The sequence below is a fragment of the Eretmochelys imbricata genome, chromosome 2 (assembly GCF_965152235.1).
Source record: "Eretmochelys imbricata isolate rEreImb1 chromosome 2, rEreImb1.hap1, whole genome shotgun sequence".
In the NCBI taxonomy this organism is placed as follows: domain Eukaryota; kingdom Metazoa; phylum Chordata; order Testudines; family Cheloniidae; genus Eretmochelys; species Eretmochelys imbricata.
The window spans coordinates 209761840-210034469 of NC_135573.1; the positions used below are offsets into that span (position 1 = coordinate 209761840).

A 272630-nucleotide genomic window follows, 5' to 3' on the forward strand; every position below is an offset into this window, starting at 1 on the left:
TCCAGCAGTGATTGCAATTGATACACTGTCAATTACAACTTCATACAGTGCTTGTGAAATCAATGCAACTTTTGTTAAAAATAATAAACATCTTAGTATATGGATTTGTATTATGGTGCTTTTTCTGAGAGGGGATTCAATACTGTGTATAGAACAAGAAAAGCAAATGAAACAGCTGCATGGATGGCTCCTGCTTCTGGTCTGCTGGTCTATCCAGCAGAGCTGTATTGCTGTCGGTTTCGGTCTCCTGTAGTGGCTGACTAGCAGCTGTGGAACAGACTGTCACAGCCAGGGGTACTGGCCCCTTTAAAGGAAGGTGGGGACAGCCCCACCTGGGCCATAACTGACTAGCTGCTTTCCAGCCTAAGGGGGTGGGACTAAGGTGGCTCAGGGGATCGCTTAATAGACATCCGGGCCACATCAAAGCACTGATAGAGCAATCTGGGGGGTGTGGACAGATTCTCACAGAAGCATTGAGCCAGGATCAGCAGGAGGCTGGGTACTCCAGGGGAACCAGGCTGTGGGTCCAGTGCTCTATACCGGAGATAGGAAGGATGCAAGGAATCGATCCTGGCAGGAGCTGAGAATGATACTCCAGAGGAGCCAGGCTGGAGGCTGAGTGCTTCTATCTTAGAGCCAGAATGACACTCAAAATTGTCTGAACCTTGACTATTTCTGGAGACCACTGGATAAACCATCTGGGTGCAATGTGAAACATTTAGTATTTTTAGACTGCTAACTTGAAGAAAAGCTGTCTTGCCAAAATCCTAATGTTCATAATCAAATTTTATAAAATGAGGGGTTTAGTAACTCCAGGAGGTGTGCCCTGTTCTGACTTGTCAGGGCATTCCAGGGAGGGGAGAGACTCATAATCCTTTACAAGGAGTTTTTCAAACTTTGTTTCCTTGGCCATACCATCATCACTTCAGGAGCTGTATGACTGAGGCCTAGGCTCCTTCCTGTTTAGGCCAGCCAGCCATTGACAAGGTGGAGGAAACTAACAACACCAGCAACATCAAGACTCATTGTATGCAGGCCAGATTAGCCTATTGATCTTCAACCAGAAGATCAGGTAGCTAGTGAATGACCAACAGATCCCCAAAGACCATCTTCTGTGGCAAATACCTTTCTAGAAAAACTGAGAATCAGATCTGAGACATTCAAATGGCCACTTAAGTTTTTTTCTCTCATTTTTAAGTCTTTGTTTTTGTTCTGTGTTTTCACCACCAAGCGTGGTGAAGTGAATGTGTGACTGAGCAGCAGACCCATATGAGGACGGTGCTCAAGAAAATAGTAGAGCTTTGTTAAACCTCTTGCTGCCTTGAAGAGGTCAAAGGTTTATGAATCAAAGAAAAAAATGTATATTTAACCACAAACTGTATTATCTTTGACCTGAAAATCTTTGTTAAAGGTAGCAAGGTGGATTTCTTAAGTTGTTTTCACAAATGGTATTGCAACATCTTGTGTGACTCAAGATACTAGCAATTTTTCTCCATTTTCTATCATCTAACCACTAAAATCTAGGCAGGCAGCCACAACTAATATTAGAGCTGTAATTCAAAAATTAGCTTTAGCTTGGGATTTATTAGTTTAGTCCAAACCCTTTGCCTGGAATATACATATAGATTAAATTGGCATTGATAGTACCCTGTTTAAGCTGTTTTCAAAACAGATTGCTACCTCCCCAAATTGTTCGATCAAGTATATATAGGAATAATCCATTTGATTTTAACCTAATTCAATTAGTCTGATTTGATATTACCCTATTTTAATTTGATCTGTTAAGTTAGAAATGATTTAATAATATCTGTGTAATTTTTAATTACAGTTGTTAAGAGTTAACAATTGGTTGATGTGTCTCAATTGTGCTCACACTTCTGTGGAAGCTCTTGCATGAAAAGTCCCAGCAAATGGGCATTTCTTGGGGATCCAATAGGGGGGATGATGACAGTGCTGTGGTGACAGCACTCCCTCTTTTCACATGGGCAAGGGGAGATCCACCACATGTCCCTTTTATAGTAAGATCTAGGGAAGTGATCTGAGCCCATAGTGAATTAAGTCTGATTCCATTAACTGATTTTGCATGCATGTTGATGTGATATGACTGAGTGCTTGTACTTAGGTGCATGTGCATTTCCCATTGCCCTGTTTCAAGACTTTGGCTGCAGTCATGTGACCTTGAGTCCCCACACTCTGCTGAAATGTACATGCACATAACGGACCAACACTCTGTTGAATGTAGCTATGACTAGAAGAACAAACATAGTTAGCATGAACGCTGTAGCTTTTGTAGTCAAAGTTTCTATTGAATGACAAGGGAGCCCTCTCTATACAACCTGATACCTATAACGTTGCATAGGTGGTCTATCACTTTATTTAAAACATAATTGCAGAAAACCGCAAAGGCCCAGATCCACAAAGGGATTTGTTATGACCCCAGTGTCACAAAACTTAGAAAATCACAGAACAACAATGCACTGAACAAATTCTGAGTGAAGAGCCTAGGTTCCTATATAAAGAATAGGGAGAAATAGGTGCCTTAGCATGTGATCCACAAAAGGCAGCGTGTGTGTTAAGCCCCTCCCCTCTCACAGAGAAAGGTATCTAAGTCTGGGCTGCAAGGAGGTGCCTATCTCTGCTTGTGATCCATGAACTCACTACAGGGCCCCATCTGGTAGGTGCGCTTAGAGGCCTCCTTATTCCACACAAAAGACTTTAGATGGTGGTCAGGAGAGTAGGTGCAGGGGAATGACCTCCCTTGTAACTAAGGTTGGATTAATTAGATTTTTAACAGTAAATGTTGGTGAACATCAATTTCACTGTACACACATATTGATTGAAAAAAATTTCCATTGATAATCAAAATTCACAGATAAGCAGCATTACCTTACCTCAGAACTTACTAGAATTCAGTTTAAGGATATTTACTTTGTATTAGGGCTGTCGATTGATCACAGTTGACTCAAAAAGATTAATTGTGATTTAAAAAATTAATGACAATTAATTGCAGTTTTAATCGCACTGTTAAACAATAGAATACCAATTGAAATTTATTAGCTATTTTTGGATGTTTTTCTACATTTTCAAATATATTGATTTAAATTGAAACACAGAATACAAAGTGTACAGTGCTCACTTTATATTATTTTTATTACAAATATTTACACTGTAAAAATGATGAACAAAATAAATAGTATTTTTCAATTCACCTCATACAAGTGTCATAATGCAATCTCTTTATCGTGAAAGTGCAACTTACAAATGTAGATTTTTGTTGTTGTTACATAACTGCACTCCAAAACAAAACAATATAAAACTTTAGAGTCTACAAGTCCACCCAGTCCTCCTCCTTATTCAAATTACTAAGACAAACAAGTTTGTTTACATTTACGGAAGATAATGCTGCCCGCTTCCTATTTACAATGTCATCTGAAAGTGAGAACAGGCATTCACGTGGCACTTTTGTAGCCAGTATTGCAAGGTATTTACATGCTAGATATGTTAAACATTCGTATGACCTCTCATGCTTCAGCTACTATTCCAGAGGACACGCTTCCATGCTGATGACACTCATTAAAAAAATAATGCGATAATTAAATTTTGACTGAACTCCTTGGGGGAGAATTGTATGTCTCCTGCTCTCTTTTACCTGCATTCTGCCATGTATTTCATGTTATAGCAGTCTCGGACAATGACCCAGCACATATTGTTTGTTTTAAAAACACTTTCACTTCAGGTTTGACAAAACGCAAAGAAAGTACCAATGTGAGATTTCTAAAGATAGCTACAGCACTCAACCCAAGGTTTAAGAATCTGAAGTGCCTTCCAAAATCTGAGAGGGACAATGTGTGGAGCATGCTTTCAGAAGTCTTAAAAGACACCCCATAACTTCCCAAAACTGAAAATTTAAATCAATAAACATTTAAAAAAAAATTAAACTCGCAGAGTTGTGCAAAATTGTGGGATTTAAACTGATAAAAATTAAAAAATTCTAAAAATAAACACCAATATTATCTGAAGTTGTAAAAAAATAAAAATGGAATTGTGCCAAGCCTACTTCTAACTTTTAGCCCACTGGTTAGAGTATTTACCCAGGATGTGGGACACTGCTGATTCAAGAATCCTCCAACCCTGCCTGATGAGGGGAAGATTTAAATAAGCATCTACCATCTTTCAGGTGAGTGCCCTAATTACTGGGATATGATGTAATTCTCATGCTTTGTCCTAATGAATAATTAATTAAAGTGGAACAACATCAGTAGGAGAGGTTGAGGGAGACCCACATCAGAACTCATAGTTGAGTGGTCAGAGCACTCAATTTATAGATGGCTGATCACTGCTCAAATCCCATCTCCTCATCAGGTAGAGTGCTTTCTTATATCTTGGGTAAGTACCCTAACCACACGGCTCAAGGAGTGCCCCTCCTCTAGGGCTGTTTTTGTGTGAAGTTGGGTGGCCTCTCAGTATACCTACTGCGCTGGACCCCACAGATAGAGAAGATAGGTGTTCGCCTTGCTCTCCTCCCCTGACTTGTGGATCACACGAGCGATTAGGCAAGAGATAGGTGTCCGGATGCTTAGAGTGAGGTAATAACGCACATGCCGACCAAGCATCGGTGCCTAGGGAAATTTTACAGTGGAAATTTAGGTGCTGAAATTTAGGAAATTTACCCTACAGAGTAACACGGCAACTGAGTGGGAGTTTTGTGGATCACATTAGCACCTAAAAATGGGACTTAGGTGCCTAAATCTGGGGGTTAGCCCACAAAGTACCTCTGTGGATGTGGGCCACAGTAACTTCTTTTAAAACTCTCTTCCACTCCCTCTTAAAGTCTATTCCTGTAGTCCTTACACAGGTAAAACGTACAGTGAAGTCCTGGAAGGACTGCAGGATGGGACCTTAGGACTTGTCTACACACAGTTTTTGTATTGCTAAATTATGTTGGCTTATGAATTGATACAGTTAAAGAAGAACAAACCCCCGAGTGTGGACACAATTATACCAGTATAAAGGTGCTTATCAGTAGCCATACTGCAGTTACACTGGTATAAAGGTACTTATTTCAATAGCTATACTGGCATAAGCACCTTTATACCGGTATAACTGTGTCTACACAAGGGGTTGTACTGATTTATCTGTATTGGTAGAAAATCATGCCTCTGTCTGAAATAGTTAAATTGATACAGCTACTGTGTAGACCAGGCCTTAGTCTCTTTTAAATTTCCTAATAGATTTTAGTTTCCTTTCTAGTATGAGCCTCGGGTTTGCCACTCAATAGCTGCAGTAGTAAGTAGTAGGAAGTGACCAAGTATAATTGTATGAAGAAAAACTTGTTTTAAAACATTTTATTAGAAACAAGATTTTGTGAGATGGATTAATATTTAAAATCCTAGTATTTCTGGCAATAAATTCACATTTATTTGATTTCCTTCCCCCCTCCAGTTTCTCACATAGTTAGAATGAAAATCATTAATTGATACTAATATACCTGGAAATGGTTTGTCAGTGTAGATACAGTTAATATTGACAACAGAAAATATTCAGCAGGTGGTATCATGTAATATTCTGCATATAAGAGATGATATGAGGCCCAGTTCTGCTCCCATTAGGCCAGGGTGACCAGATGTCCCGATTTTATAGGGACAGTCTCGATATTTGGGGCTTTTTCTTGTATAGGCGCCTATTACCCCCCTACCCCCACCCTCACCTCGATTTTTCACACTTACTATCTGGTCACCCTAGCTCCCATATAGATAAGGAGGGCTTCAAAAGGAGCAGCAGCAGATCTGTATGCAATTTTTACTAATAACAAACATTAACAGAAGAAAAAAGTTACTCAATGAAATTTGAATGTGTATGTATACCACAGTTCTAAGAATCCTAACTTCCATATTTGTAAATGTTTAACAGTTATAGAGGGAAAGATAAGTAAACTCACAGGTCATGTAGGGGAAATTTATTTTAAAGGCACAAATGGCCTAATTCACATTCCGTTTCAGTGAGAACTGGGCACCTGAGATTTTCAAAGGCATAAGTGGCCCTTGCAATCTCTTAAATAAATGTACATATGAAATGACTCTGGATTTTTGATTACAGCTATCATGACAGTTACTGATTCCAGGATTTTTTTTTAAATGTAAGGCTATTAATCACTTGTCATTCTGAAATTTGTGTGTAGTTAAAAATACACAATGAACAAATGTCACTGAGGATCATAACCACTTCAGAGTGTAATCCTGGAGCGTAAGGGAAAGAACAATAGTTCAATGACAAAATTGTTTGGACAAGAGACGGCCAGACAGGCAGTGAGAGCTATAAGAGTTTTAATTTCCCAGAGGAGTCATAAGGATCCTCTCTTCCTAGTATGTGAAAAAGACAAATATAATTAAAGAGTTGCCAGGTTCATTAGCTCTGGCAATTCATGGTTACCACAGCATGTGCATTGTTCCTGTTATTTTGTTATAGTTATATTGTTCCAAAACAATGCATGTGACTTTTAACTGTATTTACATTAGTTTTGCCCCTTTCATCATGAATGATCCAGTGACTCTTTAAAAATGACTAAATGACAGTATGAGCTGCATTAAGATTTAAGATTCCAAACTCTCCTCTGGAAGAGCAATAATTCAGACTCCAGTAATAAAACTGATAGAAACCTACTAGCCCACCAAGTGCACTTTGGGGTGTCTTAGTCTGAAGTGTTAGAACCAACAGCAGAGAGTGTTTCCTGATCCCACTCATGAGGGGTGGGAGGCAATCTGACCATCCATTTGAAGATATCTTGGTCTTTGGAAAGAAGGTCTCCCAAAGATCTGAGAGGGTGAAGCAGGGCAGCTCTATGTGCAGTGTAGACCGAAAAGAGGCATGTTTGCTGCCTTGTTCAGCTGGTAAGGTGAGGAGGTTTGAAGGTCATGAAGAGAGAAAATTAATAGCAGGAGCTTCAGTATTTGCAATTATTTCAAAGGCATATGAGCCAATGAAATAACTTGAAACAGTGAAGTTGAAATAAAATGTGTGAATAGACCCCAACTCAATTAGGAAGAATGGCATCTTATGATCTCATCTTCAACCGAGCCCCTAAAGGATATTTTTTGTGTATTACAAGTCCACAACTATGGTCAATGCTGTAAATAGATAATTTTCTAAAGCACAACAAATAAAGTAAAAATAAAAATAAAAAATTTTAAAAAAGTGAAATCCCACTCAATGATTAGATGAGAAAAAGCTACCACCCCAAAAGACTTATCTAAGTTGAACCACTGACGGCAGAATAGACCATCAACAGCAATCAAAGTGAGTATTATGGTTTTGTTTCAGAGTTAGACATATACATTGAGATTTTCAAAGCAGACCATTGACTTTCATGGAAGATGTATTGCTAAATCCCCTGGACTCCTTTTAAAATCTCAATAATACTGGATACAAAAAAGGCATTGTCGTGGTGTATACTGGCCTTTTGAAGCTAGAGGGTGAAGTCTCAGGAGCCAGACTACCCCATTCCAGGCATACTGGGGATGACAGAAGACCCAAGGAAAGATAGAAGCAGATGCTGAGAGAGATGAAACTGGAGTAACAGTTAGCATCTGAAAAATCCCCAGGCTGCTATTCTCTTTAGGGCCCAGGACCAGGAGTCTTGTAGTGTAGAACAGGGCACCTCTCTTTCTCAGCCAACCAAAATGAGTTCTGGGAGGGAGGCCAGCATACGACCTGCTGGTTCCCTCATAAGAGAGCCTACACTGTCAGACCCCTAAGTGTTGTTGTTATACCAACCTAACTGGCAATATAGACACCACTATGTTGACAGGAGGGTTTCTTCCATTGGCATAGCTACTGCATCTCATGGAGGTGGAGTACCTACGCTGATGGAAGAAGTTCTACTGTCAGCATGGGTAGTGTCTTCACTAAGCGCTATAGACAAGCCCGAGATAATAGCAGGAAGAGAACTACTTGCTTGTCTGACTCCTCTAGGTCAGGGAGAATGAGATGGACCTCTGCTCCATTAGGAATGCCTGGGAGAGTGAAAGGAATATGGCTGTGCAGATTTATTGCTGTTGCAAGTTTTCCTTTATTTTGAGAGAATTTGCTGCCAGTCTGGGCAGAGCTGAGTGCAAGCTGTTTAAATGACAGCTAGGAGAAGCTGGCTCAGGGACACTGTCTGTTACAGGCATGTTCAGTGGCTCCCCATATCTGGCTCTGGATCCCCAATGCCTATTTCTGTTACTGAAACTTCTGTACAATAATTCTTCATTTTTATAGAGGTGAATACCAAAGAGGTATACGTTAATTATAGTATTTATTGATTATCCTAACAGCATCAGAAAGCCAGAACATTTTAAGTCTCAAATTAATGTTTATTATGCTTTGTCAGGAAGAGTCTAATTCAAGATAATTGTGTTTTGCAATTTTTCTATTTACGTAACTAATGAAATGCACTCAGGCATGAAGCATCTTGGATTATTTTATGGCATTTCTTTTTATTGTGATACAGAGTTAAAGAAAACAAACACATTCAAAATAGCTAAAACTTCTAATACTCCAAGTCCCTGGTCCTACATATGCAAAAGTCCAGTTGACTTACATGGGCTCAAAACTTCATTTTGTGCAGTCTTCAAGAATATGGGAGCTGGCCTGTAGATGACAGGACAATACCTGTGAGTTCAGGTGCCATATTCCTTGGCTAGGGCTCTGGAAAGGCAATGGAATCATCAAAGTTAGAGATGAAGTAAGAGATGACCTATTTGGTTATCCAGTCCATCTCCAAGCCAGTGCAGTATTGTTTCCCAAAGTACATTTTCCAGGCGTTTGTCGGTCTAGTTTTAAGTGTTCCAAGCAATGCTTTACTTAGGAGACTCTTCATAGGTTTATATGTCCCGTTGACATTTTTCTTCCTGAGCTTTGACCTCAATTTACCTTTTCTTAATCTAATCCCATTGCTTCTAGCTATTGCTTCTATTGTATTATTCAAATGACAGTAATGCACTTTGATAAAGTGTTGATGAATTATTTAATTTGATACACAGGAGTATAACTAGAAGTAAAGTAGTAATTACAGTAGTTATAATTACAGTAGTGCCTAGAGACTTGGACAGAGATCAGAGCCCTATCGTGCAGAACAGAAACAAGGGATCCATGATACCTTTGGGTGCAGATTCACCTCTCCTCATATCACAGTGTGAGTGTGACAACCTGCAGCAAGTAATCCTAGCACCAGCCAATACAGCCATCCCTAACAAAGTGAAGGGCAGTTGGACTGCAATGCAGATGAGGGAGAAAAAGTACAGTTCTAAAGAACACAGTACAACACATAAAATGGAACACTTAGTCATTCCTCATGTCTGCTGATTGTAGGGCAGCATTGCCTAAAACAAACTGCGGACTTGTTTACACTACAGGTTATGTCGGTATAACTTATGTCGCTCTAGAGTGTGAATAATCCACCCCCGAGTGATTTAAGTTACATTGACCTAAGTGCCAGTGCGGGCAGACTATGTTGGCTACTGCCTCTCAGGGAGGTGTTTTTATTATGACAACAGGAGATCCCTCTCCTGTTGGCAGAGTCTTCACCAGATGTGCGAAAGTGGCACAGCTGCATCGGCACAGCTACGCCACTGTAGTGCTCCTAGAGTAGCCTTGCCCTTAGTGTATATCCCCTTAGCGTAGCTCTTGCCAGCTTCAGGGGCAGCGTTAATGTTGCCAGATAGGGCTGGTTTGTGCCTTATATTTCCTGATTTTTCAGAGGTTTAACTATAGGCACCTTCATTGTTTGGCAGGGCACAAGGCGCCGATGGTCAGCCTTAACTCTGAGCTTTGGGTGACAAATAAGAAGAGCCACCCTTTATCTCAAACACTTTGCACTCTAACTAGACAAGATGGATAAGGGGAATGAGAAAGCAATTGAGACACACAGATTGAATAACATGACCAAGGTCATGTGAGAAGTCTGGTCCGGAATTGAAACAAAATTTCCTGAGTTCCAGCCTTAATCACAAGACTATCTTGCCTGTCTACGGTTAGAGCAAGTAAATTGGCATATGATATCATGGGTTCTTTTCTCACTTCTGCCAGTGACTGGTGCCTCAGTTTCCCTGGACTTAATTCCTTTTTACAGGATATAAATCCAAATGAAGTCAATGACTGACTCATATAGGGGAAGTTTAACTCATATTTGTAAAACTTATACATTTATATTTGTAAAAAAAAAAAAAATACCTCCTTCCCTAGATTTCTGTGAGGCTTAATTTATTAATGTTTGTAAAGTATATTGAGATTTGGGGATTGAAAATCACCATAGCAGAGCAAAATACTCAGACCGCATTTCATCAGGACTCCTTAATTCCTAAAGCCCTGTCTATGCTAGGATTATGTTGCTAACCTTTCCCACCATTTTGTCACTACAGTTTCAGCTACACCAGTGGGTGTAATGGGCGTGTGTGAGCACAGACAAAGACTCCAGACTGCTGCTACTGGAGTTTTAAGCACTATGTCATCCAACTCTGCTCAGAGCAGGTGAAGATGACATGGCGAGAGCTGTGTGAATAACTGATTTTTCAGTTTGTTAGCCAAATTAAAAAAAAAACAAGTTTTAAATTGACCCAAAATGAAAATTTTTCGGCAAAACAAAAAAGTCTAAAAATTTGCATTTTGGGTCAACCAAAATGGTTTGATTGACCTGAAACAAAATGGGTGTGTTTAGTTTTCAAGTGTGGGGTGGTTGAGTTTTTTGTTTGGTCTTTGTTTTAATAAAATGGAAGTCAGGTTCAACACCAAAAATCATTTTGAAGATGTCACAACAGAACATTGAGGCCTTTTTTTTTTTGGGGGGTGGGGGGGATTTTGTTTTCTTCTTTTCATTGAAGCAATGGATTGGTCAATCCACATCTGCCTTTTGCAGCTGGGCAGGAGGAAGGGGTCCTGGCTGAAAACTTTTGCCCAGCTCTCTAGCCACGGGGCTGCCGCTGGTCCCTTGTTTTCACTACCATCCCCGCCCCGTTGGAATTGCAGCCGTGCTGGTTAACCGGGAAACCGATTGCGTAGGACAGGAGGCGGTGGGTGGGCGCTGACAGCCAAGGAGTTAACAGGACTTTATTCCGATTGCTCCCCGCACCTCCTCCACCCTACCACTCACCTGCGCTTTGTCACTGCCAGAGCCACTGAGCGGGCAGGGAGCAGCGTCCCCAGGGGAGGCGCAGGGAGAAGGAAAGGGTGGAGAGAGCCCGGCGCGGGAGCATTTCCTGCACCTGTGGGATGACTCAGCGGGCCCCTCGGCCCCCCAGCCCCGCGCGCAGCGCAGAGGTGCGCGCCGCCGGCGGGCAGGGGAGCCGCGAGTGACAGCGGGGAGCGCCGCGCTCGCTCCGCGGAGGGGCGCGCGTGGGGCGCCAGCGCCGGCCGGAGGGCTGCGGGATGGCCGTGGGCTCCGGCAAGATGCAGCCCCCGTGCGACAGCGCGGAGCCCGCCCTGAGCCGCAGGCCGAGCGCCCGGCACCACGAGCCGCAGCAGCAAGTGCAGCTGCGGCAGAAGCTGAGGGAGCTGCCGGCGCGGCTGCGGAGCGGGCTCACGCTGCGGAGGAAGAACCCCGCCGCCGGGGGCCGGGTGAGTGAGTGAGTGACCCGCTGGCCCGGCCCTGTAGCAGCAGCAGCAGCGGCTCCCCCCCCCCATAACCCCCGCTGACAGCTCCGGGAGACCAGTGGCCTCGCCCCACGCCCTGGGGAGGGGAATTCCCAGGAACTGCCCCTTTGCGCCCCCGTGCACAAGGGGGTCGGCTCGACTCCCTGGCTTGTGCTCGCCCGGGCAGGAGGGTGTGGGGCGGGGCGGGGCTGTCCCGTGAGTCACCAGTGCAGGAGTCCTGCTCCTATCTAGAGAGCTCGGTGCCTTCTCCGGCTCCAGCAATAACCGCCGGCCTCTGTGATCTATAGGGAAGTGGGGTTTGCTGCATGCTTGAATGGCAGGGGCTGTGTTCAAATGCTGGGCCAGGTCTGGGTGTCTTGGTTTGTTCTGCCCCAGGCTGGCGTAAGGCCCGCCAGCAATGCCCTGGTAGGGGGGCTTTCTGGCTAGCATATTAGTCAGTGAGCCCTGGAGTAGTGCTTCATGGATGCACAATAAGCAGGAATTACTCGGGAAGTTATAAGCAGCTCTGGCTGGGAAATGGTTTTTCCACCCTGTAGCATTTCAAGATATCAAAAAGTTTCCTGTTAGGACCAAACAGGCCTTTTGAAATTTCTTGCAAAAAAACCCAAGTGGGGTGGGGGGAGAGAGACACCTACTCCAGAATAGCTTATAGGCCAGTGGTTAGAGCACTTATCCAAGACTTGGGTTCAAGCCCCTGGTCTGAATCAGTGCTTTACTCACCAGCTTATTGACTATTGTTGGCCTGGGTCTCTCTCCTGGAGCAGAAATTCCATCCTGGACCCGAGAAACCCTTCCTGATGAAAGTTTTGTCAAAACGGGTAAATTTCTGTGAAAAGTTTTGGCTTCAACCAATCAGCATGTTCTGACAACTGTGTTTTGTTGAAAAATTTCTGGCCAGTTCTAGATATAAGGCACTTCTGTGGCACCATAACAAGATCTCAAAGCACAATAATGAATTTTCACATTCCTAATTTAGTCTTTATTAATTTGTAAAATAAGGATTTATTCCCATTTTGCAGATTGGGCCATCAAAGCACAGAAAAGCTAAAATTATTTTCCAAGGTTCACTTAGTGAGTAAGTGACAGAGCCAGAAATGTAACCAAAAATTCCCAGTCGTGTTCCTCCAAGTGGACCATACTCTTCTCAGTGCTGGTGGCACAACAGGTGCTAATTCAAGTCTGTTTATAAGGCCCTAATGATAAAAGCTAATACAGATGGGTGGGGAGCTCCACACATGTGCAGAGGTTTGCCTGCATGGATCAGTGTGGAGGAGTGGGCTTAAATCGATATACTTTATTATTGGGTTTACTCATTATCTGGTATGTATTTTAAAACAAACATTATAGCTGAAGAAGTGCTAGGACTAGTTAGACATACAGCTATTCATGCAAATCTTCATATTTTTATCTTGTTTTCCTCTAATATGGAAAACTTGCAAAAATGTATCAAAAGGACACTGCTAAGGTGTTCCAAACAGTTTTTAGAAAGTAATTTCTAATAATTTCTTGAAAGATTTGAAGCTCAAGTCTTTTACATTCCAGCTGTTCTTGTCCTCTTTCACATATACTCAAGGGCAAATAAGGGGTGGGGAATAATGGCATTCTCTAAGGGTATGTCGGCACTGTTCTTAGCTCAGGTTAGCTAATTTGGGTTAAAATAGTAGTGTAGACATGGTGCCAATTTGGGTTTGTAGCTTGAGTTCAACCCAAGGTCCCCTACAGGCTTTAGGTTAGGGTGGTAACCTGAGTTAAAGTGAGTTGCTGTGTCTTCATTGGTATTTTAACCAAAGTTAGATAAACTGAGAACACACACACACACTTTTTTTTTTTTTTTTTGTTCCGTGTAGATCTACCATGAGACACTACCCACACTCTGCTCATTCATGAAACTACAATGAGATTCCACCCACAACAGGTTATGGAAATCTGTTAACATGATTTCCCTTTTATAAATCTTGTGTTCTTTAATCAGACTTTAAATAGTTAACATGAACACTTACACTATAAATATTTGGGCATCTGAGTTGCCCATCTGTCTTCTCACGGGGGTTTTATTTCACGTCTCTCAGCTAATGTTTCATGCTGTCTCTAGACTCCATACCATCTAGCCCCAAACTGGCTGCTTTGATTCCTGCACATACTCATGTACAGCAGAAATATACCACAAAAGAGCAGATGACACTTAGTTGTCATGTCATCACTACCTTTGCATCACAGAACAAATGCCCGATTGCTATCTCCTTTGATTCACCTTGCAGTTTTTCTTGAGCTGTCTATCTTTGTAGAAGAGAGTGGGAGCTGTGGATTTTGGGAGTCCAGGACCCTAAACAACCCCACAGATCTCTGGGATCTGCATGGAATGAGTTCATGCTGCAAGAAGAGTCGCTGCTGCACTGTATGCAGGATGGCTCCAGCAGGAGCCATGTGGCCAGTGCCTGGGTTCTCCTGATCCCATGCAGTAGTAGTGCTCACTGTTGGGTTATCTGTCTGGAAATTTCTGGGCTCTGGGGGACAGTGTTGTTGAGGAGCAAGATAGTGCCATTCTTCCATTTCACCAGGACTCTATGGGTGTGTCTACACTGCAGCTAGCAGTTAGCCTCCCAGCTTGCATACACAGACTCGCACTAGTGTGCTGAAAATAGCAATTTGGATGCTGCTGTTTGGGCGGTAGCTCAGACTCTTAAGCCTACCTGATCCCAGGTCTGAGCTTGGATGGCTATCCTAAGTCTCTGCTGGAACTGCAGTGTCCACAATGCTAGCCTGAACCTTGCTATCGTGAGTCTGTCTACCCTGATTCAGATATTTGTAGTGTAGACATACCCTATGAAGCTCCACCCCAAGCAGTTTCAGCAAAGTGACCAGAAAGATCCTAAAAAGGTGTTATTTACACATGCCTCCTTCTGTATAGAAAAGGGATAGCTATATGTCTGGTGTACGGGACTTCCTCTGTACGTGTATCCATAGGGAAAAATCCAGCTTCATCAGGTTTAAGCAGGTGCATTGCTACTAATTCGTTCTTAGGGTATGTCTACAGAAGTTGGGGGCGTGCCTCTGAGCCTTGGTAGACAGATATGATAGCTCTGCTCAAGCTGGTGTGCAAAAAATAAACAGTGTGGCCCCAGCGGTACAGGCAGCAGCTAGGATTAGCCACCTGAGTTTATACTTGTACTAAGGTGGCTATCCCTAAGCATGCCATGTCACCATGCATGCCCATCCTGCTGCTGTTAGTATGCTTTCTCGAGCAGAGCTGTCGTGTGTCTCTCTGCCTGCACATGGAAGCACGCTTCCAGCTGCTGTGTAGGCATACCCTTGGTATTAGGTGAAACTGTTCTCAAGTGAACTCAGACTCACTGAAATCCCTTTTTGTTTGTTGTTTACTTTTCTAGGATGGCATCCTGTCACACTGAATAGGGCATAGGACTGGGAGTCATGAGACCTGTGTTCTGTTCCTGGCCCTGACACTGACTTGCTATGTGACTTAAGGCAAATCACTTAATTTCTCTCTGAGTTTCCCTGTATATAAAATGGGGATAATGATACATAACCATGCTTTGCGATATAACAATGATAAAGCACAGTATAAGTGCTAAGGCTTTTGCAGCTTTTTAAGTTTGCATGTAAGTAAGTGCTGCTGAAATTTTCTTTAATTAGAAAAAAAGAAGCATTTGGGGTAGAGAGAAATGTATAAAGAATGGCATAAACTCTGCAAACAGATATAAGAAAAAAGTCAATATTTTCACCTCTTTGATCTGTCAGTCTTGTCAGTGCCCCATTTAGGCAACAGAATGTTCAAGGACTAATTCCAAACTTCCAGTCTGTGACAGGAATGACTAAGAACTGCCTTACAATTACTTTGCATATGGTGATATAAAATATGCATGTTCCCCTCAGTTCAGTGGAGCAAAAAACTGGACTATATATTTCTGACCTGTGTTGATTCTCTATAACCAGATTTTCCCTAATTTCAGAGACTGGTAGAATTTAGAGCTGAAAGAAAAGACCTACTAGAACAAGGCTTGGAAAGGCTCAATAACCATTTCTGGACTGCAGATGTTAGTGTTTCATATGCAGATCTGATAAACAACTAGGCTAAAGTAGAGCAGACTGATTCTAGATAAACCTTTTTTTAATCTAGATGGTAGTGAAAAGAGTTTTCTTTGGTCAGAGGAACCCACAACTGCATTTTGCTGATATTTTGCTCCACTGGACCCAGAGGAGCCTCTCTGGGTATGTCTATACAGCAGTTAGATACCAGTGGTTGGCCCATGTTCGCTGACTCAGGCTCACGGGGCTCGGGTTAAGGGGCTGTTTAATTGTGCTGTAGATGTTTGGGCTCGGGCTACAGCCCGAGCTCTGGAACCCTCCCTGGTTGCGAGGTCCCAGAGCTCAGGCTCCAGCCTGAGCCCAAATGTCTACGTCACAATTAGACAGCCCCTTATCCCAAGCCTTGTGAGCCTGAGTCAGCTGACATGGGCCTGCTGCAGATGTTTAATTGCAGTGTACACATACCCTCTGAGGCCAGTAATGTTCCTTTAGACCCAGGGCCTCTGAGAATGTGTTTTATCCATCCGAAGATCTCTGGGGACTGTGAAGTCCCCTAAAGGACTAGAGGAAACAAAAAATTCAAGTAATCTCTTTTTTGACTTTAAGCAAGTCAAGAAAGACATGGTTCCTAGTTCAGATTTGTACAGGTCAGCTCTGACCTCCTCTTTCTGCATTCAGGTAATAGGGCTGATCCTCAGCAAAATCCAGGCCCCTACTGGTCCCTCTAAGAGCACTGAATTATTTACACTCAAGGAGAACACTGAATAGGGAAGAGTGGAAGAAGAAGTGATCATTTTAAAAAATATGGAACGTTGAAAGGTAATCCTTCCTCTCAACTTCTGAGTGCATCCTGTCTTCTCCGTTCAATGTTCCAGGTCCCAGTCCTACAACCACGTGGGAATGGAAAAAAAGCTTTACTCTCATTAATATTGATTGTAGTCAGTAGGGCTACTTGTGTGAGTAAAGTCATTGTTATGCCTGTTTGCAAGATCTGGCTCTGGGGGATTTCTGTTAGTTTTGGGGGCAGAGACTGTACTTATTTGTACCTTGTAAAGCACAGTCACATTGTTGGTACTTTAAATAAAAGTGTTGTTGGATACCCCCCCCCGGGGGGGAAAAGGAAAGAAAATTTGAGTTTTGCGCATAGGTGCTAGAACTGGAGGTGAGGGGGATGCTGCCACGCCCCTGGCTTGAAGTTCTTTCCATCATATACAGTGATTACAGTTTGGTTTAATGCCTCTCAGCACCCCAACTGTATGAATTGTTCCAGCACCCCAGGCTTTTTGTTCTTCATTTTAGTTTAAACAAGGCAACAAAGAAAAAACGTGGTGTGTGTTCTGCACCATCCAGTTTAAGGGCAAGCGTCTTCCATTCAGGAGGCAGTTCTCTATTGCACGGTTTGTATTTGTTAATGTGTAGAGCTTCCATTGCATTCAGGTTGTGTTATGTTCCTGGACGTGCAGAACACACAGTACAGATTGTGGATCAGAGAGGAGAGGAAGAGCTTTGCCCTAAATATTTTACAGTTATAAACACTATTGGCTGTGTTTAGATAATTGACTTTATTGTTTTTCTGTATGAGAGCATTAATGAAGGGTGTAAGGTACAGTATTCTGTTCCCTGGAAAAACACTGAAATCAATGTATAAAATAAGATCCTGGACTATCGTTGTGGGTGATGTAACTGTCGTCATTATAGAGGGGGAATGACGAATACTGGTGGCACTTGCTTTAAATCCTGAATTTTATTGACTTTGAAGTTCCACTTAGTAACTTCAAGCAGCGTTCAGCTTAGCAGGTATTATTATGTGACTAAAAATATATACTGCTGAATTTTTCCTATAATAATTGGCTTATTATATACGCCTACCAAATGTTTCATCGTATCTTTTAATTTGGCAGTGATGTAACTGGTGACACATGAGATGCTGAGTAATGATTAAGACATTAACTGAATCTCCAACTGCCAGATGCTGGGACTGGACAACAGGGGATGATGGATCATTGGAATATTGCTCTGTTCTGTTCATTCCATCTGAAGCATCCAGCACTGACCTATGTTAGAGGCAGGATGCTGGGCTAGATGGAGCACTTGTCTGATCCAGTGGGCCATTCTTATGTAACTTCAGTGTCTATATTTTTGGTGTTTTGTTTTTTTTAATACAAACTGTTTCAAAGTGAGTGACAAAACTGAGAATATTTATAATAATCATGTGTCATATTGTTGTGTGGGAAACATTGACTGGCTGTGATACATAAATACAGTGGAACCTTGCTAAGTAACCAGTCTGGAAGCTGGGGTGATTGGAAGGGTTCCTTCCCTTAGTCATGGAGTGGTTCCACAGCTACCTTCACAGTTGCTATTTTAATCCTGAGACTGCCATAGGCTCCATAGCCATAATGTGCCCTTTCCAATTAGCAATAGAACCTCCAGCATCACCTCTGCCCTGTCCCTTGTCTAGCCATACAATACCCCCACCTGAATTGGTGCTGAGCAGACCAAAATACGGGGAAGCACAAAGCACTAAACCCACTTTTGTTCTCCCCAACCAAAGAATCTGACTCAGGCTGCACATGCCCCTCAGTGAATTTGACCTCTTCATTTTTTTTTTTAAGCAGATTTCTTTTACCTTGCATTATTAACAACACCTTCGCTTAGTAAAACTGAAAGAATGCTACAAATGTATTTACTTTTTGCATTTGTCTCTGATTGGATAATAAAATAATATAGTCACTTTCATTTTTCTTTTAGCATCTGTTTCTAATTGACATCACCTACAGGTTCTCCTGCAGTGCTGCAGTGTTTGGTTTGGAAACCCACCAGGGAAATGCTTGTATAAGAACAAAAGATCTCTTTCCATTGAAATTAAAAAGAAAGTAACGAAAGAATTTCCATTGGCCTTAACTTTTGTAGGATCCTGTTGGGTGTTTTTGTTCAAATTTGAGCTGACAGAGTCCCTTAAACTACATTTCTCAAAATAAATGAACTAATTCTGCTTTGTGGAGTAGTATGATTGATTTTTTTTTTTAAGTTTGTTTACTTGCAAATGCACAACACTTGTTAATTCATGGTAGATTTCTCAGATGCTGGTGTGAATGTCGCAAAAAATGCCGTAGAATCTTGCTCAAACTGTGCTGTACTCATCAAGTATTGGGTGCTAATGTTTTCAGCAGGAAGTACCATAGTAATTCTGTATCTTGAGGAAATTACACATCGAGATGTACATTTTTGTGCTAATGATAATGTTGAAAATAGGAGGCAGTAGCTTTTTTAAAAAGTGGAGCAGAATATGCCACTTTCTTTACTGAACAGATGGAAACTCCTGTAATGAAACAAAAGTTTTTCCCCACACTAATGCTAGCCTATCATAATTAAAATGATATTCACAGACAAGGAACCAGTTTGTTTATTGTTTATGGAAAATAGTTTCCATACCTTTAAATGCCTTATATTTTCCTTGGCTGGATTGTTCATCGCAAATTTAGTTTGAATGAGTTTGAATTAAAGATAAGGATGTAGATTAGTTATCATTAGAGATTTACTGCACCAATCAGCATGAGTTGGCTGAAACAACAGATGAAGTTAAATTTGCACCCTTCCTGTGAAAGCCTAAATAGGTTTGTTGCAAGAAAATAAGTGGGATTGTGCTCTGTGGAATCCATGCAGCCCCCCACGTACCCATGTGCATGGGGTGGACCAACTCTGCATTCCCTCCATGGTTTCTATGCTAGTTCCTCAGTTGGAATAGGGGCCATAGCCACTGTGAGAGATGATGTGGTCCAATGTATAGGGCACTGCCTGGCTCTGCCATTGACCTACTATTTGACCTTGGACAGATCACTTCAACTCACTGTGCCTGTTTCCCGTTCCACCCTTTGTTTGTCTTGTCTGTCTAGACTGTAACCTCTTCAGGGTACAGGCTGTCTCTTGCTATATGTTTGTACAGTGCCTAGCATACTAGGGCTTTGATGTTGATTGGGTCCTGTAAGTGTTACTGTAATAAAAATAATACAAATCTGAACCTCTTATATGGGGGAACCTTATAATCATGGACCCAGTGGCAATGCCCCTGCCTTGGTACACATGCCTCTGCATGCTGGACTATGCAGGGATGTTCATAGCACAACTCTGCTGCATGGAAGTGGTTGAGTTTCTATGCAATTAAACTCTGAAGCCAAATTATGTGAAGTTTTGCTGCATTATGGGCATCTCAGATTCTCATAGCTCATGGGCCATTTTCACCCTGGGTATTTTGTACTGATTTTAGTCTGTGTTATATTCTTTATCTACATGACATTAGTTGTCTATTAGAACATCTTTTCCAATAACTGTGCTCTCAGTGAAAGTTTCAGCATCAAAATAAAGGCGGTGGTGGTGGTGGTGGTGGTGAACACGAGGCTGGAGCACAAGGTCAGACTGTTCTCTCTTTTACTCACTAGCATAAGAGGTTCTGTCTTTTAGTAACTGGTATAATACTGTTTATCTCAAACTAGCTTATTGTTTATTTGTTCAGAAGAGTTTGACTTTGCCAAATGATCTACCTGCAGCCATGTACATAAAAGGGTGTATATGTAAATAAATGAGCCTTGCTCAACTCCTACAGTACACCTTTTATTCTAACTGATTACTTTTTCACTAGTTATTCCTTGGAGAGCACTTCTCATTAGTTACAAGTCAGTATTTTTGTTATATTATAGAGAAAACATTTTGCTAATTAAGAGGGTTTTTTTTATGTTTTGCCAATCCATATAAATCAGTAGAAACTTGTTTATGCTACCAATGACAGAGCCTGATTCTTGTCTCACGGGTTTAAAACCTATGTAACCCCATTGACTTCAAAAAGCCTTCTAATTTGTCTTTTCTTTTTTTTTTTTTCAAATATAAATGCAAGTTCACTTCCCCTTTTTATCTAGTTAAAAAACAAAGAAGCTGTGTACATCTTTGTTTTGGTCTTTGACTTGGACATTTAAAATATCTGTTACTAGGTGCATATGTGGTATTTTTTATGTAGTATTTTCATAGAGTTAAATTTGGATTAAATCTATAAAATAACTTCACAGATACTTTGTGAAAGTAAGTTAACAGGCTAACATTGCAGCCCAACCAATCATTTTCTACCCTGTCATTAGATCTTGAAATTTAGCTGTTATGCAAGTTGAACAGAACCAATCATGAAGAAATATTGATAAAAGATGAAACAGTATTTTGTATATATCTTAGGACATTTTAAACCAACAACAACATATTGGGTGTAAACACCATACCTTTTTGTTATGTAGTTTTTATACTCTTTCTCTAAGTAGAGTAATACAAACTCTGTCTCTCAGAGTGCTATAAAACCTTAGATATCTGACTATATCTCAGAAATACAGGGCAAATTCAGGTCCTTCCCCTGGCTGATTTGGTCTGCTTCAGGTGCACAGTGCTGCCAGAAAACTGGCTTAACCAGCTACCTGGTGTAAAGGAAATCCATAAACTCAACATAATGGCTCTGTGCCAACCCATCCTGTCCCTAATATGGGGACTATTCCTGGGAGAAAAAAGCCCTGGCTGTGGTGCCTCTGCACTCTGGCCATTTTACAATGGGGACTGGACTATTCCAGATCAGCTCTAGGATTTGGGGGCAAAGGTGGTCCATGGACTTCGACATAGATTCAGTGACCTAGGGGCCTTGGAGGTGTAGCTTTCATCTCTCTGTGCCCGCCTGTCTCCTTCCTCTGGAAGGGGGCTTCATCCCAAGGGAAGGCAGATAGTGCCAAAACAATCAGGGCAAAGTTTCCAGGAAATTAGAAATGCAACTCCTATGCTACTTTGAGCCATAGTGTATCAGATATCAAAAACTACAGGAGGTGGGGTTGGATGAATACATGCTTTTTAATTTTTTACTTTATTTTTTTAGACTTATATCTGCATGGATTAAAAAGGAGTGCCTATCACTTGCTGTAGGTTCTCCTCAATAACTCTTAGCTATATGGCTGCAGAAAGTAGTGGTGGTGATGAGTAGATGACTAAAGTCAGTACTACGGGCATCATGTTGCAGGAGGGGCACTATTTTGGAAGAGACTTAAAATCAAGGTCCTGACCATTTGCAATTGCTAAAGATTTCATGGCATTTTTCTCAAGAATATGGGTGTTTAACCTAGTGTTCTGGCCAAATTCTGACTTGGGTAACTGCATTCCACCTACCTAAAATTCCCCATGTAATTATAGATAGTTAATGGCTATCATATCCATGATAAATTGCTGTTGTGCACTGTTAAACAACTGCTGCATGTAGGTGGGTGCAATTCAATAGTACGTGAAGTGATTTTTAAATATGAAGAGGCAGGGAGAAAGATGAGTGTGCACAATCAGAAAACTGTCAGGGGCATGTGTAAGTGTAAACAACACACACACCTCTACATATAACTGTGTGCGTGCGTGCCCATGCACATATATAAAATTGAACCAACTATATAAAATGCAAAATGAATATCTTGGCATATGTTTTTATTGTTGAGTTGAAGAGTAGAGGAGAGAGATATTTAGCAGGTATTTAGTTGTATTATCTCATTAAATTGACAATACTAAAACATGAATGAGTTGCAAATTGATTTTACTGATGCTGTTTATTTAATTTGTTTTTCTCTGCACTTGAATGAATCATGGCAGATCAATAGTGATCCTTTAGGTTGGCAGGACAGACCTCAGAGCTGTTGGCACTCTAAGGTGAATTGCAGGAATTCTGCCTGTTTTCTATTGCAATATCTTCTCTATCCTTACTAGTGTATATGTAATGCCGATGACCCCAGTCATCGTGGTGCAGGATCAAACTGGGTACCTCTGGAGTTTAGTGCATGAGCCTCTACCACATGTGCTAAAAGCCAACTTACTGTTAGCTAAGGCTGTAGAGAAGACTAATTTAACTCTCTAAGTGGTCTCGGTGCCACTAGATGGGACAGAACACCACACCCAGAAGGTGTGTGGGTTACATATACACTGAGAAATTATCAGAATTTCTATTTTTAAAAGGACATTTTTTCTTCAAATCTATGATCTAATTTAATGTAGCAATATATGTATGCACAACACTAGGAAATTTGCTATTCTTTGAAACACCAATAAATAACTGTTAAAGAACAGTAGACACACAAGTACTGCGCACACGCACCGGTAATTATGCTAGTAGATAGACAGGTAGCATAGGATTTACCATACTAGATTAGACTGATTGTCCATCTTGTCAGTATCTTGTCTCTGATAGTAGCCAACAGCAGCTGTATGGTGTTTTACACACCTTCCTTTGAAGTATTAGGCAAATGTTGGGTAGCCTGTCTCCCACACTTTCCTTCTATTCTTGTGTAATTAGAGGCTTTCTTAAACTCTGAAGCATGAGGTTAAATACCTATTACAAAATCTGTTGGCATTAGCCACTGGATATTCCTGTTACTCTCAAATGTCCAATCCATTTCTGAATCTTGCTAAGTTTATGGCTTTGACCACATCTTGTGACAATGAGTTGCATGGCTTAATTACGTGTTGTCTTTTATCAAGGCTGAATTTCCCACTTTTTAATTCCACTGAATGTCCCCTTGTTCTTGTGTTCATTTGCTAGATCATTCATTATTTTTTTATATTTTTTTGTCCCCTCTTCTTCATCTCCTTTTTAAAGTAAGACGTCTCAATCTTTTAAGTTTTCCCATCCCCTAATAATTTTGATTGCCCTATTCTGAATTCCCTCTAGTTCTGCAGTACCCTTTTTGAGATGAGGTGACCAGTTTTGCACACAGTATTGAAGATGAGGCTGCACCATTGATTTATATAATGATATAATATTTTCTGTATTATTCTCCATCCTGTTATTTTAGCATCCTAACATTTTGTTAGCTCTTTTTGACAACAGCTGCACAATGAGTCAAGATCTTCAATGAGTTTTTTCTACAATGACATCCAGGTCCTTTTCTTGAGTTGATACAGTTATCTTAAAACCTTCAAATGTGTGAGTAGTTTTTCCCTCCAGTGAGTATTACTTTGCATTTATCAGCATTGAAATTCATTTGGCATCATGTTACCCATTTACCTGCCTTGGTTAGGTCCCTTTGAAGTTGCTCACAGACCAGTTGCTCTCTAGTCTTGACTAATCTAAGTAATTTTCTTATCTAAATTTTGCTACTTCACTAGTCACTCCCCCCTCGCTCCCCCTTTCCAGGTCATTAGTAAATCTATTAAATACACTAGACCAACCATGGAATTTTGAGGTACCTTGCGGCTAACTTTCTGCCAGGATGAGAAAGGACTGTTTAATCCTGCTCCATCTCTAGTCTCTTAGCCAGTGTTTGAGGTATTAAGATACTTTGCCTCCTCACCCCATGACTATTTAATGTCTTTAGTGGCCTCTGGACAGGGACCTAGTCTAAAGAAATTCTGTCAACTGGTTCTCCTTTATCCGCTACTTTACTGATTATATTCAAATCATTATAATAGATTAGTGAGATGTGAGTTTTCCTTTTGCAGGCACCATGACGGTTAGTCTATCACGTCATTGTCTTCTGATTTTTTTTTTAAATCCTTCTATTTTTAATTTGCATTTCAGCCAGTTTAGCAGGTACAGATATGAAAGGTGCAGATTTGTAATTCTCCAGATAATTTCTTTTTAAAATATAGGGACAATGTTGGAGAATAACAATTATCTATTACAGTGGTTAACTGTAGTTAGAGCACATGTTTTTGCTAGCATCTCAGTTCATACTTGAACTCCTTCAGAGCTCTTCTGGGCCTGGTGACTTATTGCTATTTAAAACCAATGGTATAGCAAATACTATATACAGATAAATACTCAAAATCCAGTGTCTGTACATTGAAGTCAGTGGGGTTTATGCCCATGTAACTGAGACTGGATTTTGACCTTATCTGTGGTGTTCTTTCATATTAACTTTTAAAAAGGTGGGAGTTAGAAAAGCATGTGTCTGGTTCAGCATTGTTATCAGCGTATTATACACATACTCGGTGTAGCAGTATTCTATATTGGTGCAGAAGCAAATGGCTTCAGATTTTTAGAAGTTTGATACTCTTATGTTATACATTAGTATAAAATTGTTTAGGGTGTGCTGTCCTGTAACAGCACAAATGCACATAGCAATGGGACTTCTTGTCTGAGTATGGAACAAATCTTACTGTCCTTACAGAAGAATCTGTAGTATTGTTCTACCAGGTAAATCTACAAACTTCTTATGTTAAATTTGTATACACAAGTAAATAAGTGGAGTAGAATCTCTTTGGGTATAAAAAGGGCTGTTTAAAACAGTAACTTATTTTGAGGATCGGGGCCATTGCTCCATATTAAAAAGGGATTTAGGTATTTGAAATCAATGGGAGTTGAGCATCTAAATACTTTTGAGGATTTGGGCCAATGTACCTTCAGGACTGTAATCATTTGCCTATATTTTTCAAACATTGTGAATAGTTAGCCTATGAAAGCCCAGCTTTACTCCAACTGGCCCTGTGACCATCTGATTCAAGCTGTGGTTTGTTCTGAATCTTGTATATTGGTTAGCCATATGTGTAGGTAAATGTAGGGATCAGTTTTGTTAGTCACGTTATGATGATCAATTTCCTGGCGGATAGTGTTAATTTTTTGCATTGTCATTTTCTGTTGGATTGGAGGTTTGAAACTAAAACTGACTAAATTGGGATTTTATTTGTGAATAGAAATTGATTTGGATCTGAGAGCAGTGTGTGTGTATGGTGTGAGTCATTTGCCCACATATCCAACTCTTGAAATTCATTTTGTTAATGATTGCTGGCATCAAAAAGAAGCATTACTTTCCATTGGAATTCTCTCTGTAGTGGTTAGGAGAAAGTGGCATGAGCCTGTTTGGAGCATCTATTTGGTGTCTTCCTTTAGGATACCTTAGAAGTTCTGCTTGCAGTTTGCCTCTTATCTAGATGTATATTTCAGGGATGCCTATGGTTTAGATTGCTACTTTGTAGTTCTATCTATTTATTGAAGTTCCTCTTCCAGTTTGGATGGGAGTTGCAATGAGGTACTGTCACAGTTGAAGGTATAGTTTTTGAAAACTGACCTTTTCTGGTTTGTAGTACTGGGTCAGTTATTAAAATTCTTTTGTGTCTGAAATCTAAACAGGTGATCTAGCTGAGTCAGTTTATTCTGCTGTCATCCATTTGTGGTATTGTGGGAGAGGCCTGATTTAAAGACAGGCATACTGGGGGTCTCTACTAGTCAGGATAAGAAAGTGTGAAACTTAAAAGTATTTCCAGTTACATATTTACTGTTTTCCTCTTTTCACTATGTATAAAAGAAACCGATGTCGCTGTTGTTGTTTATTATTTGCATCCACAGTCTATTAGACATTGTATCTTCATGTGTGTGGACAGTGCTCACAAGCTAAGAGAAAAGCACAAATTCTTACTGCTTCAGCTAAACCCTGGCTTTGAGTAGAAGAGCTGGGAAGGCTGACTGCTCCATTCATTATTGTGATGTGTATCCATGTGTCTGAAATTCAGTCTGTTGGATTTTTAGGTGAGCTGTCTGCAGTAGCATTTGAAGTTTAGGAGAGCTAGGCCTTACAGTCTGTGCTAGTCCCTTGGCACGTGCCGCTTCCAGCAGCTCCTATTGGCCTGGAGCAGCGAACCGCGGCTACGGGGAGCCGGATCGGCCGAACCTGCGGGCGCGGCAGGTAAACAAACCAGCCCGGCCTGGGAGGGGCTTTCCCCGCACAAGCGGTGGAACAAGTTTAGGAACCACTGAGCTACAGAGTTTGTAGTGAAAAAATTTAAAGCTCAGATTAGGCTATATTCTTGTTTTCCCTGTCTGTGGGATGCTCCATTTAGAGAAAGCTCATTACTGAGTTTAGGTAGTTGGGCATTGCTCCTATTTAGATTATTTTAGTGAGATTTAGGGTTGGTCTGCACTTAAAAGTTACATTGGTATAGCTCTGTCTCTCAGGGGTGTGAAAAATCCACACTGCTGAGAGACGTAGTTAAGCCAATTTAACCCCAGGTGTAAATGGCACTAGACTGATGGAAGAATTCTTCTGTTGACCTAGCTACCATCTCTTGGGGAGGTGGATATGTTACAGCGATGGGAGAATCCCTCCTGTCCATGTAGCAAATGTCAGATCAGTGCTGCAGCTCTGCCACTGTAGTGGTTCAAGTATGGGAGATTAGTAGTAAAACTATGTCCATAATGACAGTTCAAAAACTAAACTTGATCTTTTGGAAGATCCCCACATTTTTCACAAATATAAAATAGCATGAAATAAAATGAAAAACTCAGACTGCAGAGGTGGCTCCTATCCGCCAGGGTTGGGCCTTGTTTTCCATTCTGAGAGCTGTGACCTGGTGCACGTGGTCTTAGCACCTCTCAGGTTTGGCCCTGCTGCCCTTCTATCATCATCACTGGGATGGAGGGGCAGGGCAAATTTGGGAGTGGCATTGTGACCTAGTGCCTGGGGTCACTGTGCCACTCACTCAAATTTGCCCCGGCTGCCTCTCTGTCATAATGAGGGAAGGGTGGCCAGGCCAAACCTGAGCAGTGCTATGACCCTATGTGCCAGGTTGCAATGCCTGGAGTGCGGAGCCAGGTCCAGCACCAAAAGACAGGATCTGTTACTGAGGGGTAAGCATGGGGCAGACTTGCTCTGCAATCAACCACCTCTCCCCCCCCCCCCCATGTGGGTAAAATGGATAAAACAAAATAACACTAAATTCCTGAAAAAATGAAACAAATATATATAAAGAATAAACCTAATTTTATGAGTTTCTAGTGATTGGAACCTAACTCTCTAAGAACTAGCTACTTTCCAAATGTAACCAAAACGGGGTGGGGGAATGTATCTTTCAATCCATCATCTGTAAGGCAGAGCTGCTACTTGAAACAAAACCAACTGACACAATATAAAGATTCTTTTCCCAGAGACTTTCTAAAAATATATTTCCAGAAGCTTTTGTGTTGCACTGCTGACAACTCTTCTTTGATCTCTGTTAAACTCGCTATTAAAGTGAGAGAGACAACATGGCATATTGAAGCATAATCAAAGTGTAGCTAACATGACACAAAGCTACTAATACAGTACTTGGTTTTGTATTAAATACCAGTTGTGTTCAAGTAGAAATGAATAATAACTATGAAAATGATTTATGTCTGTTCCTGAACAAAACAGCCCTTTCAGAATCCATTTACTGTAATTGTAGAATAGACCTAATTCTGCTGCTCACTAATTTCAAAGTATATTATAAGAGAGTTTATGGCAAGAAAATAGTGGTGGAGGAAGAATCCACAGTAGAAGTAGTAGCAGTATCAAATATTCTCCCATGCTATAAATAAAGATAATTGTGGTAATGTTACTGAGTCATAAAGTGCACATATATTTACTGAAGACTTTGTGGTAAATTATATGAGATTATCAAAACTGAATTATTTTCTTCTTTCTATGGTTGTTTAAGAGAAACAACCCTTTTATATTTAAATTGAGAAAGAGAAGAGCTACAAGAGGAAGCTACAAATACAGAAACTCCTCACTTAAAGTTGTCCTGGTTATCGTTGTTTCATTGTTCCGTTGCTGATCAATTAGGGAACATGCTCGTTTAAAGTTGCGCAGTGCTCCTTTGTAATGTAGTTTGGTAGCCGCCTGCTTTGTCCACTGCTTGCAGGAAGAGCAGCCCATTGGAGCGAGCTGGTGGGGGCTTGGAACTAGGGTGCACCAGCAACCCCCCTAGCAGGTTCCCTGTGCAGCAGCTGCCCAGCAGGCTATCAATTGCCGGCAGTTCAGCTGTCCCTCCCCCCACTGCCATGTGCTGCTCCTGCCCTCTGCCTTGGAGCTTCTCCCCGAGCCTCCTGCTTGCTGTGGGGGAGGGGGAAAGGGGGGGCTCCCTGCTCCTGCACCCTGCTTATTCAATCTTCCGTAGAGCAGAGAGCGCGCACGCACACACACACATGGTGTGTGTCTCTGTCTGCTATGCTGTCTCCCCTTCCTTCTGCCTTAGAGTGTGAGGCTACATTAACAACAATGAGTTAACCCTTGAGGGCTAGTTCATCGTTTAGCAGTAAGACATTCCCTGGGAAATATCCCACCCTCTGACTGCACCCACCTCAACCAAGCGTCACAATCATCATTGCTGTGTACCAGTATTAAATTGTTTGTTTAAAACATATACTGTGTGTGTGTGTATGTATGTATATATATCTGGTGAAAAAAATTTCCCTGGAACCTCCCCCCCCGCACCATGAATTCTTATGCGGAAATTGGATTCGCTTAACATCGTTTCACTTAGTCGCATTTTTCAGGAACATAAATACAACGTTAAGTGACGAGTTCCTGTATAGGTTTCAGAGTAACAGCCGTGTTAGTCTGTATTCGCAAAAAGAAAAGGAGTCCTTGTGGCACCTTGGAGACTAACCAATTTATTTGAGCATGAGCTTTCGTGAGCTACAGCTCACTTCATCGGATGCATACCGTGGAAACTGCAGCAGACTTTATATATACACAGAGAATATGAAACAATACCTCCTCCCACCCCACTGTCCTGCTGGTAATAGCTTATCTAAAGTGAGCATCAGGTTAGGCCATTTCCAGCAAAAATCCAGGTTTTCTCACCCTCCACCCCCCCACACAAATTCACTCTCCTGCTGGTGATAGCCCATCCAAAGTGACAACTCTTTACACAATGTGCATGATAATGAGGTTAGGCCATTTCCTGCACAAATCCAGGTTCTCTCACTCCCTCACCCCCCTCCAAAAACCCACCCCCATACACACACAGACTCACTCTCCTGCTGGTAATAGCTCATCCAAACTGACCACTCTCCAAGTTAAAAACCAAGTTAAACCAGAACATCTGGGGGGGGGGGGGGGTAGGAAAAAACAAGAGGAAATAGGCTACCTTGCATAATGACTTAGCCACTCCCAGTCTCTATTTAAGCCTAAATTAATAGTATCCAATTTGCAAATGAATTCCAATTCAGCAGTTTCTCGCTGGAGTCTGGATTTGAAGTTTCTTTGTTTTAAGATAGCGACCTTCATGTCTTTGATTGCGTGACCAGAGAGATTGAAGTGTTCTCCGACTGGTTTATGAATGTTATAATTCTTGACATCTGATTTGTGTCCATTTATTCTTTTACGTAGAGACTGTCCAGTTTGACCAATGTACATGGCAGAGGGGCATTGCTGGCACATGATGGCATAAATCACATTGGTGGATGTGCAGGTGAACGAGCCTCTGATAGTGTGGCTGATGTTATTAGGCCCTGTGATGGTGTCCCCTGAATAGATATGTGGGCACAATTGGCAACGGGGTTTGTTGCAAGGATAAGTTCCTGGGTTAGTGGTTCTGTTGTGTGGTATGTGGTTGTTGGTGAGTATTTGCTTCAGGTTGCGGGGCTGTCTGTAGGCAAGGACTGGCCTGTCTCCCAAGATTTGTGAGAGTGTTGGGTCATCCTTTAGGATAGGTTGTAGATCCTTAATAATGCGTTGGAGGGGTTTTAGTTGGGGGCTGAAGGTGACGGCTAGTGGAGTTCTGTTATTTTCTTTGTTAGGCCTGTCCTGTAGTAGGTAACTTCTGGGAACTCTTCTGGCTCTATCAATCTGTTTCTTTACTTCCGCAGGTGGGTATTGTAGTTGTAAGAAAGCTTGACAGAGATCTTGTAGGTGTTTGTCTCTGTCTGAGGGGTTGGAGCAAATGCGGTTGTATCGCAGAGCTTGGCTGTAGACGATGGATCGTGTGGTGTGGTCAGGGTGAAAGCTGGAGGCATGCAGGTAGGAATAGCGGTCAGTAGGTTTCCGGTATAGGGTGGTGTTTATGTGACCATTGTTTATTAGCACTGTAGTGTCCAGGAAGTGGATCTCTTGTGTGGACTGGACCAGGCTGAGGTTGGTGGTGGGATGGAAATTGTTGAAATCATGGTGGAATTCTTCAAGGGAGTTTTAGTCCTGGTTCTGATGCTCTTGATGGCAATAAATTAATTTCTTTGGGCCCAGTCTTTTGCGGTGTTCATAGTTTGGGCCCAATATAAAAACCTGGATAGAGGTGCTCTGCACACTCAACTTCCACTGAAGTTGCCACATAGGAAGTACTTGCCACGAGAAGTAGTTGGAGAGACTTCGATGGAAACATATTCTGTGAGAATATGCAGTTACATCAAAATCAAAACCTTGTGTGAAATCAGGTCACTTTCACTGGACCTTTGTTTTGGAAGGTGGTAGGGGAGGGAATGGAAAAAATGTTCCAACAACCTATATTTTCATTTTTTGGAATGAAATGTTTTGATTATTTTGAAATTATTTACATTTCATTTTTTTTGTATTATGCAAAATTCAAAATCAAAATGAAACATTTCAGCATGGTTAAAATGGAACAGTTTGCTCCACCTGAAATTATTTTTTTCCTTCGAATTTTCCTTTGCAGAGAATTTAGAAATGTTAGTTTTGTTCGAATTTGGAATGAAGGCAAATTTTGAAATCTTAAATCCTTCATGAAATGGAATTTTCATTCTCCACACAGCTCTACCCAGCTCTGTGCAGGATTGAGATTCTGTACTCCTCTATAAAATAGGGACAATACCTCCCTACCTACCAGTACAGTTAACTTTACATTAATAAAGTGTTTTAAGGGTTAAAAGCACTGTTAGTGGCAAATACTTCATTTTTGCTATAATAACTTAATCTTAATAGATATGAGGGTTGACACTGGGTACATTTTCTGAGAACAGTAATCATTTGAAAGTGGTAATTTCTACTGATATCTGAATAGCCACCATTTAACTCTGACTACTAATAAATAGTAAAATTACCTGTGGGAATAAGATATGGCCCAAAATGATCTGAAGTCCCCAGTACTCTGGGTTTTTGAAGTTTAATAGCAAAGGGTGTAACTTCATTTTAGGCTCTTAGGGAAGACTTCATTGATTGATTGATTGATTGTACTAATAGGTGGATTTCAAAATGTTGAACTGAATTTCTTTCAGATGGAAATCAGTGGAGTTGCTGCCACTTACACCAGACCTGAATCCATCTCTTAGGGTTGGCTATCCATATAGGTACCTAAATATCTTTTGAGGATCTGGGTCATAAAACATAAACCACTCAATGGCAGTAATAGTTTTAAAAACATCTTATGAAACAAAATATATTGTGTGCTGCCATGGAAGCATACAGTTTTACACCCTATGCTTATATATATCTTTAAAGTGGAAATGTGAATTACATTGACAGTCCCTTTAAAAATTACTTTAATTTGGTTCATATCATACATCAAATTACTAAATCCAAAAAGATTCTTGAGTGTAATGTTACTTAAACATTATTATAATATCCTAGCTCTATACAAAGCTTCTGGATGTTAAAATGATTAACAGTCGGGATTATTAACTCTACTGTTAGGGTTCCTGCTTTGCCTGAAATGAGTGGGGACTCTTTTGCTGGTTTGTTACACTAAAATATTAAGTCTTCCTTGTTTAGCTGGAAGAGTCATTTTGTGGGCTTGAAAACCAGCAGGATTATGACATCATGTGAGACAAGAGACTGAAATGTGACCAGTTGAAAGGAGATGTTTTTTTTTTTTTTTTTTCTTTTTAATAGCTAGAAACCCTAAAAGCTTTCTCTGTGAAAGATTCCGCACAGGTATTGTTGATTCCTATAATTTTTTTCTTTGCAAATCTTATAATATTTAGCCTTTCCCTCAGTACTACTGTTTGAGTTAACTGGAAATTGTACTCTGGTGTCCCAAATGACTTGCAGTTTGCCTTTGGAACGAAGTGCCTGCTGCTCAGATTCCTCTGCCCGCGTGAGGTACTGCGTCATTTCTTGTGCGACTGCCTCAAATTACCTGTGATGAGTCGACATACTTGAGCCAGAGTCCTGTGCTTTAGAAATGTGGGAGGCTATTGGCAAATGGTACTTCATGAAAGATTTTTAACACAGGTGTTTTGGATAGAGGAAGGCGGTTAGGGTGGATAACTGTGGGTAGGGCCATCCTTAGGATTTATGGGGCTCTACACAGTATTATTAAACTGGTGCCCCTATGCCTGATGGCAGCCTGGGCTCGCAGCCCAGTGGGGGAGGGATGAGGCAGAAAGGATACCGAGCTGCCCAGCCCACCTCATGGTGGCGGAGAGTCACAGTTCCCTGCAGAGACGCCCGTACCCTCTCCCTCATGTAGAATGCACAGCACCAGTGCATTCGGCTCTGTGAATATGGCCCCTGCCTAAGGAGACTGCAGTGCACGCTGGGTATGCACTCTCCCCTGCTGTCATGGGCAGTGGGTGAAGCTGCCGCTTGGGGAGGCTAGCTCCACGGTCCACCTCTTCTGCCTATGGCCCTGCCCATACTCCACCCCTGCTCCACCCCAGGCCATGCCCCACTCTGTCCAGGCCCCATCCTCTCCCCACTGTCTCCCTCCTCTCCTCCCTCCCCCTCCCTACTCACCCCCTTCCAGACAAATCCCTGAACCCAAATGAAGCAAATGACATTTGAAAAAAAACATGCTTCTGCAATTTCATTTCTAAAGAAAATGGAGCATGTTTTCCACTGCATGCCAGATGGTGAAGACTGGACATGCAGAAGGTACCTAATTAAAAGCACTAAATTTGCGAATAAAAAATGTCAGTCACGGGTTTTTTGATACACCCTGAAGTTTGTCAGAGATTTATTTGCAAAAACTTTGTAGTAAGGTCAAGTCAGCTGTCCTGCTGATTATACAACATTAAATATTATGGAATACTTGATGCAGCTCTTCTCTGTTTTACATTTTCTGAATCAGTATTTCTAAGATGATTTTATATTTTAAATGTACTCTTAAGCCTTCATAAAGTAATCATTCCAGAATACTACATATTTAACTCACTGAAACAAAGACATTATTTTAAATTAATCAGTCACAGAGGTTTAGTGTGTTCATAACAATGTTCATTGCTTTTAGAAAAAGGAAACACTAATTTACTTTGTGTGATCTCCATAACAATAGATATGTTTTTATGAAATTTCACCAACTTTAAAAAATATGTTTAAAGGTTTTAGGGATAACGCAGGATTTTGTATCTTACAAAGGTGCTGATTTTGCTGGAGGGTTCTCTTAAAACTAGTTCATCAAATAGTCAGAAATAAAGAAAGAGAAACTGCTTTGTCCAGCTATCTGGGAAAAAAGGGGTGTTGTCCCTTTAAGGGCTCTCTTCAACAGGGGGGTGAAGGGGAAAAGGGGATGAACAGGAAGACTTTGGAAGCAAGTTTTTTGTACTATAGTAATTAAAATTAAAATGTCTATTTTAGATAAGGGTGGTCTTTTGAAGGATTTATTTAAAAAACTATGTCTGAAGATCCGAGCATTTTAGGCTAAAGATGAATACTCAGATTGTGCATTTAAAAATCTATGCAAGGATTTTTTTAGAGATGTGATTTTACAATCTTCAGCAACACGCTAATGAAACATTTTTAAAGCAAATTTAATCTAAGGTCCTGTAGACTAACATGTTCTGAGAAAATATTACAGGAATGCACAACTGTTTTTGTCAGTAAATTCAGAAACTAACAGTATATACCTGATCTTGTATCTGATGAAGTGAGCTGTAGCTCACGAAAGCTCATGCTCAAATAAATTGGTTAGTCTCTAAGGTGCCACAAGTACTCCTTTTCTTTTTAGTATATACCTGGGGGTTGGCAAATGCCTGTTAAATGGCTTCATTATCATGTTAATTGCTCTTTAACAGTTTCAGTGTTGTGCTAATAGGTCTGGCAGGCTGGAAGACGCTTTCACTTTTAAGTTACTAGATCCCTCCGGAGGAAGACTCACCAGGCTGCAGCAGCTAGTTGTGGGAGCCTGCAGGAAGGGTCAGAACAGAGATAGGAAGAGGCGGTAGGGTGGACGCTCAGATCAAATTTTTGGGTGCCCTACAAAGCTGCATATGCTGCATATTCCTAAGGAAGGCCCTGGGACGGTTGGCATTGTTTAATTTTATTTTTTGGTTGGATAATTTTGGTTTTATGGGTGGGGAATGGCTGGTTGGTGGTATGGTATTCTTAAGACCTGTATTGCATTTTAAATATTTGTCAGAGGCACTTAAAGATCTGGATAGATGCTTTTAATGTTGTGTATAAAATGGAAAATAAATAAAAATACATTAGGGCTGTTCCTGTAGAATGGCTATATTTTGATTACTAGCTACTAGAGCAATGTATAAAACATTCAGTTGGTGACTACTTGGAGGATGAAGGGGCGATCACTTGCAATCAGTGTGGATTTTTCATGAACAAATACCAAACCAGCTTGATTTCCTTCTAGCTACCTTATCAAAGTTTGGTGGATAAGGGGAATGCAGTGGATGTAGTATACCTGGGCTTCAGCAAGGCTTTTGACAGTCCCATATGACGTCCTCTGGGAGGAGCATGGACTGATCGCATTATGGGTAAGGGGGGCCATGACAGAAAGTTTGAGGACCACTGGATTGAGCATCTGCACTCATTTGTAACCCCAGGTTAGGAATTGTTGAACCCTGGGTCCCAACCTGGGGCTACAGCATCTACACTGCTGTGCAGGCCCGAGTTCAACCACCTGGTGCACTGTTTACACTGGCTCTTTACTGCGCTGAAACTTGCTACGCTCAAGGGTGTGCTTTTTCACACCCCCTGAGCAAGAAAATTGCGGCGCTGTAAATTACCAGTGTAGACAAGCCCTTAGCTTAGTGCTTGGCTGCTTTGTATCTGTTTTCTTTTTTAAATACACTGGTGTCTCAGGTTTGGCAGTGCTTTGAAAACTGACTGGGATCTGCAGGAGGAAAGCTCCATGATTAAACACATGGGATGGTAATCGCATGAAAGTGAGAGGCTTGGGTGGGACTGCAGGTAACTTGGCTCTCAAAGCCCGATGCGTCTTTTGTAAATGGGTTAAAAGGTATGTCCCTGCTTTTGGCCTGTTGAGATTTAGGTATGGATTTTTTTGTTTTTGTTTTTTTGCTGTCATTTTGCATTTTAACTGAATCAAAGTCCTTAGGTACCGCTGGTGCAGGAGGACTGTCAACGGTGACATGTGATTGCTGAGAAGGTAAATCAAAGTGTAAGTGCTTGTTTATTGGGTTTTATGAAGCTGATATCCTGTGCAAGTATTTTCATTAATGAAAATGTCAGGTTCAGTTTGCACAACTCATGTGTGAGCCAGTGGTAAATGAAAGAACAGGAGGACTTGTGGCACCTTAGAGACTAACAAATTTATTAGAGCATAAACTTCTGTGGGCTACAGCCCACTTTATCGGATGCATAGAATGGAACATCTACTAAGAAGATATATATACGCACACACATACAGAGAAGGTGGAAATTGCCATACAAACTGTAAGAGGCTAATTAAGATGAACTATTAGCAGGAGGAAAAAACTTTTGTAGTGATAATCAAGATGGCTCATTTAGACAGTTGACGAGAAGGTGTGAGGATACTTAACGTGAGGAAATAGATTCAATATGTATAATGACCCAGCCATTCCCAGTCTCTATTCAAACCCAAGTTAATGGTATCTAGTTTGCGTATTAATTCAAGCTCAGCAGTTTCTCATTGGAGTCTGTTTTTGAAGCTTTTCTGTTGCAAAATTACCACCCTTAAGTCTTTTACTGGGTGGCCAGAGAGGTTGAAGTGTTCTCCTACCGGTTTTTGAATGATATGATTCCTGATGTCAGATTTGTTTCCATTTATTCTTTTGTGTAGAGACTGTTTGGCCAATGTACATGGCAGAGGGGCATAGCTGGCACATGACGGCATATATCATTTTGGTAGATGTGCAGGTGAATGAGCCCCAGATGGCGTGGCTAATGTGATTAGGTCCTATGATGGTGTCACTTAAATAAATATGTGGACAGAGTTGGCATCGAACTTTGTTGCAAGGGGTTAGTGTTTTTGTTGTGTTGTGTGTGGTTGCTGGAGAGTATTTGCTTGAGGTTGGGCACTGTAAGCGAGGACTGGTCTGTCTCCCAAGGTCTGTGAGAGTGAGGGATCATTTTTCAGGATAGGTTGTAGATCTTTGATGACACGCTGGAGAGGTTTTAGTGGGGGGCTGAAGGTGATGGCTAGTGGCGTTCTGTTATTTTCTTTGGTGGGCCTGTCCTGGAGTAGGTGACTTCTGGGTACTCTTCTGGCTCTGTCAGTTTGTTTTTTCACTTCAGCAGGTGGGTATTGTAGTTTTAAGAATGCTTGATAGAGATCTTGTAGGTGTTTGTCTCTGTCTGAGAGATTGGAGCAAATGCGGTTGTATCATAGAGATTGGCTGTAGACAATGGATCGTGTGGTGTGTCATGGATGGAAGCTGGAGTCATGTAACTAAGTATAGTGGTCAGTAGGTTTCCGGTCTAGGGTGGTGACCATCACTTATTAGCACAGTAGTGTCCAGGAAATGGACCGCTTGTATGGATTGGTCTAGGCTGAGGTTGATAGTGGGATGGAAATTGTTGAAATCATGATGGAATTCCTCAAGGGCTTCTTTTCCATGGATCCAGATGATGAAGATGCCCTCAATGTAGCCCAGGTAGAGCAGGGGCGTTAGGGGATGAGAGATAAGGAAGCGTTGTTCTATGTCAGCCATAAAAATGTTGGCATATGGGTACCCATAGCAGTGCCGCTGAGTTGAAGATATATATTGTCCCCAAATGTGAAATAGTTATGGGTGAGGACAAAGTCACAGTAAATGTGGTAAATGAGTCACAGTAAATGGTACATGAGGCATTGTACAGATATTGCTGAGCAGACAAAAGGGATGGATGTTACATCTCCGTACAATAGGTGGGGGTGCACATTTGCCCAATATCCTTATAGCACCTATTGAACTTGATAACCTCCTTCCCTCCCTGTAATGTGCAAGATCCGTTTAATCTTGCTCTCCAACAAACAGCAGGATTTGCATTGATGTAACATTCTTAGCACTGGATTGCAGCTTAGATAGTATAGGATTTGAGAAGTAACAAAACTCTGCTGCAAACTACTCATAAATAAGTCTATGATTCTGTCAGGTAGGTCACGGATTCCTGGGGCAGGTCTGCAGCAGGTGTCGGCCCTGTGGCTGCTGGACCAGTAGCTGCTGGAAAAGCTGACCAACAGCTAACCCAGCTATGGGGCCTCTGGGGCTGGAGCAGCTGCAAGCCCCAACAATGCGCTCTTTGTCCCTGCCCCACCCAGGGTATTTTTAGTAAAAGTAAAGGCCAAATCGTGGGCTCCAAGGAATTTGTTTATTGCCCCGCTACTTGTCCCGGACTTTTACTAAAAATGCCCGTGACCGAATCATAGCCTTATTCATAAGACACCACCTGAAATCATTGGAGTGAAAATACGAATTCTGCAGTGATACATTTCTTTATTTCAAAGGCCATCCTTTGTGAAAAAGGAGGGTGAGGGTGTGTGTGTGTGTGTGTGTGTGTGTGTGTGTGTGTGTATAAAAATGACTTTCTTTTATGTTGCACATTATGCTCATTTATGCCAACAGTGCCAGCCTCTGCCTTGTTTGTTCATTTCTCCTCCAATCCTTTGTGTTTGGTGCACCATGCTGCCTTTACTCCTGGAATGCCTTGGTGGAGTTGGTGTGCTGGGCTTACTAACCTCCCCTCATTCAGATGCCTCCTCAAGATGCACTAGTATTGTGAGCCATACAAGAAACTGGCCAACGAAAGACCCTTTAAAATTTTATTTTATACTTTAAAAAGCACTTAGGTACTCACATAATTCTAGTTTTTTCTCTGCAGGCATTCATTATTCTGGTAATCTTTTCATGGAGTTATGTCTGAAATTAGATTGTTTACAATCTTTGGTCATGTCTTCTCTGTACATTTTTTTTTTTAGGCACTGTAATTTTTAACGATAACTTCGTGATTCTGATCTAATGTAGAACCTAATTAATAACTTAGTGATTCTAATTCTAATGTAGAACCTTCCAGATAAAAATAAATAAATACAATAAAATAAATATGTATTGCAGTTCAGGTGTGGGTTGCCAACCCTGCAGGATTGCCAGATTAATCTTTTTAATTGAAGATTGTCATGTGATGAAACCTCCAGGAATACATCCAACCAAAATTGGCAACTCTAGTTCAGATTAATGATGTGGGTCACTGTCGTGACTCAGGAGACCTGGGTTCCAGTTGGAAGAGAGTCTATCTTGTCTCTTAGGTAATGAATTTAAAAGAGAAACAAACATGGTATGCAGCAATTTTCCGAATGACTAGTGTACTATTAGCTGCTCTGGAGAAGCAGGAGGCTGCTGTGTACTTGAGGAACATTGCTGCTGTCAGTCAGGGAAGGGTGAGACTGACACTGAGCTCCTTATGCAAAATCTCAAAAGATGCAACTGTAGGCACAATCCACTCACCTTTCATAGGGCTAGCCAAGCAGGGGAACAGAAATAAATAGTGGATTAAATTTGCCTGGCCAATTTAAAATTATATAAAGTATGAAAGAAGCATAGACATTCTTTGGGGTTTTTTGTTTCATATTTAAAGAGCGTTCTTATTGCAAAAATTATGTTGGACTATGAATTTAAAAGGTCCTACTATATTTTAGGAATCATAACAAGAAGAGAACCCATATTTTGTATTTTTGTTTCTATATTGTAAGGTAACTGCCTTTTTCCAGAGCCTATTTGGTTTGTGGTTACTTAAGATTCAAGCTAGGTGAGATTGACTTGTTTTGTTTTTTAAAGGCCAAGTGATTTTTGGTAACTTTGAAGGTATGGGGTTACATTTTCCACCTAGTTTTAACCGGTTCTCCAGTTTTATACTTTCACGTTTTTGGCTGAAGTTATTTCACTTATGTCTAAGCATGATTATTGATAGACCATGGTAATGCCCGAGGTGTGCTGAGCCCTTTCCAAATACTGAGGAAGACACATTCCCTGCCCCAAAGAGTGTTCAATCCTAAAAACACAGACAGATGAAGGCCGGGGAAAGAGATGTAGCACACAAGCCAATAAGGCAGGTGATTACAGTTACAAGTTTGGAGGCTGCTTTTTTAAAATTTAAAACACATTTCCTTACTCCTAAATCTCTTTAATCAATTCAGCGTTCTCCTCTTTCTGCCATGCCAGTTCTCAATTTCAAATTCTTTAACCTCTTGAAGGGAAACAGGCACAGAGCAAGTTCTGGTGTGGGTTGGGGCTCTGCATATGGGGTGTTTGTGCTGGCTGGAGCCACGTTAGTCCAGGGCTCCCTCACCCCCGCCTCCCAGTAGAGGGACACAGAGTATAGGTCTAATCCTGCAGTATTTACTGAGGTAGAAACTCTCATTGTTAACTCCTGTGGGGGTTTTGCCTGCAAGATCAGACCTAATGTACTAAGTACCCCATAAATGCTAAGTATTACTTGGTTATTGTGGGTATTTAGCACACGTTTCTAAGTTGATGGAATATTGTTTAAAGATAACGTGCAAAGAAATAGAACAACTTTGTGAACTGACAAATATAAAGCCATTTTCAGGCTTTGGATAGATGTCAGAAAAGCCTAATGCAGCAGTTCTCAAACTTCATTGCACCGCGACCCTCTTTTGACAACAAAAATTACTTTCCCCAGGAGGGGGTACTGAAGCCTGAGTCCACCCACGCAGGGAGGCCAAAGCCCGAGCCCCATTGCTCCTGGTGGGCAAGCTGGCCAAAGCTGAAACCCAAGGGCTGTAGCCCTGGGCAGGGGGTCTGTAAGCAGAGCCCAGCTGCCCAGGACTGAAGATCTTGGGCTTCAGCTTCAGCCCCAGGTGATGGAGCTTGGGCTTTGGCCCTGGGCCCCAGCAAGTCTAACACTAGCCCTGACGACTCCATTAAAATGGAGTTGTGACCCACTTTGAGGTCCTGACCCACAGTCTGAGAAGCACTGGCCTAAAGGGTCTCTGTTATATGGTATAAAGCTCTAATGGCCTTTTGGTTTTTGTATATCAGACTTCTTAAATTTATAAGAACCCTCTCTGCAGCGAGAACAGCTACTTTTAACAGCTGGTGCCCAACTATTGAGGCCACGAATAGTGATTTCAGTGATAAATATTGGCTTTCCCAGGATGTGTAGAAGGCAAAAGAAGTCTCTTCCTCTCAGAGCACTCTCACAGGAGGAAGCCAGAATACAGACCCAACCCCCTGGTGAGCTAAGGTGTGTGGCTGATCAACACAACCGTTTTCCTCAGCCCCAAAAGGGGATAAAGCAGCATGTTGCTGCAGCCTGTTCTGGAGGAGTGTGTTGAGCTTTCTCATGGAGACTTTACTTTTGTTCTTCCTTAGTGTAAAATTAAGTTATTTTAGACTCAGGATCCATGCTTTGTGCTAATGAGCCACTTGATTATCTTCAGAAAACTTAAAATCTCACCTGGAAACCCTGAGTGTCAATAACTCAGCAGATTATGAATTTCTCATTTTATAGCTTTTTGGCTATAACACCTCAGTGTGTGACATTTTGAAAAGTTCAAAATAATTTTAGAAGTAAATATTTAATTTTATATTTGATTTTAAATAAATATTCATATGGAGAACTGTTCCACGGATAGTTCCCTATTATGCATTGATTTTGGAGGTGGTGTTTCTTCTCCCCTCTCCCCCCGCACTTTGTTTATTATGAATATCTTTTGGCAAAAGGACAAAGCATATTCTACAATATTGCATAAATTATATCATCTGAAAGTCAAATAGCTTCTGCACCAACTGTACTTGCTGCACCTTAGCAACGAAGAGCAAAATCTGTTGCCACATGAAGACAGTCTGGAATTCAGGACAATGCTCTTTGTATCTTAGGTACAATTATGCAACGGTAACATTTCATTTGTTACAAACTGCATATATCTGCATACATAAACTTCTTGTTTTGACAGACACAGTAGCAAATATTCAAGTTTGAACATGGGTACAGAGATATCTAATAACATATAGCAATTATTTCCCCTCCCCCGCCTTGCTTTGCATTTGGAATAAATGCAGAAATTACTACCTGTTAAAGAGGGTGTGTCATGAAGATGCAACAAAGCTTCATTTCATAATTCATTTCATAAAACCCTACTGGCCTGCAGTGAAATGGAAATTCTCTAATTATTTTGACTATTTGCTATGGATTTTTTTTTTGTGGCTAATTATTTACAACTCCAGGAAACTATATTAATTAAAACCACAACTGGCTGACAATTTTATTAGTTTTTAGCATTATAATGGCATTAACAGTCTCATGATTTGATACGAGAGAGGCAAATCTGACTGGAATATGAAAAATCAAAGTAATTATTCTTCACAGGAGAATAGGTATTCTTGTTTTGATTCAATTTTTGTGTGTGTGGAGGGTAATGGGGGGTGGTTGCGGATGTCAGAGGGGATACCTATTTTCTAGAAGGGCCTGAGGGAAAGTAAGTAAATAATCCTCCTGGATTTTTTTTTTATTTTTATTTTTTAAGTCGACAATACTATGGTTAAACTTAAAGGGAAGGGAAGGGTAAAAGGGAAAAGTAGCTTTAATATTTATTTGAATTTGGAAGTGAATTTTGGTTCAGCCATACCTGTGACTCTCTTTTGTTTGTTATCCATGAATGTCTGAATGCTAGAGGATGAAGATCTGTGAAAGTGAATTTTTAAGTTTGAATGCTCAAATGTTTGCTGATAGTGAATCTTGAATTTATTTATTCCATTGCAACAACACTAGCAATTTCTGTTGTTTGGATAGTTGCAGAAGTCATCCAGTCAGGGAGCAGAAACAATATTGCTGTCAACTAGACTTAGCTATGCAGTATGAGTTTTGAAGTTTGAATATTCAAAATGAACCATTTTCACACTATTTCTATCTGGGGGAAATGGGTTCTGATCGAGCACAGCACTTAAGCACATGCTTAATTTTAAACATTGGGACACAACACAAGTGATGTGCTGGATGAGGGCAATAATGCCGTGAACCCACAAACACTTATGCACATGCTTAACTTTGCACATGTGAATAGTCCTGGGACTGTTTGTGTGTAAAGTTAAGTATGTGCATGTTTGTAGCATCAGGGCATTATTTTCAAATAATGAATAAATTTGAGTATTTTGCAAATTGTTCGTGAACAAAAGTGATCAAATAATTTTCAGTTAATAATTAAATTATCAGTTCTATTTTTACTTTTGTAATTGTAGAGCCAGTTAACCCCTCCTCCCCAGTACTGTTTTTAACCTTCTCATTGTATTCCTTTTAAAAAGGGAGAAAATTTTATTTGTCTTTTCTTATTTGTTTGAGATATAAAAAAGGCTTTGATTTGAAAAGAAATGCCTCCCCGCTTGTGTTTACCTCTAAAAATATTAAAAATATAAAGTTTTTTTTCTTCCTTATATTTGCTGGAGGACATCATGGAGGACTTGAACATGTGAGTGAGAGCCTTATGAGCTATCAGGAGAAAGGACAAGAGTGTTTGAGCCTTAAACTCAGGTTTTGTGCACACCAGGGAAATGTCTGAAAAATTCTCTGCTGTTGCTAATGCAAGTTCAGCTATTTGGTGTTAGCTACATTGGGAGCATTAGTGTAGACAGATTGCTGGCTATTACCACTGGATTAAGCTTTGATTTAACAAAGCATTTAGTAAATTGTGGCATTAAGAACCATGATGCTTAGCAAAAAGAAAAGGAGTACTTGTGGCACCTTTCTGAGGTTTGTTCTGAGCAGTGCAAGAATATATGGTGGTTAAATTGTCACTGGGAAGTCCTGCCATTATTACTAGAGCAGGGCAAACATTTTTGCATGAATAATGAAAACACTGAACAATGCAGTTTTGGTTGTCCCAAAACTGTTTGGGAATTTAACATGAATTTGCAGAATAGCTTTGGTCAATTCTTTGCATGCCCCCTAGCATGGGTATAATTAGCAGTGTAAACTATGAGGCTCTGCTTAGGCAAGTAAAGCCATATCAGAACCTTTGGGTATATATGTATCTTACCTGGCTCTCTACACATCCAAGTAGTGCCTCTGTGACCAGGTGCCTGGATAGGCCACACTGAGAGTGCTTACTCAGGGCAAACTGCGAGGAGTAGGGCAGACAATTCCTGAAACTGGTGGTTTAATCAAGAATTAGTTTCACCAAACGAGTAGCAAACAGCTTCTGTAATACCACTCTGGCTACCAAGAAGCCAAATATAGTCCCCTTCAAGCATTCCAGCTCTTGACCCCGATCTAGACAGCCAATTCTAATATAGTGAGTGGATACTGAAAACCAGATTCACCATATGTTACGTCCACCAGTCCCAAAGGACCAGACACTGATCCCCAGGTCAATATGAGTTACAGATCTTACCCAATAATCATGCAGATGCCAATCCTTTAGTACCTAAAACTAAAGGTTTTAATAATAAAAGGAAAAGGAGAAAGAGAGTTGCAGTGGTTAAAAGATCAATATACATACAGATATGTGAAAAGTCCTTATGGTGAGGCTGCTGACTAGTAAAAATCTTTCTGGAATCAATTTAAAAGGTCACAGTCCAGTAGGCAGGTGTAGAGTTTGTTCCAATTCTTCTGAGAATTCCAGGTTATTCCAAATAATTATTTGGAAGATCTCAGTCTGATGATTTATACTTTTCCCTTTTCAAAATTTAAGCAGACTAGAGATGTTAGAATCAGGCTGTGTTCTTTTTCTTTATAGCCCTTTAGCAAGCTGATAAGGCTCTTGACAGCAATTGTCACAGCAGGACCTTTCCCCGATGAAGAATAGGCAGTGCAGAATGTTGCTTTGAAGCTAATCTTCTATTCCCATGCATACACAGGTACACTAGCTGTATTCATTAGCATAAGGCAATTAGCCATTCAAACTGTCAAAACAGTTCACACATAGTTTACTATGTGGAATTACAAGTTTCGAGGAGAGATGAGGACAATAATATTACTACACCACAAGTCCCAACTAAATGGTAATATCCCCTTTTGATCTCTGAGTCAACAGAATACAGTAATGAAACATTATTAGACAGGAGCAGGATTAGCATCTACAAGCTAATTAGATCACATTGTTAAACTTCTAAGAAGATATAGGTAAACACAGACAAGTATACTTAGCATCTATCCTTGATTTCTGTTACTACAAATAAATGAGTTATTGATTGCTGGTCTATAACATCTCTTTGAAATTCACGTACAAGTAGATGGTCTTGATTACACTTCAGTGCCTCTTGTAAGTGGTTATGGGTCATACCCAAGTTGACTAGTCTGTCAGTGTCACAGCCACCCCCATCTATACTACTATTTTAGCAGGGTAGTGTCAGGCTGTCTCCCCACTACCAATGTGAGAACCTGCAGGGCTAGAAGCTGGGACCATGGGAGTTCTGGGCTACTGACATCTCCACATCACCACAGGAGGCTTAGACCGAAGCTGGGCTCAGCAGGAAGTTTTTTTTAGCAGGGCCTTCCTTGTGTGGCAGCTCCTCTAAGCCCACTGTTTGGCTGGCATGACAGTGAGTTGTCTGAGCAACAACACAGACTGTCCTCCTGTCTTGCTGCAGACCTTGTGCATGAGAGATCCCAGACTCTGGCTTCTGACCCTGCCTGTCTCCTTCGGTTTATGTTAGACTCTGACCTCCTGGTAACCGGACCCTGCCTGCCTGCCTGACTCCCGGTTTGCTGTCTGGCCTCTCTAGTACCAGATTTGCCTGACTCCCAACTCCCACTCTGACCACTAGGACTGACTGCTCACAACCTGGTCACGACAGCCAGAGTCTGCCGGAGGACTGCCAGAGCTTCCCTGTTGCTGGGAAAGGCTCCAGCAGCTCTTTGTGGTGGGGAAAGGTTCTGGCAGGAGAGAGACAGTGGGGAAAGACTCCAGCAGCTCCTCCTTGCTAGAGACTTTTACTCTTTCATATTGCTACACACCATAGTGTGGACACAGCATGCTGTTCATTGTGGCATTTAGTTGCTTGTGTGGTTCCTCTATCCTACATGCTGCTGCTAGTGTAGACAAGGCTTCAGTGTCTCCTGCTGAAGCTGTTCTGCTTTTCACAAATAAACAGTCATTGGAGCAGGGACTGACCCTGGATCTCCCACATACAGATGAGTGCCCTAATAACCAGGTTATGGAGTCATTCTCATTCTCTCTGGCCCAATGACCGTAGATAGTCACTTTGAATCTAGCCCTCTAGAAATGCCTGAAAAAAAGTCCATTTGGGGTCAAGCGAAACCTGTTTCATTTGACCCAAAACAGGTGGCTTGATTTGTTGAAATTTTTCAGTGTTTTCTGTTTTGGTTTGACCTGAATTGATTTTTTTCCCCAAACCTGAAGAAGAGCTCCATATGGCTCAAAAGCTTGTCTCTCTCATGAAGAGAAGTTGATCCAATAAAAGAGATTACCTCACCCACCTTGTCTCCCTAACAAACCAAAAAGAGTTATTTTCCCACTCTGATTAAACTCTGATTACCACCAGTGGAGCTGCACTGGTGTTAGCAATGGTGGAATAGCTTTCAGTGAGGGGGAAAAAAGAGCTAGAGTAGACCTAGCTAATGTGAACAGACAAATGGCTCCTGCCTAGAGATGAGCCCAAATCAAAACCCCATGTCTAAATACATACAAATTTTGGTTCAGCTCCAAATTGTGTAGCTCAGTTACATCAAAATATGGAGCAGGATCCGTTAATATATCTCTGCAACTTTTCCAGCAGATACATGAGAATTACCATAGTGGATCAAGCCATCACTCTTATCAAGTCTGGTACCCTTCCAGCTATGATGGTATAGTACTTGCTGATTCAAAGGAAGATACACATCCCCTCATAAGTCACCTTGCTTGTTGAGCAGTACTGTATACCTGTGGCAGGGGAATTTCTTCCCAACTCCTACAGCAATCAGATTGTGCTCTGAAACAAGATTCTTACCCTTATCTGTAGTTATACATGTAAAAATAATGGCTTAGACCCTCAGTTGGTGTAAACTGGCATTGCTCCACTGTCTTCAGTGGAGTGATGCTGTTTTATACTAGTTGAGAATCTGGCTCATTTTTATTAGTCATCAAGCTAGCCAACCCTCTTAAAAAATCCAGCTTCAGTAAGACTATCTGATCTCCTCTGGCAGTGAATTCCAGAAGCTGACTACATGCTCCATAAAGAAGTATTTCCTTCTGTTTGTTTAAAATTACTGTCAGGTAATTTAATCAAGTTTTTCCTGTGCTTATAACACCAGCAAGAAAACAAAGGACTTTCCATGTTTCCTATACCCTTTGTAATCTTAAAATACATCCCTGAAATCCCCTCTATTTATTCTCCATTTTGGGCTAAACCTTTACTAAATATAACCATATCATGGGAATATACAGTATTTCTCAAAAGCTTGTGGAAGGAGGGGTGGTGGTTCAGGGCTTTAAAAGGGATTTGTTTTCTTTTTGGCAAAAGGTAGGGGGCATGTCTGGGTTGACCCTCTTTCTCTCCTGGATCCAGTACTGACAACCATACTATTTGTATTTAACTGTTGCGTACATTAAAAAACAAAAAAGATTTTCTCAAAGTAGACTTGCAAAAAATGAAACTTATGCTGATATTTATTATATATATATAAAACCTGCTATAAAAAAGAAAGATATTTAGATTGCAAATTCAAGTACTTGAAGATTAGCAAACACCAGAATTAGGTCTTTAGTTGCACAATCTTGAAACTTATGCTGATATTTATTATATATATATAAAACCTGCTATAAAAAAGAAAGATATTTAGATTGCAAATTCAAGTACTTGAAGATTAGCAAACACCAGAATTAGGTCTTTAGTTGCACAATCTCATACAGTTTTTCCCACAGGACCCCCAACCTAACAGGACAGGCAGCACTCAGAGAGCAAGACAGCTTTTAAATACTACTTCTTCTCCTCATGATTCAATGCATGGCCCAACAGCCAACACCTTACTTATGGCATATCATCTAAACTTAGCTTTGAATATAGAATTATGCATTTCCTCTGATGTTTTACTATGGTGGTCATCACCAGAGTCTGAATGCTTGACAAACATTAACAGATCTATCTGGTAGGGTAGCTGCGAAGATAAGAATATTGTATCCCAATTTTACAAAGAGGGAGACTGAGACAAAGACAAGTGACTTGCCAGATGTCACACATTCCGAATTAGAATTCTGTACTCTCTGATGCTCAACCTTGTGTTCATTCCTTCTGACAGTAAGGTGGTGAAGTCAGAGGAGCTGAAAATCCCATTGACTTCTGTTGCAGTTGTGAATTCTCCACACTTCTGGAAATTGGACCTGAATTTTTCTCACACTGGACACCCAGACAATGAGGATTGCACAATTAGTGGCCCCCTGCCAAAATTCGGTGGTAGAAAATCTGTGGCAGAGCCAGGGAACTCAGTTCTGCTGGGTGGTCTTTTATTGCCTTATCTAAACGTTCATATTTGTCTTCAGGCTTTCACCTCGTTCTCTACACACCGGGTCCAACTTCTAGATTAAATGAGGCAGAGATCTTGCAGATAACAGCTTTGCTCACTACACAATTGTGACTCATTAACACTGTCCATCCTGTGCATTGAATGAGGCTGAGTTCTTTTGAAAAAAAAAAATCAAATATGAGCATTAGTATTGCTAACTCAGACATTCAAAAATCAGGAGTCAGGCCTCCCCAAAACACCATGATATTTAAAAATAAATTAATTGCTTTTTTTTGCTTGCCTTTAAAGGGCATTCAGGTAATTAAAGTTTTTCCTCTATAATCATAAGCACTAGAAATGTCAGTTTTTTTTTTTTTTTTTTTTAAATGAAAGCTGAGATTCTCACCTAATCATGCTGGATGAACTCTGGGGTTTTAAGGAAGACTCGTGATGAAATTGTTAGAGTTGGCAACTCTAAAGAAAGATAGGGTATGAAACAAACTTTAGTTAAACAAAGTGCTTAACTGATAACCCATACCACCTTTGTTAGGACTCTCTGAATTTTGGTTGCTTAACTAAAGAAAAAGGACTTTAGAGTTAAAATGTATTGTTTTATTAACTATCCTTAGCAACAGCAACTAATATAGGATATGAGAAGGTAAAAATAATATTGAACTATGATGTTTCTAACAAACTAGTAGATTGGTCAGTACAATAACCATCCAGGTTTTCAGAATCAAGTAACACAACCACAACAGAAAATAACACTTAAAAGCAATCACTAAAGTAAACTTCTTAGCTTTTTGACTGAGTCCCTCAGAATAGAGCCTCACTTGTGCCAATCAGTTCTTAACTCTGGTGGTGTTAATACAGCCAGAAAACAAAGCAAAGGAATAAGAGATTTTGGTCAATTACTTATATGGCAATTCACCAGGGTCATCTTCCTAAGGGATCTACAGTAGTCAACCCTTTAAACCTACTTTGCCACAAATTATATTAGCCTGAGGATCTGATTAACACTCCTAACTATCTCACACACTGCTACATTTATGACAAAATGTATATACTAAGTGCAGTTCAAGAGGCTTGCGTACTTGGTCTTGTTTTAGGTCTGTGTACATCTAGAACTTGCAAGGCAGTATGAAACTATTAACTACGGTAAACACTTGTGTGACGTTTCACAATCTTAGTTAACAACGAAAACAACGAGGAGTTCGGTGGCACCTTAAAGACCAACAGATTTATTTGGGCATAAGCTTTTGTGGGTAAAAACTCACTTCTTCAGATGCATGGAGTGAAAATTACAAATACAGGTATAAATATATATTTGCACATGAAGAGAAGGGAGTTACCTTACAAGTGGAGAACCAGTGTTGACAAGGCCAATTCAGTCAGGGTGTATGTGGTCCACTCCCAGTAGTTGATGAGGAGGTGTCAATATCAGGAGAAGGAAAGGTTTCAGAGTAACAGCCGTGTTAGTCTGTATTCGCAAAAAGAAAAGGAGTACTTGTGGCACCTTAGAGACTAACCAATTTATTTGAGCATAAGCTTTCGTGAGCTACAGCTCACTTCATCGGATGCATACTGTGGAAAGTGTAGAAGATCTTTTAATATACACACAAAGCATGAAAAAATACCTCCTCCCACCCCACTCTCCTGCTGGTAATAGCTTATCTAAAGTGATCACTCTCCTTACAATGTGTATGATAATCAAGGTGGGCCATTTCCAGCACAAATCCAGGGTTTAACAAGAACGTCTGAGGAGGGGGCGGGGTAGGAAAAAACAAGGGGAAATAGGTTACCTTGCATAATGATGTAGCCACTCCCAGTCTCTATTCAAGCCTAAGTTAATTGTATCCAATTTGCAAATGAATTCCAATTCAACAGTTTCTCGCTGGAGTCTGGATTTGAAGTTTTTTTGTTGAAGAAGTGCAACTTTCATGTCTGTCATCGCGTGACCAGAGAGATTGAAGTGTACTCCGACTGGTTTATGAATGTTATAATTCTTGACATCTGATTTGTGTCCATTTGTTCTTTTACGTAGACACTGTCCAGTTTGACCAGTGTACATGGCAGAGGGGCATTGCTGGCACATGATGGCATATATCACATTGGTGGATGTGCAGGTGAACGAGCCTCTGATGGTGTGGCTGATGTTATTAGGCCCTGTGATGGTGTCCCCTGAATAAATATATGGGCACAGTTGGCAATGGGCTTTGTTGCAAGGATAGGTTCCTGGGTTAGTGGTTCTGTTGTGTGGTATGTGGTTGCTTGTGAGTATTTGCTTCAGGCTGGGGGGCTGTCTGTAGGCAAGGACTGGCCTGTCTCCCAAGATTTGTGAGAGTGTTGGGTCATCCTTCAGGATAGGTTGTAGATCCTTAATAATGCGTTGGAGTGGTTTTAGTTGGGGGCTGAAGGTGACACCTATCCTGAAGGATGACCCAACACTCTCACAAATCTTGGGAGACAGGCCAGTCCTTGCCTACAGACAGCCCCCCAGCCTGAAGCAAATACTCACAAGCAACCACATACCACACAACAGAACCACTAACCCAGGAACCTATCCTTGCAACAAAGCCCATTGCCAACTGTGCCCATATATTTATTCAGGGGACACCATCACAGGGCCTAATAACATCAGCCACACCATAAGAGGCTCGTTCACCTGCACATCCACCAATGTGATATATGCCATCATGTGCCAGCAATGCCCCTCTGCCATGTACACTGGTCAAACTGGACAGTGTCTATGTAAAAGAATAAATGGACACAAATCAGATGTCAAGAATTATAACATTCATAAACCAGTCGGAGTACACTTCAATCTCTCTGGTCACGCGATTACAGACATGAAAGTTGCACTTCTTCAACAAAAAAACTTCAAATCCAGACTCCAGCGAGAAACTGTTGAATTGGAATTCATTTGCAAATTGGATACAATTAACTTAGGCTTGAATAGAGACTGGGAGTGGCTACGTCATTATGCAAGGTAACCTATTTCCCCTTGTTTTTTCCTACCCCGCCCCCTCCTCAGACGTTCTTGTTAAACCCTGGATTTGTGCTGGAAATGGCCCACCTTGATTATCATACACATTGTAAGGAGAGTGGTCACTTTAGATAAGCTATTACCAGCAGGAGAGTGGGTTTGTGTGTGGAGGGGGCGGGGGGGGGGTGGTGGTGAGAGAACCTGGATTTGTGCTGGAAATGGCCCAACTTGATTATCATACACATTGTAAGGAGAGTGATCACTTTAGATAAGCTATTACCAGCAGGAGAGTGGGGTGGGAGGAGGTTTTTTTCATGCTTTGTGTGTATATTAAAAGATCTTCATCGGATGCATACTGTGGAAAGTGTAGAAGTGAGCTGTAGCTCACGAAAGCTTATGCTCAAATAAACTGGTTAGTCTCTAAGGTGCCACAAGTACTCCTTTTCTTTTTTCTCCTTACAAAGTGTATGATAATCAAGGTGGGCCATTTCCAGCACAAATCCAGGTTTTTTCCCCACCGTCCCCAACAAACCCACTCTCCTGTTGGTAATAGCTTATCTAAAATGATTACTCTCCTTACAATGTGTGTGATAATCAAGGTGGGCCATTTCCAGAGAAGGAAAATTGCTTTTGTAGTGAGCCAGCCATTCTCAAGCCCTATTCAAGCCATGATGTTAACTTATTCACTTTCAGAGCTGCTTTACAAGAATCTTGTTTCCAAACAAGGACACAAGTTGTAACTTTGTCACAATCTTTAAAGCACATATGTAAGCATGTATATTTCCTTCTAATTGAGTATCAGTTTCAGGAAGTAGTCAATTGACTGATTTGGGTCATCACCCAAGATAAAGTCCTTGTGTTACTTATCACCGGACCTTTGTTCAGCTATCAGATTTCAGCTCAGCTATTGCTCACATTAGGAGCTGACACTGCAAACATTGATGGAATGAAAGATGGGCAGGGCAGAGCAACAAGCAGTCTTTAGCCCAAGCCTTCTGGCTTAGGCAGACAACAGCTACAGTCTGGGCTCTAGCCCCTAAGCCGGACAGAGCAGTAAGCAGTTGGCAAGTCTTTAGCCTAGCCTCCTGGTTAAGGCAGACAGCAAACAGTCTAGGGCAGTGGTTCCCAAACTTTAACAGCCCACGAACCCCTTTCACTAAATTGTGAAATCTCGTGAACCCCCTCCTAAAAATGAATGTTTCCAGGGATGTAAGTTTAAATGTCCTCCGTGCTCTGTGGGGCTCCTGCTGCTGGACCCTGTTGACCGCCCCGGTCAACTGAGTTCCACTGAGCTTGGGCTGCAGGTCCTGCTGACAGGGACAGGGCTCGGGCTGCCAGCCCCAACTGCCTGGCCCCGCTCTCCCTGTGGCTCAGGCTGCCAGCCCCGCACAGAGCGCTGGGGTTCGGATGACTGGCTCCCCTCCTGACGGGGACAGGGCTTGAGTTGCCAGCCCCAACTGCCCAGCCCCCGCTCTCCCTGGGGCTCGGGCTGTCTGCCCTGCAACCGGGTCCCACCTGCTGCCTCCAATGCCTGGGGTCCTCTGGCCGCCATTAGTGAAATTTTTCTGGCGAACCCCCTGTAACGTTCTGTGAACCCCAGTTTGGGAACCACTGGTCTAGGGGCTTGCAGCCTTCTGGCTGTGGCAAGGCACAGGCCATCCGGCCTAGGGTGAGTAGACCACCACCCCAGGGATGGGGTTGGCGGCAGAGGGACCTGGTTTCCCCCCCCCCCCACTCCACCAGGCTGCAGGGCTAGGGCCCTAACAGTGGCAGGGATCCCACCACCAGGTCAGTGGGGATCCTGCCAATATATGCTGACTCATGAGACAGCACAATCTGAGTAGTGTCTGGTTCCCCTGGGCTCCTTCCTCCCACAGTCCATGGTTGTGGCTCCATAGTCTGCAGGTCCTCAGCCTCTTTGGAGGTAAGTGGCAGACAGCAGTCCCAGTAACTCTTCCCATTCTCTTTCTCCTCCAGGGGCAGGGTGCTGCATGGCTAGGGGGTCTCGTCCAGAGTCCTGCAGCGGGCTAGAGACATTTGCCTCCTTTGCTGGCTCTGGACCAACTGACCTGAAGGGCCCACCTCTTACGCTTCCTGTCCCTCCTCTCTGCTTCCAGCGCAGGGAGCAGAGCTGGCTTGGCTCCACCCACCAGGGAGAATGCAATGGTCCCTCCATCTCAGGCTCAGAGGGAGGCCATTCTGCCTCACTATAGTTACATTTCTGATTATTCCTTGTGTTCTTAGAAATGCACTATTTTGTTTTAGTCCCTTTCATTTACTGCTGTTTTCAGCACAAGTCTATTACACTACCTTGGTAGCATAAACATGCTTGATTGTAAATATTAGCCTTACTTCTTCATTTTGTCACTAAACTAAAAGAAATCAATGTGAACACTTCTTTCCTTAGCAGGATTGTCCATGAGGTAAAGTTTACCTCAAGTTTACAATATTCCTCTCTTTTATACATCATTGATTCATTCTGGTTCCCTATTTTCCCACGACTGTATCTGGCAATGTAATATCACAGTGTTTGATAGCTGTTTTTAAAATTCATTCACAAACAGGGTAAAAAGGGAAGTATCTTTGGTTTCACCAACAGTACACTCTTGTGAAATGCTGCAGAAATTCGGAGTTTCCTCAGACTCTTTGGAAAGTCTCTGAAGAAACCTTGCTGTTAGATTTAAAGGTTTTTATTCTCTCACCTTTTAAAAGCCTTGACGTCTGGGCAATTCTTAAATAGCAGTAACTCATAATTTTGAGGCCCTATTCATTGCACAACACTGTCTGGCATTTCCTAACTTTCAGGTGTTTGACTTTTGCAACCTACATAATTTTGTCTTTGCATTGTTTTTCTTTCTTAGTTTTTTGTTTTTAAGAAAAAGGTGGATGGGAGAGATGCACTGCTAGGGCTGTGTGCTGGTTTGAGAGGTAGAGGTATGGTCTGGTCTGGCCCTGCCTTCTCTACTACAGCTGCTTCAGCATCAACTGGGCTGAGTTTCTGCTCCACCTGCCTCCCAGTGCTGTGTGCTGAATTGAGGCACCAAGGCAGGTGTGAGCATAAGGCTTTAGAGTGTTCAGTTTTTTTATTTATTTTTTTTTAATTTTTGACTTGTTGACAAAATGAATATATGCAGCACAAACTGTAGATGGGAAACAGAAACTTTACCTACGTAAAACTCGGCAATATCTGCACAACGTTTAATGGGACTAGCAAAATGCATCTCTATCACCTTGCTTGTTTACAGTTTTCCGTGGAATGAAGGGAATTAGCCATCTTATATACTCTATATGAGTTTCTTGTTGCCCTTCTCTAAACTCTGCAATATCCTCTTTGAGATGGGGTAATCAGCACTGCATACTGTGCTCTAGATGAGGGGACGCTATTGATTTACTAGGTGGATAGTCAATGCCACTCTGGAGGCATATGAGGAGTTTAAAATTTTCCCACCAATGTGCATTACTTTGTATATATCAACAATGAACTTCATTTGCCTTCATGTTGTCCCTTCAACTAATTAGTTTAGGTCTCTCTTGAATTTCATCACAGTCCACTCTGGTCCTGAATAACCTAAATAATTTTTATCCTCTGCGTTGTACTACCTCACTGCTCACCTCCCTTTTCAGATCATTAAAAAATACTCGACCTACTGTAGGTCTTTATGATGTGAACAGATGTGCACAAATGACTAGAATGAGGCCACACAGGATACCTCTGGTGATTTATAAATGATTGTAACCCATGTTTCAACAGATAAATGACCTACCTTTCTCTTACTCCTATTTTTGGTTATAGATAATGACTTTATCAATCTATCTTTTACAGAATTTGTCCAGACGAATTTCAAATCCATATCTGGAAAACCCTTCAAACAAGGTATTTTTAAAACTTCATTTTAATTCCACATGCTAAAAGACTTAGTGGGAAGAATTTTTTTTTTGTTTCATTTGCTTAATCCTAACTTTTGAGTAATTTATGAATATAGCCTCCAGTTAGAGCCACTTGTACAATTTTTGGCTTGTCTACATTAGAAAACTTTTGCCAATATAGATAAATATGTTTAACTACTGCGGTGTAAACCCAGATGTAGACTTACATCACACCAGTTTTAACCATATTTATACCAGTTTAACTTAATTCGGTAACGATTTGTGTATTTAAGTGTTCTAACTTTCTGTATCTAGATAAAAAAGCAATCTCTCTTTTCATTTTAGATTTATGGAGAGAGTTCTTCATGTGCTGGGAGAGCTCTCAGGAATATTTTTACAGTTCAAGCTTCTGACCTGATTAAAGACAGAGTGTACCTTACAGGAATTTGCAGGTAACAAAATTAATTTGCTCTAATTAACTTGCATTATTTTTCTGCAGGGTGGATGCAAATCAATGATTTAAAAAAATCGGTTTTTTTAAATTTAAATTGGATTTTTTTGATAAAAGGCTTTTTCCTCAAAAAGCATTTTATCTAAAGATAGATACATTATAGCTCAAAGATATCTCATCATAGAATAGGGATTATAAATTCTAATTCTATAGTATGAGACAATATATTAATGTAATGTTTAAGAAAAATTTTGTAAATGAGTTCCAATAGTTCATGGATTAGGGACCCAATTTTATGGAATTCCAGGGGCTTCTGTATAGATCATTTAGGTTAATCTTTCAATCTATCCAATGAGACTCAGTGCTCAGTCTAGAAGATACCATCAGAGATGCTTTGTTTTGCAGTTCTCAAACTGTGGATTTGTGTCTCCAGAGATAACATGCTTGTTAACAGTAAAAATGTTTTTAAATAAATAAATAATATATGGAGGTGAGAAATAAGACCTCAACCCTATTGTCCCTCTGCAAATTTGTGTACACAGGGTTAATCCCTTACATCTCTCTAAAAGTGCAAAGTTTTAAAAAGTTAAATGAATAGAAGATTGTTGGGGGCGGAATAGATCTGGACAAGGAGAAGAAGTCTGGAGATAAATGTGAGAAGGGAGGGACAGGCAGTAGAAATAAAAGTGAAACTGTTCGATTGAGCACTGAGTCCCATTGCGTAGATTGAAAGATTAATCTAAATAATCTATACAGAAGCCCCTGGAACTCCATAAGATTTGGTCCCTAATCCATGAACTATTGGAACTCATTTACAAAACTTTTCTTAAACATTACATGAATATATTGTCTCATACTATAGAACTAGAATTTATAATCCGTATTCCATGATGAGATATCTTTGAGCTATAATGTATCTTAATTAAAACTATCTTTAGATAGGTTTTTTTCCTTAAAAAGCATTTTATAAAAAAAAATCCAATTTAAATAAAAAAAAAACACAGATTTTTTTTATTTTTAAATCATTGATTTTTATCCACCCTGGCAGGATATAATGCTCCCTACTTGTTGTTTACAATGACACCTTAAAGTGAGAACAGGTGTTCACATAGCACTGTTGTAAGCGGCATTGCAAGATATTTACGTGCCACATGCACTAAAGATTCATGTGTCCCTTCGTGCTTCAACCACCATTCCAGAGGACATGTGTCTCTGTGCTGATGATGGGTTCTGCTCGATAACGATCAAAAGCAGAGCGGACCAGTGCATGTTCGTTTTCATCATCTGAGTCAGATGACACCAGCAGAAGGTTGATTTTCTTTTTTGGTGGTTCGGGTTCTGTAGTTTCTGCATCAAAATGTTGCTCTTAAGACTTCTGAAAGCAAGCTCTACACCTCGTCCCCCTCAGATTTTGGAAGGCACTTCAGATTCTTGAACCTTGGGTCGAGTGTTGTAGCTATTTTTAGAAATCTCACATTGGTACTGTGACGCACTCTATATGATTTTATAAAAGTATGCTAATCGGCGTGAATATAATGTAACCGGAATATGCTTCATGCAAAAGGTCTCTTGTAAGGTATCATTACAAAGCTTATAATCTACTGAGTGTGGTCATCCTATTTGGATAAATGTATCACTCTTGTATCTGAAACTAGAAATATGAAATATAACTCTGAGGGCCTATTGTAATTATGCAAAGTGTGGGCCATTAATGGTGGTTTGGAATCTTGATGGCTCCCATCAGCCAGGACAATTGACTGTGGATGGCTCTGTTTGCAGGCAGGCCTTCCTGTGAGTCAGGCTGGGAGGAATGAAAGCTTGGGGTCTCACAGGACAGTGACCATGTCACCTGGTACTGAAATCCATCTTAAACCTGGTGCTTTTCCATTTGTGGGGGGCGGGACCCAGAGAGATAAAGGATAAAGGAGTTGGAGGCGCAAGTGGTGTTCTCGTCCATCCTCCCCGTGGAAGGAAAAGGCCTGGGTAGGGACCGTCGAATTGTGGAAGTCAACGAATGGCTACGCAGGTGGTGTCGGAGAGAAGGCTTTGGATTCTTTGACCATGGGATGGTGTTCCATGAAGGAGGAGTGCTGGGCAGAGACGGGCTCCATCTTACGAAGAGAGGGAAGAGCATCTTTGCCAGCAGGCTGGCTAACCTAGTGAGGAGGGCTTTAAACTAGGTTCACCGGGGGAAGGAGACCAAAGCCCTGAGGTAAGTGGGAAAGCGGGATACCGGGAGGAAGCACAGGCAGAAATGTCTGTGAGGGGAGGGCTCCTGCCTCATACTGGGAATGAGGGGCGATCAACAGGTTATCTCAAGTGCTTATATACGAATGCACAAAGCCTTGGAAACAAGCAGGGAGAACTGGAGGTCCTGGTGATGTCAAGGAACTATGATGTGATTGGAACCACAGAGACTTGGTGGGATAACTCACATGACTGGAGTACTGTCATGGATGGTTATAAACTGTTCAGGAAGGACAGGCAGGGCAGAAAAGGTGGGGGAGTAGCACTGTATGTAAGGGAGCAGTATGACTGCTCAGAGCTCCGGTACGAAACTGCAGAAAAACCTGAGTGTCTCTGGATTAAGTTTAGAAGTGTGTGCAACAGAAGTGATGTAGTGGTGGGAGTCTGCTATAGACCACCGGACCAGGGGGATGAGGTAGATGAGGCTTTCTTCCGGCAGCTCACGGAAGCTACTAGATCACATGCCCTGATTCTCATGGGTGACTTTAATTTTCCTGATATCTGCTGGGAGAGCAGTACAGCGGTGCATAGACAATCCAGGAAGTTTTTGGAAAGCATAGGGGACAATTTCCTGGCGCAAGTGCTAGAGGAGCCAACTAGGGGGGGCGCTTTTCTTGACCTGCTGCTCACAAACCGGGTAGAATTAGTGGGGGAAGCAAAAGTGGATGGGAATCTGGGAGGCAGTGACCATGAGTTGGTTGAGTTCAGGATCCTGACACAGGGAAGAAAGGTAAGCAGCAGGATACGGACCGTGGACTTCAGGAAAGCAGACTTCGACTCCCTCAGGGAATGGATGGCCAGGATCCCCTGGGGGACTAACTTGAAGGGGAAAGGAGTCCAGGAGAGCTGGCTGTATTTCAAGGAATCCCTGTTGAGGTTACAGGGACAAACCATCCCAATGAGTCGAAAGAATAGTAAATATGGCAGGCGACCAGCTTGGCTTAATGGTGAAATCCTAGCGGATCTTAAACATAAAAAAGAAGCTTACAAGAAGTGGAAGGTTGGACATATGACCAGGGAAGAGTATAAAAATATTGCTCGGGCATGTAGGAATGAAATCAGGAGGGCCAAATCGCACCTGGAGCTGCAGCTAGCGAGAGATGTCAAGAGTAACAAGAAGGGTTTTTTCAGGTATGTTGGCAACAAGAAGAAAGCCAAGGAAAGTGTGGGCCCCTTACTGAATGAGGGAGGCAACCTAGTGACAGAGGATGTGGAAAAAGCTAATGTACTCAATGCTTTTTTTGCCTCTGTTTTCACTAACAAGGTCAGCTCCCAGACTGCTGCGCTGGGCATCACAAAATGGGGAAGAGATGGCCAGCCCTCTGTGGAGATAGAGGTGGTTAGGGACTATTTAGAAAAGCTGGACGTGCACAAGTCCATGGGGCCGGACGAGTTGCATCCGAGAGTGCTGAAGGAATTGGCGGCTGTGATTGCAGAGCCATTGGCCATTATCTTTGAAAACTCGTGGCGAACCGGGGAAGTCCTGGATGACTGGAAAAAGGCTAATGTAGTGCCAATCTTTAAAAAAGGGAAGAAGGAGGATCCTGGGAACTACAGGCCAGTCAGCCTCACCTCAGTCCCTGGAAAAATCATGGAGCAGGTCCTCAAAGAATCAATCCTGATGCACTTGCATGAGAGGAAAGTGATCAGGAACAGCCAGCATGGATTCACCAAGGGAAGGTCATGCCTGACTAATCTAATCGCCTTTTATGATGAGATTACTGGTTCTGTGGATGAAGGGAAAGCAGTGGATGTATTGTTTCTTGACTTTAGCAAAGCTTTTGACACGGTCTCCCACAGTATTCTTGTCAGCAAGTTAAGGAAGTATGGGCTGGATGAATGCACTATAAGGTGGGTAGAAAGCTGGCTAGATTGTCGGGCTCAACGGGTAGTGATCAATGGCTCCATGTCTAGTTGGCAGCCGGTATCAAGTGGAGTACCCCAAGGGTCGGTCCTGGGGCCGGTTTTGTTCAATATCTTCATAAATGATCTGGAGGATGGTGTGGATTGCACTCTCAGCAAATTTGCGGATGATACTAAACTGGGAGGAGTGGTAGATACGCTGGAGGGGAGGGATAGGATACAGAAGGACCTAGACAAATTGGAGGATTGGGCCAAAAGAAATCTGATGAGGTTCAATAAGGATAAGTGCAGGGTCCTACACTTAGGATGGAAGAACCCAATGCACCGCTACAGACTAGGGACCGAATGGCTAGGCAGCAGTTCTGCGGAAAAGGACCTAGGGGTGACAGTGGACGAGAAGCTGGATATGAGTCAGCAGTGTGCCCTTGTTGCCAAGAAGGCCAATGGCATTTTGGGATGTATAAGTAGGGGCATAGCGAGCAGATCGAGGGACGTGATCGTTCCCCTCTATTCGACATTGGTGAGGCCTCATCTGGAGTACTGTGTCCAGTTTTGGGCCCCACACTACAAGAAGGATGTGGATAAATTGGAGAGAGTCCAGTGAAGGGCAACGAAGATGATTAGGGGTCTAGAACACATGACTTATGAGGAGAGGCTGAGGGAGCTGGGGTTGTTTAGCCTGCAGAAGAGAAGAATGAGAGGGGATTTGATAGCTGCTTTCAACTACCTGAAAGGGGGTTCCAAAGAGGATGGCTCTAGACTGTTCTCAATGGTAGCAGATGACAGAACGAGGAGTAATGGTCTCAAGTTGCAGTGGGGGAGGTTTAGATTGGATATTAGGAAAAACTTTTTCACTAAGAGGGTGGTGAAACACTGGAATGCGTTACCTAGGGAGGTGGTAGAATCTCCTTCCTTAGAGGTTTTTAAGATCAGGCTTGACAAAGCCCTGGCTGGGATGATTTAACTGGGAATTGGTCCTGCTTCGAGCAGGGGGTTGGACTAGATGACCTTCTGGGGTCCCTTCCAACCCTGATATTCTATGATTCTATGATTCCTGCCTTGTGCCAAAGCCATATGAGGAGGTGGAACGGAACAAAGGGGGCAGCCATCATGAGAAATCCCCTAGCTGCCACCTGAGGTTGAACAAAGGCTGTACCAGGGGAAAGGACTGTGCCCAGACTAGAAAGGTGTCTGGTCCTTGAAAGAAACTTATTGAAACATCTCTAAGGGTGAGATTTTACCTGCATTCAGTTTTTATTACTGTACTAGGCTTAGACTTGCATGTTTTATTTTATTTTGCTTGGTAATTCACTTTGTTCTGTCTGTTACTACTTGGAACCACTTAAATCCTACTTTCTGTATTTAATAAAATCACTTTTTACTTATTAACTCAGAGTATGTATTAATACTTGAGGGGACAAACAGCTGTGTATATCTCTCTATCAGTGTTATAGAGGGTGAACAATTTGAATGTAACCTGTATAAGCTTTATACAGGGTAAAACGGATTTATTCAGGGTTTGGACCCCATTGGGAGTTGGGCATCTGAGTGTCAAGGACAGGAACGCTTCTATAAACTGCTTTTAGTTAAGCCTACAGCTGTTAGGGGACGTGGTTCAGACCTGGGTCTGGGTTTGCAGCAGGCTAGCGGGTCTGGCTTAAACCAGGCAGGGCACTGAAGTCCTAAGCTGCCAGGGCAGGAAAGCAGGAGCAGAAGTAGTCTTGGCATATCAGGTGGCAGCTCCCAGGGGGTTTCTGTGATCAAACCCGTCACAGGTACCTTCTTTGCATTTTGTCAAATCTGCAGTGACAGTATTCGTAAATCAAACAACATGTGCTGGATCGTCATCCGAGACTGCTATAACATGAAATATGTGGCAGAATGCGGGTAAAACAGAACAGTAGACATACAATTCTACCTCAAGGAGTTCAGTAACAAATTTAATTAACGCGCTATTTTTTTAATGAACCTCATCAGCAGGGAAGCATGTCCTCCAGAATGGTGGCTGAAGCATGAAGGGAGATACGAATGTTTAGCATATCTTGCACATAAATACCTTGCAAGGCCGGCTACAAAAGTGCAATGCAAATGCCTGTTCTCACTTCCAGATGACATTGAAAATAAGAAGCAGGCAGCGGTATCTCCCGTAAATGTAAACAAACTTGTTTGTCTTAGTGATTGGCTGAACAAGAAGTAGGACTGAGTGAACTTGTAGGCTCCAAAGTTTTACTTTTTTTTTTTGAGTGCAGTTATGTAACAAAAAAAATCTATATTTGTAAGTTACACTTTCACACTAGAGATTGTACTACAGTACTTGTATGAGGTGAATTGAAATAATTTTAAATCATTTTTACACTGAAAATATTTGTACTAAAAACTAATATAAAGTGAGTACTGTACACTTTGTATTCTGCATTGTAATAGAAATCAATATATTTGAAAATGTAGAAAAACATCCAAAATATTTAATAAATGTCAATTGGTATTCTATTGTTTAACAGTGCAATTAATTGTGATCAATTTTTTTAATTGCAGTTAATTTTTTTTTAGTTAATCGCATGAGTTAATTGCGATGAATTGACAGCCCTAGTTTGTTTACATCGTGATTCTGAGTGAAATTTACAGAATATCTTGACTTTAAATGAAGACTCTCCAACCACATTATGCTACAGTGCAAGAGTTCTTCCTATTTTCGGTTATGCAAAAATCACAGGTTTCTATTTTAATGCCATTAATTCATGTGTTGTGTTTAAAAACAAAATGCAGATTCTGTTTGTTTTTGTTGAATTTAAAAGTGAGGCTATTGCTTGCTAGTAATGCAGTGACACAAAGTAAATCCTAGTAAAAAGGCTCACCCCCAGTCCCAAGTCAGGACCATTTATATAATTCTTAGCTCTACTACTTGCATCTATATTTGAAGCATTTTAAGCTTGAGGCTGAAGGTTCAAATGACTTCAACTGTTAATATGGTTTGGGCTGGCTATTCCTACTTTTAACATTGATTTATAAAAAGTATTATATATACATACACAATATAATCTACATAGCTATATCTCACCCAGCCAGTAATGAGATAAAATATAATTTTTAATCATCATGTGACATCCTTGTCTGTTAAGATGAGCAAACCCTTTGCATTGCAACAATTTACAGGTACTTCAGATTGTTTGTGGGGAATAAATACAGTATATTGTATTATGTCCCAATTGGGGTGTGTCTGAGTTACAGGCAGGTATCCATGGACATCAGATGTTCATCATCCCATGAGATAGATAAATACATTTGCATGTCCAGTTAATACCTGCTACACAATGTTATGCAATACAGCTTATGACTGATTTTATATATAGTCAAACACTAATGTTGTGGAATACAATATGAATTTTATATAAATGTCCTGCCTTTTTTTAGAAAAAGCTGTGTTGGATCAGAACTGGTAGACTGGCTGTTGGAGCACTGTCCTTTTGTTAAGTGTCGATCTACAGCAGTTGGTGTATGGCAGCTCCTACTGGATATGGGAATTGTGTTATCAGGTCAGTGTTATGGAAACAAGTCCTACCATGGTCAGTAAGGCATTCATACATAGAATGAGATTGATGTTTGCCGGGAGAGAGGAGGAAAAAGAAAAATGTAGATTGATTGATTGATTGATTTTGCTTTGTTTTTAATTAAGTCACTTCCTTTAATATTAATTTGGTATAGACTTATCCATGTGAAGTTTCACTTAATAAATATAAGATATGAATCAGTTCAGATACAGTTTTCTCTTTGGAAATGCAATTGCCTGTTTGCCAGTTTGCAGATCATGTTCATATCTATCTAAACCTATTTTTTTCTTCAGGTGCTTTGCATTATTTTCAAAAAGTCAGCAGTTGCTTTGTCACTATAAATCACTGGTTCATCAGGTGTCTTCTTTAGTAACTAGTGTTTTTTTTTCTTTTCCATAACTAGAGAATACAGCACAGTACATGAAGAGGTATTTTCAACTCATTGATAACATGCTGGGCCAAATTCACCCTTCCTTTCTCTGTGTTTCCCCATTGACTGCAGATTAAGCTAGGGCAGAGTTTGTCCCAGAAGTCTGGGACACAGGTGTTGATATTGATATCAGTAGCTATCCTCAGGGATTTTTCCATGGGAAGACAGCTTCACATTGCATCCAGGGCTCCATAGCCAGAGAATCAGTGCACCACCAGCCCATCTTGTCCATACATGCCCCTTCCCTACCCATGACTATTTGGGTCTGTACTAGTGAATTGTCCCCACTCCTTTCAAAGTACAGAGGAATTTGGAAACCTTGTGCTTATGTAACCTACTGGTGAATATGTGTTAAAGGTTCCCTTTGGTGCCGGATCTGCTAAGGATATTACAGTGCAAGCTAGGAAGCCTTGACTCATTAGCTGTAGCAGCTCATTCTTTTGGCTGTGGAGGTCTTGGTTCATTCCCTGGTGTGTCAGCTAAGAATCATCATGCTATCACATTCTCCTGCAGGAAGAGCATTATGGTGCTGAGAGCCCTGTGCCCTCACCCTTGCTGGCAGAAGTGACATAATACAGGACAGAATCTAGCCTGACATCTTTTTAAAAGGGATGAATTTATAATATGTGCATTGTGAAGGGAGAATGAATATTTAAAGTATTTGATCCCTTTGGTAACTTTAAGATTTTTCTTTTTTTCCAATATTTTCCTTCCTGTTTTCATGTATCCTGTTCTTCCTCATGATCTTGCTATACTGTAGAAAGGCATTCAGCAGAAGAAATGAGCTAGAGGCTAATGAAAAACAATGCTCATGAATTTGCTGGGTGAAAGACCTCTCTCTGACAGCTATGTCCCTTAAAGGCAGAGCTCTCTCTGTTCCTGAAGTATCCACACTCCATTGCCTTAAACTCCAGGAACCTGGATGTTCCGTTCATTCTGAGGTTTTTCCTTTTGCTGCATCACTTGGCTGAAATTAACTAAAGCCAGACTGTATTTGATTGCTTCAAAGTTCAGTTTTAATAATTTTGTCCTTGATGGCTGTCAAACTAAGCATTGAGTTAGTACTGAATATGTAAATATATGGTTATGAGTAAAGTTGGTAGAAGAAACTTTAAAAGGTATTTCATTTTATTTTTTTCTAACAGTGGACAGACAACTCTATTTTCAAGACACTCATGTTTTCTACCAGTTCTCAGCTGATGAATGTACTTACCTTTTCTGTGAATTCGAAAGAGATGAAGGATGGCAAAATGGTGTAAAACTCTTACTGCAGCTAGTGCCTCTTACTTCACCCAGGGCTGCTATATGCAATCTGTAAGTACCTCCTCTTTGTAACTTTTGCTGAATGTAAATGTCTGGATTATAATGACAGACTATATACAAAATTATATATACATGTAACAGCTTCCATTTGAGGGTTATTTCTTGTATCAATAGGTTTGTTAAACTGAGCATTTAGAAAGTCACTGTGGTCAAATGTGTAGGATGCCAGAGTGGAAGTCAGGAGACCTGGGTTCTAGTCCCAGTTCTGGCACTAACTTGTTCTGAGGCCGTGGGCAAGTCACTTCACTTTTTCTGTGCTTCTGTTTTAATCCTCACCCTTTGCCTGTCTTGTCTATTTAGAGTGTAAGAGCTGTAGGGAGCAGAGACCGAGTTTGTGCAGTCCGTAGCACAATGAGGCCTCAATCCTGATATTTTTATTATAAGTAAATATTATTATTTATAGATAAGGCTATAAGATTTGGGCAGGTCACGGGCAATAATTCACAGAAGTCTGTGACCTGTCTCTGACTTTTATTTCAAAATAACTATGACAAAATGGGGAGAAAGGAGGGTCCAGCATCCACTGCTGCAGGGGCTCCAGGGTTTCCCCCACCCATGGTGTTTGAGAGCAGGGGTCCCCCCTGCTGCTGGCAGAAGCTTGGAGCTGTGGGGTCTGCTCATGGCAGCTGGGAGCTGCAGGGTCCCGCTCGCCTCCTGCACCAGCGGCTTAGGGCTACGGGGGAGGGGCCTGCTGCATATGGCGGCTGGAAGTTGCAGGAGGGCCCCATTGGCTGACAGCTCCAGCCCCGCTGCCCCGGGGTTGAAGTGAAAATGTCACAGAGGTCTCTGGAAGTCTTAGCCTTAGCCTTATAGTTATAACTATCCTCTTCGCTGTTAAAGAGAAACGCTTTTCTGTAACTTCTTTCCTTCCTTCCTTAGATTTTAAGAGGATCTTCACTAAAGCAAATTTCTAACAGAAGATACTAGAAATGAACATAAAGGGTCCATATGAACAGGACCAAACTTTCAAACTTGTGTCCCTATATTTGAGCATCTAAATCTACTGTATATTTAGACATTAAAATAAATGGCCTGACTTTTAGAGGCACTGTGAGCACCTCTACTTCTCATTGGCCTCAGCGGGACTTCCATCTTGATTTCAATGGAAGCTGTGGTCCTAAGTACTTCTGAAAATCAAGCCATTTATTCATGGCTGTTCACCTGAAGGTTCTCAGTCAAAAGGATACACCAGAAAGTTCTGATTCATAGGCTGTGTGAAGGATGATGGGAAGGGTATGATTAGATAACATGTAGAATCTAGCTAAGGAGGCATTCCATTCGCTTGAACATTGCTAGAAAAGGCCAGTATTTTATAGTCTGCAGTTCTAGTATTAACTGTCATTTCTAGTGCAGGCAGTTACCCATCTTGTGTTATACAATTATATATTAATGTACATCTCCAGCTTTTTCCTGCTCACATTCATAGAATGTGGTTTTCTTTTGGGAACATTATCACTGAAAACTTTTACTCATGCGGCTTTGCCTGTCATACTGAGTTTTCTGAAGGAAGAGAGTTTTGAATCATGATGGTGTTCTCCAGTGTATGATATTAAATACAAAGTAGGCTCCTCCAATTTCAAAATTCTCAATGCTTGGTGTGAGTAATAGACTTTTGCTAAAATCTAATTGTAAAAGGAATAACCTGCCATGCGATGGTCACTGATTATCCTAGATAAACCCCAAAGTCATGTCTTGCTTCTTGCTTTGATGAAAAACAATTCTAAAAACAATACTGTAGACTGAGATCTTTGAAAGCCTTTATCTGTATGTGCTATATCGTTTTTAAATAAATGCTTCCAGCTTGCTCAAGTTGACTGACTAAACCAGCGTTTCTCAAATGCTGCCACCAGGGGCTTTTCTTGTGGTCACAGCCTCCTGGGTGGTGATTGGGAGTGAGGGGAGGCAAAGCAGCAACCCCTCCCCTTGGGCTGCCAGCAGGGATTGGGTGCTGCCCACTCTAGAGCCACAAATGCTAGAGGAACAAGCAGCCGGTGTGAGTTCCTCACCTTCCAGAGGGTGGTGGGGCTTGGGCTTCTGGCTTGAGCCCTGGGTGGCAGCCAGTGGGCCCTAACCCCGCCCACCCCCCCAGCATTGCCCCTGGTCCCCACTGCCTTCTCGGACCCTGAGCTCCAGCCGTGGCCTTCAGCCATGCAGCGGTGGGCTCTGTCCACCGGCCGCAGGGCTTTGGGCTCTGACCATGGGGCCATAGGATCTAGTTGCTGGGCTTTGGCCACATGCTCCATCCCCCTACTGTGTGGTGATGGGCACTGGGCTTTGGGCTTCAGCCCCTGCCCCCAGTCGTGTGGTGGCGGGAACTGGCCCCAAGCTCAGCTCCCCTCCATCCACCCAGCTCCCGATGCCTCCTCCGGCCCTCATCCATCTCTCCTAGCCTCCGCTGCCTCCCACGATGTCCCCCAGCTGCATAGCCCCAGGCTTGCCCCAATGTGTCCTCCAGCCCCAGGCTTTGGCTATGTGGCTGCAGGGCTCTGGCCCTGGATCCCGGGGTCCGGCCCTGGGCTTACCCCCCATCTATCCCCCCAGATCCCCACTGCCTCTCCCAGCCACCCGTCCAGGGCTTAATTTGTCCATTGGCTTGCCAGGGCTGAGTAAGTCTGCTGTGAAAAGTGATATTTGTATGTTTTTTAATATCACTTTTCATTGCCTTCCAGCTAGCTAGTCTGCTGCTGTGGAAAGTGATAATAACAAACATACAAATATCACTTTTCACAGAAGCAGACTTACTACTAGCAAGTCTTAAAACAAACAAACAAACAAACAGCCCCCAAACCAGGCAACTGAAAAAGCAAAAGAAACAACAAAAAAAGACAAGAACATGCAAAGCACCTTATTCGTGTTTCTATTCTAAGTCCAGTAAAGAATAGTGATACCTGTACATTATTTTTTATTGAGTCTGGAAAAATAAACCCCCACATAAATAAATTACAATAATTTGGATATGTATAGGACCCTACCAAATTTACGGTCCATTTTGGTCAACTTCACGGTCATAGGATTTTAAAAATCGTAAATTTAATGATTTCAGCTATTTAAATCTGAAATTTCACAATGCTGTAATTGTGGGAGTCTTGACCCAAAAAAAGGAGTTGGGGCGAGGGGTTGCAAGGTTATTATAGGTGGAGATGTGGTACTACCACCTTACTTCTATGCTGCTGCTGGTGGCGGCCTTGTCTTCAGAGCTGGGCAGCTAGAGAGCAGCGGCTGCTGGCCAGGAGCCCAGCTCTGAAGGCATAGCCGCCACCAGCAGCGCAGGAGTAAGGAGAGTATGATATAGTATTGCCACCCTTGCTTCTGCTGCTGGGGCACTGTGCAGAAGTAAGGGCGGCAATTCCACGACTCCTTCCCCTAAAATAACCTTGTGACCCCCCTCCCCCCCCCCCCCCCCGCAAGCTCCCTTTTAGGTCAGGACCCCCAATTTGAGAAATGCTGGTCTATCCTGTGAAATCTGTGTAGTATAGGGTAAAAGCACACAAAAGACTAGATTTCACGTGGAGGAGACCAGATTTCACAGTCCGTGATGCATTTTTCATGTCTGCGAATTTGTTAGGGCCCTATATAATGTGCATATTTATTTGTTTTTCCTGAAGCTAATTAAGTATTTTAGGAAACATTTTAGGAAGAATTGTCATATAACAAATGACAATTGTTGAGCCCTGTGTGGCAGCCAGTGGGCCCTAACGCCCCCACCTCCCTGCATTGCCCCTGGTCCCCACTGCCTCCTCGGACCCTGAGCTCCAGCCTTGGGCTTCAGCCATGCATCGGTGGGCTCTGTCCACTGGGAACCCCTGGACTAAACTGAGCTCACTAAAGAGAATGAGGGATGAATGGGAGTAGGGCAGAGAACAGAGAAGTATGAAGAGAGATGGGGAGGATAAATCAACACTTTCTCCTTCCCTTGCTTCATTTGTTTTGTTGTTCATACTAATTTTGGTATTCCACATCCTATTTGTTTCAAAGATTGAGTGGGGCTACAGCACTAAATTAATCTCTGATGTAATTCAATTGATTGATAGCTTTGCACCAGGAATGATTTGTGCTACAAAACTTAGGGATGGGCTACTATTCTATGTATTATTGTGTTCACTCATGCAGACTTGAACTATATGTTAATTCCACAGAAAAAAAAGACATTAAAATAAAATGAATGGCCGGAGTTTTTGGAGTCCTTACCCACCCATATGAGCACTTATGCAGATAAAAGAATGGCATGTTGTCATAGGTTAACAGCAATGTTAGATGTGCAGTCGAGGTTGGTGATCCAAGAAATTGCTTCGGGTGAGACACAGCTACCACCAGGATATGATCATGTGGGGCACTGGTTGACAAGGTGTTCCATTGTTTGAAGTTTCTTTCCACAAACAGGTGTCACTTTTCATTTGTGGAGCAAGTAGGCACATCTGTCATGTGGATGTTATTCATAATGGACCGTATTTTCTGTGGGAGTGAAAAACCTTTGGGTTCTTCATTTGGACCCTTGATGAGGTCTTCATTCAGGACATTGGCATGCTTCCACCTTGCTTGCTATTAATCTCCAGGGGAACACCCCAAGTCTTCAAACCCTTAAACTGCAATCCAAAACGGTTTTCTGGATTTAAATTGGAGTCTTTTATATTATTTAGGTCTTCATGTATTGGGAGATCCTTGTATTCTCAAATATGATGGGACTCCGAAAGGATTCTCATGTCATGATGAATTTGGGGTGGGAGGATGTGCACTAATATTGGAAGCCACAGTTGTGACACTGATTTTTACTATGCCTATAATGATCCACATAATGGTGTTGAGAGTTGCCAAGTGATGTGTGGAAACTGTGTGTTCAGATGGGTGAACAGCATTCTGTGGCAGAGTAATGAAGAGGTCTGTAAAGTTTGTGGCCAGTGAAGAGTTCTGTGAAGTCTTTGCATCAGCTCCCACAGGTTGTTCCTGCCAGTTTCTGGATGAAATGTACATGTATTTTTTATTTTGTCCTGAATATTTTTCATGTGCTGGTGATATGTGAGGGTTTGATCTAATGTCACTCAAAGATATTTCATGGTGGGATCATTTCTTATCAGCTGGACACAGAAGTCCACATGCAGTTCTGCTGTAGCCCTTCAATTGTTTAGATGAAACGCTAATGCAGTCTGAGTGGAGTTTGGTTTTAGCCGCCAATATAAGAAATATTCTTCACTGGTTTTAAGGTCCATGGTTAGGATTTGTTCTATTGTAGGTCAATCCCATGCCTGTGTAGTCCGAGCAATGTCATCAACATAGAAAAATTTCTGTGGTGGTGTATGATGAAGGGTGCTGGTATATATATTAAACAGGATTAGTGTTAGGACTGATCTATTTGGCAGGCCATCATTGAGCCTGCTGACCTGGTCACCAAGGAATCTACGACAGGTCAGAACTTCTCAGAAGAATTTTATCATTGCATTGCATGGGATAATTTTGCTGGCTTTCAGAAGACCATTCCTCCATATGGTGTTGTATGTGGCAAATAAGTCTAAGAAAGCTGTCCCAGTCCAGAGTTTTCATTGGAATCTCACTTGTGTGTAGTGTTAAGGCTAATACTTGGTTGGTGCAGCTGCACCTGGTCAGAAACCTGCTTGTTCGTTTGGTAACATTGTTTCTGCAAGCAGCAGGATCCTCACCAATATTATTCTCTCTGTAAGCTTGTACAGAATGTGAAGGAGTGATCTGAGCCAATATGATGGTTTCCTGGGTTTGGGGATGACAGTTACCATAGCTTGGTGCCAGATCCTCAGGATGAACCACAAGGAATGTATTTTATTAATGTTGTCACCATTCATGTACTATAAACAGCAGCACACCCTTCCAAAGGTGCAGTGAAGTGGATGAAGTAGTTAACTACCAAGATAATTTAGCTGCGAACTTAAGTGTTCAACCCATGCCCGCAAATTTTAACTATTATCCTATCCTGTAATTGCATCAGTAGAAATTATTATCGACGTTATGTTGGTGTAAGTGAGACTAGAATTTGGCCCTTAATCTGTAGTACTGTGTATCATAAGTATACTTTTAGGTGAACTTGTCATATAAAGGATTGCGCATGGTTTGTTTACCACACAGAGTACACAGTACTATGAGATGCTATAAATGTATACCTACAAGTGTAGGAAAAAACCCTGAATTGTCTGAAAAAAGTGATCATGTGATAAAGCACTGTAGTGTAATACAAATGCACATGGGGAAAACTCACTTCAAATTTAATTCATTTTGATCTTGACTTTTGAATTCTTAGCTGGGCAGACTTGACATTTTTGCTTAGTTTTGTGTATGGAATTTCCTAGATTCCCCCCCCCCCCCCCGAGGAAAAAAGATGGCAGGAATTTTTAAAAGGAACTTAATTCTCCAGAATTTTAAAGCTCTACTGGCTTAAAAACCAAAACACACATCCTGTCCTATACAGGTTTAGGATGTGAGGAGTCAGCCCCTGTCCTAAATACCTTAGGAAATTTGCAGTAGAGCAGCTCTCCTGCAAACCTTATGAGCTGCAGAGCTTCTAAGGTGTATCGGAGTAGAGCTCCCTTGTGTGCATCAGGAAGTCCTTCCTCAGTCCTTTTTCACCTTTCTAGATGCTGAGGTGATAGTTTAACTTCATATTTTACCATATTCATTTTTAAGGAAATTAAGGCTCCTCTGCACTCTTAATTTATATGTGCAGGTGTCCTCAGATGGTTTTCCCCACTGTAACCCTATGGCACTCCAGAAACATGCAGGAGGGAGAAACCCTTTCCTACACCCCTGAGCAGCTCTGCACCAGAGACCTTGCCATAGCTTCTGGGCACATTGCAAGCATGCACAGGAGCCTTCTCTCAACTCTGTAACAGCTCTCAGGGTCCATGCTGGCAGAGCCCTGGCTTTAACCCCTTCTTCCAAGGTCAGCAGTATTTGAACTGTTTAGACACTTTTTTTAAAAAATAACATTTTTCCCTCCTCTCTCATGGAACTTAAAAATGTCTCAACCATTTTTGCACATTTTCATAAAGAAAGAAAATGACACTAAATTTGCCTTGGAGGCAGAGGTAGAGAGGGTCTTATCTTTTTTTTTTTTTTTTTTCTCTCCTCCACCTCCCCACTCCTTATCGTCCCTCCTTCCTGGTCACTTTCTGATGATTCAGAAAGAACCAAATTTCTGATTTCATACTATTCTGTATTTGGAAAGCAATTGTTTTAAGCGTGGAAAGCTGAGAAAATCTTTTATTTAATTTATCCATTAGTTATTAATGATTCACAAGTGTGTGAGGAATGTATTCAGGTATACCTTTGCGGTATTGTTTAAAACAGAAGATGGACTAAAATGGAAATAGCTGGTACTCCTTGATACTTTTGGTTTGTAAATTATATCTACAGCCATATCTGCTGGTTGAGGCTGCCATATTTTGGCATCACTTCTAGAAAAACCCCTCCTCCTGGAGTCATACTTCAGATAGGCCAAGTATTTAGGGGAACACTGGCTCTCAGAAGTGCCAGAAGTGTTCTGTATTTAAAAACATCACATTCTGACTCCATTTCAAATTTGTTCTTCCATTCTGGCTGCTAGTAACGTTTGTAGAAAATTAAGTACTGTTGTTGTTGGACTTCGAATGGCAGCTTTCGGGACCATTTTAAAAATTGTGATTTCAAATGCAGATTACCATTTTAGTTTGTACTCAGAATAAATTCATTTGTAAGAAAACATAAAATGTTTTAATTAGAAAAATATTCTGACGCTAGATGCATTAACCACAGTGTGCCATTTGCATATACTAGACATGTTGCTTCCTTAAACACATCAAAGCATAAGAGCAATTAAATTATGTACCCTAAGACCGAATATTCCATTAATACCTGGGATCTGTATTTATTACACCAGCTGCAGTTTAGTATAACTGCATAGTTTACAGGCACACCATGCTTCTGTTGAAGAGAATGGAAAATAAATATCTTAAGGGTTTTTTATTCCTGTGTGAATAATCCCACCAGATTGATTTCTGTCTTTCTCAATTTCCAGTAAGGTTTCTATGAGATTCAATAAATATTTCAGTAAGAGACCTTACATAGCATAAAAGAAAAGTACAATTATTTGGACCTTCAGGTGGCACACACGGTAACCCTTCTGCTTAAAAGGAAATGCAATTAAATGTGTGGGCAGAGTAAATACTTTTCTGTGTGTACCAAACAAATCTGGTTTTGTGTTTTGGTTTAGCAGTTATTTTTGGAAACAGAAGAACACAAACATCCCTGCAAACGAATAATATAACTACACGTATGCTGTTGTACAATAGAATCTAATACAGTGTACAATGGCACAAACCTGGCACTAATTAAAAATGTATAAATGAACTAAGAACAAGACAGCATTTTATTTTTGTTTTGTTTTGTTTTTTTTGCCTGATTTTAACCAGTTAGAACAGCGTGGATTTGAAAGTTTAACTCAGACTTTATTGGATTTGGGTAGGAAAATGATGAAAAAGAGGAGAAAAAAATTCCAGTTAAAAGGAGAGTGAAAATGGAGTTAAAGGCACTATGGTGAGTGCTTTAGAGAACTGATAGACCAGGCAAAATGAAAAACAACTCTGGAGAGATTGAAAAAGGAGTGTAGAGAGGAGTAAAATACTAATGAAAAAATCAAGGGGATAGCCCTGCCCTTCACTCTTCACTGCACCCATTGGGAAGTGTGGAAGTTTTGCCTAATCCTGGACCTTTGGATTGTGGCTGGCCTCTGATAGGGCCCTACGGACTTGGGGAAAGGATCTGTACACTCTCTCTTCTCTTTTCCACTGCTCATTTTCTAGCCCCTGTTTATCATCTGAATTGCTGTAACGTAACCTCTTCCATACTTGTTAAATCACTGCAATCTGAATGCCATTCCCATTCACTGCTGACTTGGAGTGTCTAATAATTATTCTTTTAGCTTTCATTAAATATCAGTGCTTAATGTGTCAATGATTTCTGGAATCCTCTGTCTTTGTATCTGTGAATCCACAGCTCTATAAAAGACAGCCCTTCACATTTTTAACAAAGCATATTGTTTGACAGCTGGAATAGTCCAACAGTTCTTCCTATATAGAAAATGATGATGGAACACACTTTAGTGGATCAAAATACACATTTGAATGCGCAACTGAGATAAGGAAGTCCTCCTTTTCCACTTACTTGGCTAGAATATAACTCTTATCTCATTTTTTGATCTGAAAAGCAGTCCTTCAACATTTTACATGATTTTTGTCAGAAGAAAACTTGACAACCAATGAGAAAGGGTTTACTCTGGTGCTACTGACACAGTTATTGTCATTTTCATGTTATGCTCTTCATTTTGATGCAAAAAACTCAAAAAAGCCCTTTTTATTTCAGTAACGTGTTGTGATCCTTTGCCACCTTGCTTTCCAGGAATGAAGAGATCTCCAAAGAAAATCCCAAAATAAGGATAACTTTTATTTGTTTTTATTTTTAAGGCCTGATCAAAAAATAGAAGACACAGCAGAGACTAATGCTGACATTCTTGCCCGCCTCACATCTGCGGTAAGATTATCACATCAAAGTTTGTACTGATCCCATTTGAAATATTATTAAGTTGTGGATCCTTTCAAATGAAAACAGTGTCTGAGTGGGACAAATGGCCATAATGGAAATTCCAGTTTTATCTCTGGAAGGAAGTCATGGGCAGGAGGAGGTGTATTGGTGTGTTAGTTTCACTAGTCAGAGCAATTGTTTTCTCACTTACACTTAGGGCATGTCTTCACTATGGAGCCAAATTGGCTCTGCTGCAATCAATGCAGCAGCAGCGATTTAGTGGGTCTGGTGAAGATGTGCTAAATCAATGGGAGAGCACTTTCCTGTCAATTTCTGTACTCCATCTCCTTCCGAAGAGTAAGATAAATCAGCGGAAAAGTGTCTTCTGTTGACACAGTGTGGTGTAGACACAGTGGTAAGTGGTTCTAGCTACGTCTATTTCAGTTACATTATTCACGTAACTGAAGTAGCGTAACTTAGATCAGTTTATCATGGCAGTGTAGACAAGGCCTATGTGTAAAAGAGAGAGGAATTTGGCCAGATGTTTCTCTTATTGAGAGACTGGATGTCCCCCAGGGTTGACCTCAGAAAGTTGCATCAAAGTAAGATTACAGCTTGCCCTGTCTATGCTAGGATTTTGTGTCTTAGCTATCTTGTTGTAAAACACATTATTTTTTTCCTAGTGCAGCCAGGAACTTGGTAGGTTAGATTGAGCTAACTACCTCAAATTAACATCACACCTTTAAATCATAATGTAGACAGCCTGGGGCATGGACTCAGTGCCAGGTATAGCAGGCAGCATTGGAGAAAGTGCATTAATCCACATTTCTCTGCCTGCATCTTAGTTTCTCCATTCACCTGCTGCAACCCCTGCTCCTCGTTCAGTCTCTTCATGCACGAGCCCAGACTCCCTGGCACAACTCCTCAACCTTCCCCTGCTCCTCTTCAAGCTGTCTCCTGCTTCTTATGTTCCCTTGTCTCCTCAGAGTTTCTTGTCCAGCCCACTAGCCGTAGAGTCCAAGACGTGGCCACTTCCCTGAGGCAACATGACTTGAGTATTATTGAAAACAGTTGAATGTGGCAGTCTTCCACATGCAAAGTCTGCATATACAGTGACCATCTTGGCTGAGGGCATATTGGGGAGGGAGGGATAGCTCAGTGGTTTGAGCATGGGCCTGCTAAACCCAGGGTTATGAGTTTAATCCTTGAGGGGGCCATTTAGGGATCTGGGGCAACTATGGAGGATTGGTCCTGCTTTGAGCAGGGGGTTGGACTAGATGACCTCCTGAGGTCCCTTCCAACCCTGATATTCTATGATTCTATGAAAGAAATGGAAGATGGAGGCCATTTTGAAAAAGGGACATTTCATGAGTTTTGAAGTCCAGGATTCTGAGATGGTATGAGACTTTAAAAAAAGCAACAACAAAAAACTCCCATAACTCTCTGAAGGTTCATGATTAGAGCCAGAATAAGGCACCCTAGGCTCATGCCCAGGCTCCTAGGTCCTGGAGCCATGTAATTACAGCAGACTCTTGGTCTTCAGTGAAAAGTAAAAAGGTTTCTAGCCCTTATGGCTGAGAAGAAAAACTTGAAAAAGTGAACCAAATATAGGCCATTCAGTGACATCAGTCTCAGTATGTGGAGAGCCGGAAATGACAGCTGGGAAAGAACTGCCCCACGCATTTCAACAGGCTGTTAATTCAAAGACCCGCTGTGGGGTCCCACCAACACCACCCCAGCAGAAGACTGTGTATGTGGCAGGAGGAGAAGATGCAACAGAACTGATCCAGCCATGCAGATACATTCCAACAGCTGGGATAAGGATTGAGGGCCCCTCCTACTAGCACCCCTGCACTCTAGGGAGGGGATAGCTGACCCTTTTTACTGACCCTGCTGCTTCTAAGGGTATAGACCTCTACTGCCACTTCTGGATGTTGCCGCTCCGGGAAGCGGGGAGTTCTATGGCTATGCTACACCAAGTGGGGAAGTACAGGGGTGGAGCTACAGGAGACACACTATGACATGGGGCCCATGGCCTCAGATTGCCTGAATCCAGCCCTACTTTGCAATACAATTGCACAAGTTGGTAACATCATATTCACATCCTTCTTTCCCTTACCCTTATCCCCCAGTGGCTGCTAGTATAATTCATCATGTTTCACCTAAACAGACTGTAAATACTACAGGGCAAGAACAGCGATCTGTTTGCCCATAGAGCACCTTAACACTTATGGGGATGAATACACCAGTAATAATAATCTATATGTGCTACAAAGATGAAATATTCAAAAGTACCTATGCGATTTTGGAATAAAGGTTGCAGTGATTTTCATTTGGATTTGTGCTCCTAAACAATTCAGAAGCTTTTGGAAATCCTACCCTTAAAGTCAGCAGAAAGCTCAAGTTGCCATAGAACTGTAGGACATTGCAACACTACCATTCCTGCTGACTCTCACAAGCTCTTTATTTTAACTTTTAGTTACCCAAAATCAGCCTTGGCCCTCACAGTACATTTAAAAAAAAAAAAAAAAAAAGGCGCACGCACACGCAGACTGATCCAATACAGACAAAGGAAAGGCAAACTCCCCCAACAGGTATGTTACTGAGCAGATCAAACTGGGGATAAGGATTTGTCTGAGTCCACATTTCCATTAGGAATGAGTGACAGATCATTATTTCATGTCATGCTGAGATTACATACAAAATATTTTTTTGCTTCTTCGGTGGTATCTTACAGGTTGTTTTGAGCTTGGATGTCTGTTAATGTCACTGACAGTAATGAAGTGTCTGTTCTGGAGGTTTATTAGGTCTAAGCAAAGTTTTGTTTCTGCTACTGCTGTAAATGATGGCTTTTATTTCTTGTGTCTTGCCTAGAACATGGTGGTTTGTGTGCTGTTTACATTTTGGGTCCCTGGTCTGTTTTATTAGTGTTATTGCCTCTTGCCTCTTCCCCTCCCTGGTCCAACACCCAAATGCCTTGCCCGCTCATGCACTTGGTTGGTTTGAACCTGCCATGGAACTTTTCCATATGTTTGGGTTGCACTGCTGAATGCACTCTTCTGTGATTCCCCCCCCCCCCCCCCCGTGGTATTTGGTATTTTTTTCATGTGAAAGAGTCTGTATGCAAAATAGCTTCTGACTCGCATTCAAACTGTATCTTCTGGCAGTTGGTTTTATTGGATCTCTGCTTATGTTATGACCTATTACTAAGGCTATTATTGCTACAGGTTTTTCCCCCAACTAGAGCTTAATGAACCTTGCTCATCTGGTTTAGTATTTCAGTGAGATTTCATTTTTAAAATATCCAACAGAATACCTTCCTCATCTTTCTATTCCACTCATTGGTGTACTCAGAGAATGCGAGGTTTCAGAGTAGCAGCCATGTTAGGCTGTATCCGCAAAAAGAACAGGAGTACTTGTGGCACCTTAGAGACTAACATATTTATTAGAGCATAAGCTTTTGTGGGAGACATTTCTCCCCCTTCCAAGGAATATCCCCAGAACAGGGGGAGGATGGGGCCAGAGAGGGGGAGTACCCAGAGCCAGGAGCGGTGGAAGCGACTTAAAAGTGGGGGAGCACAGGAGTTAGAGTTAAAGTGAGAAAGATAGGGGAGTTGTAGGCAGGAGTACAGCTGAGCAGAGCCTTAAGGTGAGAAGATGCAGCAATCCTCAACTTAATATCTTCTTTGTGGTTCTCTTGTATTTGATGCCACTATGACTGTGGCCATACTTCATGTGACGGTGGTTTCAATGTACATGTCACCCTATGTACCATTCCATATTCCGGGAACATGGTGTATGACATACTCACCCTTCATGAATCACTTATATTCCATAAAAATATTAGTGTGACATTTTCATTAAAAATAGTTAAAATTCAGTAAAAATGGTTTCACTGTTACCTGGTTTGTGATTCAGGAGAAAGGGTGATAAGTGCCCATGTCTCAAAATGCTCAATGGTGACAAGGTGTCATCAAGGCAGTTTCTTTGAATTTAGGTCTGGAAATTCAGAATCTGAAAAAAAACCACATGCGTGCACACGCACACCACTAGCTGTGTGGACACTAAACAAGGTATTGCCAAAAACTTGCTTTTCTCTACTGGATTAAGACCAGAAGCAAGCCAGCAACTCCCCCTGGAAGTGCTGCATGAAAAAAATGTACATATCTAGATTTAAAAAATAATAATTCTCTAGCCTCAACTGAGCCTTTTATGTCTTCTAAATGGCCTGATCCTACCAGGTGCTGAGGCCCTTCAGTTTCCATGGAAGTCAAGTGGACTTGAGGGTGCTGAGCACCTCTCTGGACTTGGCCCATAGTCCCTAGACTTTATATGTTCATTGGGCATATTATACATGCTATTTCAGTTTAAACACGTTTGACATTTCTGAGGGATACCCAATTCCCGTGCTCCATTTCACTGAATGAAATCTCTGGATAACATTCATTCACCCAATACACATGGGCAAGCTATTATCTTACTTCTGCATAAACAGCTTCAGGCAAAATTTGTATTTGCATGTCTTGTTGGGGAGACTAATCTGGGCTTAATTTAAAATGCATGTTTCAAGCAGTAGCTGTGCCTATAAATTACCATAAGAAATTGAGCTACTGAATATATAATTTGTGTCAAGTTTGCCACTACAAACCAAACATGCTATCTAAATGGTATCCTATGTTGGAAAACAATGCGGATGTAAAAAAAAAAATTATGTAGATTAGAGGCTCACTTATCCTCCTGTATGTCTAAAGAGTCTAAAAAGACCATTCTTTTGAACATTTTACTTTGTTATTGCACCCACTGCAGTTTTTGGTGCTACATGGAAGAGCAGGAACCTAAGTGGCCATAGTTAAGAAGGTAGTGCCTATATAAATTTCTATTGAACTAAAAATAAATGTCAGGTATATATGTGGGATCTTCTAGATTTAGTGAAGGACAGACTTGGGGAATCTCAAACAAAAAGAGACAGTGCACTTAAACAGTCAGAACTATGAGCATTTTTAAAAATTATTTATCTATTGGACTAACGCTACCACCTCTACATCTTTTTCAAAAGTTTGAAATAGTCTTCTCTGTGTTAATGTTTTGAATGTGAGTTTAAACTGTAAGAAAGGCTGACTATCCTCTCAGAATCTGAAAATGAGAATTTGCATGAAATGTTCTCTCTCAGGTTATCCTAGACAACAAGGCACAAAAACTCAAAAGTTTAATTTGTACTTTAAAAATACAAAGTAAATCCAATGTGTGCTCTTTGACTGTGCTGTTTGGTGACTTCTCAAAGGATGAGGAAACTGTGCTTCACAGATATACTATATAAACATCCTAATGCTCTGCTTCATCACAAAACCTCTAAGAGCAGGTGGTGTAAGATCTTTGCAATATAAACACACATCAGGCTTCCCACAGTGCTCTGGTTTGAACAGTCAGTGAAAGGACACAGTAAAGAAGCTTCTTTTTGAGAGCCGCATGGGACGTGTAAACAGTGTTAGATGCCTTGGAATGTTTCTCAAAACTCAAAGATAATTAGCATATTATGCTTAAATTCATGACTAAATAGGTTACACAATGTAAATGTATCCATTCAGGCACTTTAACTGCCTGCATGTCAATAGGTTTATATAGACTTCGGCTTGGCAACATTGGTAGTAGCTCATTTTAACTGATAATACGAGCAAATGATTTGATAGACTAGATTCATTTGTTTTGACAGACTCTGCTTCATCCATCACAGAACAGAGCAATACCATGTTTTAGGAGTGGGGAAGAGTGAGACTAGCACTCTGAGGCCGGGTCTACACTAGAAAATTAGGTCAGTTTAACCAGGTCCATCGGGGTGTGAAAAAGCCACACCACTAAGTGGTGTAGTTAATCCGACTTGTATCCCTTTGTAGGCAGCACTAGGTCAACAGACAAATTTTTCTAGTGGCCTAGCTACCACTTTTCTGGGGGGTGGATTACCTACCTAGGATTATGCAGTTAGTGTCTACACTGAAGCACAGATGTGCCACTGTAGTGTTTTAAGTGTAGACAAGTCTTAAGAGTTAGTTTCATGTCTTTTACAAAGGTCTCTGCTCTTAGAGTGGGTATTTTTTGTTTGTTTGTTTTTTAAAGTAACCATTCTGCTGGAAACAAAATCATTTGCAGTTGTTTCCTGCAGTTCCACCAAACTTGGCTTTCTTAACCATAGCTATCTCTATTATCTCCTACAGTCCCCTTAACCATTGTTTAAAACAAATGTGCATTTCCCTAACTAATCAGTTCCAGAGTGGCTGAGTCATCAAGAGAAGGCAAATTGTACTGTAATTCTGAGAACGCAAAAACTTCCAAAAGAAACAATACCTGGTAATGAAACCCAATAGGGAGCAAAGAAGCCAAGAAAGGAAGCTAAATTCCAGTTAAGAAAAACATTCTATGATAGCGAAGATTTTATAAAAATTTATATAATTAGAATTTTGCCATTAGTGAGCTTTAGTTTGTAGGCCCATGCTGTGTCTGAACTATTTACCTGCTGGTAATTATTGTGTTTTATTCAGTCTGTGGCATAGCTGAGAGTCTTTATTAGCATTTCCAATAGCGTTAAGGATATGTCTTGCATCTTTAATTCTCTAAGATATACAAGACATCAGGTAGCTGCTAGACAGGTGAAGAAATTGTATCTTTCAATAGCCCCCAACTCTATAATTTTTACCCTGTAAATGACCGACACTGCAACACCATTTTCTGTCTTTTGAGTGTACAGATTCTGCCAGTCACTCGTCATTCAGTTCCGTTTTTGACTAGAAACAGGTGCTGTTCTATGCATGGCAAGGCAGCTTGTACCCTATGAATGTATGACTAACAAAATTACCTCTCTGATTGCCCAGAAGCATTTACTGGCCTAGAAACAGTTTTAGTGACTCTTAGACCCAGCTACAAGTATTAATTCATACAAAATATTATTCTTCTGACCTGTTGCTGCTCAAGAGGATTGTATATTCACAGTTTTGTTCCCAGTGTTGTGCTCTGTACATTACAGAGAATATTCACGTATTTCTTGTTTAGCTTGAATCCTTTGTGGGCTTTTGGTTAGAAGAAGGCCAGTGAGATGTGTTCAGTTGTAAAGGTGCTGCCCAAGCCACAATGTCCAAGCTGCTATTTTTAGTGCACTAGCTCAAGCTCCACTAGCATGAGTCTGTCTACCTGCCTGGGAAGCTCACTCCCAGTTGCCGCATAGACACACCCAAAGTGCAAAAGACCTTCCTGTACTTATAAACTGACTAAAGTCCAATAGGTAACATTCACAGAAACCATTGGACATACTGATCAAGAAAGGACCATTAAAAGAGATTCATGAGTTGCATGGTGCTAATTATGTAATAAATTTAAGGTATAACACGTGTAAAGTTCTCCATAGGGTGGAGGCAGAGGCTGCTAGCGAAGTAACTGAAACCGTGTGTGCTGGAGAACAGGCCAGAGTGTTTTCTGATTCTGTTCCAGTTCTTCTTTGAGTAGAGGAATTCATCTGTAGACATTAACCTAACGAGTGAAGAATTCTGGTTGGAACTTGGCTTGGCTTTTCCCTGTTAGGCCAAGAATATCTTATGGAAGACATGTATTTCTCTATGGCAGTAGGGGGCAGGTTATTATTTTGTGGATGAGCAGGATGAGAAGAAGGGATAATTTTCAGAATCTCTGGAAGTGCAATTGAGTATTCTTCGTTTGTCTACAGTTAAAAGGTCTTTTTTTATACTTTCCCCTTACTGTGACAATCACTGCTCCAAGCTGTGGAACAATAAAGAGTCAATGGGACTACTCACATACTTAAGGTTACGCACATAGTTTAAATATTTTGATGGAGCATGAGTCAGATTGCTCAGCACCTTTAGGATCAAGTTCTTAAGCTCAATATTAATTTCTGTTTCACTGAGTGGGTATGCTCAAACTTGTGCTTTTTATTATTTATGAAATAATCATTCACTGTTTATCTTCTGGTCTGAGGGAGGGCAAAAAGAATCTCACTGAGAATAGTGGTAATAGAGCTGGTTTAAATTTTTCAAACTTTTGTTCAGATGGGAACCTTTTGCAAATAAATGTTTTTTTTCTAAAGTTTCAGGTTGGGTTTCCCACCCCCCACCTCCCCCAAAAAAACAAAACAAAACAAAACTTGACAACGGAAAATTTAGTTGGTGTTTTGCCTTTTGGGTTTTCCTTCCCCCCTTCTCTGTAGGGAAGAGTTGACAAACTGTGCAGGTTACAAGGGCATTATTATGTTTATATTGGATTGTTATATGTGCTTTTGAATTAATCTTATATCTTCAATGCTTTCTAAAAGAGAGTCATCTTAGAAGTAATAAATCTGTGTTTTGGGGATCAATAAAAAGGATATAGGTAGATTTTCCTCTTTTGTGTTTCATTTGGGAGGATGAGGAGAAACTGGTGGGTTTGTAGATGGAGTGGGAAATATTGCAGATTTTTCTTCCTCCAGAAATAATAATTTCCTGCAGGATGCTGTAAAATAATTAACTCAATAATGAATTAAACTTCGCTAGTGCCTTCCATCAGTGCACATCAAAGCATGTTAGCTTTACAAACATTGCCAATGAATTAACTTAAGCCTCACAACATCCTGTGAAGTAGATCAATATTTCTGGCCTCATTTTATAGATGGGGAAACTGAGGCAAAAATAAATTCAGATTTGCCCTGGGTTATCCAGGAAGGGTGTGGTGGAGTCAGGAATGGAACTCTGATCTCCTGATTTGTAGACCAGTGTCTTCGCTGCAAGACCATCCCTGTTCTTCAGTAAGAAATAAGAGCTGACAGACTAAATGGAATGAGGTAAAAATGTGTAAATAGTGGAGGAGATGATCATGATTTAGATGGTGTGGTGTGCTTTGCACTGGTGTATTTCACCTGTATGAGGGTAGAAAGAAAGAAAATACCACCCTATAATATTAATTACCATTACAGCTTTGGTCTTAAAACAATCTTTTTGAGGTGAAGAGCTGATTGAGTTGGTGATATGAAGAGATGTTACTGAGTAAATAAATACATAGCATATGCTTGCAAAACCTCAGCCCAACTCCAGCACGGAGAATTCACCTTAGCCCCTGGAGTCACAAAGCAAACACAGAGTTGCAGTGCAGTCACAGAGGGAAAAACAAACGTTTGACTGAGAGGTGAGGAAGCCTTAGGTACATACACGAGAAGAAGTTTGTAGAGAAAATAAATCAAATGCCACAGTCAACAGAATGGCTTAATCTCTACGGAATATGCAAAATTTACATGAAACTAAAATCACAAAAAAGTCACAGCATTCCCAGTTGAAAGAAAAATAGGATTGCTGGAAAACGTGGGTCAGGTTTTAAAACCAAACAGAAAAAACAAATTAGTGAAACATCTATATTATTCTATATGCAATTAATATCTGGAAGATTATTAATTTGCTGTATCTTGCCGATACCGCATTTTTCTGTTTAATTATAAATTTCTAATCATCATCTCTTTTTCTCATGTGTTAGGTACAGAAAGAACTAGCTGCTGTCATTGCTTTGAAAGCAAGAAAGTCAGGTGAGTACAGACAATTGGTCCTTAGTGGGGCTTTATAACATTGTTCTTCTCTGTCATTTATTAAAGTATTTGATTCTTCATTGTTGACTTATTAAAATGTAGGTTGTATTAGAAAGCAAGAAATACAAAATCTCATTCCCCATTAAAGGACTGTGTGGTGGAAGAGTCTCTTGTATCAACACTATATAATTACCGTGGTGTTCCCACCATCTGGTATCCCACCTGATAAAGTGTAAAGGCAGAATAGTTGCTGAGAGTGTGAACTGTTTGGGGCTGCTTTAGTTAAGCACAGTGTAAATCTTCTTTTTGCTTATATTTATATGTAATAATGTTTATTTGTTTATTACAAATGCACAGTTCTTGATTTTGAATGTTGTGATATTTCTGTTAACAAGATCGTGAATTACAAATTTCTTTGTGTATTTTCCCTATTACTGCCAACTTTGTTTTGGCCCTTTTTTTTTTTTTTTTTTAATGATTTGCTATGTCCTTGTTTGCTGGGGTATATTTTGCTGCTTCTATACATCTCCTTTTAGGTGATATAAAGTGACAGCAAAAATGCCACCAAGAGCATGTTGCCTTAGGACTTGTCTATACTACACTGGTGTAGTGCAACCCACACTCTAGGGATTTTACCATTTAGAAAAATTCATACCCCTAAATAGGGTTGCCAACTTTCTAACGGCACAAAACCGAATTCCCCTGCCCCTTCCCTGCCGCTTCTGGGGCCCCATCCCCACTCACTCCATTTCCCCTCCCTCTGTCGCTCACTCTCCCCCACCCTCACTCACTTTCACTGGCCTGGGACATGGGTTTGGGGTACAGGAGAGGGCTCCAGGCTGGGGCAGAGGGTTGAGGTGCAGGGTGGGGGGGAAGAGGCAAGGGCTCGGGGTGGGGCCAGAAATGAGGGACTCAGGAGAGGGCACCAGGCTGGGGCAGGGGTGAGGACTCTGGGTGGTGGTGTGGGCTCTGGGTTAGGGCTGGGGATGAAGGGTTGGGGTGAAGGAGGGGGCTCCGATCTGGGGCAGGGTGTTGGGGTGTGTGTGGGGGGGTGGGCTCTAGGGTGGGGTTGGGGATAAGGGGTTGGGGTGCAGAAGGGGGCTCAGGGTTGGGGCAAGGTGTTGGGAGTGTGCAGGTTCTGGGAGGGAGTTTGGGTGTGGGAGGGGACTCCGGGCTGGGGCAGGAGGTTCGGGGTGTGGGGAAGCAGCCCCCAGGTCTCTGCAGTCCCGTGGCGCATGGGTGGCCAGGGAGGCTCTGTGTGCTGCCCTCGCACCCACAGGCACCACCCCCCAGCTCCCATTGGTTGCGGTTCCCGACCAATGGGAGCTGCATTTGGGGCGATGGCAGTGTGCGGAGCCTCCCTGACTGCCCATGCGCCTAGGGCTGCAAGGACCTGGCGGCTGCTTCCGGGAGTTGCTCGGAGCTAGGGCAGGCAGGGAGCCTGTCTTAGCCCTGGGCCCCTGCTGCACTGCCAACTGGACTTTTAACAGCCTGGTTGACGGTACCTTTTTGACCGAGTCCCTTTTCCCAGGCATTCCACTCAAACCGGATGTCTGGCAACCCTACCCCTAAATGAAATAGCAATACTGGTAGAACTTTCAAGGGTAGGCAAGGCCTTTCTAATGCATTATTTTAAGAATTTGGTATGGCAGCTCAAATTTGCAAAAAGCTACTCCTATGGTCCGTTTAACTAGTGCATGCTTGTTTTTGTTTTTAAACAGTAACATTGTATTTGCATTTCTTAATGCCTTATGTTGGAGTAGTGTATGGAGAGGTATTGCAGGGTCAGGCATTATTGTAAGGTGTAAATTAAGTTAACATTCTTATTGTTTTAGGGGAAGAGTGAATTAGGATAGCTGTTTACTCTTATTTACTTTGTTGCTGATGGTTAAGGTCACAGCCATTAGCTCTAGTCTTGACTGTTAGTTTATATTGATAAGCTTTATTGCTTTCTCAGTGTGTCTTGCCTGATAAAGCTCGGAGTATTCCGAGAGAGAGCTTCTTACAGTATGTTAAGATCTGAAAGCCCCACATCTTTCCATCATATAGTTTTCTAACCATGTTCAAAATACCATGTTTACAGGAAATAAACCACCAACTGTCAGACAAAGAAGATTTGTGTGCAAATTCTCTTTTGGCATAAAACCAGTGGAGTTGGCTCCTGAATTAACTATCCTCACTCCCATCCTGATGTAGGTGGCATGTTGATGTGAGACAGGGCTTATCTGTAGGGAGAGCATGTGCCACTAATGTAAGGGAGAGCAGCCGTGTGGCTACTCTACTGCAAATCAGGGCTGGTGCAGTATGGCTTCCTTATGTACTGACTGGAACTTGAACACATGAAGGAATCTGCTTCTCTTTGTAGAGATCTGTTTAAAAGATTCTTACAGATTTGAACCCCTCAAGACACGGATATTTTGCAGAAGCCCATGTGTTGATTGTATTTTTTATTGCAGTATCCCTAAACATTTCCTCTTGAGCTTTGGTTAGCACTTTTGTTTAGGGCAAAAAATGGGTATTTTGCTTGATTAAAGGACTGTGGAATTTGGCCCTGAGTGATTTTAATTTGTGGAAGTGCCCACACAGTGGTTTAATTATGCTGGCAAAACTGGCTGATTTGTACTCTGATGTTGTTTTTCTATGATATTGATAGCAATAATCACTTGGTCACATTGTCTGCTTTTATACAGCACTCTTCATGCAAACATTGTAGCCTGCTTTACAGAAAGGTAAATAATATTTGCTGTGCTTGGGCAGGGGGAATATTAACTCTGGGTGCCTAGAGGAAATGTGTGTATTTATCAGAACTCCACTCTTTTTCCGGTTGTGTTTTGTTTTGTTTTAAAAATTAAATAAGATTTGGCCGTGGTACATGCTCATGGTAGAAGAGGTTTCATCAACATATGAAAAGAGGTAATTATAATTATTTTGTATCTTATACCCATGGTGGAAAGAGGCACCATGTTCTTGTCAATACCAGACCATACTTGATGGGGAATGTGTGTTACCAGTAAATAAATAAATCTATTAGGGCGTTGAGAAAAGGATTATGGTCTTCCAAGAAATTACTCGAGGAAAGGGACAAAACTAGGGGGCAATTCACAAATGGTAGAAGCAAAAATGGAAAACCCAAACAAAAAACACCACTCCTTTCAAAGCAGGGGAAAGAAAATGAGAGAGACATTTATTGTGACATTCATGTCAATATATGTATGTTGCTCAGATATCCTTGTGATTGACATGGTACAAGAAGATAGATATTTTGGAATTCTGCACACACACTGTTTTAAGCCAGTATCTTTGAAACCAAAAAAGGAAGACTAAATTTCACCACTCGTAGCAACTGAATATCTCAGCAACATTGCAGTGCCCAGACACCATTGTTACAGTTTTATTTGATTAGATTAAAACTCATTGTAAAGGAGCCTTGCAAGGGAGAAAAATGGTTTTGTGCTCTTCTTTGTGGTATATAAAGCATGCATGAAAATTGCTGCTGTTCCTGTCTATTAACCTTAGAAATAGTTAGATGAATTAAGTCTTGTTTTCCTTGGAGAGACTGGAGTCTTCTTAGGGAATCAGGTAAAAGAGGCAGGACCTTTCTCAGCCTTAAATTACAGGAATGTTGGTGTTTTGAATTATCAATTTATTTAGAATATTGTTTGTTGCTGGTAGCTCCCATAATGTGCTGTTTTTCCAAAAATTGAAGGAAACAGTCTCTTAACTGAATAGTTTTTAAGAGAATTTTCATTTGTCATAAGAACATAATGGTGTTATGTAAATAATCTGTAATATGTAATTTTTGTATTTACTTGTTAAACACTGATTGTAAGGTCAGCATTGTAAAGGACACAAAAATCATCAATTTCAAGTAGATTTTCACCTATCTAAATTTCAAAATGAGGTACAGGATATTGACCAAAATCGGTGACCAAAGATCAATGCATAGAATATGGAAAACTTCAGTGTATGTGCTTAGCCTTGGAACACTTTAAATTCCTTTTGAATTTATACTCTTGCAAGCCACGGTACATTAAAAGCTGAAGACAGATGCAAAACCTGCAGTGTGAAATTATCCTGGTTCATTTTGCCTTTTTTATGTAGCTGAAAGTCTGTGAGGATTGAAAAAATTTATTCCACTTTATGGAACAAAATAGTAGTGACATACGGTAAGTATGGTGTACTTATTGCCCTGTGGAGAAAACTGGAAAAGTTTGAACAGATGAGAAAAGGTTAAACTTGTGACCTTGATATCTATAAAACCTTACTGCCTTTTGTGGGTTTTTTTAAGGAGTCTTTTCAGTGGACTGACTTATATATTCTTTAGTCAGGACCTTATTTCACTCCACCTTTCAATTCCTTCAGATGTTCAGTTCTTAAATACGAGGGTCAAATTTAGAAGTGTGTGTGGGATAAGACAGGATTCTCATAAAAATGTTCGCTTCAGGTAACATTCAGCACCATTTCAAAACAATGACTTAGGAGTGCCCCACCTTAGGTAGGCACTGGTAGTGTCATCTTAAGCTCCCCTTCACCCATCTGGTGTTCCACTCTGATGGTTATGGAATCATAACTGGAAAAAATAGCAAAATCTGCAGGTCTTTCTCAAAAGCTTTGCTGCATTGTAGCTCTAAATAAAAGGTGCAGCTAAAAACACAATCAGCAATATTGTACTCGAAACAATTTCATGTCCTGAAGTAAAGGGCAGACACATTGGCTTGTCTGAAATGGCCTTTTCAAGCCACCAAAGTTGTTTGTGTAGTTGAGGGAACACGCACTAGATTGACCCAAGCTCCTGCATGATTCTGGAAAGGTCATTCACTGCAGTAGACCTGCCTTTGGTTCACAAAGTTTGGACATGGCTCCCTTTAGCACCAAAGAATGCAGCTCTTTGCATCATCCAGTTAAGCTTACATGAAGTGTTCCTTCCTATCAGTGTCTTAATATCCTTAATACTCTGCATCTGCATTACTCCAACCCTTAGCTGTGCTGTGAGCTCAAAGATCCATTGGGTAACACGTGATAGATTTATCATACACTGAAACAACAAAGCTGCACCCTTTTTTCTCCTATGTATATTTAACGGTATGTAAATCACACACAATTCTGGGGTATTAAAAGAGTCATAGTCAAAAGAACATACTCTAGTAAGTTCAGTAAAATCTGCGGAGTTACACCAAGGAAAAATTTGGTCCTGTTTTATTTGATTTTGCAGTTAATTTGAAACTCTTGAGATAAATATTTTGGCACATTTTATAAGGAATTTGTGCATAAGAATTTAATATTGCAACAAGATTATGTGGATGACACATGTTTCATACATAGCATCACAGAGTGGGCAACAGTGAACTGTATCTCATGTTTCAAGGCTTCAGACAGTCACCTGCAGGGGTAGAAATCTTTTCCCCCAAAGTATTTTGTGTCAGGAGTGTGTTTGTTTTATGGGTTTTTTTTGATCTCCTTCCTCGGAAGCATCAGAGATGGCAACAGCTGGAGATGGGGCATTGGACGGGGCAGGCCAATATTCTGAGGTGGAACTGAGCACTCTTTCTCTCAGGTGCTCAACTGGATGTTCTTGATCACATGCTCAGAGTCTAACTGATCACCATATGTGGGGCTGGGAAGGAATTTCGCCCCAGGTCAGATTGGTCATGACCTTGGGGAGTTCTTATCTTCCTCTGCAGTGTGAGGCATGGCTCGCTTGCCAGGTTCATCTTGATCAATTTCTTGCCATTGCAGGGTCTTCGGGCACTGGTGCACCTCAGTTCTTCCTATTCTTTTCCTATGGCACATAATAGTTTAGTTTTCTGAGGGTTGTAATACCTTGGTCTAATTTCAGTTATATGGTTTAGTATGTGGGTGCTGGCTGCCCTTGGTGGCCTGTGATATTCAGGAGGTCAGACTGTATGATTTGTGTGGTTCCTTCTAGCCTTAAATTCATTGACTGTGAACTAAAATATAGTCAGTGTTGGTCTAAAAAGAGGTTATTGGGTGGATGTTTTGTTTGCATTCGCTCAAATAAACATATGGGGGGGGGGAACCCACAGACTCTCTTCTCCAAACACTCAGAATCCTCTTTGTTTCGTTTTCAGACTGAGCATGCAGAATGCTTTATGTGAAATAGAAGCAGTATTTCACCTCACACCAGTTGTTACAGCAGAGGTGGGCAAACTACGGCCCATGGGCTGGATCTGGCCTGTCAGGGCTTTGGATCCGGCCCGTGGGATCGCCACCTCGTGGCGCCGTGGGTCCCGCACCGATCCTGGAAGCGGCCAGCATAGTGTCCCTGTGGCCCCTGGGGGAGGAAGGGCAGAGGGCTTTGTGCGCTGCCCCCGCCTGCAGGCACCTCCTCCTGCAGCTCCCATTGCCGGGAATGGGGAACCGCGGCCAATGGGAGCTTCAGGTGAGGTACCCGCAGGCGAGGGCAGTGCGTGGAGCCATCTGCCCTCCCTCCTGCAGGGGCCGCAGGGACGTGGTGCCAGCCGCTTCCGGGAGGGGCATGGGGCCAGGGCAGGAAGGGAGCCTGCCTTAGCCCCGCTGCACACTGCTGCCACCCCGGAGCTGCTCAAGGTAAGCAGTACCAGGCCGGAGTCCGTACCCCACACCCCAACCCCCTGCCCTGAGCCCCCTCCCACACTCCTCCCTGCACCGCAACCCCTTGCCCTGAGCTCCTTCCTGCACACTGCACTCCCCTCCCACACCCTGCACCCCAGCCCCTGCCCTATATTCATGGCCATGCATGCTATTTCCCCACCCAGATGTGGCCCTTTGGCCAAAAAGTTTGCCCACCCCGTGTTATAGTCTGCTCAATCTCTTGTTCTAACATTTCCATGTGTCATTCTCTCTCTCTGCTTGCTAGCAGATATCATATGTCCATCCACAGTTGCCAACTTTCACGTGGTAGATAATCACCCCGATTTTCACAATAAGCCAAAAATCAAGCTAATCCCATTTCAAAGGAAGGCCAAAACAAGCCAATCCCTAAGAACCCCAACACTGACTAGATTCCCCCCGCCGTGCAGTCTGGGACTGTGGTGGGCCCGCTGTGCACCCCTGACTCTCTCCATCCCCTTGCTCCTGCTTGCCGGGAGCTGATTTTAAAAAAAGAAGCAACAAGCCACAAACTAGCCAACAAGCAACTCACAATCCAATTAAGCCAAAACCAAGCCCAATTTCTGCATTTTTTTCGTGGCTTTGGCATGTCTGTGACCAGTAGTTAATGGTCTCTCCCCCACCTTTCCACAGTTTTGCTAAAATGCATTCTGCTCCAGTAGTTGTCAGGTGACACTATTTTTTAAAGATACAGTAGCATTCAGTGCAGTTCAGTTCTCTGGGTTTAAATGTAATGCTCAGGAGAATGAGAGGTTAGTAGTACTGGCTAGATGCGTATGTTTAGAGCATATGGACACACAGGAATTTTCCCTGACTCTCCCATTGCTGCAAAAATTATTTAGTTATAAGAGAGTGGGATTATTTAAAGTTATTGCACCTGATTCTCCACTGCTTTTGCTTCTTGAGTGAAATAGGTAAAATCTTATATTTGTGCAAATCTTACACTTGTGCATAGGGAGCAATTTACACTCACTTTGCAGTGTAGCAAATGACTACACAAGGTGCACGGCAATGAAGAATCAGACTTACAAATTCCAAATGGATCAATAATAGCTGAGTCTGTATTACAAAATAAGCATAAAATGCCAAGCTTGTTTAGTCAGAGGTATGTTTCTCAAATGAAGTCCTTGTAGAGCACAGTCATATTATGTAAAAAGAAAAGGAGTACTTGTGGCACCTTAGAGACTAACCAATTTATTTGAGCATAAGCTTTCGTGAGCTACAGCTCTCAAATTGGTTAGTCTCTAAGGTGCCACAAGTACTCCTTTTCTTTTTGCGAATACAGACTAACACGGCGGCTACTCTGAAACCAATCATATTATGTGGAATTTGGGCAGTCAGATGTGGAGCAAATGGTAAGTAATTCACCACAGAATTAAGCTGAGACTGGACAGTCAGAAAGTATTGGTAAACAAAACTTAGATATACAATACATGTGAAAATCATAATGAAGACATTTCTGTAATATGAATGAATTCCAGAACATCATTTAGTATACTGGATATTATTATACTGTTGAAATAACAATGGTCCTATGATACTAGCATTCCTGTGTTTGACAATTATTTAAGCTGAGATATTGTTCCTGTTGAGGTCATTCAGTTACAGTGGAGAGGAACTGAACACAAATTAACCTTTCTGTCTGTAATGTGGTGTCAGACAGACCAAGTCTACATTTTTTAATTGCGTCAGTCTGCTCTTTTACTGACATTGGTTTTGCTCTGTTTAGATTTCAGAGTCCTACCATAGCTATTATCTGCTGCTCCTTGATAAAACTCTGCAGAATAAGAGGAAATATTATTGCGTTTTGTGGGGAGAGGTCCTGTTTCCTAGTTGAGATCTGAGAAATGGTTTCCAGCATTAAGACCCTTGGGAACTATTTTCTTTGTGGAAACTAGACCACCATAATGAGTAACCTTCTGTGCAAATTTAATATTAGTTCTACACCTAAGGTCAAACAAAAGTTAATGACCATTTGCACACCAGAGATATGAAATCAACATTACATTTCATGGCCATGTCATTTTAAAACAAACAAAAGGCTGGAGTAATTTATGGTTAAATTGATTTAAATTACAAACCATAAATATTAAGAGCATCTTAGAATGCTGTTTGGGAGGAACTAACATCATTGTTATCAGTGCAGCAGTTCAATCCACAGTTTACAAACACATCTATCCTATCTGGTGCCTGCTGAGCATTCCTAGATACAAAGTTATCAAATGATGCTCTAAGCAGGATTCTTTCTTTCTTTAATAATTTTTATGTATCTCTTTGTTTTTTTTTTAATTAGCTGATTTACTCAGCTGATTGCACAGCTGTCTGGGCAACACTTTCCCAAGGGCCTGCCAACTGTTTCAGAGCTATGTCTGGTTCTTGGTGGAGGGAAATTGACTACAGTAATTTGCATATGTACATGCATAAATAGCAGGGAAGAGTGAAGAGGCTTAAAGGCAATTTCAGTATTGTTTCTGAAAAGAACCATGTCAACCACGAGTTTTCCAAGCTGCATATTTACAATAATTCCTGGGAAAAGATCAGATTTACTGTGAATGAAGAAGTGGCCAAATTCTGTTTTCAAGAGGTCTTTTTCCTCTGGGATTATGACAGTATCTTGTATTACAGCTTCTTGGGTTTTCATGGTGTTCAGCCATTTTTTTCCCCTTCATATCTATATGTACAGCTGGGAAGATACAAGCAGTAGGGAGCTTGGACTGGCTAAGATCAGTCCCAAGATCTGAGGGCTGAAAAAGGTTAAATCCACCTTTGCTCCTTCTCTTCCCCCCATTTTTTTCGCCCTCAGCTCTAGTCTGTCACCAAGCATGGCTCACCTAGACTGGAGGATCTGGCCTTTAGTTCCCACAATAATGTTAATATGGACTGCTCATTATCCCCATCTGGAATATTAATATTCATCAGCAGCCATTATAATATAGTCAGATCATTCACAGTTGTCATAGCAACCAAGCCACTCTAGAGCTCAGTTGTCCCCTCCACAAATGCCTGGGGTAAATAGATGGGCCTTGCAGCATACCCAAAGATTAACAAGCAATATCACAATCTCAAACTTCATAATCATGAGTCAGGCCCCCCAAAATCATGAAATTGTCTTAAAAATCATGAGATTTCTAAAAATAAATGTGGGTTTTGATTTTTGAGCCTCTAGAGTGCACTTACGTTACATTTTCAAGCTTTTCTCTGCAAACATGAGAGCTATTCTTTTTTATAATGAAAGATGAGATATCCCCATCATTGTTTGTCTCTGGGAACTGAGGATTTAAGAAAAATGCCAAATATTCTGAGCTGCATAGTAACGGTGATGGTAGTTATGTGTAAACATTTAAATAATTAGCCATCAAACTTAATACCCTACTAAGCCAAATGGAGGAAATTCACACCTCTTCTGGTGTTATTGTTCCAGGCTGGCTGGCTACTGAATTAGTATGACGATATTGCATTGGTTTGTGTTGTGAAGGTTATCTTTGCAATCCAGAAGGGAACTGGTTGCAGTTAGAAACTTCTTTTATTAAAAAAGAAAGCTAGCTGGGTTGCAGCACAATACAGCAAAACCCCTGGGAAGAGCTGAATGCTATGGGTTCCATGGATTGCTCCACACTTGGAGATTTCCACGGTTCTTTCCACTCTGTACATGGAAAGATGATTATGCCCAGAAAAGAGTTGCCATTGTTTAAATAAAACTGAATATTAAAAATGAAACTGTATATATTTTTATTCTGTGCTTGTCTATCCATCCTTCCATCCTTTTGTATTGTCTGTGTATTTTAAAATTAAATATCCCTAATTCTACTTAACATCTGGAATTGTGCAAATCATCCAACCCTTTCTCAGTTGCTTAAATCTTCCAGCATGTCTTGTCTACTTTTGCACTGTTTTGGTAATACAAGCAACCCTAATTCCAGTTCATCCTACCATTAGAGGATTCCCCTCCCATTGGAGCTTTCCTCAACTGGTGTAGCAGTTCCTAGACTATGCGCCTTCTTGGCTGCTGGTGCAGACTGTGTCGTGGGAAGAGGAGAATGTGTCCAGGGTATGTCTGTGCCCCAGTAATCTCTAGCTGTGTATGGCTAGTTTAAATTATAGCAATCTCAAGGCTGTTCCAGCTCATGCTATGGGTCTAGCCTTGTGCGAATTGGCACCAGGATCAAGGGAAACAACAGGTGACTTAAAGCCATTTTTCTCCCAACAACGAAATAACAGTCTGGAAACCAGATAGTCTGGAGTGCTGAGAAGCTGTGATAACATGTACTAATGGATGTGTTTAAAATATAAATTATTGACCAAATGGTAACTCGGAGTTGCTATGTCATGTGCACAAATGTTTGATGTTAAAAATTCACTTGCATATTATTAATAAAAAACACTGTTCTGCATGAGTCATATCTACTTTTTAAAAGGGGCAGCTCTGACATTTTAAAATTTGTTTTCCTCCAAAGTTGTAGTCCATATTAATTTCAGTTTTAAAAGCAGTAAAACACCTAACTTATATTTTTATGCCCTTACAGTGAGGGCAGCCATCTATGTGAACACTATCCATTAAGATGTTAGCATGACCCATGAAACCCTCAATACCAGTGGGTTTACAAGAATATCCTGGTTGTAGTATGTACATTCTGATTCATCAAAGAATGTCATGTCAGGTCTTAAATGAAAGCCAGGATCACAATGGTCATTAACATCATTGTGAAATATATGTACAGATACTATGTAAGAAGTTATGTTTATGTATGCATACTGAAAATATGCGCTAAAGTCTGTATCAAGATAGAGATGACAAACAGGTTTTCTGTCATATAAAAGAATTTTTTTTGCCTGTCTCTGTTGACATGTAAATTAAGAATTTTAAGCCAACATGATGGAGAGTAATTTACATATGAAGTTAACACTGGGATGTGAAATCAACAGGGAGGCAGCATGCCAGAGAATAAACCACTGGAGATTATCCTAACTCCAGGTATGGTCAACGAACTTTGGGGGGTATAAGAAGGAGGCAAGGAAGACACCCCTGTATCTTGAGCCTGTGAAGTAAATGAGTAGTGCAATTACTTTAATGAAAATGGGATCACAACCAGCCTTAGTTGAAAATGCTGCAAAAAGCTTTGAGTGAGAGAAACTTCAATACACAGGAGGTTAGCATAATAGTTTAATCTTCCTAGAAAGCATGTTATGATTTTGTTTTGTATGTAACCCTTTGTTTCCATTATCCTTACTCACTATTTCTTGAATCTTTGATAATAAACTTATTGTTGTTTTCAGTATAAATATATCTCAGTGCCGTGGTATTGAGCTAGGGGCTGATCCAGAGTTAACACTGGGGATATTAGGAAACGCTATTTCACTAGGAGGGTGGTGAAGCACTGGAATGGGTTACCTAGGGGAGTGGTCAAATCTCCATCCTTAAGGACCGGCTTGACAAAGCCCTGGCTGGGATGATTTAGTTGGTGTTGGTCCTGCTTTGAGCAGGGGGTTGGACTAGATGACCTCCTGAGGTCTCTTCCCACCCTAATATTCTATGAGCTCGTACAAGGTGGTCTGTATGCTGTTCTGTTGGGGCAACAGACCTCATATCTTCAGTGGATAAGGAGCTAGATCCTACAGGGGAATACTTCAAAGAGACTCAAGGACTGGAGTACACCTATTGTTAATCTGCATGGTAAGGTAAGGCCTGGCATAGGTCAGAGGAAAGTGCTTGGGTGGCTCACAGGCTGATGTTGTTAGGGAGCTGACACCCAGTTAAGCACAAGCAAATCTCTCTCAAGCTGGAAGTTGTTGTGGGAGGTGACTCACTGTCCTGGGTACCATCACAATGAGTACTCAGCAGCTCTTGCTGACAATTTTGGAAGGACAGAAGATATTAAGTCATGCTTCTTATGGAGTAACCCATTTGCTTTCAGGTCCAAATTTTTAAGTGTGTCCTCTGAAATTGTGGCTGCAATTTTTTGTGTTCCACCATCAATGTGTAAAGAACCCACATTTCAGAGTAACAGCCGTGTTAGTCTGTACTCGCAAAAAGAAAAGGAGTACTTGTGCCACCGTAGAGACTAACCAATTTATTTGAGCATAAGCTTTCGTGAGCTACAGCTCACTTCATCGGATGCATACTGTGGAAAGTGTGCATCCAATGAAGTGAGCTGTAGCTCACGAAAGCTTATGCTCAAATAAATTGGTTAGTCTCTAAGGTGCCACAAGTCCTCCTTTTCTTTTTGCGAACCCACATTTGTGCGTGCCTACAGTCATTGGAATGCACAGATCAGATAGTTAGATATCTAACAGTTTGCGCTTGTAAAAAGCAGATTTTTGCATGCACAGAACTTGGAAGTCTGGTAAAATCTGGTTTGATGTCAGCTGAAAATTTGATCCTCCGCTGCCAGCCATTCACAACTGAGATTCTTATAATGGTCCAATGTATCAAACTTTTAACGAAAGTGAACAACAGAAATTAGGGAGCACTAATGGTGGTGTTGGCACACAGGATGCCTTATTCTCTCTTAGGGAATATCCCTGTTGGAATACAGGGACAGGCATGGTTGAAAAAAAAATTCAGGATAGTCTTAGCTTTGCAAACCTTATTGGCCAGAGTTTTTTGCTTTTGAAAAATTAAGGAGACAAGATGGGTGAAGTAAGATCTTTTATTGGACAAACTTCTGTTGGTGAGAGAGACAACAGAAGTTGGTACAATAAAAGATATGATTTCACTCATCTTGTCTCTCTCCAATATCCTGGGTCAGACACATCTACAACAACACTGCATACAATGTTTTGAAAAATTAGGGGCAGTGTAAATGCCACTTCACGTAGATCTAAACTGCCAATGTTTGTATGTCTCGGGGGAGAAAACTGAGTGTGGGGACAGTTGAGACAGGTTGACTGATATCAGGAGTGGCAGAAGCTTCCTAAAAAATGTGTGTGGGGCCCCACTGGTGCCCGAACCATGGCCCTGCCCTTATGTGACCCCTTCTCCCCACCCTTGCCCTGCCCCACCTCTTCCCAAGACCCTGCCCGCTCCTCTCCGCTCCCTTCCCCCCCGCCTTTGCTCGCCGTTACAGCCCATAAAATGTGGGAAGACATAACTCTCCCATTTTTAAAAGTGATGTGGCCATGGCCCTCTGCCCCCGCCCCCATTCTGGATCCCCTGACTAAGAGATGATTCTTACTTTGGCTCATCTCTAACCGACAATACATGTTACAGCAATTGTGTTTTGAAGTCTGTAGAAACAAAAAATAGCAAACTATTACTTTTCCTAATGCCTCTGGCTAAAAATCAAACAATTAATTGAAAAAAATGAGCAAAAAACAAACCAGAAAATCCTTTCTGGGCTGATAATTTATATGCCAAGTGTCAACCCAGAACTGACTTCTCTGGATGATTGGTAGACCCTTGGAAGACAGGGATTTAAAATGCAAGTGCTGACCCAACCTTAATTTCAGCCATATGAATGATACATGATTATTGTGCATCTAAGTGCATATTCCATTAAGGTTGAAGTAAGTTATTTCTTTCTAAAATAACCAAAAGAAATTAAGTAAACCTTACTTAGCAAGAATGATGATCCCCTTTGCATATAAATACCCACTGTCTCTCCTAGAAGAATTCTCTACTCCCACTATTAGAAAGGTCCCTGCTGTAGTCCACAGGGGAGCAAGGAAATTAAATCAAGCCATGGTCTGGTGATCTTTAAGTGACCATTAAAGTCAACATTCTGAACTCCTTAAACTCATTTGCAAATAGCTACTTTTGAACTGCACTTTAGCAAGCTAATGGTCATTTAACATCTTCACTTTTTCATTCACGGTGACCTTTCCTGTAGGTTAAAAGAAGGGAAAAGCTGTAGGTAGAAAGGGATTGGTTACTGTACATTCGTTTGCGGGTTTTTCTGCCTCTAGTTGCAAACCTTTGATATTGTTTGTGTAGCAATCAGATACGTATGGATTTAATAAACCGTGTTATCCTTCATTCTTATTACTATTTTATAAGAGAGCTTTTCCTCTGATCTGGACTACGTGTATTGTGAAGACAGAAGCACAGTTTATACTGGCATAGAAGGAAGTGCTTGGCCTGGTTCCCAAATTTGCAGATTTTTATGTACATGTCGCACTTCAGGAACTGTCCTAGAATCAACATTTGCTTGGGAAGTATTTTCCCATCCCACCCTTACCCTCTGGTCACTTTTTCTGCAGCTAAATTTTCAATGTCACAGCTTTTTATTTATTTATTTTTACATAAAGTTAATGAAAGAGCGAAATTATTGCCTACTTTTTTTCATTTTATGACTGAAATTCAGCGACATACACAAAGCCCATTAGGGTACCAGCCTATACCATTATAGAGCCATAGATTTGTTTTATGTGTTTGAGTTCAAGGGGATGTTCTTGTATCAGCACGGAAGCACTGTGTGTCTGTGTGAACTTCTTTCCTGTGTGTGTGAGAACTAATTTGTATACACAAAATTTTCTGAGTTATACCGTGATATTTCTAAGAGACTGATCTTGGTTTTTAAAATGTTTATAGGTGGAATATGAAGTAACTTTTTCATGAACAAATCATGAAGAGGTAGTTAAGGGTTGATTAAACCCTCCAATTATACACTTTGATGTTGAGGTGTTTGTAAGCATCATTGAAAAAAATATGTTCACCTGTCTGCTTATTTGGAAGACATCACCAGATACATGGTCAAGATAAATGATTTAGGGGCAAATTGTGGCAGGTCCTTCTGTGGGTGTGCAAGGAGCAGGGAGAGCGGATACAAGGAGTATCTTTGTGCAGTAAAATAACCCAAACTGTTTTTGCTGAAACCTTTATCCTCTTCTGAGGGCTGTTTGACCCCTACCCTTCCTGCCCCCAAGAAGAGACTTACAGAGTTCATTCTGTATACTTCCTACAGTAAGCAATCATTGAGGCCAATGGATTGGATTTAGATTGTGAGCTTTTTCAGCTTGTAATTAAAGGGCTGAGGTGCTGCACATACTTAGGGCTTGTTTACACAGGAAGTTATTCCAAAACCAGGTAGGGCATGACTTTAAAGTAGAACAGCTAGTCCTGAGTAACTCCATGTGTAGGCTTTCTTATTTCAGAATAAGAAAATGGAATTATTCCAGAAAAACTATTCTGGAATACCTATTCCTGAGCCCACATCTACACTACAGACTTTTGCCAGCATAGCTCTGTGGCTCAGAGATGTGAAGAGGTGTGATTTGTAGCTATGGCTGTCAGAAGTCCATAGTTTAGATGCAGTTATACCAACAAAACTGTGCTTTTACTAGTGTAGCTTGGTTTGCTCATGGGGGAGTGGGCGTATTTTTCTGGTACAAAGTACAATTTTGTCCATACAAGCTGCATGCACGCTAGGTGTGCTTTGCAAGTATGGTATATACTGGATGTATTCCATAACTAGTAAAGGTCTACATTAGGAGCAAAGGCCTGAATAACTCCACGTAAAGACAGGCCTAAAGGCCAAGTCTACACTAAAAAGTTAGGTCGGCCCAGCTACGTCACCCATGGGTATGAAAAATCCTTATCCCTGCGTGATGTAGCTAAGCAGACCTAACCGCCAGTGTAGACAGTGCTAGCTCAATGGAAAAATTCTTCCATCGATCTAGCTACTGCCTCTTGGGGAGGTGGATTAACTACAGCGGCATAGGAGAACCTCTCTCCCATTGTTGTAGTGAGTGTCTGACACTCTACAGTGGTGAAGCTGCAGCTGTGCTGTGGTAGCAGTTTAAGTATAGGCATATCCTTGAGTTAAATACAGTAAAAGCTGTTTTATCCAGCATGTTGAGGGAATGGGGGGTGCTGGTAAGTGAAAAATGCTGGTTAACTAAGAGGGAGGGAGTTTGGGTGTGGGAGGGAGCTTGAGGTGCTGAATCCAGGGGGGAGGGGGGGGGCTCACTTCAGGCGGCTCCCTACAAGCAGTGACTTGTCCTGGCTGCTCCTAGGTGGAGGTGTGGCAAGCGGCTGTGCGTGCTGCCCCGGCCCGAGCGCTGACTCCGCAGCTCCCATTGGCCAGGAACTGCATTCAACCTAGTAAATTTGTTTTTGCTTAAATCAAAAATATCGGCTTGCAGCTTTCTTCTGGCACAATTTACTGGTGTTTAACAGTGTTAATTAAGCTAAAACTAGTGGAACGTAACCTTCAAAATGCTTATCTCTGCAACCATTATTTCTGTGATGATTTTGATGGAAAGTGGTGTTCTTTGGTATTAGAAGATTGAGATCATTTTGTTTACATAGAACTCTCCAAAAGGTGAGGTGAGCGATATGTCTGCTTACTTCATTCTGTCAAAATTGACCATCATCAATCTAATGAAAGCAAAGGCATTAATTTTTTAATGTTGTTCTTTATGAATTACCAAACCTTAAGTTTTATTTCTAGAAAAAAAACAGGAGTACTTGTGGCACGTTAGAGACTAACAAATTTATTTGAGCATAAGCTTTCGTGGGCTACAGCCCACTTCATCGGATGCATTGAATGGAACATATAGTAAGAAGAAGGTGGAATTTGCCATACAAACTGTAAGAGGCAAATTGATTAAGATGAGCTATTATCAGCAGGAGGAAAAAAAAAACTTTTGTAGTGATAATCAAGATGGCCTATTTAGACAGTTGACAAGAAGGTGTGAGGATCCTTAACATGGGGAAATAGATTCAATATGTGTAATGACCCAGCCACTCCCAGTCTCTATTCAAACCCAAGTTAATGGTATCTACTTTGCATATTAATTCAAGCTCAGCAGTTTCTCGTTGGAGTCTGTTTTTGAAACTTTTCTGTCGCAGAATTGCCACCCTTAAGTCTTTTACTGAGTGGCCAGAGAGGTTGAAGTGTTCTCCTACCGGTTTTTGAATGTTATGATTCCTGATGTCAGCTTTGTGTCCATTTATTCTTTTGCGTAGATACTGTCCAGTTTGGCCAATGTACGTGGCAGAGGAGCATTGCTGGCACATGATGGCATATATCACATTGGTCGATGTGCAGGTGAACAAGCCCCTGATGGTGTGGCTAATGTGATTAGGTCCTATGATGGTGTCACTTGAATAAATGTGTGGACAGAGTTGGCATCGAACTTTGTTGCAAGGATAGGTTCCTAGGTTAGTGTTTTGTTGTGTGGTTGCTGGAGAGTATTTGCTTCAGGTTGGGGGGCTGTCTGTAAGCGAGGACTGGTCTGTCTCGCAAGAACTGTGAGAGTGAGGGATTGTTTTTCAGGATAAGTTGTAGATCTTTGATGATGCGCTGGAGAGGTTTTAATTGGGGGCTGAAGGTGATGGCTAGTGGCGTTCTGTTATTTTCTTTGTTGGGCCTGTCCTGTAGTAGGTGACTTCTGGGTACTCTTCTGGCTCTGTCAATCTGTGTGTGTGTGTGTGTGTGTGTGTGTGTATGTATGTATGTATGTATGTACGTATGTATGTATATATATATATATATATATATAATCTTCTTACTATATGTTCCATTCAATGCACCCGATGAAGTGAGCTGTAGCCTGCGAAAGCTTATGCTCTAATAAATTTGTTAGTCTCTAAGGTGCCACAAGTACTCCTGTATTTTTTGCGAATACAGACTAACACGGCTGCTACTCTGAAAAATTTCTAGAAAAGATTCTTATTTCCTTAAAACCCACCGTTTTGTCAAAAACAACTTATTAATATTTATTATTTATTAGTATGAATAATTAGTACTTTTCATGTAAATTTTACAGGCTGGAAAAAATAAGACACAGAGTGATTTGTCCAAGATCTCTCTGAGTTAATGAGAAAGCTAGGATTACAACCCTGCTCTCCTGACTTTTCCTGTTCCTTCTAACCTGGATCATGCTACTGTCTATATCATTGTGATTTAAACCTGCCTGATTTCAGTACTCTCCTTTTTTGTTTTAGCAGTTTATCAAAGTGAAGAAAACAGCAACCAGGAAGCAAAAGGGCCAGAAGACTTAAAATATGCTTCTGATGCACAGGTAAATATATAAGAGTAATATATTTGAGGGGTTTTTTCTGCCCCACTTTTTTGGGGCCTTTAGCACTGGAACATAGACTTTCCCCTATGTTCTAAGTAGGTAACCTGTATGAGACTGAAACTATGCTAGATTTTGTCTCCCATAGTTATTTACACTAGACTGATCACATTGGGAGTAAAACTTGTGATCTTGAAGTTGGAAAGATGTTCTTAGATGGCATCTCAGTTCAGACTTGCTCATAAAAAATACCCTGTATCCCTCATTTTATTTTCAAATTGGATTTGTTTTTAAGTGGTATGTGCACGTGGCATCCTGATGGAATTTTAATAACTGTAAGTAGATGTGGATTCTGAAGACCTTTTTATTTGACCTATCTTTGAGGTTTTAAACCCTCGAACACTCAAAATACTATATGTAAACATGGCTAAATTATTAAGATCTACATTGACTTTTTTCTCTCAGCCTTGTCTTTCTGTCTGTCTCTTTTTTTTAATCCTCTTCTAGCCCTAAGCTTAAGGGGTGTTAGGGATCACAGAGATCTGCTTTTATACCCAGATCTTCTACTTATCTTTAATATCATCCAGTTTCCCCAAATTACCATCCTTTCTCCTCCTCCTCCGCACCCATATCTTGCAGTTTTATTAGATGTCCTCTCTTACCCTGACTGCCAAACTCCTACTAAAAGGCCAAAAAGCTCAGACTCAAGTGTGAGTACACAGCAAAGACCAGCTTGCAGCACCAAGTTTCCGAGCCTGGATCAATTGACTTGGCCTTGTGGGCCTTGGGCTGCAGGGCTGAAAATCAATGTGGACATTCTCATTAGGTCTGGAGTCCAGGCTCTTGAAACCTTTCTGGGAGGGAGGGTCTCAGTGCCTAGGTACAGCCCAAGTAGGATAATTTACCCTGCAATTTTTAGATCAGCAGCCAGAGCCCTGGGAGCACAAGTCAATTGGATATGCGGTCTGAGACTTGGTGCCATGGTTTTTTCATGCAGTGTAGACATATCTTAGAAGACCTTTCAGCACTAGTTCACAATCTGAAATCCATGTGTCTATCTATTATAGATGGCATTTCTAGAGTGGACATCACAATAGTATATGAGCGCCAAACAATAAAAGTAGACAGGCTAAGCATTATTTTTTAAAGGAAATTTTAAATTCTTCAAAAATATTCAGTGTTCCAATATCTCCACTACACCATGGAATTCCATAGCATGAATGTCTGTTACTCTGTTTTTTTACTCTTAATTCAAATCTGTGAGAGGAAGAGGTTGAGTGCCTTAAAGCTAAAGAGTATATTAGAGAGCAAGGGAAAAGACCCAGGGTGAAATTCTGGCACCAAAACTTCAGCGTCTGTGTGTATTTCTGTCTGATTGTGGTTGGTTATCAGAATTAATTTATATGAATGTTCATTCAAGTTTTTAACAAAGATTTTGAAAACAAAAAGGTCATTATGCCTGCTAAGAGCTAATAAACAGCAAACTAATAAGATTACATGGAGAGATTATAAAAAACAATAACAATTTAGTGGCAGTATATCCAATTATTCAATTCACCCAGTTTATACTTGAGTGCAAACCTACTTCCAAGTTTGACAAACATTGTAAAGCATGTTTACAATTAAACAAATAAATGACCGGTGTCCAATAAGTGTGGTAATAGAGTTTGAGGATAGTCTTTGAAGAGCAGACGTTGTCATTACTCTAATTTAGGCACTTATGCTTGTATTTTAGATTTAAGCACTTGTAGTCCCTTTTAGTTCAGTGGGTCTACACACATTTTGCATATCACTCACATACACAGAAATGTTTGCTGGAGTTGGGCATGGGCTCCTTAGTCTGCAGGTTGACAAAGTTGAAAACTGTAATAATGGCATTGTTTGTAGGAGAGATATAAAGAGTCAGTGATTGTAATGCAAAATTCTGAAGTAATTGGGGGGTGGGGTGGGGTGGGGTGGGGCTGATTCTGCTCCCAGGGTGGTGTATATCAGGAGTAACTCCAGTGAAGTCTATGGAGTTACCCTGCACTGATGTAAGAGTGAGGAGGATCATACCCTGTGACTTTTAAAATTGAGTGTGATGAAAATAATATGCCTTCCTATCTGCCTAGAAATCTCCTATTTCACCTTCATCTCATTTCTAGCTTATTAATTTCAGTGTTCTTGTCTTTCAAAAGGGAATATTTTCCAGAGTACATTTCAGAAAAATATTTTGTAGAGTCAACATCTTTGCTTTTCAAACCACAGTAGTGACTAACTGATTTTCCCTTTGTATAAGGAGGGACAGTGAAATCTCTTGTGCTATTTTGAAAATTAAATGCACACCTTTAATTTTGTGCCATGAACAGTACTGAGCTTAATATAAAGCTTAAATTCTTTTGACATTATTTAAACTAAAGTCCGGTACAACTCTCACCTATGCAATTTGCACGCAAATAAATTGTGGATCTAAAGTTCAGTACTTGCACCTCTAGCTACCTGTTAGAGGAGCAAGTATCAAGATTTACACCCAGAGGGGTTTTTTTTGTGGGTACAAATTGCACTTGCTGATAGGAAGGCTAGCCTCTAACTGTTTTACTTAACAGCATTAAACACATTGTTTGAAAATTAAATTTATATTGACAAGTGAAAATGACCAAGAATATTAAAATCTTATTGCGTCCTCATAACCGGCTCTCAGAAACTATCAGAATAATTTAATTAGTTGACCTAGATGGATTCTTACATTAGTTAGCAGAAAAATTATTCCAAGTACTATAGAAAGTCAGAATAATTGGAGAAATCACAATGACAAATAGGGGTTTTGTACCTTCTGTTTTAATTATGAAAAAATATTTAGCCCTTTATATTATAGCTCGCATTAATTACACCAATCAAATTAAGGCTGAATTTGAAAATATTGTCTACTTCCAACATTGATTATGCCTCAGCTTCCCTGGCAGATTTTTAATGTTGTCTTTCTTTTTTGCTGAAACCACAGTAAAGTACATTTTATTGTGTTCGCCTTGCTACCTTAAATAAAAGAACAATAATTCATAAACTGGCCATTATTTGGAACTGGACCATGTAATCCTATGAAATTGCTTATGTGAACAAAGACTGCTTCTGTGGCAAAGGTAACGAGATCAGGTTCTACTCTCACTATACTCAAACATGTAGGAAGGAGGTAATTATTCTATTTTGTTCCACTGAGAAAAGGTGGGAAGTTTGGCAAGTTTTCTTCTTCCAAGATGCTCTTTTCACTTGAATATTGTGGGTAGGGTAACCAGATGTCCTGATTTTATAGGGACAGTCCCGATATTTGGGGCTTTTTTTAATATGGGCTCCTCTTACCCTTCACCCCCGTCCTGATTTTTCACACTTGCTATCTGGCCAGCCTAGTCGTGGGACTAATTGTCCCTTCAGACAGGAATTTTGACTTCAGTGGGAATTACATAGCTATATCAGAGGGCAAAATTGGGCACACTCATTGTGAATTTAAATTATCCAAATAAAGATAGAGTTTAAATCTTTAGTTATCTTTAATATTGAAGTGTGCATACTGTGTATGTGTGTGAGTGTTAATGTCTGTTTTATTTATGAGATGTTTTTCATACCGTCTAAACGTATTTACGGAGCAGAAACCACACTAGCAATTAACAAAGTGTGCGAATATCAGTTAAGGGATTAATGCCAGCACTAGGCATAAGGAGACTAAACAATTGCTTAGGGCCCTGAGCAGCTCAAGGGGGCCTGCTATTCGCTTTTTTACGTATTTGTTAGTTCCAGCTTAGGGCCCCCAGTATTCCTGCTTAAGGCCCCCCAGTGGGCTAGCACCACCTTTACAAGGGATTAATAGAAAAAGGAGTAATCCTCCCCCCATCCTCATTACTCCTTCAATTTTTTTAAAATTTTTTTTTAATAAATCCCAAAGGCTTGCAACGTATGCTGAAGGTCAAAAAACATTCATTGACTCATTGAGGGGGCATTGCATTTATATGGTGTTCTTCACTAAAAATGTCCTGCCTCAATCCACAGACATTTTAAATATTGGGACTTTTATCTTGGGGCCACTCTGGTGATCTCAGTTGTTAGAATGGAACATAAAAAGGGCGAGGAGACTGCCTTTAAGGTAGTCCGGTTCGAACCTTGCATGGCTTTATAGGTCAGTTTTTAATTGTACCTGGGTTGGAAGCCAATGTGAACTGTGGAGCATAGATGTCATGCACTCAGCTAGAATCTCTACTAAGTAAGGGGTCGGACACGCATTGCATTAGCTGTAATCTCCAAGTGGTCCAGCTGTAATGTATTACCGTCCTCTAAACTGCAGATGGGAAAGGCATGACACTGCTGGTGAGATCACTTCCAAGATGAAGAGTCAAAGTCGTCTTGACAAAAGTAGATGAAAAAAGCACTCTTGCCTACTGCTTCTACTTTATCAAAAACACAGCCATGAAATCAATAGGAAGCCTAGACTGTTCACCTTATTATCAAAAGTAAGGTAGGGATACAGATGTTACCTACACTGCTTCCTTCTGATGTTTCCCCCAGCTGAACAATGTAACGTCCATCTTGTCTGGACTCAGCTTCAGACAGATAGCTTTCATCAAGGCCCTAGTCGCTGCTACCACCTGAAGCTATGAGAGTGTGTCATCGATCTCAGATGAAAAGAGACATGTAGATCAGAGTCATAAGCATATTGATGGCACTGCAAGCCTAGCTGTCTCACTACCTTCTTTCAGGAGCCCCACAAATATACTGCATAAAAGATGTGCTAGTCTCGCAAATCCATTTTTAGAGTGGGGCATATCCTGTATTTGAAAGTGACCTCCAAGGATATTTAAAATCTTTTGCTTCTTTATGCTGTATATAAAGGCCTGAGGAGTGTTCAGTGTTTTGTTTTGTTTTTTAAAGGAGGTGGGGGGAGGGAGAGCCCTTTGGGCTGTCACATCTTAAATGATTGATCTTTCACAAAGACATAATTTTGTCCTAAATGTTCGTTAGGCATTGGAGTCAAATAGATGTTAACAAAACCATACAAAAATCAGATTTTTAAATATTCTGAATATAATTCTCTACTCTGTTCATCAGCTTTCAGTCTCTCTTGTTTCTTGTGATATTATAATCTTCCTAGTTCTCCAGTTGCCATAGAGATTAAGATAAATTCAGTTTACACACGTGAGAAAGGATGGGGTATGTGTGGATTTTCTATGTTTAAAACCTTCCTTTCCCACCGCACATCCCTTTCAGGCTGACTTTATACAATGTAAAAAGGGGACAAGCTCATTTTCCTTCCCTCCCTGCAACCTCCCGTCTTTGCACATCCCCTCCCTGAACCTCCCAATGTTCATGCTGATAGCCATCAGGAAACATCTGGGCTAGTAATGGTCCTGCAGTGTCATCCAGCCAGTTCTCAATTACGCAATTAAAGTCAGAGGCCCTGTGTGTGATCAGGTCATGGATGGTGATAGAACATGATTGGCCACTGATTTTGCAGTAAGCAACATGTACCATAGAGGTACATGATAATAGATAATATTTTACAGTGAGGGCTCACGTGAGGTCTCAGATAGCTATGTGTTTGAAATGTCTGTGTGAAGAGTGTGTCTATGCCTTCATTATTATTTATTATTTGTATTATCATAGTGTCTAGGAGCCTCAGTCAACCAGGACCCCATTGTGCTATACTCTGTACAAACACAACAAAAAGACAGCCCCCTGCCCCAGAGAGCTTTGCCATTTTTACAAACACACGCCAGTGCTGCAGACCAAAACAAAATACCATCAAAATAAGTACCACCATGGTTCTCAGCTAGAGTAACTGGTAGTATTTTATGTTTAAAATAATTGAAATCTAGTGCTAGTTGTAACGTATGCCACATTGTCCTCCTTTAAACAGAATTGAAGAATTAATTAATCCACTGTATTTACCTCCTTTATAATGGAGGAATTAATTTTGTGTAACTTTATTTAAATGATGTAGTTTACATACATGAAGAAGGGGCAGCATTTGAGAAACGGGAGGTTCTGCTGTGTTATTTTTAGGAATGACTCTATTGCACTCCATCCTTTTTTTCCAGAGCTGTTCCTGGCTAACTTTCCCATGAGTTTTTAACCTCTTGCTATGGTTCTCTTATGTAACAGGAAATAGGTTGACAGGAACAAACAAAATACAAGTATATCAGTCACACACAATAGCAGTTGATTTAGCTAGCCCTGCCTTCAATTGCCTAATGTAGATACAGTACATAGGGTAAATCAGCTGTGCCTGAGAACTTCTTGTGCTGTTTCCCAAGAAGCAACTATTTTATTCTAGTTCAGCAAAAAGCTCAGAATTACAGTGAACATGAGAGAACAGATGTTTTTATTGTAAAGTTAAAACTTGTGTCACTGTCATGTCCTGGGATTGTGGATTTAAATATTTATTTGCTCTTTCTCCAACCCTCAAGGCAGGGGTTTTATGCAAGCTCCAGGAAAGAGATGACATTGGACGGATTGAACTAGTTCAGAAGCTGGCAAGGGAAAACTGTCAGTTTTTGCAGGTGGATAGAAAAGAACCAGAGAAGACAGAACAAGTAAGACATTTCTCATTTGTTTGTTTAGAAGGGAAAGGAAAGATGTTTTCTACTTTTTTGTAAACTTAAAATAAAAAAATATTTGATTTTAGGTCCCATGGCACATTGAGTTACATCTGTTCTGTCATGTCAAATGGGCCTCCTTCAAATTCACAAAATCAAAATGGAATAAGATTTGCATATTATTTATCATTATTATTTTATTAACATTAACAATAACTGATAAACCTTGCTAGCTTATAATAGGCATGAAGCCATCCTCCCTCAGGTTAGGGGAGTGATTTCAGAGTGTTTTCTGACAAAAAGTTGGTCATTTTTGTGAAATGCTTTTCTTTTAAAAATATGTTTCTCAGATTTCTTTTTTTAAAGGGATACATGCTTAAAGTACCATTACTTTTTTTTAAAGAACCTGAGAGAAAATTATTCTGCTTTTATAATATTTTGGCAGAAAATATTACTGGGAACTTTCCAACATGAATTATAATTGGGTTTAAAATAGTGAGTTTTTACAGTTTCTTTTTTTATTATTATTGTGTATTCAACCAAAACTTACTTTGACTCAACTGAAGAAAATAGCAATCTGCTGCTCATTGCTTCTAAAAGCATTTATTCAAATAATAACTATAGACTGAAAATGCATTAAAATACTAGCTGCTTTGCTGATAGCACAATGTAACCTTTTTATCCTCCTGCTGCAGATTGTTTGTTCAGGTTTCATTTGATGGGAGATGCTGTTTTTGGTCACATACTCATTTAAAACTTCTAAAGAAGAGGAAAAAAAACTGCGACCCACTTGAGTCCTGAAATGCAATGTGCATGTCTCCCCCATTTTTATTTACTCTGCAGTACAAGGAGACTTCTCGTGGGTCAGCTGAAAAATTATTCTTTGCTTAAGTAGAAGTCAATCAACACTAATGTAATCACAATCAACAAAGCAAAAGGGAGTGATGAAATCTTACTTGAGAATGTGATGATGTTCTGTTCAATAGGATATATGCTCCTGTCTCTTGCAGTTAAATATGTAATTATACCAATGGGCATACCCGAGGGAGGACAGCAATTAGCCAGGCTGATCCTTGAATTAAACTGATCCTTGGTAGATCCATTAACTGTGGGCATCTGCAAAAATTTCCGCATATCTTTAAACTGCATTAGCAAAACACAGTTGAACATTTAGGAGCTTATGAAAGTACAATTTTATACAAAGAAAGGTTTATAATTGTGTTTTTAGGATTATTCAGCAAGAGTACAGGTTTTAGGACCAGATACTTTTTTTGTAATGATATTTCAGAACTTCAGTGGTATCTTGGCTGCTGATTTTGGTCATTCTACTGGCATAGGCTAACTTTTGTGTCAACTGTCCTACTGGAGTCTGTGATTTCAATGCACAGCAGAATATAATACAGTTCTAAAAATGGAAAGGGGTGTAAGTGCTCACTTTTTCTTAAGTCTTTATTCTTTGAAAGTTTTTTGCATATTTTGCAGAGTGACCGCTTCAGCCCATTGAGAGACAGTTGTCCTTATTCATGTTGAGTAGTACCACTCTCTTCAATTAGTTTTATTGGGCTAGATTATGCCATTAGGCAGAGCCTAGAGGAAGGGGTGGGGTGTGTAAGCTGTATAATGGGAAGAATTATGCCTCAGGATATGTCTACACTGCAATAAAAAAATCCCACATTTGGCCTGTGCCAGCTGACTTGGGCTCATGGCCCCGGGGCTAAGATGCTGTTTAATTGTGGTATAGACATTCAGGCTCAGACTGCAGCCTGACCTCTGGGACCCTTCCACCTTGCAGGATCCTGGAACCGAGACTCTTGCCTGAGCTCGAATGTCTACACCTCAGTTAAACAGCCCCTTAACCTGAGCCCCACAAGCCCAAGTCAATTGGCATGGGCCAGCCATAGCATAATTGCAGTGTAGACATACCCTCAGAGACTTCCCTCCTGAAGCACAGTTCATCCCTCGCTCCAGGGATGTGAATTTGGTATTTTACTGCTGGCCTATATGAACAGCTACTTATGACAGCTGTGATATTTTCTCAGCTGTGCTGACGGGCATGTTAAGGGATGAAGTCAAGTCTGCATCCATTCCCTGTCTAGGCACTCTGGCATGGGTGGACAGTGTCCACTTGCTCCTTTGTGCCTAGACCTAAGGTCTAGGTAGCCCATGGAGAGGTGTAAGGGGCTTTCTCACTTCCCTTTGTAGGTGTATAGTCTAAGAAATCATCTAGCCAATTGGCTTTAGTGGGACTACTCACCAAGTAAGGGATTACTTAATACGAGTAAGGATGATTAGAATCTAGCCCTAAATAAGACTACATTATGGAAACTGAAAGCAAATGAACTGCCCAGCCTTTGTTTTCATCTGAAATATTAAAGAAACAACAGGCATCAGGATCTGGTGTTCTTACAAAGCAACGTGTATTAAATATATATCCAGGTGAATGTCATGTTGTTTAAAAACATCAGTTTACTCTAAGCAACTACTTAGAAATACATCTTAATGGGTAACCTATAGAGACAGTAAAGTTGAGGGAATTCAGTTTTCCCGTTAGCATTGTTCTCTGTGTTCTCAACAAGACACCAGTTTCCCCATAACTATCGCTGCACTGAATCTTCCATTAGCCTTCTCTCCTGCTGTGCTCAATTCTATCTTCGTGGATGACCTGCCCTCCTGAAATGAAAAGTGTTCTGTCTATACTTGAAATGTACATACAGTCTTCCATGCGCCTCTTCCAATATTTGTTATTGCATCCCTTCAGCAGACAATTAACTGTGGTAGCCTGGCTGTAAATGTATCTTTAAGCAGAAATTGCACTGGTTAGCAGAACTGTTTGTTTTGATGAGGCTTTGACAGTGTAACGTTTTGAGTTTGTTCCTAAAGATTCTTTATCGTGTTGCTGGAAGAAAAGATACTGTTTCTAAGAAGTTCTAACGTCAAGGATTTTTCTTCTTGTGTGGAATGTTTAATCGGAATGGAATCCTCATTCATTATCCTATAGGTAGATACACAGACAAGAAAATTTTAAGATAGTTAAGATTTTAAATATAGACATCTTGAGTAAAAGTATAAAACAGTAGTATTTTATATTTCACTCAGAATAAATATTTAAAAGTCAGGAAATCTGGAGTGAAACTTTTATAGGCAACCTCAATTGTGACTCCATGTTGCCAGCAATGACATATCTGATGGAGCTATCATAAGATTCAAACAGCCCTGGAATTTTTAATATAATTGACAGCAACTGTTAAGGTAATATATTCTACATGTGTGCTGATTCTTATGTACCCTCCTCTGGGAAGGAGGAGGCCTCAGCTTATTTTAGTGACTCCAGTACCCAGTCAACTTTGGCCTCATTGTTTAGGGTGGTCAGGGTGATGTAGATCTGGTAGGCATTTGGAGAGCCGGCTTTGGAGGCCAAATTTGAGTGAGTGGTATTGTGACCTCTTGCACGGGACTGCAGCAAAACTCAACTTGGGCTTCCCCATGATTTGGGCCCTGGCCTTATACCTAGGTTACCTATTCCTTAATCCAGACCTGAGGTGAGTTTAATTGCTGATTTATGAGTCCCATAATTATCACAATTAGTTCTGCTTTGTCCTCAGCTAATGCAGAGAGACCTTGGATTGAATGTCCCTAATTTATATATTTCAGTTAAATCCTATTTGTGCCACCAAAGTTTTGGATAGCCTGTTACAAGCTGTGGAAAATGCACAATCAAAGGCTTGAAAGATCCTCATTTTTGTAAAAGTAAAACAGTGAAGAGGAGTAAAATTTGTGGCTCTCACGCAGTGCTATTCACATAATGTAGGAACATGTGGAATTACAGGATACCAGGATGTACAACCCCTTCCTTTGAGTTATGTTGCATTTCCACAGTAGTTTCTTTCCTCCACATGTGTGATCTAATCTTAAAAAACTTTTACTAATTAGTAGTTTATTCCATAATGTTTAACTACTTTGTATAGAAGGAAATTCCAAATAAATACTTCTTGTGCTATTCCTTCTTTTACTTAGTTTAAGTTGATGACTCATTGTTCCTGGATTTGACAGTAGCTCAAATAGCCTTGTTTAGGGGTTAAAATATTAAACTGGGAGTCAGAACTGTTTATGATAGTACATACTTCCAAACAGTGAATCTTACTGCAGTTGATGAATGTCTGCAAAGTGCTTTGAGATGGTTGGTATGGGAAGACACAGTAGAAGTTTGCACCCTGAATGTAAGAGTGTTGGGAGGAATATACAGAAGAGAACCACTCGCTTGAGCAGCTGAACAGAACTTATTGCAGTAAGAATGAAGTAGGCACAATAACTTCTCCTGCTCTTTCACTGCACCAAGCAGGAGTCTCCTCTCTGTACAGAGCTCTTCTGAGCCTTGATTTGCTGTTAAACCTCTTTGATTATTTATTTGTATTGTGCCTGGGAGCCCCAGTCATGGACCAGGACCTCATTGTGCTAGGTGCTGTACAAACAAAGAACAAAAAAGTTAGATCCTGCTTCAAAGAATCAGTATGGTCAATTAAGTGGAAAAGTCCTCAGACATGTTTAAGAGCCAAGTTGTTTCCCCATACCCTAGTACCTGGTTTCAATCTTTTTATTCTTCCTGGATCATTTTCCTCCCTTACCCCACTTGTCAGAGTGTCATTGTTGGCCTGCCAGATGGGAGAGCCACAAGGAAGAGTTTCCTACAGTGGTCCAATTTGGAAACCTAGCTCCCATTTTAACAGTCCTTTGAACAAACACTATCTCTTAAAAATGCTTCTAGAATTCTAATATTGCTATACTTCAAGTAAACACCAGTACTGAAAACATGGGTGCAAATGTTCTGCTTGTTTAAATTGGCACAACATCCTTGAATCCAATGGAGCTGTGTTAGTTTGCAAAAGCAGAGAATTTCTCATTCTTTCAGAGCCCTACAGTTGCAAAATATTGTACTCCATCCTGTGTTCTCCTCAGAAGTTTGTAGACTTCTGTGAAATCCTGTTTTCCATAGCATATAGACCAAATTTCTGTAAGCTTTTAAAATAAATTAAGCTCTTAAAAATGTTTAATTGTACCTTCTCCATTTAATTAGTAGCCTTTTTATAATACAATAATAGAATATTTTCCTCCTGCTTCTGTGTGAGTCATCTATTTATGCTTCCTGGAATTTTCTTTTTGCTAAATGTTTTCAAGTTTTATCTGTCAGCTTAACTCCTATATCTTTCTCCAGCTCATTGTTTTGTAGCGTTTGGCCATATTACCTTTTCTTATTTTTGTCCCTAGATTCATTATCATACATCTGTGTAGACTGAATTGCATAAATCACTTATCTGCTTATGTTTCTAGTCTGATGAATTAATGTCATTTTCTCCCTTTAGAGAAGCAGAATTGCCCATTCATAAATCCAAAGTAATCTGTTTTTAAAGCTGTCCTTTTTTTGTATTTACTATTTCATCTCCATATTTCTATGATCAGGAAATTGCATGATATTCTGCATGTTCTTTCTTCCACATTTTTGATATATTGCACACATATATTGTATAGACCTATAACCCTGACTCTATACTAGGTGCTTCCTTCCATCTTAAGTTACTTCCACACACATGCAGGGAACTTGAATGAACTGAGTTGTCCATGTTTCTGTGTTAAGCTAAAGAAAGTAGTTTCCTAAACCTAGAAAGAAGACTTAAAAGGAACGTTAATAATGTTTGTGATGTGTAGCACTCAAGCCCAGTTCACAAGTACCCAACTGTCTTCAAGTTTCAAAAGAAGTACTTTTATCCTGTACCTCACATTGGGCCAAATCGTGAAGTCCTTTCTCAGGCCTTGTCTACACTTACAGAGCTGCAGTGGTGCAGCTGTACCGCTTAGTGAAGACGCTACCTACGCTGATGGGAGAGCTTCTCCTGTTGGCATAGGTACTCCACCTCCCTGAGAGGCGATAGCTATAGCATTAGTCAGTTTTTACTCATTTCTTTCTCTGAGTTGATACTAAACAAGGATGTTACATTTGGCTCTTACCAAGGACTAGATCAGGGCTCTCCTGAACTAAAAGCTTTAAAAGGGCCAAAGTTCATTGGAAAACTCTGTGGCCTTGGGACTCATGGCTTTCTGTCACATCATCCCTTCTGGCATATGAGGTTTGATAATTTGCCCAGATGACTGGGGCATTCATATGGCGACCGGACCCTACGTACTGCTTTCTTCTCCTTTCTGTCCACCATGGCAGTATGGCTTCAGTCTGAACTTTAGACCTTGTTTACTTTGAGGATTTGACATGGTTACAGCAATCAGTGGCCAGTCACCAGTGTAGTTGACCCGGAGAATGCTCCTAGTACAGACAGGCAATGCTGCTATAAATCAGAATTTACTCTGCAGCAGCGGTAAGCTGCACAAGTGCAAATTTCCATTTATCCTGTCTGTAGTAGGATTAGTACTGCTACAGGTACAGAGGCAGCTGCCCAGTGATGATAGAAATCCTAAGTGTAGACAAGGCCTTATTTGGCCCCAGGTGCTGCTACGTTTCCAATACTTTCCCCTTGGTGTGTGGGCAAAACAATCTTTCTAAGAAGGTTTGAAAGCTTGGATCAGGATATTTTCCTGGAGGCTAGTTGGGGAATATTGCTGTTAAAATTCAGTCCTTGTCCAGCCATGATGCTCTCATACTACTTCCTCCTTTAACTGTGAGAACCCCAGCTACAGAGAGGTCTTTTTGGAGGAGGCATGGTTGTGCAGGGATGTTAAATCCTCTCAGATCAACAGATTTTTGCTTCCTGGAGTGGGTTTTCTGCTTCTTTCATCTATTCCATGGCAAAAAATGGAAAGGCAAAGCTGGCTTTACCTTTTGTGTAGATCTTTTTCCTGTTTTTCTTCCTTTTTATCACGAGCATTCCTAAAATCCCCAAAACTGTGTCCATTACTTTTTCTCTGTGGCCTCTCTGTTGCTTGTTAAGCACGATCTCCTTTTAAAGCCCAGTTCTGAATCCATTGAAGTTGATGGGAGTTTTTCCATGGATTTCGGTGGGAGCAGGATAAGGCCCTTGGGGCCTGATTGTTCACCACCTTGCATCATGTGTAGTCAAGGGCTCTTTTTGCAAAGTGGGTGTAACACACTGCCACCCCTGGGAGCCTGAGGAGAATTCTGTGACATTTAATGTCCGCTTTGCACTCATTTTGCATGGATGTAAATGGAAGCACAAAGAACAAGGGAATGAAGAACCAAGCCCTTAATGAATCTTTGTTGACTGTTCTAATTTAAATCAAAGCAGGTGTCCTCTTTTACTTCCCTGATTAGTATTTCTACCACTCTGTACAGCACCCTCTGTATTCTAATTCACAGCACATGAAAATGAGGTCTCAAGTGCAGACCTATGGATTTCATTTTAAACAAGCTGTAAAAAGTTTAATTGGATATTGCATGTGAAAACATGAAACGGGGTTTGAAATTAGCAATGACCTGGTGCCCATTATGGAATACATTTTCTAAAACTGCATGCTTGGGGGCTCCGAGCTTTTGTCCCTCACTGATGTGCTCACTGTAGAATATGGAATACTCTGACTTGTGAGAATAATAGAGATCCCAGATGCAAGAAAAATACTATGGCTTCATTCGGTGACTTAGAAAAGTGTTGAATGACTTAAATCGGGAAAAAGAAAAGGAGTACTTGTGGCACCTTAGAGACTAACAAATTTATTTGAGCATAAACTTTTGTGAGCTACAGCTCACTTCATCGGATGCATTCAGTGGAAAATTCAGTGGGGAGATTTATATACACAGAGAACATGAAACAATGGATGCTACCATACATACTGTAACGAGAGTGATCAGATAAGGTGAGCTATTACCAGCAGGAGAGTGGGGGGGGCCTTTTGTAGTGATAATCAAGGTGGGTCATTTCCAGCAGTTGATAAGAAGGTCTGAGGAACAGGTTGGGGGGGGGGGAAATAAACATGGGGAAATAGTTTTACTTTGTGTAATGACCCATCCACTCCCAGTCTTTATTCAAGCCTAAATTAGTGGTATCCAGTGTGCAAATTAATTCCAATTCAGCAGTCTCTCATTGGAGTCTGTTTTTGAAGTTTTTTTTATTAAAGAATTGCCACTTTTAGGTCTCTAATCAAGTGACCAAAGAGATTGAAATGTTCTCCGACTGGTTTTTGAATGTTATAATTCTTGACGTCCATTGGTTCATGTTCTCTGTGTACATAAATCTCCCCACTGTATTTTCCACTGAATGCATCCGATGAGGTGAGCTGTAGCTCACGAAAGCTTATGCTCAGATAAATTTGTTAGTCTCTAAGGTGCCACAAGTACTCCTTTTCTTTTTGCAGATACAGACTAACACGGCTGCTACTCTGAATTAAATCGGGAAGATCATGAATAGCAATGTTAAAGGCATCTGTTACTTCTTTCAGCAGACTGCTTAACATCAAACCTTAAAAGGATTTTCAAAGCACTAAGGGCTGGATTATACCATTTAGGTTCAGCCATTAGCTGGGGACAGTGCAGAGCTGCACTGCCCCCAGGTGAGTACTAGAGACAGTCTGTCTGCAAGAAGCAGAATGCCTCCTAGCGCTCTCCAGTGCTTGGGGGGGAAGCAAACTGCTACCCCCCTTTTAATGGGTGCATCACACTTTACCTTCTGCATGTCTGCTGGTTGGCCTGGAATCAGGGAACCAATAGCTTCACCTACTCATCCTTTTCTATCCCCTTCGGCTATGTTAGGAGTAATCCTGTGCTCCTTGAATTCAGGGACAGCGATTTTGTCTGACCCTGAGGCATGATGCACAGGGGATTCGGGGCAGATCCTTACTCCTTCTCTCTCTCCCCCCCGACCTCCCTGCTGTGCACCTGTGTCCAGGGTAGAATAACATACAGAGAATTAAAGTTTATAATATTTTTTGGAAATCAGTAGCACTAGTGCTGCATTTCTTCCTTTGTAGGGAAGCTAATATCTTGTTATAGGCTCTCTTTTAATAGGTAGCCTACCTTTTTCACCAAATATTCTTAATGTTACAAAGTGGACCGGTATCAAAAACATACAACCCACTATCACAGCAGAAACCAGTGAAATAAACACACACACACACAATGTTTTGCAATATATAATCCTATGATGTTTACCTACAGTAAGTCGGTAATTATACAGAGTTAGTTAGAGTAGTCTAGATTGGGGGAAAGGAAATAATCAGAGCTGGGGTGAAGAGACCATGGTTTGATACTGCAAGTGCAAATTCTTGTTGGTTGGGTTTTGATTTTGCAAAATCAGAAATGGGTGATTCAAATCTAGGTTTCCTTTTATCTGAAACATCATTGTTTGTGGATGGAAATTGGCTGGAGGTTCTGGTTTTGTCTCATCTCAAGTCAGGACACTTTGAATCTTCATAGTGCAATCAATTGTTTAGACAGGCTGAATCAATCTGTCAGTATCTATATAGGATTTATAGGGCACTAGTCACCATGCTATATAGGTATATCTACATAGTTTTCTCTTGATTTTCTAGACTTGATGGATTCCTTTTGGGAGGAAAAAAAAATCACACTCACTGTAAATCCATCTTCCGTCACAAGGTATAGTCTACTCTATTATTTGTCCAAGCTTCTCATTGACAGAGACAGCGGAGGCCTGCAGTGTTGTGAATGCAGCACACTCAGCTCCAGGGAGAGAGTAGAGTTGGGAGGAGTGCCTCAAGTTGCTTAACAGCAATTCATCTCACCATTTGAACAGTGACATTAACATACTCCATAGGGAGACTGCTAATCCTACTCGTTCAGGATAATGGTGTCCTTGATCTGAGGCTTCATGGGAGCAGTGGGAGGGATATGGGGGCATTCTCAAAATTTCATTAAGGATATAGCAGACACCTCCCCCACTCAGGAGCTTTTGGGGCTTGCTCACACACTCTACTGCACTAAATACACCAGAGACAGCAACATTTAAGAAAAAACAACCCTGAATTTTGTTTGTACAGATTTATGTACATATTCATTTACAGTACATAGTGATTTATCAGATAACTGCAAGCTTGGGAAAACATTTCTATATTGCCCAAAGCAAGACTGATCACAGTCAAGGAGTATTTATGGGCTCTTATTTCATAGAGCAGAAATAGCCAGTAATCTGCATGTAGTCTCAGGACTGTAATAGAAGGGTAATACTTTATAAAAAAAATTTTTTTTTACATCTCCCACTTGACATCAGCACCCATCAGCTCCTTCTTGCCAGAAAGTGCATAAGCTTTTTGTTCAGGAGCTTTTGAATAATTTCAGGTGACTTTTCAGTCTTTCAGAGCAAAAACCTGGTTCTCAGACTTCATATTTGATTTCTATATAAACTTCTGTGCATATTTATCCCCTTACTGAAATGTCACAAATCTAACATTTCTGCTAACTCACTGTCCAACATGCACAGAGGCATTCACAGAAATAGTAATAGTTGCATACTTTATATTCACTCAAATGACCTTGTTAGATTTTGTAACCCTTTAAGGCTGGATGCCTCTTTAGCTCTCACAGGAGGAAGGGATGGTCTTGTGGCTAAGGCACTGGACTAGAACTCAGGAGCTCTGTTCCTCCTTTTTTGACACAGACTTTCGGTGTGACCTTGGGCAAGTCATTTAGATCTCACTTATGCTTGTGGTGGCATGTAGGGTAGTGTAGCTACATGCCACAGTGAAAAGCAGGCTGTGTCCACACTTACTGAGGTTTGAAAGGCTCTGGAAATGGGGAGGCAGAGGGTTAAGGCTCAGGCAGTGGAATACGACACTGCTAAAAATAGCAGTGTACAGATGGTCAGCACTGCCTGGGAGTGTAGAACCATGTAGAGTATATACCCTAGGGTTCAGGTGTGTAGGGCACTCTGCTCGTCTACGCCATGACTCACCATCTACACTGCTATTTATACTTGTGTTAGCTAAGTCTGCAGTGTCTGTACTCTGCGTGCTGCCATAAATCTCTGTGTCTCCTCCCCATCTGTAAATCTTAGTAGTAACATGTCCCTACCTCACAGGGGTGTTGTGAGCCTAAATCCTAAAATTCTTGAGAAGAATTCAGATAATGAGGTGATAGGGGCTATGTAAGTACCTAAATAGAACACAAGGAATGGCTAAAGAGGGTTTTAGTGACTTAGAGTGAAAATCATGTCCTCTTCCACAAAGTCTGAGCACATGGGTTTGAGCACATAATCTACGTACAATAAGAACAAATCAAAATCTAAGATTCGCGATGTGACGGAGAGACTGCCGAGACTCATCAAGCCCTCGGATCGCTACCCCTTCCTGCTTCTCCACGTGGGCACCAATGATACTGCCAAGAATGACCTTGAGCGGATCACTGTGGACTACGTGGCTCTGGGAGGAAGGATAAAGGAGTTTGAGGCGCAAGTGATGTTCTCGTCCATCCTCCCTGTGGAAGGAAAAGGCCAGGGCAGGGACCGTCGAATCATGGAAGTCAACGAATGGCTATGCAGGTGGTGTCGGAGAGAAGGCTTTGGATTCTTTGACCATGGGATGGTGTTCCATGAAGGAGGAGTGCTGGGCAAAGACGGGCTCCATCTTACGAAGAGAGGGAAGAGCATCTTTGCGAGCAGGTTGGCTAACCTAGTGAGGAGGGCTTTAAACTAGGTTCACCGGGGGAAGGAGACCAAAGCCCTGAGGTAAGTGGGAAAGCGGGATACCGGGTGGAAGCACAGGCAGGAACGTCTGGGAGGGGAGGGCTCCTGCCTCATACTGAGAATGAGGGGTGATCAGCAGGTTATCTCAAGTGCTTATATATGAATGCACAAAGCCTTGGAAACAAGCAGGGAGAACTGGAGGTCCTGGTGATGTCAAGGAATTATGACGTGATTGGAATAACAGAGACTTGGTGGGATAACTCACATGACTGGAGTACTGTCATGGATGGTTATAAACTGTTCAGGAAGGACAGGCAGGGCAGAAAAGGTGGGGGAGTAGCACTGTATGTAAGGGAGCAGTATGACTGCTCAGAGCTCCGGTACGAAACTGCAGAAAAACCTGAGTGTCTCTGGATTAAGTTTAGAAGTGTGAGCAACAAGAGTGATGTAATGGTGGGAGTCTGCTATAGACCACCGGACCAGGGGGATGAGGTAGATGAGGCTTTCTTCCAGCAACTCGCAGAAGCTACTAGATCACACGCCCTGGTTCTCATGGGTGACTTTAATCTTCCTGATATCTGCTGGGAGAGCAATACAGCAGGGCATAGACAATCCAGGAAGTTTTTGGAAAGCATAGGGGACAATTGCCTGGTGCAAGTGCTAGAGGAGCCAACTAGGGGGGGAGCTTTTCTTTACCTGCTGCTCACAAACAGGGAAGAATTAGTGGGGGAAGCAAAAGTGGACGGGAATCTGGGAGGCAGTAATCATGAGTTGGTTGAGTTCAGTATCCTGACACAGGGAAGAAAGGTAAGCAGCAGGATACGGACCGTGGACTTCAGGAAAGCAGACTTCGACTCCCTCAGGGAACGGATGGGTAGGATCCCCTGGGGGACTAACATGAAGGGGAAAGGAGTCCAGGAGAGCTGGCTGTATTTCAAGGAATCCTTGTTGAGGTTACAGGGACAAACCATCCCGATGAGTCGAAAGAATAGTAAATATGGCAGGCGACCAGCTTGGCTTAATGGTGAAATCCTAGCGGATCTTAAACATAAAAAAGAAGCTCACAAGGAGTGGAAGGTTGGACATATGACCAGGGAAGAGTATAAAAATATTGCTCAGGCATGTAGGGATGAAATCAGGAGGGCCAAATCGCACCTGGAGCTGCAGCTAGCAAGAAATGTCAAGAGTAACAAGAAGGGTTTCTTCAGGTATGTTGGCAACAAGAAGAAAGCCAAGGAAAGTGTGGGCCCCTTACTGAATGAGGGAGGCAACCTAGTGACAGAGGATGTGGAAAAAGCTAATGTGCTCAATGCTTTTTTTCCCTCTGTCTTCACTAACAAGGACAGCTCCCAGACTGCTGCGCTGGGCATCACAACATGGGGAGTAGATGGCCAGCCCTCTGTGGAGATAGAGGTGGTTAGGGACTATTTAGAAAAGCTGGACGTGCACAAATCCATGGGGCCGGACGAGTTGCATCCAAGAGTGCTAAAGGAATTGGCGGCTGTGATTGCAGAGCCATTGGCCATTATCTTTGAAAACTCGTGGCGAACGGGGGAAGTCCCGGATGACTGGAAAAAGGCTAATGTAGTGCCAATCTTTAAAAAAGGGAAGAAGGAGGATCCTGGGAACTACAGGCCAGTCAGACTCACCTCAGTCCCCGGAAAAATCATGGAGCAGGTCCTCAAGGAATCAATCCTGAAGCACTTACATGAGAGGAAAGTGATCAGGAACAGTCAGCATGGATTCACCAAGGGAAGGTCATGCCTGACTAATCTAATCGCCTTCTATGATGAGATTACTGGTTCTGTGGGTGAAGGGAAAGCAGTGGATGTATTGTTTCTTGACTTTAGCAAAGCTTTTGACACGGTCTCCCACAGTTTTCTTGTCAGCAAGTTAAAGAAGTACGGGCTGGATGAATGCACTATAAGGTGGGTAGTAAGTTGGCTAGATTGTTGGGCTCAACGGGTAGTGATCAATGGCTCCATGTCTAGTTGGCAGCCGGTGTCAAGTGGAGTGCCCCAGGGGTCGGTCCTGGGGTCGGTTTTGTTCAATATCTTCATAAATGATCTGGAGGATGGTGTGGATTGCACTCTCAGCAAATTTGCGGATAATACTAAATTGGGAGGAGTGGTAGATACGCTGGAGGGGAGGGATAGGATACAGAGGGACCTAGACAAATCGGAGGATTGGGCCAAAAGAAATCTGATGAGGTTCAATAAGGATAAGTGCAGGGTCCTGCACTTAGGACGGAAGAACCCAATGCACAGCTACAGACTAGGGACCGAATGGCTAGGCAGCAGTTCTGTGGAAAAGGACCTAGGGGTGACAGTGGACGAGAAGCTGGATATGAGTCAGCAGTGTACCCTTGTTGCCAAGAAGGCCAATGGCATTTTGGGATGTATAAGTAGGGGCATAGCGAGCAGATCGAGGGACTTGATCGTTCCCTTCTATTCGACATTGGTGAGGCCTCATCTGGAGTACTGTGTCCAGTTTTGGGCCCCACGCTACAAGAAGGATGTGGATAAATTGGAGAGAGTCCAGCGAAGGGCAACAAAAATGATTAAGGGTCTGGAACACATGACTTATGAGGAGAGGCTGAGGGAACTGGGATTGTTTAGTCTGTAGAAGAGAAGAATGAGAGGGGATTTGATAGCTGCTTTCAACTACCTGAGAGGTGGTTCCAGAGAGGATGGTTCTAGACTATTCTCAGTGGTAGAAGATGACAGGACAAGGAGTAACGGTCTCAAGTTGCAGTGGGGGAGGTTTAGGTTAGATGTTAGGAAAAACTTCTTCACTAGGAGGGTGGTGAAACACTGGAATGCGTTACCTAGGGAGGTGGTAGAATCTCCTTCCTTAGAAGTTTTTAAGGTCAGGCTTGACAAAGCCCTGGCTGGGATGATTTAATTAGGGATTGGTCCTGCTTTGAGCAGGGGGTTGGACTAGATGACCTCCTGAGGTCCCTTCCAACCCTGATATTCTATGATAAAACACTGCATTCCAACTGAACTATGAACATACTGTTAAGGGCACTTTGCCACTATAATGTGCAAATTCACTATAACCTTTACTTGCTTTTGTATAAATCAGATTTCTTTCATACTCATTAAAGCTGAGAGTTCCTAGATTCCAGTATTATTCAGTGTTTTCTGGCAGATGGAAGAGATCTGTGCAGACTGGTGGAGGGTTCACCACAGCTATGAATAAACCTTAATTAAGATCTAATAATACTATCCGTAATAGGGATTTGTCATTTTGGCAATATTTCCTCTTCAGCACAAAAAATAATATAGAAGTGCATATGTTATTTTTGCTTTTATAACAAGTAATTTTTTCCCTTTTTTTAACTGTACTTTTTCTCTGATTTTTCCATATACGTGTTAAGTGCTTGCAACAGCATAACTCCTCTTTGCCTCAGACAATATATCTAATGTACATCACCTGTATTGTATTTTTAAGGGTACGGGAAAAATGCTAAGTGGGCGAGGGCTTTTATAAAAATTGAAAGCTGCAAAAAATTACGTCATCATGGAAAATGGTTGCCAAATGTCATGTGATCTCCTAATTCCCTGCCATACATAATCTAGATATTAAAAAAATCTTTGGGTTCCAGTTACAGTAGTATCTTGACTTTTATTTGTTCACCTCTTTTTAGTGCATAAACCTTTTCCATCAGATGGGTTTACTTGCAATAATAACATGGGGTTAGAGAATTATTTGGCAAGAGAATTAGATCAAAGTGTACAGACTTGTCCTGATAAGATCAGGAAAACAAACTGTAACTAATTTTGAAGTTTTAAAAAAATAAATCCGTTGCATTTGTGGTTATTCTGTTGAGTATTTGGAGTTCACTGAAGCTGTTTCCAGCTCACAAAAAAAAATTACTTTTCTGTTGCCTGTCATTGTTCCTTTTTAATATCTTGATCTTCAAAATGGGGTGAGCTTAGTACTCTGCACATTTTCAGCTCTGGAACACAATATCATCAAAGGGTTAAAAAATTTTTTTGAAAATCTTATTTTCCTTGGAGGGAGAGTTTAAGCCATTTCTTTTGGGAGGAATGGGGGAGAATTGTCTTTAAATATCCTGAAAGCTGTGGAGGTGGTGGTGGTGGTGGCAGCATTTACATAACTGTCCTAAAATATCATTTTGTGCCAGTTAAGACTCAGGTAAGAAAAGGGGAGAAATTACTGAAAAGATAAGTCCAAATAATTTTGTGGGTATGGAGATTCCTTAAAAGCCAATAACTAAAACATTGTTTTGCTATGCAGATGTATGCATACTGCCAAAATCTTCTTTGACCTGCATAGTTTCAGTTGGCCAAACTGAGAGGTGATGCGTAAGGAGTGTAAGTTACAGGTTAGTACTTCAACATTGAGTCTAAGGCCTTATCTACATTAAGAATATGCCTATTTCCAGCAATTGATGGGCAACCTCTGAAGTAACTGCACCTATGTAAGCCCCAAGTATAGGCAAGGAAAGACACAATTTGCACCAGTGGAGCTTGACCCAGTTCCAAACAGAGGTAACTGGTGCAAGTCCTAGCTTTCTTTGTCAATATTAAGAGCATGCCCTGGGGTAGCTGTACCATTCACTGCCCATCAGATGCTACAATTGGGGTGAATATCCTGAGTATGTCTCTAGGGACTTTAAGTTGGTATAATTTACTGTGATGGGGGTTGGGCTTACTGGTGGTGCTGCATAGGGGTTAGGGCACTGGGTCCCAGTTCTCCCCCATCTATGGCATCCGTCGCCAGCAATCACTCCAGTGCTGTGGTAGTCCATCTTTAGGTAGGTAGCGACTTGGGCCTCCCTTCTGGGGTGACAGAGTTCAATAAAATATATACAGTCTAACATCCCCACAAAAGAAGGGGTTTCAGCCCACCTCCAGGCCGCTATGGTGGTAGGCCTGTAACTTGTGACTTAGTGTCTCTAGCCTCTCCTCTTCTTCAGGGGGCGAAAAGGGGGTTTATGCCCCTTCCACAAAAAACATGGTTGGTAAGGGAGCCCAGGCCCTCCCTCTCCACTAGACTCTGACCCAGGGCCCTGTGAAAGGCAATGACAGCACACACGCAGTAGTGCTTCGGGGCTGCCTCCCTGGGCCACTTCCTATCAGTGCCATTCACTTTCCCACAAGGCATCAAAGTCCAACAAAAAATAGCAAAAACAATTGAATCTGCAGCCCAGCTGGGCTCAGCTAGTAACCTCCTTCCTTGTGGGTTAGCCCCAGGTTCAAAGTGGTTCCTGGGTTTTACTCTCACCTCCTGGAGGAGGTCACACTCTCCCTCTACCCAGGGTTTCCATCAGGCTCCAGTCCCTGATTAGCCCCTGCCTCCAATGAGGCTCCCAGTTGAGGACTCTGCATCCCATGCTTCTCTTAGCCCTCACCCCTAGAGAGAAAGCTCCCAGCTACCTCTCACTTGCGTCTCCTCCCTGTACCCACCTTTAGGGCCTGTAATAATTGCTGCCTGCAGGCCTCTCTCTTAGAGTAAGGGCTTGTGCTGTGCCCTTGCTCAGGAGCTTCCCTCCCCACTGCTGAGCTGTCTGGCTCCCTTTTAAACCTTTCCTCCAGCTGGAGCAGGCTCTGCAGCTGTGGGGAGCAGTCACCTGGGCCCAGAGCTGCTTCACAACTCTTTCTGTCCCAGGGTGTGGTTTGTACACCCCATCACGCTTACATTTTGAGGGGACAGAAGAAGGTGTAAGCGATAACAGCCTAGACTCACTTTGGCTCTGAATCACCTACCAATCTGTCAAAACCCAATGTGTTAAAACCATTTGTCAAAACTAATCTTCAGATATTTGCTATCTCCTGTTTTTTCTTACTTTGGAGTATCAGGCATTGTAAACTTCTGACTGCATTTCCCCTGATCCCCCGTATAGCTTTGTAAAACATCCCCGTCATCCATAAATAGACGTGGCAGGATTCTATTTAAATTGGTAGATGTCGGTAAATGGAAATTTCAGCCAACACACTGAAATCAATGGGAAAAAAGTATCCAGCGGGGACAGCTGGCATGAGTGTGGCCACACCCCCACCGTGTGCCTGCAGGGATCAGGTGTGTCTATCCCTGCGGCAGCACAGGGAGCCTTCGGCAGCCCTGCTGTTATGGACCCACTCCCTCTCTTCTCTCCTGGAACACAGCATAGCTGCAGAGCAGGGCTCACTGTGCTGCCTCGTGACTGGTGACACCTGATCCCTGCTGGGAAGGCTGCAGTCCTGGCAGGACAGAGCAGAGCTTCCTGGCCATGGTCATGGTCGTGAGGAGGAGAAGTCTGTTGCTGAATGGCTCCTGACCAGAGATGGAGCCTTTCAGCAGCAGGGTGGCCTCCTGCACAGCAGGGAGCTCCTCCTCCTCCTCATCTCAGCAGGAGTGTGTGGGGGTGTGGGTGTCTCTCTCTGCGCTGCTCTTGCAGGAGTGCGGCCTTCCCTGCATCTTGTGCCTGCAGGGATTGGGTGTCACTGTCCCTGCAGCAGCACAGGGAGGCCTCTGCAGCTCTGCTCCACTCACTCGCCAGCCAGCAATGTGGAAGCCATCCCTGAGCAGGAGCTGTTCAGCAGCACCCCACAGCTGGTGGCTCATCCTGCTCCTCGCAGCCCTGGCCAGAGGTTGGTGCTCTGCTGGGCCAGGACTGCAGCCACCCCTGCACTTTGCACATGGCACTTGGCAATGCAGGGAGCCCCCTCCGGTCAGCACTGCACCAACCCTAGGCATACCCCCCACACACTTCATTTCCAGCAACTGTAAAAATAAACATGGATAAATCTAAACACGTTATTAAAAATAAAAATAGATATTTATAGATGAAATTAGAAAAAAATAAAAACTGAATTCTGCCAAGCCTACCCATAAAGCCACAATTCTTTTTTTCTTACCCAGTGTTATATCCAAGACAGGGTATGAAATAACTCATTGTAATTACTACAGAAGAACCTCAGAGTTACGCACACCTTGGGAATGGAGGTTGTTCGTAACTGACCTGTTCCTAACTCTGAACAAAACATTATGGTGGTTCTTTCAAAAGTTTACAACTGAACATTGACTTAATACAGCTTTGAACTTTAATATGCAGAATAACAATGTTGCTTTCCTTTTTTTTTTTTTAATAGTTTAAATTTAACACAGTGCTGTACTGCGTTTGCTTTTGGGGGTGTGTGTGTGTGTGTGTGTGTGTGGCTGCTGCTGCTGCCTGATTGTGTACTTCCGGTTCCAAATGAGGTGTGTGGCTGACTGGTCAGTTTGTAACTCTGAGGTTCTACTGTATTTCTTAGGCTGTTTCAAGCGCTGTGATGTGTGTACTCTTTGCCCATATGTTTAACTCTGGCACTCCTTGAAGCATGAACAAACTGAAGAAGGGGTCATTAGTTGTATCCCTTGAGCACTTGGGTACTGTGTGACCCTTTTAATAGAGTTAAGTCCTGGTCATTTGTTCACACATCTCTTTTTATCGTTCCTTTATTCAGCCATTCTCTGACAGATTGAAGTATTCTGGAGCTTGTCTCTTCTTGACACACAGTGTCTCTCCTTGTTTGTCAAAATACAGATCAAGTAGCCAATGACCAATGGCATGGGGAAGAAGAGTCAGCAAAGGATAGAGCAAACTAGTCTGGAAAGTCACTGAGCTCAAGATGCCTAAGTGAGTGACCAAGACAGTGTGACTTTCTGAGGCATAAGACTAAAGATATTTAAATATAACTAGGAAGAAGCGTGTAGCCAGGAGATGCATGTGTGGATGAGATTACAAATAAAGCTGGGTAAATTTTTTCAGACAATTAGTTTATTTGCCAAAAAATGCAGTTTTGAGTTGACCAAAACTATTTGCTAACTTGGATTGAATAATTGGGTTGAATGTAAAGGGAAAATAGTTTTGGCTGTTTTTTTGTTTTGTTTTTAAGTCAAAACATTTTTGTTTCATTTGAAAGGACATTTCATTTTGGAAATGTAGCCGGATTTAATTTTTGAAATGGTAAAACACCCAAAACTGAAATGACACTCCCCCCCCCCCAATTTTTTGTTTTTGTATTGATGAGGAAAAAATGAAAAATTCCTCTTTTGGGCCAACCCCAGATTCGTTTTTTTCCATGTTTTTGGTTTGGCCACCGAACTGGAAAAAAATATCAATTATCCATTCTGTTTTAATTACAAATATAATGGGGGGGGGGGAAACAGGGGCTGTTGATGATGATGATGATGATGCTGGGATCAAGGCTATGGTTGTGTGTATGGGTCGGGGAGATGACAGACCTCATAAGGTTGTGGGAGGACAGAGTAAAAGTTAGAAGGAGAATGGTTAAGAGCAGTGGTTGATGTTGATCAAAATAAAAGGCGTTCAGTTCGGGAGTTCATCACAGGTCTGAACACTGTGGTGATAAGGTATGGTGATAAGCAGCCAAACAGCAATGTGCATGCATGTTCATGTGATTTGTGAAGCTGGGCAGAGGCACAGCCCTATTCCTGTGAATGCCCAGAAAGCCAAAGGGAAGCTTATATTCTGGGGGAGAAGCTTCCTCAACTAGGAAAAGATTCAGTGGGGAGTGGTCAGTAATCAGATGTCAGTGGCACTATCTATGGTGAAGTATTGTTGTTTCTATTACCGTAGCACCTGGGAGCGCTAGTCATGAAACGGGACCGCACTGTGCTAGGCACTGTACAAACACAGAACAAAAAGACTGTCTCTGTCCCACGGAGTAATGGATAGGGAATGATGCACTATTGACAGAGTGGTGACTGAAGACTGAGAATTAGGGTATGTCTACACTGCGAAATTAGGTCGAATTATAGAAGTCGGTTTTTTATAAATCATTTTTATATAGTTGATTGTGTGTGTTCCCACACAAAATGCTCTAAGTGCATTAAGTGCGTTAACTCGGCAGAGTGCTTCCACAGTACCGAGGCTAGCATCGACTTCTGGAGCATTGCACTGTGGGTAGCTATCCCACAGTTTCCGCAGTCTCTGCCACCCACTGGAATTCTGGGTTTAGATCCCAATGCCTAATGGGGCAAAAACATTGTCGTGGGTGGTTCTGGGTACATGTCGTCAGGCCCTCCCTCCTCCCTCCGTGAAAACAATGGCAGATAATTGTTTTGCACCTTTTTTCCTGAGTTACCTGTGCAGACGCCATACCACGGCAAGCATGGAGCCCGCTCAGCTCACTGTCACCGTATGTCTCCTGGGTGCTGGCAGACGCGGTACTGCATTGCTACACAGCAGCTGCAACCCATTGTCTTGTGGCAGCAAACGGTGCAATAGGCCTGATAACCATCCTCATCATGTCTGAGGTGCTCCTGGCCGCCTCAGTAAGGTCGGTCAGGAGCGCCTGAGCAGGCATGGGCGCAGGGACTAAAATAGGAGTGACTTGACCAGGTCATTCTCTTCAGTCCTATTGTACCATCTTATGGCAAGCAGGCAGGAGATGAGGATGGCTAGTAGTCCTAATGCACCATCTTCTGCTTAGCAGTCAGGAGATGAGGATGGCTAGCAGTCCTACTGCACCGTCTGCTGCCAGCCAAAGATGTAAAAGATAGATGGAGTGGATCAAAACAAAAAATACACCAGATTTGTTTTGTATTCATTTGCTCCTCCCTCCCTCTGTGAAATCAAAAGCCAACAATCGTTTTGGTGAGGTCTGTCAGGGGCACCTTGAAAAGTTTAATGGAGATTCAGTCTTGCCTGAAATACTGGGGGGAGGGATAGCTCAGTGGGTTGAGCATTGGCCTGCTAAACCCAGGGTTTTGAGTTCAGTCCTTGAGGGGGCCATTTTGTGTGACAGTTGTTTTTGTTTCTCCTTGATGTAAAGCCACCGCCTTTGTTGATTTTAATTCCCTGTAAGCCAACCCTGTAAGCCACGTTGTCAGTCACCCCTCCCTCTGTCAGAGCAACGGCAGACAATCGTTCCGTGCCTTTTTTCTGTGCAGACACCATACCACGGCAAGCATGGAGCCCACTCAGATCACTTTGGCAATTAGGAGCACATTAAACACCATGCACATTATCCAGCAGTATATGCAGCACCAGAACCTGGCAAAACGAAACTGGGCGACTAGGCGACGTCAGTGCGGTGACGAGAGTGATAAGGATATGGACACAGACTTCTCTCAAAGCACGGGCCCTGGCAATGTGGGCATCATGGTGCTAATGGGGCAGGTTCATGCAGTGGAATGCCGATTCCGTGCCCGGGAAACAGGCACAGACTGGTGGGACTGCATAGTGTTGCAAGTCTGGGACGTTTCCCAGTGGCTGCGAAACTTTCGCATGTGTAAGGGCACTTTCATGGAACTTTGTGACTTGCATTCCCCTGCCCTGAGGTGCAAGAATACCAAGATGAGAGCAGCCCTCAAAGTTGAGAAGCGAGTGGCAATAGCCCTGTGGAAGCTTGCAATGCCAGACAGCTACCGGTCAGTCAGGAATCAATTTGGATTGGGCAAAAGTACTGTGGGGACTGCTATGATGCAAGTAGCCAACACAGTCAAAGATCTGCTGATATCAAGGGTAGTGACCCTGGGAAATGTGCAGGTTATAGTGGATGGCTTTGCTGCAATGGGATTCCCTAACTGTGGTGGGGCCATAGACGGAACCCATATCCCTATCTTGGTACCGGTGCACCAAGCCGGCGGGTACATAAACCACAAGGGGCACTGTTCAATAGTGCTGCAAGCACTGGTGGATCACAAGGGATGTTTCACCAACATCAATGTGGGATGGTCGGGAAAGGTACATGACGCTCGCATCTTCAGGAACTCTGGTCTGTATGAACAGTTGTAGGAAGGGACTTACTTTACAGACCAGAAAATAACTGTTGGGGATGTTGAAATGCCTATAGTTATCCTTGGGGACCCAGCCTACCCCTTAATGCCGTGGCTCATGAAGCCATACACGGGCAGCCTGGACAGTAGTCAGGAGCTGTTCAACTATAGGCTGAGCTAGTGCAGAATGGTGGTAGAATGTGCATTTGGACGTTTAAAAGAGCGCTGGCGCAGTTTACTGACTCAGTTAGACCTCAGCGAAACCAATATTCCCACTGTTATTACTGCTTGCTGTGCACTCCACAATATCTGTGAGAGTAAGGGGTAGACGTTTATAGTGGGGTGGGAAGTTGAGGCAAATCGCCTGGCCGCTGATTACGAGCAGCCAAACACCAGAGCGATGAGAAGAGCACAGGAGGGCGCGGTGTGCATCAGAGAAGCTTCGAAAACCATTTTCATGGCTGGCCAGGCTACAGTGTGAAAGTTCTGTTTGTTTCTCCTTGATGAAACCCTGCTTCCCTTGGTTCACTCTACTTCCCTGTTAGCTAACCACCCTTCCATCCTCCCTTCAATCACTGCTTGCAGAGGCAATAAAGTCATTGTTGCTTCACATTCATGCATTCTTTATTAATTCATCACACAAATAGGGGGATAACTGCCAAGGTAGCCTGGGGGTGGAGGGTGGGAAGCAGCGGGTGGGGTGATGGAGGAGGGAAGGAAAGGCCACACAGCACTTTAAAAGTTTAAAACTTATTGAATGCCAGCTTTCTGTTGCTTTGGCAATTGTCTGGGGTGGAGTGGCTGGGTGGCCGGAGAACCCCCGACTGCGTTCTTGGGCATCTGGTGAGGAGGCTATAGAACTTTGGGAGGAGGGTGTTTGGTTACACAGGGGCTGTAGTGGCGGTCTGTGCTCCTGCTGCCTTTCCTGCAGCTCAACCATACGCTAGAGCATATTAGTTTGATCCTCCAGCAGCCTCAGCATTGAATCCTGCCTCCTCTCATCAGGCTGCCGCCACCTTTCAGCTTCAGCCCTCTCTTCAGCCCGCCACCTCTCCTCCCAGTCATTTTGTGCTTTCCTGCTTTCTGACATTGTCTGCCTCCATGCATTCGTCTGTGCTTCTGGGAAAGAGAAGATCCTGTGATCCTTGAAACACATGCAGCTGGTGGAGGTAAAAAAAAAGGGACAGTGGTATTTTAAGACACATTTTATAGAACAATGGGTACACTCTTTCACGGTAAACCTTGCTGTTAACATTACATACATAGCACATGTGCTTTCATTACAAGGTTGCATTTTGCCTCCCCCACCACGTGGCTAGCCCCTCCTGCCTCCCCATGGCTAACAGCGGGGAACATTTCTGTTCAACCATAGGCAAACAGCCCAGCAGGAACGGCCACCTCTGAATGTCCCCTTAAGGAAAGCACCCTATTTCAACCAGAGGACCATGAATGATATCACTCTCCTGAGGATAACTCAGAGAGATAAAGAAAGGATGTTGTTTGAACGCCAGCAAACATACACTGCGATGCTTTGTTCTGCAATGATTCCCGACCACGTGCTACTGGCCTGGCGTGGTAAAGTGTCCTACCATGGTGGACAGAATAATACTGCACTCCCCAGAAACCTTTTGCAAAGGCTTTGGGAGTACCTCCAGGAGAGCATCATTGAGATGTCCCTGGAGGATTTCCGCTCCATCTCTGAGTTGAGAGTGCTGTCCAGAGCAGTCACAATGGAACACTCTGGGATAGCTCCCGGAGGCCAATACTGTCTAATTGCGTCCACAGTACCCCAAATTTGATCCAGCAAGGCCGATTTCTGCGCTAATCCCCTTGTCGGGGGTGGAGTAAGGAAATTGATTTTAAGAGCCCTTTAAGTCGAAAAAGAGGGCTTCATCGTGTGGATGGGTGCAGGGTTAAATCGATTTAATGCTGCTAAATTCGACCTCAACTCCTCATGTAGACCAGGGCTTAGATAAGAGGTGCGTGTGGAAGTGTGGTACAGGAGATGATTGACTGAATATTAAAACATTTGTGTGTGTTAATGACAGATGTGGAGGTATGCTTTGATGGGATCATCTGCTAAGGGTTGGGACACACAAGAAACAGGGCAGGAAATTAGATGTTCTCGGGGGGAGGAAGGAGAGGCTCTGTGCTAACTACAAATAATAAGACTATATGTAAGCACTTTTTCCAGTGCCATCTTGCATTATCTTCTGTTGGCAAAAATACAATGTGATTTTCAGTGCTACACAAAATATCATAATGCGTCATCAATTAAGAAGTCCTAACTCACATGAATCCTAATAAAATATTAGTGAATAGTCATTTGCATTCTCCCTACTCTAATGATAAACTATCCAAAACAATAAATAATACTTTGGATTATTTTTACCAGCTTGTTGTAGAAGACTAAGCGAAATCTGGAAAATGTCAGATTGTTACTATGCATTCCTCAACAAAAGAACATTCTGTAGCGTGCAGGACAGACAAACACACACGAGTGTTTACTTAAGATGTCTTGCATCTCATTGCGGATGCCATGTGATTTAGCAGTTGCCATGGTAACTATGCATTTTTTATTTCATATCTTGAATAAATGCTCAGATTGCCCTTGTTAAATCTAACTTATCCCCTTCCTGAAGTTTCACACAACTGTGCTTTATAATGAAAGTAATGCCTGAAGAAAAGATGACCCTATCATTTATACTGTATCATTTACGGTGTATAGTTAATTTAGAAATAAATGCTGCTGTATAAGCAATTCTGGATGGAACAAAAGAGAAGTCCTTAAATAAGTTAATTCTTCATTATTTTATGACATAAAGCAGGGGGAAAATGTAAACTATTATTGTATAATATATTATATGTTTTTAATTTTCTTGTAATTGTCAGTTATCTTTGTATTCCTTCATGTAAAAACATTTAATTAAAAAGAGGAAATATACTTATACATATAGATGTACAAGAACAATCCTGAACTCACATTTTTTTATTTGGTGTAATTTTTCAATATTGTTTCTCTTTCCTATATAACTTTGACCTCTTTAAAGGAATTTCAGTTCCTGGCAACAGATGGTTAACTCTTAAAACCTTTATTATTTATTTTTGTGCTACATATAACTGGCTTAGTACTCACAGGCAAAAAATGGGACCTCTGAATCAAGTATGTGTCTGTGTGTTGTGGTGGAGGTTTGATTTAAATCATTTGAGTATTCAGATAAAATATTCTGTAATATGTTCGGGTGTGGGGGAGGAGGGAGACCCTGCATGCAGCCTGATCTTGCTTTCATTATTGTGAGAAATCACTCATTGAAGTCACTCAGCATTCCTAAGTAAGAAATGTAGAATTAGGTCCCCAGATATTGAATAAAGGGATTAATTTTTATTTTCTCTTCAAGCCCTTTCTTCTATTCTTATTGCATCTTCTGCTCTGCTGTCTGCTCAGGATGCATTACCAAGCCTGAGGATGACTAGTGGCTCATCTATTTTTGAGCGATTTAAATACAAGAATTAGTTAATAAGAAAACAGCCATTAGAAAACATCAGTAAAAGGATACATTTCAGGCTACGTAGATGGGAATATAAAGTAGCCAGCATGACCGAGGAAATTACATTGAGAGTTACTTAATGCTATTCTTAAAAGAAATTTGAAAATACTATCTTGCTGCTTAGGGTTAAAAACATACACTAAAGCTACCACAATAAATTATTTAAACCCCAGGTGATGACTGCTACTGTTTGCACTGCAGCGTAACCACAAGTTGAATGAAGTGATTTTATTTCAAACATTAAATTAGCATCACTTTTCACTCCCACACACAATGTTTTCATACTTCCGGGTAGAAGTTTCTATTACGTGTTTTTTCCATTAAATGTCAATACATTAGAGATTATTTGATATTGGAGTTTGAGAGATTTATACAGTATTTTCATTTTTAGAATTTATCTTAAGCCTTTCATAGCTTTCAAGTCTGATTCTGGTATAGGTGTTTGCTATATCTTCAGACATCAGCTGCTGGCCCTCTTGAGAACAGACACTTAAAAAAAATACATCAGGTAGCGATAAGTGTCAGGAAGAGCACGTAAGACTAATGGACTAATTCTGATCTTATAAGTTTGGAAACCTGTATTAAAATACAAATTGTGTATTGTATGCATATATTTAATTATTTTCCTACTGGAACAAGGGAATTCTCAACCCTGAGAATGAAACGTAAGTGTTAGGGACCAGGACGTGGGCAGACATGCCTAGTGGTTGGAGCAGGAGTCAATAGCCACAAAGAGGAGCCCAGGGTCAGAGCTGGAGTCGGAGGATAGATGTCCGAGTCAAAGTCAGGAATCTGAGCTGAGCTACCTGAAGTGAAGGGAGGCAGGAGCAGGGCTGGGAACAAGCAGGAGCAATCACAGCCATGGGCAAATGCCTTGAGTAACCAGTACCCTGCTACTGGTCTTAAGAGCAGGTCTGCTGATCCCCTCAGCCAATCAGGTGGTTTGGCCAGTCAGGTGGCTCAGTTGGGGCCCCGCTGTGCTCATTTGGCCATCTGGGGGCTAAAGTAGCAGGTAAGCAGGCTAGCTGTGGGCCCTTACTCCTGAGTGTAGGAGAGAAACTTTCTCTGCAGTTGGACCAGTTGTGGAAGTCAGTGCTAAAACTCTCCAGCATCATAACCTAAACCTTCCTTTTGAGGGGAGGATGGGGGAGAAAGGAAACAGAGAAACTTTTGTGTTTGTTTTAGAAGTTGCAAGGTGCCCAGTACTATGACAATGGGCTCAGTGGAAGCATATAGGTAGATAGATTCATATATTTGATATTCACCTGTATACAGATGTTCTGCAGGAGACCTTAGCTATCACTTGAGTCCTTAATGTGCAGTTTAAATGATGTTGCTATGAAACTGTAGCACATCTGGCCAAACTCGTCTTTGACATGTTTGGTTTCAATTGACCAAACTGTGAAGTGATGTGTAAGGAGTGTGGGTTACATGCCAGTATATGTGTTGCATTTAGTCCTCATCTGCATTGGAAATTTGCCCCAATTCCATGGATAGCATCTGCTCACTAAGATGAATTTCACCCTACATTGAAAAGTTAGACAAGCTAAATACGAGTATGTTGTCTTCTAGAGTGGTTTCCATTCATGTGTGAAAGCTAATGATGGGCTGCAGTAGAAGCCAGTCTACATCCATCTGGAATGTTAAATAACTATTTTTCTGGTTCCCCTGATACCCGAATAATTTCACTGTTCCCATGGAACAGAAATCTTTACAAAAGGGGGAAAAATTCTGTCTTTGGAAAAACTGAAATGGAATCTTCTAAAAAAAAATTCGGGTTCCACCTTTGCAACTCCATGCAAGTTGCCAGGAGAGCATGATTTCCATCAAAATGTTGGCAAAATCAAAATGATCCTGCAATGTTTTGGTTTAGACCAATTGGCATTTTTCAGACAGAAAATATGTTACATTAAATAATTTCTGACCAGCTCTAATGACCACGATGGTAAGTTTGAGAGGGAGACAGTGTAGGAGGAAGTGATTGGAACCCATCCCTTTCTTTTGCAGCACAAATCTATCCTTCTGCATCTCAGACTTATTTCCATGTGAAAATTGCACATGCTCAAGGTCTTCAAGCACCTTCTTACTTCAGAAGCTTTATGATAACAGTGGCACACAGACAGCCACTAGGGGCTGATGGAGAACTGCATGAACTCTGCCCTTGCATCTGTTCTCCTCCTAAATGCCAAAATCAGCTCTTTCACTTTTAGTCGGGTTAAGAAGTAAGAGTCTCCTATGTTGACCTTGCTGAGCACATTGCCAAGCTATCAGGCTGCATCTACTAATAACAATTAAGTCTATGATGCATGGGAAGGGGAGAAAGAAGAAAATGCCTATTCTTCTATTTTCATAAATAGCTATTATTCATCACCCAACAAAGAGTTGTGTGGGGTTAGGGTTGTCATACCACTACTCCTATGTTCCCTCTCATGTAGGCCCCAGTCCAGTAAAATGCTTAAGATTTAAGAGAGGTAGCATTGCCTAGGAGATGGGGCAAGACCAACCCTGGGATTCAGGAGATCTGGTTATATTCGCAGTATTGCCTGCCTCTGACCTCCTGTGTGATGTTGAGGAAGTTTAGTGCCTAGCACAGTGAAGCACCAGTCTTCCTTAGGGCCTTTTGGCACTAGTGTAGTACACTTATGAATAACAATGAGCATAAGTTTATACAGTAGTCTCTTTGAAAGCAATTGGGCTAAATGTGCTTAAAGTTATATGTGCAAGCACGTGCTGGACTGTGGTCTAATGGCACCATTCAGCAATCTTTACTCATGCTGAGTAGTACTTACCCGTGAGTAGTCCCAACAAGTACCCATGAGTAGTTCCAACAAGATATCAATAGGATACTTAAGTAAGAAAGATACTACTCAACATGAATGTAAGGATAGCAGAGCTGGTCCCATGATCTGCATGTAAGGAAGTAGTATGCCTTGATGTGTTGTCTGTCGAGGGAGTTTCCCTAATACACATTGTCTCTCAGCTCTGTTTTGCCAGCATCATTCTTTTGACCTGTCTACAATGGCAGCCTTGTTATTCATGTGTTCTTTATGACAAGGTAACTAAGGGGATAATAACATCAGCAATTTTTATAAAAAGTGCATAGTGTACATTATTTTATTTGGAGTACTTGTGGCACCTTAGAGACTAACCAATTTATTAGAGCATGAGCTTTCGTGAGCTACAGCTCATGAAGTGAGCTGTAGCTCACGAAAGCTCATGCTCTAATAAATTGGTTAGTCTCTAAGGTGCCACAAGTACTCCATTTCTTTTTGCGAATACAGACTAACACGGCTGTTACTCTGAAACCTGTCATTATTTTATTTGACTTACAAAATGCTTCTTGGCGGTAGAATATTTTGATAATATTTTAAATAAGAATTTTGTTTTTGTTTTACCACCATTTTATGAATGCTGATATCCACAGTCGTCAAGTTTTGCTCTGCAGAATGTGGGCTTCCTGCTGTAGATCTTCCAGATATGTGTCTGAGCATTAAACTGCAGTGAAGCTGTTCGTATTGTCTTTGAGTTCATTTTGATGGCAGCATTTGTTGTTGCACAATTTCATCGTTCTATGGTTTGTTCAGTAGTCTTTAAGAATGGTCAGATATCAAAACTAATTCACTTTATAAGCCAGCCACGTTTCCATTTTTCTTTGTTTTGGGGGGTTAATGTGAGTTCAGAGGTAGATTTACCAATTGATTATGACTGGAAACAAGCTAGTACTGTACAATCCAAAAGAAAGATAGAGTTATAATTAAATGTTGGTATATAGTAGGTAACATAATAAGGAATGAAAAGATGCAGATTTTTGTTCTCCTTTGGCCACCCCCTTCTATGGTTGCATTTTGTGTGTGTGTTTTATTAAATATTGTATGAACAATGTTTTGGGTGATTCTGCATCGACAGATTTTTGTTTTTATTTGAAATTTGGGACAGTGGATATTTGTCTAATTGACTCACGCAAATGCGAGAAAGTCCTGTTCGAATAAAAATTTCATGCTTATGATATTTTGAGCCGAAGCAGGATAGTGGCCATCTTTGAAATTTTTCTTTATGAAAGTGGGAGCTGGTAGGAAAATGTGCTCCATGGTTGTTGATAACCCATATGCCAGAGTATTTAGCAATTTCATAGATTATACAGCCAGAAGGGGCATCTGTGATCATCTAATCTGATCTGCACAATGCTGGCCATAGAACTTCCGTGAATTAATTCCTATTTGAACTAGAACATATCTTTTAGAAAAGCATCCAATCTTGATTTGCAAATTGCTCATGATCGAGAATCCTCCACAACCTTTGATAAACTGTTCTAATGGTTAATCACCCTCCCTGTTAAAAATGCGTGTCTTATTTCCAATCTGAATTCATCTGTAGAGCCCTGCAAATCCGTGGATATCCACTTCATATCTGCGTACCATTTTTGCAGGTAATGGATCGGGTACAGATACAACCACGTAGGGCTCTACTCACTTTCAGTGCCTGGCCTGTGGCATCTGACTTGGGCAGCCCTGGGGCCGCAGCACGCTCAGGGCTGGCAGCCAGTGGCTGGGGCTAGGTGGCAGGACAGAGTCGGGACTATCCAGCACCAGCTCACCATGCCACTTCCTGTACAGCACCTCGGGCAGTGCCAACGTCCCCACCATGGCCCGGCAGCATTGGCTGCACTCCTGGCCCGCTGGCTCCTGGGCAGCAGAGCCTGCCCCCGGCCATGGGGATTGGAGCAGGCGGGACCCTGGTGCCCCACCCCTCTGCCCCACTGTGGTGCAATACGCACTGCTGCTGCTATTGCTCGTGAGCCCACAGGAGCAGCATGCAATGCCTCTTTCCCCCACCTGCGTTGTCTCTTCTCCTCGAGACCCTGCCCCCCACACCACCCCTTACCCCGAGTCCCCACCTTCAGGCTGCCTCTTCCCTGCAAGACCCCACCACCTCTTGCTCATCTCCATTCCCTTCCCCTCCCCCTCCCCCCTGCCCCCGCATCGCTAGTCTTTGTGACACGGCTTCCTGGTGCGGATGCTGATACACACAAAAGATGGCTAGCGGATCGCAGGTCGGATCGCCGGTCGATTGTGATGGATGTGGATCGGATGCAGATCTACATTTTTGTATCTGCACAGGGCTGTATTCATCTGCTTCTTCTTCAAGCCATTGAATTTTGTTACACCTTTCTCTGCTAGATTCAAGATGTTTATTATCATCAAATTTTTGTTCTCCATGTAGGTACTTATAAACTGTGATCAAGTCACTCCTTAACCTTCTCTTTGTTAAGCTAAATACATTCAGCTCCTTGAGTTTATCACAAAATGTTTTCTAATCCTTTAATTTTTCTTCTGGCTCTTCTCTGATCCCTTTAACAATTTATCCACATCCTTCTTGAATTGTGAACGCCGGAGCTGGCCAAGTGCATTCTAGCAGCAGCCACTCCCATGCCAAAGACAGAGGTAGGATACCAGCCCTACTACTATATTTTCTACATTCAAGGATTATATTAGCCCTTTGAGCCACAGCATTACACTGGAATCTCATATTTAGGTGATTCTCTATCCTGACCCCCAAGTCTGTTTGAGTCACTAGTTTCCAGGATAAAGTCCACCATCCAGTAAATATGACCTTAATTCTTTGTTCCTAGATGTATCACTTTACATTTAGGTATATTAAAATACGTTAGCTTGCACTCAGTTTACCAAGTGATCCAGATCGCTCTGTATCAGTGACCTGTCCTCCTTGCATTGGATTGGATAAGCTATACCAATGATTCTTGAATATATTATTCTCAATGTAATGCAAGTAAATCAAGTTTGTCTGTTGTGACTTTGATATGTGTTGGAACTCCATGAAACAACATACCTGAGATGGATTTTTCCAAGATTTTATATCCTTGTTCCACTTTAATTTTTGGTAAATTCCTTTCCACTTTCTTCATAAATAAAGTGGAAGATTCCGATAAAGTATCTAGTCATTTGGGTATTTCCAAATGATTATTTTTGCTGCCTTGAAATCTACTACTGTGTCTTCAGAGTAATGTATTCCAATGCAAAAGTTAATGAAGTGACGACCATCTTTAGTCTGTGGTGAATCTTGTTTAAAAGAGATTCCCTTCTGGGATTATCTTTCGGTGTGGGAATAGTAAAATATATACTTACTTTCTTTTGGGTGGGGGTGTGGGGGGGTGTGGGTGTGTGTGTGCGCAACCTTTATACTAAGTGGTGTGCGTGTGAGGTTGCCCAATACTTTCCATTATAAGACCCTGATTTCAGCTGCTAATAACTTTGCTGAACTTTAACCAGTTGGGCTGAAATTTTTCATCCTTGGTGTCTGCCTCAGGTTAACTATTTAATTTCAGCTGAAACTGTTCAGCCATTTCTGAGAATGAGGTTAGAGAAAAATATTTTGTTTTGCCATATTAAAAATTTTTGATGATCTTTTCTTTGAGAAGCTCTAGGGGGCCACGTGACTCGAAGCAGGGGAGTGGCCTTCATATCAGGGATGTGTCTTTTGCCATCCTTGTGATGATCTTCCCAAATGTGGCCAAGTGATGAGCCTTTGAAAAATTGCAACTTGCACATGGTCAGTCGAGACTTACTAGAGCAGACTTATTTCATCAGGCCCACCTTCTTTGTGTCTGTAGTTGTTTATGCCCCTCCATAAGTACATATACCACCACCCAGCTTTGAAGGCAGAGCGGAGAACAGCGGCTGCTGGCTGGGTGCCCAGCTCTGAAGGCAGTGCCACCCCAGCAGCAACACAGAAGTAAGGGTGCCAATGTGAAAAGTGAGATTCATCAATGTCACTGTTCACAGCAGACTTAGCACCCCATTGCCACCCTGGGGCTGACAGCCAGAGCCCCGCCACCTTCAGGTGAGGAATTGAGGGACAAGAGTGGAAGGAGAGCCCGAGCCTGGGCTGCCTTCTATTGAGGGATTGGGAGGGTGGGGGCGGGTAGAAGGAGCGCCTGAGCCTGGGCATCAGGGCTCCGGCTGTCCCCTTTATCCTGCCTCCTGGGTATGCATGGCCCTTCTGCATGAACCCTAGTCATCCAGGGCTGACAGTCAGAGCTCTTAATAAATAAATAAAGCACACAGTTCGCCCCTCCCTTGACACATTCCCACACCTCCCTTGGGAGGTGTCCCCTATCGTTTAAGAATTGCTGTGCTAGAGCTGCTCACGTGAAATCTGAAGATTCTGTAAGCGGTGAAGGTGCTGTAGCCTGGCAAAGAGCAGGTCTTTCCCTGATATTGTGACTCTGGACTGCTGTGGACCTGTCTGGGGTCTGAAAATAAGAATAGTGAGACTGTCTTTCCTATATTCTCAATGCCCTGCACATGCAACCTTCATTCTGTCATTTCCTATCTTTCCAATGCTCGCTTTGTAATCTTATGTTCTGGTGTTAGTAGAAATGATGCTGTCCAGCACATAAATATGCCTCTTCAGTTAAGAAAGATTCTCTGAAGTGGAGCCTCACACAGAGAGTTCCACCCTCACCACTCCCCCCTGGTGCAACCTTTCTTATCTACCTGAACACATTCTATACCATTCTAGAGTATTTATTTATTTTTTATACAAGGGCTTGTCCATCTTCCAGTGCCATATGCCACACCAACAGTTTCAACTCTTAGGGCTAAATCGTTAGCTCAGCTCAAAGCTTAAGTAAATGGGGTTTGTGCAGTGGTACTCCATAGGACCTTGGAGGACAGAATCCTCTTCAAAACACAGAGCAGAAACAGTGCTTTCACTGTAGGTAGTCTCTGCAACTACTGCACACCACTCCCAACGGATCCAGGTCATCATAGACCCACCAGCCATGCTTGTTCCCCTTTTCCACCTCCTCATATCTCCCCACCTTGTGCTGCCGTAGAAGGAGCTCTTTTGGAGCTTAGCTCTATGGTGTGGAATGAGTACCGATACCTGCATAGGCTCACGTCATTCCCAGCGTATCCATGTTCCCTTACCACTCAAGGAAATGTACTGGCACCAGCATCAAAAGATGTGAAGACAGAAGTGATCAGCATTATCTGGTTGTGCTGAGTCAGTTTTACCAAATTAAGCTGTAAAAACAAAAGGTTCTTGCCCTTTGTTAATGTGTGTGATTTAGAAGGAGATAGTCTGTGTGAAGTTTTGCTTCATTACATGTTGACCAAACAGGGAATTCTTTTTACCTGTATTCAGAATCTCTGCTCAGGAATGAGGAAGTCTGAATGCAGACTTGTATTTTGAGTGCTCCATTTAATAGGATCCTGTTTTTCAGGCCGTTTCCTAACTATGGGCTGTCTTCTCCTACTTAAAATCAGTGGTGTGGGATTCCCTCTGAAACTGGTCTCTTGGCTGGTTATCCGTAGGATCTGGTCTCCTTGGAGAACACAGTTTGAGGAGATGATGGGGAAGGAGTGTTCTTTTATTGAAAAGTATATATTATTAAATTATGATGAAACTAGCACCTAGATACTGCAATGTTGGTGCTTTAGAAAAGGGTGAAATAAATACATTCTTTGAAACCAGTGGAGGCATCCTGTCTCATAGAGGAATGATGGTACATCTCTGCAAATCACACATTAATTTCTATTCAGCTGTTCAAATAGAGCAAAATTCTGATTACATTTGTTCCATTATGGAGAATGTACTGTTTTTCCTTTCATGCTAGAATAGGACTGCCTAGAGTTTTGGGGATGAAGAGACTTCAGAAACTTCCAGGCTCCCTAACTGCCCACCACAATATGTTCCCCTTATTCTCCCAAGCCAAGCTTGCTTCCTCCCCAAAATTTGTTCCCTAATCATTTTTCTCTTTTTTTATTTCCCCCTTCATTACTTCTTCCCCATTGACCTTCCCTTTTGTGAAACTATGTAGATTTGTTTACAGCTGCTTAAGGTGCACCTTCTGCCAATCAGTGAAGCTCTCTTCTAAAACTGACTGCTTTGGTGTGAGCATTGTTTATGCCTCTAATGCCACTTGGTACTGTTCTTCAGCGCTGGTTGTGAATGCCTATCGTTGGTGTTCCTGTCTTCACATTCTGCAAGCCAAGGAAGATGGTGGATTTGGGTCACAGACTCTATTGCTGGACTCAGTTTGGTGGTGGCAGTGGCTCTGGAAGAGAGTGAACAGCACTTGTAACCCCTGGAGATAGGAGCAGAAATGAGCCCAAACTGGATCCATGCCTCAAACCAAACCCACCTGATCTTTGGGGAATTCAGATTAAATGGAACCTGTATCCAAACTAATCTTGGTTTGGGAAAACCAACACCCTACAGATGAGTCTTTGTAAGACCAAACCTGCCTCTGCCTTTTGAAATGGAGCTGATTCAAAGCTGGAACTATTTATCCAAAAATCTTCTCCCCTCCAATCCCCCCCCCCTTGTGAAACTTTGTGGGGGGGGATTTAAAATGAAATTCAAAACATTCCTTTGCAAAAAAATAACCAAACCAAACTTTTGATGCTTTGTGAAACCAAAGCCTCCCTAATTTGGATGTTTCTAATATGGAGGAGGTGAGTAGTTCTCTCTGCACATTGGTTCCTTATAAAAATTTTAATGAAAAGCCAAAACTGTCCTAGGAGGACAGTGTGACTGGGTTTCGCTAAGGCATATGGCCTTGGGAAATAATCTTGTTTGTTTCCATTCTCCATGAATTTGACTGGAGGTTGGATTGTGCCAGTACCATGTCAAATTCCTGGTAATACAGAGAAATCAATGTGGAAATGTTTGCAACACTGAAACCTGCACCTCTTCTGTTGTTGTTTTTCATCACTGTCATTTGTGCTTGAATCTCCTTAGTCATTCACATAGCTAACAGGGTCATATCCCTAGTTATGTGAAGAGACCTACACAACTTAAGACCAGCTAAGTATGGAGTTCCATTTGTCTAGTTACGTTACATACATAAATATTTTAGCACTCCAGAGTTACTGACAGGCTGAAAATAAATGGTAGTATTGTTTAATTAGGGCTGTTAAGTGAGTAAAAAAAATAATTAATTGTGCAATTAAACAATAATAGAATACCACTTATTTAAATGTTTTTTGGATGTTTTCTACATTTTCAAATACATGGATTTCAATTACAACACAGAATACAAAGTGTACAGTGCTCACTTTATATTTTTATTACAAATATTTGCACTGTAAAAAACAAAAGAAATATTTTTCAATTCACCTCATACAAGTACTGTAGTGCAATCTCTTTATCATGAAAGTTGAACTTACAAATGTAGAATGCAAAAAGAAAAGGACTTGTGGCACCTTAGAGACTAACAAATTTATTTGAGCATAAGCTTTCGTGAGGTACAGCTCACTTCATTGGATGTAGAATGATGTACCAAAAAAACCTGCATTCAAAAATAAAACAATGTAAAGCTTTAGAGCTTACAAGTCCACTCAGTCCTACTTCTTGTTCAGCCAGTTGCTCAGACAAACAAGTTTGTTTACATTTGCAGAAGATAATGCTGCCTGCTTCTTGTTTACAATGTCACCTGAAAGTGAGAACAGGCATTTGCATGGCACTGTTGTAGCCGGCGTCGCAAGATATATACATGCCAGATCTGCTAAAGGTTCATATGTCCCTTGATGCTTCAACCACCATTCCAGAGGACATGTGTTCATGCTGATGACAGGTTCTGCTCAATAATGATCCAAAGCAGTGTAGACTGATGCGTGTTCATTTTCATCATCTGAGTCAGATGCCACCAGCAGAAGGTTGATTTTCTTTTTTGGTGGTTGTGTTCTGTAGTTTCTGCATCAGAGTGTTTCTCTTTTAAGACTTCTGAAAGCATGCTCCACACCTCATCCCTCTCAGATTTTGGAAGGCACTTCAGATTTTTAAACCTTAAGTCAAGTGCTGTAGCTATCTTTAGAAATTTCACATTGGTATCTTCTTTGTATTTTGTCAAATTTGCAGTGAAAGTGTTCTTAAAATGAACAGCATGTGCTGGGTCATCATCCAAGACAGCTATAACATGAAATATACAGCAGAATGTGGGTAAAACAGAGCAGGAGACATACAATTCTCCCCCAAGGAGTTCAGTCACAAATTTAATTAACACATTATTTTTTAAACAAGCGTTGTCAGCATGGAAGCATGCCCTCTGGAACGATGGCTGAAGCATGAAGAGGCATACAAATCTTTAGCTCAGCTGGCACATAAATATCTTGCGACGCCAGCTACAACTGTGCCATGTGAATGCCTGTTCTCACTTTCAGGTGACATTGTAATTAAGAAGTGGGCAGCATTGTCTCCCATAAATGTAAACAAACTTGTTTTTCTTAGTGATTAACTGAATAAGGAGTAGGACTGAGTGGACTTGTAGGTTCTAAAGTTTTACACTGTTTTGTTTTTGAGTGCAGTTACGTAACAAAAAAAATACATTTGTAAGTCACACTTTCACGATGAAGAGATTGCACTACAGTACTTGCATGAGGTGAACTGAAAAATACTATTTTATCATTTTTACAGTGCAAATATTGGTAATAAAAATAATATAAAGTGAGCACTGTACACTTTGTATTCTGTGTTGTAATTGAAATCGATATATTTGAAAATGTAGAAAAACCAAAAATATTTAATAAATTTCAATTTGTATTCTGTTGTTTAACAGTGCAATTAATCGTGATTAATTTTTTTGTTAATTGTGTGAGTTAACCGTGATTAATCGACAGCCCTAGTTTTAATTAAATCACAGTGCAGACAATATGACTTATTTCAATAGAAGACAAATAGATTCTGTTAGTGGAAAATTGACTATAATATTGGTCAAAACTGCTGTCAGGTCAAGTAGTTCTTATTGTTTATTTGAAACTCCTGACCATAAGTAGCTTGCATGTAGGAGTGATATAATAAGGCAGGTGTGCTGTACTTGGTTCCAAGAGGCAATTACTTAAAAAGCACAGCAAACGTGGAGTATAATAGTTAGTTAGTACTTGCACAGTGCAATTGTAATGCTGACAGACCCTGGTCATCATGGTGCAAGATCGAACCAGGGACCTCTAGAGCTTAGTATATGAGCCTCTATAGCATGAGTTAAAAGCCGACTGGCTGTTAGCTACGGGCTGTAGAGCAGACTCATTTTATCTCTCTCTCTAGTGGTCTTGGTGCCACTAGATGAGACAGAACACCACACCCAGGAGGAATGTCGGTTACACTATGCAAACACAAACAAATTAATCCTCAGTACCCATGTAAGTAAATAAGATGCATCCACAGGGAAACAGAGAAACATGGAATCCGGGTAAGTGACTTTCCCAAGGCCACACATTGATTCAACGGCACATCCAGATTACAGTTTAGGAGCTCCTCACTCTTCATTCTGTGGTCTATCCTCTGGGCCATGCTTCCTTTACAAAAGCACAAAACCAAACAAACCCTGAAACCAGCTATTACTCAGTTATTTTTTCCCTTGCTCTGGGGTGAAGTGAATGTCAAATAAACAAAACCCAAAATCCTGTGAATGGAGCTTGAAGCTGGGAAGCCCTGAGTTTTAGGGCTTGTCTACACTTAGTGCTGCTTCTCCCGTCCGCATAGGTATTCCATCTTCCTGAGAGCTCGTAGCTATGTCGAGGGGAGAAGCCCTCCTGTTGACACAGCACTGTCTACACCAAGGGTTAGGTCCATATAACTGTCGCTCAGGGCTGTGGATTTTCCACATCCCTGAGCGACGTAGTTATACTGATTATAAGTTTGTAGTGTAGGCCAGGGCTTAGTTCTGACTCTGCTGCTGACTTGCAGTGTGACTCTGGGCAGCCTCTTTGCCTCAGTTTCACTACTAATAAAATGGGGATAATAATACAGACCTGCCTAGCTCACAAAGGTATAGTACAGATTAGTTAGACAATGCCTGTACATTGTTTTGAAAAAGAAGTGATAAGTGTTTTGTTAAATATCTTGAATATGAAAACTTAAAATGACTATTAACAGAAATAGATCTTGACTCACACAGTTGAATTCTACGGGCCATAGTCTTGCTAATGGCTCTGCCCTCCGTTTTGAATACTTTATGTTCTCTGTCCTCCATGTTCTGTTCTCCCCATGGATGTAGGAAGGGCAACCTCATGGTGGCCCTGGTTGTTTTCTTCCAACATGCATTAATTATCTCCTGGACCATACAAGATTCTAATAGGAGAAACATTCTTTCATCTTTATATAATTTCAAATGAATATCTTTTAGTCTTGAAAACACAAATACTTGAAACCTTGGGATATGTATAGGTCCTTTCTTCATGTGATTTTATTTATTTTATATATAAACTGAGTCCTGAACGAATACGTTCTGCGAAGCCCATACTTGGCCCCGTGGTCATTCTATACTTTGAAATAAATACGCAAAGAAGACAGAAAGGAAGTACCTTGTTAAAAACTGTACTATCTGGGTACAATGCAGTTAATTTACATACTCTTATCCAAGTAGTTAATGAAAATTTGAAACATTAGTTTATTTTGATATTGGAAATCCTTTGTGTTTAGCAGGGTTTCAAATTGGAAACTATATCTTCCCAGGATAAGATATTGTTAGTGTCCTGTCAGTATGATATAGCTCTGCCTCCACCACTGCCCACTAGTGTTCTGCACAAAATGTACATGTATTTAATATACACTGACACACACTACAAACCCATTTCCATATATATGTGTGTCGATGGTCCACTGATGTTAATACCTTACGTCATGTACATGCCCAATATGTATTACACCTCAGAATATCGGTGAATTCAGGGGAAATGAGGATCAGGATTAGAGGATGCCTGAGAGAGAGTTTAGTGTGTATAAACCTGTATTTTGATTAATTGTTTTTATGCTATTTTCTCTCCTTTCATTGCAGCTCTGTAAATGTGTAGGCAACAAAAAACACGTCTGGTGAAATAAAAGATTACAGTTATGCATCAGTATTCCTGTAATGTGGCTCCTCACTAATGCCCCTCGGGAGGGTTGCAATGAATACCTGACATTAATTGGTTCAGTACTAGTATGTCTGACCTTGAAGAAATTTAATAGGTCAATTCTTCGTGGTGTTTACTAATACAGAAATCTTCTTAGACGGGAAGCTCTTCGGGGCAGGGATTATGTCTTCATATGTGCAGGATCAGAGCCTGTGAGTGCTAACACAAAATAAATATTAAATAATAAGGAAATACAAGGCTAATCATAAAGCTGCACTGCTGTACGGTATCACAAACAATGTTGCTTTCGGTAAATCTTTCATATCTTGGGATTCTCCATCAACTGGTAGATGGGAGGGCGGGGGTGGGAGGTTGCAGGGACAGAAGGAGGCGTGAGGAGAGGTACTGAGACAGGGGAGGAGTGGGTAGCCGGCTCCAGGCTCAGAAGAAGGTTCCAACTGCTCCCAGGCAGGCCCATTTCAGCCCTTTCAGGTCCTGCTTCCTTGTCCCCGACCTGTTTCTGAGTCCTGCAGTGGCCACTCCAGTTCCTCTGAATCCCGTTCTTGTTCCGCGCCACCCTCCGTGTCGTGCAGGGGTTTATGTGGGGATAGAGCCCCCACAATATTTCCATTGCATGGGGCACTAGCAACCCCCGCTCCTTCAGACTCCCAGTTCCACTGCTCCTGTGATGGATTATGGATACTGTACAGTTGATACATAAGTCTTAGTTTTACTGCTTCAAAAATAGGCTAAAACGTGTCTGATTTACTGAACAGTGAGACAAGGTGCGTGAAGTAATATCTTTTATTGGACTAACTTCTGTTGGTCCGAGACACAAACTTTCATGCTACACAGAGCTCTCCTTCAAGTCTGGGAAAGGTATTCCCAGCATCACAGCAAAATGCAAGAAAAGATATTACCTCACCCACCTTGTCTCTCTAATATCCTGGGACTGACATGGCTGCAACTATACTTCATACAACAATTACTGAACAGTGTAATGCCAAACCAAATTACCGTGGAGCATTTTTGATATTTTTTTATAAATTGTCAGAACTGCAGTAGCTGAAATATCAGTTTGCATTTATGTTTCCTGCCTCTCTTTGTGCGGCTTCATGTACTTGTGGCAGGGTCTGCCAGGAGAATCTCACTGTGGTCAGAAACTCTTCATCAGTCACTATGTTTCAATGCAGGCTGCTCAGTCAGCAGCGAACCCTCATCTCGTACACTGCACAGTCAGCTTGCTTTAGTTGCTCTGTGCTCTTGGATATAGGCTGCGTGAGCAGAAATGGATGATTGTTCAGCTCCCTCCTGTTTAAGGGAGCCTAGCTGAAGAAAATCAGTGCACTGACCCATAATGTCCAAATCTCAATTTAGCTGAGATTCAAATTATGGATGCTCATGGGGTTTAGTTTCCTGTGTTGTTGTCTTGTTTTTATAATTAAAATGTTGTTGAGAAGGAGGGAGATTTGGATGCAAAGCAGAAATAGAGGCTTAGAAACATATATATGATCTTTGATCTCACTAGTTTTATTGCCTCTATTTTAACACACGAGTAGTTTTACAGCATGTACATTTCGTTTGAGTAGTAAGTTACCTATTGTTAGACTCCTTGAAAGTGTTTGCAATTCTGTGACTATTGTAATCAGTCTCCCAGTTTATTAATTAAACAAATAGTGAAACATGCATTCTTCAAATGGAAGATGAATACATCACTGGTACTGTGAATAACCCTCCAATACACTGTGCTAAAAACTGTTAACAAAAGTCACAAAGGGGAACCTTTCTTCATTTCAGCTCTCCAACCAGATGTATTAACCCTGTTTCTTAATTTAAATACTTCAGCAAAGGAAACTGCTTTCTCCCTCATTTTCAGCTCTGCTAATATATTTAAAAGGCAAGCGAGAGATCTGCCCAGATGCCTGATGCATTGTGAAGCTTTGGAGTATAAATTATGGGCAGAAATTGCAGTCTGTAACAGCTTCCATAGGAAGAAAATGTAGCTCTAATCAGCTACCTCAATTCTTTCCAAATCCCATGAGAATTTACCACTTTCTTTTTCTGTTATTCCCTCCTCCCCCTCCAAATTAAAGCAGAATGATGAAGTGTCTACTATTGAAGTGAAGGAACAAGACCAAGATGTTCTGGTGCTTAGAAAAGTGTCGTCACATAGCCCAGCCCCCACATCAGGGAGTGCCGAGAATGATTGGAGGTAAGAGTTTTTTCCTTGGGCGCTCAGAGAGAGAGAGAGAGAGAGAGAGAGACGAACACACAAGCTGACTGCAGAGCTTTCAGCAGCCAGATGGACTCAGTTACCAGCAAGAGAAATAAGATGGCAAGATATTGTAGCATTTAGGGAATGTCTTTGTTATTAACTCTACATTATGGGAAGTTCCAGGGTGAGGATCTTTGACCCTCATTTAAACAGGAAGGATTCTGCTGCCTTTCTAGGCAGGGAGCTTCCCTTGCCTACATTTGATGTGCCTTATTTTAAATATATTGATGAAGAAGATGAGGAAGATGAATGGAGTAGCCGCTCACAGTCTTCAATTGAGGATGACTCTGTGGACTCTCTGCTTTCTGATAGATATGTGGTGGTATCGGGGACTCCAGAGAAGATTTTGGAGCACCTTCTGAATGACTTGCACCTGGAAGCAGTCCAAGACAAAGAGACAGGTAAGGTACAAATTGTATTCTATTCCTAGAACACAGCTTTCTGTGTCCTCTTTTACTGTTTGTGATACTGTCTGCACATTTGGCTGACAAATTGGCATGTAATAGTGCATATAATGACCTCTGCTGTTAAGGGTTCTAAGTGGTGCATTTAAACTCACATGCTGGATCTGTCAGGTGATATGCTCTGTTTATCAAAAGGAAATCAAATCAAAAGGAAATCAAATCCAGGCCAGTGGGGTTTTATTTTGGTTTTGTTCCCTCTGAAATTCTCACTAGTCCTTGTTGAAAGCCAGCTGACTAATGTCACTGCCTTGGTACCGGATGTCAAATATAAGGAGGAAATGTGAGAACCTGGCAAATAGAATGTGTTGAACTGGGGCGCACAGCCTTTGGGCAGAAGTATCAACAATTAATGAAAGTATTCAGCAGCTACATGCTTCACAGCAACTTCGGCTTTTTTCATAGATGGCTTTACGTTGTTGCCTACATTGCACAAGCTGCAGTGTCTATTATACAGTATTCGTGTCTCTTCAACCAGAGACTGTAATTCTTTGTAGCCTGCAGCTATTATTATATTGATCAGACAACTTGATGCACAGTTTATGTAGCAGTTCAGTCTTCTAACTAAATACAAATTTTGCCACCATCAAAGTACATTTGGCATATCTACTGCTTCTTAAAAAGTCGTACAAACTTCCTTCAAAGCACAAGATATAGTATATAAGAGAATGTAGTACTTGTGTGTCTTCAGCTAGAGATTGTAATTTGTTCCAGCTTGGAGCAAATTATTATATTGATCAGGCTACTTGACATGTAGTGTATTTTTCAGCTTGATCTCCTGGCTAAATGCACAGTTTTCTGTCACCCGAGCTCCTTTGGTAGTTTATCAGGAGTGCCTACAACCTGAAATCTATTTACAGTTTTAGTGAATGTAGTTATGCTGGTGAAGTGCTGCTCCTTGAAGTCTTTAAACTACAATTTGAGGACTTCAGTAGCACAGATATAGGTGTGAGGTTTTTTGCAGGAGTGGTGGGTGAAATTCTGTGGCCTGCGTTGTGCAGGAGGTCAGACTAGATGATCATAATGGTCCCTTCTGACCTAAATATCTATAAGTGTCAGCACAAAATCAACCTTCAGAGTTTCAAAATGCTGCTGAAGGGCTGTGAAATGTAGCTGGCTGGAAATGAGTTGGTATTTTTTATTGTTCCCAATGGAGTTAAACTGCACATTCTCGATGCTTGTGTATATGCCCTACTACAAATGAGATTACTAAGAATAAACATGATTAAAAGGATTAAAGTGACCAAAAGTATAAATAACATCTGTGACTCCCATAGGAATCTTAGTGTCAGGTTCTCAGAGCAAGTCAGTAGTTTATTGTTGGACACAATGTATTTTCTTACCAATGATGCATAATTTACCCAAAGAATAATCCAAAAGAAATGCAAACTGTCTGATTATTATGATCTTCCCTGTGCTGCTTCTGTCTGCCTAGAGATTAATATATTGTGCAGAGAAAGCACCACTGTCTGATTGTTCTGCTTCCTTAGGTATAATCATAATAGTGCTGTGTATAAATGTACTTGCACCAATTCTCAGGCTGAATTACAGAATTGGTTCATGAAAGGATATTCCTGGCAAAGTAATTCAGATCAGGGAAAAGTTCACTTATGCATATTAGCATATGTAGATTTGGGGAGATTAACTGGCCACTCCTATAAACTGCTGTTAGTTTTGTTCATAACCTCATAATCCTACTAGAGAATGTTGAGGTCTTTAGTAATGTTCTGCATTATTTTTTAAGTGTAAAGAATTGCTGGCGTGTCTAAATCAGATATCTAGTATATCTTGACTTTTTATTACCTCTGTTTTACCTCCCTGCTTATTTTTTCCCATGGGGGTCCCAACTCAGCTGTTCATTAGCATCTTTTTATTGTTCCAGAGTGTGGATGAAAAATTGCTTTTAAAACTGGCACTAATGCCACTGTTTGACTGGCTGTAAGGAGATGATAATATATCCTTTTAGGTTGAATGTCTCCTCTCTGCAGTGTGGTCAATAGAAGCTGGGTACTGTTCAGAATCCAAGAATTTAGAGTCTGATGATGGATTCAGATTTCCATAAAAACAATGAAATGGCCAGCCCTAAACCATGACCAGTTTACCTGTAGTTACATGACAACACAGTTGTCTATGTGCTGTTATTGTTTTCTTTTTATTTATACAGTAATATAGGGCTTATCTTTAAAAGATTGACTTTGGGTGCTACATTTTCAAATGAAGGCACAGTGGAGTCACCTGTCAAAATTCATGCAAGTCCATTGTGGAACCACATACTTCACACTGGCTGCACAGTAGGTACATGCAAATCTTTGTGGTAGCACCTACAGGACCTATGCGGATGCCTACAGAGCAAAGCCTCAGGCTGTGGGGACTGTTTCAATGCAGTGTAGGCTTCTGGGTGCAGGCTGGAGCCTGAGCTCCAGGACCCTCCCACCTCACAGGGTCCTAGAGTCTGGGATCCAGCCCAAGCCTGGAAGTTTACGCTGCAGTGAAATTGCCCTGCAAGCCCGAGTCAGATGGCATGGGCCAGCTACGGGTTTCTCATTGCAGTGTAGACTTATCCTCAGTGGACAACAGAGATAGTGGCTTCTCTGTTTGCCTTGAAGCTACTTCTACCGGTTATTAGGGAACACTCTTTTAACCCATTCCACTGACATACATTCAGCAATGACACTGTTATGTTGCAGAGTAATGACGTCCTGAGTAATTTGAACCATTACCTTTGAAGGATGGTACAATTATGCTTTAACTGACAGCAATTGGGTGTATACAGTCCACCTTCCCAGAAAGCTGAAGGCATAGTGATGTGCCCTTTACTTAATAGTCTAAGATGGCTTGTAGGTCCCCATTTTTTTTTTTTGAAACCACAAAGAATATTGTTAGGGTTGATGGTTCAGTATGACTGGCTCTTTGGCACTGATCTGTAACTGATGTGAGAGAATTTGCACTCCAGTGGACGTTACAAAATCAGGATAATTTAGTTTTAGAGAGAAAGAGAAAGTAACACACTGCGCTAACATATGTGATCATTTCTTTCTCTAGCACTTGGTCCACAGAGAGGATAAGAGCCTACTATTGCTATCAGCTAACAGTCCTTTACATAGAAATATTTTCTGTTGATATTTTGAGAGACTTTGGAAACTTCCCCCAAAACTCTGTGGGAAACTCGGTAAAGTAAAAGAGCAAAATAAATGACAATTTAGTTTTTATTTTCATGTTCATAGGGAGGAATAAGAGTTTAGCAGAGTTAACATGCACTAGAGCATGTAATATAATAATGTTTTCAGTTGTTGAGAAAAATAAGCTCCAGTATTAACCCTAAAGACCCACAACTTTCCTTCACTTATATAGATTGTGAATGTATGTTTTCTGATCTTTAAAAACTGGAGAGAAGAAAATAAAATATTAGAATTTTTTTTAAAAAAAATAAAGATTGTAGTAGAATATGTTACAATAGCCAAGATGAGTTGTTTGCAAATAAATTTCAACGCTAGGCTCAAGGTTAAAATTTTACAGGACCTTTAGCCAGTAAATTACTGGTGGTTTTTAAGTTATTGGGTCAGCCGAAGCTACAGAATTAATAGAATAATCTACTTGAGGGGATTTAAACTGAATAAAGCTAGCTAATTTCACAGGCAATACAATTGCAGGGAGAGTATTCCCCCACCCCAGTCACAGAAGTCTACTTGGTACTGCTAGGGGAAAGGAAAAAACGTAGGAAGCCAAAGAAATTTTTTTTTCTTTATAATGTTTAATTTTTCCATCTGAAGCTCTTACACCACTGGTGATCTATTACAGAAGGGGCTCAGTCCTGTGTTCCTTGAGTTTCCATAACTCCCCTTGATGTCTGTGGGAGTTTGGGGTGGACAAGGAAAGCATGATTGTGGACCATAATGACTAAAGACAAGTTATTGTAGTTTGTATAACTAAATGGTAACACTGCATTAAATGTGCATTACTGCTACCATGTTACCTTCATATATACCTTGGCAGTGCAGCTCACCTGTTAATATCCTGATGTTATAAAATATGATGGTATAGCATAATTACTACACCCGATGAAGTCTGAGTGAAGGGGTGGTGCACAACTGCCACGCTCTTTAAATTTGTGCTAAGTACAATGTACTATGATATTCATAAAGGACATGCACTGGTTCCAGACTCTAGAAGTAAAACCCACCATGCAAACTAAATTTCCATAGTGTGGACCCAATTGTCCTATCTGCTTGTGTGACCAGAAAGGATAAAATTCTTATGGGCCTGGGCAGGTGGCAGGGAGGGAAAGGCTCAGAAGAGGGCAGTGCCATCTCCACAGCACCATTTACTTGTTTCCCCTGGGCCTGCTGAAGCCCCTCCAACAGGATCTCTGCACGGGCTGGGCTCTTTTTGGGATATAGGCCCAAGCTCAGAGGGCTAGTGTTAGGAGAACAGCTGCTGTTCCACCCTACCTTGTCTCCACCATACCTCACCCCAAATCCATGGGTCTTACTCCATAGTGTGGCTCCCTGTGGGGAGTTCTGGGGGCAGTGGCTGAGGATGGAATAAGCCATGCTGCCAAGGAGTTGGAGGGAACTGAGAAGGATTGTAGGGGTTCAACCCCCTTTTGCTTTCCTTGGGGTAGAAGACAAACCCCAACCTCTTGATGGAAAAGTGGAGAAGAAACAGAGTTGCTTAGCTGTCAGATGGTAGGCCCCCTGTACTTTTGGACTTCTGAGAGTCAGATTTGCCAAAGAAGAAAACCAACCTACAGTATGTCATTAGGCAATAATAGTACATCATTCCCACCCCCCACCCCCGCCGATTTTTCCCCATTGTAATTAATTTCTTTACCCATACTAACTGATTGCCACCTCTTGCCGTGTTAAGAGGGCAATTGGCAACTTTAGAAGGGCCAGCTCTATAGTTGTGCTGTCATAAATATAAAGGGAAGGGTAAACCCCTTTGAAATCCCTCCTGGCCAGGGGAAAGCTCTTATCACCTGTAAAGGGTTAAGAAGCTAAAGGTAACCTCGCTGGCACCTGACCAAAATGACCAATGAGGAGACAAGATACTTTCAAAAGCTGGGAGGAGGGAGAGAAACAAAGGGTCTGTGTGTCTGTCTATATGCTGGTTTTTCTGCCGGGGATAGACCAGGAATGGAGTCTTAGAACTTTTAGTAAGTAATCTAGCTAGGTACATGTTAGATTATGATTTCTTTAAATGGCTGAGAAAAGAATTGTGCTGAATAGAATAACTATTTCTGTCTGTGTATCTTTTTTGTAACTTAAGGTTTTGCCTAGAGGGGTTCTCTATGTTTTTGAATCTAATTACCCTGTAAGATATCTACCATCCTGATTTTACAGGGGGGATTTCTTTATTTCTATTTACTTCTATTTTTTTATTAAAAGTCTTCTTGTAAGAAAACTGAATGCTTTTTCATTGTTCTCAGATCCAAGGGTTTGGGTCTGTGGTCACCTATGCAAATTGGTGAGGCTTTTTATCCAACATTTCCCAGGAAAGGGGGGGGTGCAAGTGTTGGGAGGATTGTTCATTGTTCTTAAGATCCAAGGGTCTGGGTCTGTAGTCACCTAGGCAAATTGGTGAGGCTTTTTACCAAACCTTGTCCAGGAAGTGGGGTGCAAGGTTTTGGGAAGTATTTTGGGGGGAAAGACGTGTCCAAACAGCTCTTCCCCAGTAACCAGTATTAGTTTGGTGGTGGTAGCGGCCAATCCAAGGACAACGGGTGGAATATTTTGTACCTTGGGGAAGTTTTGACCTAAGCTGGTAAAGATAAGCTTAGGAGGTTTTTCATGCAGGTCCCCACATCTGTACCCTAGAGTTCAGAGTGGGGGAGGAACCTTGACATGTGCATTACTGAATTGTACTGTATTTATGCCTTGCTGCAGTAGTATTGTAAATGGCTCACAACAACATTGCATAGACTATTTAAAACGTTAGACCTTAGTCCATCCTGTGCTTTGCTGCATATTGGGCTACCCGCATTTGCCATCCTTGCCTATCAACTGCCCTTCTCTCCAAATCTTCCCATTTTATGTTGAGGTGCTTGATGTCGTTCAGAACTGTTTGTTTCCATGTTATTCGCGGTCTTCCTCTCTTTCTTCTTGTGTTTTCTGGCTTCCATTCCAGGGCAGTATTTGGTAAGCGTTCTTTTTCCATTCTCAGCACATGTCCCAGCCACTGATGTCTTCTTTTGTAGATTATTTGTGAGAGGGTGCCTTGTCCAGTCATTTTTCTGACTTCTTCATTCATCTTCCTATCTCTATGTTACTCCCAATATTCTTCTCAGGCATTTGTGGTGGATGCATCCAGCTTTTGTGTATCTTTCTTTGTCAGTTGCCATGTCTCACTGCTATATGTTGTGATGGTAATAACAATTGCTTTATACACATTCAGTTTTGTCTTGAGGGAGATGTTTTTTGAGTCTTCCAAATGCAGCGTTTGCCTTCCTGATTCTTCGTCTCTCAGAACTGGTAAGATCAAGTAGAAGCAATGATTATAATCTAATCAATATGCCATGCCACTTACCTTTCCAAAAAGTAAATATGGATAGTTTTTAAAGAGGGTAGGCCCATGGCACTCCTTAGTTTAAGGGTTTAGGACCTTCCTGAGACACAGGACTGTGGAGCCAAGATACAAGTTGCACTTTTGCACAATCTTTGGACCCCAGATATTCTTCCTGAGATGGACTATATGGAGTTAAAAGCTCAAATATATCAGTAGGATAAAGTCCATTTATAGCTTTGAAAAATTACAGTGAAGAATTTGGATTTAGTTCATACACCAGCTGCTGGTGCAGAGGGGCAAAGTGGTGGATAGGCAGAATCTCTTCTGCTACCCCCAGTTTAATTCTCATGGCCACATTCTACACTAGCTGCAGGCTACAGATCAGCCCCTTATATAGCCTTATATGCAGTGCATTGCAGTAGTCCAGCCTCTCTGACACACAGACGTGCATTATGTTTCCTGTTCAGTAGAGCAGGTTTGAACATTTTTGACTAAATGAAATTTCAGCTAAATATGCTCTTTCAATAATACATTCTAATATGGAATGAAAACAAATGTCAAAACTTCAGAAGTGGCCACAAAATGGAATTGTCATCCTCTGGGAGGTTCTACTGATGAGTGCAAGGAGGAAGCACCAAATATTGAGCCTTAAGAAAGTAAAACAAAAAATACATGACCAAACTCTGAGGTAAATCAGAAGCGTATGTTTTACCTTCTATGTGCCGCTTGAGGCCTAGTTATCCTCTCTCTGGATCAGTGTAAAACCTGTGTGAGAGGGGTTTGCGGCTCTCTGTACTTTCTTATATTTCCTTAATCCCTTTCCTCCCACTTACTGATACGTAATTTACAACTCCTTATACTTTAGCTCTGAATTTGGCTCCTAAATCAATAATGATGCATTACACATCACATTACACATCCACAATACATACAGTGGATTCAGTGCTATCAATTCTACTTGGGAAAACATATAGTTGCCCCTTTCTTGACTAGCAGCAGATTTGTGGCCTTGCAACTCAGTTTGCTGTTAGAGCAGAAATTGGGAGACACAGCAGAGTAATTCTTGGTGCATTTCTTTATGTGCAGAATTTTCACAAGTCTTGTTCCTTGAATGGAAGAGGTCACAAAGAGGAGCACACTGACAATTCCCTCTTTTAGTGTCCTCAACCAATCTTTGCACCACTGTACTCTACCAAGAGGCAGCTCTCTTGGGCCTCTGTTGTCTTTGACTCTCTCTCCAATCTAACTGCTAAAACAGTGTTGTTTCCCTTTCCTGTCTTATCCTCTGGGCTTTTTACCTGAGAAATCACCTGTCTGAAGCTATTCACCCAGGAGTGCATGGTCTTGAAAAGCAAAGCCTGCTCATCGGTTGTCCTTTTGTGTTGCTCCTGTACAACACAAAGGAACCCTAGGAAGGTTGACGACCCATTGAGACAAAAAAGGGTGCGTGTACATTAATGACTCACATAACACTTGTGACTTTAGCACTTTTGCCATAGCTATTTAGTAGGAAGTTGTTTCATATAAAAACATAGAGCTTCTTCCTAAGGCCTCCCTGTAATGTTATATAACATGAGAATTGTGCCTTCTTAGAGGTTAATTAGAAAATAAGTTTGTGATTGTGGGAGTGTGGGGAGTTGGAGTTACGTAAATATGCTGAAAACACACAAAACTATATCATGAAATACTTACTCAATGTTTCTTTCAGAGAATACAGCCCATGCACTGTACTCAGGGAATTCCAATGTTTCCAGTATAGTCTGGGTTCAAAGTTGCTATAGTACAATGATTTTCTTGTGAGATTAGCATTTTCTGAGAAATGAAAAAGAGCACATTCATTACCCACCCACAGCATGTGAAGGAAGGACTCGCTCACAGAATAGGGATCGGCACTAAGTTATAGTATGTTCATTAAAAACCTGAAACAAGTCTGTTCTAAAAAGATTTTCTATAAACTAAATTTACTCCCCTGCTATTAATTCTCTCCACCCTTTCCTCAGAAATTCCTCATAATGAGGCCGCAGTTCAAACAGTTTTGCCATATATAGAAGCCGAAATCCTGGCCTTTTGTGTTAGGAGCAGTGTTGGTTTTGATTACAGCCAAATTATAATTCACAGTTACTTTAACAGATCTGCATCTTGCAATCTATTATTACTGATCTGTGATATCTTTGTGGATACTGTACTGGTGCAATTGCTTTCTTTTCCAGCCCTCACTTTAGCCTTTCTACAGTAAGACCTTATGCTGAAACTAACATACAAAGAAGTAAAAAAAAAACCAAAACCAAACCAACAATTTCCCCTCTCTCCCTGCACCCTCCCCTCCCGCCCATTGCTCACAAATTGGTTTTGTGATTATTGATTAAAATGGAGTTTTAGGTTAATTCTGAATGTGTATCCCCCAAAAGTAACTGCAAAATTTTGAATTGCTCTTCAACACCAAATACCTCTGCTGCAGCACAGTCTGAAACAAGTGTACAAATACAGCATTGCCTACGAAAGCCATACTATGGCTTATGTAAACTGATGCAAGAGAAACAGACTTTCATTTAAAATGTCCAGCTCGGACGCTGTAGAGCGGTGGCCACAGGGAACGGGTCCTGATCCTCTACCACCTGGCCCCAGCGGAAGCTAGCAGGGCCCGCTGCTACTTTCTAACTTCCACCACTAGCATGCACTTCAGAGCTTATACCAGCTGAGCAACAGTTGTAATAGAGCTCAGCTCCATTATGCACTGTCCCCTGACAAGCCACTTCCTCTCTCTAATTGAGGGGGCAGCTGATGTAGGAAGCAGCAACACAAGCAGATATTCCTCCTACATGGGATAATTCTCCTGTGAAATCTCTAGCCAGTTTAAATTGAAATTCGGCAGATGGTGCAGACCAGAGAATTCAGGCACTGTGTTTAATTGTGGATGGCTCTAATGAGAGCACTGTTATGAAACTTCAGATGTGTTTGTAAAAAGGAAATATTTGAGCAAGATGCTCTTGGCCCCGTGCAAAAGCTTTATGAATTAGAGGGACGTTGGAAACCTACGTGTGTTCATAATGCATGCTCTAGGAGCAAAGACTTGATCCTCAAGGGGGCTAAGCAGTACTTTGGGATGTTTAGCATCTCTCAGGAGATGCTATAAGCTGTGCATTTAGGGCCCAGACCTGTACCACTGAAATCAGTATGAGTTTTGCCACTGACTTAAATGAGAGCAGGGTTGAGCTACTTTGATAGCCAGAAAGAGTGCCTTTTGAAATCAGGGAGTCCAAAGCATCACATGCTAAGTGTCATCAACTTTTTTGAGTGTTACTAGTTCTAGCAAAAGGAAAGATTTGGAATAACATCAGCTACTGAAACAAAATAAATTGCATGTCTCTTTTTACATTTTTTTTTTTTTTTTAGACAAGGTGGAAAAATAGCTGCTCGACTTGCGATTGAGACAGCAGCTCCAATAGCAGTCAGTGGAGTCGCACTGAAATCATAAGATGACCCTCTCTCAGTTCAGAAATATCTGTCACATCTTTCCAAAGTAAACTCAGTATCCTGTCTCTGCAGTTTAAAAAGTCATGTTAAGTGGGCTTATGAGGGATGCAGCCAGAGAAATTTTGGGGCAAAGTAAATGGGTGCAAAAATCAATGTAGACAAAAGAGGGATTATCGATTGATGTCATTTTGTTGACTGTTAATTACAAGCATTTGCTGATGTTTTGCTGTGACAGCATTTTGATTCAAATTGTGATTTTATTCTTTCGTTTGAACTTGAACCTTGATAGAGCTGCAAAGTGCTAAAATTAGAGATGTAAACACCGAGAGGTCATACTGTTTACATGGGGAATGATATGGACCTTTTAAATGAAGCCACGGTGGCTTTTTATTGCCCTTCTTAATTCTATTTCTTTTTGCCCTACCTCCTCCAAATTCCGTTATCCCTCTTCTTCCTGCCTTTAGGACTTTTTCTGGATTCAACAATCAAAGCTTCTGTTTCAACTCCCCCCACCCTCTTTATTACCTAGCATTTGTGGATGTGTGTTGATCTACTCGTAGAGCTCTCTGGAAAGGACAGAATAGATTAACAGAAAAATTAAGTAGATAGAAAGACAAATCCTGATGTCTTCGTTGCCCTTTCCTAAATGTGATTTTTAGAGCTCCATTGTCAACACAATAATGAAACCCTTGTGCATGGAAACTGGAGCTCCCTCCCACTGATCAATGTAAAGCCTTGTCTGTGTGATTTTGTTTGTTGTTGTGGATGTCAGTACATCATACTGACTACACAGCCATAAACTGGATGCAAAAACCCTACTCCAAGTAGCATGAGTCAAATCCCTGGTGTGCACTTCATTAACATTCCCTAAGTAACAGTAAGCTTACAACATTTTAAAAAATATTTTAAAATACTGGAATAAAATGGAAATCTCTAGCTATAGGCAAATGATGACATTTAGAATATTAAAGTGACCACTGCTTTACCGCATCTTCATACCTAAACCTTGCTGTCCCTGAAGATAACTACATAATAGGCAGTTAGAGAAATTCTGACTTCCTATTTGAGTATATACCAGCAAGAGACCTGCAATATTGGTAGGCAACAATTTGAGTACCTCAAAACTCCGCACAACCCACCTGTTTTCTAAGAAGTTAAAATACCTCCATTGTCATGCCTCTTTCTGCTTCACAGTTATTAACAAAGAACCCTTTCTGAAGGGGAACTGGGTGATTCCTGGAACTGGTAACTAGATACATAGCCTTTTTCTTATAGGTCATTGGTTCAATTCGTGATTGTTAGAGTTAGTTCATGACCATTTGATGGCCCGTGTGAAATGAGTTCATGGAGGCAGGGGTGTCCATGTCAAACTGCCATCTCACTGGGCAGTAAATAGCACCCATCTTGTAATTCTCAGTAGAAAAGGACTGACTGACCATGGAGACTGCCCCCTTACCCTTCACTGCTAGAGCTGGTCCTCCAGAACAGGGCAGAGGCACATTGCTGGGGGCAGAGTAATATGGCTGCTGCCCATGCTGTCCTTGTGATTTCTAGGATTCCAGTCTCTACACCTGTAAATCAGCCCTGGTCTACACTATGAGTTCAGGTTGAATTTAGCAGCGTTAGATCGGTTTAACCCTGCACCCGTCCACACAACAAAGCCATTTTTGTCAACTTAATGGGCTCTTAAAATCGATTTCTGTACTCCTCCCCGACTAGGGGATTAGCGCTGAAATCGACATCGCCGGGTCGAATTTGAGGTGGTTGTGGATAGAATTTGACGGTATTGGCCTCCGGGAGCTATCCCAGAGTGCTCCATTGTGACTGCTCTGGACAGCAGTCTCAACTCGGATGCACTGGCCAGGTAGACAGGAAAAGCCCCGCAAACTTTTGAATTTCATTTCCTGTTTGGCCACTGTGGCAAGCTGATCAGCACAGGTGACCATGCAGATCTCATCAGCAGAAGTGACCATGGAGTCCCAGAATTGCAAAAGAGCTCCAGCATGGATTGAATGGGAGGTACTGGATCTGATTGCTGTGTGGGGTGATGAATCTGTGCTATCAGAACTCCATTCCAAAAGACGAAATGCCAAAATATTTGAAAAAATCTCCATGGGCATGAAGGACAGAGTAGAACAGGGACCCGCAGCAATGCCGCGTGAAACTTAAGGAGCTCAGGCAAGGCTACCAAAAAACCACAGAGGTAAATGCCCGCTCGGGGTCAGAGCCCCAGACATGCCACTTCTGTGATGAGCTGCATGCAATTCTAGGGGGTGCCCCTACAACTACCCCACACCTGTACGTGGACTCCTACAAGGGAGCCTCATGCAACAGGGATGAGGATTTTGGGGACGAGGAAGATGATAGCGCACACCAGGCAAATGGAGAAACCATTCTCCCCAACAGCCAGGAACTGTTTATCACCCAGGAGCCAATACCCTTCCAACCCGGGCTCCCGGACCTTGAAGGCGGAGAAGGCACCTCTGGTGAGTGTACCTTTGTAAATATAATACACGGTTTAAAAGCAAGTGTGTTTAATGATTAATTTGCCCTGAAGACTTGGGATGCATTCGTGGCCAGTACAGCTACTGGAAAAGTCTGTTAATGTGTCTGGGGATGGAGCGGAAATCCTCCACGGACATCTCAGTGAAGCTCTCCTGGAGGTACTCCCAAAGCCTTTGCAAAAGGTTTTTGGGGAGGGCAGCTTATTGAGTCCTCCATGGTAGGACACTTTACCACGCCAGGCCAGTAGCACATAGTCTGGAATCATTGCATAAGAAAGCATGGCAGCGTGTGGTCCTGGTGTTTGCTGGCATTCAAGCAACAGCTGTTCTTTATCTCTCTGTGTTATCCTCAGGGGAGAGATATCATTCATGGTCACCTGGTTGAAATAGGGGAATTTTATTAAGGGGACATTCAGAGGTGGCCGTTCCTACTGGGCTGTTTGCCTGTGGCTGAAAAGAAATCATCGCCGCTGTTAGCCACGCAATGGGGGGAGGGGTGAAGCCATCATCCCAGAGAATTGGGTGTGTGTAGGCGGTTTAGTTGGGTTTGTGCTGCACGTCAACCCAAAAACATCAGCCCCGCCTTTTAAATGGCCAGTGTGTCTTTTTTTCAGTTTAACTCTCCCTTTTTTTCCTGCCGCAGCTGCAAATGTTTCAACGCTGCCACTGGCATCTTCATCCCAGAGGTTAGCGCAGATAAGAAGGTGAAAAAAACGCACTCATGATGAAATGTTCTCTGAGCTCATGCAGTCCTCCCGCACTGAAAGATTCCTGCATAATGCATGGAGGCAAACAATGTCAGAGTCCAGGAAAGCACAAAATGAACGGGAGGACAGGAGGGACATGTGAGAAGATAGATGGCTGGAGCAACAGGAGAGGTGGCAGCAGCGTGATGAGAGGAGGCAGTATGCAATGCTGAGGCTATTGGAGGATCAAACTGATAAGCTCCGGCATATGGTTGAGGTGCAGGAAAGGCACAGACCGCCACTGCGGCCCCTGTGTAATCAACTGCCCTCCTCCCCAAGTTCCATAGCCTCCTCACCCAGATGCCTAATAATGCGGGGGTGGTGGTGCACGGGCAGCTCCGGGCACCCAACCACTCCACCCCAGAGGACTGCCCAAGCAACAGAAGGCTGGCATTCAATAAGTTTTGAAGTGCAGTGTGACCTTGTCCTTCCCTCCTCCCCCACCCCTCCCGGGCTACCTTGGCAGTTATTCCCCTATTTGTGTGATGAATTAATAAAGAATGCATGAATTTGAAACAAAAATGACTTTATTGCCTCTGCAAGCGGTGATCGAAGGGGAGAGGGGAGAGTGGTTGGCTTACAGGGAAGTAGAGTGAACCAAGGGGACAGGTTTTCGTCAAGGAGAAACAAACAGAACTGTCACAACATAGCCTGGTCAGCCATGAAAATGGTTTTCAAAGCTTCTTTGATGCACACCGTGCTCTGCTGTGCTCTTCTAACCGCCCTGGTGTCCGGCTGTGCGTAATCACCGGCCAGGCGATTTGCCTCAACTTCCCACACCGTCATAAACGTCTCCCCCTTACTTTCACAGATATTGTGGAGCACTCAGCACGCAGTAATAACAATGGGAATATTGGTTTCGCTGAGGTCTGAGTCAGTAAACTGCGCCAGCGCTCTTTTAAATGTCCAAATGCACATTCTACCACCATTCTGCACTTGCTCAGCCTGTAGTTGAACAGCTCCTGACTACTGTGTAGGGTGTATGTATATGGCTTCATGAGCCATGGCATTAAGGGGTAGGCTGGGTCCCCAAGGTTAACTATAGGCATTTCAACATCCTCAACGGTTATTTTCTGGTCTGGAAAGTAAGTCCGTTGCTGCAGCTGTTGAAACAGACCAGAGTTCTTGAAGATGGGAGCGTCATGTACCTTTCCTGGCCATCCCATGTTGATATTGATGAAATGTCCCTTCTGATCCACCAGTGCTTGCAGCACCACTGAAAAGTACCCCTTTCGGTTTATGTACTGGCTGCCTTGGTGCTCCGGTCCCAAGATAGGGATATGCGTTCCGTCTATCACCCCACCACAGTTAGGGAATCCCATTGCAGCAAAGCCATCCACTATAACCTGCACATTTCCCAGAATCATTACCCTGGATAGCAGCAGCTCAGTGATTGCGTTGGCTACTTGGATCACAGCAGCCCCCACAGTAGATTTGCCCACTCCAAATTGATTCCTGACTGACCGGTAGCTGTCTGGCATTGCAAGCTTCCACAGCGCTATCGCCACTTGCTTGTGAACTGTGAGGGCTGCTCTCATCTTGGTATTCTTGCGCTTCAGGGCAGGGGAAAGCAAGTCACAAAGTTCCACAAAAGTGCCATTATGCATGCGAAAGTTTCACAGCCACTGGGAATCAACCCAGACCTGCAACACTATACAGTCCCACCAATCTGTGCTTTTTTGCCACCAGGATGGCCAAATTGCCAGGGCCCGTGCTTTGAGAGAAGTCTGTGTCTGTGTCCTCATCACTGCCGTCGCCTCCTCGCCTGCTTTTGTAGGTTCTGGTTCTGCATATACTGCATGATGGTGCGCGAGGTGTTCACAATGTTCATAACTGCTGCGGTGATTTGAGTGGGCTCCATGCTTGCCGAGGTATGGCGTCTGCAGGTGAGCAGAGTTGCAGGGGAAGCGCTGGTTGGATGACCAGTTTTTCAGACCTACTGTACCGTCTGCTGCCAGGACACAACAGCTGAGTGGGCTGCATGCTTGCCGTGGTACGGTGAGACAAGAGCAGCCGAGCAGAGTTGCAGTGGAAGCGGCAGATGACGACGGTCATATAGAGGACCTGTGAGACTACCAGGAGAGGAGAGCAGAGTTGGAGCGGAAGTGGCCGATGACAGTCATATAAAACCACTTGTAGACCATATGTAAATAACTTTTTTTAGGGAATGGGGGTGGGAGGTTCACTTTGAGGATATAGCTCTTTTTAGCCCCAGTGAGTGTTATATCTGCATATCAAGCTAAGAATAGTGTCCCTTAATTAATCTGCACTTACACAGCAATATATCATATATTTAAGGAGTTCTGTTGAAAGCCAGTTATTTAAAAATGAGTCTTAGGGCTTGTCTCCACAAATGTTTAGTTCGTGGCAAGCTGGGGTGTTTGTGTAGACAAGCCCTGAAAGTGCACAAATCTAATGCTTCCTTCTGAGAAAGAAAAGCAACTGCAAATTTCAACTTAGGGAATTTCCTATAAAGTCTTGGCAGGGGAATGCAGTTTTTCCTCACTGCTGCTGCTGTTAACCATCTTCCTAACCACTAGATACCCCAAGATAAGCAGGAGACAAGAAGCTTCTTTGTGGACATCCCATGCCTCTGCCCTTCTTGCTGACTTGTGTTTACTCCCAGGAAACATGGCTACAGTAGAAGGCATGCTTTCAGGGGCTCCCTCTGCCATGGCTTCTCCCAGAATCCTGGTGGTGAGAAGAGGGGCAGGCTACATCGCAGAGAGAAAAAGCTGCACAATTTAATAAAGTCTCAGGCTGTAATGACTCTGTTTTCCACCGTGGGAATATGGAGAAACCCAGCCAATTTAAATATCACATGCCTTCTCCAGCTCTACACTGCTGGAATCCTTTGGACATTTCCACAGGTTTGGGGGGAAGTATGTACAGAGATGGAGGGAGGTCCTGGGCCCTTTATTTAAAAATTTCTTGCTGAGAGGATTGGAGATATGTGCAGAGAAGTAATTATATCTTTATCCTCTATTTTTCCTCCTTGTTGACAAGACATTTAGAAAGATTCAGTGTGGGATCTTCTAATCACTGAATCGAATTACAAAGCAGAATAAATCACTAATAATGTTTTTAAAGTGTCTGAAAAACAATAACATGTTAACTGTTATGCAGGAAGCTGTCACCTTGGATCTCATAATCCAGAGAAAGATGGAGAGAATTGAGTTCCCACTGAAAGGCACTGACTGTCTTCTGTGATGTGGATCAGTGTAAAGGGCCTTAAAGCAATGGATGGAACAAATCCCCACAAAGTACCCAACTTCTTTTTTTGAGCCCCCTACTTTGGATCCGCCACCTGCCCAGGATTTGAGGGTCAAGAGCAGTCCGAGCCCGTGTCCCTTCCCTGCACAACCCCACTCCCTCTGCCCCCTCCCCCCCCAGGGCAGGGGGGTCCATGGCTCAGAACAGCTGCCTGCAGCTCTTATTTGGACCCAGATCCAGCTAGGAGGTCCCAGCCCGGCCATGGTAAGAGCCACATAGGCTGTGCCATGGACCTTAGGAGTATAACGTATTGCACTGCTCAAGAAGTGCAAGTTTATTAATTGGTTCACCACTTTATCAGTGGAAAGTGGATGTAAACCAGACTTTGTAAACCTGAGCAGATTTACCACACTTTAGGCAAACTCACTGGTAAATATAAACAGTAAAACAAGTTTATTGATGACAAAAGATAGATTTTAAGGTGATAGGCAAAAAGTCAGAATGGTTACCAAAATAAAATAAAATATATAAGCACACAGTCTAAACTCTCAACCCTATTAGACTGGGCAACATCTAGATTAAGCAGTTTTTGTCACCCCACTGGATATTGCAGTTCATAGTACACAGGTTTCCCCCTTGAAACCTGGGCCAGTCTGCTCTGTTGGAATCTTAAGTCTTCTGAGCATCCTTATTGCTTGCAGAATAGGTGAGGGGAGGAGCAAAGGCCAAGCATGGGGCCCCTGTGTTCTGTTTTATACCCTTAGTCCATGTGTATGGAGAATGTAAGTCCAGGCGGGTCTGGTGGGCATTGCTGAGTCACAAGGTGAAGCAATATCCCAGTTTATCTCCTGTGAGTGAGTCATTGAATTGTAACTCCTCTGCTAGACAGTGGCTGGTGATATATGTTCATCACCCACCCGGGCACTGGTTATCTCTTCCCTTGTTGTTATCTCTGGAGAGCTAGTATCTGGGCACTTCCCAAACCCACAGCATATTTTAGTGAAAACCATACAACACAATTCTTACTATTTAATATGTATCAATTATATACCTACTGTGACAAAGTTCCTCCTCTACCTTGGTGGGTCTTGCACTTATTGGCAGATTTGCTCGCCTTGGAGCTTCACGGCAGCCCTCAGTTTGGCCGTTTTCATGAACCCACAGTCCAGGTCAACTCCTCCTGTGTTTGACCAGGAGTTGGGAGGTTTGGGGGGAACACGAGCCCGCCCTCTACTCCAGGTTCCAGCCCAGAGCCCTGTGGAATGCTGCTGTCTAGAATGACTCCTGGAACAGCTGTGCGACAGCTACAACTCCCTGGGCTACTTCTTCATGGCCTCCTCCCAACACCTTCTTTATTCTCAGCATGGGACCTTCCTCCTGGTGTCTGATAATGCTTATACTGCTCAGTCCTCCAACAGTCTGTGTTCTCACTCTCAGCTCCTAGCGCCTCTTGCTCCCAGCTCCTTACATGCGCACCACAAACTGAAACGAGCTCCTTTTTTAAACCCAAGTGCCCTGATTAGCCTGCCTTAATTGATTCTAGCAACTTCTTGATTAATGCACCTACACCGAATCAGCCTGTCTGTCTTAATTGTCTCCAGAAGGTTCCTGATTGTTCTGGAACCTTCCCTGTTACCTTACCCAGGGAAAAGGGACCTACTTAACCTGGGGCTAATATATCTGCCTTCTGTTACTCTCCTGTAGCGATCTGGCCCGACCCTGTCACACTATTTAGTTGGAAAATGAGTTTCGGCAGATCATGACCTTTCCATGATACCTCACATGGCATGCTTTATATGCAATATCACAATTATATGTAAATGAGGAACATGGGGGTTTTAGGATGCTTCCCCAAGGTATAGAATGTCACAGCGTGTCCTTATGAAAACTTCATAGTTATTTAAATAATAGCTGAGTATTTTGATGCCAGCTTCCCAAACTATACTATAGCAGGCTTTTCCTGGGAACATAGGCCCCCAATCCAACAAAGATTTACATACATGCTTAACTTTACACACTGTGACAGTGCATAAAGTTAAGCACGTGCATAATTTTTTGTAGGATTGAGGTCATAGTAGCACATGGGTCTATCATAGTAGAAAGGCTACTTCAAATAAAACTTTTAATAAATTAAAATGCCCAGGGTGAAATGACAGAAGCAACAAGGCAAATTTAATGTTGTATTTGGTGAGGAGGGTCCTACCCTCACAAACCTCTACCAGTTCAAATGACTAATATTGGATTTTTGCAGTCCTTGGATGACAGAGTTATTAATAAGGGAGTAAGTGCGTGTGTGAGAGCTGTGCTTACTAGGCAACAAAAGCTGCTATGGCCAGGCATCTCAGAAGCCAGGTGGGGAGGAAACCAGGACAATCAAGGAGTGGAATGGTATTCAGGCATTGGCTGTCATTGATGAGGGCCAGACAGATGATGGCTGCTTTTCTTCGAATGATTAGAGACAGAGTGGTGGCAAGGATCTAGTGAAGTTCAGGTACAAGGCAAGAGTGAGAAGCTGGAACCCTGCCCTGCACTCACTTTTATGACTTTCATAGAGACAGGCTGGTGACTAAGGAGGCTGGTTTACCCTTGCTACATGGTGATCAACAAGTGGGGGCAAGCCATCCATCCATGTTGTTATTGCCATTGCCTTATCTCTTCTGCACCACAAGACAGATGGACTGCAGTGGGAAGATAAGAGGGAGCCATATCTTTCTTTTGTCTTCTTTCCTGTTGCCCCAGGCCTGGTTGTAGTGGGTGGGGGGAAGCAGGGGAGGCGTTGCTCTCCCAAACTGCAGGCCTTGGGCAAGCACAGAATTCCCCCCACACACATGCACAGTCCCATTGGCCTGACTGGAGTTGCCTGTCCCAAATATAGAAGTCAAATTACACCTCTGGCCCCAGGCAAACTTGGCTTGGTTTGCTTTTTATAACCAATCAGTGAAAGGTGGAGATACACATTGTTTTCTTGCAGTCTTTTGGAAGTCTCCTATTCTGATTAAGTACCCTCTGTATTTTGTAACTATGGTAGTACATTTACTTAATGCATGCTTTAAAATATCTCAGTTTCATGGCAATTAAAGTTTGCAAATAGATTGAGAACTTCAGTGTTAAAGTTGCTATAGTCAACATTAGTTAATAGAAAATGGTACTGGCAGCATCTCGGCATGAATACTATAGACTTTTCCCCATTAATACTTCAAAACCTATATGAAGTAGTAGATTTGTCCAATAACTTCAAAAAACACCATTATATTTGCATATTAATCACTAGGGTCACATCCTACTTGCAGAAAAGAAGTCTAGCTGGAAAAATTAGTGCTTCATGAAAGTCAGTCAAATTTGACATTTTTGCCATCTGCCTGTGGTTTCAATGCTTTCTCTTGCTCCAACAAAATAAGAAACTGCTCCAACAGATGCGATAGCTGCAACTGGAATGCAACTTTAAAATGATCTTTGACTTTACCAGACAAAATAAATTTGATTAATTCTTTATACTTTAAAGTAATGCCAGAAATAATTTGAAGATGACTGTATAAATTATTCCCTGTTCTGATTTTTGGGTCATTAAAAAAATATTCTGGTGGTACATGTTAAACATCATGCCCTGATATTTTTTTCTTTTAACTAATGTCAGAAATAAATGACTTGCTCATTATTTTTTATACATTGAATTCTCAATGATTCAGTGGTTAGATGACATAACTACTGTAATTAATGTAATACATTTTCAGTATATTATGCATTGATCTTTTTCCACTGACCTTTCTTTCTCAAGATAATTTTCATTTTTGCTTCATATTGTGTCTATACAGGCATAAAGCATTTTTAGACTGTTTGATTTTAGATTTAGGCACAATCCTGCAAGGTACTGAGTGCCTTCAATGCCTGCTGAACTCGATGGGAGTTAAGAATACTCAGCACTTTGTAGGATATGCTCAGCATCCCACCATATCAAACCCTAACAACCGACATTCTGCATTCACCACTAACATTAAGAGACAAATGTAGATATGTAGTAAATTACTGTGGAATTACAAATTATTCAGAAGCTTCTACTGTGCAAAAGAATTGCTCTCAAATTGTTTTTCTATTTCTGTAGATCAGGCAATTTACTGATTTCTAGCTCCAACTTGCTGGACATGCATTTGCACTGCTGAAAGGTTTCAGAGCATTGCGTGATATTTTCTAAACCAAAACTCTGTTTGACAGATTCTGCCTTGAGGCATGATTATAATTTTTCTCATTTTCTGGAAGAGAGAGAGGTGACAAAAATCTGTCAAGCTTGAAAGTGCTGCAAGTCTGAAAAGCTGTGCTGCAGCCCTCATCTAATTTACTTTCAACCCAATAAGTGAATATTTAAAACAGCAAAAATTATTATTGCCTCTAGAACAGTAAGTAATCAGCATCCTTTCTACTGAAACGCAAAGATCTGTTTGCCCAGCTGTACATATACCACAGGTAGCTGCAAAAGACCAGCAAGCTTAAAATGTTCCTGAACAGTAATAATATTTCTAACCTTTTGTATGAGAATTCTTTCTTAATCCAAACCTGAATTCCAGCACAGTAAGAACTCCCATTCACTTCAGTAGAATTTTTGTCCGTGTAAGCAGGGGCGGCAGGTTTGTATAATTTTTGGTGGTGCCCAGAATGGGTCCAAGCTGTACACCTGCCTAAGGCTCTGGGAGGAATTTTGGGTGTGCGAGGGATGCAGGCTCTGGGATGGAGTTTGGGTGTTGGATGCAGGCTCTGGGCTGGGGCAGAGGGTTTGAGTGCGGGGGGGTGGGGTTTGCAGGGTCTGGGAGGAAGTTTGTGTGTGGGAGGGGTGCGATCTCTGGGCTGGGCTGGGGGTTGGGGTGCAAGAGGGGGTTTGGTGTGCTGGGTGCGGGCTCTGCTGGGACAGAGGGTGGGGTGCAGGAGGGGGTGCGGGGCATGGGACTGGGCCAGGGATGAGGACTTCAGGTTGCAGCAGGCAGGCTGTTCTGGGGCTGGGGCAAGGGGCTAGTGAGGATGACTCCGCCCAGCCCTCTCCCTGCTGGCAGCAGTGAGCTCCGGGGACAGAAGGAGGGCCCTTCCCAGGCATGACACTCACCCAAGCCCCCCCCCCCCCCCCCAGGCTGCTGCTCAGGAGGTCCAGCCAGGATAAGGTCTCCTCCCCACCCCCACCCTCAGAGTCCACTTGGAGTCACTTGCCGGGGTGGGGGGTGTGGCCTGCCACACGCCTCCTCCCTCCGCAGGCGCAGCAGCTGCCTCAGCCTTCCCCCTGGCGTCGCTCCCTTGTAGCCAGCAGCTGCCGGTGAGGGAGCACAGCATGGAACTGAGGGGGGCAGTCGCTGGCTGCCCAGGGCAGGCAGGGACACTCGGGGGAGAGGGCGTGCGGGTGCGGCAGGCAGGGCTAGGGGAGAGACCTGGCTGTGAACGTTGGTGGAGGAGGGTACCCTGGGCTCTGAATTTGCTGGAGCCTGGGTACCACGGGCCCATACAATTCGCTGCCCCTGTGTGTAAGGGCTGCAGACTGAGTGTCACTAAATGTGATATAAAAGTTGCTAATTCTACAAGATAAGGGTGATATATAGGGACAAATCATGACATTCTTACTCAACCCTTTTTCATTCAGAACTCTAGCTAGTGCTGATTGGAATAGCAAGTGCATGAAGACATCAGGATTTGACACTTACTCATCACTTTTAAGTGTCTTAGTCATGAAGAATAAATGTCATGTTAAGTTCCGTATGGACCTACAACTGAATGGCTCTTTTCCCATGGAATTTTACAATTTTCATAATTCAGTTAACTAAGTTTCCCTAAAGATTTTACTCATCATGAAATTTATGAGGGAAATACTCCTCCAAAGAGTTTTTGCACATTTTATATAACGTGTTTATGCAAACAATAATCAGGAAAAAGAATAAGAGTGAAAGCACAGGTATGAATTATTGCAGCACATTGGCATTATGTGGAGTTACTGTGAGTTTGCACTGGAGTAAACGAGAAGAGAATTTGGCCCTTGGAATTAACATAAAACAATTTCCAAAATGGATATTAGCAGCTAGTATTTTTCTCCAGTCAAAAAAAAAGAAAAATAAAAAGTGTTATTTCAGATTAACATTGCAATTGCAAGAACAGAATTTGGCCACATACATTGAAAATGTGACTAGTGCAAAAACAAGCAAGCAGCTATTTCCCTTGTGCCATGTAATTCCTGAACAACTAAAGGCGCTTACATGACTCAGTTCACATGCCATTGCAATTTTTTTTCCCAAAATATAACATTTTTGTACAAGAGGGGCCAAATTGATGCTCATTCTATACATAGACCCATATCAACTTGGAAAAGGGATCTGGGCGTCATTGTTGACAGTTCATGTTCAGTGTACAGATACTGGTAAAAAAGCAAACAAGATGTTAGGATGCATGAGGAATGGGATGAAAAATAACACAGAAAATATTATAATGCCATTATATAAAATCAATGCTATGCTCTCATCTAGAATTCTATGTGCAGTATTGGTTACCCCAGCTTCAAAAGGATATTGCAGAACCCAAAGAGATTTAAAGAAGAGCAGTGAGAATGATCAAGGGCCTGGAAAAATACTTACATGAAAAGAGATTGAAAATGCTGAGATTCCTTACCTTGGAAAGCAGACAAATAAGAGGGGACATGATAAAAGTATTTACAATAATGAAAAGGAGTACTTGTGGCACCTTAGAGACTAACCGATTTATTTGAGCATAAGCTTTCGTGAGCTACAGCTCACTTCATCTTTATGCATCCGATGAAGTGAGCTGTAGCTCACAAAAGCTTACGCTCAAATAAATTGGTTAGTCTCTAAGGTGCCACAAGTCCTCCTTTTCTTTTTGCGAATACAGACTAACGCGGCTGCTACTCTGAAACTTTACAATAATGAATGGCCTAGAGAAGGGAGATTGGGAGCCTCTTCTCTCCCAGTCTCATAACACAAGAACAAAGGACATTTAATAAATTGAAAGGTAGCAAATTCAAAACTGATACAAGGAAATAGTTTTCCACTCAAAATGGAGACCGTGGAACTCATTGCCGCATATTGTCCTGGAGGTCAAGAATTATTTAAGATTCAAAAAGGAACAGGAGGTTTGTGTGGATAACAAGAATATCCAGATTTGTCATAGGTAATGCAAAAAAGTTTTACAAGGGGTGGGAACCTCATGCATCAGGGTTTAAACCAATCTCTAGCTATTAGGGATTAGGACGAGGCCCATAATTATACTATCAGTCTATCCAGTATCTGATCCAGTATCTAGAATCCAGGGTCTAGAATCCAGGGTCTAGAATCCAGTATCTAGAATCCAGGGTCTGATCCAGTATCTAGAATCTTTGAGCAATACTCTTCCATCATCACTCCAGCAGCAGCACATATTTTTCTTCATCAGGGACAGGGCAAGGAGGTAGAATGGTATTGGCTGCCTCTTACTCTGCAGTGAAGAAGAACCAAGATGTATGTAAGAGCCTTGGAACATTGGTCCTATTTACGTAGTTGAACGGGGGCTTGGCAAACCTAAACATTTTTTTAAACATGTAAGGGAAAGACTACAAGTCTTGACAGAGACTGATCATTTTATATGGTATTTAAAAATAAACTAATAGCCTTCACCACTGCATAGGGCCCAGGGACTGTTTGGCTTCTTATTACAAATTGGGAGAACGGATGTAGTTTATCATGTTGATGCTTTTGATACTGCTGCTTTAAGGAAGCTCCCTTCATACTTTCTGCTGCTGGAGTCACAGCACAGTATAGCACTGTAGCACAAGAGTCACGCTCTAGAATTGCAAGTGTGAAGATCAGGAATATATAGATCTGGCTCTAAATTTTGGATCTGTTTTTAGGTGGAGGGAGAAACTGATGAATTAGTAACGTTTAGTAATTACCTAGGCTTGAGAAAATAAGATTTTTATCTCCTCTCTCTCTCAAGAGCCAGTTGTGTAACTAAAGGGGCTGAATCTGCATAGTTTATTCAAGTACCATTTATTCACTAATAAGTACTACTACTCATGTGAGCAAGTCCTCAGTGTGAGTAAGAGTTGCAGAGTTGGGACGATAATGTTGTCTAAGGACATTTTTAACCTGTGAAGGAGAAAAGTTTTAGTTTTGTGTCTGTGAATTCATGTAGCTTGCTCATTTGGGCAATCTCCTCCCTTTTTTTGCATTCTCTGCACAGTTTTGGACTCTTGCACTTTTCCCAACAGCCCAGTCAGAGGAAGCTGAATATCTATTTTGTATAAATTAGAAAAATCTTAAATTACAATACTTTATCTAAATTTTCTGATAATCTGTCTTAGTGTAGAGTACAAGTCTAAATTAAGCCCTAAATCTTTTGTAATTCTTGCATAAATATTCACAATGGAATTCTACAGTGTATGAAGGAATTGACTTGAGTTCAGAATAGTACTGAGTTTTCAAAGAAAACTGATAAGATGAGCTGCTATTCTTCACAGTAAAACACTGTAACATAGGCAATCTTCAGAACAAGATGTACAGAATTTTGTTTATTTATTGGTGGACATTATTTTTTAGCATTAAAACTATTTTGCTACAGTAAAATTAAAGAGATGCATAACAATGAAAAAACAATCAAGATTTTTTAAATTGTGAATGAATAGAAAGACACAAACAATAGGGAAGCTAAGAAAAAGAAAATAAGAGTGCTATAGATGAAACTGTGAAAAGTTGCTGTGTCAAGTCAGATACTGTTATGAAAAAGCAAATGGCTCATCATGCTCACTGTTATAGACTAAGAAAGGATGAGCCATTTAGCATATCCTTGATACGCATCTTCACAGCCACTTTCTCCAGTTTATAATTGTAATTTAAAATGTTGATTTAAAAATATTGACAGTCCTTCCAACAACCCATTATGGATATGATAGTAACAATAAGAAAAAACAATGAGGAGTCCTTGTGGCACCTTAGAGAGTAACAAATGTATTTGGGCATAAGATTTTGTGGGATATAACCCACTTCATCAGATACATGGAGTGGAAAATACAGTAAGCGGGTATAAATATACAGCACATGAAAAGATGGGAGTTGCCTTACCAAGTGGGAGGTCAGTACTAACAAGGCCAATTCAATCAAAGTGGATGTGGCCCATTCCTAGCAGTTGACAAGAAGGTGTGAGTATCACTCCATGCATCTGATGAAGTGGGTTATATCACACGAAAGCTTATGCTCAAATAAATGTGTTAGTCTCTAAGGTGCCACAAGGACTCCTTGTTTTTTTTACTGCTACAGACTAACATGGCTACCCCTCTGAAACCTGTCACCATTAATAAGAAAGTTAATTTATTTCCCTAGCCACAATCACTAGGAGGCATCAGTAACCACCATACTTTGGCAGGTTTGGATTGATTTAGGGAAGAGATTGTCCCAAGTTGAATAATTATCAAGAGTGAAATCCATTACATTTTCTGCTATAAACTTCACTACCATGTTGTCAAAGCTTATATGAGTACTTTGAGCCAGATTGTGTCCTTGTTCCTCTCTGCAGAACTAGTTGAAGCTGTAGAAGCCAAAGGGAGGTGGCTTTAGGCATTCTGATTGTACAGAACAAACATAGGCAGAATGTCTCTGTGATGGGTTGCTCCCTTTCAAGATGCCACTTGATGTGCTGAGATACCACTGAACCCTCCTGTTCTGCCAGCATTGGCCCCCTTTAACCTGTCTTGCTGAGCCAGGCTCTTAAGCCTCCTCTAGCACAGACCGAGGCAGGGCCACACCCCACTGCAGAAAGGCATAGACACTGAGATCAGCTCTGGAAAGACTCAGCTTAAGGGACTTGCCCCAGCACTCAGGTGTCCACCTCCCTTGGAGTGCAGACCCAAAGGTATATTGTCTTGCGCTGTAGAGAAAATTACAGAAACTGGGTTTAATAATAAACAAAACAAATGTTGTTAACTATAAAAGGCATATTTTAAGTGGTTAAAGGGGTAGCAAACAGAACAAAGCAGATTACTGAGCAAATAAAACAAAACACACAAACTAAGCTTGATTCACTAAAGAAACAGGTTCCAGTATGTAATTTCTCACCCTAAATGTTGAATTAGGCAGGATGCAGAGTTTCTGTAGCTCAGAGCACTAGTTATTTCTTCTTGCAGACTGGACCCCTGTCTCAATGTGGACTCACCCCTGCCTTTCCCTTCAGTTTAGTCTCTTTTGTCACTTCAGGTTCTTTCAGCAGTCTTCTTCTTGGGTAGGCCATGAAGGAGAGTCTGGAATGCCTTCTTTCCCAGCATTAAATAGAATTTACATAAAGCAGGAAGCCTTTTCTTTCCCAAACTTGACCTCCCCCTCCTGTTAGTGGAAAATTACTTGAAATCCAAGATAATGTTTAGTAGTAGTGTCACAGCTAGTCTCAGGACAGCTCTCAGGAAGGAGAGAGATTAGTATCTTCAGAGTCTTGTTGTTTCTTCCTAATGGGCCATCAGCCCTGTCTGGATTTTTCATTGTTGTAGCTGAAGGACTAGTTGTGGGAGACACCCAAAGTAGCACATTTGAAATACGGATACATGGTTAATATTCCTAACTTCAGATACAGAAATGATACAAGCATACAAATTGGATAATCACATTTAGTAAATCATCGCCGTTCCAATGATATCTTACATGAGCCACCTTGCAAAACATATATTTGTTATGTGATATCCATATCATAAGCATATTTTCATAAAGAATATGGAGTGTAATGTCACAGTCTCAAAGCAAATGAGAGAGCATGCAGTATGACACTCCTTACGCGTGGTTGTGAAAGGAGCAGCATGTACTCCCCAATGTCTATCATCAGCTGTTTGGGAAGAGGGAGAGGAAAGAAAAAAGAGCCCTGGCAACATCAATATTGTTTCAGAGTAACAGCCGTGTTAGTCTGTATTCGCAAAAAGAAAAGGAGTACTTGTGGCACCTTAGAGACTAACCAATTTATTTGAGCTTGAGCTTTCGTGAGCTACAGCTCACTTCATCGGATGCATACCGTGGAAACTGCAGCAGATATTATATACACACAGAGATCATGAAACAATACCTCCTCCCACCCCACTGTCCTGCTGGTAATAGCTTATCTAAAGTGATCATCAAGTTGGGCCATTTCCAGCACAAATCCAGGTTTTCTCACCCTCCACCCCCCTACACACAAACTCACTCTCCTGCTGGTAATAGCCCATCCAAAGTGACAACTCTCTTCACAATGTGCATGATAATCAAGGTGGGCCATTTCCTGCACAAATCCAGGTTCTCTCACCCCCTCACCCCCTTCCAAAAACCACACACACAAACTCACTCTCCTGCTGGTAATAGCTCATCCAAAGTGACCACTCTCCCTACAATGTGCATGGTAATCAAGGTGGGCCATGTCCAGCACAAACCCAGGCTCTCTCACCCCCCCCCTTTCCCCCCTCCCCGGGACACACACACACACACAAACTCACTCTCCTGCTGGCAATAGCTCATCCAAACTGACCACTCTCCAAGTTTAAATCCAAGTTTAACCAGAACGTCTTGGGGGTGGGGTAGGAAAAAACAAGGGGAAATAGGCTACCTTGCATAATGACTTAGCCACTCCCAGTCTCTATTTAAGCCTAAATTAATAGTGTCCAATTTGCAAATGAATTCCAATTCAGCAGTTTCTCGCTGGAGTCTGGATTTGAAGTTTTTTTGTTTTAAGATAGCGACCTTCATGTCTGTGATTGCGTGACCAGAGAGATTGAAGTGTTCTCCGACTGGTTTATGAATGTTATAATTCTTGACATCTGATTTGTGTCCATTTATTCTTTTACGTAGAGACTGTCCAGTTTGACCAATGTACATGGCAGAGGGGCATTGCTGGCACATGATGTCATATATCACATTGGTGGATGTGCAGGTGAACAAGCCTCTAATAGTGTGGCTGATGTTATTAGGCCCTGTGATGGTGTCCCCTGAATAGATATGTGGGCACAGTTGGCAACGGGCTTTGTTGCAAGGATAAGTTCCTGGGTTAGTGGTTCTGTTGTGTGGTATGTGGTTGTTGGTGAGTATTTGCTTCAGGTTGCGGGGCTGTCTGTAGGCAAGGACTGGCCTGTCTCCCAAGATTTGTGAGAGTGTTGGGTCATCCTTCAGGATAGGTTGTAGATCCTTATGCGTTGGAGGGGTTTTAGTTGGGGGCTGAAGGTGACGGCTAGTGGCGTTCTGTTATTTTCTTTGTTAGGCCTGTCCTGTAGTAGGTAGCTTCTGGGAACTCTTCTGGCTCTATCAATCTGTTTCTTCACTTCCGCAGGTGGGTATTGTAGTTGTAAGAAAGCTTGACAGAGATCTTGTAGGTGTTTGTCTCTGTCTGAGGGGTTGGAGCAAATGCGGTTGTATCGCAGAGCTTGGCTGTAGATGATGGATCGTGTGGTGTGGTCAGGGTGAAAGCTGGAGGCATGTAGGTAGGAATAGCGGTCAGTAGGTTTCCGGTATAGGGTGGTGTTTATGTGACCATTGTTTATTAGCACTGTAGTGTCCAGGAAGTGGATCTCTTGTGTGGACTGGACCAGGCTGAGGTTGATGGTGGGATGGAAGTTGTTGAAATCATGGTGGCATTCCTCAAGGGCTTCTTTTCCATGGGTCCAGATGATGAAGATGTCATCAATATAGCGCAAGTAGAGTAGGGGCTTTAGGGGACGAGAGCTGAGGAAGCGTTGTTCTAAATCAGCCATAAAAATGTTGGCATACTGTGGGGCCATGCGGGTACCCATAGCAGTGCCGCTGATCTGAAGGTATACATTGTCCCCAAATGTAAAATAGTTATGGGTAAGGACAAAGTCACAAAGTTCAGCCACCAGGTTAGCCGTGACATTATCGGGGATAGTGTTCTTGACGGCTTGTAGTCCATCTTTGTGTGGAATGTTGGTGTAGAGGGCTTCTACATCCATAGTGACTAGGATGGTGTTATCAGGAAGATCACCGATGGATTGAAGTTTCCTCAGGAATATTGTTGGCTACATCCCTTTGTGACCATGCTGGTCATATTAGCCAGCTTCAACTCAAGAAAGCTAGGTCTGCATTGTTTGGATGCATATGCGAGCTGGAGAAAGAGGTTCCTTTCACCCTCTTTCAGTTGCTGTCTAAGTGCCATCTACATAGGAACAGCCAGTACTTAATTTTTAATTTTACATGATACATAATATGTTTTTTTTTTAAGAGTTGGACAAAATTTCTCAAATTAAAGTCCCGTATTCCAAAGAGGCATTGTCTGTTTGGTATCAGCACAATAAAAAAAGCAATGACAGTGACTCCTGTGTATTCAAAGCTACCCTGCTGAGGGACTAGTAGCAAAAAATGTTTGTTTTCTTCTTTCCAATAACTTTGTAATAGTGAGATGGTCTTCTTACTACTGTTTAACAAGAAGACAGGACTTTATAATGTTGAGTATTGTTTGTAGCTGGTGTTGGCTCAGTATTAGAAGCTGCTGCTTTTAGAAGACACATTCCTAAAAGCTGAATTGAAAAAAATATGTTTGTGTTTAATTAATTATCTGACCTGTATCCGCAATAATTAAAGCTTCCTTTTGTTTATTCCTGCGTGGCACTGACACTATTCTCAACTATCCAATTTAATATCATTGTGAAGAGCAGAAGCAGAGCAAGTAAGAAGTAGAGCAGGGCAAATTATTCTCTGCAAAAAATGATTATCAGAATATCAGGGCAAAATGTAATGGATTTTCAAGTTATCTCTTGTTGCATTTAAGACCATCATATTTGGTTAGAAAGGGGATCGTCTGAATAATGTTATCAGTAACTGTGAAGTGTTGCTTAACTTGATAAAGTTGTAGCCTTTTTAAATTCTTGTGTGCTGCCTTCTTTACATATTTATAGCTATATTTTATTTCAGCTACTTAGTAGAGTGCTTTGATTTTGGTCTATAAAAATTACACTGTAACATAAACCTTTGGGGGGTATTTCCCTGCATATTTCCCTCACTTTCTCCTCCTGTATAGCTGTAACTGTGTTGTGGGTTATTTTGCAGTCAGTATCTTCAAATCAATTCAGATTATTAAAAAGAAACTGGTACTTAACAGGGGCATCTTTGCTTTGGTTTAAGTCTTTTCTCATATTTATTAAACCAATACCTGTGATCCACTGGTGCTTTGGGCTGCTTCAGTAGCGTGGGAAGACATCAAAGTTCAAGAACAGCAATGCATCTCAAGTCTTGGAGACAATAATAAGAATAATTTCTGGCTCAAGTCACTAATTGTGTGATCTTGAAGTTTTCAGGCTTCATCACTATTCATTCATTTATGTTTAATGCCTTAGTAATTGATACCACATCTAGTAAAGGGATTGGGAAACATAAAAATGAGCTGTTGAAAAATGAACTGCAGTATACAGACCCCCTGTATGGGTATTATCCTACCATCTTATCCTTCAAACTTGTGGAAGTGAAAAACATGTCCCATATTCCTCGAGTTAAACTTGGGGAGTTGTCTCTTCAAGTGGGAAGAGTGTGGGGGCTAGCCAGGGAATTCTGTGGATTCTCTAACAAGTCCACGGGGGATGATCTGCAGCCTATACTTGTGTAGTGTCATCCACTCCATGTAGGACTCTGGGCTCCTCTTCTCCACTAAGGGAGCCATGTTACCATTGGCTCTAACCCTATGCCTACAAACTACAAGCTTGCAACTTCTCTTGCAAAGGAGATATTGCTAGGTTCACTGACCGTAACCTGGCACAAATTTCCACTAGAAAATTCCTGTTCCACAAAGAAGAGCATCCCACATCCAACTGCTGCTTTTTGGCTCTCCTCAGTTCCTCTGGAGTTCCAATGCTGTCTCTCTTATGCAGAGAGACTTTGGTGGTGCAAGTTGCCAAGGGAAGCATACCAGAGAGGGGTGGCTTCCCTTCTTGCACAGAGTTGGAGTCTATTCTGTCTCATTTTGCTCCTCTCTGAATCATGTAACCAAGGCATCATATGGGACTCTGCCTCAAACAGAAGTTGGTTTAAACAGATTGATGATTAGTACCAAAAAACGTTTGGTTGTATATTCTTCTTATGCCTCAAACACCATATTGAGAGCTTTAGTTATCATGCACATTTACTGTGGTGTATTTATTGCTTATGGCAGCTCCCAAGGAGCAGCAAGAGCAGTAACCCATTGAACTTAGGCCAAGTCTATACTAAAAACTTGGGTCAATCCTGCTATGTTGCTCAGGGGTGTGAAAAATCCATAACTCTGAGTGATGTAGGTAAGCTGACCTAACCCACAGTGTAGACAGTGCTGGATCCATTCACCTAGCTACCAAATCTTAGGGAGGTGGATTAATTATAGTGAGAGGAGAATCCCTCCTGTTGCTGTAATCAGTGTCTACACTGCTGCAGCAGAGGTGCTGCAGCATTTCTAGTGAAGACATAGCCTTATGCTTTCTCTGTCGTGCATCTTAATGAAGCTTTAAAAAGCCGGAAATTGTCTTTAGAATTAAATATTTCAGTAGCTGCAAGCTAGTCACAAACTTTGTAATAATTGCCTGACCAAATAAAGGAAAACTGGGAGGAACAAAGAAAAATTAGAATGACTGTTAAAAGGAAATGATTAAATAAAAAATTCACGAAGAAGAGAATTCAAAAGAAATGGCATCAGACCTCTGTTCAAAGACTACTTTCAATGCAAGCTGTATATATATAAAAAGTTTCCTTTGAAAGTAGTCCCTCTTTGTACAAAAGTCTGTTGTGCCATTTCAAATATATATAGCATGTATTTTATTTTCACTGTTTGCTGCAAATCTTAGAAAAGATCCCAAGAAAAATCTACCCAAGATCCATAAACCTGGGAATGCTGGATGCCCCATCATCTCAGGCATTGACAGCAGGATTGTCTGGCTATGTGGACTCTCTCCTCAGGCCCTACGCTACCAGCACTCCCAGCTGTCTTCAATACACCACTGACTTCCTGAGGAAACTACAGTCCATTGGTGATATTCCAGAAAACACCATCGTAGCCACTATGGATGTAGAAGCCCTCCACACCAACATTCCACACAAAGATGGACTACAAGCCATCAGGAACAGTATCCTCGACAATGTCCGGCAAACTTGGTGGCTGAGCTTTGTGACTTTGTCCTCACCCACAACTATTTCAGATTTGGGGACGATTTATACCTTCAAGTCAGCAGCACTGCTATGGGTACCCGCATGGCCCCACAGTATGCCAAAATTTTTATGGCTGACTTAGAACAACGCTTCCTCAGCTCTCGTCTCCTAGCGCCCCTACTTTACTTGCACTACATTGATAACATCTTCATCATCTGGACCCATGGGAAGGAGGCCCTTGAGGAATTCCACCAGGATTTCAACAATTTCCCTCACCATCAACCTCAGCCTGGACCAGTCCACACAAGAGATCCACTTCCTGGACACTACAGTGCAAATAAGTGATGGTCACACATAAACACAACCCTATACCAGAAACCTAGTGACCGCTATACTTACCTACATGCCTCCAGCTTTCATCCAGACCACATCACACGATCCATTGTCTACAGCCAAGCTCTGCGATACAACCACATTTGCTCCAGTACCTCAGACAGAGACAAACACCTACAGGATCTCTATCAAGCAATCTTAAAACTACAGTACCCACCAGGTGAAGTGAAGAAATAGAGTGACAGAGCCAGAAGGGTACCCAGAAGTCACCTACTACAGGACAGTTCCAATAAAGAAAGTAACAGAATGCCACTAGCCATCACCTACAGCCCCCAACTAAAACCTCTCCAGCGCATCATCAAGGATCTACAACCTATCCTGAAGGACCATCCCTCACTCTCACAGGCCTTGGGAGACAGGCCAGTCCTCGCTTACAGACAACCCCCCAACCTGAAGCAAATACTCACCAGCAACTACATACCACACAACAGAACCACTAACCCAGGAACCAATCCCTGCAACAAACCCTGTTGCCAACTCTGTCCTCATATCTATTCAGGGGACACCATCATAGAACCTAACCACATCAGCCACACCATCAGGGGCTTGTTCACCTGCACATCTACCAATGTGATATATGCCATCATGTGCCAGCAATGCCCCTCTGCCATGTTCATTGGCCAAACCGGACAGTCTCTATGCAAAAGAATAAATGGACACAAATCAGACATCAAGAATTGTAACATTCAGAAACCAGTAGGAGAGCACTTCAGTCTCCCTGGACGCTCAATAACAGACTTAAAACTGGCCATTCTTCAACAAAAAAACTTCAAAAACAGACTTCAATGAGAAACTGCAGAATTGGCCACATCCACCGTAACTGAATTGGACTCGTTAGCACTGACCCCCCACTTGGTAAGACAACTGCTATCTTTTCATGTGTGGTATACTTACACCTGCTTACTGTATTTTTCACTCCATACATCTGATGAAGTGGGTTATAACCCACAAAAGCTTATACCCAAATACATTTGTTAGTCTCTAAGGTGTCACAAGGACTCCTCGTTAATCTTAGAAAACATTTTTTTGTGAGAGCCGGGGAAGGTAGCAGCTCCTATATGATCAGGATACAAAATGTTGGAAGTATTATAAATTTATGCAGAAACTGGTACATAGAAGAGTGAAAGTTAAAAGCTGTAGTGTATATTTCAAAGCCAAGTATCTCTGCCTTTTGGAGGTGTGTGGAATATACTGTAAAGGAAGCAGAGCTTTGATTGGCACTGCCTTTTTTATAATCAACTGTGATTCAACTAGAAAACGCTGAAAAGATTTCTGTTCATATTTGATCAAACTGAATTGCACACTTGGAACCCTTACTCCTTCAAAACTGTACTCATGTATATTGTCCTTTGTAGAGCTGAACAAATACTTTGCAATAAATAATTTATGTGACAGACTTAGCCTCTTTTTCTGCTTGGAGGTTGTCTGCCAGCAGATCACTGTTTGCTAGAATGTACTTGTTGTTTAAAAGTATTCAAAGAGGTGTTTTAAAATTATGGTTTTCTCTATGGACTGATTGTGAACAGATCACTGTGAATATTTTATATTTGCTATCTGAGCTGTCTTGGGCCTTATTTAGACTGAGAAAATGCATCATGTTAGAAACTACGTTAACTAACATGATCTTAAATATTAATTTGTCATTAAGTGGACAAGGGCAGTCATGTTTTAAAATTTTTTAGCTGATTGTGGTTAACCCTAGATGGGACTCTAGGACTAACCCTGACTAGCTATCATATTTTTATACATTATTTGTTGTTTACACAGGATGCTCATATTTTCCTAGTGTAGTCATGTCTTTGTCTAGTTTTGATTGGTCAGGTAAGGCATATAACATAGCTCAGACTTCTGTTTCCATGAATACTCATGCATGCAGTAACATTTGCTTTTCACCAGCATTCATGCCAATAAACTCAACCAAACAAATATTCACAGAAAGCGAACCTCAAGGGATGTGAGCCTGGTCCAAGCAAATTATTTCCAAATCCAAAAGGTTATTTGAAAACATTTTTTTCAGTGTTCACCAAGCTGTGGTCCTTACTCAGATGTTAGAGTTCCAAAGGTTAAAGTAATTTAACTTCAAGATCCACTAAAGCCTGTTATTACACATATTACACTGCTGTGCATTTATTTCTTGGGTCCCTGGGTATAGTGTTTGTGTACTGCGTAAAACCCTTGTAGAACTATTTTAAATTAGAGCACATCTGAAGAGAAAATATGCAGTTATAGTTAATGACGATACATTGGGGAATTTAAGTGATGCAAAGAGTTTTAAATATTATCATTACTGTACAGTACTTAGATTAAATTACTATTATAGGATGTTGTCTGTCAAAAGCACTTTTCCTTTGCTTACTTGTTAAAGTAGTTTAACAGATGAGTGAATCTATTATTGGACCACATGTAGCATATAGACTTTTTGTTAAAAATATTCCTTTAGGGGGTTCAATTTCTAAAAAGGATGAGACACAATTTAGAGAGGCTTAGCCTATAGGTGCATTACAATAATAATACTTTATGAACTTTTCTTGTTGTCACACACACACAAGCTATATATATATGTTTTGCTTAGTGGTATATCTTCTTTTTGGGGAGGAATTAAAGGATAGGAACTACCCACATAAATCTCTTCTGCACATGAAGAGAAAAGTGGATGCTGTAAACTAGGGGCAGATCCTTAACTGGTATGAATTGCCCTGGTTCTGTTGAGGTCAATGGAAATGGATCAGTTTACAGCAGCTGAGGATCTTGCGTATCATAATATTGTATTGGATCTCCAAGCAGCCATTTAAGGATGTTATGGAATTGAGGTGGCAAGCATGTCTGTCCCAGGTATTTTTATTTTCTTGTGTGTAGATTAGATGTGAATCATAAGCTTTAAAATGTATGGAGAGATTATAAATAGTTTTAAGTTATTCTAGGAAGGGTCAAGGCTAGCAAACTCAAATCTTCCCCTCAATAACTCTTCAATTTAAAAAAATATTTCTACCGAAAAATATACAGTGTGTTTCTTTTATAAAGTTAAAATACAGACTTGATGATCCTGGAGAATCTAACAGACAATGAGATGGCCAGAACAATATCTCATATCAATGGTTTTAGTGCTAATTAGTACAATAAAGGTTACAGCATTTTCTTACAATTACATTAGCCCAGTAAAAGCTTCTAGATACAAATTTCATTTTAAACACTTTCAGTTAGGTAGTACTTAATTCTATTTTGCCTCAAAGCTTCATGGTTGTCAACATGTTCTTTACATATTGTATTTTGTTTGAATTGATATGTTGCCTGTAGGTAGAACTGTTAATAAAGTCATTATGGAAATAACCTGTAGCAAATGCATTTTTTTAATTTTTCATAAAGATCATTGCACAATTGTACCATTTATTAAAGAACTAGGATATGAGATTAGATGTAGTTCTTGATACCACAAAGAGCAGTTTCCAAAGAACTGTTTTTGAAAACCACCTTTCACAATAATAGTTGCATTATATTTTCCAAAAGAGATGGATCAGAATGAATGATGTCCTTTTTATCTAGAGTACAGCTCTGTACAATGCCTTTGTATTCGAGATAAGTGTTTCTTACACAAAAATAATATTTTCTACAAAGTTTAACAAATGATAGAAATTGTAGTTGTAAGAATGCTTGATAGAGATCTTGTAGGTGTTTGTCTCTGAAGGGTTGGAGCAAATGCGGTTGTATCGTAGAGCTTGGCTGTAGACAATGGATCGTGTGGTGTGGTCTGGATGAAAGCTGGAGGCATGTAGGTAGGAATAGTGGTCAGTAGGTTTCCTTACAACTACAGTACCCACCTACTGAAGTGAAGAAACAGATTGACAGAGTACCCAGAAGTCACCTACTACAAGACAGGCCCAACAAAGAAAATAACAGAACTACACTAGCCATCACCTTCAGCCCCCAACTAAAACCTCTCCAATGCATCATCAAGGATCTACAATCTATCCTGAAGGACGACCCATCACTCTCACAGATCTTGGGAGACAGGCCAGTCCTTGCTTACAGACAGCCCCCGAACCTGAAGCAAATACTCACCAGCAACCACTGAAGCAAATGCTCAGTGGGGGGGAGGGATAGGTCAGTGGTTTAGGCATTGGCCTGCTAAACCCAGGGTTGTGAGTTCAATCCTTGAGGGGGCCATTTAGGGGTCTGGGGCAAAAATTGGGGATTGGTCCTGCTTTGAGCAGGGCCTTGGACTAGATGACCTCCTGAGGTCCCTTCCAACCCTGATATTTTATGATTCTATGAACCACACACCAGAACCACTAATCCAGGAACCTATCCTTGCAACAAAGCCCGCTGCCAACTGTGTCCACATATCTATTCAGAGGACACCATCATAGGGCCTAATCACATCAGCCACGCTATCAGAGGCTCGTTCACCTGCAAATCTACCAATGTGATATATGTCATCATGTGCCAGCAATGCCCCTCTTCCATGTACATTGGTCAAACTGGACAGTCTCTACGTAAAAGAATAAATGGACACAAATCAGACATCAAGAATTATAACATTCAAAAACCAGTCGGAGAACACTTCAATCTCTTTGGTCACTCAATTACAGACCTAAAAGTTGCAATTCTTCAACAAAAAAACTTCAAAAACAGACTCCAACGAGAGACTGCTGAATTGGAATTAATTTGCAAACTGGATACAATTAACTTAGGCTTGAATAAAGACTGGGAGTGGATGGGTCATTACACAAAGTAAAACTATTTCCCCATGTTTATTCCCTCTCCCTCCCCTCCCACCCCCCGCTCACCCCCCACTGTTCCTCAGATGTTCTTGTCAACTGCTGGAAAGGGCCAACCTTGAGTATCACTACAAAAGGTTCCCCCCCCCCGCTCTCCTGATTGTAATAGCTCACCTTAAGTGATCACTCTCGTTACAGTTTTCAGAGTAGCAGTCGTGTTAGTCTGTATTCACAAAAAGAAAAGAAGTACTTGTGGCACCTTAGAGACTAACAAATTTATTTGAGCGTAAGCTTTCATGAGCTACAGCTCACTTCATTGGATTCAACATTTGTTTAGTGTGGAAAGAGAAGACTGAGAGGGGACATAACAGTTTTCAAGTATGTAAAAGATTGCTACAAGGAGGAGGGAGAAAAATTGTCCTCTATAACCTCTGAGGACAGGACAAGAAGCAATGGACTTAAATTGCACCAAGGGAGATTTAGGTTGGACATTAGGAAGAAATTTCTAACAGTCACGGTGATTAAGCACTGGAATAAATTGCCTAAGGAGGTTGTGGAATCTTCATCATTGGAGATTTTAAAGAGCAGATTAGACAAACACCTGTCAAGGATGGTCTAGATAACACTTATTCCTGCCATGAATGCAGGGGACTGGACTAGAAGACCTCTTGAGATACCTTCCAGTCCTATGATTCTGATTCTATGTACTCAAAAAACAACAACAAAACAACAACCAAAAAACCATGAAGGACTTGGAAATAGTGGCATTACCGGTATATTAAGCATAACTGGGCATCATTTCCACCACACCCCACCCACTCAAAAGCTTACACCCTGTGTATGGCCCTCAGGTTTAGGAGCTTTCATAAGGCATGGCTGGAGAATAGCCATTCTGCTTTGTCTAATCCCACCTCGAAAGAGCAGGGAAGTAGTTGTACAAGATAATGCTGATTCTCTCATCATTATCTTACATGGAAATCCCCTTCATGATGTTTGGTTTTGAATGAGGTGTAAGTGAACAGACATGCTGCCATGGGGAATCAAGTATGTCTCAGGGGGGTAGTCCTTATTTAGACTCCTCCACCTTACGTCCCAGCAGCTGTGTGGACATGCCTCAGAACTCTTAAGAGCATTGTGCCCTCCTCCTGTATTTCTGAGGACACATCCACTCCAAGAAGGTATCCTACTAGTTGTGATAATGATTCAGAAACTCTGAGTTTAAAAACCCATGAGACCCAAATATCCTGTCAGTTGCACACAATGCACATTGATTTCAGTGGGAACTGGCCATGCACAAGTGATGGGAGAATGAGGACCAGGGAGTTTCTTGGCTCTGCCTTGTCTTTTTTAATGTGTAAGGAATGATTTGGCCTTCAGTCCTGATATCAGGAAATCTCCCATTTAAGTCAATGTGCATGAAGGAGCTGCCGAAATACTGCATGCTGTACATATGACAGGAGTGTTCTGTTCAACTTATATCCACTTGCATATTCTCATGTGGTAAAATAATTGATGCTAGACTGTTTGTTTTATTTTTAGAAGTGATGCAGTACATTTACTAAAACGTAGAGAGGAAATTCTTAATATCTAAAATCTTATAAAAGAAAAAGACATTCATTTTCACATTAAGTTATGAAGGGCAATAGTCTCTCTTGTCCATTTTTAGACAAGTAACGATTGCTTTATTCATTTGCACAGCAAATATGTTCCTATAGGATGTATTAAAATTCTGGATAACTTACGGGAATAGGAAGTGAACTAGTTTGATTTTGTTGCATGCCCGAAAGTTTTAGAAGAATCCTGAGGCTCATATGATAAGTGAGGGGGAGGGAGGAGGAATAGAATTTCATGTTGTTATACTGAGTTGTGAACTAGTACAGTTTACTACCCAAAGACTTGATGCAAAACAAATACAGTGGATAGAGCTATTATTTAAACAAATGACTTAGCTTGCTTTGTTAAAATACCACCAAAGCCAAAAGGAGGAATGTAAGAGACAGAGAGAGCTTTGGTTACATTATTAAATAAAGATTAAGAAAAAATTCCAAAAGCTTAACACTGCAAACAGAAGCTTAAAATGATATTCAAACCTGGTGTGCTACCAGTTGCTTTTTGGATCCCTGTCAATGTATATACAAATTCACTTCTTCTACTCTTTCAAATTCCCCAAAACAGTTTAATCAAGCCTGTGGTAAGATTGCTTTGCTGAGATTACCTACAAGGGTGCCAATTGGGATGGTTACTTTTTTGTGTGACATAAGCACCTTTTTACTAACCATGGGATAGAGACTAGCTGGTGATTTCACATATGCTCTTGCTTTAGAAGGATGAGTCATTCACTAAATACCTACAGTACCAGCAGTCTAGAAAAGAAGAAATTTTTAATGGGCTTTTGTAGCCTCTATCTGTCTATCTTCTTGCCATAAACTTTAATAAACTTTTTTGGAAATGACCTAACTTACTAAATTGATGAAATACCATTTTAAAGCTCACAATGTGAAAAAAGATGCATAAAGGAAGCATTACAATTTTTATTTAAAAACCTACAATGTATAGCCTTATCCAAAGGGCCTGATTCAGTCTTTTCTGATTTACAAATAATGTAAACATTTAGGGTACCACTGTGACACAAAAATCTCATGTTCTCAGAGACAGCATATTGTGAACTGTTCCAAATGTACAATAACTAAATAAATAATAAATTTCTTGGGCTTGAATCCTCTGAATATTTTAACAAGTCATATTCCTGACATGCACACTAGCAGCAAGAGGTGGCTGCCTCCTCACCTCTGTAACTTACTGTACTTTGGGATTCTTTTGTTTTTTCTCTGCAGAGACCCTCCTTGATGACTTCCTTCTCACGTACACAGTCTTCATGACAACTGATGACTTATGCCAGGCATTGCTGAGGCAATATCCTTCATTAACTGAAAGAGTTATGTATATATAGTCCTCATCTTCTTTCCTACAGGAGTCACAACCCCTCCCAGGACTCCAGAGAATGCAATGTGGGTATACTTGTACACCATGTCAAGGGAACATTGCATCCTGCTTCCCTTCATGGCACTGAAACAGCCCCAGCTGATTGATTTGCCAGGAGAGAGCTCTGAGCCTCATCTTGTACCTATCTTCATTTGGGAGATTAATACACCCTTTGGTGTAACTGTATAAAAGACCCTAGCCCGTGTGGAGGCGGCTTCTTTTATCCACCCCTGTGCCCTCGCCCCTGATGTGTATTTGCTCAAGGGCAAGTGTCAATCTGGTCCTAATTTGCTATGCAGTATTGTGTTAAGTAGGTTTGCCTCAATATTAATCCATGTATAAGAGAGGTTAAAAATGAAACTGGCATAGGGACTTTTTAAGTTGTGGTTGTGGAATATGCTATAAATTCAAAGAGTTGCTTAATAGATAATATATCTAGTTTTTATTGATCCACAAGTAGTGACCACATTTCATTTTCTTCCCTAAAAATTAGTAGCAAGCCACCACAAAGAACAGAAGGAAGGAAATCCCACCTTAAAAATGTATGTCTCAGCCAGTTAGACTGGATGAAAAATGAAATATTGTAACTAAGCCAGAGGTGCGCAAACTATGGCCCACAGGCCACATCTGGCCCGCAGGACCATCCTGCCTGGCCCCTGAGCTCCCGGCCAGGGAGGCTAGCCCCCGGCCCCTCCCCTGCTGTCCTCATTCCCCCACAGCCACGCTGCCGTGCGGGTAGTGCTGTTTGTGCCCACCCACCTCCAAGGCTTTCCAATAAGCCTGTCCTGCTGCTTTGGTAGGGGGGAGGGGGGATTAGATAAGGGGCAGGAGGTCCTAGGGGGCAGTCAGGAGACAGGAAGCAGGGTTGGATAGGGGGTGGGGTCCCGGCAGGAGGGGGGGCGGGAGGGTTGGATAGGGGATGGGGTCCTGGGCGGGGGCAGCTGGGGCAGGGTGCCCCGGGAGGGGGCAGTCAGGGTGCAAGGAGCGGGGGGGGGGGTTGGATGGGTTGGGGATTCTGAGGGGCGGAAGTCAGGGGGCGGGAAGTGGGAGGGGGCGGATGGGGGTGGGGCCAGGCTGTTGGCGGAGGCACAGCCTTCCCTACCGTTTCACAACCCCAATGTGGCCCTCGGGCCAAAAAGTTTGCCCACCGCTGAACTAAGCCATATAATCAAACACAAAGACAGTGTAGACAAAGTTCTAAAACAGTGTTATCTCCAGAACTCCTTTGGAATATCTGCATGAAATGGATCTTAATAGTTCATTGACTACCATTTTCTTGGAACCGAGGAAATGATGCAATAAATGACATTTCATATTTCCCATTATATCACATAATGAAATGTGCCACAAGAGGATAACATTTTTTTAAAGTTTTATCTTATTAAGAATAGCCATCTGGATGTTTGGGAGGAAATATTATGCTTTTCACACACACACGATAAACTATAAACTATAGAGTATGCATGCATGTATAGGGGTTGCACATATGAATGTTGAAAAAAGTGGGCTACTGCCTAATTATATATAATTACACAAAGAGAGGCCTGAGCTGTGGAGTTTATTCTGGGATTTGGATACAAAACTGAAATCTCTGAAAGTTCAGGTATGTTTAGATTGGCATTCTGTTCATTACCCAGAGAGAGAAACTCAAACTAGAAACTTCAAATCCAGATTTGGATCTGAACTTCCCCAAAATTCAAGCAGTTGCAGACCAGGTGCTTTGTTTCATTTGTTTTTGTGTGTGTGTGTCTCTCTCTCTCTCTCTCTCACACACACACACACACAAGCCTACATTAAGAGAGCATTATAGTTGCATGCCTAAGCACCCAAAAATCAGAAATTCCAGTACTATGGTTGAACGTGCAATATTATTTCTGTCCCGTGTACCATGATACAGTCTTTAATTATGCAATCACATATATACACTTGTTACTCCTGGGGGAATTTTGCGCCATTGCACGTGTGCGGAATTCATGTTACCTACAGATTTCTTTGCTTCCCCATAGAAATATGACTTTCTGACAGGGCAGCAAAGGGAAGCTGCAAGAGAAGTCATGCACCACTCCCTAGCAGAGCGGGTACGTCATTTCAGGCACCCGGAGCAGCTGGCAGAGAGGTAAATCACTGTGGGGTTGGGCACACCCCAGCCAGTGGCTCCTACCCTGAGCCAGGATCAGCTGCTAGTCACGGCTGGGCTGGAGGCAGGAAAGGATGGGACTTCATCTTCCCCTGCAAGGAGTGGCTGGGGCTGTGTCAGACCCACCCCCAGAAACCTCCCCCAGCTGCAGGAAGCTCAGCATCCTCCCCTGCTTCCTGTCCCCGTCGCTCTTAACTGTGGGGAGAGGGGTCACTGTATGGGTAGGTGTTCCCCACATCCACCCAACCCCGTACCCACACCACCAAGTCCCCTTCCCCCAGCACCCAGACCCCCACACTCAGCCCCTCTGCTGAACCCCAACCACCTTCACCTGGAAGCTCCTATAGAGTCCCATTGCCCCTGCACCTGGAACCCCCCCAACAGGCCTCTATCCAGATCCCCCACACACTTAGACCCCGCACTGAGCTGCCTGCGCCCAGATTGTCCCACACGGAGTCCTCTCACCCCACACCTGGATTCCCCCCACACTGAGCCCCTCCACACTTGGATCCTGTCTGATTGAGCCTGCCCCACACTTGGTGCACCTGGCGCAGATGGGCAGGGCCCCAGGGTGTTTCTGGGGCAGGCCCAGGCCTTGTGCTGTGTCAGGGTTGGGTGCAGCCTCACTGCTGAGTCCGTGTCTTGGGAGTGCAGGGTGGGGAGGCTTCAGGGTGATCTCCCACCTTCAGCAAGCTAGCGGCCTGTGCTCCGCACTGCCAGGCTGGAGCCTCTGCATTTATTTATTGACAAATAAAACTTGCAGAATTTTAAAATATTGTGTGCAGAATTTTTAATTTTTTGGCGCAGAATGCCCTCAGGAGTAACTTGTATGCAGAACTGCAAAACATAATATATTCCATTGTAGTATGTGACCACATAACTGAAGACTGTATTGTAATGCAAAAGTTCATTAAGACAGAGATAAGATTGAGTTCAACCTCAACATGTTCATTTCCTTATTCTTTTTGTTGCTTATCTGTGTACAATTATCAAATTAATATAGTTTTTCTTGTCTCATGTAAACACACACATGCATGTATATAATATACCTGTGTACATTTATACAGACACATTAGTTTAGCTTCCTCATCTTCTCATGTTCCTGATTTGAATTAAACAGTACAATTAATAGTTTTTGTAGAGGGTATACTTCATTATGAATTGATTAAATCCTACTTTCTTCCATCTGCAAATAGCCATATGTCTTGTATACATGACAACAATAGTGAACATCTGGAGGAGTTAAATGTAAAGGGTAGTTAATGTTCCTACATCTACAAAAAATCAATTATAAATTTAAAATATAGTGTTTGAAACATGAATGAAACCAAAGTTGCCTACCCCTCCTCCCCCGAACCCCCAGGAGCCATGGGACAGTTCAACCCAGTGCTTTAAAAAAAAAAATTATTCGTTGGTTTATACTGACATTTATAAAATACCATTACAAAATTAGATTTAAACTTACCCAGACTATGCTTCCTCTGATACAGACAGCTCCTAAAAATACTCACATCTATATAATTTACAGATTTTAATGTGTCGTAAGGGGAAGATAATTGGTGTATATCTTACAACCTTTTAATGATATGGTACTATATATTCTATATCCCACTTTAAAGATGGAAAACATGTTTTTTCAGGAAAATGTTCCACCTACCTCCATCTGATGTCGACTGTTTGTTTTAATTAGCTTGTTGCTGTAAAATGAACTGATTTGTCAAGTTTCAGTTTTAATAACATGATGCACAAAAGTGTGCAAACAAATGATTTTCTATACTTGAGGAAAGAAAGAGTGGGTAAGAGGCAGTAATAAGTAGATTGTGTGATATGGCAGTTTTCTCCTGTTGCTTTTATTTGCATTGAGACTTGGGGGGAAATGGTCAAAATTGATCCCTTTTACTTTTTTAAAAATTATGCGTTATTTCCGCTGATGCATAATTATATATTGGGGAACAAAAAGAATTCCTGTGCTCCAAAATGTAATGTTTGTATTTAATGATGCATTGTCCTGCTTCCAACAGGAAATCATGTTTGCATCTATATCAGTTGCAGAGAAAAGATATGACTCAATGTTGTGTAATTCCTTTTAAATTGGTTTTCCTTTTATAGAATTGTGTCCCCAATCTATCAAGAAGAAATATATTCAGGTAGCAATGAGACTCAGCTGACATCTCTGTACTGTGTATTTCATTCCTAAAAGTTGATAACCCTTCTCAATTTCCTAAACTACACAGGATAAGGACTTAAGTCTATATCGTATAGTGAAAAATTCTGCACTGCCAGGGGGGATGGATGATATGACCTAACTGTTCTTTTCCCCCTTTAATTTCTACATTTTAACGATACCCCAGGCTTCTGTTCCTTAACCTATTGTACCTATTGTGCTAAGAATGATCAAGACAAGGAAGAAAATGCAGATGTTCCCTGTAGAAAACGAAAAGTCTTGCATTTGGTGTCTCAGTGGACTTCTCTCTACAAAGACTGGTTACATGAAGATGAGCATTTAAAGCAGTTTTTAAAGGTACTGTAATACGCACTGATGCACTTTAATACTATAAATAACAGATTCTTAGGTATATGTGTTGAAAATCCCAAATGAGAAAAATATTGGGCATAATTTTTCTTACCTTTGAGATCTTTTATACTAGGTCAGCGATTAGGGCATAAGCCCTCTCTGCCTATAGATGGAAACAGTATGACCAAGTGACCTTCTACATGTAAGGGGCTTAATGCCTCATTGATTTTTAAGTTTCAACTGAATATCTGTTATGTGAGACACTGGAAATAAACACCGAGTTCTAATACGAAACCTTGTAAAAGGGTGGGTAATCTTTAAAGGGAGGAGCTCTAGACTAATATTTTGAAGAAAAAAATTAACAGGTAAAGGAAATATCCACAGGTGTACTCATGTTCTTTACCGGTCCAGAACTTCCCAAATCAGGGTTCCAAATAACATAGACTGGGACAGCATTTTATGCCCCTTTCAGCAAACACTGCATCAGCCTAACACAGAACATCAATCCTGTACTGTTTGACGGGTGCTTGTGGATACCCTGGTAACTCCATTATGCATTTTGAGAAAGAAGGGGCCTCTCTACACAAGCACATACTGCATGACACGTATGTCAGTGCACACTAAGAACTTTTAGTGCAGATCAGCAGGGCCCAGATGGATAGTTAGTGGGCGGCATGCTGGAGAACTGTAGATTTACATTCCAGCTTGGTGTGCAGTAAGTGCTTGTGTAGACATGCCCTAAATTTCTGCCTTACTTATGAGCAAGGAGTGTTCGGTCTGTCTGTATGATGCATTCGTCTGCATCAGCAGGGTGTAACTTCTAGTGCACACTAGTGTGTCACGCATTAAGTAGCCTATGTGGACCTTGCTGGTGTGGACTAAAAATTACTAGTGCATATTAATGTAATTGCTGTTTGAAATGGAACTACATTAACACATACTAGGGACCAGCAGAGTCCATATGGGCTAGCTACTGCGTGATACACTTTTGCACACTAGAATTTACACCCCTCTGATATGGACTCTTGCGTATTCTTGCATAGACAAGCCCTTACTGTCCTGTCTCGGTGATTTCTAACTGCAACTGTAGCTTGATTGTCATTAAAATAGTAATGCTATGCTGGGCCTAGATCTGTCTATTTCCTATTTCTGATGGAAGGAAGGAATTCTCTTGGGAGACTGCCTGAGCTCCTTCTCCTTTCCTGAAGTAAAACTCTTTACCTTCATTTAGGGACTTGGTTGGGGGCACTTTCTGTTATGGATTCACTCATGGTAAACTTAAGAACCCTGCAATGCTAAACTAATCTTGGAGAAAGTTTTGGGCTTCTTTGCTATTTGAGTTCCTTGTGACTGGTGCAGAGCACATAGAAGTAGGGGCCCCAGGGTTTCTGCTCTAGGGACATTCCATGTGTAAAACAGTGCTAGGAGTTGGGCACCAACTGCGCCAACAATGGGGGATTTACATTTTATTAAATGTTGGTTTATATTGTAAGCCCGTGGGGGCAGGGGCTGTCTCTTTGTTCTGTGTTTATCTACAGAGCCAAGCACTTTGGGCCCCAATCCCTGACTGTGGCTTAAGGCACCACCACAGTACCTCTACTGCTACTGCTAATGTTCAGTTGGTCTGAATTGCACCTGAAAAAATTGCATATGAAATTGCAGTCCAAAATTATTTATGCCCACAGTTTGTGAAGTTGGGCTGATAATTTGGCCTTTAGTATGTGATCCCCATTTGTTAGCCAGGAGAAACTCTGTATAAACTTCTGGATGGGTATAGAAGATCAAAGAGAAAATGTTTGCCTCCATAATGACTTCAAGTGTCAAAGTCAGTTTAATTTGTTTACTTTATATCTAAGGTCAAATGTCTTCCATAATTAGTTGAGGCTCTCAGAAGGGTTTGAATAATGACATTCAGGAAATGCAAAAAATCAAGAACATAAGATTTATTTGCTCGTTAATTTGAGACTAGGAGCATCTTGTCATTTCCATGTGAGAGATTTTGGGACTAGAAAATTTTTGGATGTAAATGCAGAAAATAAATGAAAATACTCCTAATCTTAGTAGTCAAATCAATTGATTAATTATTATTACTGTCATTGTTTTGATCGAGTGATGATGGTGTGATCTATTTTCATGCTTAAAAGTAGATTGGTATGAGCTAAACCAGGTTTAAAGTAACAAACAAAAGTGCCGTTTTAAATCTTTCCACAGACTGCTGACACCTTAGCGCTATCCTTTGGTTATGGTATACAAAGAATACTTCTCCGTACAGTAGCCAGACACTGACTGGTTTAGTTATTTAAACAGGAACTGCCTGGATTACAGGACCCATTTTAAAACATTCCTGGAATTTATTTTATTAGGGTAATGCTTCATTTGATGGAGGCTGCTGATATGATATATAATATTTCTTTCAGTCATCAGATATGTGCAGATACCCTTTTTTATTCTTTCAGACAATATACAGAAATGTGTTAGATGATGTATATGAATATCCCATACTCGAGAAGGAATTGAAAGAATTTCAAAAGATACTTGGAATGCATCGTCGTCAGTAAGTATCAATTTTGGTCAACCCTCATTTTTTTGGGTGTAATTTACTTTTTTTATTTACGTTTTTCTTTAGCACAGAGAAAGACGAAAGGATAAGTAATATAACTACAGTACAAGGAAAACAACAGCCATGGTGTTGTATAAATAACCTTTCTTTTTACATAAAGCCAAATTAGTCCAATTTTTCTCATGTTGTGGAGTAAGGTACTATACAATTACTCCCATTAATTTTGGTGAGAGTAGAGTACTTGTGGAGTAGAGTACTACTCAGTGTGAGTAAGTGTGGCAAAATATGACCCATTTGTCACGGTTATTTTTAGTAAAAGTCACGGACATGTCACAGGCAATAAACAGAAATTCATGGAAGCCTGTGAGCTGTCCCTGACTTTTACTAAAAATAACTGACAAATTGGGGAGGCAGGAGGGTCCAACACCCACCGCTGCTGGAGCTTCGGGTGTCCCCTGCCGCCCCAGCAGCTTGGAACTCCTGGGTGCCCTCCCTCATCCTCCTCCACCCTGCAGTGACTTGGAGCTGTGGGGCCCCCATCGGCTGGCTGCCCCAGGGCTGAAGTGGAAAATGTCACAGAGGTCTCTGGAAGTCACAGATTCTGTGACTTCTGTGACCTCCGTGACAAAATCTTAGCCTTACCAGTAATTAGCAATGAATTATTTAAAATAACTGATACAATATACTGTATTGTTTGTGAGTGGGCAGGACTTCTTTTACCATGAAACATTTACTCAACCCTCTTTTGCAACTAACATGGCAAGTTTGTTCTTCAATACTAATTATATTTTTAAAAGACATTTTAATGCATATGTTTTAAGTAAGTAGAATTTTTTTGTTGTTACTTGATCATGTTGAGATCAAAGAGAGCTTTGACATTGACTGTGACCAGTTCTTATCGCTAGGGATGAATCTCTTATTTGTTTTCTGTAGTATCAAACAAGTTTGCAGCACTTATATTTTCATCCCAGATTATATGATTAAACAAATGGGTTTCAACCTATTAAAAGCAAATCATTATCCAGCAGTTGTTACTCTTATAGCCTCAAAAGTCTGTTTTGCAATCACTCATACCATGAAACTTTCACAGTTTGGTGTAATTAGATATTTAGATATTTACATTCAAATCTGTGAAATCATTGTTTATATGGACTATCTCACTTTTCCTAAGGTTTGCTACGTTTCTGTGATTGGTTAAGCTTCCTAAAGGGGTCACTAGGTCAGAGGTAGCCTGAGCGCTTGTCTACATGTAGAACTATTTGGGAACAGCTATTATGGAATAACTTCATGTTGTGGACTCTCATATTCCAAAACAAGAGTTACTTGTTCTTATTTAGCTTAACTGTTCTAGAATGTGTGTGTCTACACATGGAGTTATTCAGGCATAGCTGTTACTGAATAGCTGTATATGTAGACAACCCCTGAGTTTAAAGGAGTTTTAACAAAAACAGAAATGGGTCCCAGAACTCCTGACTCGAGTTCCCTGATCTGACCACTAGTCCATGCTCTGTCTTGTACTGGCATATAAAAATGTGAATGTTCACAGTGAACCACTTTGCCGAGTACACTGTGCGCACTGAAATATGTTAAAGGACATTGACTGGACACACCTTTTGTAAATGTACACCTCAGCTGGTGTAAATCAGCATAGTTTCACTTTACATAAGCTGAGGATCTGGCCCTAAGGCTTTTAGTGTAGTATGCTAGGGCTTGATCCTATGATCTACTAACTTCTTCCTGGGTGCAACTGGGTGACCTCAACTTGCACTGAAGGAACTCTGCACTAACTTTATAGTGAGTATATTATGTTATAAACTTTTGGCTGGCTGCAAATTCCTTTTCTAATCTTTGGATAGAATGAATAACTCAAATTATCCCTTTGTTTCAGCACTGTAGATGAATATTCACCTCACAGAAAGGTAATACAGGATACATATATTTGACTTTTACATTGCTTGCTTGCTCATAACCTCTTCTCAGCCTAATTAAAAATGACTGTTGGCCAAAAACATGACAGGACACATCCGAGAGTCTAGGCCTGCAATGCTGCTAAAAGCTTTTTTTCCCCCAGCCAGCACAGCTCTGGTTTCAGCTGTGTGTGCTGACCTAAAGTGGCTGTGACATTATTAGCATTTTAACAACATGTTTTGAGATGTCAGCATTCAATAGGAGCCTAACAGCATGCCCTTTCCTGGCTGGATAGATACAGGTTTGAATTCAGGAAGACAGACACAAACAAATCTAGCAAAGACATTGGCTACAAATGTCAGGTAGTCAGTCAGAGTAAAGGGAGTTGTGCTGTGACAGGGACACACACACATAGAGAAACATGAATTTGTGCCTATTTAACTAGAAGGAAAGGATGCAAAAGGGGGGTGTCAACATAAGTGCTACATGGCAGTGAATTGCTGTGCTCATGAAATTCACTGGACTGAAGTTGAGGTGTGTAATAAGCTTAAAAATATCATTTTGGAAATGTAGAAAGCAGAAAATGAGATTGTAGAGAAATTGCTGACTAGGCCAATTGACAGTTGCTATTTAGGACCGTATGTAAGAAATGATCTGTGAATGTGATTAGAGCCCCTTGCAATGTTTGCACTGCTTAGCCTAGACATGTTTAACTTCCTCAGAATTCCCCACCTCTACTGTTGTTGTTAAGTAAGACAACTCCCGCTTTATTTGTCCAACAATGGATGGGTGGATTTCCTATGAACACATTTTGGCTAGACATATCTAGAGCGTTCTACAGGCAGTTATTGCTTTGTAAAGGGCAGGAACACATACATTCATTGTTTTTTTTTAATTTATTTATCCCTTCTTAGAATAAAGCCTTTTTCCACCAATTCAGTCTCAAGGAGAATTGGCATCAGCACAAAGGCACCATGAATGAAACAGAGGAAAGTAAGTATGATTTAGAAGCATTAGAGGAAAAGCTCAGTGCAACACCTCTAAATATTGGTACAAGAATATTTCTACATAAAGGCTTCCCTTAAGGAACATTTTCAATTACAAACTTACAACTTCTGAATAATAACCTGGAACTATAAAAAAAGAAAGATCTAATGCAGTGAGAATACATTTCTGTCTGATGCCTTATGCAGGGCTCCAACTGTAACATGATGTCTCAGGGGCCCCTTTTTTCCTCTCTTCCTTTCCCACCCCAGCATCTCAGTAATAAAGGTATGTGACTCACAAGAGTGCTGGCAAGAGAATGGACTTTATTTCCAGGCTTTTGATATGGCTCCAGATTGCAAAAGGTTAATATTCCTGTCACCTGAGGGCTCCTGGCTCCAATATCTATTGTTACAATCTTCTCCCCCAAAACTTGTTTGCAAGTGGAATGCAACACGCCCCTTCACATTAATATCATCCACTACAAAATGCACTTCGCCTTCATTGTTGGTAATGCAATAATAAAGTGAAGCATTATGCATTGACAGCTTTATGGGACTGAGGGAGAGAGGACAATTATATTATGGCTCCAGATTGTTGTGTGAGGTGAAACTACTGTGTACAGAGACACTAGACCCATGCTTAAGCAGAGAACACCAGAGTGAAGTCCCTCACTTTATTAAGTCACTCCTGCAACATTTTCTAGTCCACAACGGTAACTGAAGGTCCAAAAACTCTACAAGTTCAACTCAGATCAGAGTATAATTAATGCCCATTTATGGTTATCATAACTGTGCTCTTTAAATATTCAGAGAAGTATTTCCCTGTGGTGCTCTCTAGGATTACCTTATAGCTCTCTAGGGTTACCTTATACTACCTAACTTGTGGCTTGACGTTCAGATTTGTTGGGATTTCAGGCCCACAAGACAACCTCTAAAAATTTCACGGTGAGATCCTCACCCCTGCTCTGGCTCCTTTATGACATATAAAAGGGCCAAAGTGGTATAAAGGGGCCCTCAAAGCCCCATATGCAGCTGGAGGAAGGTTCTCTTGAAGTAGGAACTGAAGCAGACAGTCATAAGACTTCCACCCTTGGAGTGCCAGGATGGGGCGCTGTGGTCAGGAGGAACATATCAGGGTTGTGGATGCTGCAGGTAGTGCTGCAGTCCATAGGGCATTCTGGGGAGGCTGCTGTAACTGACACAGACCTCCAGCTCGATCTAAATTATACTGGAGGCCTCTTGGGCCCGGGGAGCAGCCCAGGATCAGAATAATGCAAAGGTGATTTAAAACTAACTTAGTCCACACCCTACTTCCCTTAGACTCTGAGTTCTGTTCTGTACTTCGTAAAGTAGGTGCAGCGTGGCATCTCTAGGCTTTCAGTGGCTCCATAGCAATAGCAACCACAGATGTGACATTCAAAATATGAGTGGGGAATAAAGTTCGGGGCAGGCCGTAAAGGTGACAGTTCATGAGTACCTGACATCTAGTGTGGTCCAGATCCATTTAAAGTAAGGGAGACATTATTGGCCCAATTTAAAATTAAAGATTGTGTTTGCTGTTAGTCCCCATCACTGCCCCTTCTCCCCCACCCCCAATGGCAGAGAATCCTGGAGGAGGGGGGAAGACATTTCAGCCAAGAGGAAAATCACTGGCTTTTCTGGTAACCATTGTAGGCAGGTCTGATAACACTTTCCATAGGGAAGTCAAATAATCCTGTCAATTCCCACCCTGCCCCTTTTTTTTTTTACAGCTGGTATCATAAAGATGATGTGTACCTTTTCATGACTTTTAGCTATTCCAAAGACAGATTCTGTCACAGGATGAACACCTGATTTACTGCCTGCCAACAGAGACAGGCTAACAAAAAATTCTTACATCAACCAACTGAGATGTTTTTGTAAGGGTTAAAATTTAAGGTTCTCTCTCCTCCTCTACTTCAAACAACAAAATTGTGGTTTTTCACTAGAGTAAAGTTGCTGACCAACATCCTCTAGTGTAGCATAAGTTAATGAAAATGCCTTGCAGTTGGAAAGGTTTGTGAAGCAGAGGCAGAGCTATTGTTGTATACATCTGTCAGTAGAGACAAAAGAAATCTCATTTGTAGAGGAGAGAAAGGATCATCTCTATACTTTTGTTGTCTCAGTCTGTCTGTAGGAAAAAAAACTAAATTATAGGTTAAAAAAAACAATGATTAATGAAACACCAAAGTGAGTACAAAATAAAGACCATTCTGGTAGTGAGCTTCATTGACAGATGATGTCATTTTTGAAATACTGATTATACATGTCTGGTGGTGTGTTTCTCTTCTCTTACATTACTACTACAATCCACATGACTGACTAAGATTTCAGTTCTGCAAAACCTGGGTGCCTGAAATTTTGTAATAGAAACAAGAGAAGTACTAACTGAGCTGATCCTATGACGATGCGGTTACTGTCATGCCAGACAAACCCATTTCAAGATAGACCTTTGAATTCTTTCTCCTTAGACCAGCTGAAAGGTTATTACTGAGAGTTATTGAGTACCTGAATCTCCCTTTGACTTCAATGGAAGTTACAGGCACTTTGGCAGTTCTCCAGATCAGTCCCTTACAGGTGTGATGCACATGTTCCAAAAAGGAGCTGTACTTGAACTAATTATACTGCTGTTAGAACAGTCCCCACGTCTGCTAAGATGTTATGGTGATGTGTATGTGATTTGGATGGCTAGCTAGGTAAGTTAGATAAATGGATTGATGGAGGAAGACTAGAGAGAGCCACTCTTAGAACTTCAAAGGTGAAGTTCAAAATAAGCAAGGTGGAAGATCTGAAGTATATAGAAAGAATTATGATTCTTCTGATCCTGAAAGAAAGGAAGCAAAAAATATCAACAGCTGAGCTTGAAAAGGAAAAAGAGAGAAGAGGAAACTTGTCTTCAAAGTATCCAAAATAAAAGTAAAGGAGTACTTGTGGCACCTTAGGGACTAACCAATTTATTTGAGCATAAGCTTTCGTGAGCTACAGCTCACTTCATCGGATGCATACTGTGGAAAGTACAGAAGACATTTTTATACACACAAACCATGAAAAAATGGGTGATTATCACTAGAAAAGGTTTTCTCTCCCCCCACCCCACTCTCCTGCTGGTAATAGCTTATCTAAAGTGATCACTCTCCTTACAATGTGTATGATAATCAAGGTGGGCCATTTCCAGCACAAATCCAGGTTTTCTCCCCTCTGCCCCCAACACACACACAAACCCACTCTCCTGTTGGTAATAGCTTATCTAAAGTGATGACTCCAATTTGCAAATGAATTCCAATTCAGCAGTCTCTTGCTGGAGTCTGGATTTGAAGTTTTTCTGTTGTAATATCGGAACTTTCATGTCTGTAATCGCGTGACCTGAGAAACTGCAGTGTTCTCCGACTGGTTTATGAATGTTATAATTCTTGACATCTGATTTGTGTCCATTTATTCTTTTACGTAGAGACTGTCCAGTTTGGTCATGCGATTACAGACATGGTCAAACTGGACAGTCTCTACGTAAAAGAATAAATGGACACAAATCAGATGTCAAGAATTATAACATTCATAAACCAGTCGGAGAACACTTCAGTCTCTCTGGTCACGCGATTACAGACATGAAAGTTGCGATATTACAACAGAAAAACTTCAAATCCAGACTCCAGCGAGAGACTGCTGAATTGGAATTCATTTGCAAATTGGATACAATTAACTTAGGCTTGAATAGAGACTGGGAGTGGCTAAGTCATTATGCAAGGTAACCTATTTCCCCTTGTTTTTTCCTACCCCCTCCCCCATCCCCCCAGACGTTCTTGTTAAACCCTGGATTTGTGCTGGAAATGGCCCACCTTGATTATCATACACATTGTAAGGAGAGTGATCACTTTACATAAGCTATTATCAGCAGGAGAGTGGGGGGGGGGGAGAGAAAACCTTTTGTAGTGATAATCACCCATTTTTTCATGGTTTGTGTGTATAAAAATGTCTTCTGTACTTTCCACAGTATGCATCCGATGAAGTGAGCTGTAGCTCACGAAAGCTTATGCTCAAATAAATTGGTTAGTCTCTAAGGTGCCACAAGTACTCCTTTTCTTTTTGCAAATACAGACTAACACAGCTGTTACTCTGAAACCTGTCAAAATAAAAGTGTTAGAGATTACCTGCTCTGCAGTAAATATCTACAGGAATTCTAACTGTATGTTGGTGAAGCACTATACTGTTCTTTATTATGTCCTTGTGATTTCCCAGGGAGAGGAGGAAGGGAAAAACGATGATGTTTGTGTTAAGAGGTTCGTGTGCCTGTAGGTCAATGTACTGCAACAGTAGCTCCTGCTGTCAAAGATTATTGTCAAACAGAATAACAGCCAAGGCATTGCCACAGTTTGGTTTGTGAAATTCTTCCACCTCCTAGTAGTATATGTCCTCATCTATTTATGGACATTTCTTTCTTCCTTTGTGCAGTTTTCTGCCGTGTGTATATAACAGAACATTCCTATGTCAGCGTAAAAACTAAAGTATCCACTTCAGCTCAGGAGATACTGAAAATTATAGCAGAAAAAATCCAGCATGCAGAGGAGGACCTGACTCTGGTTACTGTCACATTCTCTGGGGGTAAATAATTTTCACTCATCTAACCTTTTACTGTATCTCATGTATAAAAACATAGTTGAGATTTTCAGGTGCAAGGATGTAACTGTTCCAGTATGAGTCCACAGCTGGATGACCATAGTAACAATAAGGAGCTGCCTACCAGAGAGTTGTTTCCATGACAACAGCTAATTCTTGGGTACAGTAGGTTATTGCATTTCCTCACCCGGATTGGAGTGCAAAGGACTTTCAGTGATTAGAAATATGTTATAAGGTTTTTCCACAGATAAGCCTCCTAGTTTCATATTTAAATGAACTTGGGAAGGTCTTGAGGTATGACTTGCCTTAAAATGAGGATGAGTAGCATTGTGTGCTAGAGGGATTTGTAATGGGTGGATGAGGGAATGGTAGAAAATGTGTAAAATGTTGCTATTTGAAGCAACCCAAGTAATACTTTCTCTGATTAAAGACTGTTGGGATTATCCTAATTTGTAGCTTTTTTTTCTCCTTATTTTAGTCGTTCTTGCTTAACAAAGAAAGGTTTATTTTCTCTTTCAAGGGAGATCACACAAATCACAGGCTGACACTATTGATCTATTTGACCTGTCTGGCCCCATCATTTCCTTTGGTGTCTGTCAGATCTTAAGATCTTTGGGAAGCTGTTTTGCTTATAGTTTGGGCCCTACCAAATTCACAGCCATGAAAAATGCGTCATGGACTGTGAAATCTAGACTTGTGTGCTTTTACCGTGTACCATATAGATTTCACGGGGGAGACCAATGTTTCTCAAATTGGGGGTCCTGACCCAAAAGGGAGTTGCAGGGGGTCACAGGATTATTTTCGGGGTGTCACAGTATTGCCACCCTTACTTCTGCGCTGCCTTCAGATCTGGGTGTTTGGAGAGCGGTGACTGTTTGCCGGGCACCCAGCTCTGAAGGCAGCGCCCTGCCAGCAGCAGTGCAGAGATAAGGGTGACAATACCACACCATACCACCCTTATCTGTGCGCTGCTGCCTTCAGAGCTGGGCGGATAGAGAGTGGCGGCTGCTGACTGAGGGTCCAGCTCTGCAGGCAGCAGCGCAGTAGTAAGGGTGGCAATATCATACCATGCCATCCTTCCTTCTGCACTGCCACTGGTGGCAGCTCTGCCTTCAGAGTTGGGCTCCCGGCCAGCAGCCGCTGCTCTCCAGCTGCCCAGTAAGTAAGGGTAGAAGTACTGCAACCGCCCCCTACAATAACCTTGCAGCACCTCCCACACACCGCACAACTCCTCTATGGGTCAGGACCCCTACAATTACAACCTGGTGAAATTTCAGATTTAAATATCTGAAATCATGAAATTTATGATTTTTAAAATCCTATCACCTAAAATTGACCAAAAAGGACCGTGAATTTGAGAGGACCCTACTTATAGTATCCCTTGTTACTCTTAGTGAATACAAAGATGGTGATTTAACTAGTTGCATAACAATAAGAAGCTGGATCTACAAAAGAGGCTAATGAATAGATTTAAAACGTATGGGCCAGGTCCTCAGCTGGCATAAATTGGTGTAGCTCCATTGAAGTTGAGGATCTAGTCCTATATGTACTCACCTAAAATGGATAAATACAATAAATTATGGCACATTAATTTATCTCATTCAAAACATAAGGTCAAAGTGTCCCTCCCCACCCCATGCAGATCCCAAACAAATTTTATGCAGGGTACCCATGCAAGTGTTGAGGGGATGGCATCCTGCCCCTGCAACCCAGAGCCTGCATGAGGAGCAGCCATGCTACCACATTTAAGAGGGAGTTTTGGCCAGCAGATCCACATAATATCCAAACATACTTGTCATGCCCTTGCCTGTGCCCTAACGTGCCTGAAGTGCCTTCTTAGAACTGCAAAACAACAGTGGTTCTGCTGCTTTTCAGGTCTTGTGCGTCTGTGTAACTAGGAGGCAGGATTTGCTGCTAAATAATAACGGTGATAACTTCATTGCTAGCTTTGATAGCTAAAGAAAACCAGCAATTCATAAATAATGAAGCATAGTATTATCTAACAGCCTATATATGCTTGTTTCTAGAGAAAGAACTAAAATAATAATCACTACTACTTGTCTGATAAATTTCAAAAGGAATTAAAAACCAACAATAAGAATGTCACTTGTTCAATAACATTTGTAAGCCACAAATTGTTACCTCTTCTCCTTGATTAATTCATTCAGTGCTATCAAAACTAAGGTGTCCTGATTGTTATATACTATCAGTAGCGTGGTCTGTGCATAACTCCCATGTATTTCCCTTTTCTGGTTGTTATAACATCTGCATGAGTTAGAGATCTGCTGCATCTTTTGTTTGTGTCAGCAATGTAAATGTTAAAGATGTAATTTTTATTAAACCACTTGATTAAATAAATGAGGATGTTTTCATTCAAAATGATTTCAAAACTTTTTACTCCTTATAAATAGTGGTTCAAATGTAAATGTATCATTTACTACTAAGGAGCTGAAAGCACTTGTGCAGATTGGCACAGACCTGAATAATTCAGCTTCATGGACATCTTGCTTTGATTGTATTTACTGTACGCCACATAGATAGTGGTATCTCGAGCCTGGTGGATAAATGGGAGCAGGTTGAGTAAATCATTAAATACTACGTACAATACTCGGTTACAATTGCGAAAACAAATTTTCCTTGTGGCATTTGTTTGCATGTGGAACTTGGTTATTTATGTAGCATGTAGACTTCTGAGGCTTCTAACTTTTTTTTAATATATATATTTTAAAGAAAAACACAAACTACAACCAAATGACCCGGCTATCTCAAAATCTCTCGAGGCAACCAGTCGGATGTTTGTCTACAGAAAAGATCTGACTGAGACTTTGGTAAGACTGTATGATCTCAAGCTGTATAATGGTCGACTTGTCTGATTCCAAGTCTAAGCCGAGTAGTTTTTCAATTATAATGATACTTTCAGTGTACAATTTATTTTTCCAATTTCCTTAATAAAACTTGTCTGGACTTATTTGCAGAAAGGCAGCTGTAGCATAAATAACTGCCAAAGTCTCTTTCTGTAATTTATTGAGCTAATTGTCCCTTTTAAAATAAATGTTCCTGAATTTGAGTGTCTTTACTAAACAGCAGTGGAATTAGTTAATGTGTCAGATAGGCTTAAGCTTTTATACCCGTTTAAAGGGTTTGGTCAATTCATTGACATTTGTTAAGAGAGAAAAATTAAAAGTCAAATAGTGCTTGGTCCGTGTGCAGGGATGGAAATGGGGTGGGGATGGAGAGAGCCAGTGTAAGGAGCTTTATTTCCTTGTGCCTCTCAGCCACTTTTTAGGGCCAATGCATAATAGCCTTTTTCATGCTCTGCTGCGTTCAGCATCTGTTCCTCCCTAGGATGGCTACTGCACAAAGAGGCTTATGTCTACCAGGGGAACTAGGCAGACCCGCAGAGTGAACCCATGCTCCTAGGTGCAGTCCCTCTCAGAGTATCTCTTGGGGTGGTGCTACTATACACCACCTGCAGTGTAGACCAGCACTTGTCAGGCACAGTTAGGTCCTCGATAAATGAACTTTTCAACAATCTTTTGCCGACATTGCAACTATGTAGAAACAAGTGTATGAGTATTCCAACTGCTGTGGTACATTATCAGTATAATTAGACTTCATGAATTTGTCCTATGCAAGAGAAATGTCTAGTTGCATTTTACTGGATGAGCTGACATGCTGTTATCATCATGTATCTTCCACATTGTTTGCAGACTGTTAGCCACCTTTAAAAAATGTTACTAGCAAAACGTCCCCAGCAAGCGATAAGCAATCTAGTTTAATTAGTTACAGAGAGTTTTGTGGAGGGTTTTAAATTTTATTTTGTATCTGTCAAAAAAAAAGCACTAAAATGATGTCTCAACTGATCAAAATCAGCTTTCATCTGGGTAGATGACTTTTGCCAAATTTCAGACTGATGACATAAAAATGAGAGAGAAACCTTTTTGAAAATCAAATTTACAATAGCAATGGCAAATGATCCTCAACTCCAGTGGTCTTAATGAGTTCCACAGTAATACGCTCAGTAATTTTTGTGAATTAGGCCTCACAATTTTTTATTGCTGCCTGACAGTTGCACTCAAAGTAAGCCATTTTTCATCACAAAATTGATGGTTTTATGTAACTTGTAAATGTGTGTTCTGGGATGCAAGTACGTTATATGTATATTCTGTACTATAAATCTGGTCTGTTTCCTTACTGGAACTCACCATAACATTGTCTTTATTTTTAATACAAAACTTGCTGGAGCATTATTTCTGATAACAGGCCATAGTGAGTCCAAGGATTTTACTTTCATTACGCTGTCTGCCTGGTCAGTGTTTTATAATCATGTTTTAGAGAGAGAGAGGGCCTAATGCAATAAGAAGACATTGATCACGTTCTCCTGTTTGTTAAACAGGCTGTAACTCATTGAAGGTGGACAGTATGATGAAAAAATTAAGTGCACTCAGGGAGATTACTTTCTCAATGTTGGGCTTTTACTTCAGTGCAGTAGCTAATTCAGGGCAGAGCATCTGCGAATTGCTCAGGATCCTTTTGTTTCTGTCCATTGACTTAGAATCCATATGCTGAAAATGAGGAATCACTGCAAAGGTCTGTGAGAATTTTGGGAATTAACACCTGGGATCTTGCCTTAGAATTAACATACTTTGATTGGAGTCTCTTCAATTCAATTCATGAGGTAAGAAGCAGTAGCTTTAGTGTTACTGTATCACTAATTGTCCAAGTTGTTGTGGGGTTTTTTAATCAAAGGTACAAACATGAGTAAAATAAGTCATTAGAAGTTAGAATATAGGCTACAGATGGGGAAAAAATGTATCATTTAAAATTCATGCTGAAAGGTCTACTCTGTCTTTCATGTAGAGGAAACTGATGCAACATCGTATCATTGTCATGACTTTGCAATGTCCTGATGTTGCATCATTATGTTTACGTTGTAACATAAGTATCACGACATCACAGTGCATCAGTATCACTGAGTGGGGAGAATATCACATAAGCCCCAGAAGATGTTTTGGCAACCTTTGATAGCCTGTAAATCTGTCCAGGAAAAATTGATGCATACAACTTCCCTATGTTGGGGCATCTTGTGTTTTCTTTGGTCATATGTGAAATTTTAAAATTGTATTGTTTTATATCTGAAAATAGAAAAGTAAGAAAAGTCTGTCTTTTGCACATAGTAATATTTCATTAAACGTGACTTTTTGATTGAGATCATAAAAGCCATACAATATTGGGGGGCGGAGGGAGGGGTGAAGTGTACACAGCCACATCTCCTCTGGAAGGGACTCCATTAATTTGTATCAAGTTATCACTTTAAGCACAATGTAACCTGTGATTTTAGCAAAGCCACTACATGCCAACCTAGTGTGCAGGACTTTAAACCGGATTCAGAGGGGGCAGGTGCCAAAAATCCACAAGTAAGCATAAAAAAGGGCTAGATGGCTTGGGGAGGGGATGGAGGAACATGTAAAATTACTATAGAGCCATAGGTCTTATTATCTATCCCTTTCTTAATGATTCCCAACGTTCTGTTAGCTTTTTTGACTGCAGCTGCACACTGAGTGGATGTTTTCAGAAAACTATCCACAATGACTCCAAGATCTCTTTCTTGAGTGGTAACAGCTAAGTTAGATGCCATCATTTTATATTTATAGGTGGTATTATGCTTTCCAATGTGCATTACTTTACATTTATCAACATTGAATTACATCTGCCATTTTGCTGCCCAGTCAACCAGTTTTGTGAGATCTCTTTGTAACTCTTCGCAGTCTGCTTTGGACTTAACTATCTTGAGTAGTTTTGTATCTGCAAATTTCGCCACCTCACCTCCTTCCTGACCTCAAACCTTTTTGATGTCTATAGTGAAACCACTTCCTCCCTTTTTTCCCCCTGCCTATCCTTCCTGAACAAACTATATCCCTCTATACCAATATCCCAGGCATGAGACTTATCCCACCAAGTCTCTGTAATGCCAATTAAGTCATAATTTATGTCATGGACTAATACACAGGAAGAACTGGAAGTATTTCCCATACTCCTTGTATTTGTATATATACATTAAGAAGATGAGCAGATTCCCCTTCTAAACATAAGAACAGCCATACTGGGTCAGACTGAAGGTCCATCTAGCCCAGTATCCTATCTTCCAATAGTGGCCAATGCCAGGTGCTTCAGAGTGAATGAACAGAACAGGTAATCATCAAATGTTCCATCCCCTATTGCCCATTACCAGCTTCTGGCAAATAGAGGCTAGGGACACCATCTCTGCCTATCCAGGCTAATAGCCATTGATAGACCTATCCGTCATGAATTTATCTAGTTCTTTTTAGAACCCTGTTATAGTCTTGGCCTTCACAACATCCTCTGGCAAGGATTGGTTGACTGTGCATTGCGTAAAGGAATACTCCCTTTTGTTTGTTTTAAACCTGCTGCCTATTAATTTCATTTGGTGACCCCTAGTTCTTATGTTATGAGAAGGAATACATAACACTTCCTTATTTATTTTTACGACACCAGTCATGATTTTATAGACCTCTATCATATCCCCCCATAGTCGTCTCTTTTTCAAGATGAAAAGTCCCAATCTTATAAATCTCTCCTCATATGGAAGCTGTTCCATACCCCTAATAGTTTTTGTTGCCCTTTTCTGTACATTTTCCAATTCCAATACGTCTTTTTTGAGATGGGGCGACCACATCTGCACACAGTATTCAAGATGTGGGCATACCATGGATTTATATAGAGGCAATATGATATTTTCTGTCTTATGGTATAGATTTAATTGGTCCTGTCTCAGTGCAGGGGGCTGGACTTGATGACTTCTCGAGGTCCCTTCCAGGCCTACATTTATGAGATTCTAAAATTGCACAATCACTTAAGGCCCACTCCAATGCCCCATGTGCCTTTCCACTGACTTTAATGGGCATTGCAACGAGCCCTCTAAAGCAGTGCTACTCAAAGTGGTGGTCCGCGGACCGGTGCTGGTTCGCGAGCCATCAGCTGCCAGTCTGCACGCACATTGGAAAAAATATTGCCGGTCCCCCACATCAGATAGCTGGAGAAGCACTGCTCTAACGCACAGTCCTGAGTAATCCAGAAGTCTCATGGGAATGAGGTGGATGGAGGAAATAGGGCCAGTGCAACAGAAATGTCAAAATCAAAATAGTAGTGAATCATCAACTGAAAAGTGTGGTGCCCCATTGAGAATAAGAGGAAGAATGTGACATCTTCCATTGCCTTTCATCTTAGATCTGTTCTCTGAGCTTTCCTCTAAGTTCCATTTAGAAACTTAGAAGTTCTATTTAGAAACTTTAAAACTACAAATGGGTGAACTTGTTCAGAAAAAAAAATAAGAGCCTTTCCCTTGCTCCCTGAAGCATTCGCTATTTTTAGAATCAAATCTGAAATGAACTTTTTTTAAGGTTCTGGGGAAGTTCAGATGTGAGTTTTTTAGACAAGCTAAAAATGATTAAATGTTGAGAGAGACAGACTATTCTTGTCCTATTTCCAGCTGTGACCAGAAGTAGAGCTGCAGGAAATCTCATAAAAACACTTTTATGGCAAGATTTCCAACCGACATGCAAATTCAAGAGGCTCTAAACTCCAAACCAGAACTTTGAACCATTTGAGATTAACTCATCACTGATTAAAATACCCCTTATAAATAGCAATTATTTCTTACCTAATCTATTTTTTTAAAATATATTTAATTTTAGATCATTTTAACTTCATTTACAGTTTTAAAAAGCCCTAATAATCCAATAATTGTGTTCCAGCAAGAGCTGATATACTTCACCTTCAGCAGACAGGGCAGTGGTGAAAACACTGTGAATCTTAGTCTTCTGCTTCAAAGATGCAATGAAGTACAACTTTGGGTAGCCACAGAGATACTCCTCTGCAGCCAGCTCTGTAAACGTGTACAGCTAGTGAAAAAATTCATCAAGATTGCTGCCCAGTAAGTAACTAAAGTTGAAACTGGAATCCTTCAATGAACATCTTTTATCTTTTCATTTGTGGGGGGAGAGAAACAAGGTGGTGAAAGGGAATTTGTTGTTTATTATCCCTTGTCTTTAAATGTTTAGTAAGTGTGATGTACACATAAAATGGTCTATAAATAACAATATTTAAACACTGGCCAAACCCAAGCATAATGCAGCTGTATGCTGTACAAGTCTTCATATATATATATATGGCTGTTCTTTGTATCAAACAATGATGTCATGGCCTCTTGTGTGTTCTCTTCTAGCTGTTTAGTTTGATCTGTGAAGATCAAAGTCGCAAGCAGATATCACACAGGAATGCACAGGCTCCCACAAAAGACTTGTCATGACATTTGGCCACTTTTTCAGTCAGTTTTCCATCTATCTTTCTCGAAGTGTTTACAGCCTTTCTTGATAGTTGCTCTCCATTCAAGTCTTCCTCTTCAGCTCAGCCAATGCACCTACAACATGACCTGCAAAATTCAAGCTATTTCATCAACTTTTGATGAGACCACCAAACTCATTTGCAATGTTAACCTTAAGCCCATACCTCCAGAGATGAAAGACTACTCATACTGAGCTATTGCACAGTCTATTCCTCTTGAGTGCGCTTAATTTAACAAAACTGTTATATTATTTAGTTACTTACATTTGCCAAATTTTAACTGAGAATACTGGATGGGCTATTCCTGCTCCATTACTAGCCTTTATGGTATGCCTGTGGAACATAATACAAGTAAATACTGTACATGGAGAGTTCATTTTGCTTTAATCACGCCTGTTTTAGCAACCAAGGGAATGAAGCTATTGAAACAAATGCAGCCATTCTCCTCACCTCTATCATACATTTGTATGTATGCAGTATGTGAATATTCATGTTCATAGAAAATGTATAATATGTTCCCACATCTATCCCTTCACCGATTGACTTGATTTAATTTGTTCCAAGAGAGGCAATTATATAGAGAAGGCCATTCTCTGCTAAACCAATGTCTTTGGTGAAGTGCATTCCATTAATCTAATATAATGTACTTAGAAATGCAATTTGTTTTGGTTTGCAAGTTTTGTGCTATCCAGCAATGCATTCATTTCCAGGCTTATCAATTACTAACTTTGTTCTTATTCTGTCTGAAAGGATTGATTTCATGTGGCTCACTGGCTTCCCCGGTAACACTAATTTGTATTCCTAGAAGAGTTTCATTGCTGTTTCCCATGAACAGGGATATATATGCCCCCTAGAGTCAGACATTGCTATGTCTGAGTTAATTCCATCTCTTTTAGGGGAATGTGAAGTTAAAGTTGCAGAAACCAAATATGGTAACTGGCAATTAATTTTTTTAATATATAATGCATTTTATATTTGCATTACTGATGTGCTCATCATTGTAGTATCTAGGAACCAAAATATAGATGCAGAGATGAGCTTGTACTTCATTCAAATGCTGCTCTAATCAGAAAAGTGACTCTCAAAAAGCAGCATTATAGGGTTCCATTTTCTTGTATCTAACTAACTCCCAGAACAAATTGGTGCATGGGGAAAGTTTGGGGTACAGTAGGGAGGGGAGTGGCTTGAGCTCAATGTGCTCAGGCTGCTCTAACTCTTACCAGGGCAGAGAGCCATAACCAGCTCTCTGATTGCCCTCTGTTCCGCTGCTCCCAGATGCTCCCAGATGCTGAATGTAGCAGAAAATCTGACCTAACATCTCCCTGAGCTCCAGCTGGGTCAATGAAGGGCCATAACTTAAATCCCTGTGTTTGGTGCTCTTACACTGCACTGCTGAGTTCCCTAGAAATACCCAAAATAGATGAACAGGAGAATTTTATTTTAATGTCGACAAATGCAAAAAGTAGAGAGAATGTTGTAAGAACATTGATTCCTACACTTTTACAAATTAGAAATTCTACCCAAAAATTAATGTTAACAAAGAAAGACGGAACCACTACTCCGGTTATACAGGAGAATTGTAGAAGCAATATTTAAGGAGAGTAGATGAAGTAAAGGGAATTATTGATCAGTTAGTCTAATATAGATGCCAGATTATTTTCTTGAGGAAATAAATCTGTATGCACTTAGAAGTAATCCTCTTGATGAGGGAGAGAGAGAGAGAGAGGTAAGCATGCATTTGGAAAGAACAGATCATGACAATTGGATATAATTACAAGTTTGGTAAGCAAAATAGTACAGTGGACATAAACTCTGATTCAAAATTCATTAAAGTCAATGGAAGATTTGTAAAAACCAAAAGCATGAGACATTTCCTGCCATGAAAAGTTTAAGGCCATTCTAAGGCCTGGATCATGCAAACACATAGGATACGTCTACACAGCTATAACAGACCTGTTGGCCCAGGTTAGCTGACTCGGGCTCACAGGGTTCGGGCTGTGGGAGCTATAAAATTGCAGCATGTACGTTCAGGTTGCAGCCTGAGCTGTGAGACCCCTAAGGGTATATTTACACTGCAGTGTAAGTCCAGGGCTAGTAGACTTGAGTTAGCAGGCTCTGGGTTTGTTAATCTAGGGCTTGAGTGTCTAACTCCAGGTTAGGAATTGTTGGACCTAGGGGTCCCGTGTCTATACTGTTATGCAGGCCCAAGTCCAACCACCCATATCCCAGACTTCCTAGTTCCCTCCCAAAATGTGACCACTCTAGCTCTTTGTGGTACAGTGTGTGAAATTCTCCACCAAACTTGACTGTCAGAGGACAAAAAAAGTCTTCCTGTGGGATTGTGGAATACACTTGGCAGAATCCCAGAGCACTAGTGCCTTTCGGTGGCCTTTACACTGCAAAGCAGTTGCACTTGAACCCTACTCTGGGTCCTGCCTTGACTCAGGCTCAGAACCTCCCCGCCTGTGTGGTCCTCCTATTACCCTGGGTCTGATCTCTGGGTTAGCATGACTGGTGTGTACACGAAACGGGTTAATCTTGAGCCTGAATTAAAACCCTGGGTTTACATTGCAATGTAGACATACCCTTAGGCACATACTTAACTTTACTTAAATGAGTAATCCCATTGAAGACAGTGGGACTACTCATGTGATTAACGTTAATTTAAGACACAATCCCAGCATATCTAATTTTTATAGTTGAACTTCAGATTCAGTCTTGCTTGAGAATCTGCTTGAGAAAGTGGAATGATACTGTTTGGATAGCATACTATCGTTTGTGATTACATTTTGCTAATTGGTTAAAAGTAAATAGGGAATAATCATATATAGTAAACATGAAATTAGAGAGAGGTATCTAGCTGAATTTCACAGTTATCAGTAGTAGGGACCAGTAGTAACTAATAATTAATCTAGAGGGATATGTAAATTGAACATTTGCAGACAATAACAAATTGAGGGACTGCAAATACATTGGAGGGTAGAGAGAATACAGAATGACCTAAAGAGTTTACTGTTATGTGCAAACAACAATAAGGAGAGATTTAATTTAGATAAATGCAGAGTAATTCAACTAGGGAATACTAATACAAACCAAAGAAATATACAAGAGATGGTTTAAGAGCAGCATTGTGGAGGAGGTCCTTATGTGATAATAGATGACAAATTAAAGGCAAGGTCGAGGTGTGATGTTGCAAAAAATACATCTTATACAGGATTTGTGTTTATAGAGGAGTAGCACATGAGAAAATAGAAAAGTAAAGGTAGAAACTGCCCCCACTCCATATATATGCATTTCATTGGTAAGGCCAGAATTCAAGTACTGTGTACAGTTTTCCAATATTTTCGGGGGGGGGGGGGAGTGGGGAATTGATAAATTATGACAAAGAAGGATGACAAAAATGAAAAAAAGGATTGCAGGCCTTGACTGGGAAGAGAAATGAAGGGAAATGAATATGTATAACTACAGAAAAGATGATAAAGGAGGGTGAAAATATTTGTATAACAACACAATAGAGGGCAAGGAATCATTCTGTAGGGTAAAGGACTAGTAATCGTTTCAGTGTAGAGGACAATCTTGTAATAGTGCAGGAAAGTTGGACTTGATAACCTGGGATATCTTTCCATCCCAATTATCTATTATTCTCTGAGGAGTGGAAATCAGAGTGTAATGTCCATTTTCTAAAAAATATTATTATTCTACAGCTGCAAAGCCCAAAGAAACCTGAACTCATTCTTTGCCATTGTTATGGGTCTCAACACTGCATCTGTCAGCCGGCTGTCTCAAACCTGGGAGGTAAGCCATGTCTTTGTATCTTTTCAGTCTTGTCAAAACTATATTTTGCACAAGCTTTTGATGGTGGGTTTTTTTTTTTAAGATACTAGCTCTACATACTGAAATCAAGTGTGAGGAAAATGGTGGTGGTGGGAGGTGTCAGTATATAGATGTCTACATTACCTGTAAATGCAGACTACCTGAGAATACTAGTGGATCTAAATCTATTCTTGCAGAAATTTTAAATAAGGACAAAGCAAAGAGAGGTATCCAAGATCAGATGAGTTACCCATAAAGGTCCAGAAATTATTATTAGTACAATTTTGAACTATGGTGGAGAAGACTAGTTAAATTTAAGTAAGGAATGGATTCCAAAGAAACAGAATCATTACATATGGAAGAGTTTCAGTTAAAATTTTACAAAATAAAAAGAGACCCCCATAAAGGGTAACCCTCGATTAAACTCTTGCCCAGTTGTTTATTTTAGCAACAAGTTTAGGAAATGGGAAATGAATAAGTAACATATTTAAAAACCTAGATTAATGGTTAAAGAAGCTACAAGTTGCCAAACAGAGGAGGGGATATTAAGAGGGGGATTCCACTGGGATCTGTGTTTATACTGCTGCTGTTTCCATCAAAATAAATTACTGAGTGGTAATACCAGCAAACTAATTATATTTTCGGATTACCCAAAATCAGGGAAGTGTTGACTGGTATTACAGAATAAACCACAAGCAGGCGATAATCCAAAGGATTTGAATCTGTAATGCAAACAAGAATACAGTGCCTGCAATGGACACTGTCAAAAATACCCTCAAGCACAACCAGCAGAATTCAAACATCAGAAAGGGGCTTATACTCAGCCATATTAAGAGTGAAGTCATCCCCTCCCATACAAAATAACATGGAAAGAAAAATGAACTGTATATGTCAATGACTAATGCTGTGGGGAAACAAGAGCCAACAATTCCCAGTATGCGGAGGAGCTTGTGGGAGCCCAGAAAGGCAAAGGGTAGGAATCCAGTAAATGATTGGATGGCTCAAAATCTTCGGAGAAATCTGCAAATCTTGGGGCATCCGCACAGAAAGTGAGCCACTCTGCATTACTTCCTAAACCACCATTCCCACCAGCAGTGCTGCTCACTCAGGAGCTAAACTACCATTGCCTACCTGTTGGGGCCTGCGTTCATCCCACTCTTTGAGGGGTAAGGTAAAAAGGTGTGGACTGGAAGTAAATACTGGAGAAAAGGTACCCTGCATATCTACTCTGGAGCAACAGAACTACAGCAGTTTTGCTGCTTTGGAAATGTGTTCTGTGCCTCTGATGTATTTCAGCCTCTAAGAATAAAATGTGTTGTTTATCTGAACAAGTACAATACTTATTAGTGGATCAGCAATGGATAAGGTGTCTTTCTTATACACTCTGTGTGTGCATGTGAATAAATATGATAAAATACACACACAGTTTTTTTCCTTCTTGAAATGTGTGTAGCTACAGTTGTTTGCCTGGCATTCTTTAAATTGGCAAAATTTTACTACAGAAAAATTTCAAAATCCAAAAAGCTTGTATGCATCAGTAATTTGAATTCTAGGAAATAGAGAGCAATGCTTATAAATTAATCACAATTACTTATTCATGCAAATTAAGTCACCTAAGTTCAAGCAGCCAGTTATACACCAACCTATGCTGAATATGCACTTGCATTCTTAAATAGATGGCTGCATTCCCAGGCATGCCCTACTATTTTTGTGCTCAATATAGTGTGTTTTAAGGCATCTAACTTCCTCTGGTTGAAGATATTAAAATCTGCGCAAGTGCAATTCCACATGCAGTTCTTTTAGGTGTGCAGTTGCTAGTGTTTTAATCATACAGCAAGGTACATCTTTTAAAAATTGAGGGTATAATCCTGCAAAATTTACTCATGTGAGTAGTCTCAGTGGGCCTGATTCTCCTCCCAGTTACATCAGTGTATATCAGGAGTAACTGAGGTTAGTGTGAGACAAGAATCTGCCCATTGACTTGTAGGATTGGACCCTGAGCCCACATTTTAGGAAAAGAGTTAGGAGATTATTGAAATGGCATCTGAATTATTGAATATTTAAATTGTCAGCCTGTGTTGTTGTTTCCATCTTCACAAATGTATTAAGACAAATGGGGCAGACATGGAAGTTAGTGAGGAAGATGAAAACAGATGTTCAGAAGCAATTTTCATAAAAGAATCATGACTGTGTCGAATCTCAAAAGGCAAGACTGCTAAATCTAATACACTGGTATAGCTCTAAACATTATTCATAGCTGCAGATTTCAGTACTGGGAAAAGAATGATAATTGACTGGGGAAGTGGCTTGGTGCTATTTGACACTTCACACATGACAGACAATCTCAGAAAGAAAAACTGTATTTTTCTGCATATTTGATTTATTTAGTGCCATTTTCTTTTTCCCCCCGACCTCAGAAAATCCCTGGGAAGTTTAAGAAACTCTTCACTGAACTTGAAAGTTTGACAGTAAGTACAGTGCTAGTGCCAGAAAAAATTAGCTCCCCAGTTGTTCCCCCTCTAACTTATTTCTGGTGGAACTGACTGCCATTGTCTAAAATTGAGATTGCCTTTCTCTGATCATGGTTTGCCACAGACCGCATGCATCTCAGTAGTGCTGCAGTGGTCTCAAAAAAGAGTAAATACACTAATTCTCCTGGACTTGGCACAGGGGGGAAATAAAGACCCAAAGTCTATGCTTGGTTTTCCGGGTGTAAATCTGGAAGTAATTCCATTGCCATGGCAGCTAATCACCAGTCTCTTGCTACCCAACCAAAGATGTTCAGAATCTGTCATTTATTTTTTTGTAATAAGAGTCTGTAGAAAGAGAGAATAGGCATGAAAAGGGGGGTGGGGGAGGAATCAAAAGTTTAAAGCCAGACTTTGCCTCCCTTACTTCTGTTGTGAGATACTCCTCAGCTTGAGTATTTCCTTTGCCTTTCCTGAGGCTAGCAAGGTTACCACTGAATTGAGTAAGAATGGCAAAATCTGTCCCTTAATGATTGTTTCATTTTTACATAATTATCACAATTGGAATTCTTATACAATAATTACATGTCCTCAAGTTAGAAATGTTTATAAATATAAACTTAATAGTATGTACTATTTTAGAATTTCAGAGTTTTAGAATTACAGTACTTACGTTTCACAGAACCACTCAGCTGCCTGCTGTTATTTTGTTCTTTAAGATATCTGATATGTGTTGTATTGTTTAATGAGTTAATTTTTCACTGGAAAAATGGCACTTGTTAGGACCGATTCTGTTCAATATTAAGTTGATGAGATTAGAGGTTATGTGGGAAAATTACAGAACAGTCAAATGGTGAATTTCTCATATAGCTATCTCCTATTTTAGAACCATTTCATGTACAGGAATATAATCATTTCTATTTCCTTCATTGTTTACATTTCCTATTCAGTTTAGTAAGTCACCTCTCCTAGGAAACGTTTATCTACCTCATTTCCCAAAGAACCTTTTATATCTAAATCACGTTCAGTTCAGAAGCCTATAATGGATTTAGAATTGCTCTTTTTATAACCTATTGATTTTTCTCTTTTATTACTAAAATGATTTTGCAGGACCCTTCTCTGAATCACAAAGCCTACAGAGATGCATTCAAGAAAATGAAGTCTCCAAAAATTCCTTTCATGCCCTTACTTCTGAAAGGTAATGTTAAATCTTATCTGCCCTTTTTTGCCATGTAATTCCATCTACAGAAATTTGTAGTGGTTAGTTACTGTAAGTGTAAGGTGATTTTTCCCACATGTTGTTTCATGATAAGTATAGATATAATATGTATGAGACTTCAGTAGCACTTGCTTTGGATAATAAACAGTTGCCTTCTAAAAAATAGGTAAGAATCACATTTTTTTTCAAATGCTTTGAAACTTTAGAGCCTTCCCAGTCACCTACTGAAAATACAGTCCCTCTGAGCTGTGAGTGTGAAACTTTGGGGCTAGAGAAAATAACTTGCGTATCTCTTGAGTGGCACCACCTGGCTGTGGATGATACATGAAAACAACATTGATGGGTACCAATGGGAGAAAAGTCAAACCTTACTTAGCCAGAGGAGAGGTTATGATTGATTTAATGGATATTGAACTGGATTTAATTGAGATCAGAATCTCTCCCATTTATCTATCAAACATACATGGTGCTTATGAATGGGGAGGATTTGGGAATCAACCCCTTGCACCCTGTGAATTCTGAGAAAGACAATGAACTATTCAACATAGTTAAGTAGCCAATTAAGTGGCAGGTATTTCAAGTATCCTATCATCTTGGATTCATTTATTATTAATCATCTTGTCTTTGATCATGACAAATTCATTTGATGTCCCTGTATTCCAGAAGTGTTCTCTTTAGTACATTCATTAAAACCAGGTTACAGGTGCATACATGTAAAATGTTTTCAAGGGAAAATTCTCCAAACAGGCTGAAAATGTCTGGGAGTTACCAGGTCCCTAGTCATCTGAGGGGTTTGTATATATACAGGAGAATTTTAGTTTTGTTGTCATGATATATTAATGGATGACAAGATGGGAGTTCTTAAACAGAGAGGGTAAAATCCGGCTGATTTTTCAAATATTTTATAAAATATTTATATTTTTTATTATATAAAAATATTTTATAAAATCCAGTGTTTCACCCTTACAGCGTGGCTCAGATGCAATTTTCTGCTCCACTGAATTTATCTAGGCTCTTAGCTGTTGGCAGCAAAGCTGTGTAGTCTTCACAGAACAAGTACAGAATTGAACTCTCCTGGCTTTTCTGTTTTCAGTGCAAAGCCTTTCTTTGTTAGCACTGACAAACATAATCTAACTGTTTTTTTTCTTTTTTCTGTGATCATAAATTTATGTAGCCATTTAGGGACATGCTTGGTCCTCATGTAGGTGTGCAGTAAGTGCAAGGACGAGGGGAGAGGAAAAGGTGTTTCTTTAGATCGTTCTTTCTCCTGCATGTGAGAAGTAGTCAGAATTGCAGTCCATGCATACAGGAACTGCTCCCTCTTTACTCCCTTGGGAGTGCAGTGTACCCCAGAGCAGACAGGGAGCTGACGAGGGCCATGTCCCACTCACCTCCTTCTCACTGGCCCATTGAGTGGGAGCAGCATGCAGAGAGGAGCAGCCTGCACAACATGAATGAGTGCAGTAGTAGGTGTGCTTGTCCTACTCACTAAGAAATTCAGGCAGGCATCCTGCTTCCCGGAGGCAGAAATCATCCTAGTGCTCTCCTGGGGGTGGGCAGCTCTACATCACTAACACAGGGTGCTCTGCCTTATAAATTCTAGCTCAGAATTTTTTCCCAGCATATAAAGCAGTTAGAATTTCCATTATAAGTAATTACAAAATCCCCTTCAGGCTGATACCTGAGAGTGAGTTTTTGAAACAAAAGGAAGTAAATCAATTTGACTGTTTTTATGTTCTGGGATTGTCAAAAAGAAAGATGTTATTGTTTCAGCTGCAGATTTGCAATCCTATAATCTAATTGCATTGGGACTGATGTTCTCCTCCACCTATACTGGCAGAGGAGACCAAATGGGGCAGAACAGGGATGGGTTGTTCAGATACCACAATAGTGAGCCATGGTACATAATGGCAGGCAAATTGGTTTGTTGTCCTTTTGCATGGGATCTCACAGCATTCCATGGAAAGATACATACAATGCAATTACTGAGGACTATTTGTTAATTGGAAAACATGGCCATTACCTTCGGAGTGTTTTTGTGACATCCCATCATCTTACTAAAATGGTGCCACAAAAGCATCTTATCACTGCAGGCACCAATATGTATATTTCTGAGGTAGATACTCTTCATGATCAAACCAGCAGTTCTACTATATGGTCTTGCGACTGCTATTGTCTCTCCTTTTTCTCTGAAGTTACGGTTTCAGTGTGAATTTAACTTAGCAACAGTTGTGTTGCCTCTTTCCTTCCTTTTATATACTGCATGCAGTTTGCATACTGGTGCCAAGTATAGTCAGGGCCGAATTTACACCTTACGTGCCCCTAGGCACAGCACCGTCAGCATCCCTCCTGCCTACAGCTGACCTTCGTGTTTTCCGTAAAAAATGAAATGAAAAGAAATATGTGGTAATTTAAATATTTATTCAATAAAATACCAAAAAAATACATATAATTAAAACATAACCCACTTTTAACTTTTAGGCACCCCCTAGAATGCTGGTGCCCCTAGGCATGTGCCTACTGTGCCTAATTGGAAATCTGCCCTGAGTGTAGTCCTATACCTCCCACTGATGTCTTTTTTTTCCATTAAAAACTCTCCCTAGTACTGCTTTGTGGAACCAGAAATAACTGTTTTACTTCCAAAGAGCTAAATCTTGGCATTTGCTGCAAGGTGATTTTTGGCTTAATGGATTGTATTTAATGTTTGTCTGTCTCTTTATGTGCCCATCGCTGTAGTAGACTTTCATAGTAATCAGGTGTGTGCGGGTGGAAGGTGTTGCAGAACTACCTATGGAAAACAGTTGTCTCTACAACCTTTTTGTCCCCTCCTCCTGAAGAGAATTTATTCAGCAGAATTCTGTGTTCATGGATCTACCACAGCCCTGCCTCAACCACTCTAAAATCTCTAGCTGCTCAGATAGATTCACCGTGTGCAGGGAGGGAGAGTGGAACCCATGCACCGACAATTACTGCGCTCCCCTTTCCACCATCAACCACTGTACTTTTGATTTGAGCCCTGGACAGCACAGTGTATCATCTGTCTTGTTTGATATAAAGAGTGTTATTTGGAAGTCCCTAGATTATGTTTAGTGAGTAATAAATTCATATTCTGTACTTGAAATTTCCCTTGCTTAATGTTGCCGTAAAGGTGCACATTTTCTGTTTTTTTTTTTAATGAAAGAACCAATGTAGTTGTTTGTGTCCTGTAAGTAACACAAACATGTGACATTGTCACAATACTTATGAGACTGTTTTGTTCCTTATTTTGTTACTCCTTTGTCACCATTCCATTCCTTTGTATCTAAAACAACTGAACAAATGCCATGACATTTAATAATATAGTATCTCTTTTTAAACTTTGTAGATGTAACGTTCATCCATGAAGGAAATAAAACTTTTCTGGATAACCTTGTCAATTTTGAAAAGCTGGTATGTACATTTTATCTTTTACAACTTCCTCTTTTTTGTGGAGAAATCCATCTCTCTCTCTCTCTTCCCCTTCTCCCCACCTCTTGTGTTAAATGTATCATGCTGTGATAACCAAGCACAGTATCTCTCAGCCTGTTCAGTTCTCTCCATGAGTTTCACCAGCTCCCTCACAGCATCATATTTATCCTTGACTAACGGTTTGTCTATGGTGGGGTAAAGTGCACTAGGGAACCTTTATGCACACCAGCAGGGTCTAAATGGACCAACTAATGCACAACACATTAGGTGTGCTTTACAAATTACACACCTGTAGTGTGCATTGCCCCACGATCTAAACAAGCATAAGTTCTCAAACTGTTGTTGCCTCTTCTCCCTGCTCAGCCTCTTCTCAGAGTTTAGTTTCCCTTTCCCTCCCTGCCCTCCCCCAAGGTATGAAGCAGCAGGTCACCCCAATTTAACAGTCATCACTAATTCCAGTTATTTTAAATGAAAGTAACTTTATGATTTGGGTAGGAGCTAAAGAGGAAGAATATACACAATAAAAGCTCAATATTAATACAGCTAAACAAATCTTTATGTAGAAGGTAGTGCATTAGGCTTTTAGCTTAGGCCAGATCTACACTAGAAACTTCTGCTGGTATAGTAATGTCACTTAGGAGTGTGATTCTTTACAACATCTCTGTACCAGCAAAAACCTTAGTGTAGACACAGTTATATTGGCGGGGAAAGTGCTTTTGCTAGAATAGTTTATTTTATTTGAGAGACTGGTATAAGTTATACCAGAAAAAGCACTCTCTTGCCAGTATAAGATGTGTATGCTCTAGGAGGGTTTGCTGGAATAGCTATACCGGCAAACCTTTTCTAGAGCAGATTAGGCCTTAGTTACATTAGTATGGTTAAGCATGATACAAAGTGTACATATTGGAGTTTCATGTTTCAGCAAAATATCATCAGGCTTGTCCACCCTTTAGGTATGTGATATGTGTCAAAAGGTGATAAGGCATATCTCTCCTTCTGATCTTAATCTTTCTCTGTCTTTGTTGTGGAAACGACTAATTTACTCTATTCAGTACCTATTGTATGAGTAAACAGAGAGACCAATTCATTTCTCCCTGTTTCATCCCAGGGTAACTTTATAATCTAGGTGGTCCCTTCTTTGTATGTTCAATTCGATTCTTGTACCTTTTCTTGTTGCAGTGCTTTGAAGAACACTAATTTGCATTTAATAAAAGGTTTTCTTGTGCCAAGTCCATTAACTGTTTGACCTTTAGGTGTTTGCATATAAATTTAGTAGCATGTTCTTCTTCAATTGCTCTCACAAGTATGTCTCATTAAGATGTAAATTGAACTAGTCCTTGATGCACACTGATTTTAGTAAACATCCCTTACAGGCCTATATATTAATTTATTGGAAACAGAGGGTCTGATTCCAACTCAGTCTTAATCAGGCCTTTTGTTTTTTTCTTACCACTGCTGTCACCAGGGCAGCTCTACCAGTAGGAGCTACAAGGTAATAGGCTGGTTCCAGATAGCCTGAAGTCAGTGGGGTCAGGATTTTGTCCCTACTGAAGGCTGTTATCAACAGCCAGCAGCATTTCAACCACCATGTCATCTAGACTTGCTGTGAGAAGGATCAAACAACATGGTTGTTAAATCTGCCTGCAGCCCTGTGTGCATGAGTGCTCCCACCAATGGTAGCAAGGGTGAGAACTCTTAAGATAAAGATGTAATGTAGACCCACCCCATATAAGCATTATTCTAGTTCATTTGGATGTTTAGGTATTTGATTTATTGGTATGGAATTAGCAAGAAGTGTGTCAATCATCTCACCCCAACCACTTTGTGATGTATTCCTTTCCCCTCTTTTCTTGCCCAATGCCCTTGTAGAGTGTAAACCTCATCAGTACATGGAAGGTATTTTCCTCTGTTTGTATTATGCCTAGCATATTCTGGTCACTCCTGCAAAATAAATATTAACAATATTCTCATTGACTTCAGTTGATTCAAAATTAAGCCACTAAACTGCACCCGCAAATAACTAAGTTCAAAATTGTGCTTGAAATTGATCTTGCCAAAAAAAAAAAAAAGAGAGAGAGAGAGATAAAATCTTCTGTAGGGAAGCAGTATACCTACCATCACAGCTGTACTGGAATTTTCCTTATATGAAAGCATCTTTGCTTTGAAATTCATATCTCCATTAGATTCAGGATTTTCAAATCTTTATTTCCTGCATTCAATGTGATATGAATACAATGAATCAGAAGCTTGTTCAAAATGCAAAGAAATAAATTCACTAAGGGAAGAAAAGCTATAAGCTGTTGAGTCAATTAGGAAAGTCTATAGACCAGACTTAGCAAAAGCTCGGGGGATTGCACTTTTTAATTTAACTTTCTGTTTTGTAAGATCTAGATTACAATTATTTAGGCCAATATTTATTGTGTCCCTTGCCTTAACATGAGAATTGCAAATGAAAAAAGAATAAATGGATGGAATAAGGTCTAAATTAGGGTTACAGTATTTCATTTTCCTGAAAAAGAGGATACTACTAGAGAGAAGGGGACGTATGGGGTTGGATGGGAAGGGGAGTGTGTGTGTGTGTGAGGTGGGGGAGCAGGGATGCCTGTGACAGGCATATTCATTGAAGGTGGAGGACAGTGTCACTCCTTGTCACAGTGGCAGGGCAGCTGGCATGAGTCCAGAACGCAGTGATAGCCATCAGTCAGTGCCTCCCTGCAGGATCCCTTCCCCAGAGCTGAGAGCCAAGGCCTGAGTGGGTGGAATCCAGCAGCTGTGGCTTGTAGAGGAACAGACCAATCAGTTGCAGATTCAGGGAGGGAGCAATCTGGAAGCAGACCAATCACGGCTCTTTCTGAGCTGCATCTTGCCTGCTCTACAAAAACCCAGGACATTTCCTGAAATTTGAAACCTCCGCCCGGACAGAGAAAAGAGGTTCAAAAAAGAGGTTATATTGATATGGTAACCTTAGTCTAAATGTTACCATTGTATTATAAGTATCTTCATGTTCTTTGCTGACATCTTTTGCTGAAATATAGCTTCTTTCATTATTCCTCTGTCAATCACAACCACCGTCTGTATATCTCTTGTAGTAATAACATGTCTCGGCCACCGCTGCTACTTTAATGTATTATCCTGTAAACTCTAACACATCAGTATTTATCATCTTACAGGCAGTCCCTTTGTGGACTAGTAGTAAGAACTATACATGTAATGTAAATAAGTGTTTTCAGGATCATGCCCAAAAATATCTGTGGGACTTCTGAGCATACTGATGAGCTGGATTGCCATAAAGAGTGGAATTATTGCTAATGATCATGTGCTAAGAGTGGTTACCAGTCAAATCTCTGGTCTGGTCTGTACTACAGAGTTAGGTTGCCGCAAGGCAGCTTACATTGACCTAACTACGGACGCATCTATAGTTAAATTTTGATCCCGTTATGCTTAATAACTCCACTTCCATGAGCAGTGTAGAGTCGAGGTCAATGTAGTTAGGTCAATGCAGTGTCAGAGTAGACACTGTGTTGCTTATGTCAACTGTTACTGGCTTTCAAGAGCTGTCCCACAGTACCACACACTGGCAATACACAAGGAGTAAATCATAGACATGCATAAGCAATGTAATTACTCTGGCAGCTGTATGTCGACATAAGTTAGGTCGACATAATTTTATAGTGTAGACATGGCCTCAGTCACTGTATGCATTCCTCCATATTTATCACACTCTGGTATGCAGCCATCTATTAAAACAATCAGAAAATAGCTGTCCCTTTTCAGATGAATTAACAGGTTTTCTGTATTACAGCTGGGTCAGGCAGAGTAAGAGGGACAGTGTGAAATGCCTAATGAAGCCACTAAAGAAGGAAGAATTGTGATCAATCTCCATGAGAATGGAGTGTAAAGTGGTCCAGCCAGTTTCCCTGGGGCATCAGCCACAGAAGTTAATTTCAGATGGAGCCCATACTGAGTAACAAAGAGGGAAGAAAGAAAAGGAGTACTTTTGGCACCTTAGAGACTAACTAATTTATTTGAGCATAAGCTTTCGTGAGCTACAGAGCTGTAGCTCACGAAAGCTTATGCTCAAATAAATTGGTTAGTCTCTAAGGTGCCACAAGTACTCCTTTTCTTTTTGCGAATACAGACTAACACGGCTGTTACTCTGAAAAGAGGGAAGAAAGCACAGTGTGACATTGTGAGTGACATAGTCGATTCTCCTTTACTTGTGAAAGCCAAATTCAAAATATGGGATATAAACTGGAAGATGCAACAACAGCAGAAGAACACAGGAATGTCATAGCTCTAGTGGGATTTAAGAAATTGGTCATGCAAACCTAGGACCTCTCATTAGAACTTTATTTTAATCAGTGCAAGAAAATGATGTTAGTGTAAGAGACTGAGAAATTTCATGGTAAATGGAACACAGATGAAAAAAATGATTTTGCTTCACTGATTTATTAAAGAACATGAAGTCTTCATTAAGCATATACTCAGTTGTTCTCGTGATAAACGATTCTGTGAGGGAACATTGTAAACAATTCATATTGTGGTTGTGGAGAGATGAATTATGCTACATCATTCCAAGCTTATGCTTTGCTCAGGGAAGCTAATCCTTTCCACTTCTGACTGGGTTTTGAAGGAGGTGTGAGAACAGCCTGTACTGGTTCCATAAAATGCCATATTGCTATTGTTAATTGCAGGCAGGTTGCTTAATTTAGTCACTGTATTCAGTCAAGGGCTTCTGGCCCAATTCAATTGGCTCTTTCCTTTGGATTCTAAGTGCAATCAAAAGAAAACATTCATTAACAGCATTATGGGCCAGATCCTCCACTTGTGAAAATCAATGTAGCTCTTTTAACTTAGACATAGCTATTCCAATTGATATCCAATAAGGATGTGATGCTAACGGTGAAACAAAATTTTAAAGGTTTTTCTCTGATTAATTTGAGCAACCATCTGCACCCTATTTTGGCTAAGGAAAAACAGTACGGTAAAAATCTTTTAAAATCAACTAATCAAATTAAATCAAATCGTTACCATTCTATAGACAATCTTGACTTGTAAAAACTGAGTGAAGGGGAAAATCTTGCTGAAAACTTAGCCTAGAATGTAGTTTTAGCCTTTTAATAACAATATGAAGGATGCTTATGACTTATGAACCATTTACTCCCCCATGCACTGAAATGGAAGCATGCAATTAAGTACATCTTCCTCTTTTGGAGTTTTTTACTTTAACAGAAGTCACGTAATTTTTCACACACATGAACACAAATCTGCTTTCTCCGGAACAGTTTAAAACTATTGTCCAATAGTGCATTTGACATACACTACTCCACTAAGCATGAGGGGGAAAGGGAGGGTGGATTTCAAGCATCTCCTTTGAAAGAAGGAAACATAGAGAAATGACCCTTTTCATTGTCAATTTCCATGGTTTCTAGGAAGACCCCCTCTGTCTGTGTAGTGTCAACAAAATCCTTCTGTGAAAGGAGTCTAAAAGAACTAACCTTGTTTCAGGATATGTTGACACCAAGCCAAAAACAAACAAACAAACAAACACCTTCTCTCCATCTAATCTAAATGTCTCCAACTCCTGCCTCCTTCCTTTCCCACTTTTGCTACTATTGCTGTTGCAAAGTGTGGGGCTAGGGAAGGATTTTCTAGCAACAGCCCCCCTGTCAGATTTCTGCACTGATATATTGTACGTTTTATTTCACAGCACATGATTGCTGATACTGTCCGATCACTGAGACATTGCAGGAATAACCAATGTGGTAAGTAGTAGTAAAACAGTTTACTACTTGTCTCTCATTAGTTACATACTTATCAAAAGAACTGTTTCCCGGTCTCTCTGCCTCCTCTCCCATGGCCCAGGTTTACTTTTACAGTAAAACATATTTGCCGTTTGTTTTAACCTAGAAGAGGGGAGAGTGTATTGTGAAAGTCACCTTAGCAAACAGAATATAATTACAGCTACTTTCCAAATTGTTTCCAGAAAAAAACAAGATTTTTCACAAAATGCTGTGTTCTCCCAATCCCCAATATGCAGAGTCATCTACCTGTAGTGTTACACAAGACCTGAGTTTTACAGACCTGCATTAGAAGAAAAAAAATCATAAAGGCCTCTAATTACCTGATGAGCTTGTGAGGTATCCTACAGCTTCCCATAACTAGTGGTATGTTTAGGATGGAGTCTCACCAGTCTCCTACATGAACTCTCAGCAGTTGATTCAAACTTGTATTGGCATCTCACTAGATGAAAGGTGACATATCACTGTGGATTTTCATAGTGTTCCACTAATACCAATTGGGTATCTATAAACTTTTTTTCTTATTCTCTGTATGACTTTCACTACTATTATACAAGGGAGGGGAAAGACAGCACAATATTTTTTATAGTGGTAGGGTTCTAACTGAAACACACTAAAATAAATGCCACATTAAGGCCAAAATAAATGCCACATTAATGCCACTCTACCTGGAGGAACTTCAGACCTGTGATTTAGCCTTAACCTAGAATTTTCTTGGTTTGAAGAATAAATGTTAGATTTTTTTTTCCTAATCATGTCTACAGTATTTACAGTTTCCTATGGGGGTGTATATGAAAACCTGCATGTGGGCATACAAAAAGGGTAATTGCAGCCATAGTTACCCATTTTGGGTGTTCAAATAGATAAGTCTGTGGGAGTTTTGCTGAAAATTTGGCTCATAATGTCACCTAATATAGTTGCAGTCTTTTAAGAATACAAAGGCTACTTATTAATTATGAACCAGTTATTTCCACGTGCGCTGAAAGGAAAGCATGCAGGTAAGTACATCTTCTCTTATTTTCACTCTGTTAATCCAAACCCTAAAGGACGTATTGATTAAACCTGAATATTTACCTGTAAATCTCATTCAGCGAATTAATTAATTTTTTTCTTTAAGCAGATCTTTTGCAAAATAAGTTAATGAATTTTTAAAGACATCTTTGCTTTTTTATAAATATTTGTGTCATGACATAAATTCAGGTTTAATACCCAAGATTTATCACACAGTCTGCTGGTTTGAAGTATGTTGTTGTTGTTTTATTTTACCACAAGCTTGGCCTTATTGTGAAGCTGGCATTTAAAAAACAGTTTATGCAGATATTCCTGTAGGCACTGTTTTTTGTTAAATTCATTTAGGCATGAAATGAATTCACTGAATATTTATTGAGACTTTATGGACTGCTTCCTTTTCCAGTGGATTTATTTAGCTTTCAGGAACGTGAATCTTTCTCCTGCATTACTCTCTGATTTGGACTAAAAATAGCAGGCATCTCACCACAGAACAGAATTCAAATAAAACTAAGCAAAAGATATTGTTGTTGCTTATAACTGTCTTAAAATTAAACATGCAGACCAAAAACTTTATGGGTTAGAAAATGATAGTGTGGCTAAGTAATACTGAAATGCCATTCTGATGGAAATAATATTTTTCCACATTAAATCCAGAAAATAAATAATAGTCTTTCAGAAATCTGGCATAGCAGCTTTAACATTTGTACAGTAATTCAGCCTTTTGTAATTTCAAGTGCTAATGAGACTTTGAATTCTGAATAATTTTCAGTGTATTTAGCACAATTGCTGAAAACATGGAATCTGTTCCCTGAGAACTATAAGGTCTCCTATAACATCCTACTCCAATTTATCTCCTGTTCATTTCTGCTGCAGTGTTTTACAAATCACCCAGGTGCTTGTGAAGTGTGTGGACAGGTGCTGCACAGTAATGTCTTTAATAGTGGCATACAGAACTGTCTGAACTCACAATGTCATGTGACTATTTACATAGTGCTAAATTTGTGCTGGGCACTTTATAGACAAATATAAGGACAATACTAGTGCCCCAAAGAATTTACATTCTAAATGGATAAAGTATGGATGGGGATGGATGAAACAAAAGCAGCTAAGAGAGCAGTGATGTTAAGCTTGTTGGTTCCAGGATTTTTTTTGTTTGTTTGTTTGTTTGTTTGTTTTAAAGGTAATTTTGTTAACATTGCTTTAAGAACATCGACTAGAGTTTGTGGCAGATAACATCTCAGTTTTCTCTTCAATCCACCCTTCAGTTTTCTTCTGGTGCATGGTTAAAGCCATGCTGCTGTGGGAACTCGTGTGAAATAACAGCATTTCCCTTGTTTCTGCCACCTTAGCCGAAATCAAAAGCATAACTGATCAAAACTAGAGACTTGACCAAAAAAAAAAAAAAATCTTTGAAGAGTTGTCCTCTGTCTATTCTGCATTGTCACATTTCACCTGATCAAAAGGAAATGATTTAGGGGTCCACTTGCTGTTGTACATTTGTTCTACAGCTATTTAAACACTCAATGCTAGATCCTCAGCCCCTGCTCAAAGTTTGTTCTTGTTGACAGACTACAGAGTAGCACTAAAAAGTAGCACTTACATCAGCCTCAGAGGGACTGCTGAGCATATTCCCAACATGAGGAAATCCAGCTTTATGCCTCCCGCTCCCTGTCTCTCTGGTGTCAGAAGCATGTCAAGAAAGCAGGCAGACAAGGGGGCAAAGCTGCAGTTTCAGAGCATTGTGTCTCCATGGCTTAGAACTTTCTTCCCCTCCATTCCCCTTTGAGGATAAGGATCTTCCCACTTGAGCATCTGGTCCTCTGCAGATGTTTTGGACCATCACACTTCACTTGCCATTTTTAATGGCATGTTTGGCTCAGATTTGGAAAAAGTATGGATCGGTCAGAAAACTGATCTCGGATTCATTTCCTTTTCTCCCTATAAACTTTAGGCAATGAAGTTCCTCCAAAGGAGAATCAAGAACTGAAGCCACATGTCTATCACCTGCATGTCATTGACAACCAGCAAACGCTGTTTGAGCTTTCTCACCGGATAGAGCCTCGAGCGTGAGCGCCCGCAGCTTCATGTAACCTTGTAACTGCAGCACTTTTAATTAAGTGAATGTTTATGCCAAGCATGTTGCTTCCCTATATGAGAACAGTTTACTGAGTTTTATCAGTAGTCACATGATACAGGAAAATCAAGCAAAGCAAGAAAAGGAGCTGTTCACAGCATTCCAGGGCAAGGATAGTGCCATTTCCATTTATCATCGGAAAAGGAAGGAGAAGAGCAGCATTGTTTAAGCTAAGAAGCTTGGTTTATGTGACCATATTGGTGGTCCAGTGTAACTTTCAATCCAGACTCCGCCAGTATTAGAGGGAAAGGAAGCATCATGTCACCATAACAAAACATTCCAGCAAGCAACACTATGTGACATGGGGGTTCACAATTCACCATGCAGTATGGACCTCACTAACAGGAGGCTGCCGAAGTATTGATTGTTGGGGAAAAAAAATACTGTGCAATCCATGTTGCTGCCCTGACTGCGGGGGAGTGTCTTATTTGAGAGAACAGCAAACACCTCAGAATGGGAATATAAAAAATAACTTGTATAAGACAGTGTTGCATGTTAATGCAATTGTGTGTCCTGATTGGAGGTCATAAGTCAACAGAAGCTGATATCTGAAACGCTCCTAATTTCACTTTCTCTTAAGAATTTGCTTCAGAGCAGACAGTAAAAAGATAAATCTAATCTTGACACAGTTTATGGAGACAAACACAGCATTTCCCCTTTTGAGGGACCAAGAGGGCTATCCTGCAACTCAATTAGAGCCGTTCTTCCTCTATCTAAAGGGTACAGGTTAAAAAACCTCTATTACTTGCTCCCATTCCAGTTATCCTAGTTTGTCACTAACTTCTGCAGTTAGTATGCTATTGGTTATTAAAAAGGGAGCTCAGTGCTTTACTGCTTGGACTGTAGTCTCCTATACACCTTCCGGAAGGTCATCCTACTACTGAATAAAACGACAACAGGAAATATCCTGTTACAGACAGTAAAATCTAACATGCTGAGCATATGCTTTATGTTTTGAAAGAAAAAATGAGCATAATTTATGTATTACAGGTTCTCATTCTCCATATGTATGAAACCTGAATAGGCTTTCAACATTATATCCTTCTAACACTTCTCTTCCTCCACCCCTGCCCCAATTTTCATTTAGACAAATCAAGATAATATTCATTGGCATTACTATGTTTTAAGTCACGTTCACAATGTATTCATGTCTACAGTACCCTCTCATCATAATGTTGTTTTTTAGGGCTAAGGAATGGTCCAGAAAAGTTCTTTGGGGGTTGGACTAGATGACCTCCTGAGGTCCCTTCCAACCCTGATATTCTATGAAATAATCTAGTATATACTATAGATGACGTAATGTGCTTCACAGTAAAAACCATTTATTGTAGAGAGCCTTATAGCAAAATCCTCTTTGCAGTGGCAGTGAAGGTGTACTGTGTGTCTGCCTGTCTGTATTGTGTGTTTATCACACAAGAAAGACTTCCAAGAAAATGCTCTTTTGTTGACATTTGGGTCCACCAGAATGGCTGAAGTAGCATGCTCTTCATCATATTGTGATCTGTGGTTTAAAGGGACAGAAAAGCAGCTTTAACAAGTAGTTTTGGGGCAGTTCTGTCAGATGCATTCAGGTTTCCCCATCTGTGAAATATTGTACAGTTATAATGTAAAAGAAACAGATGTTTCAGAAATGTATTTGTTTGTACTTTGGTATTATCAAATACAATATGATTTTTCTTTTTTTTAAAGAAATCTTTTTACCCAGTAAAAAGAAGAAAAATAAACTCTTGCTGGCCATGGAGTAAAAAATTCCTATGTTTTTCTGTAGATGTGCTTGCACATATTGTAAATAACTCTTCTGTGCAAACAGACCAAAACTGTTCAAGTCAGGACACTAGCTTTAGTGGACTCATTTTTGCAGTATAAAAACACAAATCACAAATAATGCTTGTTTTTTGTTTTGTTGCAGTTCGTAAATTTTCACTGAGTCCCCTCCCTGGGTTCATTAACTAAAACATTCACTGATTCTTAAGCTCCCCCTTGTTGAGATCTTTTCATTGTGGCACAACTGTAATACCACCTCACTGTAGACCTGATCCAGTACCCTAGTTCATAGTGAGTAGTTCTGTTGAAATCAGCAGGACAGGTGCATAGTAAAGTACTACTCAATATGAATAAGGGTTTTAGAAATGCACCTGGCTCTCAATTCTCTGCAACTTTTATCCTACAATAGCCTTGGTAGTAATAGTTTACACCTCTCTGCTCATGAAGCAACAGCGTGGGGGGGAGGAGCGCGGTAAGGGGAGGGAATGACCCTGCTCTCCACACTCAGGTTTGCAGTCCGACTAAAAATTCTGTCATCTAAATGCCAAATTTCAAACATTGTCATGCTACGTAATTTTGTATGAAGTCAGTCCTACAAACTGCAGCAGTTTACATAGAGGTCTTTATTATCTGGATACATCTTCAGCTGTGAAAGGCAAAGTATGTTTAGTGCATCCACTCCATGCAGAGAATATTCACCTTGTAGCCACAGTATTAATAGGAAGGCAACTGCCCTGAACATGCAGCAAAAAAAGGCCGGCAGGGTCCTCATTTTGAAGTGGAGACTGGCAAGCATTTGAGGGAAAGATGGTTGCGAGGACGACTAAAAAGGAATACTATGGAATGGAGGAGACTGGGTGGAGCATCCATCCCCTAGTTTCTAGATCTGGCAAAACTGTGGTCTTTAATCACTATCCCTCAAAATGGTAGCACTGTTAATACCATTTTAGAATAGTTACCGAAAATCTTAAATCTCAGTCTACCCCAACCACATGCCAGATTAAACTCTCTCTGTGTGTTTGTTAGTAGCTCAGAGCAGTTTTTAGACAAAACAAGGGAAGAGCGGGGTCACTCTACAGATCTTTGATTTGGGATTTTGGTATGTCACATCTAGATACTTCTGTGATGTGTGCTTCGGATTTCAGCCCAATTCTAGATAGTTAACAAGCTGCGCTTAGATGCCAGCGGCAAAAAAGGATTACATGTTGCCAAAACCAGATTAAAATAGTTCTGCTGGGGAAAAAATACAAAGAAAGTTGTAAATACTAAACTTTTTAGCAGATTAATATTTATTTGCATAGTCTATTTATTGTATTCTTATTACACTATTAAGAAAACTGGGATGAAGTCAGTGAACTGAGGTAAGAACACTTGCCTGTTATATTCTCTTTAACTGGAGTGCCATAATACTGTCAGCCTGCATTAACAATAAAACAGTAGAAAACCCCAAATCAAGGTATTTACCTAACTTCTCAGGGACTACAGCTAGTAGTTATCCACCATTATGAGAACTGGTATGTATGAAATAGTCTGATTTACCAAAAATGTCACTGTTGCCAATATTTTCTTTTTCATATTTCATGCTTGTACATATTATTGTGTTGTGTATTTATGAGAGCTAGTAAGCAATAATTTATATGTCAAAATGGCCAAGCAATACAAGGTTAAAACTTGTAAAAGCAACTGTTGCATTTATCTTGCATTTTCAAGTGTTTTTTAATATTCTTTTTCAAAATATAAAACTACATTAATGAAATCTGGGCTCTGTGCCTTCATGCCTACCACATGCGTTTATTGTTCCCAAATGGAATATTTTATGCTCATACTTCTGGTCATTAAATTGCACTGAACACATACTGCATTTATGAGATTAACTACACTCTCATGGGAGCCTGTTTTGAGCCTCAGAAATCTATTTTCATTCAAATCCATTCACTCTTATCTGATTAGCAGGACTTGCTAGTTCACAAGGTACCAAGATGTATTCCAAACAGCCTCAGAAGCAGAAATAATGATAACATAGGCTTCCGTTGTGCCTTGTCATCACAGCCCAGCTACAGGAGTGGCCTGGATTCACAGTGCAAGCAAGCTCTTGGAGAAATTCTGCCTCAGAAGAACCCCTGGTGCACCGGGAGAGCTTACCTTCTGATGCCCTGCTTCATGGGGTGTAGTAAACTGTGACAGGGTGTTTTAGACCTGAAGCCCCCCTGCTGGACGCCTCACAGTCCTACCACACCCTGCCCCAGGAAAAAAGCGGAAGAGATGAGTCCTCCAAGCTTCCTAGAGAGGCTGCATGGGAAACAGCTAACTAGAGAGGGGTTGCAGGGAGCTGCCCAGCAGAGCCCAGCAGGCTCCTCTATAAAAGTTGCTGCTGGACAGAGTAGATTCAGTTGCTTGCTGGCTGGAGCCAGAGGAGTTTGGAAGGAGCTTCTGGCTGGCTGCAGGACTGGACAGAGCACTTGCCAGCAGGGTTCAGGGGAGCAAGAAAGGTGCTCCTGGCTGGCTGCTGGGACTCAAGCAAGACTTAGCCAAAGGTAAGGGTGAAGCTGAATGTGCTGGGGCACAGGGAAGTGGCCCAGGGAACAGCAGCAGGAACAAGTTTGCTAAAGGGAAGCAGCAGGTTGCTGCTATTTATAGGGTCCCTGTGTTGGAACCTGGTGTAGAGAGCAGGCCTGGGTTCCCCCAGCTAGACACAGGTGAAGGGGCTAGGGTGACCAGACGTCCCAATATTGAGCAGTTTGTCCCGCGTCCCTACCGAAGTACGGTCGGGATGCCATTGGTCCCGATATTTTGTTTCGCGTGTGTCTTTTTTTTTTTTCTTTTCTTAGGCAGCGGTAACAGGCAGGGGGAGCGCTTTTTCAATTGTTACACTCACCCGGCACGTTTGGGTCTTCGGCAGCACTTCGGCAGCAGGTACTTCAGTCGCTGACGGCTTCGGCAGCATTTCAGCGGCGGGTACTTCTTTCTTCGCCGGCAAGATTTATTTCCCGCCACCAAACATGCTGGGTGAGTGTAACAATTGAAAAGGCGCTCCCCCTGCAGTGGTCTCAATATTTTGTATTTTGCATCTGGTCACCCTAGAAGGGGCTGAGTGCCCTAATAAAGGACTGAGCCCAGGGACGGCTGCAGAAAAAGACACCAAAAAAGGGTACTGGAATAGGTCCTGTTGGACTGATTAGTCTCCAGAGAGGAAGTCCTACTCAATTCCAGAGTAGGGACTATTTGAGACCTAGTCCAGGGAGGGCTGTCAAAGACCAGCCAGGATATTGGGATAGGCCCCGTTTGCTGTGGCACCCCGGAAGGGGTCTGTTTGTGTTTCAGACATGGACTGTGTGTGACTTGGCCAGAGGGCTGAGTCACTGAAATTCCGCCTGAAAAAGAGAGACTGCCAGTAGGAAGCGCTGCAAAAGCTGAGAGCAGGCACACCTGCTGTGAGGCGCTTGCCTGAGGTGAGTAGCCCCATCACACAAACTCTCTCCCAATATGTCTGGTCAGCTCTTCAGGTCCTGCTCACCGGTCCTAGCTCCTTTTGGTGAGTGTTGTACTTCACAGATCACATAAAAGGAGCAGTCCCTGCAGTGGTCTGGATAATGTAATAGTACACAGTTACTGTACTAGGTGTTGTGGGGCATTATGCCATACGTTCCTCTGCCATTACATACCCTTGGAGCAGCTGGGCATAATCTGGCTGCTATTAAGAACAATAAATACTTAGCATTTATATGGCATTTACATGTACAAAGTGCTTTACAAACATGAAGTATTTAATCCTCACAATGCCTCTCTATGGCCTGAGCTACATTTAAAATTGATAACAGCATAACTACGTTGATTATGGGTGAATATTTTACCACCAGAGCTATGTTGATATTAGCTTTGTTTCATTTGCAAAGAACCTGCGTTCAGCTTCGCTAAGTTGAACAAGTGAACTTTAAATCCTATGTGTGCTCTGTCTGTGGGACTGCATTGCTTCTAGCCTAACTCCCTTTGTTCCCTGTTTTCTTGCTGTCCCATCAACTCCCTCCAGGGAACACAGTTGCTCTGATTCCAGTTCCACTGATCATGATTCAAACACTAGTATAGATCCACTTATGCTAGCATAAAAGTGCTTTTTGCTGGCATAGTTTGTCTTTTAGGACAGGGGCTCTCAACCTTTCCAGACTACTGTACCCCTTTCATGAGTCTGACGTGTCTTGTGTACCCCCAAGTTTCACCTCACTTAAAAACTGCTTGCTTACAAAATCAGACATAAAAATACTGAAGTTAGTCACAACACACCTTTACTGAAAAATTGCTTACTTTCTCATTTTTACCATATAATTATAAAATAAACAAATTGAAATATAAACATTGTACTTACTTTTCGGTGTATAGTAAGTATATAGAGCAGTATAAACAAAGCATATGAAATTTGTTTGCACAGACTTCGCTAGTACTTTTTATGTAGCCTGTTGTAAAACTAAGCAAATAGCTAGATGAGCTGATGTACTCCTGGAAGACCTCTGTGTATGCCAGGAGTACGCATACCCATGGTTGAAAATCATTGTTTTAGGGAAATGGCATGAGATATGCTGGCAGATATGCTTATATGCAAGAATAACTGCATCTACCCTTGGAGGGTTTAACAGGATAACTATGATAGCAGAACGTTTTTAGTGTAGACAAGGCCTGAGGTAGGTAAGGCCTTGTCTATGCACAGACTTGTGGTGATTTTAGGCCTGGTCTAAATACAGTTTTTGTACTGATTTTACTATTTCAGTACAGCTCCTACTGTGGACACAATTATACTGGTATAAAGCTGTCTTAGTCTAATATAGTTTATTCCCTTAAATTTACAGTAATAAACTATAACTGTAAGAACACCTTTACACTGGTATAACTGCCCCACACTAGAGGTTATACTGCTTACCTATAACAGTTTCAAACCAACATACTTAAAGCACTACAAGAAGGGTAAGTAGACAAGACCTTAGTTAAACGAGGGCAACCCATTGTGTGGACACTCCTATTTCTGTTTGACTGGATTATTTTGGTTGAGGTTTAAACTCAATTTAATAGAGTTAAGATAAACCAAAATAAGACTGGTTTAAACAAGAATGTCCACACAACCACTTGTACCAGTTTAACAAAACTGGTTTAAAATCAAACTTCAGATTAAACTAGTATAACTCTGTGTGTAGGGAAGTTATTAGTTCAAATATCTCCCCACTTTACAATAAGGAAAAACAAGACAAATATGGTAGTGATTTATCCCAAGTTAATTCTGGGCAGGGACTAGATCCCACCTTGTTACTCTGATCAAGCCATATTCAGTCACATGTTCCATTAGAGGTAGGCCTGGGATTTATGCACTATTTCCAGATCCAGTTACCATGCTGAGATTAGGGGCTTGCACAATCACTTAATGGAAGAAAGTAACAGGAAGGAAATGAATTAAAAGAAAGCTGGAAACGGTTGGTATTTCTGAACAACGTGTGATAGGTATCTTGCTATTAAGAGGCATCATTTGCTATACCAGCTGGTGAGATTCCTAGTATCAGAGATCATAAAACACTTCTCAGCTCAGTATACAGTAGCGTAATGAGAAAACCAGTGTTTGAACATTAGTTTTTATTTTCTCTTGCACAGCCACTAGGCCCACTTCCCAGATTTGACATACTTCCCCCCCAGTTATCCCAACTCTCAACCACTCCTCACCATGACACCCTGTCTTTCCTTGCTGTTCTTTGGCCTGAAGGACTGTTTGGAAAACAGCTGCAAGGGCAGCAGAGTCATGTAACTGCACAGGTTAGAGGAGTAGGGAGATTCTCAGGGAGCAGTTTCACAACCACTCCTCTGAAGAATTCAGACTTGGCCCTGCTTCCCACCAGCTACAGACCCTCTTGCCTCCCCAGGACAGCATATTTCTTCCAGCGATCACTCCTTAGGACTGGAAATGAACCAGTTCCCATAGGACATCCGCCTTACAGTACAATGGGAGCCTAGAGACTGATGAGCCCTGTAGAAATGCATGCAATAATAGTAGATTCCAAAGGATTAAGGGAACTAGCTAATGCACATGCTGGAAATCCTGGGGAATTGAGAAGGTACTTGGAGACTGGACAAATGCAAATATGGTACCAATCTTCAAGGAAGGAAAGAAGTGTTTCCCTCCATAAACAGATCATGTCCTCCTGTGCACCTCCATTTCCACCTGTCCCCACAGAGAAGGTGCTTTCTGGATCCAGGAGTCCATGCAAAAGAACTATAAAAGCAGATGCTTTGGACCTTCGCATTTCACCTGCATTGTTGTCTCTATAGCCTTGCAGAGATCAGGGTATAAAGGTAATATAGCAAGGCCAGTGTTACTTTTCACAGCTCCATTCCACAGAGTTGCTCCCCATTTAAGTTCATTCTGCAAGCAACTGCAGCTGGGAGTCTCTGGCATTAGAACCACTCTGCCGAGGAGAAGGATCATAAGCTGCTGCAGAGACACTGAGTCTGCGCCGAGGATTGCTTAGGCTCAATGCAGATCTTGGGTGATCTCTGGGGTCTAGCCCCCGGGCAAGAGAAGGACAGAAACCCCCATTCCTGACAGTGGTAGGGGAGGAATCTTCATGATAAGCTTGCAGAGATTTCTTCATTTTGATGCACATTTCTGACCCTTTCAGAACCCACAAGGGAGCCCAGCAGTGATTAAGCCCCATGTCCCAGCTTCTCCAGTGAGAAGAGGTAACATCTGCATACAGTGTGGGAAATTAGGACCCAGAGAAGTTTCCTTAGGAGTTCAAGGGTGGGAGGCAGGACAGCTGCATCGAATTTTCAGAAGTTCATATAAAGAGATCAGGCTCTTAGGAAAGCTACTGCTAGGTGAAAATTCCTGTGCATTTCCTATAGGACTGGGGCAAACGTATGTACCTTTGTTTATTCATTTTCTCTGTAAGCCTTGTCTGAATAAGCAGCCTGTGAAATAGCTTTTCTGAAGGGATTTAATTGTGCTGGCCTGAAAATAACCAACTAAACTTCTTTCTCAAAAAGGGGCTCCAGTTTGTGGGATGGACTTTATAGCTGGACCTGCTCCCAATCCCCCTAGCTCTCCAGTATCCTACAATGGGCTTTCCCTTAAAAGGGTGATAGAGCCCATTGGTATCTAGTCTGCAATAATTTCTGGATGCAGGAAAGAAAAGAGATTTTAGGATGATAACAGATGGTAAATCCAATTCAAGCTTACAATGTAGCAGAAAAAAATTCCAATGCAAAGTCCTAATCCTACATGGCTTTAAGGGTCCACTCAAAATCTTGCACTCCTCCTGCATCTCTTTACTAGGAATGTGAAGAGTAACTAACTGGTGAGATTACAGAGAAATACACCCCCCAAAATGAGAGGGACCGCAGAGAGTTATTTATGAGGCAAGATTAGCAGAGTTTACTATTGCTAAATTGTAACAAAGGGGACTGTAGTAACGGTAGTTGTTACAACCTATATATTTGTGGCCAAAGGAGGGAGAGGGAACACTTAACATGGGGTAAGTTATGTCTATAACTATATCAGCTTTGACTACACTCTGCTTTCTCTTAAAATTCACCCACCATTGTATTATTACCATTACAGGTCCATTGTGTTAGTAATGGTGAGAGAGCTAGTGTAGAGCAGCCGATGGTGTTTTTTAAGATTTTGAAAAAAAGCATAGTGTAGACACAACCTCTCTGTAAACAGTAATTAGGCATAATGAAATGAAACTAAGAGCATGCAAATGTAGACTAAGGAAAACTTCCTGACAGTGAACTCTATTGGAGTGTGGAATTGCCTCCCAAGGGAAATGGGGTAGGGAAGGACAAAAAACTGATGCTGAAGGAATTCACCCATTTAAAGTGGTGAAATGTCCCTTGAGACAGTATCATCAGCCGGGACAAATTACTAGAAAATGAACTGTATGGAAAAATGCTGCACTGGAGGGGAACTTACTGGGAAAAGTAATAGGTCTTTTTCTTTATTTTTTTTTTTCTGATTCAGAAATAGACATAGGGGCTCAAACCCCAAACACACTCTGAAGCCCAGCTGTGGGCAAATTATACCTACCTCTGACAGAAGCCTGGGGGATCAATCTCCCTTTTTACACTTTGACACCACTTGTGTTTTCTTGGTATGCCAATAAAGTGTTATCAAATTGAAACTGATTCTAGTCCTGGCTTGTCTCCAACAAAGAATGTCGATTGTTTAGGGATTAAACTGTGTTATGGGCAAACTTTCACTGAGGATTGCAATAAACTGGAATCCCCAAATACTTTCACTTGTAGTTTAAGGATTGGAACATATATCTGCAGAGGTAAAACATCCCCTTAACAACAGTAGCAGTGAAACCACAGTGCAATTCTATCAGATACACCATTTGACATTTCAGGTGATTTTCAGCATTCCAGAGAATTCTTGCTAGTATAATTGGTACAGTAGTTATCTCCTTCAGTTGGAAAACTTTGATCAAAGACCTGCCCTCCCTACCATGTAAGGAGACTTACTTGTGCTGGAAGGTGTAATGTGCATCTCTGTGCCAGCTGCAATGAATGTGGCTCTTCAAGAGAAAGTCAGTGACCATCTGCATGCACAATTCAGGAAGATGAATGCAGGTAGGGTATGGAGGCAAAAACTCTATATGTGCAAATGATTTCATTCAAAAGTAGGCCCTGTCTACAAAACAAAACTGAACATAATTTCTGAACACAGCTTGCCTATGTCAACGTTTGCAGCTGAATTGTATTCAGCACTAACAGCTTTACCTGTTATTGACACCATTTGTCAGCAATGGTGAAGTTCTATCACGCAGACAGGGCTTGTAGGCCAGACTGTGGCTACTTTCAGAATGTGGTCCTTCTTGCTGTCTATCAGGTGAGTGGATGCTTCTGTCTTCAATGAACCAACAACGATGATAAGGATTCAGATAGAAAGTCAACTCGCTGCATTCTGTCTACAGGTCTTATCTGTAATCCCAAAGATGATAGAACGTGCTACCTCATTGTACAACAGTCTACCTACACACTTGACTGCGTACAAAAAGCCAACATAGAAATGAGAGGAAGATCTGCCAAAAGTGCTGCAGGTTGGTGGTCAGAATTCATATAGCAGGGACTTGGGAATAGTCTGTGTGCTCTATTCCTTAAGTAGAAGAAAGTGTCTGTTCATGATGGGGCTCAAGAAGGAGAGCAGGTAGGACTGCCATCTGCTGTACAAATCATGACATTTGTGCACATGGCAGCCCTTTCAAGACTGCTGCCAGCCTAGCTGGGTCCTTGAGCATCCACCTAGGCTGTAGGCAACGATTGCCATTAGTCCCATGGCTATTGTGGTACCTGCCTTTTGGCAGCCTGTTTCTTTCCCTCTCTTTCTGCCTCCCCTGCTTGTAGGAGGCCAGCATGGAACCACCATGGGGGGAGAGAACAGGGGGTGGCAGCAGCAGCTGGTAGGGAGTGGGGGCTGAGAATAGGGGGAAGTTTGGAAGAGGGAGAATGGGAGCAGGGAAATAATATACACATCTTATTAAAATCTCCATAAGTCACATGGAGCAACACAAGACTTTGTAGGTATGAGATGGGGCAGAGTAAGAGGAAGAAATGACAGTTCCTGAGTGAAACAGTGGGAGAGGATGGGGGAGTCTGCTCTTATTGATACTGTGTAAATCCAGAACAACTCCATTGACTTCACTGCAGTTATTCCAGATGTATATGAGTGTGAAAGGAAGCAGAAGCTGGCTTAACAGTGGCAGCATATAGGTACAGGAATGACTACCTGGCTTGACATTTTAAAGAGAGGGCTGGATTCTGCTCTAACTTAAATCAGTGTAATTTGAGTGACTTCAGTGGAGCAACTCCTGATTTGCAAAACTGTGAATGAGAGCAGAATCAAGCTCTGGTTTTCTAAATGTTAAGACTTCAAAGAAAACTGAGCTAAATTAATATGGCCAAACCAGATATTGGATACTTCTTCTCAGCAAAACTCGAGAGACTGGGCTGTATGTTGCATTTTATTATTAAGAATAACTAGTTTACAGTGCTTTTATCAGCTGATTTCAAAGAGTTTAGGGCAGGACTCCCGTAGGGACCTCCATGGTGAGCCCTTCTGAGGACCAGATGCATCAGTTTTGCTAAGGAAAGCTTTTTGTTGACTGAGCCCATGGAGATTGTGCTAAGGTTCTTTCAGAACTAAAAGCTCCTCTTGGTTAAATCAAAGTGGGAGCTTCTGGATAGAACAACTCTTCCAATAATTAACTTGTCTGCAGGGTTGTAGCCATCTTGATCCCAAGAATTGAGAGACTCAAGGTGGGTGAGGTAATATCTTTTATTGGAGCAACTTCTGTTGGTGGAGGGGACAACTTTTGTTGGTGAAGGGGACAGCTCTTCCTCTCTGTGACACTTAAACTTGTTCCCTCCACCAACTAATAGAAGTTGCTCTAATAAAAGATACTACCTCACCCACTTTGGCTCTAATTCTCATTCCTACTAATATGCCTTTCCTTGTGGCTGTTAAAACCTCAGACATCAGTGACATCTAGTGGTCAAATCACATGCCTTGTTTATTTCATTAAACCTAAAACTGTACCTGTGTGATGGTAAGGGATTGAAGGGGGGAAAATGCCACAGTAAGAGGCTATTCTGTGGTCCATTGATCTCAGTTTATTAGATTTGTCTTGGATTCTCATGTAAATAGACTGATGGAAATATCTGTTCAGCTTTTTTGTACGTTTCCCTGTGGATTTAGTTTTCTGTTTTTATGATGGAAAGTGCATAATCACTTATGATAGAAATGGTCTGTATACATTAGCTTCTTTCTGCTATGTTACTCTCTATATGGAGTCAGCATCTCAGCAGAGTTTTGCTACAGTATGCATGCTCATTTGTTCTAGGACAGCTCCTTCAATCATATGCAGAGTTGTCTGGATGAGTTGGACAAAAGTAACAAAATCCTTCGTCTGTTGTGTTAGTGACATGATGCTGAACTGACACTGTTTAATCAAAGTAACAATCTTGTGTGCAGTGGGAATGGACTTTCTCAGAAGAGCATTGCAGTTCCTTGTTGTCATTTGGATCTCTCTGAGCTGGTCTACACTCATTTGACCCTTGGAAGTAAAATTGTTGTGTGACAAACTGTTCTGTATCAATAGTGGACAATAACTGCAAAGGACGTCTCTATATACCAATAAGGGAGTTTAAATGAGTTACATCAAAAATTATCACTTCTGTTTTACAGTCCTAAATCAATAGGTACAAGGGACTAAAGGCATTCATTTCAGAAGAGTTGAGAATCCAAAATATTTGAAGTCAATAGGAACTTGCAGGTGCTCAGAAATGGAGGATTTCCATTGTCCCCATATGGACTGAGTACATGTCACCTCAGAATGGCATGCAGAGAGAATGTCTAGACACCATTAATGACTGCTTCTTGGAGCAGCTAGTCCTGGAACCAAAGGCAGAGGCAGTTCTTGATTTAGTCCTAAGTGGAACAAAGGATCTGGTGCAAGATGTGAATAGAGCTGAATGGCTTGGTAATAGTGAGCAAAATTAAATTTAAACCTCTGTATAGAGATGAAAATACCAAAGAAACCTACCACAGAAGCATTTAACTTCAAAAAGGGGAACTGCAGAAAAATGAGGAGGTTAGTTAAACAGAAGTTAAAAGGAACAGTCACAAGAGTGAAACGCCTGCAAGCTGCATGGAAACTATTTAAAAATGCCATAATAGAGGCTCAAACTAAATGCATGATCCAAATCAAAACAAGATGATCAAAAAAAAATTGCCACCATGGCTAAACCACAGTGCAAAAGGTGATTATAGGTGAAAAGGCATCCTTTCAGAAGTCAAATTCTACTAAGGAAAATAGAAAGGAGCATAAACTCAGGCAAGTCAAGTGTAAAAGTATAATTAAGTAGACCAAAAAAGAACTTGAAAAGCAACTAGGAAAAGACACAAAAACTAACTGCAAAATTTTTAAATACATAGGAAGCAGGAAGCCTGCCAACCAAACAGTGGAGCTGTTGGATGATCAAGGTGTTAAAGGAGAAATCAAGGAAGACAAGCCTGTTGCAGAGAAGATAAATGAATTCTTTGCACTGGTCTATGCAGCAGAGGATGTCCCCACTCCTGAGCCATTCTTTTTAGGTGACAGATTTGAGGAACTATCCCAGACTGAGGTGTCAAGAGGAGGCTTTGGAACAACATGTTAAATTAAACAATAAGTCACCAGGACCAGATGGTATTCACCCAAGCGTTCTGAAGGAATCCAAATTTGAAATTGCAGAACTATTAACTGGCATGTAACCTGTTGCTTAAATCAGTCTTTGTATCAGATGATGGACAATAGCTAATGTAACTCTGATATTTTTTTAAAAGGGGCTCCAGAGGCAATCCTGGCAATTATGGATGAGTAAACCTAACCTCAGTGCCAGGCAAATTGGTTGAAACTATAGCAAAGAACGGAATGATTAGACACATAGATGAATACGATATGTTGGAAGAGTCGACATGGCTTTTGTAAAGGGAAATCATGCCTCACCAATTTATTACAATTCTCTGAGGGTGTCAACAAGCATGTGGGTAAGAGTGATCCATTGGATATAGTGTACTTGGACTTTCAGAAAGCCTTTAACAGGATCCCAGACCAAAGGCTCTTAAAGTAAGCAACCATGGGATAAGAGGGATCCTGTCATGGATCAGTAACTGGTTAAAAGATAGGAAACAAAGGATAGGAATAAATGGTCAGTTTTCACAATGGAAAGAGGTGATAGGAGGGTCCCCCAAGGATCTGTACAGGGACTTGTCCTGTTCAGCATAGTCGTAAATGACCTGGAAAAGGCGGTAAACGGTGAGGTGGCAAAGTTTGCAGATAATACTAAATTACTCAAGATAGTGAAGTCCAACGCTGACTGTGAACAGTTACAAAAGGATCCCACAAAACTGGGTGACAGGCAACAAAATGACATGAAATTCAGTGCTGATAAGTGCAAAGTTAATGCATGTTGGAAAACATAGACCCCATCATTTTGTATATATAGTTAGGATTAACTTAGGTGTTACCCAGAGCTGACTCTAGGGTATGGCAAATTGGGGCAACCGCTCTGGGCCCCATGCTTTGGGGCGGCCCCCATGGGCCAGCATGATTGGCCGGCATGTGAACCACTTGCTGGGGAAGGCTAGCCCCCAGCCCTGCCCCTTCCACCTGAGGGAGAGCGTGCCGGGAGGGAAAGCGCACAGCAGCGCCGCTGCAGTCTCTCCAGCCCCAGAGCACCAGGAGGGAGAGCACGCATCGTCGTTGTCCCTGGAGCCTCCCTAGCCCCGGAGTGCCAGGAGGGAGAGCACGCATCATCGTTGTCCCTGGAGCCTCCCCAGCCCCAGAGCGCTGGGAGGGAGAGCACACATCGTCGTTGCCCCTGGAGCCTCCCCAGCCTCCTTCCGCTCTGGGCCCCACACCCCTCTAGGGCCTGCTTCTACCACTCAAGAAAGAGATCTTGGCATCATTGTGGATAGTTCTCTGAAAACATCTGTTCAGTGTACAGCAACAGGGAAAAAAGCAAACTGTGTTAGTAACCAGTAGGAAAGGGGTAGATAATAAACCAGAAACAATCATAATGCCACTATATAAATCCCTGGGATGTTTGCACCTTAAACACTGCACGCAGTTCCGCTTGCCCAATCTCTGAAAAGGTGTATTAGAATTGGAAAAGGGACAGCTCAGAGCAACCAAACGATTAGGGGTGTGGAGCAGCTTCCGTATGAGGTGAAATTACAAAGGCTGGGCTGCTCATGCTTAGAAAAGAGACCACTGGGGGGGGGAGAGGGGAGGATATGATAGAAGTCTATAAAATCATAAACAGTGTGGAGAAAATGAATAGGGAAGTGTTATTTACCCTTCACATAACCAGGGTTGCCAGGTGTCTGGTTTTCAACCAAAACACGCAGTGGAAAAGGGATCCTGGCAGCTCTGATCAGCACCGCTGACTGGGCCATTAAAAGGCTGGTTGGTGGCGCAGCGGGGCTATGGCAGGCTCCCTGCCTGCCCAGGCTCTGCGCAGCTCCCCAGAAGTGGCCGGCATGTCTGGCCCATAGGCACAATCAGGGAAGCTCTGTGTGCTACCCGCGTCCCAGCGCCAGTTCCGCAGCTCCGTTGGCCAGGAACTGGGGCCAGTGGGAGCTGCAGGGGCAGCGCCTGTGGGTGCTGGCAGTGCACATGGTGCAGAGCCGCCTGGCCACACCTCTGCCTAGGGACTGTACTGATCTCAGCAGACAGTCTGTAAATCAGGCAGCAGGAAGTGTTGGGACTCCAGCAGCAGGGAAGGAGAAGCAGCCCCATGTGGCAGAGCAGGGGTTGGAGGGGAAAGAGCTCAGCCAGTTGCCCTGATGCTTCCTCCCTCTTCTCGTTACAGGGACACACAGTAAATGCTGCCGCCAGGGGGGAGTTGCTGCTGCCTCACTGCTGGGCATCCCAGTGAGAGGCGGCCAGAGAAATCTGGGGGGCATATGACCCTCTGTGCCCCCCCACACCTCTGACAGCCAGAAGCTGGGGATTGGATGACAGGATGGATCACTCAATAATTGTCCTATTCTGTTCATTCTCTCCAAAGCAGTAGCCCCTCTCAGAAGACAGGATACTGGGCTAGATGGACATTTGCTCTGACCCAGCAAAGCGATTCTTACGACCATAAAGTTGGACCAGATACAGCATAGGTGAGATTTACAGAAATGCTCAGTGTTTACTTCTGTTGAAATCAGAATTAAGCCGAGTTAAGCTAACACTAAGCACTTCTGAAAATCCCATACTAGAATAATAGAATATCAGAGTTGGAAGGGACCTCAGGAGATCATCTAGTCCAACCCCCTGCTCAGAGCAGGACCAATCCCCAATTTTTGCCCCAGATCCCTAAATGGCCCCCTCAAGGATCGAACTCACAACCCTGGGTTTAGCAGGCCAATGCTCAAATCACTGAGCATTTCAGGATTGGGGTGGGGACTCCAGCAGGTTTTAGGATATAATTTCAGTGCTAATAAGCAACTTTCTCTAAAATCAAACTTTTATAAATAACTGTTCCAATGGAGCATTTTAATATTAGGTACCTTGGGTCATTCATATATATATATTTTTGCCTTGACATATACCTTGTACAACCCCTTTGGTTTCAGCGGATGTTCACAGGGTTAAAGTCATGACAGAATTTGGCCCATAGCACATTCGGATTCCTGTACAAACAGATCAGCCTTATAAATGTGTACATGATAGTTAATTTCTGTTAATTAGTAGACATAGGGAAAATGCAGCCACCACAGCATGGCAATTTAAAAAGAATCTCAACAGAAAGTAACTAATATTTTTCACTGCAGTTGCACCTCCCTTCCAAGATCTCAAAACACTTTGCAGACATTAACTGGCTAAGGGCAGGTCTACGCTACCACTTAAGTCGATCTAACTTACATCACTCAGGCATGTTTTAATTGGGGTTTGGTCCTGCTTTGAGCAGGGGGTTGGACTACATGACCTCCTGAGGTCCCTTCCAACCCTGATATTCTATGATGCTATGATTCTATGTGAAAAAGACACACACATCCCGAGTGACATAATTATAGCGACCTAAGAGCTGTCCACACCAGCGCTATGTCAGTGGGAGATGCTCTCCCATTGATGTAGCTTCTGCCTGTCACAGAGGTGGAGTAATTATGCCAGTCGGAGAGTGCTCTCCTGTCAGCATAGAGCGTCTTCATCAGATGTGCTAGAGTGGCACAGCTGCATTGGTGCAACTGTTCTGATGTAGCATTTCGAGTGTAGGCCTGCCCTAACTCTGTCAGCCACCCTGGGATAGAGATGGTTATCCCTATGAGGAAACAAAGGCCTGGTCTATGCTTGTGGCATAGTATAGCATACATGTAGCTATGCACAGCCATGAAAAGCAGGCTCAGTCCACACTGCAATGTGTAGCTGCACACAGCAGTGAAAGACTCTGGTGGGAGAAGGTGGTGAGGAGCACCTAGAACAGTGGTGGGCAACCTGTGGCCCATCAGGGTAATCTGATTCTTGGCCATGAGACATTTTGCTGATGATGGCATGGCCCCCCGCAGCTCCCAGTGGCTGCAGTTTGCCATTCCCGGCCAATGGGAGTGGCAGGAAGCGGTGGACCGCAGGGACGTGCTGGCCGCTGCTTCCAGCTGCTCCCATTGGCCGGGAACAGCGAACCATGGCCACTGGGAGCTGTGGGGGCCCGTGCCTGCGGATGGCCAACATCAGCAAAATGTCTCGCGGCCCACAACCAGATGACGCTGATGGGCTGCGTGCGGCCCGCGGGCCACAGGTTGCCCACCACTGAGCTAGAGCCTTTCCCTGCTGCTGGAGTCTTTCACTGCAGTGAGGAAAGGCAGTGGGATATTTTTAGCAGTGTAAACATGGAGGGTACTGCCTGGGCTTGTAGAGAGCCACGTGTAGTTGTTAGGGGGCTTATTCCTTCACCCACTTACTTCCCTGGTCCTTCTCACATGAACAGAGAGCAACAATACCCGAAGTCCAAAGGTGCAAACAATTCGATGTTTATTGGGGTGAACTTCCAGCAAGCATGATTCCAGTTTCCTTCCTTAGTATCCTCCTTCCCAGCTTTGACACCACAGAGCCTTACCGGTGTCCCTGTTCCCATTCCTACCCTTAGCCAAATATGATTCCAACTTCATTACTCCCATTCCCTGTTCCCATTTCCCCCTTTAGCAAAACGTGATTCCAATTTCCGCACCCCCATTCCCTGTTCCCATCTCCCACACCCACCCCCTCCCACCCACACCCACTCACTTCCTTATTGACTACAGATTGTATTGTAAAACTTGAGTTCTGCTTAACTATACCTTAACCAATCATTTTCCTGAAATTTAACTAACCAATCCTAACATATTGTAATATGATTATGTAACCGGTTATATCCCACCACCTTAATTAGTTTACACCCAGCAAAATTAATTATACAGCAGACAGGAACAATCACAGAACCAGACAGAGATTATACAGACAAACAATAGCAAAGTGGGAACTATAATGACAAAACAATACAGAAGTGAGGATTTCACATCCCAGCTATTGATAAGTGAGTTCTTGCCAGACAGGATGCTATCAAACTAAGTTTCCTTTTACGTTTTCTAGGCACTTCCCTTTCTCTGGAGGTGACAGGAATACAATCCTGTCCTGATAGTGCCTAGCAGCCCAATAGCACCTTATTTCAATGTGACTAGTTTGGAATGTGAGGATGTGACTGTTTGCTTCCCAGCTTATGGCTGCATCTGCTGCTTAGCCAAAGGCCTTAGCCTAAGCACAGGGCCTCAGACTGTCACAGTAAGAGAAGGCCCTTACACCAGCAGACAGTGATTTTGATTCTTTCTTTTATACCTCTAAAACTAGCCAAGTGATAAGAATACACCCAAATTCTTAAAGTACAGGCCTTTGCAGACAGGCCTGAATATCTTTATCCTAACAGTAGTACGTTCCCTAATGTTCTGGTATGTCTGTCTACTCTACTCATCTAAGCAGTGTCTTGTGGTCTATGCTGCTATTTATACCCAAATGTCTGTATCCACATACTCTGCCCTATGAGGCAGAGGCTAAGTGACTTGGCCAAGCTCATGCAGAGCTAGGAATAGAATACAGATTGCGTTTTCTCCTAGACTTGACTGATATTAGACCACTGATGGTTCTCTCATGCGTGCTCAGTAAACCCATTATAAAGTGGACAAAAGTAAATGAAAGCAAAAGAGGCTAGAACAAAACAAAGACAAATGCTGATCTGAGATACACAGATCACCAGGCATTAGTCATTGTTCCTCTCTGGCTGGCAGTGCATGGCCTCTGTGTCTCCAAACAATTGTTCACTTTTCTCTTTAGTACAGCAGCTTGGTCCCCTAGCATTACTTGCACTGACTCTGTTTATTCACAAGGTTTAAATTCCTTCCTATAACAAAAAACTGGCATCATTCGAAAAATCTTCTCTTGGGATCACAAATTCTGTTGTCAACCACTGTAGCTCTTCTGGTCATTGAACTTTCAAGAACCACTTTTTCTGCAAAGCACCTTTCATTTCTTTTCTTCTGGTTTATAATTTTTAACTTAATCTGGTGCTCATGAAATGTACCAGATTAAGACCCCTGGACCCCTACATTCTCTGACCGTTTAGAACAGTGATACTCGGACAGGCTCACGAGCTGCAGCTGGCGCTTTAATATGCCTCCTGCAGCTCTTTGCAGCAGGTGATATTAAAACACGGATTTAATTATTAACCGATCTGTTATTAATCAATCAGGAGACTTTTACTATGTTAACCAACTGTGGTCTATGTTACTGTGTTAACCACTGAGGTCTGAATATCCCTGTATCAGAACAACATAGTGGGTACTACCTGGCTTGGAGAGACCATGTTCATGGGTGAAAGAGTAGTTCAGCATCCATTCCCTTTCTTCCTTCCTAAGCCTGCCAATAAGGATAACTTCTGTTTACATGGATTTAGCTCATTCCATATAATTCAAATAGCTGTTCGATAATAACTTCAGTCCTATTACCACCACCCTGTGTTTGATCTGACTGTTACCTGGGGACAGAAGGATCTGTATTCCATCGTGACTGCCCTGAGCCATTCAATACCCAACTTTCCATCTGTACTTTTGGTACAGCATTAAAAGGTGGCGCTCAAACTATTGTTAATATGAGCAGTGCTCTGGCTATCTATTGCGAAATGGAAACCATTGGTATAGTACAAAGCAAAGAAACCCTTAAATGTTAAGAGTGTAACGTATGTAGTGATGTTTCTAGGCAGGCTGAGTCCTGGTCTACACTTTAAAGTTTTACCTGTATAACAATGAATGTTAGTGGTGTGGGGATTAACCAAAATGGTTATTCAGTACAATCCCTAATGTGGATGCAGTTATATCGTTAGTACCTTATACTGGTATCATTAGCCCCTTTCTTTGTTGAGGCCTGTAGATGCTCCTATAAGCCTACTCAAAGCAAAGTAGCAGCTGAAAGATGGAGACTTGGGGTCTCCAATCAGCTCTTCCACAGACTTCCTATGCCATTTTAGGCATGTCACTCAATACCTCTGTTTTCTCATCTGGAGAATGGAGATTAAGTGATGACAATGTACTCAATCCAGTCCAAGTTAAACTAAACCCTTTCCTGGAGATTTTACAGTCTAAAAGATAATACCTTACAGAGTGGTTTTTGTTGTTGTTTTTTCTTTTTTTGAGACTCATTCAGTGAATGTGCATAGAGTGCTTTAAGATTCGAATTTGTAAGGAGCTACAGAAATACCAGATATTACGTTGCCAAGCAAATGTACCTTGAGTGTAACAGTGACCGGCTTCTTGCCTAAACACAAACTACAATAACATGGAAAGGCAATAATACAAATGCATTTGTAATACAAATGTGCTTTATATACTAAGACACTGAATTAAAAAATAACTTCACAAAAGGTGGAACATCCTATCTTGATTTGAAGAGTTTTGCATGGGAAGGGAGACCTACACCATGTACCAAAATTGGAGTGATATTTTTCTCCTCCCTACTTTGCAAAAGGAAAACAGAGAGGAAAATCTCCAAGCTATAATGTATAACTTTCACCTGTGCAATAGGAGTCTTATAGTACCATCTAGTGGCTACTGTGCTTATTACTAGAGCACTTTCTTTTTACAGAGCAGTTCTACTACCAGCTAGTACAGGGGTGGGCAAACTTTTTGGCCAGAGGGCCACATCTGGGTATGGAAATTGTATGGTGGGCCATGAATGCTCATGAAATTGGGCGTTGGGGTGCGGGAGGGGCTGAGGGCTCCAGCTGGGGAGGGTGGGTTCGGGGGGGGGGGCTGGGGATGAGGGGTTGTGGGTGCAGGAGGGTGCTCTGGGCCGGGACCAAAGGTTTCAGAGGGTGGGAGGGGAATCAGGGCTGGTGGTTGGGGCATGAGAGGGGATCAGGGGTGCAGGCTCTGGGTGGTGCTTCCCGCAAGTAGCTCCCGGAAGCAGTGGCATGTCCCCCTCTGGCTCCTATGTGGAGGCATGGCCAGGTGGCTCTGCATGCTGCCCCTGCCCCAAGTGCCGCCCCTGCAGCTCCCATTGGCCATGGTTCCCAGCCAATGGGAGCTGCGGGGATGGCACTTGAGGTGGGGGCAACGTGTGGAGCCCCCTGGCTGCCCCTACTTGTAGGAGCTGGAGCGGGGACATGCTTCTGCTTTCGGGAGCCATGCGGAGCCGTACGACCTCTGGCCATATTTTGCCAACCCCTGTGCTAGTAGCTGGAAATGCATTCTAAACACATTCCTCCCTGGCCAACAGTAGTCCAACAAGCCAAAGGCCCCCTGTTATTACTTGACCAGATTTCCTATGAACAGCTGTAATGCTGGCCAGTAGGGTATATTACAGCATTTTTAGATCTTAGGAAGTATATCCAACACTCCTAAGACAGTGGTCCCCAACGTTTTCCTGTTGCACCCCTCTTACCTATAATGGAACCTGTTCTCACTCCCCCAGGAGCTGGGGCCAGGAGCAGAGTTGCAGTTGGGAGCTGGGGGCTGAGGCCAGCACCAGAGCTGCAACCGAGGGCAGAGCTGGAGTGGAGCTGGGTGGCGCTCCCTCCTTCCCCCCCATGGGGGCTGGCCGGGCCTCACTGTGCCCCCTGAACATTCCTATGTGCCCCACAATTTGGGGACCGCTGCTCTAAGATGATCTGTAGCATGTTCCATGTATTAAAACTACTTGTATCCATGTCATTTTTCAGGAAATTCTCTGAGTTAGTCCCATAATCTGGATGGGAAGCCAAGAGCAACCATTCAAGCTTGATTCTAGAAGGCAGTATTACAAATCATTTCTCCTTCCTGATGCAGAGGCAAGACCTTGTTGGGTTTTTGTTTGTTTGTTTGTTTTTATCATCTATTTCTCTCCATTTGAGGATACACTGAGCCTGATTCTAATCCAATTTACATTAAGGAAAATCTTGTCAATCATATGGTTAGTTAAGCACTAAAACAGATTGTGGAATCCCTATTACAGTGTGTTACATTATAGTAAAATCATTATCTGTCATTATATACTCATTCAAACAGTCCTTAACACTTACAGAAGCTGGTTCCGCTCTCTCGTTTTATAAATTAGGGACTTCTCTTTTGTGACAGGGTGTGCATACCCCTGCATTGGACAAGATAGTGTTAACCGCACAATATGGGTGGCGGAAGTCCCACCCCTCAGACTGTGCTGAACATACTCCAACTGCTGCCTCAGTATAAAACGGAGCAGCCCAGCTCATTCTGGACTGACCGCCGAGGAGGAAGGATGCTCAATGGAGGCTCCAGACCAGGAGCTGCTTCAGTCCCTGACTGCAGGAATCAGAGATCCCGAGGCCCAGACTGGAGACCTGTTGCCTACATCCGGCCGACTAGAGTCGGAGTCCCAACAAACTACCTGTACTGAGGAGCTTGGAGACCCTGACAACCAACAGACCTCAGCTTCAGGATTCACAGTAGGAAGTGGTTCAAGGAGGCAGGGTGTTTGATATCTCCCACCGGAGGAAAGTCAGCGTGTTGCAGTAGGATCCCCGCTGACTGGGTGATGACCACACTCACTGCTGACAGGGCCCTGGGCCAGGACCCAGTGGAGAGGGAGGGCCGAAGTTCCCTTACCCCAGCTACCACTCACCCCAAGGTGGCTGCCCACTTCCCTGACTCTGGTCACTAGGCTGCACAGCCCTGGCTTCAAGGGCAGTGATACTGACTTAGGCCACATGGCAGCCATCTTGGCCTAGTGGCCACTGAGTCGTGCTGCCTTCAGTCTAGGGATGGTCTGATAGACGGTAATCGCGGTGGTATCACGACCCCAACCCGCCCTAATGTAAGATGGGGTGGGCACCTTTCTGTGTACGTATTCTAAACATGAGATCTTGGACTGTGGTTTAGTTTACTACACTTTAGTACTTATGGGACTTTCAGTGCAATGCAGCAACGTCTACATGGGATGTTACTGTGTGGTGAGCTACTGCACTGTAGAGTCACACCCTGGCTTGGCACATAACAACTTGCCCTGGAGACAAGCCCCTAGTGAGAAAATATTTAATGCTGGTCTTAGTATGAGAGAGGCTGCAATCTAAAGAAGAAAGAATTAGCTTTCATATCTAACGGGCTGCATTTAACAGACAAAACAATAGAACAATGAAACCTATTGAATATGGTAGAAATTCCATGTCTCATCATTCAGGTTCTTGTCTTGAGATATTTCTGTCCACAAGCTGGGGTGAAGGTACTTCATGTTTCAGAGATAAAAGAGCTCAGTTCTAGTCCATCTCTTTTTTCTATATAAAGACAAAGATACTCTTATGATGACTGGATGGCTGAGGGGGAGATGCAACATACTCTAGGGGCTCGAGAACAGGTCTAGTCATCAGAAGCTTCTGAGTTCTAATCTTGGCTATGCTGCTGATTTACAGCAGGGCCTGGGGCAAGTCCCTTTAGAATAGGTCAACCGTTCAAATCACGTCTTGTTCAAAAATTACCAGCTGGTGATTGTCCAGTGGCTTATGCAAAGTGAATTAGTCTCTGTTCAATTCCTAGTGGACAAGCGTCCATATTATAGAAACCATCACAATTGATACCTTTACTAGCAGTCTCAAGAGAAAGGCCAAGGACTGTGTAGACATAGCAATTACTGCTAATAATCAGGTATTTTTAGAGTATCAGTTCTAACTTGGTGAGCTCCATAGGTCAGGATTGAAACTAATAATGAAATGGCTAGTCTAATGCATTAGCGATGGCATTTCCCTCTTGCCAGCTTGTGGAGCAGATGAAGATTCTTCCTTTTCATTGAGCAGTAGAAATTATAGTTACCATGCAACTTAAAAGATTGGAACTTATGAAGCTAGCTACTGACAGGTTAGCCCGCACAAAGATTGATCCCAGTCTTTCAGAAGACTTATATACTGCATATTGAGACTGCCAAAGACACGAGTGGTATTTCAGTTCTTTGTGGACAACGGTCTTTATTAATGAAGGCTTAGCAATGATTAGAGTCCTTCACGCATGGGTAGGGCTAAAATGATAGGGGGTGATGGTAGTGGCTAGAATCACATACAGTGACAGGGTCTTAGTCCTACATCCACTGAAGTCAATAAGAGTTTTGACATTGACGTGAACAAGATCAGGTCCTATAGCACTCAGTAGGAAATGCTTTTCTTAAGGTATAGCTTTGTACAGGCTGAGGATACAAAGGGCTAGATTTGCAAAGAAACTTTGGTGTGGTGATGCCTACCTTTAGGCATATAGAAAAATCACTAGGATTCACAAAGCCTGGGTTTGGTGCCTAAGCTCCCTATACAGTGATGGACAGAGAGAGCTGCATAAAAATGGCATTCCCAAAAGGCAGGGAGCCACCTGAGCTAGCCAATGGGAGATGCTGTGGAGAGCCCTGTGCTCCTCTGAAGAATTAGGCATCTATCTCTGCTTGGCATTCGTAGCTGGGTAGCCTCTCCTGGAGCCAGGTGGCTAGGGTGGAGAGGAGGATGACAACGATGACAATGACCTCCCTCATAACGTTTAGCCCAATGATTAGGGTGCTCACTGGGGAAGTGGGTGACCACCAGTTCAAGTGCCCTCCCCACCTGAGAGGGAGAAGGGATTGAAACAGCATCTGCCCCCTCTGGGGAGTGCTCTAGCCGCTGAGCTATGGAATATTCTGATGTGGGGCTCCCCCAATCTCTCCACTTGAAGTTGTTCTTCTTCAATTAGATAACTGAAAAGTTAAATATTAACTGGGCCAGAGCGAATGAGTGACACCATAGCCTAGGGGTGAGAGAGGTGGCCGAGCCCTGTTCAAGTCCCTTCCCATCAGGCAGAGTACCCTACACCTCAGGTGAGTGCCTTAATCATTGGGCTAAAAGTTTTGAGGGAGATCCTCCTTTTCTTCCTCCTCCCTTCCCTGTTTGCTGTAGAGCTAGATGCTTCTGAGCACACCTACCAGGTGAGTTAGGCCCCCCTCTGCTTATCTTCCCCTGGCTCTTGGATGGTAATGGGGCTTAGGTACCCAGGCACACAGCATGGTAGCAGTGCACAGGTCCAGAGGCAGCAACATAGGCACCTAGAGAACTTTTTTGGTTAAAAACCTAGGTACTGGGTGAATTTGGGCTCTTACAGGTGGCAGCTGAGAAGGGGTTTTGTGAATATCAATGATGCCTAAATCTAGGACTCAGGTGCCTAAAGTGGCCGTTAGGCACCTAAGGCCCTTTGTGAATCTAGTCCAAAGATGCCCACGTGGCTAATGTCTTGGAAGCTTTGCTCTCCCTCCTACTTTAGAAGTCAGTCACCCTTCTGGTTTCTAATCCCATAAAAGGATTCATAAGGGCAATTTAGGACCTCCCATTCTGAATGAAATCACTGGGGCAGTAGGTTAAGAGCACCCCTGGACAACAGTGACCCAAAGATTACTGCTCTACTAATGTTATGGGTGGGGGGAGGCTCTTGAGAGCCTGAAAGGGGTGGAAGAACAGTACCTTTATTAACTTACCCTACACGAGAACAGTGAGACACCAAAAGAAATTTTGGCTGGTGGCACCACAAACATCAGGATCCCTTGGCACTTACTGTGACTAACTTCCTTAAGCACACCTTTTCTTTTTCACCACTAAAGTTTTGAAAATACCTTTCCCCCCTTTCTTTTCTCTTTCTCCACTGACTGACTGGATTAAAATATCTAGTCCCCAGGGTCCCAATTTATGTGAGAGTCCTATTGTGCTCAGTGCCGTTCATGCATATAATAAGAGAGTTCCTGCCCAGCAACCCACATGGTATAAATAAAGACCAAGAGGGTTAAAGAAAGGAAGGAAGCATTATCCTTATTTTATCTTCTGGGTTACACAAAGATTAAAAGACTTGCACAAGGTCACCCCTGAAGTGTGCAGCAGAACTGGGAGCTGAACCTCACTCTCCTGATTTCTAGTCTGGTGGCTTAAGCACTGGATTATCCGTCCTCTCCAAGAATATCACTGGAGCCATTTTTTAGGGCCTATCTACCTTCTGTAAAGGTAGCACCTAGCACTAGGCATTATCTGCTACTTAGCAACTGTTACGCTTCCCCTCTTTATCAAATTCCTTTATATTTTGTTCAGTAATTCTGTTCTTCTCCGTCACCATGATATGGTAGCAGAGGATAAAGTACGCACAACAATGTACAGGATGTTGCTGGGTGAACACAACAGCTGTGGTTCTGTCATGTACTTTACAGCCTATTGTTCTGTGAAGAAAACCGTTATAGTGCAACTCCAGTACCATACAATTTCAGCCGGTGTCACTGTGGTAGGGGAAGTGCCGATCAGTTAAACTATGGTCACTATCTGCAGCTGTGAGAGAAAGGGTGAGCAGAGCTAAAACAAACCACAGTAGTACAACATAGCTGAAATTCTAAGTGTTCCAAAAGATCATTCTTCACATCGCATACCAAGTTATCGTCATGACGTTCGTGGCAGTGTATGTAGCTACAGCAGTAAACTATCTTAAAAATAAGAAAGAATAATGATCACTTAAACCACCCAAGTTTTCATCAGTCAGTTAATCTGAACAATCAAAAAGCTCTGACAACCTTAAGAAATATGATGTGAAATCCTGGTTCCATTGAATTCAACCATAGAATTCCCCTCACTGTCTGTCTTTAAAGAGAGTGTCATAGGGCAGCCCTGGCTGGAGAACCCTCCACTAGCAGGCCGCAGCATGACCAGCACGCTTATCAAGAGTCCCCAGAGATAGTCCAAAGCATCTTTCCGGATGCAAATAACTTTTTGTGGGCTTAATTTATTAGAAAAGGAAACTCCACACACATGACAGATCCCAACATCATAATCCAGGCAATATATCAAATACAATCCTGGTGTCCCCTGCTACACCCTGGGTCTCTGGCTCCAAAAGCCAGTTAGTATCTCCCTCTGCTGCTCTCAGCCTTCATCCTTTTCTGGCCATGGCTCTCTGGCTCAGGAAAGACAGCTGGCTAGCCCTTGGCACTCAGGAAGGGAAGCAGGTTAGCCCTCTACTCACTCCCTGATAATTCCTCCCTGGACTCGGCTTTGCTACACCCATCTTGCCTGTGGCTGATTTGAGATGCCCATATTCTCCACCACAATGTCACAGGTGGCCCTGCCTGACGCACCTTCCTGCAGCAGGCCACAGCACAACAAGCATGCCTGCCTCAGTTTCCCTCTTTCGGAGTTCCAGAAATAGCTCAAATCGTCTTTAAGAACAAATAGAATCCTTGTGGGATTCATTTATTATAAAAGTCCCATACACATAAACTTTAAGAAAACAAATCCCAACACCAAGTCCCACAACCATAGTCCAGACAGTGCATTGAGTAAAGTCATGGCATCTCTCCAGCGCAGTCCAGGTGTCCCTTCAGCCCTCTCTGACCCTCTGGTTTCAACTTTTGGCCTGCCAGAGTCAGCAGGTATCTCCCTCTGCCTTCAGACCTCGCCAGCCTTGGCTATCTGGCTCAGAAAGGCCAGCCAGCTAGCTCCTTTCCTGGATGGCTTCCTTATCCCCAGCCTTTTTCAGAAAGTTCCTGGTGGTGGCTGTGATTGTGGAAGACCATCTGGCTAGTCCATCCCCTGGCTTCCTGATAATTCCTCCCTCTTTCCAGGGAGAACCTGTAGAGAGCTCTCTGCAACTTTCCCCAGAGATGACTTCCTCCAGGCTGCCGAGTCTGGTCTTCTATGACCCCTTGGTCTGCTTCATCCTCTTAATTGGCCAAACTGGGAGTGCTTATTCTGGTACATGGGAGCTGGACCTGCTTCATTTACAGGGGCCAGCCACCCAGTGACAGAATTTATATGGGAATAAAATGGAAACCTTAGTAATCCTAAGGAATAAAATTTAGCTTGCAAAATAAGCCACTTCTCCGCTCCTGCCTACTGTAAGGCACATCTGTTAGTGAACACACTGCACCAGTGATTTGGGATTTGCCCTCTTGATTAAATACCAAGTAGAAATTAAGACGTTGATTTTGATGTATCAGACTTAGGCAGGTTCCAGTCATGGCCAGCTCCAGGCACCAGCTTTCCAAGCAGGTGCTTGGGGCGGCATTTAGAATGGGGCAGCAGTCTGTGTCCCGTGGCAGCAATTCGGCGGCAGCTCCCCCACTCTTCCCGCCGTGACAGCTTTCGGGCGGCAATTTGGCGGCGACTGCTTGGGGTGGCAAAATTGATAGAGCCGCCCCTGGTTCCAGTCCACCTGTTTCAAAGATGTCCTTTCTCCCTGTACCATACTGCCACAGCTGTGATCAGCAGAGATGCCTGAGCAGCAGCCTTACTGCTATAAAAGAGAAGGGGCTGCTAGCAGGACATTACACAGTGATTGAAGAATGGAGTGGCTTTGCTGCTCTCCCCCTCTCGAATCATTAGCCGCCTTACTCCTTCCAGCATTTCTTGCTTCTGTGTCCCCACCCCCAGCATCTCTTGTTAATGTGCTTTCTTGCCCAGATGCTCTTCCCAACACCCACCTGGCCCAGCTGTGTCTTTCAAAAGCATTTGCACATTGCCAAGCCAGCGTTTTAATCTTTCACTTTTCCATGAGGGCTAAATTAGGAGTTTATAATGAACCTCACTTATCTTGATTTCTTAGCTACAGTATTAGAAGAGTTAAGTGCTTTGAAAGGCCCAGCTGCCAGCAGAGAGTGGGTCTGTTGCTCCCAGCGCAGTTGATGGCACAATCCTTCCACGGGCTTCACTGCGGCTGGGTAGCTCTGCATGGCCCTTAATGTAGGCCTGTGCTGTACTGGTGCTATCTGACCCTATAGAGTCCCTGGATGTCAAATAGGCAGACACTAGAGTATCTTTGACTGTGTCTACTTTACAGAGCCTATGCCAGCATAGCCCCCAAATTTTCCTGTTGGCTCAGTGACATCACTCTTCTGTCCACATAGCTGTGTCTTTGTTGAGGGTTGGCATAGCTATGTCAGTAGGGGGTGTGAATTTTTTTCACCCCCTGACACTAGCTATGCCATTGTATATTGTAAGGGTAGACCAAGCCTTTATCTCAAGTATTTTTAATTCATCAGTCACCCAAATATGTAGGTGACCACTAAGCATCTTTGCAGATCAATTATCCTGGTTTTGAGGGTCATTTAGGAGGTAAATCTAGGGGAAAGTGTACTCTCTTCCTTGCATCTCTCATCCGTAATGTGGTGCTTGATATGTCGGGATATTGACCTTTCGGTCCTTACTGAAGGATGGACCCCCCTGCCCTTCTGGGGAGTTTTAATCAGCACAAGAGCAGAGGCTACCCACTGGGAGGAGAAGCTGCTGCATCCCTTGGTTCATGCCAGCAGGAAGTCAGAGCCAGGCTAGTTTAAGATCCTGAGCTGGGAACTGTGTATTCTATACTATAAGTAGCAGGTCAAAGGAAGACTGACTGCAGTGCTGTATTGTTGAGACCATTGCCCCAAGGCAAGCTGGAGCTCAAAGGCTTTCCTAAGACTCTTTTTGCCCCTGTTTGAGAACTGTCTTGCAAATATTCCAGACAGTCTTGAAGACAAGAATGAAATCTTTGTAAAGCTGAACAATCTGCAGCATATTCAGAAATTTATACACACGCACACACACACACTATACTTATGCCTAGATGTATATCTCCTCTCTATCCAAACACAACACACAGGCGCGCTCACACCTCTTTTATCTTAATAAAGAAAGGATGTTCTATTCATAGGAAAATAGTTGGGTCAGGCTTTCTGGGGTTTTTTGTTTGTTCTCCACAGGGTGCCTAATAGCACTGCAGGGGTAGGAATCCAGTCATGCAAGCAACCTACAGTAAGTAGTGCCAACCAAAAAAAAGTGTTAATTAAAGGGTGTCAGGACAGGATTCAAGGAGAGAAAGAAGAGGGGTTTTTTGGGGTCGGGGGGGCACAAATTTTGGAAAGAGAAAGAAATAAAGAGAGATGGCTTAAATCCAATCTTTATTTTTTGGAGGGAATTCTCTGTTTAGAATTGTATCTTGACCCTTCTGCCCGTTGCTTTATAATAACTATGAAGCAGTGTTTTAGTCATGACAAATATAAATCTGTCTGATTTATTTTCTGTGTTTAATATAGCAAAAATAATGTTAAACACATGGAAGACACCCCACTGCTCTTTATAAAAGCCACACTCAGCTGCATGTAGGTTTTGCAGTATTTCATGTAAAATCATGGTTCAGTTATTGTTTAAAATTTGGACCTCTCATTTTATTGCTTAGGTGATTTGATACAAAAGCTGTAGCTTTCATTTTGAATTTCATGCCACTATGCAATATTTAAAAAAAAAACTAAATCAAACAAGTGTTTTTGAGTCTCTCGTAATGTGGCATAAATCAATACTGTACAGAGCAGTAGCAAGTTCCTGTAGAAGAATATTAATTCTACAGATTGATTATTTTCTCTTTAAAACCAGTGAGCAGAAATTACTAGGATTAACTCTTTTTGAATAAAGACAGAGAAAGTGGGACACACACACACACGGAGAAAATGCAATTCCACTTTGTGAGAGATTCATAATATTATATCACATATATTGTATTAAACAGTAGCTGGGGTTATGTTTACTCTAGAGAACTGAGCTGTAAATTGAACTGATAGGATAGCATCAGTGTAAGGACCAGTGGTGCAGTGTGTTCAGGCTTCCCACGGTTTTCAATCTGTTTTGCCCCATAGCCACACTTGTGTTGTGCTGTACCATTGCAGTTGCATTGTACTCTGGGTACTTATCCCACAGTTCCTGGCACTCATCCCTGGCAAGATTTCAGAATGCCGTGTGGGAGCTTGTGGAGAGCATAAACAATGTCTTATGATATCTGGAGTTTCACGTGATTTCCTTATTCCTGCCTCCCTTCTTGCAAATTTTATTTTTTTCAATATGACTGTCATCTTCCAGTAGTCTTAATGGGCTAACGCGAGGCAACATGGCCACCACTTCCTGCAGTCTCTGCATGTGGAAATTAAGCTCCCCCAGTAAAGTTGGTCACCAATTTCCATTTTTGACAATAAGACTGAAGCCAGGGTTTCATCAGGGAAAAGTGGCTGTGACTCTATAGTTCGGGGGCTCGCCAGGACACTGAGGAGACAGGGAAATGTGAGGAGCTGAAGAGCTGCAGAGGGTAATGGGGAAGGGGGAGGTGTGGTGTCAGGGCAAGAACAGACAGGTGGGGATAAGGGAGTATGGGAGTGCATTAAGAGTTTAGGGAGATTGGGGGAATGTGAGTACGGGAAGGAGACTGAGGGGAGCGCAAAGGGTAGTGATAAAGGAAGGGGACAGAGGAGGTAAATGGAGTTTCCCTTAGAGGAGCAAGCAGGGAGACTTGAATTTTTTGTACATGCACTGAAGATTGAATATTGAAACTGAAATGTTCAAGGCACTTTGGAGGCCTTTGGTATCTCAGTAAAAGCTCAGACCACCAGGCAAACTTTGAGAAAACAAATATGAATTTAGTATTTTTTAGTATTTAGCAACTGCAATGGTACAGCACAACACAATTTAGTATTTTTAGTTCTACTGAATAGCAGCCAGGACTCATCTGAGATGGTGAGGGCATGGAGGAAGATTTAGCACTGCAGTACCTATGAAGAGATTACCCAGCAGAGGGGTTTGAGTTTTTGCTGCGGCAGTCATGCTCCCTTTCCCCTAGGAGATGCTGGCTCTGTGATGTGCCTGAGTATGATGAACAATCTAGTGTCTGGACCACAACCATAGACTGAGTTGTACTCAAGACCAGAAAGGAGTAGCTGCAACTTCAACACTGCAGAATAAGAAGGAGATTTCCCTATACCTCCTTGATGAAGTAGCCCGAACACTGCAGTGCTAACACTCCAGGATGAGAGCTATCACGGGTGGGCAGTGTGGGGGGAGAAGAGTGTAGTAATTACCTTGTGGAAGCTAACTGTGCTGGATAGTTAGTAGTTTGTTGGGTACTGGACCATTTTGGGGTCAGAAAATCCATGGTAGGGACGCTGTTATCCTGGATTTTTTAAAATTGCTTTGCCTTTAGTTTTGGTGAATCTTTGACAAATAAAGCAGGCCTGAAAAATTGGTAACATCCCTTTACATTTCTAATATTGAAAAAAGCCTGTTCTCTTGGCTTCCCTAGAGGACTTCATACAGATCTCAGGGGTGTATTGTGAGTTTTCTCTCTCTCTTTAAGTGAAGAGGCAGGGTGTCAATTTTTTAGCAAAGACATACTTTCCCAAGTGTATATTAGACATTTGTATTAAGTAAGCGTTAACAAAAACAAACCAATCAAAGCATTAATCAGACTTACTTTCTTCTCATGGTTCAGTTGCTGAGTTTTCCATTTCTTGTCTTTTATCTCACTTGTGATATCAATTCCACATGATAAATTTATGAACCAGATTATACCAGGGGACTGGACTAGGTGACTCATGAAGTCCCTTCCAGTCTTACGTGCTACAGTAGCAAAAAACTATCTTCATGCTTTTCTTATACATTAGAAAGAAGCAGAGGTCACAAGCCCATTTACCTTTCTCCCCACTTCACAGGTCACATTTAACATGGCCCACCTAGAACCACTGTGATCCATGAAGAGTGAATAGATGATGGTAGTAGATGTTCTCCATTATTTATTTTTCAAAAAAGCTCATGTTTAGGGCCTGAACTTGCAGTCCTTATTCAGGGGAAAGCTCTCACAGACATACATGGTCTTAGTTACATTCAGATAGGGTTTGCAGGATTGGGCCCTTAGTAATTCTACTAAAAACTGTAATATAAATGTACCACATTCAAATCCCTCCTAAAAATGTACTTATTAGATAATGCCCACAAACTGTGAGTTCATAATCACAAGAAAATAACTTGGTATTCCCTGCTCCTGATTTCCCAGTGTGTCTTATTTTCTCTTTCAATCTTCTAGTTTATAAACTCTGCAGGGCAGAGACTGTCTTTGTGTCTTATACACCACCTGCTGAGGACATTGTTGGTATTAAATAATAAGCAATAATAGAATTATATTTTATCCCAAAAGCAATTGGAAGGGCTGCAGGGGTAATGCTAAATGACCAGTAAGAGTGGCATAGAAAAGGTTGGAGATTTTTCAACTTGAAGTTGTATTTATTTTATCTGCTTGATTTCAGCAGGTCTTTCCTAGAAAATATTGGTCTAAATTGAAAACCCAGAAGCCTAAAATATGTTATGTTGTAGTTGCTTGCTAACTGGAAAAAGAGTGTGACTGATTTCTTAATGCCCTGATTTTTGAAGCTGTTGCAAGTTTCTTCACTCTCCACATCTAAGCTGCATAGATACAAAGATCACACAGCAATGCGGAGACTTCTTGTTTAACCAAAGGTGGAAAACCATCAAAAAGATGGGAGTAATTAAACCACAAAAAGTATATACAAATAAGTTACTGAGTGAAGATGCCATGGGGGCATCTTCCTTTGTATTTCTTGTTTTAAATTGCAGAAATTTTAAAAGGAAAGAGAATGAAACAGAAGGCTTCTGGAAATGTCTGAACATTGATCTGAAGTTTGCAGTCTTTTCGTTTAAAACAAACAAAAAACTCCAAAAGACCCTTCATTGTCCTAGTCTACTATTCTGTCTCCTTTAGCTCCATTACCATTCTCCACATAAATGTACCAATGAGTTCTTGGTACAAAGCTGTGGAACAGATAGAAAGTACTGCTTCCTGTAACCTTCTATCTTGTGCATTAGCTAGAGATTAAATATTAATAAGTGCCCGAATGACAAAGTGTGTTAAGATCAGCAGTAAAATACATCAGAGGGCATGCAAAATACTCCCACATAAAATCAGAATATTTTGGTCATTGCAATGCTTTGTTTCTTTGGAGGAGGAAACAAATAGTATAAATATGAAATCCCATGTTACAGTATGTTAAGGAAACAAAGGAAACAAAACCTTCAATAGAAATAGACAAAATCTCTCTTTCATTTCTACCCCAACTACTTACAACTATTAACAACAAAAACATATTTTGTAGCATCACTATTTGCTCCACTGAGCTTTGCCCAGCTTTAGCTCAGAGATTGCTCATAAGTCAAAGAGTCAAAACAAGAAATTTATGTCAACACTTTCAAACCTGGCTGACAGGCTCTTAAATCTATATTTAGGCACTTAAACAAGTTACCTGATTTTCAAAGCTCCTCTAATTTCCATGAAATTATACATATGCTTAACATTTAGCGTATGCTAAAAGTTTTGCTGGAGCGAGGCCAGAGTGCTTAGCGCCTTGCAGGATCAAGCCTTCAGCTTCTCCTTCTCTCCACCTGCATCTGCCCTCTCGTCAGCTCGCATCCCCACAAAGTGCCCTCTGCATTAATTGTCTCCCCAGTCAGTAACCTAGTGTGTGCAGGAATTTATTTTGTGTGTTTCAGTGATGAGGGTCTACCTGTGCATTATGTAGAAATGGAGGCAGTGCCTTCAGTTTTCTGAGAAAAGCACTAGTAGCTTATTAATGCACAGCCTGAAGGGGTTTAAATAATCTATTAATTTAATAGCAGAAGTCAGAAGGGACTATTGTGATCATCTAGTCTGACTTCCCACATAACACAGGCCATAGGACTTCCCTGAATTAATTCCTGTTTGAACTAGAGCATCTCTTTCAAGAAAAATGTCCAATCTTGATTTAAACATTTCCAGAGATGAAGAATCCACAACAACCCTTAGTAAATTGTTCCAGTGGTTCATAACCCTCACTGTTTAAAAATCTGCACCATATGTCTAGTCTAAATTTACCTGGCTTTAACTTCCATCCATTTGATCTTGTGATGCATTTGGCTGCTAGGTTTCAGAGTAACAGCCGTGTTAGTCTGTATTCGCAAAAAGAAAAGGAGTACTTGTGGCACCTTAGAGACTAACCAATTTATTTGAGCATACGCTTTCGTGAGCTACAGCTCACTTCATCGGATGCTTATGCTCAAATAAATTGGTTAGTCTCTAAGGTGCCACACGTACTCCTTTTCATTTGGCTGCTAGATTGAAGAGCCCATTATCAAATATTTAATCCCCATGTAGGTACTAATAAATTTGGATCAAGTCATCCCCTTCACCTTCTCTTTGATAGACTCCAGGAGCTCAATCTACTTAGTTTATCACTATAAGGCACGTTTTTTCCAATCATCTAATCATTCTCATGGCTCTTCTCTGAGTCTTCTCCAGTTTATCAACATCCTTCTTGAATTGTGTCCTTATGTACCACTTCCCCAGACTGTGTGACATCTGCAAACTTTATCAGTGATGATCTTATCTTTTCTTCCAGGTCACTGATAAAAATATTAAATAGGCTAGGGCTCTCCCCACCCTTTTGCTTCAAAAATATCTGTTAGAACTCTTTTTAACATAATGAACTAAAAGATTTTCCTAATCTCCTTGGCCATGAGGTCCCAATTGGGCATAGTTGTGATATCACCAAAGCAGTCCAGGCGGCCAGTCAGAACATGGTTTTGGATAACCACTGCCAATATTAATATTAGCAATATTTTAATAATGATGGAATTATTCCATGAAACTCTAACTTCAATGGATGTAAACTATTGGTTTTATTATTTTTAATACTATTATTTGCTTTATTTGCTGGGGAAAAACACTTCATTAAAATCAGTGGATGAGGGATTTGGGTGCACAAGTAAGGCAGGACTCAACCATTACATTTTGTATGTTTAGATCTATGCTAACACCCAGTAAATGTTTGCAATAATTTGACTTACCAAATCTGACTCTATACTTCTATATTAAATATGCATATTCAGAGACCTTGGTTTAAAGTGTTGCTCCTTCTTTCCTGATGAGCTTTGTGTATGTTCTGTATGTTTTGGGCTTGCTAATCCAATAGTCGTTTCTGAGATCCATACAAATGAAAATCTTACCAATAAGATACCAAACCCTTAATTACTATAATGTATGTACTGAGGATTTCTTCTCCTCCCCATTTCCTTCTGCCCAAATCTTCCTTAATTCCCTTGGACACAGCCGACTAACTGAAGCATCAGACCATCACAATGCACTTAAATGGCTGCACGAAATTTGTTTTACAAGGCTGGTTTTAACTGAACTACCTGCTGTGCACCACATTGCTACTGTTTGTGAAATGAATGATGGGAAAAGCAAGTCTGTGATTTCATTTGTTCAGACCGATTAGTCACACGTTGCATACGGTATCATTTGCTTGTCACTTAATGACTGACCAGCCTGCCTGAATCATTAGTGCTGCAGCGCAATGAAAGGAAGACATCAGCATAATGATGAGCTGAAGGAAGCGGAGTGCTGTTTTACCTAAAAGAAATGGTGCGCAGAAATCCAGCACAGCTGCAGGTGTTCCGATGACAATGTGGGAAGCAGTTAGCTTCCAATTTAGCAGAAAATTAAGAGCAAAAAAACTGTTATTTGTGAGAGAAGATACTCATGGCAAGCAATCATCCATGCTCTGTATCCACAAGATGAGCATTCAGCTGTCTTTGTCGTGACTTAAAACAATTGGTATCTTGGGCTGCATTCAACACCAGATTGGTACTTATTATCTGCAGTTTATTCTTTCTTCGAATATTCCCCCCCACCCTTTATTTTATGGTTAATTTGCTTGTTTGAATGTAAAGCCATTTAAGCTGAAAAATCTGGATTGTGGTTTATCATTGTGCAAGTGCTCTGAGCTGTGTGATGCAACGTAATTGGCAATTTTCAAATTCATAATCCATTTTGTTTCATGCATCCATACACACCACACCACATCCCAATCTCAAATTGGTAACAGGCAAGATTGGAGCATGCAGATTCCGTTAGTCAAATAACATGAATCACTGAGAGCCATGCTTTTTATGAAGTTTAAATTATGAATCCCACAAACCAAGCGTGCACCACTCCCAAAGCAAGCCAGCCCTCTGTTCCAAGAACTAGGAAGAGAGAATCTGGGCACAATCCCATAGTCCTTCTGTTGGCAAGACTCCCATTAACTTCAACAGGACCTTTCCCTG

The 272630-nt window shown here is 41.6% G+C and overlaps 1 protein-coding gene across 1 annotated transcript; it reads left to right on the forward strand.

Annotated features, from left to right (window-relative positions):
- The first annotated feature begins 11400 nt into the window (after positions 1-11400).
- RAPGEF5 (Rap guanine nucleotide exchange factor 5) lies at positions 11401-234847 on the forward strand. The gene is made up of 26 exons (XM_077809349.1): positions 11401-11589; positions 54758-54808; positions 55147-55253; positions 62774-62895; positions 64486-64654; positions 74122-74188; positions 83678-83726; positions 102223-102299; positions 108725-108850; positions 150679-150797; positions 151173-151261; positions 191772-191850; positions 196433-196577; positions 199028-199125; positions 201020-201050; positions 201954-202032; positions 206490-206639; positions 209385-209482; positions 211210-211332; positions 214430-214608; positions 218723-218813; positions 221249-221299; positions 222410-222497; positions 225883-225947; positions 231676-231730; positions 234729-234847. Exons 1-26 carry the CDS (start codon positions 11401-11403, stop codon positions 234845-234847), a joined length of 2616 nt encoding a protein of 871 aa, XP_077665475.1.
- The last annotated feature ends 37783 nt before the right edge of the window (positions 234848-272630 follow it).

Coding starts and splice junctions, on each gene's coding strand:
- RAPGEF5 (XM_077809349.1), top strand. CDS start 11,401: ATGGCCGTGGGCTCCGGCAAGATGCAGCCCCCGTGCGACAGCGCGGAG. Junction 11,590..54,757: donor ACCCCGCCGCCGGGGGCCGG/GTGAGTGAGTGA, acceptor TATCTTTTACAG/AATTTGTCCAGACGAATTTC. Junction 231,731..234,728: donor TTGCAGGAATAACCAATGTG/GTAAGTAGTAGT, acceptor TATAAACTTTAG/GCAATGAAGTTCCTCCAAAG.